The 257,543-nt window shown below is 46.6% G+C and overlaps 2 protein-coding genes across 5 annotated transcripts; both read right to left on the bottom strand.

The window, feature by feature from the left end:
- Positions 1 to 14,226: 14,226 nt before the first annotated feature.
- On the bottom strand, positions 14,227 to 80,428 carry DPYSL5 (dihydropyrimidinase like 5). Of its 2 annotated transcripts, XM_060250927.1 has the most exons (13): positions 80,302 to 80,428; positions 55,163 to 55,425; positions 28,409 to 28,567; positions 26,839 to 27,018; positions 26,035 to 26,103; positions 25,011 to 25,055; positions 24,597 to 24,672; positions 23,912 to 24,068; positions 22,670 to 22,811; positions 21,492 to 21,634; positions 18,894 to 19,101; positions 16,589 to 16,757; positions 14,227 to 14,783 (listed from the first exon to the last, which is right to left on the bottom strand). In XM_060250927.1, the coding sequence occupies exons 2-13, from the start codon at positions 55,421 to 55,423 to the stop codon at positions 14,698 to 14,700; spliced, it is 1,695 nt and encodes a 564-aa protein (XP_060106910.1). In that variant the 5' UTR covers positions 55,424 to 55,425; positions 80,302 to 80,428; the 3' UTR covers positions 14,227 to 14,697. The 2 variants fall into 2 exon arrangements, with proteins under 2 accessions (XP_060106910.1, XP_060106919.1); XM_060250936.1 differs by lacking the exon at positions 16,589 to 16,757.
- An 18,287-nt stretch (positions 80,429 to 98,715) lies between these two features.
- On the bottom strand, positions 98,716 to 203,354 carry DNMT3A (DNA methyltransferase 3 alpha). Of its 3 annotated transcripts, XM_060250899.1 has the most exons (24): positions 203,221 to 203,354; positions 188,457 to 188,707; positions 175,434 to 175,541; positions 151,220 to 151,478; positions 147,169 to 147,215; positions 142,742 to 142,888; positions 137,658 to 137,690; positions 113,789 to 114,001; positions 112,779 to 112,937; positions 111,574 to 111,681; positions 110,841 to 110,997; positions 110,417 to 110,563; positions 108,441 to 108,485; positions 107,949 to 108,028; positions 106,712 to 106,824; positions 105,870 to 106,053; positions 105,515 to 105,599; positions 105,066 to 105,211; positions 104,863 to 104,953; positions 103,960 to 104,108; positions 103,398 to 103,483; positions 103,015 to 103,084; positions 102,238 to 102,356; positions 98,716 to 101,227 (listed from the first exon to the last, which is right to left on the bottom strand). In XM_060250899.1, exons 2-24 carry the CDS (start codon positions 188,523 to 188,525, stop codon positions 101,086 to 101,088), a joined length of 2,757 nt encoding a protein of 918 aa, XP_060106882.1. In that variant the 5' UTR covers positions 188,526 to 188,707; positions 203,221 to 203,354; the 3' UTR covers positions 98,716 to 101,085. The 3 variants fall into 3 exon arrangements, with proteins under 3 accessions (XP_060106882.1, XP_060106890.1, XP_060106898.1); XM_060250907.1 differs by lacking the exon at positions 137,658 to 137,690; XM_060250915.1 differs by lacking the exons at positions 137,658 to 137,690; positions 142,742 to 142,888; positions 147,169 to 147,215; ... (2 more) ...; positions 188,457 to 188,707; positions 203,221 to 203,354 and adding an exon at positions 128,592 to 128,735.
- Between the last annotated feature and the right edge of the window lie 54,189 nt (positions 203,355 to 257,543).

Below are 257,543 nucleotides of genomic sequence, written 5' to 3'. Positions count from 1 at the left end.
TTGGGCCATTTTAGAATGGCCTGTAGCAAGGACGGTTTCCTTTCGGATGAGGAGGGAGAGTCGCGCGCCGCGCCTCTCGCAACACCGACTTTCGTCGAAGGTGCCGACCTGCCTTCGCGGCTTGCTCGCGCCCTTCCCAACACGGCCGCAGACTATTCGGCTGCCAGCGCCAAGAAACGGTGCGTAATAGATGCCCCGGCTACGTACCTCGGGGTGGCAGCAAACAGCGGCGGCCATTTTGGAAGTGCGGAGCATAGCTCTCAGACCTTCCAACCCCTAAGAGCAGGCACTCCGGAGGCTCGGAACTACCTGCAGCTGCAATTGGAAGGCTTCCAGGACGGGGGTAATGTATTAATGAGCAACCCTCTGAACCCAGAGGCTATGCTCTTTATTAGGCGAGCTATGCAGGAGGAAATGGGATCCTTTTGCGCCCGAATGGGGCTTCTCCCTCAAGGACCAACTTTTCCTTTAGATCCTCCCCGCTCCTTCTCCTGGCCCACCAAGGCAGCGCGAAAGGCCCCATTGCAGTCTTCCCAGTCCTTACCTGTTGAGCTTGAATCTATAGCGTCTGGCTCTGATCAGGAGGATAGGGAAGAGGGGGAATGTTTCTCAGAGGAGGAACAGCAGGAGGTTAAAATACCTGAGCAGGCTAGTTGTTTCTTCCGTCAGGAAGATTACCACTTTCTGCTAGCCAAAACTCTTTCAGCATTAGAAATTGAGGAGGGGCCCATTGATGAGGAAGCTAAGGTAGCTAAATCAAAGAAGTTTAAGTCAAGAACCAGCGGAAATTCTGAGTTCTTGCCCAGGGGGGAAACTTCTGAACAAGTCTTCCCTTTTCCAGAATACTTTGAAAAGCAGGTTAGAGCAGAAAGGGAAAAGCCAGCTTCCCTTAAGCAGTTTCCTCACTTAGTAAAAAAGTTGTACGCTCTGCCTGCTTACACCAACGAGTTGTTACAAGCCCCAACTGTGGACGGTCCAGTAGCAGCTCTACAGTCCTCGGGCCTGGTATCAGAGGATGGCCAGGGCTCTCTTAGAGATCCCCTGGACAAAAAAGCTGAGGCGACCTTGAAAAGATTGTATGAATCTGTGGCCATGATCGTGAAGCCATCCTCTGCGGCCTCCCTGGTCTCCAGGGCATCCATTGTTTGGGTATGTAAGTTACTTCAGATGTTACCAGAGGACAACAGACATATGTTAGAGGGCGCCTCACGCATTTTTAAGGCAGCGTCATTCACGGCTGACGCAACCTTAGACATCCTGACATTTGCCTCCAAGACAATGGCATCCACTACGGTGGCTAGACGCCTTCTTTGGCTTCGGGCCTGGCAGGCTGATTTTCTTTCTAAGTCTACAGTGGCAGCATATCCCTTTCAGGGGGATCGTCTCTTCAGGGACGCTTTGGATAAGATCCTAGTAGAGACTAGGGATAAAAAGAAGGCCATGCCCAAATCCATTCGAGAAATGAAAAAGGGGCCCTCAGTCCTTTCGGACTCAGCATTCCTTGGCCAGATATCGCACTGATTCAAAAAAGTTTAATTGGGAAACGCCAAAGAGCTCCTTTAAAAGGGGTTCATTCGGCTCCAAATTCAATCGTAATAACTTCTCCAAGATGGACAAGCCTGACAGAGAGGCCAAGTCCAAGCAGGCATGACTATTTATTTATTTATTTATTTATTTATTTATTTCATTTCATTTCATTTCATTTCATTTCATTTCATTTCATTTCATTTCATTTATATCCCGCCCTCCCCCACCTTGGCAGGCTCAGGGCGGCTAACAACATTCTATAAAACATACAGTAATAGATAAAACCTTTAGATTTACAATATAAAACATTAAAACATTAAAATTAAAATTAAAACCAGTCCAATAAATGCAGTTATACAGCGGTATAGATCTTTAGACCGCATTGGCGGATTCTTAATTACCGACCTTCTTAGCAGTCCGAGTGTGCAAGTTTAAAAAGGGTGGTCTTGCAGGCCCTGCGGAACTGATCGAGGTTCCGCAGGGCCCGCACCTCCTCGGGGAGTTGGTTCCATAGGGTAGGGGCCGCGATCGAAAAGGCCCGTGCTCTAGTGTTCTGATATTTAATCTCCTTCGGTCCAGGGATAGTCATTAGGTTTTTCCCAGTTGACCTCAGTGCTCTCTGGGGTTCATATGGGGAAAGACGGTCCCTCAGGTAGGCAGGTCCTCGGCCATATAAGGCTTTAAAGGTACCAACACTTTGTACTGGACCCGGTATATAATCGGCAGCCAGTGCAGTTCACGTAGCCCCGGCCGTATATGTTCCCGTTTCAGGAGTCCTAACAACAGCCTGGCCGCCGCGTTCTGCACTAGCTGCAGTCTCCGGGTCCGACACAGAGGTAGCCCCAAGTAGAGGGCATTACAGTAGTCTAGTCTTGAGGTGACCATTGCATGGATCACTGTTGCGAGGTCCCGGCGCTCAAGGAAAGGGGCCAACTGCCTTGCCCGCTTGAGATGGAAGAATGCTGACTTGGCAGTGGCTGCTATCTGGGCCTCCATTGATAATGAAGGCTCCAGTAAAACACCCAGGCTCTTTACCTGATGCACTGCTTTCAATGGTGCACCATCGAAGGCCGGGAGAGCTATTTCCCTTACTGGAGCGCCGCGACCCACACACAGGACCTCTGTCCTCGCTGGGTTCAACTTCAGCCCGCTCAGCCTGAGCCATGTCGCAACAGCCTGTAAGGCCCGGTCGAGGTTCCCTGGAGCGGGGTCAGGCCAGCCGTCCATTAGTAGATAGAGCTGGGTGTCATCTGCATATTGATGGCAACCCAGCCCAAACCGCCGGGCAATCTGGGCTTGGGGGCGCATATAGATGTTAAACAACATCGGGGAGAGCACTGCTCCCTGAGGCACCCCACAATCCAGTGTGCGCCTCTGGGACCGCTCACTCCCAATAGCCACCCTCTGTCCCCGACCTAGGAGAAAGGAGGAAAGCCATTGCAAGGCCGACCCCTCAACCCCAATGTCGGCGAGGCGGCGCGTCAGTAGCCGATGGTCGACTGTATCAAATGCAGCCGACAGATCTAACAGCATCAGCACCGCAACGCCGCCTCGATCCAGTTGCCGTTGGAGGTCATCCACCAAGGCGACAAACACTGTCTCCGTCCCATGGCCCGGCCGGAAGCCAGACTGACATGGGTCTAGGACAGAAGCTTCATCCAGAAACCCCTGTAGCTGCAACGCCACAGCCCTCTCAATAATTTTACCTAGAAACGGTAAATTAGACACCGGACGGTAATTCGCCAATTCGGCCGGGTCTGCTGTAGCTTTTTTCAAGAGAGGGCGGACCAAAGCCTCTTTCAGAGGTGTTGGAAAATGCCCCTCTAAGAGGGATCTATTTATGATGTCCCGTAAAGGACATCTAAGTTCCCCTTGGCAAGATTTAATCAGCCAAGAGGGGCAAGGGTCCAGATCGCATGTTGTCGGGCGAGCAGCAGAGAGGATTCTGTCGACTTCCTCCAGGCTGAGCGGGTCGAAGTGGTCCAGCACTAAACCCGAAGACAGGCACGGAGCCTCAATTTCACTCACTGTATCCAATGTGGTAGGCAGGTCTTGGCGGAGCAGCGAGATTTTATCTGCAAAATATTTCGCAAATGCCTCACAGCCTATTTCTAATTCGCTAACATTTGGTTTGCCTTGTGGCAACGTTGTAAGATCCCCAATTATTCTAAATAATTGTGCTGGGCGCGAATTTGCAGATGCAATCTTGGTTGCAAAGTAATCTTTCTTTGCAGCCTTGACTGCCATCTCATAAGACTTCATAAACGTTCTATAGGATGTTCTCATTGCTTCGTCCCGAGTATGCCTCCACTGCCTCTCTAGTCGTCTGAGCCCTTGTTTCAGCTGGCGCAACTCCAAGGTATACCATGGAGCCAGCTTCGTACGAGGGCGCAGAGGACGCCGGGGTGCAATTTCGTCGATAGCCCTGGACAACTGGCCCTGCCAGATTTCCACCAGGTCATTGAGGGAATTGCCAGTGGGCCAGGGATCCCTCAGGGCCGTTTGGAACCGTTCCAGGTCCATCAGGCCCCGAGGGCGAGCCAAAATAGGCTCTCCGCCCATACAGGGTTGGGGCGGCGTCCCCATACGGGCCTTAAGGGCTAGGTGATCCGACCATGGTACCGTTTCTACGGCGATATCGTTCACCAATATCTCGGCTGCAAAGATCAGGTCTAATGTGTGCCCGGCCTGATGCGTGGGAGTCGTGACAAATTGAGAGAGTCCCAGTGTCGCCATGGACGACACTAGGTCCATCGCCTGAGTGGAGGCCGTGTCATCGGCATGGACGTTGAAGTCACCCAGGATCATAAGCCTCGGGTGCTCCAACGCCCAGCCCGCCACTGCCTCCAATAGTGATGGTGGGGCGTTAGCTGGTGCGTTAGGCGGACGGTACACCAGCCAAACTGCCAACCCCTCTCCAACATCCCACGCCAGACCAGCGCATTCAATCCCATCAATCTTTGGGTCCGGGAGAGCCCGAAAGGAGTAATCCTCCCGTATGAGTAACGCCACCCCTCCCCCCCCCCCGCCCGCTAATCCGTGATTGGTGAAAGACCGAGTATCCCGGGGGGGACATCTGGGAGAGAGCTACTGTCTCCCCGTCCCTCACCCAGGTCTTGGTCACACAATCCAGGTCCACGTTCTGCCGTAGCAGGAACTCCCTAAGGGTCGCGGTCTTATTATTTATGGACCTGGCGTTACATAACACCAATGACAGAGGCGAGCATTTCCTCTTGGCCCCACTACCTGCTACCATTGGGATGGGAAGTAGACTGGAAGGTGGCCGAGCACCATTTTGTCTCTGTCTCCTTCCCTTATATTTCTGTCTATTCCCACCGTCATATCTTCCCCTCCCCAGGAGCACTGGGATCCCCTGGCCGAACATCTGCACCAACCCAGGATAAACTCACCGGTGTCACTCCCCCGATTTATCTGCACCTGCCGTTTCAGTTCACCCTCCTCATCAACCCCTCCGATTCCCGACTACAATCACTTACCGGTGGGAGCTCGACTACTCCATTTTGCAGAAGCTTGGGAAGCCTCTCAGGCAGACCAATGGTCTTTAGAAATAGTACAAGAGGAGTATTCAATAGAGTTCCACCACATTCCACCAGACAGATTTGTCAGATCACCTACCCCCAAGCAGGAGCACAAGCTTCTCATTACTACCAAAGCAATCCAGCATCTTCTCGACATTCGAGCAGTCGAACCGGTCCCAGTGTCGGAGAGGGGGAAAGATGTGTACTCCATTCTTTTCACCATACCCAAGAAGAATGGCGACTGGAGGGCCATCTTGGATCTCAAGTTTCTGAATCGCTACGTCAAGATACGTCACTTCAGAATGGAAACTTTGAGATTCATTATGGACTCACTCTTGACAGGGGAGTACCTCACCTCCATAGACCTGACCGAAGCTTATCTTCATATACCTATCCATTCTTCTCATCGTCGCTTCCTCAGGTTTGTGGTACTGAATCAACATTACCAGTACAGGGCCTTACCCTTTGGCCTGTCAACAGCGCCCAGAGTTTTCTCCAAGATTTTAATACATCCAATAGCCCAGCTGAGAAAGCAGGGGATCCACATTCACCCCTATCTGGACAACCTCTTAGTCAGATCCAACAACAAAGAGAAATCTCTTCGGGGTACAACTCTGGCCATTCAGTGTCTTCAGTCACACGGGTTCATGGTGAACATAGCAAAGAGTTCGCTTCAGCCGAGCCAGAGGTTGGAACATCTAGGGGCAATGATCGATTCCACGTGCAACTCGCTATTTCTGCGTCTGTCCAAGGCCAGGACCATCAGGGATTTGGCGATCAGGGTCATCCAGAGCCAATCATCACGACTGAAGTTGCTTGCCAAACTAATGGGACTTTTGATTTCGACCATAGATATGATACAATGGGCCAGATTCCATTCCAGGCCTCTTCAAATGTTCTTACGGCCATTTCAACTTCAGATCATGGAGAGAAAGGACATAAATCTGATAATTCCGTTAACAGTCAAGAGGAGCTTGCAATGGTGGACGGACTTGTCTCATCTTCGCCAGGGCAAATTGTTCCATCCTCCCTCATCCCTAGAGCTGTTCACAGATGCCAGCCTGGGGGGGTGGGGGGCCACTCTTCAGGACAAACCAGTCCAAGGCAGGTGGTCACAACCCGAGGGTCTGCTTCCCATCAATCTCCTGGAAATCAGAGCCATTCGTCTAGCTCTGGTTGCCTTCAGGACACAATTGTATCAGAAACACGTTCTTGTCAGAACGGACAACATAACAGCCAAGGCATACCTGAACAACCAAGGGGGCTCCAGATCCTCACAGTTACACAGGGAAGCATCAAAGATTCTAACATGGGCAGAAAAGAATCTTGGCTCCCTAAGGGCGGAACACATCAGAGGCCAGGACAACATACAGGCAGACTGGTTAAGCAGACAGGCAATTTGCGAAGGCGAGTGGGCCCTCAGCACAGGCATATTCGATCTCATTTGCCAACGCTGGGGTCAACCAGAGGTGGATCTTTTCGCTTCAGACACAAACGCAAAGCTACCAAGGTATTTCACGAGGTTCTTCCATCCAGAAGCCGAACAGACAGACGCCTTGACAGCCATAATGCCTCCAGGTCTCTTGTATGCGTTTCCTCCGGTCCCTCTGGTTTCTCGGGTTCTGCGGAGGGTGAGAGTTCTACAGGCGGAAATCATCATGGTAGCTCCCTATTGGCCACGGCGTCCGTGGTTCTCAATGTTGACAGAGCTATCAATAGACCTTCCGCTGTTGCTGCCAGTATCTCCCGACATGCTCCATCAGGGTCCGGTGTGGCACCCCAACCTGGAGTGGTTTCACTTGACCACGTGGAGATTGAGTGGGAAGCTACTCACCTGAGGTGACGGACACTATGCTAGCGTCAAGAAGGCCTTCCACTGTTCGTATATACAACACAACTTGGAAGGCTTTTGTCCGATGGTGTCGTAGGAAAAAGGTTTCTTCGCTTATCCCTTCCATTGTGGAGATACTAGCGTTCTTACAGGAGGGCCTAGAGTCTAGGTTAAAACCAGCTACGCTAAGAAGGCAGATAGCTGCCCTGTCCACCGTCTTACCGGTCGTTGGAGGGTATAGGCTATCTCAACATCCACACATCCAGTTATTTTTGCAGGGGGTGAATTTGAAGTCACCTCCGACAGTCCATCGTTTTCCATCTTGGCAGCTCCATACCGTTTTATCAGTGCTTACAAAGAAGCCATTTGAGCCTCTTCGAGAGGTGGACTTAAAATGGGTCCGAATGAAAACTCTCTTCTTGGTAGCCATAACGTCTGCACGTTGAGTTTCGGAACTGGGGGCCTTATCAGTGAAGGCGGGTCTTTGCGTGTTCCACAAAGATCTGCGCACGGATCCTTCCTTCCTTCCTAAGGCTGCTTCCAGGTTCCATCGCACACAAGAAATTTACCTACCCACTTTTTGTCCACAACCCAAACACCCAAAGGAGATAGTTTGGCATACCTTAGATGCGTGCAGAGCCTTAAAGATTTTCATTCTAAGATCTGAGTCGATTAGGAAAACTGACTACATGTTTATCAACATCTCGCCTCCAAGAGCTGGGGATAAGATGTCTACTTCGTCAATTAGTGCAGTTCTAAAGGCCTGTATCAGTGAAGCATATAGGGCATCAGGGTTGCAGGTTCCTAGAGGAATTACTGCCCATTCGCTTAGGAGTGCCTCCACAAACGTGGCACTGCTGAATCGGGCTTCAGTCGAGGTGTGTAGAGCTGCTACTTGGTCCTCTCCGTCTACATTCATAAGGCACTATAAGATCCATTCCATGGCATCAGCAGATGCAGCATTTGGGAGAAAGGTATTACAGCATGTTTTGGGGGAGGTCAGCGATGAAGACCCACCCGATTAAAGGGGACTGCTCTGGTAGGTCCCACAGAGATGTCCGACAACCTCTGAGGGAGAACGGCCCATTCGCCACATCTCGCCACTCCCAAATTTATCTTCATCGCTTATATCTCATTAGGTTCTACTTACTTCAGCTTTTCTCCCTTGTACTGCGTTACTTTCAGTACTATCGGAGTTCAAGGTTACAGTTTATATTGTAGTATACGTTGTTAGTTGTGTTTATAGTCCTTCTAGTTAGAGGGAAGACGATACTGCTTTCGGAGTCCCACAACTGAGGGCGGGGTTATTCCGAAGGCGCCAACAGGAAGGTGAAAAAAGTGTTTCCTGCCTCCCTGAAGGAACAGTAGGAATAACCCACAGAGATGTCCTCTGAACCTCTGAGGAGAAGGACCCCTCACGGTAAGTCCAATGGGCCGTTTTCAACCCCCGCCCCCAGTTCACTGATTACTCCCAGTATTTCTTTTTATATCAACTATTTTTTCCCCAATTGGTTGATTTTCTCCTTCCCATTAAAATTTTAATCTGATTCTGTAAAATCTTATTTATTGAAATCTTATTGTTGAAATGCTAACTGCCCTGAGCCCTGCCTAAGGGATGACGCTCTAGAAACAACCAAACAAAATGGCTCTGGGGCCTGCGTTTTGAGGAACCTCACAGGTGGCAGTTGACAACAGCCACCAGCAACAAGTTCTTCAGATCATGGGCTTTATCAAAACCCAGAATAAGTACAGAAAGCCTTTATGGGATAAGATTTAGTTGTGTCATATTGATCTAGTGGTTCTTTCTCTCCCTACTCAATCAGCTGTACATAAATGTTGTTTGAGGATAACATGCAAGAAAAGGACTTGTAACTAAAGCTGAGTTCCTTTGAGGAAAGGTGGAATAAAAACCAGAGTAATGCACTCTCTTGCTGCTGCCTGAAGCTTCCCAGCTACCCCATAAGTTTTCAGCTGTCATAAGGTGAACATTTTATGTACACATGCATATGTATGTGATTTTAAGTGCCTCAGCTCAGTGGTAAAGGACCAGTTTTCTGTGGGGAGGGTCCAGAGTTGTTTCTGGGGTCACCAGTTAATAGGACTCAGTTAGTAGCACTGAGAAGGTTTGCTGACTGAAAACAGCACAGGGCTGCTATCAGTTGGTATACAAACTTTAGGCTGGAAAGTCCAACTCTCCATCTTGCATATACACTGGCCCAGTAGCCTAATAAATAAGGCATAAGCCCCCAAAGTTCAAAATTACTATCCAAGGCCCAGCGTAGAGCACCTTCACTGCCTGTCAATGTCAGGTGCTGTGTGTGGGGGGCAACAAGGAAAGTTCTTAATCTTATGCAGGGCCAGCCCTGCCACTGGGAAAACTAGGTGATTGCCTAGGGGGCCAGCCATCTGGAAACACCAAACTGGGTGCCCTCCATGAGACTTGGCAATGTTATCAGTGCAGGAGAGACACCAGAAATTAGCCTTGCCTAGGGTGCTAGACAGATTAGGGCCCGCCCTGTCTTTGTGTTCTGCTTGTGTATTTCTCAGGGCCTAACCTCACAGCATAATAATTCCATGTCAGGAGCAAAGAGTTTGTTTCTGTAAAAGTCAATTCTGTAGGGTGTGGGGCCCTGATTCAGGTTTGGATTGCAGTGTAAGTGGGGTGCTTAGCCTCCTCCCAATGTAAAATGGCCCCAAAGAGATGTTTTTGGGAAAATGTAAGTGTAGTGATATCAGTACATGATACAAGGTAGAAAATGTCTTAATTGTTAAAGGTAAAGGTAGTCCCCTGTGCAAGCACCAGTTGTTTCCAACTCTGGAGTGACATTGCATCACGATATTTTCACAGCAGACTTTTTAATGGGGTGGTTTGCCATTGCCTTCCCCAGTCATCTACACTTTACCCCCCAGCAAGCTGGATGCTCATATTGCTGACCTCAGATGGATGGAAGGCTGAGTCAACCTTGAGCCATTTACCTGAACCTAGCTTCTGCCAGAATCGAACTCGGGTTATGAGTAGAGCTTGGACTGCAATACTGCAGCTTGCCACTCTGCACCACAGGGCTCTTCCCGTCTTAACTGTTAAACATTATTTATGTAATGATTATGTATTATTATTATGTATTATGTCATTATTATGTATTGTTAAACATCACTTGTTCATCTTCCAACATTTTATATGCCAGTAAATGCCAACAATGCCCTTCAGTTTTCTACATAGGGCAAACAGGACAAACCCTACGCCAAAGGATAAATGGACAAACCTGACATCAGGAATTACAAAATTGAGAAACGTGTGGGAGAACACTTTAACCTTCCAGAGCATTCAATGGGTGACCTCAAAGTAGATGTTTTACTGCAAAGGAACTTCAAGAACAGAATGGCAAGAGAAATTGCTGAATTACAAATGATTACGAAACTTGGAACAAACACCTCTCCAGGTCTGAACAGGGATATTGGTTTTTTTTATCTCATTACATATGCTAAACCCACTCTCACTGAATATAGCTAAATATCCACAGTATTCCAATGTATTTCTCTTTTAGAATACTGCATCAGAATATTTTTTGTATTGACATACTCAAATAAGGGATATTGGTTGTTTATCTCATTACATATATTTAACCCATTTTCACTATATTTTAATGTATTCTTTTTTTTCTAATGGCAAGCTAGAATGTTTATAATGTATAGAATTATGTTTAAAATATATGTTACATTTTAAAAAGTATATCAGGTGGACAAGAACATTACTAGGAAATACATGTCCTTTTGTTTTACTTTTGTAGCAAGAGCAATTAACAGGCAACTTTTATTACCTTTTATTGGTTTCCCATGCAAATGCTATCCAAACCAAATGATCTTCCAATTTATAACACTATTTTGCCATTTGATCCTAACTTTGTATCAGTTTACACTCTTAACCCACCAGCTATATTTATTTCTGCTCACTGTACCCCATTCCTTCATCTGAAGAAGTATGCATGCATACGAAAGCTTACATTATGAATAACACTTCGTTGGTCTTAAAGGTACTACTTGACTCCTACTTTGTTCTTTTATTTAATCTTTATGTGCATTTTGGAAACTAATTCCTGCATACTTTTCATATCATATTCTGCTTTGTTTGCAATAATGGAATATTGCTTTATATGTATGGATTGTTATATATACCTCCCAAGAAGTTGAAGTTTTGACATTTTTACAGTACAAAAAAAGATGTACAGTTAATTCTGCTACTTGCCCTTCCATTTCCAGCTTTATGGTCACACTTGAATTGTAATATGTAATTTAATTCATGCTATACCATTTTCATCACTGCCCTGTAACAACCATAAAAATATCTTAGCAGACTTGATAGTCCTGGCAGTGCCTTCTGCTAAGCCGGCTAGGTGATTAGCAAAAGAACTGCCCGCACCCTCTGCCAGCAAGCTACTCTACTGAGCTCACTGCATGCAATTTTTTAAAGGTGAAAGATCCTCTGCAACCTGTGCCAACAGTCACAGTGCTTGAAAATGAACTGCTGCACCTATATGCATACCTGGAAGGAACAGAAAAGATGTAATGGATTTTTGAATCTTTGCCACAGCTTGTGATGCCCAAACCCTGGTCTGTAGAAACTTAAGACAGTGAAAAGCAGGGAACACGGTGGCTGCAGCAACTCCATTTATTTCTCTCTCTGAAATACTGGAAGTGGAGAGGGAGGACTGCTCCTCTCCCTAAAGCCAGTTCCCGGTACGTGTTGTTAATGTTCTCTATGTGAAGCCCAAATGTATGAACATTCATATAAGGTGCCTAATATGAATCAGACCTATCATCTATCAAGGACACAACTGGCTGCTCTGACTGGTGGCCGTCCTCCAGGATCTCAGGCAGAGATCTTCCACATCATCTCCTACCTGATCATTTTAAGTGGAGATGCCGGGGATTAAACCTAGGTCTTCAACAAGCAATGCAGATGCTCTGCCACTGAGCCATAGCTTCCTTCCAAGATAAGAACCATCTCTGACAGCAGTCACTTGTGAGAAAATGATCCATCTGGCTAACAAAGCCCTGTGTCAAAAATGTCTTTCTTTAGGCCTGGGTTACACATGCAGGAGAATGGAATGGCAGTGGTGAAATGGACTACACCACGGGTGGCCAACAGTAGCTCTCCAGATTTTTTTTTGCCTACAACTCCCATCGGCCCCAGCCAGCATAGCCAATGGCTGAGGCTGATGGGAGTTGTAGGCAAAAAACATCTGGAGAGCTACCGTTGGCCACCCCTGGACTACACCACTACAGACAGCAGGGGTGGATTCTAGCTTTGAACGATCCTTTGCATTAAGGGAAAAAAGCCTCCTGCAGCTAGCACAACAGGAAAAAAAATACTTCAGATCCCCTCCCTTTGCTTGCTGTACTGGTTTTCTGTTTACAGTGAGTTTTTCACATAGGTAAACATCCCAATCTGTGATATTCTATCTGTTAGCCCAATGTGGTGCAGTTCGTTCTTGCATCTCATAATTTTACCACTCACACCTTAGCCTTCAAGGTGTCCGACATCTCTCTATTGATGTTTCTGCTGCAACACAAATAACCTGCTCTGGAATTTGTCAGAATGGAGAAATGGGAGTGGGGTGTTTCCCCTTGTCTGAAAATAAATTCATGGGCTCCTGGCAAACTCAAGAGCTGCTTCAAGCAAGAAGGGTCACAATTTTTAGACAACAATCACACCACACTATGACAGTCCCTAACACAGGTGGCTTTTCAAAGGGTTAGACTGATTCACAGAGGATGGGTTTACTGGTGGTTATTACCTGTGATTGCTAGGGATGAATGGTAGTGTAGCTCAGGATGCTGGCTGCTGGAGACCAGGAAATACACACACACACAAAAAAAAAAACACTAGACCAGGGATCCACTGCAACTTTCCTAGGGCTTATGTCCACCCCACTCCTCTCAAGGCAATGACATGCCCACAGGCTGGATCAGAAAGTGAAGACACGGGAGCCTCGGACTGTGAGAACAATCTTTAATGAGGAAACAGAAACTCACTGCAAGTCGCTAAAACAGCCATTACAAGACTATTCCAACATGTAACAGGGCAGGGCTGCGCTCAGAAGCCGAGTTCCTCCACTGCGGTCCTGGGAGCTGGGGACTCCGTCGCGCCCGGCTGCCCGGCCTCACACACCTATGGGTTATCTAGTGGAGGGGGGGGCGGGAAAGTGCACAAGTAACAGTTCACATTTCACGCTACTCCGGAGGGAGACCTGGTGGGCAGAGTGTGGGGGAAGGGTTGGAGTTGGGGGAGGGCTCCTTTGGCCCCCCAACAGTCAGCCAGAGCACAGGGTGGGGGTTAGCACCATCATGTAGGGAGAAGAAGGGTTGGAGCATGCTCTCTGCTCTCCCAGGATACCCCTAGTTTAGTGGGATGGGACTGAGATCCTGGAGGTATTCCCCCACTCCCTTGAAGTCTACCCTCATTTGCAACATCGGGGCGGCATCTGTCACCTTCAAAACCTGGAACTAAGCGGGTGGCTGGTGTGGCAACTGGCATAGCCAAAGGGAAAACCGCATAGCCGGAAGAGCTAGATCCACCACCCCTCCTTTTCTTCAGACTAGTCTTTTGGGAGGTGAGGAGGAGGAGCTCTGGGGGAGGCTCCCCCCTTGCAACAAGCAGCATCTGCTCTGGAAGCTTATCCTATGCAGGCAGGTAGGGAGAAGTGCAGAACTTTCTCCACCGGGTCTTCAGCACGCTGGCTACCACCCAAAATGGAAGGAGCTGGCTAGGATTCTAGGAATGGGACAGATCCAGTGAGGGGGACAGGGGCTGTCCTTGGGATCATGGGGCTCAGAAAAGGATGGAAATAGATGGGGCTGCTCCCCCACCCAGTCTTTGTAAGGTGAGATGGTGGAAGATCGTGCTGCATATATCTGTGTGGACTGACAGGGGGGTTGGAGGAAGGACCGAGTCCTTGCCTGCCAGCCCTCTCCTGCTTTAACCATTAGGCTGCATCCTCCAACAGGAATCTAAACTCTCCTCCTGCCATCTAGCTCCGCCCACTGCCTGTCAGGCCTGAAGAAGGGGCTTTGCCATCACTCGGCTGTAGTGCTGTCTAGAGAGACATCTGCTGGGAATATGAAAACAAGGGGGCATGGAAACTCCCCCCTTGCCCACTCAATCCAAGACATTGTTCCCCAAGAGGAAGAGAAAAGAGGCTCCTCTACCCTCTGGTCACACTGGGCTGAACCACCTTGTACAGAAAGACAACGGTTTGAAGTGAGGGGGCAAGTTCTATCCTCCCACCCGGTCCCCATCCCATGCCCCCCTCCCTGCTTCTATCCTACTGCTAGTCACACAAAAGTACCTTTATTTCAGTATTTTTTTTCCACGTGATGCACAAACAAGTCAAAAATGTCACTGATCCAAAAACCCAACGTGCAAAACAGAAAGGAACCAGCACAGACAGGCCCCCTCGGCCCTGCCCCCTGCCCAGGCCAGACCCTCCCTCACCGCCACAGCACTGGAGGGAGCTCCCACCCTCCACTAACATAGCAACAGAGGCAGGCTCTTCCTAGGCGCATCACCCGACATTTCAGTGCAGCCATTGTGGTAAGGAGGGCAGGGCAGGGCTCCTACCCTCTCAGCCTCATTTCCGCCTGCGTCCGCATGGCATTGGGCACAGGGCGGTGAAGGGCTCGCTGGTGTCGTTGGCTCCGGTGAAAGGTGTGGCCGCCTCGGGCCCGCAGGGTGTGGAAGGCAGCCGGGCAAGTGGGGGGTGGTGATGGTGTCCTTAGTTGGGGGACAAGTCTGGGGGGCAGTTACCAAATGCCGCTAGACCTGCCTCCGGGGGGAGCGAGAATCCGGGCCGAAGCTCGCTTTGGAACATGGTCATCGATTTGAGAACCTGTGGCAAGAAAAGGGAAGGGAGTTCTACATCAGAAGCGTGTTGGTTAGAATCTTTTTCTTCTTGTCTGCATTCTGCTCCATCCTGCCCCCCATTAGAGGCCACACAAGGTGCTGGGAGGAGGAAGGCTGCTGGCGGAAGGCCATATCCTGCTCCACTGCCTCGCTTCCCAAGTAGGGAAGCAGTACCCAGGACTCACAAGGCCCATCTTCAGCACCCCAGGAAGAGAACAGTGGTGCAGATAAGGGAGAGGCAGGAGGGAGGGCATACCAATGGGGGTGGAGATGAACAAGGATGTAGGGGAGATCCAAAATCATGCAGGGCTCACAAGTTCAACCCCTCACACAAACACACACTGAACAATGAGACAAATTCATGGAGGAAAAGAAGAAAGGCAATTAATAGCCCCTCCATGTTCAAAGTTAAAATATCTCTAGTTATCAGATGCTGGGGACAAAGGATAGGGGAAGGGTGTTAATATAATCTGCTGCTTTGTAGGCACCCAGACATATCTGGCTGGCCACCGCTGGAAAGAGGATGACAAATTCTATAGAACCACTTTAGTCTGATCTAGCAACAGAGACATTCTTAGAACTCCTGGGAGGAACGCTGCCCCAAGGTCAGGGTTAAACCATTCAAATTTTGGGGCCATTCACTTGGATTGCTGTGAATTTGAATGCAATATTCTACATTTTTAATGTTCTGGCTGAAACTGATTCCTCAATGAAGAGCAAGTTAGGATGAGTGAATCAATGAGAGTGAATGAATAAAGAGGGTCAAGCAAGCATCTTCCCTGCAGAAATCCCCAGAACAGATGTCCCTCAGCCCCACACAACAGACACATCATACCTCCACAGAGACATATTACAAGATATCACCCCCTCTATTCCTGCATAGCTGTAGGAGCCCACCAGCCTCCCATTTTCTCACTGAAGGGGTCCATGCCCTATAAAAACACCAGTGACTCTTTTTACATGCAACTCTCTCTAGCTCTACAGAACAGCCCCCCACCCCAAACCTATGCAGATCTCAAGCACACATCGAAACCCACAGACCTAAAAGTAGAATATGCTCTCCCCCAGTCTACAGCTAAAATAAGGTTTAGAGATTTCTGGTGATATCTGCTTCATAAAGGATAACACCCCTGTGATTTGCATTATGAACCCAAAATGTCACTTGGAGTTATTTTTCCAACTCTTGCACCAAATTGCATCCCTAGGGATGCATTTTGCTGTAGCCTCCAAAAGTCCACAAGTGGCCAACATTTTTGCCTCCTGTCCTCTGTTTCCATCCTGCTTTGCACTCTGATTTCTGCCAATGGAACTACACCTTCCTCCTCCATAACAAATACAGGGAACCACAACCACCTCCCTTGACAACACACTTGCAGCCACTGAAACAGGGGAAACACCAAGGGAGCAGGCAGTGCAAGCAGTGTGATTAGCTGACTGCTGGCCCTTAGCAAGCAGGGTGGAGATATGAGAAGAGCTGTTGGATTTAGAGGAGGGGCAGAGGAATTGGGAATCTCTTTGCGGCCCTTGCAGAAATGTGCTTCAATAGTTAGGGGGTGTAAAAATCAGTCAGTCCCTCCCAGCTGTCCAGTGAGCAAGGATATGAAATGCTGCCCTCCAAGATAAGAGGGAAAGGGGTACCGAGAGTGTCTGAGGCAGAGGAATGAGCTAGGTGGTGGTGGTGATGGACAGAGCATCAGGTTTGGGATCTAGGTGCCTGAGCATCATTGGGGCCGGGGTATCCCACTTCCTGGGGTCCTCCCCACAAAAGACCCGCTCCAGCCCCGCTCTTACCGGACAGGCTGAAGCTGGACTCGTGGAGGTCCCTCATGCCCCCGTGTCTTGTGGCAGGTCGGGTGGGGGTGTCTGCAAGTGGCGTCCCCGTCTCTTTTTTCCCAGCGTGCACAACCACAGCCACGTCCCCCAGGTACGGGGTGCGGTCCACGCCCTTAAGCTTTAAACTCTAATTTAAAAAAAAATACACAAAATAAAAGACAACCATCAGAACCCCACCCCTGAAAAAGACTACCTGTGAGAACCCATGTCCCCTGGGCAGAGGCAACCCTAAAATGGGGAAAGCTACCTGCTTCCAGCAACAGCCTCTCTGGCACTCCTTGACCATTTTGGTGGGGCTAAAGGGAGTGTGTGTAGTTGGGCCCATCCTCACACATGGGGCACAGTCATTTCCCTTAGCAGCAGGATTAGCTGGGGAGGGAGGGGGAGGGCTGTTCAGCTGGCCTTGCTTGTCTTTTCATAACTATGGGATTGGAATCCTGTAACTTGCTATCTGCAAAGGATGACATTCAATCAGGGATGGACTTTGGGGTAGAAAGCCAGAACCACAGGACACAGGCTCACCTCCACCCACCCCCACAGGCTGTAGCTCAGCATTTGAAGCATATATTGCCATCTAAAATGGGGGGGGGGGGGACACATAAGACCATTACGTCTGAGAGAACAGGTCAGCCACTTCCCCTCCCCAGTCCTGAATGCAGCAGGCCTGCTGAAGTTAACTCCTTCATCTCTCTCTGGGCATGATTTAAGACACTATAAAGCTGTAACCCAGACCTGGGCATAGCTACCCCCCTGTTCCCTCACCAACTCCTACATAACTAGCTGAAAACTCCCCACCAGCAAACCCCTCAGCCTTATCAACTAGGGCTGGTAGAATTTCACAGGTAGGAAGTGTGGCAGGTGTGAATGGGTACATGTGCCAGTTCCTTTCTCCATCTCTGTCTACTTCAGTGCTGCCATCTCCAATCTATCGGAAATATTCCTCTGGCTGTCTTTATCTCCCTCCCGCTTCTATACCCCTCTCTTGCTAGCTCTCTCTGGCTGCATCTCCCGGCTCCTGCTTTCTGTCTACTGTTCAGCTGGCTTCCCCCTGCCGGCCCACCAGTACCCCTCTTGATTTCCTTTCATTTCTGCTCCCCCTTTGCCAAAGTGCAGTGCTTTGCTTTCCCCATAGGAATCCCAGGCACTGTCCGCATGAGCAATTAAAAGGATGCACTCAGGGACACTTTGGGGGCAATGAGCTCCATTACAAAGTCCGCTCCTGACCCCCCCACCCCCCTGTTTTCTGCAGTGCAATCTTCCCCAGGGATTTCTTTGCAGGAGCAGTTCTGCACAGGACCACACTGCCCAGCATTCTAAACTGTGTCAGAAGTAGGCTTTGTACAAGCCCAAGGAACCCTGAGATTTCATCAGGTACTGCTGAAACACTTTCAAGTCTCTCTATGCAGTTTTGCCATTTACATGGATATGGGTATTTCCATGATGCTGAGGTCTGTATCCATTTACAAAGCAGCAGGCTCTAATGCTTCTTTGTCTCCTTCACACAAACTGTGGGCACCAGGCTGCTTCCTGAGAAAGGGCTCTCCTTCCCTCCTGGCCAAACCTCTTACCCTTTCTGTGGTGATACTGGTGAGTGGGAGGAGGAGGAGGGAGAAAATAATGCTCCTCTAGCTTCCTCCCCCCATCCTAGAGAGCCTTGCGAGCCATACTGAGTCTGGGCTTGGCTCAATCCTTGCATTTTCTTTCAAACAGCAAAATACCTCTTGATGCTAAATTCTGCACTTATGTACGGAAAACACAAACATGCGGGACATGCAGAGCCTGGTAAACATGCCCGCCCACCATCCCCTTTTATCCTGGCTTCTACTAGCAGTCCTCTCTTCAGTTGTTATCTTTTTAAATTCACAGCACTCTTTCCTTCCTGTTGTGGAATTTAATAATCACCATGTGAACCTCCTCTTCCCCCCCCCCACCCAATAACATCTTCTAGCTTCCCCCTCCCTTGGCAGTTGCATGGGGCAAGCATCATATAATCCTCAGCACTTGCATTATGTTCAAAGGGTGTCACATATATAGTCTCAATGGGATCCTGACAATAATCTCATAAGTGGGCTTTTATCCTCTACTACTGCAAATGCAGAGCTGAGGGTAAGAGGTGATGGCATGCCACCTTCAACAAGTTTTTCATTTCAGCACAGGACTTTTATGCTCAGATTGTGCTTCGCCAGCTCCCTCCCCCTCAGAGCTACACCTTGGTTCACTGTGCAGAGAACTCCCTTCCTGGCCTTCATCCTCCGCGCCATACCTTTTCCCGCTGCACCAGTTTCTTGTACACAGAATCTGGGAAGGAGCGGAGTGGGAAGAACTTTCCGGTGCCCTCTGCACACATGAAGACGCCGTTCTCGTAGACCACTCGCCCCCGGCTGATGGTCACCAGTGGCACCCCATGGCAGCGCATGTTCTCATACAAGTTCACATCACCCCCTTGGACTTGGGTGCTGGCTGAGATGGTCCTGCAGAAGAACAAGGGGAGCTGAAGGGGGTGGCAGTCTTTGCTTGGAGCTGGGGGTGACTGCAGCCCAAAGTGCACAGGCTGAAGTTTTTGCACATGGCAACGCTAACAGATGAAGCCCCAGCCCTTCCCTGCTTCTCAGCAAAAGACTAATGAATGTAGAGCCACCTGCCAGTTAGTCATTGCCTAGCTTACTAAGCCCCTGAAATTTTATCTCTCTGGATCTCCCCTATAGGCAGACATGGTTACATCTGTTCCCTTTGGAGCAAGATGTTGATTCTCTAGTCCCATTCAGCTATAGGAGCTAGGATGCTAAGGGAGATTGCAGTTCCACCAAAGGAATTCAAAGACTGACTGTGGTATCATCCCTCATTTTTTATTGCTAAAAATTAACAGGCAAATAAAAGGAAGGCTGGCTGGACAAGATCCAAGAGAAGAATAAGAACCTCCCCCTCTAGGTTTCATGGAACAGTCCTTGAAAGTCCTTAACTTTGCACATTTCTCTTCTTCATTTTCACCCTAAATTTCCCCTTTGAATTCATAAGCCCAAAGAGTTCAAAGGATGTCGAGGCCCTTAAAAGGGGAAGATACTCAATCACAGAGAGGCCAAGGGCTCAGTGGTAGACTACATGATTTACATGCAGACAGTCTCCACTTCAATCCCTGATGTCTCCAGCTAGAAGGATCTAAATCAGAGAGGCTGGAGGAGCTGCTGCCAATCAGAGTAGAAAGCACTGAGACAGATGGATCAGTGGCTCAGCTCTGTATTACACTGTTTCATATTTTTCAATGCAAAAGGGTTTGTGAGGCAATAAATTCCCAATAAGAGCCCCATGGTGCAGAGTGGTAAGCTGCAGTACTGCAGTCCAGGCTCTGCTCATGACCTGAGTTCAATCCCGGGTGGAAGCTGGGTTCAAGTAACTGGCTCAAGGTTGACTCAGCCTTCCATCCATCCGAGGTCAGTAAAATGAGTACCCAGTTTGCTGGAGGGAAAGTGTAGATGGCTGGGGAAGGCAATGGCAAAGCACCTTGTAAAAAGTCTGCTGTGAAAACATCATGATGCAATGTCACCCCAGAGTCAGAAACCACTGGTGATTGCACAGGGAACTGCCTTCACCTTTTAAAATCTCCAATAAAGGAAGGAAAAGGAAAGGAAAGGTTCCCTGTGCAAGCACCAGTCATTTCTGACTCTGAGGTGACGTTGTTTTCACAACATTTTCACGGCAGACTTTTTACAGGGTGGTTTGCCATTGCCTTCCCCAGTCATCTACACTTTCCCCCCAGCAAAGTGGGTACTCGTTTTACTGACCTCAGAAGGATGGAAGGCTGAGTCAACCTGGAGCCGGCTACCTGAAAACCCAGCTTCTGCCGGGGATTGAACTCAGGTCATGAGCAGAGCTTAGGACTGCAGTACTGCAGCTTTAATACTCTGTGCCACGGAGCTCTTCCAATAAAGAAAAGTCCTCTCTTATTCAAATAAAGCTTGTGCTGTGTTTGCACCACCTAGTGTGTCTTGGAGAAAGTAGCAGGAACATAAGAAGTCATGTTGGATCAGGCCAATGGCCCATCCAGTCCAAGTCTGAAGATAAGCCTGAAGCTATTACCTGGCTAATATGGAAGACGGGGCTGTCTTTTCCCCCAATCAGGAGATTGGAAGATACAGGTACTTCTTTATTCAACTAGTGATTAATTTGCTAATTCACTGCCAGTGGATGTAATGATGGCATTAGAGCATTCAAAGGGGATTAGACAGATTAATGGTAGGTAAATCCATCGCTGGATACTAGCCTATGTAACTAAAGGGCACCTCCATATCTAGAGATAGTCCTAAGAGGCAGCATCAGAGGATCATCTTGGCCTGTATGCCCTGTCATTGGCCCTCTAGAGTAGCAATTTGGCTTCTGTGTGAAACAGGATGCTGGACTAGATGGACCACTAGTCTGATCCAGCAGGGGATTTCTTATGTTCTTAGATGCAGAACTTGTAATACTACAGAGGACTTACTACTTTCATGCAATCCCATGAAGCAAATATGATTCACCAGTGAACTTGGAAGTCTAGTGAATTTTAAGCACTTCCTTCATTGCATACTTTGGCAACTGTGCACACAATGTTCTTGTAAATGTGATGCTCTTTGCATCTTCTGTGTAGTGACAGTGATGGCTACATAGGATTTGCTCTATTAGTAAAATCCCGGGAAAGGGATTTTACTAAAACTGTGGGAAAGCACTGTGGAACTTATCTGGCAGACTCTCAAGCGATTCTCCCATTCTCAGCTTCACCAATGCTGTGGTGGCAAATGCTCATAGACCATTCCATGCCCTCCCATTCACATAACAACATGAGGTTGGCCCCTTGACTAGGTTATCAGCCCATGTTCCAGGTGCCTACTTTGTGGCTTCTGGGTCCCACACAACCACATCAGCATCTGCTCCAGGGATGATGCGGCCCTTTCGGGGGTACAGGTTGTGGATCTTGGCAGCATTCGAGCTGGTGATGGCAACAAAGCGGTTCTCGTCCATCTTGCCCCCCACCTGCAATGGGCACATAAAGAAAGTCCTGGCTGAACGGTCTTCCTGCAACAGTGGGGTTGACAAGGGAGCTCCAGTCTTCACTTGATTAAGGAAGCAGAGTGAGGCATGCATAACATAGCCCATTACTTGGCTGCAATCTCTCCTCTCTCACTGGAAGGAACTCTTGTTACTGTTCTCTGCTAATCCTGGGCAGGTGCCTGTGGTGGGATTTCCCCCTTGCTTGTAGCCTTGGTAATACTATGTGGGAACTCACTTCCCTTGCTCCACTGAGATGCAAACCCTTATATGAGATTCTTGGTGACTGTGTTTAAAAAGCAGCCAGAGCAATAGAGGAGTCACAGCTAAAGGGGGCAGGGAAGAAGGGATGGATTTGGATCAATCCCCTTGCACTCCAATGGTGGCTGAAGGATACAGGGCTGGTGAGAGTGAGCATGGCTAGCCTGGGTGTGAGCTAGGGAGGAACAGCACAGAAGCACCAGGAATTACTACACTGTGAAGTGAACACTGAGGACCATGCAGATGGTCTGGGGTTAAGCAGGGGCAGTCAAGCATCACTACTGATTTGGGGGGGCTACCAGCTTGCACCTCACTGTGGTTGGTGACCAGGGTCATTGGCCCTGGTGTGGGTGGCACTGCCTCTCACAAGTAGCTTGCAATCCAGAACAGGACCACTCTCCAACCAACTGTTTGCATCTCTACACACCTCTTCACCCCCCACAATTTCCACTGGCCCTGCAAGTGGCAATTCCACTTCCAGTCACAGTTAGGAGATCATGCCTGGATGTGTATGTGGTGGCCAGTGCTGGAGTGCTAGGTGTCCCTGTCAGTAGCTGAAATATGGGGCAAGTTACAGCTCCTGGGGAGCCTAGACAAAGCATTTTGGTTCACCCTGCAACTTAAATGGATAATAGTGATTTATGGTACCCAGTGAGAAATCATCAGATGTCCTCTGCTTGGAACTGCCTCCATGCCCCCACTACAAAGGGAGGAGGAACCCTGCCTTCTGAAAAGGCCCCACCCACATCTGTCACCTACCACGCCACGTTCCCAGATGACAGCCATCCGGTCCTGAACCCCACTGACTCCATGTGGGATCTTGGTGAAGTCCTCCTTGCCCATAGCCTTCTGCTTGGTGGTGAACGGCCGGTGATCAGAAGCCACTACGTTCAAGGTGTCACTAGGAGAGAAAGAGAGGAAAGGCGGTAAGGAGGAGAGAGGGGCCCCCATCCTAATGTCCACTCTCAGCACCAGGGCTTTTTTTGAGCAGGAACACACAGGAACGCAGTTCCAGCTGGCTTGGTGCCAGGGGTGTGGTCTAATATGCAAACGAGTTCCTGCCAGGCCTTTTCTACAAAAAAGCCCTGTGTGAAACAATGGTGATGTCAGGGGGTGTGGCCTAATATACAAATGAATTCCTGCTTGGATTTTTCTATAAATAAAGCCCTGCTCAAAACTATCACACATCTGAAAAAAGCGTGCTCCTCTGCCTCTCCACACAAAGTTACGCACTCTTGTTTATTTACTTAGTTGGCTTTCCCAGCTCACTCTTCTATCCTAATCTGAATCCCCAGTGTAGTTTACAACAGATCTAAAACAATGTAGAACAATTATAAAATTATACTGCATACAGTTAAAAAGCACCACCACCAGAAGCCAGCTACAAGGTACAGGCTTTGATCCTATAACGATCAGTGGGGTGACAAATATCTCAGCCAGATCATCTTCACATCCAGTGAATAAATTCCATGCATAACTAGATAGACTCTGCAATAGAGCACATTCCTTCTTCCACAAAATCTTCCGGTTTCGCAAGTTCAGTGGTTTTCAGTGGGCCTTTGTGCAATGGAAGAAAAGGACTATCTAGCATGCTCAGGACTTATTCGTAGGATCCAAGCTACAAGGGACAAAAAGGAAGTCAGCAATTCCAGACATAATAAAAACCATTTAGCCCCAGGTCCAATCACCCACATCTCCAGTTAAGGCTCAGGTAGCAGGTAATGTGAAGCCCTGGAGAGCCGCTGCCAGTCTGAGTAGACAATACTGACCTTGTTCTGATTCAGTGTAAAGTAGCTTCATAAAATACCCCATTCCCAGCCCATGGTGCCAGACTGCTCCCTCCCCACTCTGCTGCTATGGTGACTTGTCCTTGGGCTCCTCGAGCCTTCCCTCCCATAAGGGCATTTTCTATCTTCTTCTGACTGGGGCTGTGCCCCATGCTTAGGACTCTGAACACAGTTTAGGGCACTATCAAGGCCGAGCCCCCCAAAGCTTCCTTACTTGGCAAGCAAGCTCATGAGGTAGGTGGAGGTGTTGGTGTCCAGCCGCAAGGGTGGCACAGTCACGTAGGCCGCTGCATGTGACCAGTCCTGGTGATAGTAGTGCAAGCCCGTCAGTGTGGCATGTGCCGTGGTGGTCTCTGCATACACAACCTTTCCTGCAAGGAAGAGAGAGGCTTTGGTGGATCATCCTGCTTATCATGATGATTCCCTGGGGCCCATCTCTCAGTCCCTCTATTGGACGGTACATACTACAAGATTTGTCCAAAGCCAAATAATCCATGGCAGATGTAGGCCTTTAGCCCAGATGTAAGTATGGTCTTTAAATGTCATCAGGAGCCTCACCTATTATTGCAGAAGTGAACTAATATCTCCACACAGACTGCTGCGGTCACCTTATCAGATGAAAGAAACCAGGTAGCTGGTCTCCCAGAACCCAAGCCCTTCAGGAGATGGGACAAACTGGTGGGCACCCAGATCTAAGAGGAGCCAGCCATTCCTGCTTCCTTCTTTCCAATGCATCAGAGAATTATGGACCACTTGGAAGGAAGCAACCTTACAAAAAAGACTTTAATAGGCCCCAGGACGGTGCACTGCTGGGCTGGAAAGTGAATACAAAAACTGACATTTTGCACTGACTCTGGAAGTTTACTCCCCTTCTGGAGCCATGGAGTGGCGGTTCTTACCTTGCATCTTGGCTGTGGCTATGACATCCCCAGCCGACATGCTGGAAACGTTGACCAGGTAGACGGGGCAGTGAGTCTGCCAAGGGAGGAGACATGCAAAGGCATCAGACAGGGCTGTGGGGGCAGCCAGCCCCTTGTGGTGCAGGGATGATTCCACTAGGGATCAGACTCTGCCCCTTCCCAGGGAGTTCTGGGGCTGAAAGTAACCTGAAGGAGACTGGGGGTTGAAGTGCACTGGGGCAGACAGAAGGCAAGGTCCTCACCTGAGACAGTAAGAGGAACCCCACCAGATACATTATCAATCCCCTGTGACAAGAAGAGGGATGGGTGAGCATTGGGACACAACTGCAGGGGCTAAGACTGGACTGGGGCTTCAGTCTGCCAGGACAAGGAGCAGGGGCGCTGGTTGCTTACCCGGTTAGCGATGGTGATGACACGATGCGTGGCTTCAGCTTCCAGCTGCAAAATGCATAGAGGACAGAGAGATGACGTAAGTGCCCAAGCCATGCCACCGAGAGCTGTTCTGGAAGTGGTTTTGCTGGACACTAGGCATAACAGTTCCATGTGCTGCAAGCAACACCTATTTGTCCCCTGAAATGTCATGCAGTGCCTGACCCTCCCCAGGTCTGGGGACAGATAGCAGGACTGTAATCAGGGAACCTCAGATGAGGGCAATATTGGATTCTCTGTGCTAAGAAGGAAACAGGTACGCCAAGCCAGTCCAAGTTCTGTATACCAAATACCATTAAAATTAGCACAAGTTTGACTTGTTTTGCATAATTTATTCTGTGTCTGCCAAACACAGAGCAAGACAGCACTTGATGGCCACTGGAACCCTTTCTCTGCTTTGTGCTAGTGCCAGAGATTTCATAATGCCAATAGATGTTATCGCAGAAACCATAAGGGCTAGAAACTTACACCTCATTCCAAATTTAAGTACAGCAATCTCTGCAACAACAGACCCCCCCCCCCATGTGCTCCTGTCTTTCTGCAGTTACTGCCACATTCTTTGACAGATGCCACAGCTGAGACAGCCTTACAAGGGGATACTTATTTTGTGTCTCCTGAAAATAGTCAACTAGGCTACCTAACAGTTCTTTCTTTGATCTTCCTGAAGGTGTCTGGTTTCCAAGAGTTCATGCAGGTCACCACATTACCCCTTTTACTGTTAGTTGCTGGGGCTGAGCTGAGACAGGCCAAACACACCTGAATACCAACTAAGTAGGGGCAACTCCTACCAGGAGCAGATGAAAGAGGTTGGGGATCATTTGGGGATCCTAGGATTGGATCCTAGAATTCTTTTGGGGATCCTAGAATTGGACCCCCAGAAGAAGCCATGGAAGGATTTGGAGACGTTATGGTGCTGACCACTTGCAATATGAGCCACCCTTTCTTGCCAATATAAGCCACTATTTCTTGCAATATGAGCCACCCTTACCTCCTCTGGCCGGCTAATCTCGATTCCCTCTGGACCAGTGATGCCCAGGTCTAGCACTTCCCTGGCTCCCTGCAGTGGAAACCAGAACAGTGTGTTAGTCTTTGGCAGGCAAGGGAGACCCACCTAATGTTTCCCTCTCTTCTGCCACTTCGGGTTTATGCTGAAAGTCAGCTGGCATGTAACATTTATTCTTTAAAAAAACAACAACACAACCCCACAATCTGGAAGGGCACAAGATTCAAAGGAAATGCATGTGCCTCTCCCAACACACATGGTCAATGCATAATTGATAGTGAAGTGGAGATTCCAATTCATAGAATCATAGAGTTGGAAGGGACCCCCAGGGTCATGTAGGCCAACCCCCTGAACAATGCATGAACTTCACAAATACCTCCTTCCCCCTAGACATACATCCCCAGTGACCCCTGCTCCATGCCCAGGAGATGGCAAAAGCCTCCAGGATCCCTGGACAAACTGGCCTGGAGAAAAATTGCTGACTGACTCCAAATTGGCAAACAGCATTTCCTTGGGCATGTAAGAAAGGGACACAAGAACTTAGCATTGATGCAACCCTTCCCATCCTCCTTCTCATGATCTGCCTAATTCACAGAATCAGCATTGCTGTCAGACTTGCCAGCTTTATAATATTGGCAAACCTTCTGCCCTCCAGGGAACAAGGACCCAAAAGCTGACCTCTTTCGTCCTACAGACAGGTGCAGTGGTACTGCCAGGCTCTGGATTTGCAAGTACCTCTCTACCCCCTGCTTTGTCCATCCACATCCTTTCCCACCTCAAACGGCTCACCTCGGCAACCAGCTCCCCATTCTCTGCATGGACACGGGCAATGGCCCCAATGTCCTTGCAGGCACAGAAGACCTGGTAAAGCTCGCTGTCCCGCAGTATGTACAGATCCTTGTAGGTCATGAACATCTGGAAGGAGTTGACGCCCTTTTCTCGCACCAGTGTCTCCATCTCCGATTTCACCTGTGGTGCAGGGAAGGCAGACTGAAATTATCCTCTTGTCCATTACATTAATGCAGACCTCCAGTCTCAAACATCTCCCCTTCCTCCACACATGCACAAAGAGCACAATGTTGTGTGTATGCTACACCTCTGAAACTCCAAAGATAAGATAAGACAACCCAAAAGGCCATAGTTAGATCCTGAGAGCTTAGCATCTGCCTCCTTGATGTCTAATGCACATACAGTATTCTGAATTTAACCATAATAGAGAAAGAAAAAGGGCTCTGGACTGACTATTACATAGTGGGGAAATCCCTGTTTTGGAATTCTGTTGCAGAATTTGGTACACAGTGATAATTAGTGCAAAAATCCTGATGTGACTTTTCATTTAATAAATCATTTCTAGGCCTAATAACTACAGGGTTAGCCTAAGAATAATGTGTGGGAAATTTCCCAGAGATACTGCTTTATTATTTTAGTCTGTCACCTGCCTCATGGCAGGCTGCATTTTGGGCACTACTTAATAAATATCAAATTACTCAAACAACTAAACTCTGCATACAAGATAAAAACAAGACAAGTTCATGATCAGAGCCTCAACACATGTAACACACAAAGCCCTAAAGGCTTTTTAAAACACGACAATAAAAAAGGGTTGTGGTGGGAAGTGTAACCCTTGCCTTCCTGTCATTTCTGTGCTCCTAATGTCTCCTTCCCAGTGTTGTTTTTTTAAACACACAAAAAAAGATGCCTGATACTGAATCAGATTGGCAGCAGCTCTCCAGCCTCTTGGCCAGAAGTCTGTTGCCTCATCTGCTACCTGGTCCTTTTAACTGGAGGTGCCAGGGATTGTACCTACATGCCAAACAGATGCTCTGCTACATACCAAGCAGATGCTCTATTGCCCTTACTTGGGCAAGGGCACCAGAACTCTCCTTCACTCAAATGGTTCCAGGAAGCCACTATTTGCCCTAATGGAGCACACGCACATGCCCCTGTATTAGTACATCTAAATTTCCTTCAAGGGGCAAGCAGTGACTCCCCAGAGCTGTTTCAGATAGTCATACTGTTGGTCTATCAAGCTCAGAACTATCTGTTCAGACTGGTCCTCTCCAAGGTCTCTAAGTGGTCCTTTAAACTGGAAGTGCTGGGACTTCCTGCATGCACAGCATATGCTCCATAGCTCCTCTGCTAAGATGCTGTGTGATCACAGGTGCCCTTAATACACAGTCTCAGTGTGCTATAAAGGGCAGAACCAGAATGAGGTCTGACTGAAGTTAGGAGACCTGCAGGTTCAGAGCAATGAGGAAGTGGGGGCTGTCTGCAGATGATAGGCTGTGGAAGTCAAAAATTGTGGATGCATCAGGTACTACAGAAGCCACCCTCCTTTACATGCCTCATCCCCACTTACCTTGGGTGCCCACCAGGTGATGCCCATGTGCAGGGCATAGTCACAGCACACCTTGGGGTCAGCCAGGCTGCGGCACTTTTCATAAGCATCCAGCAGGGAAGTTTCTTTATCTGGAAGCACATGTCCAATCACCATGGTTGTGCCCCCCACCAGGGCAGCCTGTGGAGAGAATGGGACGAGCCTTGAGAAGGGAGCAGGAGCAAGAAGCTCCTTGCAGATCCAAGGTGCACATTGCAGACAAGCATGCCTGCAGGCCCAACCATCAGCTCCAGAAATGAGGGGCTTGGTCATCATACTGACAACATAGAGAAGTTGGCACTCCTCTTCACACGCTCAGGGGCACTCTCCAAGCAATCAGAACCCAGGGCCAGATGGTGGCTTCATAAGCTTCCAAGTAACAAACCATTCGGACAGGACTCTGAGAGTCTTTTGGGTGCTCCTCACACACTCCAATAAATGACTCTGGATGTTGGGCTGCCATGCCTTTCTTAGGACAATATGACAGAAATGTGGATGGAGCAATAAGACAGGCCTCTCCAGTTCCTGATTCTGCACTATGGGGGAGCGAGGGAATCGAACCCATTCAACCACCACTAGACCCCCAACAAGTCTCCTCTTTTCCACCACCACTAGATTGGTTCTCAGGGGTTTAGTCCAGCCTGTAGGACTGAAGATTCCATGCTGCTCTTACCTTCTGTCTCTTTCAAGTCTTTAACACCACTTTGGCCTCTCCTTCTTTCTCCAGATTGCTACAGAGGGGACCAGTCTCTCTTACCTGAGCTCTCTAAGAGGGTAGGGCTTAAACAGCTTCCCCCTCACTCAACTCTCCTAGTAAGCGTGAACTGAATTGTGCTCAATGTGGTTTACAGAAACAGAAGACTCCAATTTCAGAAAAAAGTAGTTTTATCTCAAAGAATATAAGCAAACAACAGACAGATGAATAGATATATATCCATAAAAATGAATATATGAATAAATAGGAATAAAGATAGTAGAATACTCGAAGATTATAAGTATCTAAGCACAGGAAAATCAAATATGTAAAAAACACACCCTTCTTTTCTAAATTCTAGACTTAGCTCTAGGATGTTAAAGAGACAGACAGAAATATCTTTCTGGTTCCAGGCATGGTGTTCATTTCAGCTAGAACAGGGCTGTTCTCCCAATTTAAAGAGAGAATTCCTTCTGCTCATAAGTCCCCTTGTTAAAATACAACAGGCTGGGGAAAAGCAAAGATTCTCCATCGACTGTGTGGCTGAGCCAGAGTGGGCCAGCTTGCTGTTCTTAGGTTGTCCTGTCATACTATATTATTTTACTGCCCCCCCCCCGCAAGCTTGGAATTTGGAAAGGGTGAGGGAGTTTAACTCTCCATTTTGACCAGGACAACTATACTGGAAGTCTGAGCTTAACTTCTGACCATTCACAAAGTATGAAATCCAACAGATGCTACTACTCAGTCAAGACAGAGTACTAAACAGGGTTGAAAGAGAGACCTGGATTTATCTCTACTTGACCAAAAATTTGGTTCAGTTACTGTATCTCCTTTTAACCTGCTTCCCAGCAGGGCTTTTTTGTAGCAGGAACTCCTTTGCATATTAGGCCACCCACCCCTGATACAGCCAATCATCCAAGAGCTTACAGCAGGCCCTGTAAGAAGAGCCTTGTCAGCTTTTGGAGGATTGGCTACATAAGAGGGGTGTGGCCTAATATGCAAAGAAGTACCTGCTACAAAAAAGTCCTGCTTCCTAGGTAGTTGTGACAATAAAGGGGCATTGACAGAGATGTGGAAAACAAAAACAAAAAAAATGGATTTTTTTTCCTCCCCCATCCCCATTGGGGGAAGATTTGATAGAACTGCAACATACTTTCTGTTTTGGAATGAGTTAAATGTTTTTAAGACAAGGTTTTATAAAGTTTAATTCAATATCCAGGTATGATATTATGACTGCTTTTTACTATAATATTTGCTTTCTGATTGCAGCTTTTATTTTCTCTCTCTCTGTTGGGCAGCAGAAACTGCAACACATGTACTGAGGTGAAGCACAGGATGCAGAACTTTCAAACTCTCTCTCTATTATTGTGTTCATTTGCTATTCTGTTTGTAAAATACAAAGACGTGATTTTAAATGTGGCAAATACACCAAATAGTACCTTTTCATATGCTAAATGAGTTCTCAATGATGAATTTTTTGTTAGAGCTGTAAAACAAGTTCAATTTTCTCCAGATTTCCTAGTTTGCCCCCACTATTCCTGGCTTCAAAATTTACATCTCTAGGCAGGAAGATACTACTTATGCTGCCCAGAGCTACATAAGGCAGGAGTTCTATTTAAAAATGTAATAAGTATATTATATTAGCAGTGACATCCTAAGCAGAGTTACACCCTTCTAAGTCCATTGAAGTCAGTGGGCTTAGAAGGAGATAACTCTGTCTAGGGATAGCACTGCAATATAGCCATAAATCCTGCATGCAGCCTGGGGCAGCTTCTCAACATTGACTGATGGAAATATTTCCCTCGCTAAACATTCATCCTGTACTCTACCATCACCTCCTCTTTCCAAGCATTATTGTTTCCATCACTCACTCCCGGTTGCCCCTAAACCTATGAAGCCCATATGTTACCCATGTCAATTACCCATGTCAACAAAGGGAACGGGATACACTCTCAAAACACCATCTTGGGATTATTTTGTGATTTAAGTGGCAGCACAGTGAGCCCAGTTAATCTGTAGAGTGATCACAGTTAATCTGCAGAATTTATGAGACACTGGAGGGTTTTCAAAGCAGTGGGTTAGATCCGTTCCACTAATGGCAGCACTCTCTCTCAGCACAAGGAGCCCTTTCCCAGCACTAGAACTTCTACCAGTGGATATCTCCTTTTGCTAGGGAGGGGGATAAAGCACCACCATTAGTGGAACAAATCTGAGATCCAACCCAGTTAAATTCACTTCCATTTTTCAAGGTTAACTGCACCTGTTATATTTCTGTCTGTGACTAAGGACCACAATGGAAGGATAGCCTATGACTCCTTCTGCCCCACCCAGCCCTTTTTTTTAAATTCTTATTTTTAAAAGAGCTAGGGGGGAGCTTTGGCCCAACTCAGCAAAAGGCAGCATAGTAAATTATCTGGAAACTGCTGTCCTGAGAAACAGTATGAAGAAGTGAAGACTTTCAGGATGTTTCCATTGTTGAATCCTCCAGGTCAATTTGGGCCAGTCACAGTCTGCTTGCATTCCTCTGTGGAACTGAATCCCACTACCATTGTTACTGGACATCTCTGTTCCAAATGAAAGTGACACAAGTCAAAGCTCCTGCTCCTGTCAAGGATTACTGACACCCAAACTGTGACTTCAATCTGATGGCTCCTTAAATGCAAACAAATCAGAAGCTAAGATACTAAAGAACCACCACTCTCATCTGGGCCTTTTCTGTGGTGGTACCTCACCTCCAAAATGCCATTTTCATCTTGGCCTAGCTTTAGATAGCAAATGAAAACTCTATTATTTGCCCAGGGATTCAGTTGAGTCCACCTCCCCCTTGACTCAAGCTAAGAGCATCATATCCTCATTTATGACTGCTCTTCTGAATTCAGAAAATGATTTATTTCAGCTTGATTTGAAAGAACTTTGATGCCTTTTTTCCCTGCTGCTGTTCAGATGAAGCTTTCACCAGCTGCTTGTACTATTGTTTAGTTATATTTCTCTTTAATATGGATTTTTAAAATGCTGGCACATAGGTCTTTGGTTTTGCAATGTGAGCCACTCGGAGTATTTTAAAATGGAAGAGGCAGTTAATACCTATTTCTAACATAAATCAAGTACAAAGCCTAAGAGTGTATTACTGGAAGGAACACATCTCCTTCCCATTTACTCTTGCTGCCAGCCAGAGCTGATTCTATAAAAGAGGCATCCTAAAGCAGCTGTCTTAAGTGGCAGGTTTTTTGTTAGCACTGTTTTCTAATTATGTAATATAAGTCCTGTTGCATTGTTCACTTGTTATCAGATGCTGTCTACTTGAATTGTTTTTTTAAAATGTCTTCTAGCCCACCTTGAGTCTTGGAGAGAAAGACAAGACTATAAATGAAGGAAATAAACAAAGAAAATGGAGGAGGGGCAGCAACCTCTCCCTTCTGCCTGCCTAACAGCCACTTACTATCTCACCAGGAGCCAGGAGATAATTTTTACCTCCTCACTCTCTCATGCCTGTTGAGAAATATCAGGGTAAGCTGCACACACCAGTTCCCAAATTATCACAAGACTCCTCCTTTTGGCAGGAGTTCAGCTTCCATTGCTGGTTGCCAGTTGCTATGGTAACCAAAATGGTGGTCGACCACTCACAAGGGGAAATGAACACATGAGAGTTCATGAAGCCTGATAGTGCACCTCACCTCCCTTTCAAAATAGAGTGGGAAAGGTGCATCTGCTCTATCTCCTCTGGGGGCAGGAGCACAAGCAATGAACACAAGGCTGCATTACACTGAATCAGAGCCTTGGTCCATCAAAGTCAGTATTGTCAGACTGAGGTCTTTCACATTACCTACTGTCTGGCCTGTTTAACTAGAAATGCTAGGGATTGAACCTGGGACCTTCTGCATGCCAAGCAGGTGCTCTACCACTGAGCCACAACCCCTCTTGCAGTGAGTCGGGGGGTCGTGGCTACTGCCACTGGCGCCTCAAGCAGTTAATGATCTTGAGCTGCCACTGCCAACCTCCCTCCCTTTGTTGTCTCCCTTGTGACAAATTCTAGAAACTATAAGCTCCTTGGAGACAGGGACCCGTCTCCTGATATTGTACTGTTTCTTGCGCACTGATGGTACTATACTCAAGTATTAAATAAACAGCTACTTCAGGTTTTGTTAGGGAGTAATAAGCAAATCTCAGAGTCAAACTAGATGTGCAGTTTTTTAAAGAGGTGTGTCTGGCTGCTCAGACCCTGTTCAAGTGTCCCCTTAGCCACACTGCAGCTATGGGGAATGTTTAAAAATTCCTCTCTCCCCACCCCTGTTTTCCTGTGCTGAAATACCACTGGGGAGAATTAGTCTCCCATTTTTGATGCTCCATGTGAGTGCACATGGAACAGCAGTAAGGGGGAAATAACTTCTCCCAGCCCTATTCCAGCATGGAAAAATGTACAAAGAAGTCAGGAGCCCTTCCTCTCCCCACACTGGAATGCCTAGCCCAAACAAGCTTTCCTTTATTTTTTAAAAAGCCATTCCTTGAAGCTGCTGTGTGCAATAGGGAACCATGTGACCCAGACCCACCTCTTTAAAAACCTGCATATATAATAATGGCCCTCTTTCATAACCTGTTGTTAACTGAGCTGGTCAGAGGCTGTGCAGCTTCTTCCTCTGGCTGCTTTAGTCTAATTGCTGGAGGCTGGGAGTTCCCAGCAAGTGTGACAGGAAGGTCAAACCATTCAGGCCAGAAGAGCCCCAAAGAGCTTTGTGTAATTTTGTCCTGCACTGCCTTTTGGTGGAGAGAGAAAGAAAATCATTGTGGGCTGCTGGCTTCAAAGCAACTGTCTTCTTCAGTGTTGCCTGTCATTAGAAGAAGGTCCCGTATTTCAATGTTTCCCAACCCACAGACTCAAAAATGGATTATGAAGCCTCTGAAAGTTGGTCACAGGCCACTGGTCCCTAATGGCCACTTGGCCCTTTTCATCATTCTTGTCTGCTTTGTCAACACCTCACATTCTCACCTTCCACCTCCCTTTGCAACAATGAGTGGGGGAAATCTGTCCAGCAACTATGGTAGTAGAACAAAGCAGGAGTCAAGTTGAACCTTTAAGACCAACCAAGTTTTATTCAGAATGTAAGCTTTCATGTGCTCTCTAAGCACACTTCATCAGATGAGGAGATCAGATATAGTGCCCACTATACCTTATCCCTTCGTCCAGGGCTTTTTTGGTAAAAAAAGCCCAGCAGGAATTCATTTACATATTAGACCACACACCCTGACATCACCATTGTTTCACACAGGGATTTTTGTAGAAAAAGTCCAGAAGGGCTTATTTGCATTGTAGGCCACACCCCCTGACACCAAGCTAGTCGGAACTGCGTTCCTGTGCGTTCCTGTTCAAAAAAGCCCTGCGCTCGTCTGATAAAGTGTGCTTAGAGAGCACACGAAAGCTTACATTCTGAATAAAACTTGGTTGGTCTTAAAGGAGCAACTTGACTCCTATTTTGTTCAACTGCTTCAGACCAACCCGGCTGCCCATTTGGATCTATCTTTATGGTAGCGGCTGGGAGGAGGGGAAAATGGAATTTTACTTGCATGGGGGCAGCTGCACTTTTTGTGCAATGCTTATAGTTTCTCAACCACTTCTGGTTGGCCACTGCAGAAAATGCAGTGCTGGACTAGGTTTTTTAAGTCTGCTCCAGACAGGCTCTCCTTTCTCTATGCCAGACAGCCCTAGGGGAAGCTTCTCCACTGATGTGTGAGCATGGCCAGGACAGAGCAAGGGGAGGGTGATATCACAATTTTTAGCCATGCCAGGAGAACCAGTCTGAGGCTATTTCCCATCCTTGTGGCAAAGAGCAAAGAAACCTCCAGAATTTCCCAGGAACTGAATGACAATCTCAAATAAGCCTGGCTCCTTGCCAGAATTGTCAATCACTTTATTTATCATTGTTAATACTGTGCCAAATGTTGTGCGAGGCATCGCAGAATAAAGAAAATGACTCAGAGTTTCTGCCCATGGCTCTCAATCTTTTAAAACAATCAACAAAAGAATGAAGGAATGCAAAGGAGAAAGAAGGAATAATTTAAATGAGGGCTGCAATATATAACTGATTGAAAGGTTACATTAATGGGTTACAACATTTTGATGAACTACAAAGATGCCCCAGATTCACCATACAATTTTTTTCTAATGTTTAAAAGTAATTTTTAATTGAAGCACTTAGCAAAACCGCAGATGATCAGCTGTATCTAAGAACAGGAATCCTTCCACGTGCAAGAGGTGGGAATGCCTCTTGTCTGAAGATGCCCCCCCCCCCCGGACTCTGGAGCAGAGGTAGCCTCACACCTGGGGAGCTCACCTGTAGTCAGAGCAAGGCAGCAGCTTCCTCCAACTTAAGAGAGCTGGGGAGGAGAGAGGCCAGCTGGGGATTAGGCCATGTGCAAGTGGAAGAGAGGGCTAGGAGTAAGGGAAGTGGAAACAACAGATTTTGGGTCAGAGGGATTGGATGAAGGAAAGCACAACAGGTAGGAGCCTGGATTGGAGAGGGGGATAAAAGAGAGCCTGGGAAGCTGGCCAAGGAGAAGGATGCTGCTCTGCTGATGGGGGAAGGGGGGTGGGGTTGAAGAGGCATAGAGGTAAATAAGAAAGCTGATCCTGGGAGGCTCCTGCCATTTTGAGTCTGGAGTAAGTGCAAGTTAGCTAGAGTCAGAGGAGGGGGAGTTTGTAGAATACCAGGAGGGTAGCCACAGGCTCTTGTTTTAAGAAGATGCTCCTTGTGATGCATACCCACACTATTTATGATCCAGGTGGGTAGCTGTGTTGGTCTTAAGCAGGAGAACAGATTTTGAGTCCAGTGGCACCTTTAAGGCCAAAAAGGTTTATTCGATGTGTGAGCTTTTGTGTGCAAGCACACTTCAAATATATAGAAATGAAAGCTATTGTTTTATACACACACACACACACACATGTGCGCCTCTACATAGATGAAAAGTGAATGTTAAGTTATTAGCATGTTAAGTTATTGAGGATGTTTTGACATATGCAAAGATTAAATGGCAATAACAAGTTAAGGTTATAGGTCACAATATGTTTGGATTTAATTATGGGGAGGAAGCAGTGAAGCAATAAATATGTTAGACTAATGTGTAAAGGTATCTCTCTTAATGGTTAAGAGTAATTGAGACTCTGTTACACACCATTTGTCTCCTCTCAGGCATGAAGCTAGCTCACAGCATCCTTTCCTTTGAAGTGGGGTGCAGTGTTATGTCAGAGGAACACATTCTAATATTCATTGCATTACAGTCACTATTCTAATGTACTGTTCCAAAAAAGAAATACACTAAAATACAGAGGATGTTTAGCCCTTCTTTTAAGCACACATATGTAAGTACTGTACGTTTAGTATATGTAATGAGATAAGAAACAAATATCCCTGTTAAGTCCTGGGAGGGTTGTTTTGAGTTTTGTAATAACGTGAAGTTTAGCGATTTCCTTTTCCAGTCTGTTCCTGAAATTCTTTTGCAATAAAACAGCTACTTTGAGATTACACACTGAATATCTTGGAAGGCTGAAGTGTTCTCTTGCAGGTTTCTCAATCTTGTGTTTCCTGATTGTGGATTTGTATCCATTTATCCTTTGCCATAGGGTTTGACCTGTTTACCCTATGTAGACAACCAAAGACACTGTTGGCATTTAATGGCATGTACAATGTTAGAAGATGAGCAAGGAAATGAGCCTGAGATGGTGTAGTTGATGTTGTTAGGTTCAGTGATTGTATTGTCTGGGTCTATATGGCAGCAAAGTTGGCATTTGGGTTTATTACAAGCTCTGGTACCAGTGTCCATGTTCAAATTAGATGTTGCATTATTGTGAGTAAAGAGTTGTTTGAGATTGGGGGGGGGGGTTGTCTGTATGCAAGAAAAGGTTTGTCCCCCAATACTTATGAAAGAGAACTGTCATTGTCCAGTAGAGGCTGTAACCCCCATCAAGCTGTCCCTTCCAAGCAGAAGCTACAGCTGCATCTGCTGGTTCAAGAGGAAGGCTGTATCCTCAGATGACCCTCACAAGCCACCAGCTAATCTCCAAAGCTGCTTTGCAGGCTATGTATTCTTCGACATACAAAGAAAGGCCCACAGAAGAGATGGAGGGGAGGAAGCTGGCAGGGTAACATTTTTCCAACCAGCCTTGCATTAAAGTGGAGCAGCAAGGGTAAAAAGAAATCTCATTTTGGTCCCTACCCCAAAGGACTCAAGGCTGAACATGCACTGAGCCAGGGGCTACCCTCAGGTGTCCCAACATGTCAAGGAAACCAACAGAAGACATTGTGGAAGACAGGTGCTGACATGCATCTGAGTGCAGCAACACACATTAAATGGTCATACAGAGTTTAAGTTCAGGCAGGGATCAGTTTTCAGTGCCACAGTGGAATCCTGTAAGCAGAAAGAATGTGCCTCCAAACACATGCAAAGTGCATTTCTACCACCATTCAATTTATCAAAAAGTTATATCCAGAAACATCCACCTGCTGGGAATATAGAATGTGAGCTTTGAAGTCAGAGGGGGTGGTTGAAATATGATACCTATAATCCCCCCTTCCTTCTTTCTTTTCTGCATCCCTACTTCAATTTATAACAGAATTATCAAAGAGATGAACCACTGGACCACTTCTGGCCCTCAACTCATATAGAAGCAGGGAATGAGGGTAAGTCATAAGTCTAGAAACTCCTAAAGCCTCTTGGTGTTTCATGACAGCTCAAGATTCCTTCTTGTTTTATTTATTAACGTTATTATAGTCTGCATTTCTCACTTGTTTTTGCCGCAACCATCCAAAATGCAGGAATTTGTTTTCAAAGACTGGAAAGCAGAAGATATCTCACTGTGAGTGGAGAGGAAGGTGGGAAGAGTAGCAATTCAGCTGCTCTTGGAAAGGAAAAAAAGCAGGAAACAGAAGTGCCATCCTTTATTAATCACACCCTGGGGATGGCAAATGGAAACTAATAATATAGTGACTTCCTCAAATGGACTTTGCCAAGGGCTACTGCCTGTATTTGTGGGCAGGCAGGACTTCAGTTGGGATAGGGATTTTTTTAATAGCAGGAACTCCTTTGCATATTAGGCCACCCACCCCTGATGTAGTCAATCCTCCAAGAGCTCACAGGACTCTTAGTACAGGGCCTACTGTAAGCTCCAGGAGGACTATCTACATCAGGAGTGTGTGGCCTAATATGCAGAGGAGTTCCTGCTACAAAAAAAGCCAAGTTGGGGTCTCCAAAGCTTACTCAACAATCTTAACAGGGAACCATACTATTTATTTACTTCAATTATGTCCCATCTTTTCTCCCCAGAAGGAACCCCAAGCACTTACATCATTCTTCTCTCCTCCATTTTATCTGCACAACCATCCTGTGAAGTAGGTTCAGCTGAGAGTGACTTGCCCAAGGTCTAGCTAGTGTCCATGGCAGAGTGGGGATTCAAATCCCAAACCTTGGTCCAAAACTCTGACCTCTATACCATGCCGGCTCGCAAAGTGGTTCTCCAAAAACAAAAGGACAATCTGATTGAAGAGTGTTCTAGAACTCGGATATAATAGGGATTGGGTGGACATATGTGTCCTGACAACACTGGTACCTGGCCTTGCTATTTGCAAGAAGCCCCTACTTGTACCTGGGGGGTAGTGCTGCCTTCTATTCCTATGAGATGCCCTTTCATTTTTCTATTTTACAAGGTAACAAGTGAAGTGTACAAGGTGAGGAATTGACCTTTATATGAGTAAGGCCACCCACCCCTGGTGTAGTCAATCCTCCAAGATTGTCAATCCTCTACTTCCCTGCCCAGAGCAGCAGAATGCATAACTTGGAAAAATCACCTCCATTTTATTCTCAAGCAGCCATCCTATCAGCAGCAGTGGTCTTGTTATGTCCAATAGTTGGAACTTACAAAGCCAAAGGGAAAGTAAATAAGCAACCTATGTATGACCCATCAGATGCAATAATGGATGTGTTTGTGAGAAATCAACAGCTAAAACAGGTGTGATAAAAGGACATTCATAACCAGCTCTCTTGAATTTGTTTGGAGAAGTGATGCAGGGGTGCTGGGAGGTTGTTACTGTTTTTTCATTGTGTTGTCATTTCCCCAGTTTCTCACCACTTTGAAGCTGCTGTTAGCCCACTGGGGAAATACTGGCACAATTCTGTATTTTCTTCTGCTGCATAGCTTCTGGGGTGGGGGGAGAACAATTTAGAACAGCCACACAAATTGGATTTGAAAAGAATATAGATTTACACTGATGGCCTTGAGCTCCTTGGAAGGAGAACAAGATAAAAATTTAATTGACAGAGCGATCAGGAAAATGGCTGGGAGTGGGGGCTTCCCCATTCAAATTACTAGATTTAGGTTTATTTGATTTATATCCCCCCCTCCCCACCGAAGCAGGCTCAGAATGGCTCACAATTCATAATAAAACAACAATAAAAACATTTAAGTTCAAACATTGAATTAAAACAATTTGTTGCTAATTTCTGTACAATTTTTTTTTAAACTTTAAATTTTTTATTAATTTTTCAACCAAAACCAACAATCAAATACATTTCTGTACAATTTAAAGATGGCATTCAGTCATCTTAAAACATCCATTCAGATCTAGTACCTCGGCGATGGTCATCATTTCAGTTAAATGCTAGCTGAAATAACATAGTCCTGCAGGCCTTGCATTCAGTGATGGTTTCAAAGGGGAAATTACAAGGGTAGGAGAGCTTTTTGCTGTCATCTCATGTATACTTTGACCCTGAAGCATCCTGGAGTTTCTTACCTACATAGGAACAAGTGTCAAAATACTTTTATCAAGGCAAAGCAACTGTCAGAAAACAACGAGCTTGTCACCAGTGTTCAGACATCTTCCTTAGGCTTAATATAACAAAAAGAGTGGGAAAAGAGAGCAAACTGTTGATGCAGAACATGGTAAAAGCCCTGCCTAGTTACAGATAGTAATTCAGGAATAGCTTGTGGATTGGGTAGGTATGTGTTCAACCCTCCCTCCTATAGGAAAAACCTGGGAGAGAGAAGCAGCGGTTTTCTCTTGGAAAACAGTAGAGCCAATAATGTTATGAGCTCCTCTGTGGCATTAATGAGAAGTCACAAGGCCTTTGGAAGGCATGAGTAAGTAGGAGATGTTGAGGGGCTGTAATCTTGGCCTTTGATCTACAAACAGTTGCAAAAGCACCCCTTCCTGAGCCCAAAGTGACAGCAATGGGTTCATTCTACTGCACAGCTGAGCTGCTTCTGCCTCAGGCAAGAAGCCAGGGTTCCGTTTATGTCTTTCAGCACCACTTTCAGGGACAGCTCCAGCCCCTGTGGCGAAAGCTTGAAAGCTCACTGCTGGGTAGATCAAAGGAGACACAACAGTGCACTGCTTCTTAACCAGCTGTGCTGCACGGTGGCAAAAGGGAACCCTGGCATGTTCCTTTTCCCCTCCCCAGAAGTTTCAGCTTTTCTTCAGATTCTGCTCACATGCATGTGACAGAGGAAGTTGAAGCCACCAGAGCACTTCTGCAGCTCCTCTTCCTCCATCCTTTGGGCAGGAACAGTCTGGAACCCGTCCCAGGTCACCAAGAACTATAAGAACCTGCCATAGACACAGCCAAATATCCCTATCATTCAGACCTGGAGTAGAATAGCAGTTAAGAAAATAAATGCAGAAGTTTGCCCCTCCAGGTTTCAGTTACAAACTCCCCACATGGCCTGCATCAACTCACATATTCTCTGTCTTTCAGCTTGAATTATCCCCACTGGTCTGCCTTATAGGGCTCTTGTAAGATTGCTGTGAGAATGCATGCAAGGATTTTTGGACTATACTAAATAATTCACAAAGTTACTTGGAAAAACTATTAGGGCAGTGGTCTATTCTACTGTATATAGCTTGCTGAAACTAGGATCCTACAATATAATTTTTGCATCATTTAATGTCTCATGTTAACACTTACACTTTGCTTCAGTTCTGTTTTTTAGATTTCTGGTTGGTTCTACAACCCCTAGCCCTGTTGCACTGTTTACTAAATATCTGACTGTATTGACTCACTCTGTTATCTGCTGTGAGTCGTGAGTGGAAAAGGTGGACTATAAATCACATAAATAAATACAAAGGCTAAGTAGTATAATTATTATCCTATCGTGCGTCAGTAAAACATCAGTTAAACATCATAAGCTGCTTTAAGAACTACTCATAACTGAAAAGCAGAGGGGCAAACTTAATTAATAAGCCACTGATGCCTAAACCTTTGACTGTTGTACCTGAGATGCAAGTGAAGCAGAAGCCCACACTATTCCAAAAACTATGATGGACTTTCTTCCTCCCTGAGAGATCAGCTCCCCATTGAATGGCATGACCACCACTTCCCTCCAACCAGACCCTGTAAACAAGACAATCAGCTGCCATCTATCCAATAATCACTCCCAAAAAACTGTCCTGAGAGGCAGCAAGAGCCAAACATGAGGGTCATTTTGTATCATGCAGCCCATCTCCACCAAGTAATCTCTTATGCCTTATTTTATTCTCCAGTGAAGTCTTATAGGAGGGGGCAGTGGTGAGAATTTCAGCCTACATTCACAACTGGGACAGCATACAACTAGAGCTGCTCTGCATTCATTAACCCAAAGCCAAAGAGCATGACCTTTCACAGCAGTCAGACAGAGCATGCAAGCAGAGGGAGAAGAAGAATGAAAGGAAAACATGGCCTGCAGCAGGAGATGACACTAACTCAGGAAGAAAAGGTTTGCAGAGAACACTCAAGAGTAGGAGGGGGAAAGCAGCTTTGCAAAGAGAGTGGGGAAGGCTGTTTGCTTTCAAGCAAAGAGGAGTGAGGAATAGGAAGTGGGAGTGAGGAATAGGAAGGGGGTCGCAAAAGGAGAATGTGCAAAAGGAGACATTCTCTCATGTGCAAGAGAGAATGGAAACTCATTCAGTGTCATCAGACAGGACTGACAAACCACCTGCTCCTCTCCGGGTAACGAGCAGCTCTCCTTATGTCAGAAAGGGGAGGGGGAGAGAATCTTCCACACTAAAACAAAAAACTCTTTCATTCTTAGACCCACCCACACAGCTGAAGACCTGTTCCCACTTGGGAAGCTGGTAAATGGCTTGCTTTCCTTTGAAGGTGGTATGAGAAAAACAGGACACACTCCCCAAATTCATACTGAGGCCCTGCAAGCTACAATTACACCTGTGATGTCACAAAGCCTGAACCACAGGCAGAAGCATCATAAACTCACGGGATCTCTGTCCTTTGGGATTCACTTCGGGACGTGGATCCAGCCATAGGTCTTAACTGGGTATTCAGAGGCCCAGTTTGTTTCTTTAGTATGCAGTGTGACCAATTAAACATGCACCCATCTGAATTGTAACTCTAGAGTTACTAGGTCCTTTTAGGAGCTAAGCTGGGTCTGCTAGGAAAGACTCTGGTGCTGCCTGCATCCTCTGTGAGTGGCAAAAGGAAAGCCCCTGGCAGCTGAAGGCCTCTTGCCAAACCCCTCCCCCAGTATCTCCAGCCTTCTCAGGTTGCATCCATTGTGCTCCATACAAAGGAGCCATGGGGCCCCTGACATGCCGTTGCCACAGAGACAGGCTGGTATCCACCAAGCTAATAGGGAGTGGGACAGAGAAGGTGCAAAGCAATGCTCTTCCCAGGCAAGAAAGACAACCCAAGTCTCAGAATCCCATTGCAAGAAGCCACTTCTCTTCCTTCACCCATCCCACATCCCCAACACAATAATCATATTGCTTTTTTAATTGGCAAACTCCATAATAGCAATGCTAGCCAGCAGCAGCAAAATTTTTAACAGTTAAGATTGGTGCTGAAGGCTTTCACAGCCAGAGTTCATTAGTTGTTGTAGATTTTCCAGGCTGTATGGCCATGCTCTTGGCATAGTAGTACGTGGCAAAACGTCAGGTACTACTATGCCAAGACCATGGCCATATAGCCCGGAAAATTTACAACTAATAAGACCACTTTTTTTCAACATCTCATCATGTGCATTAAACCAATGACCAAGATCTTGGAAGTACACATCCAACATGTGGAGAAATCCCTTTCATATGATGTCATTAACAGCACACATTCCTAAAAGCAGGTGTATTGTACCTAAATCCTCAGAGGGGTGTTCAAGTCCTAAGAATTAACTGCCCACAAACACAGCACAAACTACTTCAAGCCTTGTCTCAGCCATGAACTCCCAGGAAGATGCAAGGCTAAAGGTGGTTCCGAGTTTTAAATTCACATTTGTTTCTCTCTCTTTTTTTGTGGGGGGGGGGGGAGAATTAAAAACTATATAAGTTACAACATTCCAAAAAATCCAAAAGCTGTTCTCCTTAACTTGTCTTATGGGATATTCCAGGGCTTTTTTTTGTAGCAGGAACTGTGTATTAGGCCACACACCCTGATGTAGCCAATCCTCCTGGAGCTTACAGGAGGTCCTGTACTAAGAGTCCTGTAAGCTCCTGGAGGATTGGCTACATCAGGAGTATGTGGCCTATTATGCAAAGGAGTTCCTGCTGCAAAAAAAGTCCTGCTCATGGTACTACTACTACTACTACTACCACCTTTTATTTATATCCCGCCCTCCCCGCCAAGGCAGGCTCAGGGTGGCTCACAACATATAAATACAATGTACAATAAAACCATAATTCACAATAATTACAATTATATAAAACCATCATTAAATCAACTTGTATTAAAATTAACGTTATGGTGCTATGACTCAGATCTTCTATAAAATTCAGTGGCTAAAACATATCCAGCGAATCTTTCTTGGCTCGGTATTAAGTGAAGGCTATTTTAAAGAGGTAGGTCTTGCAGGCAGTCCATATAGGGCTTTAAAGGTAATAACCAGCACTTTGTAACGAACTCGGTACACCACTAGCAGCCAGTACAGTCCGCGCAGTCCCGGCCATATGGGAGTCCCAACAACAGCCTAGCTGCCACGTTCTGCACTAGCTGCAGCCGCCAGGTTCAGCACAAGGGCAGCCAAATGTAGAGGGTGTTACAGTAGTCCAGTCTCGAGGTGACCATTGCATGGATCACCATTGCTAGGCCCCGGTGCCCAAGGAAGGGGGCCAACTGCTTCGCCCATCGAAGATGAAAAAACGCGGACTTGGCAGTGGCCGCTATCTGTGCCTCCATTGATAATGAAGGCTCCAGAAGAACCCCCAAGCTCTTGACTCTATGGGCCGCTTTCAGTGGCACACCGTCAAAAATCGGGAGAGGAATTTCCCTTCCCGGGGCACCGCGGCCCAAGCAAAGGGCCTCTGTCTTCGTTGGATTCAACTTCAACCCACTCAGCCTGAGTCAACCTGCCACGGCCTGCAATGCTAGGTCCAGGTTTTCCAGGACGCAGTCAGGCCAGCCGTCCATTAGTAGATAGAGCTGGGTGTCATCTGCATATTGGTGGCACCCAAGCCCAAACCTCCGAGCAATCTCGGCAAGGGGGCGCATGTAGATGTTAAATAACATCAGAGAGAGAACTGCACCTTGTGGCACCCCACACACTAATGAGTGCCTCCGGGACAGCTCTCCCCCAATTGCCACCCTTTGTCCCTGTCCGTCAAGGAAGGTGGAAAGCCACTGTAAGGCCGACCCCCTAATCCCTGTGTCGGCGAGCCGGCGGGTCAGTAGCCGATGGTCGACCATGTTGAACGCAGCCGACAGATCTAACAACATCAGCACCGCCATGCCGCCTCGATCCAAATGCTGCTGGAGGTCATCTACCAAGGCGACCAGCACTGTCTCCGTCCCATGACCCAGACGGAAGCCGGACTGGTGGGAATCTAAGATGGAAGTGTCATCCAGAAAACTCTGCAACTGTAACGCCACTGCCCTCTCAATAACTTTACCTAAGAATGGTAAGTTCGAGACCGGTCAGTAATTCGCCAATTCGGCCGGATCTGCTGTACTTTTTTTCAAGAGAGGGCGAACCATAGCCTCTTTCAAGGATGTTGGAAATTGCCCTTCCAAGAGGGATCTATTTATGATATCCCATACAGGATATCTAAGCTCCCTCTGGCAAGATTTAATTAGACAGGAGGGGCATGGGTCAAGATTGCAAGTTGTAGGGCGCACAGTAGAGAGAATTCCGTCGACTTCCCCCAGGCTAAGTGCGTCGAAGTGGTCCAAGACGAAATCAGAAGACAGGCACGGAGCCTCGAGTTCTTGTACTGTATCCAACGTGGCGGGGAAGTCCTGGCAGAGCGACAAGATTTTGTCTGCAAAAAATTTCACAAAAGCCTCACAGTCTATTTCTAATTCCCTCACATTTGATCTGCCTTGAGGCAGAGTTGTCAAATTCTCAGTTATCTTAAATAATTGTGCTGGGCGCGAATTTGCAGACGCAATTCTAGCCGCAAAGTAGTCTTTCTTTGCGGCCTTGACTGCCATCTCATAAGACTTCATAAACGTTCTGTAGGATGTTCTCGTCGCTTCATCACGAGTATGCTGCCACCACCTCTCTAGTTGTCTGAGTCCCTGTTTCAGCTGCCGTAACTCCAAGGTGTACCATGGAGCCAGCCTATTACGAGGACGCAGAGGACGCCAAGGTATGATCTCGTTGATGGCCCTGGACAGCCTGTCATGCCAAGCCTCTACCAGGTCATCAAGGGAATCGCTAGGTAATATTAACAGCTGCGAAATGTCTTATAACTATACATTGGAAAGACAAGACTGTCCCTAATATATAACACTGGCACAACAAACTTAGAGGATATTGTATTCTTGATAAGGTTTATTTTATTTATTTATTTATTTTGCTTACTTACTTTCGATTTATATCCTGCCCATTCCAAACGGACTCAGGGCGGCTGATAGTGTTATGAACTCAGAAAATACATTATATCACACTGAAAAATGGTCTTTTATTCTAGATAAGACATGGACAGAATTTGCAGATTGTTCTTCTTTAATTTGTTTCTTCCATTTTAGGTTCTGACAAATTCTGATTTTTGGCACCTATGATCAGAAGTTGTTGTCATCTGTCTTATCACACATACTGATTACTGACAGTTTTCAAACTAGCAGCTTCAGCCCAGGTTTTGCATGTCCATTTGTCCTGGGTGCAACTCACTTTGAAGTAGCTGGCACAAGAACAAGGCTTTGGACGGAGAAACAGCATATGTCCTCTTGGAAGGGACAGTCCACTGAACATGGGAGTATATGATATGTAGCAGTCCAAATCCTATCCAAAGTTTTTAAACTATTCTCAGTATTTATCATTGGATTCACAAATAAGAACCTAAGAGAAGCCATGTTGAATCAGGCCAATGGCCCATCCACAGTCCAACACTCTGTCACACAATGGCAAAAAAAACCCCAGATGCCATCAGGAGGTCCACCAGTGGGGCCAGGACACTAGAAGCCCTCCCACTGTGGCCTCCCCAAGCACCAAGAATACAGAGCATCACTGCCCCAGACAGAGAGTTCCATCAATACCCTGTGGCTAATAGCCACTGATGGACCTCTGCTCCATATGTTTATTCAATCCCCTCTTGAAGCCGTCTATGCTTGTAGTCGCCACCACCTTCTGTGGCAGTGAATTCCATGTGTTAATCACTCTTTGTGTTAATCAGGAACTGGGAACCAACTTCAGCCTCCTCTAGAGGTAAGAGTTTGCAATTATTGGTGCATGTCTGCAGATTGCTACAGGCTTTGGCAGCCATTTGGCAATCAAGACTGCTCCACAAAGACTCCTGAGAACCAAAGCTTGGGTTGATGGAGTGAAGAATTCTCCATGATGTTAGTTTCCCTAGCCTTCTTACCCTGTCCCACCTTAATCTCAAACTGGTTCCCAGGATTGCCTGAGGGGACAATGTGTGTTAAACCATTTTCTACATTGACATATTACATCTGGTACTTCCAGGCATTATAGCTAATTTTGTAATCCTAGTGTAAATATTCATTAGATGTCCCATGCTATTTGCTTGCATTATTTTACCACAAGTAATCTGCCTTGAGAACCTCCTTACAGTCAGCAAAAACAAGACCTGGAGCTGACTGGGACTCAGATCATGAGCTATTTATCACAAAATTCAGGCTTAAACTGAAGAAAACTGGGGAAGCCATTAGGCTATTCAGGTTTGACCTTAATCACATCACTTATGAATATACAGTGGAGGTGAAGAATAGGTTTAAGGGAATAGAGTTGATAGACAGAGTGCCTGAAGAACTATGGACGGAGGTTCATGACATTGTACAGAAGGCAGCAATCAGCACCATCCCAAAGAAAAATAAAGCAAAGTGGTTGTCTGATGAGGCTTTACAAATAGCTGAGGAAAGAAGGAAAGTGAAAGGCAAAGGTGAAAAGGAAAGATTCACCTAACTGAATGCAGATTTCCAGAGAACAGCAAGGAGAGATAGGGAGGCCTTCCTGAAGGAACAATGTAAAGCAATAGAGGAAAATAACAGAATGGGATGGACAAGAGATTTCTTCAAGAAAATTGGAGAAATCAAGGGAACGTTTCGTGCAAAGATGACCATGATAAAGGACACAAATAGTAGGGACCTAGCAGAAGAGATCAGGAAGAAGTGGCAAGAAGACACAGAAGAATTATACAAGAAGGATCTCAATGTCCCGGACAACCATGACAGTGAAATCAATGACCTTGAGCCAGACATCCTGGAGTGTGAAGTCAAATGGACTTTAGAAAGCAATACTAACAACAAAGTAAGCAGAGATGATGGTATCCCAGTTGAGCTATTCAGAGTCCTAAAAGATGATGCTGTTAAAGTGATGCACACATTATGTCAACAAATTTGGAAAATACAACAGTGGCCACAGAATTGGAAAAGATCAGTTTATATTCCAATCGCAAAGAAGGATAATGCCAAGGAATGTTCATACTATCACACCATTGCACTCATTTCACATGCCAGCAAGGTCATGTTAAAGATCCTACAAGCTAGGCTTCTGCAGTATTGTAGATCGGGAACTACCAAAAATTCAAGCTGGGTTTCAGAGAGGTAGAGGAACTAGAGATCAAATTGCCAACATTCGATGGATTATAGAGAAATCATGGGAGTATCAGAAAAACGTTTATTTCTGCTTCATTGACTATGCTAAAGCCCTTGATTGTGTTCTGCTTCATTGACTATGCTAAAGCCCTTGATTGTGTGGATCACAACAAACTGTGGCAAGTCCTTAAAGAGATGGGAGTACCAGACCACCTGTATAAGGGTCAAGAAGCAACTGTCAGAACGGGATATGGTTTAGAATAGGAAAAGGAGTTCAACAAGGATGTATATTGTCACCCTGCTTATTTAATTTATATGCAGAGTACATCATGCGGAATGCTGGCCTGGATGAAGCACAAGCCGGAATTAAGATAAGGGAAAAACATCAACAACCTCAGATATGCAGATGACACTACTCTAATGGCAGAAAGTGAGGAGGACCTAAAGAACCTCTTGTTGAGGGTGAAACAGGAGAGCACAAAAGTAGGCTTGAAACTCAACATCAAAAAAACTAATCTCATGGCATCTGGCCCCATCACTCCTTGGCAAATAGAAGGGGAAGACATGGAAGTAGTGACAAACTTCACATTTCTGGGATCCAAGATCACTGCAGATGGTGACTGTAGCCATGAAATTAAAAGATGTTTGCTCCTTGGGAGGACAGCTATGGCAAACCTGGGCAGTATAATAAAAAGTAGAGACATCAGCCTGCCAACAAAAGTCCGTATAGTCAAAGTGATAGTATTCCCAGTAGCAATGTATGGCTGTGAGAGCTGGACCATAAGGAAGGCCGAGCGCAGAAAAATAGATGCCTTTGAGATGTGGTGTTGGAGAAGACTCTTGAGAGTCCCTTGGATTGCAAGAAGATCAAGTCAGTCAGTCCTAAGGGAAATCAACCCAGACCGTTCCCTGGAAGGTCAGATGCTGAAGATGAAACTCGAATATTTCAGCCACCAAATGAGAAGGGAGCACTCCCTGGAGAAGATCCTGATGCTAGGAAAGACAGAAGGCAAAAGAAGAAGGAGACAGCAAAAGATGAGATGGCTGGACAGTGTTACTGATGTAACAAACATGAATTTGAGCAAACCGGAGGATGGTGGAAGACAGGAGGGCCTGGCGTGACTTTGTCCATGGGGTCACAAAGAGTCGGACTCGACTGTGCGACGGAACAACAACAATCTGCCTTGAGCCTCAGCAAAAAGGCAGTGAAAAATAAAAACTTTATCTACAAAGTACACAAAGTTTGTAGATGGATACTCCTCTGAGCTAGCCCACTGAAGTCAAGAGGTACCACTTCAAACCAAACTCCATGACTGGCCACTCAAACACCCTTAATCATTCTTTGTAACAAGGGATTCCAACATCAGAAACCAACTAGGTCAGGAGACAGATAGGTTTGTGCTCATTATCTTTATGTAATACCAGATCAGTTTGCAAATTGCAGAATGATATATTTCTGGATGAGGATGGTATGTGTCATTGTTGGAGGTGAACAAAAATATATTCTACCATATATTTTGTGGACTAAAATCTTCAGACACATGCATGTTGTATGCTCTCACGTAACCAGCATTTTCAGAAGTAGGAGTCCAGTAGCACCTTTAAGACCAACAAAGTTTTACTCAGAATGTAAGCTTTCGTATGCATGCACACTTCATCAGACAATGGAATGGGGTACGGTGAGCAGAACTATTTACAGCTGGTAGGCAGTGGTTTAGAACCACTGCCTACCAGTTATAAGTAGTTCTGCTCAATGAATCCCATTCCATTGTCTGATGACGTATGCATGCATACGAAAGCTTACATTCTGAATAATACGTTGTTGGTCTTAAAGGTGCAACTGGACTCCTACTTTGTTCTATTGCTTCAGACCAACATGGCTGCCCACCTGGATCTATTTTCAGAAGTGTTATGAAAAAGTGTGGACAGCAAGGTCTGAGAGCTCAGAAATGCAAAAAGTACACCAGGAAATGTAATAAGTCAAAACTGAATATAAACTAAGCAAAATACAGATGCTACTCATACTGGCAGCAATGCAACTTTTCTTCCTTTGCAAAGCAAATTAACACCTTTGATGACTGAGAACTCTCAAGTCATTACAGGCTTTTAAGGTGACACAAAATTCCTTCTTGTTTGTGCTGCAACAGACTAACATGACTGTGCCATTTATATTAGGCCTGAATATGGGCCGGGTACATATAGGGCTGAAGCAAACACCAGAATCTGATCTTCACAGTCATTGTCTCAGTTCAGCAGCCCAGCTTGGCTGAGGAGCAGGACTTTCGAAGGAAATGCATCTGTGCAGGGCCAGACCTCTCTCTAAGCAACTTAGGGGATCGCCTAGGGTGCTGCCTGTTCAGAGGCACAGATTTTTTGGGGGGGAAACCCGATCGGCAGGCCTTTCTCCCTGCTTTTGCACCCTGGGGTGCAAGAGCAGGAAAAAGATTTTTTCCCGCACCTCTTGGAGTGGCAGGCTGGTATGCATAGCAGTGTTGCAACAAGAGGCCAGAAAAAAGGAATTTCTGTGCATGCCCCCCTTCCCTAATGAGCTGACCTCACTGCCAGTTGTGGCCCAGATTTCTCTGCCAAGGAAAGGGTTCATTAAGGAACGTATAGTGAGGTTTATATAGATTCAGATATTCTTAGCCACAGGAAGATAGGCTTTTCTGCAATTCTTCCATGATTATTTATTTGCACAAAAGTACTTGCTCTCTTGTGAAATAAGCCGGCTACAGACTGTAGGAAATAAAACCCATGATTAGGCCTCTATTTTACCACCATGTAGAAGTACATTTATGCAATCATCTATGGAAGAATTATGGAGGTTTTTTAAAACCCTGTTGTTAGAAGCCTACAGAAAATGAAAACATGCCTTCCTCCTAAACAGAGCCAGGAGCCACGGCCAGTCTGTACTGCCCTCCATGCGAGACTGCTATTAGCCATCAGCTGTGGTTTAAAAACAAAGATAGTATTCTTGGGCTGCCCAGGGAAGAAGCTGGGCTGCTCGGCAGATCTACCCCAAGAGACACTGCTCAGGCATCCCAACCGGTTCAGTTAGGGTTGCCAGGTCCAATTTAAGAAATATTTGGGGACTTTGGGGTGGAGCCAGGAGACTTTGGGGGTGGAGCCAGAAGCAAGGTTGTGACAAGCATGATTGAACTCTAAAGGGAGTTCTGGCCATCACATTTAAAGGGACCATACACCTTTTAAATGCCTTCCCTCCACTGGAAATAATGAAGGATAGGGGCACCTTCTTTGGGGGCTCACAGAATTGGATCCCCTGGTTCAATATTTTTGAAACTTGGAGTGTGTTTTGAGAAGATGAACCAGATGCTATGCTGAAAGTTTGGTGCCTCTACCTCAAAAAGCAGCTCCCCCAGAGCCTCAGATACTCACAGATCAATTCTCCATTATTCCCTGTGGGAATCAGTCTCCATAGAGAATAATGGAGTGCCCAGCAGACATTTCCCTCCCCCCCTCATGCTTTCTGATGACCCAAGTGGGGGGAGAGCCTCCAATCTGGAGGATCCCCTGCCCCCACCTGCGGATTTGCAGCAGAAAAAAGTCACACGGACAGAAGGTTTGAAGAAAAGCAATAGCTCCGTGTATAAAGTACCTCCTGTCCAATAATAAGTATTCACAAAATTTCTCAATAAAGATGCTTTCTCCAACGAATGTAGAAATGTCAATTTCTTTACTAATATCAAAAAGTTCATAAACCATTCATAGAAATTCTGGATTAGCTCATTGTATGCAAAGGTAACTCAAATACATTTTCCAAGCACCATCAGCTTGCAGGCATAACTGGTCTGAACTCCTGTTTCGCATTACTGCTTTATTCAAGCTAGAATTTCATACCACTATATTGCTTCACTCTTCACACTTAATTATAAACCTTATTTCCTTTTCCCAACGTTTACTAATGTCTGTAAGCTGATGATGCTTGGAAAATGTATTTGAGTTACCTTTGCATACAATGAACTAATCTGGAATTTCTATGAATGGTTTACGAACTTTTTGATATTAGTAAAGAAATTGACATTTCTACATTCGTTAGAGAAAGTATCTTTATTGAGAAATTTTGTGAGCACTTATTATTTATACAGGGAGCTGTTGCTTTTCTTCAAACTCACCTGAGGATTGGCAGCCCTAGGACTGGTTCTATTGGCCTTAAGTGAGAAGGAGGGATATGTTTGTGTGTATGTGTGTTTGTATAGTAAGTGCCATCAAGACGCTTCTGATTTATGGCAACTCTATGTATTAGTGTCTTCCAAAATATCCTATTGTTAACAGCCTTGCTCAGGTCTTGCATTACTGATCTGTTCTTCCTTCCAGAAGCAGTCCAGCATTAAGCACAGTACATCCAGGCTTCCACTTGGATACTCACTTTCATATTCCTAAAACAGTCCCCTGAATCTGTACTTGAAGAGAGCGCAAACCTGAAGGCCTCTGAGAAGGAGCACTGAACTACTGCTGCACATTTTCCAGCAAGAGGTAACCCTCCAAGCCTCTTGCAACAGCAGGAAAGAGAACAGCAAGCCAGGATACTGTGCCAGAGAAGTTACTTCATTTCCCTGTACTGCAGCCATTGCCTGTATTGGGTGTATTACAGCCAACTCACCCCCTCAATAAATACCCAGTTACAGCTTTTCCTTTGTCTGATGTTGCACAGCTATCCGTGGAGAGAGGAAGGGATGCACGCATGTGGCACAACAGCCTTCCTAAAGCTATTTTTAATCGTGGAGGCTACAGCCCTGATCAGGACTATCAGAGAATAAAGTCGCAGCCAGGACAGACTGAATCTGTTCAGACTCCCTTTAATTTCTTACATGTACTTTAATGCCTCTGAAAGAGCCCAGTGGACCAAAATGAGCACAGCCCACATGCATTCATTGCTTTGGCATTGAATCTAGTTGTGGTTTTTGTGAACACAAATCTTATCTGGTTGGAGTTACAATGCTGGCATTTACAGCCAACTCAGCTTACAGACTTGTGGTTTGCAAATCTGCAGCTGACCTACTGGCACACGGAAAATAATTTGCAGTACTTTACTTAATTCATGATTTCTAGTATGTTTTATTGTGTCTGTGGGGAGGGGTAGCAATGGCATGCATAGTAAGACATTGTCACCTAATATCCATGCTCCCTAAACAGTTGGCGCTCCCCCCTTTAAGCCTGAGGTCCTGGACTTTAACAAGGATAGCCATGATGATGCCTGTTCTTTGCTTTCCTGAGCAGCTCTTACAGTGAAATGCACCCCTTGTTTGCAAAGTGCATTCTGCATCTGCCTGAATGGATGCACATGCACAAGGGGGGTGGGGGGAACAAATATCCCCAATTCTTCACTCAATATTTTGCAAACGAAAAATTCCGCTGCCAGGACCTCATTTTGCAAATTATTTGGTATATCTCTTAAGGATAGAGAGAGGAAAGGCTTGGAGTTTGGAGGGAAAGGGATTCAGGAACAAACAGAACTGGCTTCAGGCCTTTTGCAAACCCCACCACAACTGCACCACGTGACCAGAAAGATGTGTCACAGACAGTGTGTTGACTGTGTCTCTCATTTTTGTATCACCCTTTCTTGAAGGAGTGCAAGGGGACGCACACAGAGCTCCTTTCCCAACCTTATCCTCAAAATCCTGTGAAGTAGATTAGACTGAGATCAGCCAAAGCAATTCACAGCTGCAAAGGGAACTCAACTGAGATCTCCCATATCATCGTAGGTGGTGCCAATTAAAATACTGCTGGAATCAGAGATAAATAAAAGGGGCCAGCTTCAGGGCAGAACTGGCGCTCCAAAAGGGCAGAGCAGCCATCAAGTTGATTAAACATCTTTCCAAATTCCTGAAAGAAGGGTGGCTGGAATGCAAAACAGCTGTGCTCCCTACTCACAGATGAGAGGTTACAGAGCAAGGTGCTCCACCAAAAGAAAGGCGAGGGAGGCTGGACAGTAGCAATAGACTTACTACAGCAATGAATCAAGCAGCTTCCTCCAGCAATGGCAGAATTCAACTTTTCATTGCTATCTTTACACCTCTCATCTAAGGTACTGGACCCTGCCAACAAAGGTTTCTTCCACATCTAAGATTCTCAGTCTCTGTCCAGACAGTGATGTTGTCAATAGCCAGAGGATATTACAGCGTACCAACAGGAAGGGAAAAATGCCCCAAAGCAAGTTTCAAACTTCATACAGCCACTCACAACCCCATCCATCAAAATATCTTCCGAAGCCAATTGTGTCAGAGCTGAGAGAGTCCCCATATTTTCCCAGTAAGAATAAGTCAAGTCAGCTGGATCCTACAAACTGCAGGCACAAGGATCATGGATCTTTCCACATTACCCTTTCCACAGCAGTAGCAGTTCTTTCTGATCCCATTAAAAGTTTATTCCCACAGATGCAGGACCTGCATAGGCTAGGGAGCTGCAGTGAGAAGGAGAAAGGGACAAATAATTTCCTTCTTCCTCCTTCATCAATGCAGCTATCTGGATGGAAGAGGAAGAAAACGGATTATTCCATCCTCTTCCTCGCCCCTGCAACCCTCCCACCCATGTGGTTATAGTCTAGTGAGTCTCACAACCATTGAATTAAGCTTTCCTAAGGTGAGAAAGGAGTTCTGGGGGGAAAGGGAAACATGGAAAAGACCCACAACCATCAGTGCCTTCTGCTGACAGCCCACCATCACTCCAAATTCAAGGCTACACAAAACTATCGCTAAACTATTTTTGCCTCTCCAGATGGGCAGAACAAGATCTTGCCTCACTCAAATGAATGAGGCACATGTCACACTTTTAAGCTGCCATGGCAACAAACTTTAGGGAAAAAAAGAAATGGTTGTCCCACTAAGCCTGACCACAGACAGACAAGGCCTGTCCTCCAATTCCTGGCACAATCCAGATTCATCCCTCCAAGACAATGACAGGAAGCTCAGAAAACCCCTTTGCAGTACTGCCTCTCTTAGGGAAGAGAGCCAGTGGTCCAAGTCAGCCACTGGACAAACTGGAGCAAAGCAAGCAATGAAACTCCCTGCCAACCCCGGAGACCCCCCCCTCCCACTGCTGGTGCTGCCCCATGCAAGGAAGTTTGGTACCTTGGTGCCATGGTAGAAGTCATCCACGCAAGTAGCATTCATGAAGGTCTGGTGGAAGTGGGTACTGGTGTCAATGCCACCTGGGATCACCAGTTTCCCAGTGGCGTCGATGACCTTGGCTCCACCAGGAATCATGAGCTCACGGCCCACCTGCTGAATGATGCCGTTCTCGATGTAGACGTCAGCCTCCAGGGTGCAGTCATCGTTGACTACCTTCCCCCCCTTGATGAGGATCCGCATCGTAGCAGCATTGGCCAGCATGGCTCTGGAAGTGGAGAAGGTAGGCCACATGTCAGAGGAAGCCTTGCAAAACAAGCCTCATGCCTTTCTGAGCTACAGCTCCACACCTGTAGACTAAACTAGACCACGCCCAGTTTCCCAGGTTCATGAGAGCCAATCAACAGGGATGGGGAACATTGTTCTGAGAACTACATTTCTCTCACACATTGGTTTGCAGGTTCCATTCAATGACTACCAAGTTTCCTGAAATTTTGAAGCTACCTGGCTTCAAAAAAGCAACACCAACAACAATAACTCAAGATGTACCATAAATGTATTAAACAAAGAAGGAGGAGGAGGAAGAAGGTTTCATTTTAAACCTTACCCTTCACTACCCAAAGGAGTAGCTTACAATCACCTTCCTTTCCTTTCCCCACATCAGACACCCTGTGAGGTAAGTGGGGCTGAGAGTTCTGAGAGAACTGTGACTGACCCAAGGTCACCCAACTGGCTTCATGTGTTGGAGTGGGGAATCAAACCTGGTTCTCCCAGATTAGAGTCCGACACTCTTAACCACTACACCAAACTGATTCTCAGTGACTTCCTAGGCATAAGGAACTCCAAAGAATATTTCCACTAATACAGCTTCATTAATCTGAATTTAAGAACCAAACTAAGTAAGCTTGTAGGAGATCATACTGGAGATCATACAACCTCTTAGTTTCCCAGACTCAGAACAGGAATTTCTTCCTCCAGTTACCAAACAAATCCACACTAGTAACGTCACATGCCTATCACACCAAATCCATCCACTTCCTCCATACCTGTGCCAAACACCTAGGGAAAAGGTGTTTCCATGAATACCTGTGCCAAACATCTAAGAAGAAGGTGGACTGGGCAGGACCTCTGCTTGACATCAAGGTTGTGTCACTCTTGGACATCTTTCTGAACCAAACACGTCTTACCCCTGGCTTGTAAAAACACTGCAGATGTGACTCTAGACAGAAGTCGGAAATGAAAGCAGTCTAATTTGGCTTTTGGTACAAAATAACACAGAGAGACAGAGGACATTTTGATGCCATTCCTTCCAGACTGCTAGATCTGGAATTCAATACCAAAGCCTGCTAGCAGAACTACTCATGGAGGAAAAAAACGAACAGCCTGCTTAAACAAGCAAGATCCAATCTTTCTGCAGAAAAGTCTGACAAAGATATGAAACTGCTGTACAGAGTCAGACCACCAAGTCTACTCACAATTGGCAGTAGCTCTCCAAAGACAGAGGCCTTCCCTAGCACTGCAACCCATGAATCTACAATTGGAGATACAAAATATTGAACCTAAGAGCACATATTGAACGAAAGCACATGCACCAACCCCTGAGGCAGAGCCCCTTCCCAGGTCCTCAGACCACACATCCAAGGAGCACACTGTTTTGATCTTATAGAAACACCCAACAATTTAGATCCATTGTTCAAGTCCTGCTCTCTTGCCTCGCCTGAAGGTGTGAGGGAGACAGTAACCAAGGACAGAATTTTCCAGTAGTTGCACCTCAACTCTGTTTTATATCTTTTATACACAGGTTTTGTTTTTGTTTTTTAAATTTGATTATCTAATTGATTTTATTTTATCATGCTTCATTTTGTAAACAGCCTTTGGAGAGATAGCATATTAATTTAGGGGTGACAGGTCTGGGTTGGAAAATACCTGGAGACTTCAGGGGAAATGGCAGGTTTTGGAGAGGGGAGGGGCTTCAGCATGATACAGTGCCCTAGAGTCCATCCTCCAAAGCAGCCATTTTATCCAGAGGAGCTGATCTCTGCCAGCTGGAAATCAGTTGTAAAAGTGGGAGATCTCCAGGCCCCACCTGGAGGCTGGCAATCCTACATGCAGGTAATGAGGGAAGAGAAAGACAGAGGCCCATATAAACCATAGGAAGTCCTACTTTTTGAATTGTTACCCATATGCTTCTGATCTCTCCTCCATAGTCAGGAAGGCTCAGAGCTTGCTTTGTTAGCAGGTCCAGATTAACAATTAGGCCAAGCAGGCACTGGCCTATGGGCCCCCGTGCTTTTATGGGCCCCGGGCCAGTTCCCCCTCTGTTTCCCCCCTGCCAGCAGCCCTCCCAGCCTGCACATGCAGCCAGCAATTAAGTGCTCTTTGCCTAACTTGCTTGGTGCAGCTGCTGCTGGTGTCATCGCCAAGTTTGCCCCTCTCTGCCTCTTCCCCGCAACTTTGTTAAAGGGGCTTTTAAGAAGGTGCCTGCAGCGGGGGCTATGGGCGGTGGGGCAGGTGCTCTGCCTCTGAGATAATTTGCGAGGGCCCCCCTGAGATTTTGACTGCCTAGGAGCCTCCACAGGGTTTAATCCAGCAGAGAGAGCTTCCAGATGCAAAGAGCATCAGCAAAGGCACTGACACCCTGGCAAAAGGAAAATATAACTAGCAGCTCTCAAGAACTTGATGTAGTGCCACCACAGATGCTCAGCTTAGCAATTCAAAATGTATTTGTTTATAAAGCTATCTGTTGGCCACAAGTCCTTCAGAGAGATTTATAATACAGTTCTTTACAGAAGCACACAACACAGATACAATCCAGTACTTAAACAGCAGACTCATCTTGTAGGAAACAGAGTGAAATGAACGGGTGATGGCACACATTGCTACCCATGGCCCGTCTCAGTCTATTGTCGTTTTTAGGCATGGAGAAGAAATTCCTCTGTGTGGGAAACACTAATGAAAAGCTCCATTTCTACAGGCAGGAGCAGAATCACCTGTTCCCACCATGCCTCCATATAATCATACTGGAAGGTGGCCTCGTTTGGGGAGGGGATCAGTAGCATATAAGCCACCTTATAACAACCTGTGCTGTTGTTCAACCAAAAAGAGTTTATTCTTCCAACTAACCATACAAGGCAGACTGGAAGAGAGTCCATTTCATACAAAAGTATCTGGAGCTGATAAACCGTGATGTAATCAATCACTTTGGCCAGAAAGGGCCAACTGGACTAGGAGTCTGCAATTACTCATACACGTTGATCCAGTGAAGAGTATTTTCTCACTGACGGTCTTTACGATTGTTTCTATTAAACTGTTCAAAACCAAAAATATATTAATTTAGCATTTCTCAGCCATGAAAAAAGCCTGTGTATAAGGAAAGGGCAAACAGCCTTCGCACTACACTAAATAATGCATTTTACATCCAGATTTTTGCTATTCTTACACAGTAAAAATCCAGATATAAAATGCATTACTTAGTGTAGTATGAATGCACCATTCGTCCAAGTCTTCTGATGTCAGCAGGAATTCTTGCCCTTTAGTGCTAGATAAAAGGCAACCCTGGCTTCTTCTGTCAAAACTTCATTCACTGCAGTATCCGAATTGCAAGCAATTTTATTGGTGCGCACTCAACAAAACGGTCAGGGAGCTTTTGAAGATTTGACAACAAGATGAGGACCAGATGAAGAAGTCCTCTTCCGCTATGGGAAGCACCACTGAATGAGATGTGCCAATGGAACCAAGATAAGCTTTCCACCATCTGCCACTACAGAATGGGCCTTCTATACTATTTGCTCAAAATCATTGAATCTTCCTCCACTTACACTCAAGCGCAGCATCACTTATTGCCCACCATTCCTTAGTATACCAGGAAGCAGCTTGGAGTCTAGTTAGCACATGCAGGCACATGAAAGCCACCGCTTGAATGATTGCCCTGTGCACTGTTCCCACAGCAGTTTCAGCAGAGCAGCTGATACCCTACCTTATGATGTGCAAACCATTCAGAGCCATAACAATGTAGAGACACTCCACTTTCAACCTTCAGAGAGCTAGTAAGCAAGAAGTGAACAGGTAATGAGAAAGGAGTCACTGTAGGCTTCTCCCACCTATCCCACCTTGTTCCAGCAAGCTCAAGGCAGATCACATGGTTTTTTCTTCCCCACTTTATTTCATTTTCATTTCATTTTATTCGATTTATATCCCGCCCTCCCCACTGAGGCTGCTCAGGGCGGCTCACAACATAAAATTCTAACAATAAGATTAATGAATATTAAAATACATTAAATAGTTTACAGCAGTTAAAACAAGAAAACAATCTATATATAAATCATATAAATCATAAATAAACTATCAATCTGCTATCCTACAACCTTCTTTTGGGTTTTTTCAGGTACCGGTCAGTTATATGCCAACCGGAAGAGGACTGTCTTACAGGCCCTGCGGAACTGCCCAAGGTCCTCACAACCAGTGTTCCCTCCAAGCTGAGTTAGTGTGAGCTAGCTCACAGCTTTTTAGCATCTGGCTCACACATTTTTGTCTTAGCTCAGGAAAAATGGTCCAAGAGGAAATTTATGTATGCTGTAGCTCACAATTTAATCAGTAGCTCACAAAGAATTTTTGCTCATAAGACTCCATAGTTTAGAGGCAGTATTGCTCATAACCCTGAGAGATGGATTAGGTTGAGTGAGTGGCCCTAGGTCACCCAGCAAGGTCTATGGCAGAGCGGGAATTCAAACCTCCCAAATCCTACTCCAGCACTAACTACTACAACACACTGGCTTTTTTCTCCTACCCTTCCTCTAAAAAGCACAGGGTACATGGTCCCTTCCCCAGCAACAGCCCTGTGAAGTACATTAGACTGCAAGAATGATGGGCCCAAGACTACCAGAACGGGGATTCGAACTCAGGTTTCCCCCACTAATTTGTCAGCATGCTAACCCTTGCATTAGACAAGACAAAATTCTCTTCCTTTTCTGCCTATGAAGTCTGCCCCAGAAAACTTACCCTTGGGGGCAGTTTTAGGGCACCTGGCTAGTCCCCCATTGCTGCCTGCCCACAACCCCTTCCAAATGGCATCCTTGGAATGAGAGCAAAGAGACCACTGTGACTACCATTATTATTTGCATCCATAGCCTTCCAACTGTCCGCAGTGAGGTTGTATGCTGAAGTGGAAATTTAAATTAAACAGTGCAGCCTTAAATGGCCCTGTTGACCTGCGAGCATCATTCAGTTCAGTCCTCCAAAGAGTCTAGGCATCCAGAAAAATTCTCAAGTCTGGATTTTCCCAACCCCTTGGAGGAGTTTCTCTCTCGCTTCTCCTCCCGTATGCTGCTCCAACTAGTTATTTTAGGAATTATCCACCAAGACGTCCAGTACCTATTACACACTTGAGAAACTACATGCAACTTGTCCTGTATGTGATCAACACATGAGGCAGCCCCCTTTCTGAGTCTAAGTCTTTCCTAGAAACAAAGCTGAACCTATATTGCCATGCCCAGAAATGTGTTCAGTTTTCATGCTGAACTCCTCAATTTTCCACAACCACTTTTGAAGCTTTATGTTTGAATTATTCATGGTCTGCAGCTGCTGCAAAGATGCACCCATAAATATAGTCTAAGCCAGTCCAGTGTGCAGACAACTGCCAAATACACCTTTTGCACTGTAGACAGGTTTCTTTCCTAAGGAATGACTTTCCTGTTTAGACTCACTATGGCTGAAACCAGACCGGCAGTTTAAGCTGGCACTCGGGTGGATTTAAAAAGTGTGTCCAAACACGCACACCTGCCTGCTGTCTCATTCTCACCCTGTCCATAGGTGTCCCAGTCACACCTCAAAAAGTCTATGTGAACAGGGTGAGGGAGGGAGTGGGCTGGCAGGCAGGTGTGCGCGTTTGGACATGCTTTTTTGATCCGCTTGCGTCCCGTCCCTGTGCTGGCTTAAACTGCCAGTCTGGGTTCAGTCTATAGGATGTTTGGTTACTTCCCACTCTCGCATAAAGGACAGCCCCAGTGCCTTAGTCTGAGGTGTCTACTGCAACACTTTTCAAGGTCAAGAGCTTTAAGGACAGACAGGAAAATTACAGCTCTCTTTAACTGTCTGAAAGAAGCCTGAGATGAGGGAGTCCACGCTACTTTGTCTGACAGGTATTTCTTGGTGAGCAAGGAAAGAGGGTCAGCAATCAAACTAAAGCTAGAAATCTTCTGTAATAGCCCTGACTTGCCTCCTGATCTTTGGGGGTTCCCAATTCTGGATTGCCTCCACTTTTTCCCACATCAGTGTGATGGTTCCCAGTACTTGCTCTGTGCCCCAAATAAACCACCTCTAGCATCCCAAGCTGATATTTAATGGTGAAACTTTCCTTCTGGATGGTGCAAATCCCTCACTAAATACTCAGTGTGAATCCAAGCCTTGATAAAGATTGCATCATCAATATACATAAGCCACAGTGAATTCTGGCATGCCAGTCAACAAGTTATTCACCAGCTTCTGAAAAGATACAGGAGAGTTCTGGAGGCCAAAAGATAGCACCATGAATTCATATAGACCATCCGAAGTAATGAAAGCAGGTTTAGCTTCCAGTTACATTTCCATTTGCCAAAACACCAGATCCACAGTGGTTATCACCCTAGCAGATTCAGACATGTCGAACAATGCATATTCTATGCCTAAAAGGATAAATTTGGTTTCATGACATTGTGGCACTTCCTGTACTTCACACCCTGAACCATCTGGCTTGGCTACTAGAACTAACTGAACCATCTGGCCCCTACAATAACAGGAGCCACCCATGGCCCAGGGAGGGTTGGATCACCCTTGACTCTGGCATCATACGACTGCCAACACGTTACCATTCACTTTGTTAAGGGAGTTCACCTGATAGGTCTGCTCCTCTCACAGAATTAGTTGTGAGGATAAACAAGAATGGTAAAGTATTTTGTACTCAGCCCCAGAAATCATTAATAATACATATACAAGCTTACATGATTCAATGACTTTCAAAGTGATTCCCTAGAGACGGAAGATGGGGGGGTTACATCCTCTGAGCAACCATGCTTTGATTACAAAAATAAAGCCAGACAAAACACATGCACACCCCCTTTCTTGGGACCTAACCTAAAAGACGCCATTTGATCCAGCCAGATCACACTTTTGAAAGACTGAAAATAACGTGCATTATTTTGTGTTTTTAATTTCCAGGACCTAGATGACAACTGCTCCTCAGCTAGTTTACTGCTAAACAGGAAAACCCACTCCACACCTTTAGTTATCAAGTCTCTTACAACCCTGTATAGAGACCCCCACGGAAGCCATCTTGTCAGCTCCCCTCTACACCTTGAGTCCCTGATCCTGAGTTGCCTATAGTAGCTCCCAACATCCTACTTGCCACATGTTTTTTTTGCGCATACGGGAATATTTTCTCTTCCCCTTCCATATTGACAAACATTCTCCTCTCCTCTTGGCAGCTGGAGGAAAGAGAGACACAGAGAAGAACCCCAGACAGAGAACTAACAGGTTCTCAATTCCATTTTGCAATCCTGGCATCCAATTGCCTGTGAGCTGCACCCCGCAGATGCAAAGGCAATGAATTCAATCCTCCATTCAACGTCAGAAGCTCCCATTTGCTGTGAAATCCACACAGTAAATGGCAGGCCCGACAGCTGCCAGCTTGGAGGCTCCCAAACAACCTACACCCATCAGCTCCTATTGTGTGTGGAGGCAGGGATCTAAGGAGCTGAGAGGCCCCAAAAGCAGGAAAGGTTCCCGGGAGGGGAAGCAAAGACATATTCCCACAAGCTGGAACCAGACTAGCCCAGGAGAACAGGGGGAGAAACCTTCCTCGTTCTAGGGGGGAAACCCTCTAAACCAATTTACACTGTGTACAGACAATAAGGATCCTGATTGCAATAAACGAAGGGATGGGGGAAGCAAAAAAGATGACAAAGCAGGCCTGGAAAGATGAAAGAGACCAGCAACTGCTTATTCTTCAGAACCAGGCACACATATGAAAAGGGAGGAATTGCTAGGAAAGCAGGCTTTGCCTGAAGCACAGTCAACGGGCAAGCAGAGCTCCCACTACACGTGCCTACACGTGAGGCATGGAATGAACATGTGATTTAAGCCCTACATCCAGGGACTAGTTCCCAGTTACATTAATAACATGTTGACTCTTTATTACAAAAAGATGTACCTATGTACATGAAGGATACATGCATGTTCATTGCAGCATTTGAACAGGGCTATGGAGTGGGGCTGTTGGTCTATCACCTCTCCAAGATCTCTAGTAGTGGCCTTTCACATCACCTAATCCATTAACTAAAGATGCCGCGAACTGAATTTGGGACCTTCTGCATGTGAAGCAGGTGTTCAGTTTGGTGAAGTGGTTAGGAGCATGGGCTTTAATCTGGGAGAACCAGGTTTGATTTCCCACCTTTCCACATGCAGCTGCTGGGTGACTCTGGGTCAGCCCCATCTATCTCACATGGGGAGAAGAAGAAGAGAATAAGATTGGATTTATACCCCACCCTTTGCTATCCAAAGGAGTCTCAGAGTGGCTTACAAATCTCCTTTCCCTTCCCTCCACACAACAGAGGTAAGTGGGGCTTAGAGAGCTCTCCCAGAACTGCTCTTCAGCAGAACAGCCTCGAAAGAACTTGTGGCTGACCCTAGGTCACATCAGCAGGTGTATGTGGAGGAGTGGAGATTCAAACCTGGTTCTCCCAGATAAGAATCCACACACTTAACCACTGCACCAAACTGACTGAGATGAATTGAAAGGAAATTGTAAACTGCTCTGAGACTGAGTGAAGTGGGAGGTATAAACCCAATCTCTTCTCTTCTGCTCTACCACTAAGTCCCTCCCCACTCTCCAATTAAGTAACAAGGCCTCTTCTCTAAGTGGCTGGATGATGCTTACAGGACAGGAAAATGACTGCAAATACCCACAACATTTGCCCTGAAGGAATCCCCACCTCAGTCTGCACAAACCCCAGACCCATGTCTCCTGGACCATGGATGGTAAGCAGGACCAAGTAGAACCCTGTGAGACATGAGAAAGCGGATACAAATCTGGAACATTCAAGTACGGACACAAAGGGGCAAGGACTATACCAGAACAACAGCACTGCCTCCCACTGTCAATTCCAGAGCACATCTGCAAAGCAGCTGCCATTCCAAGTGGAATGGAGAACAGTAGTAAAAAGCTGTCCAGCTACCACCTTTTGGCCTCCTATAATCCAAATCTCATAAGTTCCAGAATCACCTGACTGCACTGGGGCAAGGCCACACCAACAAAGTCATCCAGTTTTAAAAGCACAAGTAGGCACAGCTAGAAGGCCACCTAATCACACCTCTTCCCTGGACCAAAAGGGTGGTAGAATCCACCCACCTGAACATCCTAGAAGAACAATCTACACAGTCTAGACCAGAGCTGATCACTGACAAATCAAAGGCACTTCGCAGAGTCAAGTTGATTCAAGTCGGTGAGTCCAGCCACACACTGCTAGGCAAGCTGTGCCTGCTAGAGGACTGCACAAGGAGTTCCACAGATGAGTGAATCATCCACACAACTGTTCTCTGCACCATTCACAAACACAGGGGCCCTGGAGTTTGCTAAAAGGAGAAAAGTACTCAAGTCACCCCTTTCTCAGCTCACACATTCCAGCAATTTCAACAAGGTAGGGTGATTTGATGCTCATTTTCTGCATGGGGTGGGAGAAGATCACAGAGGAAGCAAACCCACCCTGCACAGCAACTGCAACCAACAGCTGTGGGTTCAACCCTCTTACCGACCCCTCAAAATCAGAACTGGAAGCTGAAGCCTTGAGGCACTAATCCTGCAGCAGCTGAGCATCCGGCAGAGTAGCAGCTGGATGGAAAAACATATAGGGCACAGAACAAGAGAATTCTAAGCTTAACATTAGCTGTCCTGAGGAACCGACATTCTGACATCACTCTCACCTCAAGGAAATGTCCTCTCACATTTTCACAGAACAAAGCTGTTCTCATGAGCCATTCTGCCCTTCCGTTGAAGACCTTGGAACTTCTCCTTTAAAAATGCTGGCATGAAAGCGTGCCCAGGGCACTGGGACGGACCTCACCTATCGGACCCTGAGAAGGAAGAGTGCACTGGCTACAGGGAAGAATCTGGACCAGGGGTGGCCAAACTGTGACTTGAGAGCCACATGTGGTTCTTTCACATGTTGTGTGGCTTTCAAAGCCCCCACCACCCCATCGACCAGCTTGGAGAAGGCATTTGTTTCTTTAAATCACTTTTCCAAGCCAAGCCAGCCAGCGGCTTGGAGAATCTATTTTAAGCTAAAGTTGCTTTCTTTCCCCCTCTCCCTCCCCCCCATCTATTTGCCTGCCAGCCTGTCTTCTGGCTCTCAAACATCTGAAGTTTGTGTCTTCTGGCTCTCAAACATCTGATGTTTGTGTCTTCTGGCTCTCAAACATCTGATGTTTGTGTCTTCTGGCTCTCAAACATCTGAAGTTTGTGTCTTCTGGCTCTCAAACATCTGATGGCTACTCTGTGTAGCTCTTATGTTAAGCAAGTTTGGCCAGCCCTGATTTGAACTGTCTTCTGCTTTGCATAGGCCATGGAAGCCTGGCAGTTCTTATGTTTTCTGGAGACTCAGCCTCTGAAGGCCTGAACAGAACTTTGGCTGCTACCATTCCAGCCTAGTAAGCCTTTTATTACACTCTCTTATTTACTATCTTTCTACCAAGTCAGGACTACAATGGTACACCAGAATGCACTCTCTGCATCTCTGCCCCTCCGCTATGGTGATTCCCTTCCTTTCATATTCCATCTTCCAGAAGCAGTGCAAGGTTTTATTTTAGCTACCTTTTCAGTCATTGGGGAAGGGAGCTGTGTGTATTGAGTTGCAATATTTATGAGGTTTCTACCTACCCCACTTTATACAAAGGCATTTTTGGTGGTGGTGGAAAGTGCTGTCAAAGTCACTGCCAAATTATGGTGACCCCAAGACAAGCACACGTTGCTTGTCATTAGCTGACTCTGTACAGTAACCTTGTTCTTTGTTGGTGGTCGCCTGTCCAAACATTAACTAGGCCCAATCCTGCTTAGCTTCCGAGACCTGGTGATTGAGCTATCCTGGGACAGGTTAACAAGAAAGGAGGTGGGCTGGATTGTCTCTTGCTTCAATAAAACACTAAAACAGACAAATGGGCTCTCCCACTGTAAATCTTTGTATTTACCTTTTCAAATATATGTTCCACTCTTTTCCCCACCTTCACAACCTCATTTGTTATCAAATCCTAGCCAGGGCAGCCATATTTGTTCAATGCAGCCCAAATGAATCCTTACAGCACAGAGGTGGCCAACCCTGCTTAACGTAAGAGGCACATGGGAAAAATGTCACATGTTTGAGAGTCTCAAGACATGAATGTCAGATGTTTGACAGCAGGAGAGATGGAAAGAAAGCAACTTTAACTTTAAATGCATCCTCCAAGCCACCAGCTGACTTGACTTGGAGAAGTGATTTAAATAGACTAAGGCCTTCTCCAAGCTGCCTTCGAGAGCCGCACAACATGAATGAAAAAGCCACATGTGGCTCCTGAGTCACAGTTTGGTCACCCCTTTTATAGCACAAGAGCTCACTGGCACCTTAAAGGCTGACAAAATTTATTCCAAGATAAGCTTTTGGGTGTCACTGCTCCCTGCGTTGGAAATTCTTTAAATGCCACGGGACTCTTATTTCTTGATCCAAGTCTTCTCTTCCCATTTTTATTATTAAGTTTTATTGTTTTAAAATTACAACTGAAACTGTTATTTTAACATGATTGTTAGCCACCCTGAGTCCTCTTGCAGAGTGGGCAGTATATGAATTGAAGGTAAATAAAATAAAATAAATCTCCTTTCCACCATTTGTCCCAGGGCTGTGCCCCACTCTATTGTCTAGCTTTAACCTTAAACCCACCACACAGGGGGTCCCTGAACACACAGGTGGCACTCAGCGCCAGGCTATAAAAATGCAGGTCATTGTCTTCCCCAGGAAAGGGAAACAGCCACAGCCAGAGCAACCACAACACAGAGAAGCCTGTGTGCCTGAGAGGGCAGAACAACTGCTGCCTTTGTCCCAAACTCCATTGTTAAAACTCTCCCCTCCATCACTGCTTGCCTCCTTCTCCTCCTCCCCCACCCAGCATTTGTTTAACTCCTGTGCTGCCAACCTTGCTCAAGCAATGAGCAGTAGGACCGGGGGTTTCCTGAAACAGTGAGTGATAGGACAAAGTAGGAGTCCAGTAGCACCTTTAAGACCAATGAAGTTTTATTCAGAAATTAAGCTTTCATATGCATGCATACTTCTTCAGATGAGGGGATGGGGTTACAGTGAGCTACATAAAGCTGTTGGGCTTTAGAATGCAAAGTGGTACGACGTTATAATTCAATGGCAGAATAGTGAAATGAACAAATTGAGAGAACAGTTACTCTGGATTGCATTTGTGTGGGAAACCAATAAAACAGTAACATGTCAGAATGTGAGAATGTCTGTTAATTACTATATTGCTAGCAAGTCTGGGTCAAAATGAGGACATTTCTTTCTCAGATAGAAGCGTCCCCCAGGACTTCTTTCAAGGTAACAGAGTATCTTGGAGTGCCATCCTCAGATCAGTCACAGGTTAGATCCAGAAGCGGACTCCTCAGACTGCGCGGCTGGCTCAGAGGGGCAGCAACCTTTTGCTCCAATTCTAAGGATGGGAGTGGCAAGGACTGATCCTCACCCCTCAGGGCTACTGCTTGTTTCTGAGCTCAAGTGCCTCAGTTGCTAGAAGATCCCTGCACTTTGCTCAGCTGAGCAACAAGGCAGCATGGTAGAAGGCTTACAAGGGATAGACCACAACAGTCTGGCACCACAGATTTGAGAAGGGAGGGGTAGAGGAGGGGGATGCATTTCTGGCTTTAGAAAAAGACACTAACAGGGTGCTAAGGGAGCATGTAAATTAAAGCATCCCCCCAGTAGGGTTTGGGAGGGAACCCAGACCTTCCCCCTCCCCCAAAGAATGATTTTCAACAACCTGGTGCATTGCAGCAGCACTGAGATGAAAGCAGGTTCTCTCTCTCTCTCTCTCTCTCTCTCTCTCTTCTAACGACGGAAGCGGCTGGTGAAAGCTTAATGAGCAAAAAGAAGGTTTTGTGCAGGTTCCAAGCAATGACACATTGGTGGAGCGTTTGGTTTACATGCAGCTCTTTGTTTTGAAGTCCTTGTCGGGAGCGCTGACAGCCCCAGTGGAGATGAGAGTCATTAGAAACATCTGAGGAACAGAGTTGAGAAGAAGCTTTGGCACAGGCAGGTCCCCACCCATGACCTCATTTCAAGCTTTTCATTTTTGCAATAAGAAAACTACAGCACATGTTAGGATCATTCCCCCCTCCCCGTTGCTGTAATAAAAAAGGGGAGTCTCATTTGGAGCGGAATGGCAGCCAGGCCACGCATCCCATTCTTGGGTAGGAATGGCCTCTGATAGCCACAGCCTTTGGGACAGTCTTATTATCACACCTCCAAAAATGCCATTAAACCCTTTAAATGAGCAACAGTCATGGATGTCAAGTGTTACCCCTTGCAAAGGGCCCAGCATCAGGTGGCAAGAGTCATTTATAAAAGCAGTATCCAGGTCAAGTCATCTCTGGTCTAGAGAAGGAAACCTCTACACATGAAAGCAGGGATCTGTCAGTTCTATCACTGAGCCACAGGCCAAGGAATAAAAGAAAGAGCTTCTAAAAGGAAAGAGGACAGACAAGAGAGCTGCTGCATACCTTGCCTGGGAGAAGAAGGAAGAAAGCCAGGATGGACCAGGTTGCTTTGACAATGTGACTAACTTTTTATTAAGGGAAGGAGTGCATTAAATACAAATATCACACCATCCTAGACTTGCCTCCTGTATGGCAAGGGGTTATAAACAATCACATGCACTGAACACCTCTACCACTAGATGATCACTAACTCATCATCTGTTCTGACTGCACTCAAGTTACTATTTTCACTGCACCCATAAGCAACTCTTTTCCTATAGTCAACAGTTTGGGCCACAAGAATGGTCAATCAAACCAAACACAAAAATTACAATCAAACACAGAAATGCCCTCTTGCAGCATCTCTCTTTCTCTTTTAAAGCCATTTCAATTCACACAGGCTTCTGAACACTGTGCTCCACTTTCCCCTACTGGCACAGTCCAGGGTGCCCAGAACCCGTGGCTCTCTGACATGTCAGTTCACCTCATCAGAGACTGGCTCATTTACCATACCAGCCAAGGGGGAGGTTCTGCTTCTGGGAAGATGAACCAGACTTTATCTCACTGGGGCCAAAGCAAAATATGCCAAAGCAAAGACTACATTCTCGAGGAAGCCGCAACTGCTTATCTTGCAAGCAGTCTTCAGTATGGACGGATCCCCTCCCATATTCCACACAGCAGCTGCCAACTTTGCCCAGCACCGTGCAAACAACAGAGGAGGTAGGCATCCTTCCTTCTCCCTCTGGATCTCTCCCACCTTTGGTATTCTTCTGAACCCCAGGACGAGCCACCAAGTGACCTGGGTTCTCTGCTGATTAATGCTAAAAAAGCTGGGGATTTCATCCAACAATTTGGAACTGCCCAGGAAATATCACTACCAGGAGAAACAATCCTATCCTGGATTAAAAGATCCCCTATAGCTTGCAACTGGTTTATTTGAATAATCCTGCCCCACCCTTTCAGGATGTTCCCTTGACAATTTCTTGCTACAGAGCGTTCTACCTTGCAGCCACAGCAGCTCCTCTGTCACAGTAAAGCGGCAGAGTTTTGGGTGCCAGGGAGGGGGGCTTCTGCTCCCATTTATAGCTCCTGTGATCTCAGATGGATCAAGGCCAGTCTGCACCACAGCAGGAAAAGCGTGGCGGAGTCTGCCTTGTCTCTGACACAGGGTGGGGGTGGACGGGTGAAGACGGCCTAATTAATTCCATCTTTTGTCACTGAAACTGAGCACTCAGCATTATCATTCTGGCTCCAGATGTGTGACAAGAAATTCAGATAATGCTGCCTGGCTGGCTGAACAAAACCGAGGATACCAGTCACATGCTAGCTTCATTCCCACAACCAAGGTCAGTACTGTCTGCTAAGACTGGAAGCAGCTTTCCAGGTTTCAGGCAGGCTTTTCAGGCAGAAGTCTTTCACACTACCAGCTACCAGATCCTTTTCACTGGAGATGCCAGGGATTGAACTTGGGACTTTCTGCATGCCAAGCAGATCCTCTACCACTGGGCCACAGTCCCCCTCCCTCGATTCCCACTCATCATAAATTGCCCCAGTTCCCTTGTCATTTAGGTTGGCTGTTAGCCCTCTGAGCAGTGTCTGTGCACTACTTTTATTCATCAACATTTTCTGTAAACATTTAGGAGTATGCAGATCATTTGTACTTGGATGTCTGAGTAAGGAATGAACCCAGGACAAACCCTCAAGGACCTTTTCCAGATAATCGGGACCCTCAGAAACTTTGCAATGCAAAAAATAAGAAATAAAATATGTAGGCAGCCACGTTGGCCCCTCGTGGCAAATTTCAAGTTAACTATGCTGGAATTTTAGAAGTTGTTCATTAATCCTTCTGTAAGTAATGACTCTGAAGTAATTCAAGTTATTCAATTTCTTACTAATCTTGTTATTGTTGTTAGCATCTGAACTAGAATCAAAGCAGAGACTTTCTAAAAATACTAATACACCTGATCTGATTCAATTTCTTTTAAAAGGTGGTTTGACTCTCTGGATCCATATTTCCCAGTATGGCCTACCCTGACCAGTACAGGCTTCTCACAGGCAGAGAAAGCTATGTTTGTCTAGGGTTGCTAACCTCCTGGTGGGACCTGGAGATCTCCTGGAATTATATCCTATCTCCAGGCAAAGGTTCTCCTGGAGAAAATGGCTGCTTTGGAGGGCAGAGCCTATGGCATTATATTCAGCAAGGTGCCTTCCCGCCCATAATTCCTCCCTCCCTCCAGGAATTTCCAACCCAGAGTTGGCAACCCTACTGAGCCCTGATATGGACGATCATTTTAAATGGAGACCCTAAGGACTAAACTGAGGAGCTTCCACATACTAAGCAAGTGCTGTGTCCCTTGTTTGGCAAACAGATGCCTGTGACTTTATACTTAACAAATGGGCGGAAGCAGAACTGTACTGTGTGACTCCAGTGGATCACTGCTAATGCATAGATGGCTTCAATAGCGTAGTGGTCTATCCAACCCTAGTACATGCACCGGAACCAGACCCCTGGCCAGCTACAGCTGCAACTCCAGTCTCTGCTGCCTCTAGGCAAGCTCAAGTAAGAGAGAAGGTTCATAGTCAAATATATTCAGGCAATACCAGGAAGGCAGAAGGATGCAGTGGCAGACAGGTGCCTGGGCAGCTTTCAGCTCATTCAAGTCACATTTGAAGAAGAAGATGAAGAAGATATTGGATTTATATCCCGCCCTCCACTCCGAAGAGCCTCAGAGCAGCTCACAAACTCCTTTACCTTCCTCCCCCACAACAGACACCCTGTGAGGTGGGTGGGCTGGAGAGGGCTCTCACAGCAGCTGCCCTTTCAAGGACAACCTCTGCCAGAGCTATGGCTGACCCAAGGCCATGCTAGCAGGTACAAGTGGAGGAGTGGGGAATCAAGCCCGGTTCTCCCAGATAAGAGTCCGCACACTTAACCACTACACCAAACTGGCTTTGAAAAGAGTCTATCAGAGAGTAAACAGGACAGGAGTTCTCTGCTAGTCTCAAACCTCACATCAGTGCAGAGATGGCTAAGGTTACCAACCTGCAAGAGGGGCCTGGAGATCTCTTTGAATTATAATTGATCTCCAGACTGAAGTGAATAGCTGCCCTGGAGAAAATTGCTGCTTTGGAGGATGGACTTTGGGCACGTCCTGGAAGAGCTCAGGCTGACCTCCCCTCCCTCCCTCCAACAACAGGATGCAGTTCCCTAAGGAGAACCACCTTAAACTGAAAACTGTAGCCATTTGAGACTGGAGAATGAGCACAAACTGAGGACAGAATGTGGGTAAGGACACCCCTCTGTCAATAACCGCAAGTGAAGAAGGGTTTCACATATGACATTCCTTAGCACAGCAAAAACACTGACAAGCTTAGTATTTCCCACTGGTGTAGCTACAGTTGCTGAGGAATCTATGGGAAAGAACCAAACCATGTAATGTTTCCAGAGAAATACAGATCTCTGATCTAACCTTGTGAACACATGTAGCTTCTTTATACTGAATCCGGCCACTGCATCTTCTCTAACTGGCAGTAGGTCTGCAGGGTCTCAGGCAGGGAATGGTCTTTCTGATACCTGTTACCTGAAGACCTTTGCCTGGAGATATCAGAGACTGAACCCAAGACCTTTGGCATGCAAAGCCAGTGCTCTGTCACTGAGCCACAGCACCTCCCAGAGATGCTGCCAGAACAGGAAAGCCATTTATCTTACAGTTAACTAGCCAACTTGATGCAAGAAATACAGCATGTCTGAACCCTGCTTCCTGCTCCAGTCATGAAACAGAGAAGAACAGTCACAGAGCTCCGAAGACAAAAAAAAAAAAGACTACCAGAGACCCTCCTTGACCAGAGGCTGCATCTTCCACATTTAATCGAGGCTGCACAACTATAATGCAGAATATGGCTTGTCACAAGCAGGAATGAACATAATGCATCTTTTTAACCAACCAATGTGCAGAAGCCCGGTTCAGCAGGTGCATCAGGCGACACACAAGATCAGGACATCCATATACCAAAAAGCTCACTGGCCAAACCAGCCTGATAAGAAGTTTCTTCCTAATTCCCACTGGCCTGCTCACAAATAAGCCTCCCCTAGAGAAAATGCTACCAAATCACAAACCTCCGGGCACTAGGTACAGGAGCCTTCAAGGCCACAGAAGATAGACAGACAATACATACTTTTAATCCTAAAAACTCACCATTGAGATACCAGAATTTTTTTTTTAAGTAAGTGCTTACAAAGCTGGATTCAGACTTTCCAGGGCAAAAGACAGCCTCTGCTTTGGAACTGAGATGGACCCATGCTGGGTTCTTAAAATATAAAGATGCTTCCAATCACAGAAAAAGCATGGGATATTTGTTTAATGTCACCAACACCCCATGTGGGAAAGAAGAATGACAATTTCTAACCAAACTCAGTTCCTTTCTGTTTCAAATACACATGGACACAGTCTAATTTTGTTCAGAGGACTCATTGATCCTGCCATACACAGTGCAGAGTTCACAAATATCTAGTAGCCTTTGCTTGGTACCACAACTGAACGGACAATTAGTAAGAATCAATGAACACTGATCAAGGTAGATAGCCTGATCCCTAAAAAGCATTTACAGCTTGTGCACACATAAAAGGCATTTCTTGCAAAGGCTCTAGCATTTCCAGTACTAGGACAGACAGCTCCTCAAGGCGTGGAAAAGAATGGAGATTCTGGGCTTTAGGTTAACCAAAAATGCCTACATATTAACTCACAGCACATTTCAAATACTTAGTATCAAGCAGAAGCCTTGAGCCCATTTTCAGGATTGAACAGGATATAAGCCTAATAAAATAAATATTTTTTTCTGAATCACAGGGCCCAGAGGCAAACCCCACCCCCCATCCTGTATTCCTTAATCTTGGCTCACTGCCTCCCAATTCTGCCATATCTGAAGTTTCTCTTTACAACCACACAGTCCCTTCTCAAAAGTATCTTTGTGAAAAGCATCTGACCATGAAGATGCAAAGATCAAACATGGGGTTCTGCAAGCAATTCTGGATCCAACTCAGAAGAGTCAGGGTGGAAACTGCAAGCTCAGTTAAATGGGGAGAGTACCTAAAGAACATGAGAGAAGCCATGTTGGATCAGGCCAGTGGCCCATCCAGTCCAACACTCTGTGTCACACAGTGGCCAAAAAACACAGGTGCCATCAGGAGGTCCAGGACACCAAAAGCCTTCACCCTGTGGCCCCTCCAAATACCAAGAGTACAGAGCATCACTTGCCCCAGACAGAAAGTTCCAACAATACGCTTGCACAAACACAATGAAGGTGACTATCTCAGAAGCAAGGAGGGGGTAAGAATGAGAGTGCACCAGAAAATGAGAGATGGAATCCTCAGGAAGAGGTGCAGAAACAGCCTTGATGGTGAGGTCAAGTCTGACTGCTAAATAACCAGATGGGAGTCTCTGCTTGAAAAATGTGATGCCCCAGGAAGACTTACCATAGACAATTACAGGAGCTCAAGTTACTGCTGGAATGCTCTGATGAATTCAACTCCTGAGCCAAATGAAGGGCTCACTTTAAAACCAGCAAAAGGACTGGCAAGCAGAGGGGAAAACTGTGCTGAATCTCAGAAAGATTTTGAGCTCCACTTTAGAACTCCATCCATTTATCAAATTCTCATTTCTCTGCCAAGCCATTAAGTTTTCGAGCATTTGACTTCTTACACCACAAAGACTTCAAAAATTATCAGAATTTCTCTTCCAAGGGAAATTTAATCCTACCAGGCTGTTCTGAACATAGCTTTATTTAGAGAAGGGAAACTATAGCAAAGTGCCATTCACACTTAATGATCCCCCCCCCCACACACAAAGGATTTACTGATGAGGATGGGAAAGATTGGGAGGTGGGGGAGGGGGAGTGTTTGGAATCCCTCATCTCAATCCCTTTGGTCACAGAGCTGGCTGAAGACATTCCACATCCCTGAACAACCGTAGGGCATAACCTACCCCAGGGATAAGAATGCAACTCTAGGAGTGGCTTGACTTATACCTGGAAGGCACAGAATAAAACACATAATCCTCTTTCAATTCCTGGTTCAAAACTTTTGAAAGCCAAAAAATGGGGCATTGAGAAATCACTCTTCTTTCTGACTCAGCCATGCATGAAGGTGCCTTATACTGAATTGGACCCTTGGTGCACTAAGATCAGTATTCCCTACTCAGACAGAAAGGGAGTTCTCTGAGGTTATAGCTGGAGGTCTTTCACATCACCTACTTTAACTGGAGATGTGGGGGACTGAACCTGGGGCCTTCTGCATGCAAAGCAGAAGCTTTTCTTCTGAGCGACAGCCCTCCCCCTTCCGTACACGGGGAAATCAAAATTGTCCTACCTGATGGAACTGCTGTGAGGAACCAGCCTCAACAATGTCTGTGCACACTCTAAAAACACCAAGTATTGTGACTTTTAAAAAAAAACTCTTCTGTTTCAATTGCTTATGCAGTCAACTCTATCCACCTGGGCAAACAAGGAAAAACATCTCTCACACTGCTTAACCTTTTCCTCAACTGACTGTGAGAGCAATGAGTGGCTGATCATTCAGAAGTGGTGGGGTGGGGGACATTTTGCCTGAGCCCTCTGCACAGAAGGACATTGTGTTTTAATTAAGAGTGTAGAAGCAGCAGCCAAGTAATAGCCATTGTCTGCTGCCTCAGAGTGCTCTGCCCCTCCTTTCCACTCAACCTGACTGCTTGGTTTTGTTTGCTCCCAACAGGCTGTTCCTTGCAGTCCCATCACTGGACAGCACAGAAGGCCCAACTCAGAGCTCATGGCTTAAGTAGGACACAAAACCATCCCTCCAAAATGCTGGGGTGCAATATGCACTTGTTCCCAACAGAACCTGCAATGTGCCAGATGCTGTATGTAACAAGGCATCAGCAAAAAAATACCAGGCACCACAGTATATGTCAAGACAGGGGAATACAAAATGCCCATGGGAGAACATGGAGCTGAATAGGTGGAGTTTGTTGGGCTCTGGGATTCTTGGTCTTAACTTGTACAGTTTGTTGGGCTCTGGAATCCTTGGCTTTAACTTGTCTTACCCTCAAGAAGTCTGATTGGAGTGAACATTTTAATACATGTGGAAACTGTCTTCATACTTGCTATGTGATACACTCCTTGTAAGGACTTTTGTACAACTTAGTTTGGAATGGGCTATATAGTTCTGAATGGACTATGCTTGGATTTCTAATGTGTATGCATTGTAAAAGGATTGTTACTGTATGTTGTAGACTCTGTAGCAGTTATGTTTGCACTGATTATAAGTAAATACACTTTGTAAATACACTTTGTTATATAGATGGGTAACTTTCAAGAGATCTGTATTTCTCCCACAGGCATTTTGTATTCTCTGGTATGTAACAAGGCAACCTGATCTCTGGCCAGGAGAAGCCTAAAGAGCAAGAGCACCCGCCTCCCCCCCTTTTTTTAGGCTCAGAGGACCAACCACTGGTCTATGCAACAAACTCTTTCAGGGCTCAACAGACAAAAGCTCTGCTCTCTCAGACCCTGCTCCACTTCCCTTCAACAACAAAAGATGACAATGCAGAGATTGTAAAGGTGGCTTGAAAATAGATTTGTGCCTTGTCATACGGCAGCGGGTTGACTATAAGGCCTTTTTGTCCCTTCTAGCTCAGTGAATGGGCAGCCCTGTGGCCAAATGCAAAGGGGAGTTAGTAAAAAAAACAGCTATTCAGATGGTAAAAAAAAAAAAAGGTAGTCCCCTGTGCAAACACCAGTCAGTCGTTTTCTGACTCTGGGGTGACGTTGCTTTCACAACGTTTTCACGGCAGACTTTTTACGGGTTGGTTTGCCATTGCTTTCCCCAGTCATCTACACTTTCCCCCCAGCAAGCTGGGTACTCATTTTACTGACCTCGGAAGGATGGAAGGCTGAGTCAACCTGAGCCGGCTACCTGAACCCAGCTTCTGCTGGGATTGAACTCAGGTCTGAGCAGAGGGCTCTGACTGCAGTACTGCAGCTTTACCACTCTGCACTATGGGGCTCTTTTGATCAAATTAGAAGAAACAGGTACAGTTTGGGAAAGGAATAGGTACTTTAGATCATGTGCAGCTTAGTTTGCCACTGTATGAACAACCAGAACTTAAGACAAGTTGTTTAGTCATGCTAGCAATTCTACTCACCCACCTCACATGCATACAGTCATCAACCTATTCATTCCAACAGGATCAAACAGAGAAATACCTGTTCATGTTGACAAAGCACCAATGGTGGGGGATGGAAAAATTCCAGGTGGAACTTTTATTGCAGAAAATTCTAAATTTCCAAGCTACACTAAAGCTGAAATTAGAGCAGATTAACAAACAGTGGCATATAATCGATAGTATGTCAACAATTTTCAGTGTTTTGATTTTTTTCCTTTAAATTTTAAGAATACAAGGGTGGGGTCCCCTGTTATACTCATGAAGACTCCAATAAAAATAGTTCCCATTGTTAAACTTTGCATTCGTTTTTACATTGACATGGGATACTTCTCCAAAGCATTATTTATTAAAGGAGTCAACATAAACATGTTAATGAGTCCTAACTTGATTTAGGCTTTGGGAAATTTTCTCCAATTCAAAACCTTGCTAAAACCCCAGATTGTTACAAGGCAACACGGAACATGTTTGAATGCATGACGCAAGCTATAGCATTTAAGACTGCAACTCTAAAAACACTTATTAGGAATTCAGTCTTAATTGCCTTAATTTGGGTCCCAGCACGTAAAGTTGTCTTCTCTCCCACCATTCATTATGCTATAGTTGAGTTAAAGTGTTTCTCTTTTTGACCCTCAACCAGAGTTTAGGGATGATTTAAACAAGGTATTGAATGGTATTGCTTGCACTCACCATCTCATTTACGTATCTATACAAACTGCTACACATGCTTAGCACACCAGAGACTGGCAGATGCAGTACTGGTCTGTTAACTAAACACACAGAGTGACTTTGCACAAGTTGGAGCCCAGTTTAAATAAGGTGCAAAGCCTAACTAAAGGTAAAGGTAATCCCCTGTGCAAGCACCAGTCGTTTCTGGCTCTGGGATGACGCTGCTTTCATGTTTTCGTGGCAGACTTTTTTACGGGGGGGGGGGTACCATTGCCTTTCCCAGTCATTTACACTTTACCCCCAACAAGCTGGGTATTCATTTTACCGACCTCAGAAGGATGGAAGGCTGAGTCAACCATGAGCCAGCTACGTGAACCCAGCTTCTACTGGGATTGAACTCAGGTTGTGAGTATTGTGAGCCGCCCTAAGCCTGCTTTGGTGGGGAGGGCGGGATACAAATTAAATATTATTATTATTATTATTATTAACTACAGAATTCTTCAGTCTCTGCAGTATAACATTTAAAGCAGGACTTACTTCTGAATAATCATAACGGAAAGAATCTTGAACATACAAAAAGCAGGCCTTTGTTTCAGCCCACTGAGATCAATACTGTCTCTTCAGGCTGGCAGTACCTACCAGGGTCTTAGGTAGAGATCTTTCACCTCACCTACTACCTGATGGTTTTAATTAGATACACTGGGAGGGGGCTGAACATGGAATTCAAGCAGATATTCTACATCTAAGCCATAGCCTCACTTAGGTGAGGGGCTCAAGGCCAGACAGAACACCTCGGAGTTACCTACAGCAATAGGAAAAATTCTGTTTCTCAATCATTGCCAAACTTAGGGATTTAAATGGGGAAGGAGAAAATCACCTTTCCTTGCAGTGACCCAGACCCAACACTGTTTTTCTTTGGCTGATTTCTTGGCAAGAACTAACACAGCACAAAGGAAACCAACCACATAAACTGCAACCCTGAAACTAATTCCCACATAATACTACCCCCAGGGTGCTTTAATTTGTCCTAGACGCCAGGATTGAGAGCACATGTTAGAGCGAAAGACATGCAGATGGAAGAAGGGGGGGGGGGGGGGCTTCCTCCCTGTTGGACACTGAAATCTCCGGAGAGGTGCCAACATTAACCTCTGGGAACTGGGTCCAGATGGACTGGCAAGTGTCAGAGAGCAAGCCCAACCCGGCCTGGCCTCTGAAAGAAAGGCAGCCCCCAAGGCAGCAGCTGCCTCTGCTAATCAAATGTCCCCGCTCCCCCTCCGCTTTCCCCAGGGGGGTCTGCTCTGGAGGAGGGGGCCAGAGAGAGCCACGGGCTGAACTGGAATGCCTCCTTCATCCTTGTCCCAAGAAGATTATTTCCCTGGTCTCCTCTAACTAACAGGGCTGCCTGCCGGATCAACAAGCCCCAATGCAGGGGGGCCCTTTCTTGTCACGAAAAGTTAGGGCAACCGGGTCACTCCCTTGAGGCGCGACAGGGGCGGCCGGGCGGAGGCGACGCTTTCCCACGGCTGTTTTGGCTGAGCAGAGGCCGCAGGAGAAGCCCAGCAGGAAAGGATGCCCTTCAGCAGGGAGCTAGCCAGCAGGCCCCCGTCTGAGCCGGGCCTCGAAGCCCCGAGGCCAAAGGAACCGCGCCAGGAGCAGCCAGGCCCCTTTCTCGACCACTCCCCTTCGCTCCCGCGGGGAAAGAGGGGCGACGCCTGCCTGCCCGCCTGCCTCTGCCCAGCCTCGCCTCCGGACGAGCCGAGCGCCGCGCCTCGCCCGGCCTGAGCACAACAGGCAGCCGCCGCCCCGCCAGCCCCGCCCCGGCGGGCCAGTCCAGCCAGCAGCAGCAGCAGCAGCCCCCGGCACGGCTCCCGCAGCCAGCGCCCCTCTGGGGAGAGGGCAGGGCCCGAGCGAGCGAGCGAGCAGACAAAGGCCCAGCGGCGCCGCAAGGAGCCCCCCGCGCACTGGCCAGGCTGGAGCGCGCCAGAGGCAGATGGAGGAGCACAAAGACCGAGCGGGGGCGGGGCGGGGTTGGGCTGCCAGCTCCCTGCGCTTCAGCAGCCCCAAACGCCGGAGCAGCAGCCGCCCCGAGCTCAGCCAGCCTCGCCGCGAAGCCCGCGCGCGCTCCGGGGACCTCCAACGAACCAGTCCCCAAGGCGGGGGGGGGGGGGGGGGAGCAGCAAAGGATAAGGGGACTCTCGAGGCATCCCCACCTTCTCCCCGCAAGTCACGGAGCCGTCGAAGGGGCAGAGCGAGGCGCTCCGGACACCCAAAGACAAAGGGGGGAGACACGCCCACAGCCAGCCGGCCTGCCCGCCGTCGGGATTGCCTCCACCAGGAGGCTTGCCCTGCACGCGCCGCGCTTGCCAAGCACCAGTTGCTGCTGCCAGAGGGAAGGGATGCCCCCCTCCCCCCCCCCAAAAGCTCTGCACATCCAAAGGCCACAAAGGACCTTCCTCGCCCCCTCCTCCCCGAGGTTTACCCCCTTGCTAGAAGGCGACCCTTCCCCCGCTGGTGGGGATGGAGCAGCCAGCCACTTACCCCGCGCTCTGGGTGCCCCCTCCCCCGCCGGCTCGCGAGCTCTCGCCGTCCGTCCTCGCCCAGCTGCCACCCGCGTTCACCTGCTTCCCTCGGACGCAGGCACGGCTGGGGAGGGAGGCGGAGGAAGGCGGCTAGTCTCCCTCCACCTTCCTAAGCCAATCGCAACCCTTCTCCAGGCTCAGGGGGGGCGGGGCCCTCGGTGGGCGAAGACTACCGTTCCCGATGGGCCAAGCGCCAACGAGTGGGGGCGTGGCTAGGGGGAGCAGGGCGGGGCCTCCTCCATCCTCCTCTGATCCGGTGCTTGGGTTGCCATGGTGACTCTGGAGCTGGGCCGGGATACCTGGTCCAGAAGTAAGAACGTGCCCGTCTGACTCCGGATGGGTAATGGTGGGCCTAGGGGGGATGCCAGGCATAGGCTGCAACACAGAATGCAAGAAACAGAGGAGGAAGAATGTTATTGTCGAACTCAGTTTCCAAGATTTGCATGCTTCTCCAGTATTGAACATAGCTGGGTCCAATGCAAAATACCACCTCACTTGCTCTCCTTTTTAACTAGTATTAACCTAATCTGGCTATATGTAGGGGTCTCCCCACCCCCCATCTTGATGCTCGATAATAGACAATTTAAAATGCGAATAAACACAAGCCAATTAGCATGGATAACTAAGTATTCTCCTAGAAAACTTGGCATACCTTAGGAAAATCTACCACTTATAAGTGCTTAGGGCAGATTCACTATCATTACAAGCACAAGCATAAAATGTCTGCATGCAGCTTTGTTCCTTGGAGTTTCCCATCTCTAGGTAAGGAGCATCTTTAGTGCTCCTTACCTTGAGTTTTGCAAGCAGTTCTTGACTGTAGCAAGGCAGAGTTGAGTCATATAAATGAACCCTGAGAAGGTTGCAGCTGAGCTTGGATTCTGTAGGACAAAGTTTGCTTCTAGCATTAACCCCCCCCCTCCCTTTCCAACTGTTGATTTAGAAAAGAATAGGTGTCCTTGTCAAAAATACTGCCCCCTCCTGTTCTCTAACTGGCTTGCATACCATACATAGAAGTGTAAAAGCTTGAAAAAGTTTGGCATTCCTACAAATATGATTTCATGTTAATAGCGGAAAATCATAGCAGAGAAGGATAAGAGAGTAGGTAGTTAAAATGTTCAGGCTCATGTTCACTTAGCCTGAGCAACGTTCAGGAAGAGGTAGGTTCTGGCAGAATACCAGAACTGGAAGAGATCTGGTGAGTTACCTAGCCTACTCGTCCCCAGCCCCAACCTGATATTGTCTCCCTAACACATCTCCAATTGGTGCCTATCCTCCCACTTTTAAAAAAACTTCATAGATCTACCAAAGGAGGAAGGCTCAGGAAATGAGACAGCAAAGGAACATGACTAATGGCCATACTAGGTGGCTGCTGTGGGTGCCATGCTAGATATGACTAGTGGGTGAAAAAGATTGCCTTAGGCAATTCTGCTTAAAAATTCAAAATGTGCTACAGGAGTCTAGAAAAGAGAAAGCTGCAGGAACCACTAAGAGACAACAAATATATGAACCGAACTTTAAACAAAAGGAATATGAAGGAAATGGTAGAGTTAACATCTTGATTGTGATTAGTGAAAGACAGAGATGACTGTTGGAGTAGGTAGCCTCAGATATAAGAACTGCCTTGCTGGATCAAGCCAGTGGTTTACCTCATCCAGTATCCCTTTTCACCCCATGTAAAATCAGTTGGCTTAATGGGCCCACACACTAGGAACAGAGGCCGAAGTCTCCCCCACTGTTTGCTAGCACTGGTATTTTGCGATTTCCTGACTTTGCATGCAGAGGTTCTCTTGATGGACCTTTCCCCCATTTTCAAGCCGTCTATTTTTCTTATGGCCCTCACTGCCTCACAGGAAATTACTTTCATAATTTAGTTACTATTTCAGAAAAGAAGCACCTCCTTAGGTCCATCTTGAATGTATTGCTTCTGAGTTCTAGTATTATGGGAGAGGGAGAAAAAGCGCCTCTCCATTTTCTCTACTTCAAGCAGCATGTTTAAACCTCTGTCATGCCCCCTCTTCCTCATAGGAAAAGGGTGATGGTCATGAGGGCAGACACTGGGAGCAGAACTTTTCTACAGCACACCCTCTCCTGGGCAGAAACCCACTCTGAAGCTGAGTTCTCAATAAATACCCTTAGAATGAAACAGTAAAACTTACCTATAAGGAACTGCGGAAGTCCCAGTCATAGATTGTGGTCCCTCACAGGGCAGCAAGATATTGACAGAGCTTCAGTATGACCCTGGGCCTGTGATGAGTATTACTTCTTCCAGGGATGTTACTTTCCTTGGCACATAGTGGTATATATGTGTAAACAGGGGGGCACTCTTGTTCAAAGGATTTTTGCCATTAACAAGAATGGATTGCAGCTCAATTATCTTTGTTTTTTGTGATGTGCACTAAATGGTTGTGTTTGAGGCACTTTATCTATTCCTTTTTATCCCCACCTACCCACATACATAGCTGACAATGTTAACATTTATTCAGTCTCTGCCAGATCCTTCTACAAACTGGGTGGAGAATTCCTCCTTCCCTCACATCAAATGGAAAGTGGCCTTCTCTCCTTATGAATAAGGTTGAGTTGCTTAAGTAGTCTTGGCCCTTTTGAAGTAAACCTCATTTTTCTTAGATGATTTGCTGTTGGAACGATATCCATTCCACACCCTTATTTTCAGGATCACAAATACCAGGAAGTGACACTGATAACAAAGTTGCTTGTGCTACACAGAAGCCATTTTGCTGTTCCCTGTGTTAATTTTCATACAATAGATTGCATGTTCCTATTTTGTGCCCGGATCATCTTTTGGAAGTTGGACAAGACCTCTAATGTAGATTGGCTTTTTGCAGTAAAGGTTAACCTGCTTTGTCAGAGTTCAAAGTCTTGGTGTGCTGCATCTGTCTTAGGAAGGCCTGGAATGGACATTTCCATTACCACATAGTGGCTACGCTTGCTGCATGCATGGGCTGCTTTGTTCTCTTTTGTAAATACCATATATGAGCAATCTGCAGATTCCCCATTGTGAATGAGAAGCATTTCCAATCTTCAGAGAGCCTGAGGCAGCTTGTACCCACATAAGAGGGGTATGAACTGGGCAATGTTTTCTGGCTCTGTCTGTGCTGCCCTGTCCTATGATCTTGTGCCTAGTATTTTCTCTGTTTGCTTTGTCTTCTAAGAAGCCATCACTTCCATGTTTATGTTCCCTTTTTAAATATCCCTGAGAGAAATCTGACACTCCATCCCATCTCTCATTCTGCAACTCAGACTGGTCTCTTGTCAGTTTTTTGTCTAAAGGAGAACCTTTGCTCTCCCGCCCCCCAGTCTTCTTGCTAAGAGGCAGGAATTGGTACCTTGGACAGCGAATGGCGCTCCACATAATCTCACTTCACGTTGCTAGCACTGGAGAGAAACATCCTGCTGGATGATCTGTATTCAAACTGGCAAGTGCCATAAAATAGGACTGCCAGCTGGAGCCAAAATCACCCCCATTCCTGGGTAGTTCTGTTCAAAGGTATCTTTTCCTGTTATACACACATGCAAAGGTGGTTTAGGACAGGGTCTCAGGTAGATAAAGGTCTTCCTCAGCACCTGCTCCATGTGCAAAGCATGTGTTCTACCTCTGAAACATAGCCCCACAACAAGGAGGGTCTAAATAGGGAACTAGATTATAATAGATACACAGGAAGTTTCAGTTGCCAGTCATGGAATCTGTTGATCTTTGTTCGGGATATTAAAGCTTTTTGAGGTACAGACACTGCATGTGTTCACCTTCTCCTTGAGGCCTTCCTAATGCCTCCCACAACAATAGCACACATTTTAACCTTGTTGCTAGATTTCTATGTAAGGCTGCCTTCAATACCTGTTTGGACATTTAAGCCAGGAAGAATGCAGTTGGGCTGCCAGGATCCCTTTGTCTGAAAGCTCCAGTGCATTGCCTTTGCAGCACAGTTCAACCCTTGTGTCCAACAGACTGCAGGAACTACCTCTTGTCCAAGAAGCCCTACAAAATAACAGTGGTGTGCCATGTTGTGTCAGCATGGGATGATAGAGAAGTGTCCTTAGATGTTGCTCCATGACTCCCCTTACAATAGAGTAAGAGTCCAGTAGCACCTTAAAGACTAACAACATTTGTGGTAGGGTATGAGCATTTGAGAGTCACTTCTTCAGATACAGCCAGAATGTAAGTCCATCTGTCCTATGCAGTGAAAAGTGATTTCAGATGCTAAATGACCTTAGCAGGCAAATGACAATAGAAGGTGTGATTGGATTAGGTGTGATCAGGGCATTTTTTGTAGCAGGAACTCCTTTGCATATTAGGTCACACACCCCTGATGTAGCCAATCCTCCTAGAGCTTACAGTAGGCCATCTACTACATCAGGGGTGTGTGGCCTAATATGCAAAGGAGTTCCTGCTACAAAAACTCCCTTGGTTGTGATATGCAGAGAGGAAATGGGCATGGAGAAATCAGCATTGGTAATGAGACAAGAAACCTAGGTCAATCCAGGTGGATGTCATTTGCCTGCTAATGTCATTTGACATCTGAAATAATTCCACTTTCCAATATATTGGACAGATGGACACACATTCTAGCTGTATCTGAAGAACTGAGCAGACTCACTAAAGATCATTTGCTACCACTAGTTTTGTTAGTCTTTAAGATGCTACTGGACTCTTTTCTACTGTTACAGACAGACTAATGTTGCTACCCATCTTGATCTACCTCTATGACTCCCCTTGAAAGCTTGCCAAAAATATCTGAGAAGGGCTATAAGATCCTTTTGAAGAACGGGTGTATCAGTAACTAACAGTGATATACAGATAAGGACGCACATTTTTTTGGGGAGGGGGAATGTATCCAGGTACCAGGGAGAAAGAACATGGGAGTCTTTGTCATTATTTTTACAGAATGGGCAGAGCTGGAAATAGGATGCTAGACTAATTGGACCCTTAGTCTGATGTAGCAAGGCTCTTCCCACACGTCCTAGATACCCATGTGTGGCTTGTCATGATGAGCAGTAATTGGCTGCAAATATTTTCCCTGGCACTTCCTCAAACTCTGCTCCATACTGTTTCCTTAAAGGTATCAGAATCCTCTTCACCAAATGTGTCAAGAGCTACCATGGGTTTGCAAAGGACCCCAAAATTATCCTTTCTTCTCCCCCTCCCCCTTGACAGCCCTACTTACTCACATTCTGTAGCAACATATACCCAGGAACATTAAAAAGCTCTGGTCAGCTTGTATGTGTTTTTAAATACAGAATTTATATGGGTTTGGGGAGCAGTTCTTAAAATAAAGATTTATGTTTGACTTCCATGGTGCATTTGTAAGAATGTTTAAACCAGGTTGTTTCTTTGAAGATGAAATACTCAAAACTTTCCAGAAGCAAACGATGGCAGTTAAATGTTTGAACATATAATTATGCTTCATATGAAGATGGACAGTCCACCTCAGTATTGTCTACTATGATGCATTGGTTCTCCAAGACCACAGGAAGATCTTACCTAGCATCAGCTAGTAGAGGTCCTTTAACTGAACATGGGACCATGACCCTTCTCCATAGTTAATAGACAGAACATGTTTCTCCATTGCTTGGAAAGTGGAGGGTAAATTTATCCTGTTGAATCCCAATAAAATCCTGCAGGAGAAATATGTGTGTGGGTCCCCCCCCCCATTCTTCCTCTTTTCCTGCTACTTCTTGTGAGCCTCTAGTTTGCTTCTAGTGGTTTTTTCTCGTTATAATAATGAAAGCTGAAATTAAGCCAACTGTGGACAAGATAAGGGTTTCTAATGTACTGAAGAAAAACATGATCTTGTAAATTAACCAAAAGAAATTGGAGGGGGGGACTAGGTGTGGAACATTGAGAGCAGTTATAAATCAATGTGTATGGGAGGAAACAGCAGATTAAGAAAAAATAGTCCTTGAGATTTTGTGAAATGTTGGGGGGATGGGAGATTTTGTCAGTGGGGGATTTTAAAATATTCCCACCCCAATTCTATGTAACCATCTTGTTCAGATATACCAATCTTGTTCACCCAGGCTATTTGTAAGAGATACTGAACAAAACTACTTAAAAAAAAAATCTATATTTAAAAAATCCATTATTTTTATTTATTCAGGCTGAGTCAGTCCTCTAAATAAGGAATGCAAAGAAGTCCCCAGATCTCCAGCATGCTTGGAAACAGGTAGAGGCTCTGGGTCAGGGTGTAGATGACTGGGGAAGGCAATGGCAAACCACCCTGTAAAAAGTCTTCCGTGAAAACGTTGTGAAAGCAACGTCACCCTAGAGTCGGAAACGACTGGTGCTTGCACAGGGGACCTTTCCTTTCCTTGGACTGGGAACTGTCCAAATGAAGTCCACACTTTATTCCTCTCCTTCAGTAGCAATTTTCTGGGCTGAAGTCATGTCCTCGCAGAAATCAAATGCAATCTTACTAACATACATGTATGTACAGAGTTTAATCTGTATTGGTTCAGCCATAGTCAAGTGGGGCCTCCACACAAGCACAGCAAGGAGCAGCAACAATCTCACTGCAATTTTTCCTCCTGAGAATCTTTGTTTTACACCATATTCCAGATGAAGGGCACATTAGGGCTCATTATGCACTGGATTCTTATTAATACCCCCACCTCCAAGTTGGATGTTCTTGCATTGAATATTCTCCTTCAGTGGGGAAGGCATCCAAGATGGTTAGGACATGCCCCCTCTGCTCCAGGCAGGGCTATGCAAATTTTTGTATGCCTCTTAGGACCTAGAGGGGGTGTACTTCCAGTTTTGATAGCCCTGCCGCTCCACGAGGTTACCAGAGACTAGCTCTTCACACCAGACCGTTAATAGATATAAAAAACTAAATAATAATAATAATAATAATAATAATAATAATAATAATAATAATAATAATAATAATAATAATAATAATAGAGACAGAAAGAACTAAAAAACAAAAGGAGAACAGAAACAACAGAGGCTGGTTTTTTAGCTTCCTTTGCTATGGAAGTGAGTTCCTCAAAAAGGGCCCCGGGGAGTAATGGTGCCTATGCAGCTCCAGCCTTGCCCGTCTGAGGCCTCAGACAGAGAGGGGAAGCGCTAAGGACGCCTGCGGCTCTCGGAGCAGGCTTGCAGGAACAAGGTGACGAGATAGCCTCACCATGCCGAGCAGCGATGAGTTCAGCACCGCAAATAGCTCCGCGGACAGACCTGGAGGCTTCTGGGCGATTGCGAACAGCGGAAGAAGAAAAAACCCGCCAAAACAGCGATCTCGCTGCTCGCATTCCTAGTGACGCTGCTGCGGCCCCTCGGGGACAAACGCCTGTTGAGCTGTCCACTGTGAATGCCCCTCCTGCCTTTCCAACCACTCTGCCGTCACGTATGGAGCCTGGCTTGCCTTACTATGGCCCCTCTGTTATAGCAGCACAATCAAACATGGCCGGCCCACCAGCCACAACAGTTCAGGGCGCCCAGTCAGGGTTTTCCCGCTTTCTGCAGTCAGCCTCCAACTGACTGAGCTACAAATCCTTGGAGAATGACCTGGTACTCCCCATTCTTCCAGATACCACCGATGGCTCCCTACCAGCACCAGTATACTCAGGGGGAGGAGAGGGAGTAGAATGCCAGCACAAGGGGGGAAAGGAGACGTTCTCCCAGCACAGAGTCCAGTGGGTCCCAGTGCTACAGGAGACAAAAACCGTCCCCTGCTTCCAGGTCTGAATCCCCAGCTCTTTCAGAATCGTCTTCTGAGGAGGAGGAAGGAGCTGCAAGAGGAGAGAGTGGGAGAAAGAGGGCCCTCAGTAGAGGAAGGTCAAGGAGAGAGAGTTCCCACTCACATTCTCCTTCTGCTAATAGAGCCAGGACCCATCAGAAGTTACCATGCACAGACCCGAGGCTGAAGGCAATAAATCTGTTGTTTCTTCTGTCATCATTACATCTGATAAGGAGGAGGGAGAGTGATCTGGTGAGGACTCAGACTCCAAAGGCTCCACCAGACTTTTCCAACTTGATCTTTACCAAAGACTCCTTTAAAAAGTTGTTTCTGCCTTGAAGTATTCCTTAGATGAAGAGGACATAAAGACTTCAAAATCCACAGCCAACTTGGATGCTAGAGGCTTCAAAAAACCAAGTTAAAAATTGGTTGTTCATTTCCTGAAAATTTTGAAGTAGTACTCAGATCAGAATGGTCAGTACCAGGAGGGAGGCACTACCCTTCAAACCATTGCCAAAAATGTTTATGTTCTACCAGATGAGACTATGGAAATCTTAAAGGTTCCACTGGTGGATGCTCCAGTTTTGGCATTGCATTCAGGAGCGGTCTTATCAAAGGATGGAGACAACGTCCTCAAGGATCCAGTGGATAGAAAAAATGAAACTGTACTCAAAAGAGCACATGAGGCAGCATCCTTAGCTATCAGAGCCTCTGCGATGCTTTCTAATTTTACTAGGGCCATTGTCATCTGGGCAGACGACTTGCTGCAACATCCGGAACCAGACCCTCTTGCCTTAAAGAGATCTTTTTTGAAGATTAAGAGGTCGGCCCAGTTTGCTGCCGATGCCTCCAAGGACAGCATGCAATTTGCTGCCAGATCACAAGCTGATGTAGTAGTAAGAAGAAACCTCTGACTCAAGAAATGGAAGGTGGACTTCCGGGATCCATCATCTTGGCTTCAGAGCTGCCTGCAGAGCTCTCTGCAACATCTCTGAGTCTGGCTTTCTCTCGGCATGGGAACCCCACGGTGGGGGAGGGGGTTAGTGGCAACTGCCCCCTATGCTCGTGTGCATCCTGAGGCTCCGCAGCTATGAAAGCTGCTTATCAGCAGAAAAAAAAACTCCCAATCGCTTTTATGCTTTCTTTTTCTCCAGTACATCTGCAAATCAACATCTTTCCACTTCTAAAGAGATGATTCTGCTTAACAAGTAGGTGTTTTCCCCTAAATTTACCCTCTGATGGGTCACTTTGCATAACTACAAAAGACTAGCTCATGATTCCAAGCGGTATCAGACCGACAGGAGCAGTCTTAAACTTTTGAATTGGACTGAATATAATTACTAAAATTGACCCGGACTTTAATTGGATATATATTACAGTGATTATCAAGAATTTGTAATATGATTTGAACACAAAGGAGATATACAAAAACTTATAAACAGATGTTAAAATTTAAAAGATTAAGAGAGATCTTGAAGAAATGATGTTAATGAGGTTTATTAGCATAACTTTCTAGATAGCAGATTTACCCACAGTTTGCATATTTAGGGAGACTGGTTCTAATGATGTGAGAATAGGACCAAGGGTGAAAAGCCAGGCAGTATAAAGGCTGCAGAATTTGATAGTTTTGGTAATATGGTAGATTTGTTATTAATAGGTTAGCAGGAGAAATGGTTTAGATGGAGATAGACAGTTGTATTTGATGTATCTTATGTAATTTGCTATGAACAAAGAAATAATTTTTATGTGTTCCTTTTAATCAGGATTTTGCTAAATCAATAAACTAATCTGTGCCTATTATAGGTTTAAGTTAAATCAGGAAATCTGATGTTGAGACAGTCTCATAAGGAAATTTTTTCTTATGAACAGGTTATATTGAATTTATAGTTAAGAAGAATTGTTTGATCTTATATTGCTTTACTAGTTTATTATAAGAATTACTTTTTTTTCTTTTACACTAGTGAGAGAATAAAGAATGTAATACTTAAGGAGATTTTTATACTTGTAGGTAGGAAGAATTGAGTAATATATTGGGAGGTGGAATTACAACTGATATATTTGTACTGGTTTCTGTTTTTTTGTTTTTTTCTCTCCCACTCTCTAACGTTTCCTTTTCTCTCTTTTCCCCTCTTTTTATGTATCATCTGCAATGCTCCTTTACTGTAGTTTAAATCAATAAAACTTTTTTAAAATTAAAAGAAATGGAATGTGGACTCTGTTAAAATCCAGCCTTTCCACAGAGAAGTTTTCTGGAAAGCTCCTTTTTCGGGGAGGGTCCTCTAAACAAGGTTTTGGTGGAAACCAAAGAGAAAAAGTGTGCAATGCCATCTACCAAGGAAAAGGAGTATAAATCGAAATCCTTTCAGTCATTTTGTCCCTACAAGCCAATAGGGGCAGAGCCTACAGAGACAAGAGAGGGGGCCGATCATCCTCCTTTCACTCAAGATTCCAAAGACGACAATTCTCAGGCCAGAAACATGAGTCCAGCAACCAAGGAAAAAAAATCGACTGCATGACGCCAAGATTGGGGGAAGACTGCAAAATTTCGCTCTGCAGTGGAAACAGACCACCCAAGATCTTTGGGTCCTCACCATTGTGGAGTTGGACTACAAAATTCAGTTCTCCTCCCCTCCCCCACACCGTTTTGTTCACTCCCCAGTGCCTTGCAATCCGACAAAGTTAAAACACCTGAGAGAAGCCATCCATCACTTTCTGTACATTGAGGCCATACAGACAGTTCCAAATTCACAACAATTCCATGGTGTTTACTCAGTACTATTCATAATTCCGAAGAAGTCGAACGAATGGCGTGCCATCTTGATCTAAGAGACCTCAATGTCTGGGTGGTGCAGAAAAAATTCCGAATGGAGTCCCTGCGCTCCATTTTACAAGCTCTACAGAAAGGTGATTTCCTGGCTTCATTGGACCTCAAGGAGGCGTATCTACACATACCAATCCACCTGGATTCCAGACGTTTTCTTCTTTTTGCATTCCAGGGACAGCACTATCAATACAAGGCCCTTCCATCTGGCCTTTCTTCATCACCTCGTGTGTTCACCAAAGTTCTGGTCTCTCTGATAGCAGCACTCAGGAGGGAGGGCATACACACCTACCTTTTTCTGGACGACATCCTGGTCAGGGCACAGAGTCAAGAGCAGTGCCAACGGGACATCAATCATGTGGTGCAATTTCTTCAGAGACACGGCTTCCTCATAAACTTTCAGAAGAGTCAGCTTATACCATCAAGTCTCTAATCCATTTGGGAACTCAGATCGACACCAAAGCAGAGAAGGTTTTTCTTCCCCCAGAGAAGCAGAGAACTTTAATTGCATTGGCCACAAATGTGCATCTACGCAAACGAGTGGACCTGATGACCTTAACAAGACTTTTGGAACTTATGATTGCTTCAATAGAAATGGTTTCTTGGGCGAGGCTTCACTTGAGGTCTTTACAATGGACTCTTCTTCCCTACCAGAACGACATCAGGCGGGAGAGACACAGACGCATTCCCCTGACTTCCGAAGTAAGATCTTCCCTGAGATGGTGGACTGCACAGGCGCACCTGAGCCAGGGCCTTCCCCTCCTTCAAACACCCAGCATCACAGTGACCCACAGATGCCAGTCTGAGGGGTTGGGGGGCTCACTGTCAGGACAGATCAGTACAAGGCAGATGGACTCTAAAAGAGCGAGAGAACAGCATAAATCTCTTAAGAGCTCAGAGCTGTCCGCCTAGCTCTGACAGTTTTCAAACAGTACCTGAAGGGAAAGGCAGTACTGATTCGCACAGACAACATTACAGCCAAGGCACATATCAACCGCCAAGGAGGAACAAGGGCGCTCCTTCTTCATCAAGAGGCAGCAAGAATAGCACAATGGACCGAGCAAAATTTAACAGGATTGAGAACTCAGCACATTCCGGGAGTTTTGAATGTGCAAGCAGATTGGCTGAGTCGAAAGGATGTGGATCCAGCAGAATGGTCCTTGAACAGCTAGGTGTTTCAGGAGCTGACACTCAAGTTTGGGGTTCCAACTCTGGACCTTTTTGCATCCAGGAAGAACAGGAAAGTACCGAGGTTCTTTTTCAGATTTATCGAGACAGAGGTGGAGAGCCTGGATGCTCTTCACTCAAGATGGTGAAAAGGCCTGCTGTATGCCTTTCCTCCCCTACCAATCATTAGCAGAGTCCTTCGGAAGATCAGGGAGGAGGAAGCGGAGGTCATCCTTCTGGCTCCATATTGGCCAAGGAGGCCGTGGTTCTCAGTTCATCTTTCAGTGGCGGATCCGTGGCAGCTCCCGATCTAGAAGGATCTGCTTCACCAGGGTCCAGCACTTCACCCAGACCCAGAGTGGCTTCAGTTAACGGCATGGAAACTGAGAGGCAGGACTTAGAAAGTTCAGGACTGCCAAAAGACATAGCAGACATTATGTTTCACGCACGTTGTCTGGCCACAAGGCGCATATATAACTGCACCTGGTCAGCACTTAACAAATGGGCGTGAATCCAATGAGGTGTGAATCCAATGAGTCCTTCATGTGGAGACGTCATAGCCTTCCTTCATAACAGCTGGAAGAGAGGCCTGCGACCCAACACCTTAAAAAGATAGGTGGCGGCCATCGCCGCAGTACTGAACAATAGGGGTCTGGGAAACATTGCCTCACACAAATATGTCAAACGTTATTTAAAGGACACTATGCACTTAGCTCCACCAGTTCAGCACTGTTTTCCGGTTTGGAGCTTATCCACTGTTTTATAAGCCTTAACCAGGCCCCCCTTTGAGCCACTATTCTCTATTGAGTTAAAATACCTGTCATGGAAAGTGGCCTTTCTGATTGCCATCACTTCGGCCAGGAGGATTTCTGAGTTAGGGGCCTTGTCAATTAGAAAGGAACTGTGTACTGTATATGACAATTCTGTGGTCTTACATACAGATCCCTCTTTTCTGCCGAAAGTCAACTCAGGTTTTCACGTTAATCAACATGTCTCTCTCCCTTCCTTTTGCCCTCACCTGGCTTATCCGAAGGAGAAGTGGCATAAACTAGATGTTAGGAGGGCTCTGATATGTTACATTAAAAGAACAGCACCTTTTAGACTGACAGACCAATTGTTTGTTTCATATGGGGTTCAAAGTTTAGGGGAAAAGGTTTCTAAGGCCTTGATAGCCTTTTGGGTCTGCAGATGTATTTCTACAGCATATGAGGTGAAGGGGCTTAGAGTTCCTGAAGGGGTGACTGCACATTCCACAAGATCTGCAGCCACGTCAGCTGCTTTTTCTATAAGAGTGCCTGTTGAAGATATTTGCCAGGCGGCCACCTGGTCTACCTTTAAGACCTTTGTCAGACATTACAGAATTGATCAATTCTCTACTGAGGCTGCTTTTGGGAGAAGGGTCCTCCAACAGGTTGTGTGTGAGTGACTCTTTATATTTTCCCCACCCTGAGTTTTGTTACATAACCATCAGTCATGAGACCTGACGAGGAGCTGGAAAGGTTAACAGACCTGGAAGAGTTGCCAGCCAGTTCCTCAGCTGAACAAACAGCAGCTGGCTCATCAATCACTCTCCAGGCACCAGTGTCAGCTGTTGACGATCAATCCTCCAAGCTCTCCTCCCATCTCAAGAGTTCGAAGCAGGCTCTGGAAAGAACTTTCAGAGCGAAGACAAGAGGCACGCTGATGCTTCAGATCTCTCAGCCCTGAGTTCTAGCAGAGTCACTGCCACCCAGGGAGCAGGCTGATTGAGACTCCCATCTAGCTCCACCCAGGACCTGATAACCTTGTGGAAGTAACAAGTCTATTCTCTGGCTTGCATCCATGCTCCTTCCTGATCCTGACCTTTTGGACATTGACTTCTGATTTCGGTTTGTGATTCCGCATTGGTGGCTTGGCTGCTGCTTGACTTCCTGGACTTTGACCTTGGACTGGCTTTGGACTCCTGCCTGCCTGCACCCTGAGAACATGACACCATCTTGGATGCCTTCTCCCACTGAAGGAGAATGAAACATTGGACTTACCTGAAGGTGTCCTCCTCAGTGGGGCGAAGGCATCCAATTTGTTGCCCAGCACTGTTTTTTCTGGGTTGTGATTTATGTTAAGATGAGCAATGGATATTAAAAAGACTACTATTATAAGTAAGCTTTTTCTGAGCTAGTCCACTGTAATCTCTCTCTCTCTGATCCTATATCTGTTTCTGAATTTTTTGTGAGTTCAATATTAAAGTTTTGGGGATTGTTGTTTTCCTGATATTTTCTGTGGTGTACACTTTTATTGGAGCTAGGCTATTTTATGTCTGGAAGTACACCCCCTCTTGGTCCTAAGAGGCATACAAAAATTTGCATAGGCCTGCCTCAAGCGAGAGGGGGTATGACCTAACCATCTTGGATGCCTTCACCCCACTGAAGAGAAGGAACCTTCAGGTAAGTCCAGTGTTTCAATTTCAGGAGTCTACTTCTCATCCTATTGTCTGTAAGGAGAGTGGCTCATTTTGGGGCTGAAAAGCTTTGCAGAAGATAGTTTAATAGAACCCCATGCCATCTTTTGACAGTTTGATGAGTTTCTATGGATAAAAACTGGCATCTTTTAAACTATCAACCCAGAAAAAACATAGCCAAATTTCCACCCAATTTCCGCTCCAAACTCCAGGAACACCACCATTTAACACATTAGTGGTTCACAACATAGAAACTTGGAAGTGACTATTGTTCCAAGTAAGCCCTTTTCAGGACAGCGAAGGAAGGAAGGAATGCCTATAAGACAGGCATCTCTGGGAACCAATAGGAGGAACAGCAGAGAGAGCCAGTCAGAAGCAAGACCCTTTATAACCCGGCTTCAATGCTCTGATGAAATGTTTTGAGAGATGTGAAGGAAATCAGGGTTGCCCACTCTGAGCCTTTATTCTTAAATGCTAGGATACATGTGCATGTGCTTTTTTAAAAAGCTGCAGCAGGGATTTTTTTTTTTAAAGATCTAATTCAAATCAGGCTTTTTGTTTCTAGATCCTTATTCTTAGTAAAAAGCAATCAAAATCTTGATTTCAAACACACCCAGAAATTCAATTTTGTTCCTTATATTTATATATTGAGAGCCAGTGTGGTGTGGTGATTGAGACTAGTATGTGGAAGATGTCAATTTGAATTCCCACTCATGTCACAAAAGCATTGTGTGTGACCTTTGGCCAGTCACACGCAGCCTAACCTCACGGAGTTGTTTTGAGGATAAAATGGAGGAGACTGAGGTAAACCATTTGGGGTCCTGGTCAGGGAGAAATGAGGTATAAATAAATAAAAAGCTTAATTCATTAAAGAAGGTGAGGGGCAAGCCTTACTTAAAAAGCAGGGCTGAAAAGTGAACAGCAATGGCAACTAAGTTGTGCCATTTTCATGGCATTTTCTATTTTTTGTCCCCTCAAAATTCTCCTTTACAGAAACTATCCAAAATTGATGGCAACCTCAAATAAAATTGCACCCCTCACAGGAAAAAAGCCTTCACCTGTAGCTTCTGACTGGAAACTTCCGAGACCTGCTCACCCGAAGGGAGAAAAGTATTGCTTCTCTTTGGATTTCAAAAAATTACATTTGATATTTCTGACTTCATGTTGCAATACAAGAAATCCTGTGAAGGTGATGTTTTAAGTAGAGTTCTTGTTCTTTTGAATTCTCTGTGACATGAATCTTAAAGTATATCTTAGTAAGGTTGAAATAGGCCTGGAAGTACCACTCAAAAGCCTCTCTGATTGTGAAGATAGTGTATGCAGCACCCCAATGGTCTCTCCATTGTTGCTCCAGAAGAGCCTTTTCTTTTGTGCCATTTGGTTGAACCCTTTAAATCTGTTATTTACACATAAACACGATCTGTCATTTCCCTCTCTGTTATAATAAACTCACTCAATCCAAGCTATATCAAGAGTAGGGGTGGGCACGCAGACTTGGCAGGAAAAAGCTTGAGACTGGTTTTGAGTCAGAGTGTATCTGAGGTGAACAAACTTTTTTTGGGAGGAGGGGAGCTTGATTTCACAAGGGCATCAAATTCTAAAGGTTTCCAGTGGTCTCTGGTGAAGATCAAGCTTAGAGTACAACTGATACAGTTGCTCTCTATTGCAAAAGCAGTCTAGGTAGGATGCAGGGTTTTTGCAATAATTATACAACACGTTCATTCTTCCTCAACCCCCATGTCTACCTGCAAGTGCGACACTCTGTCTCAGGGCACAATCTGCCATGGATTATCCATCTATGACTTTTGACATGCTAGTAGTAATAATGGAATCCTTGTAAACATATAAATGTCCTCAGAGAAAGGGGTTTTGTTTTCATCATGGGTGGAACCTGGTTTTTTTCATAAAAGAAACTGATGGGGCATAAGATTTGAAAGGTTTAGAAGCACTAGGTCAGACTGTCAGACTAGGATCCAAGAGACACGTTCAAATCCTCTCTGCCATGGAAGCTTGCTGGGTCGCTCTCGCACAGCCTAACCTACCTTACAGGATTATTGTGAGGATAAAATAGAAGGGGGGCAACAATGCCGTAAGCTGCTTTGGTCCTCATTGTGGAGAAAAGTGGGATATAAATATGTCTAAATAAATAAGTGAAGTGTTGCTACTAGGGGAAATAGAAGTAGGGTCAGTAGGAGCCTCAGATAGAGTTTACTTACTGCTTACAGGGACTAAGGACAGAAGCTCTCACTCATGTCTCTTCTCACTCGCTCTTCTCTCTCCCGACACACATACGCACATGTGCATACGTACACCCATACTCACACACAATGCCTTGTAAAGGTCCAAAATTATGGGACAAGCATACCTCCCACACAGGTGAAGAGGGTGTGTATTTCCCTGTTGGACGTTACAGTAATTATTTCTCCCACCTAACATTGTTGGATTCTCTACAGGGTATGAAGATCTGGATGGTGGCTTGTGACTTGCAGTCTCAAGCCACCTGCAAAGCAATCCTAAATCCTAATCCTTACATCTTGTTATATGTTATTTGTCATAGAAAGTAAAAAAAAAGTTTCAGTTTAGAAAGGTGTAGCCCTGTTTAAGACTGCACTGCTGGTCTCCCAACAGGTACTTCAGTCCAGCCGGCCTTGCCTGGAAGTCCCACCCCCCTCATTTCCCCAAACACTCCAAACCACCGAGGGGTACAAAAAGCACATGACGGCAGAGAGCCTCCTTTCTTTTTTCTTTTTGCACAAAACAGAACATTTATTCAAGTGTTCTCCAGCACAAGTACATCAGCAAGGAGCCTTCCTTAATTCGAGTGTTCTGGGCACGAAAAGAAAAATGCAAAAGATGGGGACGGAGGCAGAACGGATAGACTTTCTAACATCTGCTGCACCATTGACCTTTTAATTAGTTTATAAAACAGCTATGTCACGAGCAATACTTACACAGAGATACAACAGCCTGCCCATGGGGATGATGGAGAGTTGGCCTCCCCCTTCCTATCCCCTGGCAAAGCAGAACCATACTCTGAAATGTACATTATTTATTTGTCAATAAATATAGAAGCAACCCTAAAAAAAAAAAAAAGGGAAAAAAAGAGAGCGGCTGAAAGGATGGGGGCATCCCAAAATCATTCTAGAAAAGAAGGGGGCAGGAAAGCAAGGGGTAGAATGGAGAAGGGGATGGAATTGGGAAAAGAAAGGAAGGACATCTGGGTTTAGCTGCGTGGAATGTAAGGTGGGAGGCAGGCTGGAGAGCAGGGAACAGGCCAAGCTCTTCCCAGGGTCTTGACAGTTTTATTCTTCAGCATGAATACATGATTTCCCACAAACAGTAAAGCGTCTCAGCTACTTCAATGTCTAGCCTAAAACACATGAATTTTTTTCCTTTAAGTTTCAAGTACAAAGTTAAAATGCCTTTTTTTTTAATAATAATATATAAGAGTAAAATAATAGAGCTCTTTTAAACTCCACTACAAGAAAACAAAAACAGTCATTGTCCAGACAGCAGACTTAAGTTAACAATAGAGATCTGTAATAAACAATTTAGCACCTTGGTTGTCACCTCGTCCCTCTGCAGATGCTGAAGGAATTCAGGCAGATAGGGAAGGGGGGCAAGGGGGTCGGTTGCTTTGCTTTTCAGTCTAGGGCTGTGCAACCTGACAAGAGGGCTCTTTAGTAAAAAGAGAAGTTGTTTCAAAAAGTCTATCTCTCCCCTCTTCCTTCCTCCCCACCCCCCCCGAGGGAAGCAGGTGGATTCTGTGGCAGACAGCAAAACAGGCCCAAGACAAGTACATCAGGGAAATTTGAAGGACATAACAACAGACAGAACGTGCTATCGCAAGGAGCCACTTCCAGTTTTGGGGGAGGGTACTAGGAGAGTCTGCGCTATGAGACCCTGCGAGACAGCCCTAGAGGAAAGCAAGGGAACCAAGCGAAGCCATTACCCGCTGGATATGGACTTCTGGGGAATGATGTAGCTAAAGCTAGCCCCATGGCTGAACCAGAAGTCATTGAGAGGAAGGCTCTGGGGAGGTGAGGGTGCGATGATGCTAAAGCCACTATTCCCACCCCACCCCCAGTGAATGCTCCTCCCAAGTATACAGAGTAGAAGGCTGGAGCCCCACTGCTCTTGAGAGAGATAGATCATCTGGATTCCCCTCTGCTTCAGCCAGCCCCTTGGCTCAGATTGCCCTGGGTACAAAGCCTGCCCCCCACCCTTCCCAAGGCCAGGTCATCGTGTTTCCCATTTAGCACCAGGGAGACTAGGAGGGACATCCCATTCTCTCTTCCCCTTGTGGCAAGTGAGTGGGTGGGGAATCCTGCACAGCATCAGGGAGGCCAAGCTCCACCAAGGCTTTTGTACAAACGGGTGTCAGCGACTGACCCACCAAGGTGGCCAGAGGGAGACTGACCCTGCAGGCATGAGGGGGCAGACATGTCTCACTAGACAGCCCCATCCAGAATACTTCACCACTCTCCTTTTCCCGCCTGGCCCTGAGTTGAGACCCCAGCCCCTTTCACAGTTAAGAGGAGGAGTACGAGGAGGCTCTCATCCAACCATCCCAACTCCCTGAAATATTAGCACCAATACCAGCAGCTGTCCACTGAGACCTTCTCAAGGGGCTGCAGCCACTTCGCACCCACCTGATGAGTTGTGCTGAGGGGGAAGCATCGGCAGGGAGGCGGGGCGGGGAGTGGAGAAGGCCTGCAGTCTTCACCCAACGCCACTGACTGATCCCGAGCTTTGCCTCAGCATCTGCCCCGCTGCCTCTGAGAGCACCATTGGACGCAGGGAAGACGGGAGCAGAGGGGAGATGCTGTCCCCTTTGGAGGCAGAGATGAGGGAAGTTGCTGAGGCAGGCGGCTGGATTCTAGGGATCCCCTACCCCCTCTCCCCATTAGCACCAAGGGCTTGGGACCCTGTTGGGAGCTGTCCCTACAGGCAGAAGGGGAGAAGCATCCCCAATTTAGGAGTGATCAGAGCCCAATGGGCATTCTTTACACCTCACAAAATCATGGGTGAGGTCACTTCCCCTGTTACCCGAAGGAGTAAAGTGCACACAATTGCCTAGGCATATAAACCAGGGAAACACAGTCTCCTCAGATGGGCCTCACGCAGGGAAACCAAGAAGGACCTAGGGAGACACTCCTCATATGAGAGCTCTCCCCCCCCCCCTCAAATTCGTTACCCTTTCCAACCCCTGGGGTGAGAGGGTAGCACAGCCAAAGCCTGATCAAGCAAAACAGGAAGTGTGGAATTCACATCAGTCACAAACAGGGGGAAGGAGGGGGATAGAGAGGGAGACAGCAGGTGCTGACCCCCAAACACCATGTGAGATATCGGAGGAACGGGATAGGGGTGCTACTGCAGGGTAGGTGGGCGGGGCCTCTTCTCCCTACTGACCTCCCCACCCCCAAAAGTGGGGAAGTTTGTAATTCGAGGGGCAAAAATGGAGAAAAGGGGCCGAATCCAAGACTTTTATGAACGACACTGCAGCCTGTGAGTTCAGAGATGACCAAAACTAGTGCGGGGCCTCGGAGTAGCCCCGCCCCCCCTGTTTGCACACTGGGCAGGTGCTGGAGGGGGGAGCCCAGAGAGGACATGCAGGAGGGCACCTGTCACAGGAAAGCACCAGCATGTTAGGGCTGCTGTTTGGAATTCCGCAGGGGGGCTGGCTGGCCCCTTTGCGCAGGGCCTATTGCCCCTGGCCTGAGGGAGGGTTGCTTTTTAGGAGACAAAAAGCATTATTGCATGACACCCTGGGGCGGAGAGTGGTGCCTAGCTCTGCTGCCCGCCCTCCCTCCCTGGGAAGAGGGGTGTAATGGCTTCGAAAAGCCCCCGCTCCTCCTGCAGGCTGGCACATAAAGCACCACAGAAGCTGCCATCAGCCCCACCCCCAGCTGTTGTAGAAGCACCATTATGAAAGTCAGTTGTACAGTAGTAACAGTACCTTTTATATATAGACATCTCTCTCACATAACTCTCACATATATATAAACTGTAAACAAGAGGTAAGAGCGGCTGTAGGGGCTGGGCTAATCAAGGTCTCCTGTGTCGTAGGCACCCAAAATACTGTAGAAAAGTGTGTGGCTGGGAGGGGGGGGCCAAGAAGGGGCTGGCGGGGTTTGCGGCTTCCCTGCTTGCGCTCCCCCCAGGAACGGTGCTGGTAGACGCAAGGAGGCCCCGTTGCACCCTGCTTTGTGCTCCTAAACCGAGCAGGGGTGATGTCACCCCCCCCCAGGCCCGCTCAGCTTTGGGCTTGGCTGGCGTTACCACTGTTTCAACAGTGCCGGTGACAACCCCGCCACCGCTGGGGCTCAGCCAAGGAGAGGCAGAAACCAAACTAACAGACAAACCCATCCAGAAAGAGCAGGAAAATTAAAGGGTTACCAACAGAAAGTGGGACTGGTTGGCTTGATTTAGGGTGGTTCAAATTCAGGAGAGGATGGGCAAAGACGCGGGCTGCAGGAGCCGCACACGTGTGGGGGCCGTCCTTTCCCTCCCTCTCAACCCACCAGCCACCTCCTCTGTTCTGGTGCCACTTCTGTTCCTGGGGATGGTTGTGTTTGAGACTCCTCCCTCCGCTTTGCCAGTTCCGTGGGTGCGTCTCTTTAAACGCAGGCAAAGTACTCCTTCAACGGGGCGAAGAGGTGGCGTATCACCGGCACACTCCAGGAGCGACCCAGAAGTCTCTGCCGAGCCAGGCGGCTCATGTTGGACACATCTGTGTAGTGGACCGGAAAGCCAAAGACCCTGTAGATACAAGAAAACGGCAAGGAGAGGGGCCAATTACCATCAGTGATTGCTGGCCCAGCAACCAGAACACATACTTTGATGATCTTTGGAAATATGCCATCGGAAACATGGACTGATAGAAATCAATCAGAATATTGGCGGCAATACTGGGGCCCTGCTCTTTCAAGCAAAATGAAGATCTGCTAGGGAGAAATAACTTGCAAAGACAGCAGGGGGAGGAGGAGAAGATTGGATTTATACCCTGTGTTTCAGACAGCATGGCTTACAATCTTCTTTCCCTTCCTCTCCCTACACCCTGGGAGGTAGGTGGGGCTGAGGGAGCTCTTTCGAGAGTTGCTTTTGAGAGAACTCAGACAGCTTGTGACTGAAACAAAGTCACACCAGCATATGGAAGAGTGGGGAATCAAACCCAGTTCTCCCAGATCAGAGTCCGCGCTCTTAACCACTACATCAAACTGGCTCTCCTGGGGGGGTGGGGGAAGAACCTTAGAGAAACTGACCAGGATGGTAGGTTGGCTGGAGGACAGGCCCAAGAAGCCTGCCAAAGCATCTGAATGTTAATTTTAATTGGAATGTTTTTAAGTGAATGTGATTTTAAAACCTGTTGTATAATTTATTGTATGGATTGATGTTGTTAGCTGCCCTGAGCCTGCTTCGGCGAGGAGGGCGGGATATAAATAAAATATTATTATTATGATAGCTTTCAGAGGGCCTGGCTAGGAGACCATGCTGGATCTTAGGAATTCTTGGCGATGCAAGAGAGAGGAGTAAAAAAATAATTCTAGAACCTCCTTGGGAGAAAGGCATGGAAGTTACGGAAATTGGCAAAGAGTTTCACTAGAAGGTGACCCAGAAATTAAGAAACCCATTCCTGGCCCAACAAATTAAGATAACAGAAGACATAAACTACAGTTAAAAAACCAACAATCCTGCCTGCTTAAAATTCCCACCAAGCTGCTACTCTGGACCACAGAAGGTTCTCTATCCCCCATCAGTGCAATTCCCACCTTTCCATCTCAGTGCACCACAGGATATCTTCTTTCTCATTCATGAAGACGGGGAAGTGCTGATCCTTGCCTTGCTTGATGGAATTGGAGCGAGTGGTGATGGTTCGGACTTTGCTGAACTGCACAGAGGAAGAAGAAGAATTGCGGATTTATCTTCTCTCTGAATCAGAGACTCAGAGCAGCTTACAATCCCCTGTATCTTCTCCCCCCACAATAGACACCCTGTGAGGTACGTGGGGCTGAGAGGGCTCTCACAGCAGCTGCCCTTTCAAGGACAACCTCTGCCAGAGCTATGGCTAACCCAAGACCATCCCAGCAGCTGCAAGTGGAGGAGTGGGGAATCAAACCCGGTTCTCCCAGATAAGAGTCCATGCCCTTAACCACTACACCAAACTGGCTCTCCAGCCGGAAAGAAAGCCAGTGGCAGGTGTCCCACACTGCCTCAGACGACTCTCCTATCCCACCTCCCGACTAACCCAAGTGTTTTCACCCTTCCATCACTTTCTGCCTCGTACTTCCTCAGTGCATTCCCTGACTTCTCTACATTCCACAAACCCCATCTTTGGCGACCTGGCACAAAAAACGGTCACTACATCAGGCATTCCTAGCAGTGACCAACAGAAGTTTGCTTCTTTTCAAAACTGGGTCACTGGGGAGAGAGGGGGAAATACCTTATACTGCTTTGTTCCCCCCCGCAACTCCACAGCAGTTCACAGAGAACTCCTTTGCCCCCTTCCTGTCCCAACAGCTCTATGACACACATCTCTCTGTGCTCACCTTCGCTGTCCTGCCATGTTCCAGACACTCCTGCAGTTCCAACTTATCATTCACAGTTGAAGCCAGTGGCCTGAGAGAAAAAAACCACAATTCAGCTGAGTAGAGTCAGCTGATTTCTCTCTCCCTGACAAAAGCTCCATTCTGGCCAAGCCCATGCTTCACAGATGGGTACATGAAGGGCTGGCAGCCCCAAAGGACTCCACCATTTTCTTAAAAGCCTATTATTATTCAACTTCATCTGTGAAATACACAGGTGGCATTCCACTGATTATGTACAAGTTTTGTCCCTCCCCTGGGCTATATAGGAACCTGGGTTAGCAACCCAGACTGCCCTGCTAGCAAGTGGGGAGGAAGGGGGCAGCTGGGCCTGGCCACTGACCAACCTGTTCATGCCAGGCAGGTTTCCCCAGAAGTACCGGGCTCTGTGAGCTGCAGAGACCTCTTTGGCATCGATCATCACTGGGTTGGACTGTGGCCCGGAAAGGAAGGAAGGAATACAAGTCACATGGCATAGTAATACAAAATGCACTAAAGAATTATGCTTATTTACTTACAACCCTGCTTTTAAGTTACGTAAAAGAGCACGAACATCATGCATTCCATTTAGAAACACAGATGTGTGTAAAATTAACAAGGGCCACCACATACAAGTGGCCTGGATAGCCCTGTAAAAACTCTAATGCCCTCTAGTGGCAAGAGGGACTCGCTGTACCTGGGGGGAGCAGAGGGAGAGAAAGAAGAGGGAGGGACACAGGTTCTGCCTCTCGGCCTTTAACAGGCAGCATTTCTCTTGTTCCCATCATCAGCTGCTTTGTTTCAGACCCAGCACAGCCTTCTAGCCATATGGTCCCTTGTTTCTAGGGTGGATGGGTCCTTTGCAGTGGCATGCAAGGCTTGGGTCTTCTGTCCAGAGACATTTCCAAGGGTCAGGCCGCCCCCCCTTACCTCTAGGAAGCGAGAGATGTCTCTTTTGTCACTGACGCCCATGGCCACCACGTTCTCAAAGAGCCAAAAGAAGGGCCGGTCATCTCCCTCCTTGGGCCGGGCCTCGTGCAGAAGACGATAGAACTCAAAGAAGAGCCGCCCTGTCCCCTCTGGGTTAAAAAAGCAAAGACAGGGAGAGGCAGGGAAACTTACAACTTGAATGCTGAATCAGGCTCCTCTGAACTTTTAGTTTACAGAACACTGACATGTTGGCCAAGGCCTCCATAAAGGGGTTTTTTTTTGGAAGTTCCTGCACAAAACTGACATATTTTCTTGTATATTTTTTTAAAAAACAGCAGAAAGCCACCTTTAATCCTTTGGACAAATGTATGAAGAGGCAATAGTGTACCCTCTTAAGACTCCATGAATTTAGCTGATGATTTTGACAACCACAGAAAGGCTGTGTTCCATTCCATTTCCTCAGCACCATTTTAAAGATGAGCAGCAGCAAGTTAGCACCTCTGGAGTTAACAGGTGTGCATACCTCGTCCCTGGCATTAGCAGAATTGAACCCCTTCTCACAAAATCCTCCAACAGATCCAGGCACCTCTGCTTTCTGAAGCACGAGGCTAGCGGCCACCCACAATGTTTATTTGATCTGACAGACCGACTAACTGGTCCCTTCCCCCATCCAATGTTAAGAGTTCTGCTTGGGTGAAATTCGCATGACTGTCACTGATAGCCTTCTATTAAAGCCTGCAGGTCTTCCATGACCTTTCTGTATGCACACCTGGGGTAACCAAAGGGCACATCTATGGGCATGGTGCAGATGCTTACTTCAACTGGTTCATAATCTACAACTTTTGAAAGTATGTGATCTGAGCAGGGTCCCAGCTGAGGCAAAAGTCAGGAGGTAGTACCTACCATAAAGGCCCTTCCTGGCAGGATTGACAATGGAGAGATCATTGCAGGGGCTCCCTCCAATCACCAGGTCGAAGGGGCCCCATTCCTGTATCTGTAATACAGAGATGCAAAAGTCAGATGTAGGCAAAAGAAGCGTCTTGAGGCGCTGGGCCAGTCCCAGTGACACAGAGGGAAGGGGAGCCCCACCACGGTGCTCCACGTACGTGTTTCTGGGTGACATTGCGGACGTCCCCAACATACATGATCTTGCCCTGGTGTCGGACCATCCCAACTGTGATGGAGTCTTCACACACCTCAGAAGCAATGTACCGGTCCACCTGGATGCCCAAGTCCTTCAGCACCAGTAGGCCTGACGGCAAGCCAGAGAGGAAGAGAGACAGTTTCACTGTCTGCAGAGCCATGGCCACCAAAGGCTAACAGGTTTTATTGATTTGGGTTTCATTTTAAGAAAAGCAGTGTTTACATTTTTTAAAAAGTAAGACAAAATAAAATTCCTTCCATTCAACAGCAGCCAGATCCACCTAAATTTCTTCTAGTGGATCACCGAGCCCCTCTGATTACGATCCTTCCCTGATATCCCATGATAAGCACAATGGACACCAGTGTGCTTCTATGGGCAGAGAAGGCTGAGGGAGATCAGGGTAGGCCTCACCTGTAGCAATGCCATCAAAAAGCGAGAGCACCCGGATGGGCTTCCTCTTTTCAGCAGGAACTGGAGGGTAAACCTTTGGTGGGTCCTGGCAAGACACACAGCAACATGAGGCAGATGGAGTTGACGGGGCCCAAACACAGACAAGGAAGCAGCAGAGGATCCCTAGGGCTTCCATATAAGCACAGAGCTTACCAACGTTGCAACATTACTGAATGACAAGTAAAAAAAGGTGACTTCCAAGAAGCCAACAAAGCAAAGCATCTAGGAACACTGGAGGGCATGGATTCCTTCTGCTAATCCAGAACTCCATTTTGGTCTCTCCCTTGCCCCCGCTCGCTCCCCATATTGCACTCACAAATTCTTGGTCATGGTTGTTGGCGAAAAACATCTGGAGGCGCGATGGCCAGTCTTCCCGCCGTCGGAGCAGGCCGTAGACACCCTTGTGGCCGCACATGTAGCAGTTCCAGGGATCCTCCTTGATTGCTGCCTGAGCTGCACCAGGGCCCACCAGCAGATCCACACACTCTACACAAAAGCACCTGCAGATACAACTAGATAATCAGGGATGTGCCTGGAGTGCTTTGGCCTAGGCAGATGGAACCAGGGGCTTTGGCAGGCTGAACCACTTGGCCAGTCTGGAAGATACGACTGGCATTGTTGTCTGAAGCCAGTTTCCTGCATGAGCTAAGACCCTTGTATATACTTTCATCCAAGTTTCATTTTCAAGTTTAACATAGTAGCACCACTAAATTATATTGTTTTAGACTGTTTTTAGATTATTTAATGTTTAATTGCGAATTGTATTTAATTGTATTATCCTGTTTTTATTGTTATAACAATGCTTGTGCCATGTCCTGTAAGCACCCCTGAGCCTGCCTCGGCAGGGAGGGCGGGGTATAAATAAAAAAATTATTTATTTATAACTCATCCTAGTTTCATTCTCCAGATGACTAATAGGGTCGGTCTTCTTTCGCCTTGTTCAGCTTCTGAACTGCCTTTATGAACCCATTACCTCCCGAAGAGCATCTTATCTACATAATAATTAAACTCCCCACACACCATGGGCCTACTTCCCCAACAAGAAGGTTGATTCCTCTGAAGTGACTGGTCATTCACTCATCTCTCTTTAAGTCAAGGGCTTCCTACATGGGAGTAACAAGACAAGAGATCCTCTCTTGGCTGCCTCCCACAACCCACCTGCAACAATTGTTGTTTCCACACATGAGGACTTCCCGGCCTCCACAGCAAATGGTGCAGTACGACTGGTAGCCATCATCGTCGTACTGGTAGGCGCATTCCAGAAAGCAGTTCTGGGGACAAGGATATGAGAAACCTTTCTGGTGAATCCATCCAGGGCAAGAGATTAGTTATGCCCCAACCCTACCCCCCATAGCTCCTATTTCACGCTTTACAGATGGTGATCTGACTTCCTCAAACCACTCAGTAAGCACAAAGCGGAAAGATGGTTCCTCAGTGGAACAGTCTTCCTTGCGAGGTGGTGGGCTCTCCTTCTTCGGAGGATTTTAAACAGTGGGTAGATGGCCATCTGACAGCAATGCTGATTCTGTGAACTTGGGTGGAGCATGAGGAGGGCAGGGGGAGGTACTTGTGATTTTCCTGCATTGTGCAGGGGGATTGGACTAGATGATGACCCTGGAGGTTCCTTCCAACTCTATGATTCTACAAGGCCTTAAATCAAGTTCTCCCAAACCTATGTCCAGTTTCCAAGATGCTGGACAGAAAGCAGTCCGTTCATTACTCCCCTTCTTGACCCTTCACAGTATTCTCTCCTAGATCCTTGACAGATTACATTGTGATGCAGACTTGTCTTTCGCAAGAGGACCTTTCCATGTCATTTTGTGTGGTAAATATTTTATTTTAAAGTGTCTCTCATGCTGTGGAGCCTTGACAATACCCATTGAAGGGAACCCACAGAAAGCCAGAATGTCCTTGTCCAAATGGACAAGCCTGGACAAACCCTGGGAACAACCCATCTTTGGGGAAGGGGCTTGTTTTGGCTTCTAGATCTTTCCCTTCCCTGTGTCAAGCAGGCCTGGCTTCTGCACCGAGAGCTTTAAAAAGTACAAGAAAACTTTATTTTAAAAAAATCCTCCCAAATCTTGATGCATTTTGAATCCTGAAGTTCTTCATCAAATGAAATCTTACAAAAACTAGTCACAGACAAAGCTGGACTGTACACCTGGATTGCTGAGACTATCATATGATGGTTCCACAACTTCCCTTCAAAGAGAATGAAGATGTTTGAAACACAGAGAATCTGGGAAACTTTAAAGGAACCAAGTAGCCTTTCTTGCACTGACCAGCTTTTCCTGCTTTTTCTCCAATTACTCCAATTCACCATCCTCAAACTCTCCCCTCTTCTAAATTTACCAGGCACTGACTTTGACTGGCTTTCAACCTGCTCGCTCCCTACCTTGCAGTTTTGGCACATTCCTCCAATAAAGAGAGGGTGTTCCAGGGTGACATTGAGGCTTCCACAGGAAATGCAGATATCTGAGGGGAGGGGTTAAAAGAAGGAAGAGGAAATATTACAATGAGGGGAGAGGGAGAGAGACAGTTGCTGCCTTCTCCATCTGCCAGCCATGAGCCCTCCCCTCCAGAAGTACAGCCAGCAGCAGTGTGACATGGCTGACTGTAGTTCTCTTGGGATGGGTCAGAACCCACAGCTGCACAAAATGGTACACAAAACCCTCCCTGTGACAGCCCCTGTTGGTTTTGTATTGGAACAGGATGTGTGCTCTTAACACCCACATCACGCTCTGCTACAGCCAGGCCTCCATGACCTCCACTGACTGCAGCAGAGCAGCTGCTGTGGATGAAGCGAAGGCTGAAAACCCTGCAATTTTCCTGCACCTGCCAGGGAAGAGTCCACCTATAGCAGAGGCGGCAAAAGGCATACACTCACCTTCGATATTCCTGCATTTCTGTCGAACCTCATAAACAAGACGCTCTAGGAAAATGAAGCAGTGTGTTAGCTGGGTACAGGGAAAGGTCTTTCCCGCTACTTTAGACAGAACTGGAGACTTACTGTGTGCAAAGTAGATGCCCTCCCACTAAGCCCCGTCCCTTGCACTCCTTGCTCTCAGTATGGGACTGCCAGCCCCTTGATGTCTTACAGGGTGTGACCTCCTCATCCTTTGGCTCCTTGGAACCCTGCAAACCTTGCCAGCCCTTGCTCCTTCCACAGAAAAGGAGCACAGTAAAACTAGCCTGATGAGGTGCAGAGGAGTGGGGACAGGAGCACTTTACCTGGCCAGTCAGCACCCCAAGAAGCCTGGAGGACGGGTGCACTGGGTCAGCTGCCCTGGAAGAGCCCCATCAGGGCCAAGCATGGCAGCTCCATGGTGTTAGTGGTGGTTCGAACCAGCTGGCTGGCAGGCACCAGCATTCCCTTACCGAAGCCAAACGACCACTCCGGCTGGGATTAAGACCATAGTAGGTCCCCACGGCCTCAGGCAGAACAGGGTGACAAAAAGAGAGGGAGGAAAGCTGGGCAAGCAGAAAATGAGTGGGCAGAGCTGGAGAAGTTGGCAAGGGCAGGGAAAGAAGGGGCCATGAGAGAGAGAGAGAGAGAGAGAGAGAGAGAGAGAGAGAGAGAGAGAGAGAGAAGACTGCTGGAGTGGAGAGAGTCACATGGAGGAGGAGAAAAGAGTTGCAAGGCACTCAAGAGAATCAGAGATGGGCAAGTGAGGCGCAGAGGACATAAAAAGATGAAAGCTGGGATGGAAGCGGAGACCGAAAGGCTGTCCTCATACAGCACAAATAAGGAGGAGGTGGAAGAGCGGAGTTATTACCCTAATAGGCTTGGTGAACCTAACCATGGGTTTATGTACTTTCACAACCAATCTTTGGATGAGAACTATCAACTTGTTTTCCTTCCTGTACTTGTCACTGAATGAGGATCCTCCTATCCACATAATCACCTTAGCAGGGCCACTGGCTCCCCATCAGCCCGACCTGCAGTCTCTGTAAGGACAGTATCCAGGGCTTAAAACAAACTGCAGACTTTGGCTTTCGTAAAACATAAATGTAGGTCTCGAAAGTCCTGTAAGTCAAACTCCTCCATGTCTTTAGTCACTCTTGGGCAGGCACTATCCCTGTAGGCACACCTTTTGGGATTGCAAAGATTGTCAACTTTCTTTCCCCAAGCCCCAGTCTCTGCTTCTAGTAATCAGGGGTCCTACATTCCCTGGTCAACTAGACAAGGCAACCTTGCCTTGAACAGGCTGTCACTGTGTCTCCTCTCTCCACTTTATCCTTCTGTCTCAGGTGTCAGAAAGATGTGGCCAGTGACAGTCAAAACTAAGCTATGTGAATAGGGCTGCCAGGCACCCACCCATAGCAGGCAAACTCCCACCCCTGCCCTCGATTGCTTGTGCTTGATCAAATGAGCAGCGGTAGAAAAACTGGTGCTGGTGGGGAATGCTGTAATGTCACTTCTGGGCAATCCACCTTGGTAGCTCTGACCACAGCATAAAGGAATCCACCCTAGGAGCTCTGACCACAGCATAAAGGAAGCAAATACTAATTGCTATAGGAATTCCTCCATTCTCTATAGTCTTTACCACAGAAATTGTGGGAATCCCTTAAGAATGTCATGGGGGAGCCCTCTGCAATGGTTCCACCCTCAAAAGTTCCTGGGACTGAAGGACTGTGTGCTTGGCAAGCCTATAGGTGGACAAGTGATCTGTCTCTGGGATAAGGAAGCTTTTTGCGCTCACACGGCAAGTGCTTGCCAGCTTCCTTAGAGTTCCTTTATATTCTTCTTCTTCCCCAGAAGAGGCTTGGAAGGTGAAAGAGCAAAGCAAGGGAGGGGGAAAAGCCAGCCCCCTCATGAAGCTAACTGCAGAGTCACCGCAGCCCATCCTGCCCCAGATATACCTCTGGTGCGCTCATCTATGATCTCCTTGACCTTAGGCTTCTCTGTGCTTTTCCTTGGTTTTTTGGCTGGCGGAGGAGGGGCATAGGCAGCAGCTTCTGGCTCCACCCACATCTCCGTGTAAACTTCTTTGTAGGGGTTGCGTTCCTCTGAAACGTGGAAAGAAGAGCATCAGAGCAGGAGCCAGGTGGGATGCCAAGCCCTGTGTGCTGACCAATGTCTGGTCCCTTGGCCAGGACACCTGCTTCATGGCCCAGGCTAGTGCACTGAGCACCTGGGACTGATCTGTGCCCTGGAGGGGTAGGGGCCAGATGGCTAGAAACACCCTCTCCCCCCACCAATGCTGCTCAAGCCAAGGGGAAAAGATCAGTGAGTCGGAAGCATGACCCTTTGCAAACTTTGCATCATTAGCCTGGCCCCATTTACCTTCAGGTGGCTCCAGACCCTTGGGGCCAGAAGGCTGGAACCCCCCCAAGGCCCATTCAATCATCTGCTTGTTCTGCATCTCCACTACTTTGGATGTATCTGTTTCATCATTCTCTGGGCAGGAGGGGAAGATCTTGCCTGCTCTGCTGCTGGCCACCTGCAAGGTGAATAGGTGGATGGTCAGGTTTTGATTCAACTCGGTTTCTGCTGCCTCACTGCGGTCAGAAGCAGTGCCTGCCCACAATACAATCCAGGGGCTGCCACAGCTAGAGACGGGGGTGCTGAACAGAAGAGGGGAGGATGATCAATGGCTGTTGACTCGAGAATGGCAGTTTATTTTGATTTTGCTTTGTGTTGCCTCTCTTTCTATAACACATGCCTTGGCTCACTTGCACAAGCAATCTCATTCATGCCACAAATGCCTTTCTGCAGTGAAGTTGCTCTGTGTTTGTGACAAACACATTACCAGGTTGTCTGGGGCTGAGAAAGCTGGTGGAGAGATGTTTCCTTACTGCTCCATGGAGGAATTAGCCGCCCTGAGCCACTTGTGGGAAGGGCGGGATATATAAATCTCGAATAAATAAATTAGCCCAGGAGAGAGATGATGTTCTCCTGGTGAAGGGCTCCTGCCCACTCCCATCATAACAATCCTCTACTGCCATCACTTCCAGGAAGTTCCATTCACTCTCACAGGGTGGTTAGAGCTCAGCAAATGAATCAGAGCAAGACTTACCTGCAGCACCTCGTAAATGGCCTTCCGATACATGGGCTGCTTGTTGTACGTAGCTTGGTGGAATGCATTGGCGAAGGAACTGAGTGGCAGCAGCTTCTCCACACAGACCTGCCAGAAACAGAGGGAAATGTGATACAAAGCTCCCTGTCCCCCAAAAATAATCAGGAAAAAGGAATGAAGGCGAAGGCAGCCTGCAATGAGATTGCTATGCAGAATAGTTAGATGAATTCAGCAATCAAACTAACATTTCTGCAGCACACAATATTGCTTTGCACAAATGCAAGCTGAAACAATCACTTAGGACCCCTGTATGGTGAAGATGAAATTTAACTCGTGGGGGAGATGGAACAGCCGTTCATCTATTTCACCACAGAGGAAGAGATTTAGTTGTTCTCACAAACACTTCAGAGAAAGATGGCCCTCCTACCTAAGCAACATAAGCTCACCCACCCTCCCCCAAACAGAGAGCAGAAAAGCACAGGGAACATGTCCAGCAACTGCAGAGGATGCTGGATGCTGAACCTCTCTCTGAACCCTAGCCTTCCATCATGGCATGCATCATGCCATGCACAAGATGGTTTTTACTCCGATGTATGCATGATGTTATCATGTTCTACATCATTTCTGCCACAATATCAGAAGTGCCATGGCCACAGTCTTCTAGTGCAGGAGATCATGTTCCCCCACTCCCTGAAGGATCATCTGGGTGCCCTGCTTTTTCCTTGTCCAAAATACAGATGTGAGTGGCCAGTAGCATGACTCTTTTAGAACATGTCAGGAAAAAGTGTCTCCATCAAGTCATTCAGAGTCAACGTTCCAGTTTCTGGAGACCATCATTCTGATTAAATTGCCTGTTTCCTGCAATGGCCTCCACGTGAGTTAAATACAAAGGATGTACTTAATGAAAACACCCTCAATTCTCCAGGCTTCGCTCAATTCCATTCTTCTGCTGTGGCCCTTGAGCAGAGGCAGACAGGGAAATCCTCGGGAGTCAAACTCTTCTATTTCTCTCTCCTCCAGGAGTGCTTCACAAGCCAATTGGGGACCGAACACCAGGACCTGCCTGTCATAGCTGTCAGGGGTATATAACTCAGGGGTATAACAGTTTCTTTTAGGAAATGTGGGAGCTGAAGTTAGGGTGCTGCAACAGAGAATGGTTAACCTGACCACCCTCAGGACCACCCATGTGCAGCAAAGCCACTTACCACAGAGAACTTCCCATCGCCGAACCACATGACCCAGCGGGTGCCCTCAGCAGCCCGGCTCCTGCCAGTCATCCACCAGGAAACAATGCGGCCTGGCCACCAGGAGAATCCACGCAATTTTCCCCAGACCAGCTCCCCGATCCCAAATCCCCGGCCATCCTGTGGGTGGATATGAAAGACCATGGGGTCATCCACAAAGAGGGCTGGGCTTGCTGTCTTAGGCATGCCAAAACATGGAGGGGAACTCAGGCAATGGTAAGAGGGAAGCAGATGTGTAGAAGGGGGATTCTGCCAGGGAAGGGTGCCTCTGCCAAACTCATCTCTCCGCTTGTCACTCTTTGTATTAACATCAAGATTCCTACCCCGGGTTGAAATGCTTTCACCCCAACTATGTACAATAACAATAAGACTTGCACTTATCTTTGCCTCTCTGTGTATTTCTCATGCATACATCTCTAAACTGCCTTGTAATAACAGCCTGTTGGATCAGACCTTTGTCTCCCCTTCCATTCCTGCCCTCTTGCCTGACCTTCCCTTTTCCTTAGTCATTAAGCCTCTCTCTTCCCCTTTCCTGCCTTACGTCCTTCCTAAAAACTAGTAAAACCTCTCAAAACCATCCTCCTCCACTTCACTCTTCCCAACTCCACTTTCACTTGCATTCCTACATTCCCTCCCTCTCCTGCTTTTTTTTCTAGCAAGAGGGGACCATCTGTGCTCTGCAAAGCGTCTAGCACACATTTGGCACTGTTCAAACATAACCCAGTAGCAAGAGAAATAAGAGGCAGATTCTCCCTCTTCTATAGCATGACGACAGGAGAAAGTGCCTTATACGAATTCTCCCCTTAACACAGCTAATGCAAAGCAAAGACTCCCTTGCCCGTAGGGACAGCAAAAGTCAGGAATGCACTGACAGCTGAGGTGCCAAGGACTGCAAGTGCAAGGAGAGCTAAGATTCTTGCAGATCAGGGCAGGGTGGGGGCCAAGAACACAGAGGGAAGGATGTATCGCACCTCATATTCTGGCTCATCGTCGGCCGACTTGGATATGCCCTTGTCCACAGCATCAGGGCCCACAGGTTCTGGTGTAGTCGCCACATTGGGAGAGGCAGGGTCAGTGGGCTGCTGCAAGGCAGGTGGGCTAGCCTCTTCTTCCTTCTGGGGCTCAGTCCGTGGTGTCTCCTCCACTGCATTCATCCCAGCAATGACCTTGGCTTTTTTCTCAGCCTGCAAAGACAGCCAACAGGGTTGGAGTGGCAAAGAACAGAAGCTCTGACAATATCCCTTGCAAGGCTACATTTCTCAGCTGTACTTATCTGGAAGGAAGTACCATCAAAACCAATGGGGCTTATGTCTTGAATAAATTTGATTAGGATTGCACTGTGAACGTGGTACAAGTCACAGTTCACTTGGGAATGCTCTCTTCGTCTATCTCACAGCAGACTATTTTTGCTTCAAAACACACGGTTATGTACCAAAGGAAATTTTGGCAGCAGCGAACTTGGGGCAATGCCCCACCACATGGATTCAGACTATCAGTGCAATTTCTCAGAACAATTTCTCAGGATACAAATCTGCTCTTACTCTTCTTAGTTATGTAGTATTTTTTTTAACTTGTAAAGCACGTGACTACCCTGGCTGATTGCCTTCATACAATACTGGGAGGTAGGCAGTCACTAAACTGAATCTAGAAACCATGACTTGCCTCAGATCACAACACAAGCCCATAGTAACTCCATAACCCCTAAGCTTAAGGCAAGACCTGAGCCTGCTTCGGCGGGGAGGGTGAGATATAAATGTGAAAAATGAATAAATAAATAAATAAATAAAATGGTCTACACCCACAGCTGGATCGCACTAGTGGTTCGAGAGAAGAGTCAAGACAGATTGAATACAGTGAGAAGAGAAAGACTTGGCATGGGCCCTCATATTCTGGAATCCAGAGTCTGAAAAGGCTGAAGACACCTGTTCCTCCTAGAGAGCAGACTGCCCTGTTTACAATTACAACAGTTACCCACCATGACAGAAATTCATGTTTCCCACAAGGAAAGGGAGCGTTACGACGTGCAAGAGATCTTGGCCTATTATTTCCCATCCAGGAAGAGCAGAATGGGGTCAGCAGAGCAGGATAGGATACATCTTGGAGCAAAAGTGGTTGGCACCAACTTCATAAAATGAGATGTGTGGATGGTGTGCGTAAGGGGGACTTAGGAACCTGGTGAGTGACAAATGTGTGGAGGCAGTTTTTCCTGCAGGGAAATGAAGGAGTGGGTGGCAAAACAAAACACAATGAACCATCTTTCTCTGCCACACAGTTTGTTTCCGGCTCGCAGGATTTGAAAAATATTTAGTGCTGATTTCCGTTCGCTATTCTTCCCAATGGCCAACATACTCCTGGGAAGAGAAGGAAGGTGAGGCTTCTGAAGTCACAAAAGCTGTTGTACTCCCAAGGTCCCTGATATTCTGACCCTTCTCCCTCAGCCTGGTCTGCACTGGGATAGTATCAAAACCCAAATTTCCTGTGAAGGGACAGAGATAGGGCAGTGGTGCTTGGGGTAATCTCAAGAGGCACACCTCTCAACAGGATTTCAGCTCCCCTGCCTTGGGAATTCTCACCAGCCATTCACCAGAGATAGCCTCTGCCCAGTGAACCCTCCACCCTCAGTTCCACCCTACCCCTCTGCGAGTGAAATACATTTCTGCACAAAGCACTCATCTGCCATGACACAATTAAATGGGCTGCTCTTAAGAGGACACACAGCTGGGTGTCCTCATCTGCTGCAATAGGACTAGCACAGATGGACTGGAAGCAAAGTTATTTGTTAGCCTAACTCAGGAAGCAACTAAAAACAAATGAATAAGATGAAACCAATCACCAAAGCCCTAGGATAGAAGACACTGCTCTTATAGGCAGAGCAAGCAGACAGAATAAGCTTAGCAGAGAACTAGAAACCTGCCACTCCACCAACTGAGGTGTCCAGAGTGTTAGACCAGGAATCTAAACAGTCAAGAATCCAGACTTTGGACAGATCCTGGGATGGCACCAAGTCATCAAGGAATGATATCACCACAGGGATGAGGACAACCGCAAGAGCACATTAGCATGTACCTGAGCATTCCACAAGCTGCTTGGGGTCCAACCCCTCATGCCCATCTCCTTCCCAATTATGGCTCAACATCTGGATCCTTTCAATTGGCTCCTTCTGAACAGAACTTCTTACCTTCCCACAAGGTGGTCTGGATGAACTTCTCAGAGTATATTTTGCCCATCCTGGAGCCATACCTCTTACACTAAAGATTTCCCACCCCCCTGCTAAATGCTTCCCCGCTTCCTTGTTCAATTTTGCGGAAATCCACCTTCTACGGAATTCGCTAGACCCTTTTTTTGTTTTTGAAAGGTGAGAGGAGGAAGTACAGAAATCTTAGAAACCTTACTGACCTTGCACAATCCCTGCTACTTTGCTAATAGAGAATCATTTCAAGTCCCCTCTATAATTCCACTTTGTGCAACCAAAAGCACAGCAGCCTGTTCCTAATCAGCGCAGTTTGTTTTTAAAACAAAAAGGATGCACCTTCCCCTTTTCCCCAGATGCTCAGAAGAAAGGCAAGCACATAAACATTTTGCATCAACAAATAGTTACACGACAGAGTAAATAAATAAAAATTAAAGCCAGGACTTTGTTACCCTGAACTCCAGTTTTGGTGTTCATGCCCCCTCCCCAGGCCACAATGTGCACTGCACTTGAGTCAATATGATGCAGGAAATCTCTGGCCTGCAGAGGATGAAGGCAGAGCCCGGAGATAAAATTCGCCACACCTAATGAGAGCGCACTGGTTAAAGAACTGGAGCTGCCTGAGGAGGCAAGTGGCAAGGCTTCACCCAAAAGAGATCACGAAGTAAGGACCTCTGCCAATGACATCCATGTATCTTCGGTCACAGAAGATCCCTACCTGCTGCTATTATTTATTTATAGTATTTCTAGCCCATTTTCCTTACAGTGTTCAAGGGTTAAAAGAAAAACCCATCACATTTCCACCAGTACGTAAAATTACGTTACCCAACACATTAGAACATTCTTTGCCCATACAAAAACATTACCCATCTGCAGAGTGAACCAAGCCTGCTCTTGTCTAGAATTGCTCATAAATCTGCCCCCTTTTGTCCATCCTCTTTTACTTCTTTTGGCCCAGCACACTCCATGTTTGGCACATTGGGATTAATTCCCTTCTGCCCTGTATTGTTCAGGTCTACTTTTAAGCCTGCAATTCCCTTCAATTTCCAATCCCAGAGTAAATTCCAATCCCCCATACTCCTTCCTCATTACCCTATAACTGAGGGAAGAATTCTTCCCCCAGAGCTCATGTCTAGGGTACCATTATGTGCTCAAGCCCCTGCCTTGTGCTTGACATTGATACTTGGATTTTTCTGCCAGTTCTGAATTCTCCACTGCATTTCAGGAATGACAGATCTCTCTATTCCTCCCACCTCTGCCATCTAGTGGGGTACCTTGCTTGCCTTCTCAGTGTTCAGTATTACCCACCTATCTAGTGCTGCTGATTTCTTCACCATAATATTTTGTATGACCTCCCCAACAAAACATTTCCATGATGTTTTAAATTCTATTTTTTGGGCACCAATTTTGTTGCTTCCAATGCTGCAGAAGCACCATATCATTAATACCACACTGTGAGTCACTGCTTTGACAGACCATTTATGCAAGTTAGATTCAAGTCCAGTAGTATCTTAGGGTGCATTCACACTACACTAACTAATGTGTTTTACATCTGGATTTTTACTGTGTAAGAATAGCAAAAATCCAGATGTAAAACACATTTGTTAGTGTAGTGTGAATGTACCCTCAAAGACCAACAGGAGCTTTGAGTATGAGCCTTTTGGAGCCAAAGCTCTCTTCACTGAGCTTTCTGAATCTTATGAAGCATTTCAGAGTATTGCTAGCAAGGTCACTTTATTTATGTATTAGACAATTAGCTCTAGTTAAGAACGGAAAGGATGTCAAGAAGAGGTAGGTTCTATACCAGTAGGTTTCTAAGTCCTGCTTTGAGAATGTGGGTCTGCACATCCTGGACCATGCTCAGTAACCAAAAAGCAGAACAAGATATTGTAACAACTGTAATGTGGCAGACAATCCTCTTAGTAAGATGCAGTAATGGTCTGTCTCTCTTCAACACACAGCAACAAAGAACACATGAAGACACTTTCCCTTTAAGAGTATAAGATGGACCTTCACATTTGAATTTGGGATCAAGTTCTCTGAAACTGATCAAGAGAACTCCTTCATCGTGCCACCACCCAACAATCATCATCTCATTTTTCTCCTGCCCTTCTTTAAGTGGGTTCCATGGTTATTCACTGCACCTTTTGGCTTCAGCAATTGTTGTTGTTAAATTTACAGACCGCCCTTCCACAAAGAGTTCACAGCAGTGCACAACAGGTTAAAATAAATGAAACAATTAATTTAAATTTACAATAAAACCAGCAGGACTTAATGATGGCATAAAATTGCACTTTACTCCCTCCCTCTGGCTGATCAGGGATCGGTCATGGAGAAGGCCATAATGAGAGCCACAGTGGGAGCCATTGCAGTCCTTAACCATGGATTTGGCAGAACAGAACAAGGTCCCACAGGGAACAGATGTCACCAGGTAGAGAATTCCACAAGGCCAGAGAAAGGACTGAAAAGGCCCTGGCCAGATATCTTTTGGGCCAGGGACCACCAACAGGTTTTGATCTTCCAAGCACAAAGCTCTTTGGGGGGCATGTCAGGAGAGATGGTCCTCTCACGCACTCAGTGGTTCAGGAGCCACCTGTGGCTCTTCTGAGGACCATCCCCAATTTGGCATTTGCCATATATTTCCATAAGGTAGGTCTTAGTAAGTCTTGTGGCAAGCAGGTGGCTCCCACCTTGGAACAGCCAGCACCAGAAGAACATGTAAGTCCCAACCCTCCCCAAGGTAGAGTCCTCATATCAGGTATGGAAGTAAATGTGGCTCTTTGGGCTGATGGTATTTGTGAATGTGGCTTTCCATCTGCTTCTGCAAAACAAGAAAGCCAGTATAGGCGAGTCCGAAATGAGAGGTGCACATGGGCAGGTGCATGCTACTATTTGGCCATCTGGTTCCAAGAGTTCCCAATCAATTCGACAGAATCTTTGGAGCAGGCTACTAAACCAACTTTTTATTACATCAGTGTATCACAAATCTCTTTTTAAATCAAATGCCTTTTTGAGGTGAGGTAGCACAAAAATTCATAGACAGAAGCTGTTGCTTGTTTAAAGATGTAATTTCTCCCTAACCTTTTTTTTTTCTTGTTCTCTGCTTACACCAAGGCTTTCCAATGTATTGCCTATGGGTACCATGGTGGCCACCAAGTGTTTTTAGAAAGTGGTCAGGTCTGGGAGGGACTTTTGCCTAGTAGGGCTTCTAATGTTTGAAAAAGTCACACAAGGAACTTCACTGTGCTGTGTATGCAAGAAAAATATTTTTAAGCAATATGCTCATATTAAAAGGCAGCTCGAAAAGGAGTTTCTGAAATGTTGAAGTTTTACTAACAGAATCATGTATAACTTCATTATCTGGTATTTTGTGGTTGATGCCACCTCCTGCAGCAGCCATTTTATAGTTACACCCACCACCCTGTGTCAGAATTCCAAAGGTAACCCGCACACTCAAAAAATCTGAGGAACTTGAGTTTATACTAACAACACAGCTCAAATGGCTTTTAAAAAATTAAAGGTGTGACTGTCATTCTCAGCCCCCAATTAAAATTTGCCCTCACTGGTGAAGGAATCAACTATTGCTCTGAACAACTAATCTACCAATTGGTTTAAAAGAGATGTATATTTTGGAACAAAGTAAAAACTGGGTAACCTTAGAATACCATCCATAACACATTCTGTAAAATAACAGTCAGTCAGCCCATTCCCCCCAACTCTAATGGCTGCTACCAGCCTCTGTATATCAACTGCCTGCTCGTATCTCATTCCGAGGCACTGCACCACACAAAAGGCAAGGGTTGTCTTCTGCTAGCCATACCAACTATTCTCTAGGAATAAACAATTCATGGACTAGCAAGGTGCAAGAACAAGTGAGCTGAATAGCAGATTCTTCTGAGCATACGGTTCCCCTCCAACCTGTCCTCCTCCCTAGTGCACATCACAGTACACAACAGAGCCTAAACCACTCATGGTGGGATAGAACATGAAACTATACAACCTAGATGAAGCTAAGTGAGAGTCTAGTCAGTGTCTGGATGGGAGGCTTGCCAAGAACCTTACTTAAGCTACCTTATGTTCCATAATGGAAAAGAAAACAGCTACTTTTAACATTCTCACACTCTAGTTGTAAAAACAATAAAGTTCAATCTCTTGGCCTTGCCAGTGGCACACTAAATTTTTAGGAGGTGGTTCTCGAAAAAAAAAAAAAGAATGATTTGAAAGGTTGCTGAAAAGCTGAATTGAAGAATTTTAGCAGGTACGTCTTTCACTATTATGTTGGAGATGCTAAGTTTATAACTGAACTCTGAACTTGGGACAATCCTCTTGGTAAGATGCTGAGAATAGATTCAGCCTAGGCACTGCTGATAAGCTGTGACAAATGAAAGAAACTACAGGGACAGCTAGAAGGGAGCCTCATAACAGCAGTGCCTGCAATGGGTCATGGTGGACTCTACAAATGTTTCCAGATATAAACTGATTGTTGCTGTTGTTACCATCAAGTCACAGCTGACTTATGGGGGTCCCATTGTGTTTTCAAGGCAACAGATGTTCAGAGATGGTTTGCCATTGCCTGCCTCTGGTGGTCTCACATTTAAATAACAACCGTTTAGCTTCCAAGACCCAATGAGATGAAGTTTGCCTGGGATATTCAGGTCAAGGCCTTTTAAATGGACTCTCGTTTGCCTTTATTAAAAGATCCATATCCCACCTTTCCAACATCTGTCCAAGGCTCAATTTGCTCCTCAAAAAGCAAGTGTCTCTATGCAGTCCAATGCCACTAGGACATTCCGCTCCTGGTTACCAACCTCCTCTCCCAGCTTGACAGCTGCCAGCCTACAGACTCCCATCACCCTTTTAAACATAACTCTTAAATGAACAAGAGAGCTATCCCATAAAAAACATCATCAACAATATTCACATCCACAAGAAGCATGGCTTTTGTCTGTTCAGCCTTAACAAGGATCCATCCAGACTTCCCTCAGAACTTGAGTACAGTGTAGATTTCCCCCTCTCTAGGAGGCTTGATTTTCTGGCCGGAGAACCTTTGGGGTGATCAAGAGGGTGGAGGAAACTGTTAAACATATTCCCACCAGAAACCTGGACTCACAGTTCAATGAGGAGGGAGGCACAGAGAAAAGGAAAACATCATAGTTCTATACTACCAGGAATTGAGCTGAATTTCCCATCAGCGTATGGATCTTGATCAAAAATTAATTTCCATTAAATAGAGAACATCTTTTTCCTGCCCTGTTGGCAACCTTAATGGGGACCCAGGAAGGCTTCCCACGGGGCTTGAGGACATTTCCCCCTCTTAAACAGAAGAGTGCAGAATGCCTAGGAAATCCTGCTGGCGGCTGTGTGGGAGGCAAGAGCTGGCCTTGCTGGATTTCAGGCAGACTGCTATCAGGGGGATAAAAGGTGGCAGCCCTGCCAGCTTCTCAGCTCACAAAAATTCCATTCTGCTTTTCACCCTGCTTCACCAACAGAATATTGATACTTTGTTTTATATAGAATAGCTAAACATCCAAAGTGCTTCAAGTGTAAGGCAGGCCACTTTTATTTTCCTGGAAATGCAGATGGACATTTGAGGCTGAGAAAGTGAACATTTATTAACTGGATTGCATCTTCCACTTTCCCACTGGAGACTCCTCAAGGGAGATCACAATATTGCTAAACTGGAAGATTCCATAAAAATGAGAAAGAAATATGACTTTTAGGAACAGATTTGCGGGAATGCCTTGGCCTGCTTCTACAGAATTTATCATAGACACAAGACTCAATCTGGGACTTCCTGGTTCACAGCACAGTCTCTTAACCATTATTTCCACCAGCTCATATTGCCATGTGTCTTGGCCAAAGTCTATGGATTGGACTGCAAGAAGTAGTGTCTGGTTGGGTCAGTGGAAGGTTCCTGCTGACTGTATGATTCTGTCTCAGAAGCTGCACTGTGTATTGCTTATCATCCCATCAGCATCCAAGCAAAGATATGAAGGTGACATTCATGGGATTGTTGTCTTCTTCCACACAACCATCTTGGGCTTGGTCAGGTTGAGAGTTGGTAACTTGTCCAAAGCCCAACAGTGAACTTTATGTTTAGGACAGAATTTCCCTCATTCAAAGCTAACCTTTGTAGCCTCTCTACCATTCCGGGGGGGAGGGGACGACAATCAAAACAAAGATACTAGGAGGATCCAAAGTATGCACCAGATAAGCATCCCTCCTTGTACTTCTGTCTGCTTCCTGAGGGAAACTCAATGCCTTTAACAGCTATGTAATAGAGAAATACAATGGATGCAACTTTCTACAAATGCAATGATAGGAAGATTCTGCACCTTTATAGTTCTGCATATAGTTCCACCTGTCATGCAGCTCTTGAAAGCACTGTCAGGAAGGAATCTGGCAGCCCATCTAATACACAGCAGCTGGTCATTGGTAGAAGCTGTGGATTCTGGGAAATCAACTACAGCAACATCAAGGGAACATCATCAGTTCTACCTTGGAACTGCTGTTAGGCAACCATGTGGCTATGAACCTACTTGACAAGGAAAGTGTGTGTAGTGTAATGATGGTAGCCTCTTGAATTAGAGGCTTGCTTGATATAGCATGTTTTGATCTGGCTGCTAGAGGAACAGCAGTGGTTGTTCTAAGCCAAAGAAAGGACTTCTGTTTAACTATTGGGCATTTATGCACAGTAAGTAAGCCCAGCTGGAAAAGGTTCAGGATGAGATATGCAAACAGAACATATCTGTGGCAAACAACCATTCTACATCCCATTTTACAGGTGAGGAAACAGACTGGGATAGAATCAACTGAATACACTTAACATATACACACTTTAGCTGTAAAAACTGCATGGCTTGAGCTTCAGTTTCTTTCTATGATGTCACTTGTATTTGACATTTTCAGCAATATAAGGGGATTGTTTCAGTTTTCCATAACAAGTGGGTCTACATCTGTCTAAAGTCAGGGCATAAAAGTAGATGCTAGAGGCCTACAGGAATGGAGGACAGAACAAATGTAGCCACATATGAGAAACACAGGGCTTGTTGGTGGCACTTTTTTCTGGGATGGAGTTGGCTCAGTGGTAATCTGCTTCTTCTGTGCAGAGGGGCTTGGGTTCAATCCCTATCCCCTTTTTCATGCAAAAGGGCCCATGTTCAATTCCCGGCATCTCCCATTAAAAGGGCCAGGAACTAGGTTACCTTGGCTGTGATTATGGAAGGCTGCTCCCAACCAGAAGAGACAATATAAACCAACAGTTTAACTCTGTATAAGGCAGCTGCATGCATTCTATGTGGAATTTGCTGCTTTTGATATTCTGAGGACTGAGCATCCTCTGAAGAATGCATATTTCCATCCCTCTTGCTTGTAGAGATGAGACAAAAAACATTCAATAACCAAAAAAAAAACCAAACAAGTCCCAGCAAAGCATGGGCACGAGGAGTTCCAAATTCCAAGGAGTCATAATGGGTAAGTCCTGAGAGATAAAAATAATTATTTCAGATCTTGAAGACTGACAGGGCCACAATCTGTCCCATTTCATGTAACTTTACATGGAGAGTGATTACAATACAGAATCCATTGCCAAAGGATATAGTGACAGTCACAGGAATAAACAACTGTAAAAGAGGATTAGATAGATTAATCAAGGGTAGGTCTATCAGTGGCTACTAGCCATGGTGACTGAATGGAACCTCCACATTCAGAGGCACTAAACCTTTGAACCCTAGAGTCAGGAGGCAACATCAGGGGAAGGCTCTATGCCCTGCTGTTGGCCATCCAGAGGAACTGGCTGGCCACTGCATGAAACAGGATGCTGGACTAGATGAACCACTGGACTGATCCAGCAGTTCACTGTATGCTCACAATTTTCAATTCAGCAGAGAGAGGTTTGTGAAATGCCATACAGTTAACGAGGCTAAATAGTGACAATGAAGGGAAGACAGCAAAATCAAACCACCAAGGAAAGCTCTGCAAAGGAAAGTAACGGCAAACGACCTCTGCTTCTCACTTGCCTTAAACCCCCCCTTGCTCAAGTCACCATAAATGTACATAGGTAATTAAAGATGCTATCTGTTTGGGGAGCAAACCTTCAAGGCAGCTTGAGCATTCAGAGGTCTCTATCCTAGTCAATTTAGTGCAACACACCTCTGTCTCAACAGATGTTTTTTATATGCCATCATTTCCAAGGCCAACAATTATTGGTCATCAACCAAGATGGGTTGAAATATCTATGAAGCATGAAGTCCTTTTGATGAGCTGGGCAAAGAGGAGAATGTGAGTTTGATGCTAAAACATTACTTTCCACTCCTGAGGGAAGAGCTCAATATAAAGGCTACTAGTAAAGCCATGGGGGATTGACTGTCCTTGTACTGATATTTAGCAGTTTGGATATTCAGTTAGGAACATAGTGGAGATTTCCCTATTCCCTTCATGCCACTGAAAACCAAGGCTGCTGTTACCTAGTATGGCAGGAAGGGGCAGTGCTATGTTTTGTGTAAAGTCTCCAATGAGGTGTGCTGTGCACACAAGGATGCATCTTCCTGAATTAAGTAACAGACCTAAAAGATTCAAGGTCTTTATTAAAGACCTAAGTTATAGCACCACAATGTTAATTTTAATGTAAGTTGTTAATGATTTAATGATGATTTTATAATTGTAACTGTAATTACTATGTATGGTTTTATTGTATTTTATATTCGTATGCTGTGAGCCGCCCTGAGCCTGCCCTGGCGGGGAGGGCGAGATACAAATAAAAAATATTATTATTATTATTAAGATTCAAGTATTCAGCCCTATTCTATGAAATAGCTCCAATCACTTGAACAGGTCAGAACAAGAGGGGGAGCTCTAAGGCTTTAGTACCTAGCAGAGGAAGAATTTGGCATGTCAGGCCCGGGAGGAAGGGGGCAGGGAGAACTCAGGAGAGAGAACTCCCCATCTCATTACTAACCAAAGTGGCATCAAATCACTCTAGGCACAAGAAGGATTTTAAGCTGAGTTCTGGCTAGGCAAAAATGAAAGACAAGAGTGAGCAGAGTTCAGACATACACTCTTCAGCATGATAAAGACTGTTTCTAGACTAAAGGAAAGAGGAAAAGGAAAGAGCCTGATAAAGTTGAAACAGTCCTATCTTAAAAGTTGCAGCAATATAACACCTGGCAATATGGCACTGGCTGAATTTATACATAGCTGATCAAAGACTGTAGGCAAATGGGTTTTTTAAATTGAGAAAGTGGTTTGGAAGAAACTTTGCTTTCCCTTACATACGTTCTCCCCACCCCCTCGTCACCTTTAACTAAACAGTGAAAGGGAAAACAAAAACAAAAAAACTCTGTCACCCTGGTTTTACCAGAGGCAAAAACCCCAGGGAAGTACACACATCACAGGCAGTAACCTGTTTTTCAAACTGCTTTTAACCCTTTGAAGAATAAGGGTAGTCGGCCAGAGGACTCAAATGGAGGAATTTGCACAGATGGGGGGTAAGCCCAAAGACAGGACGAGGCCTCAAATATAAGCCCCCTGTGCTACCACCTTGTGGGCTCATGTCCTCTAGTCCTCATAAGTTTGTCACTTGCATACCATACACCCATTTCCTCTGGGGCTAAACTGCTACTTATGGATAAGAATAGTTCTTTGCTTTCCTCACAGAACCCTTCTCAGCTTATATTTTCCCCCTTCCCCAGCTGTAGGGAGGGACTTCATGCAGAGGACACAAGTGCCTGCCATTCTGGAGGTCAGGAAGAAGTCCTTCCTTACCACCTCCTACTCATAGCTGGGTAATGATTGTGGGGGTCTTGCATGTGTGCGAGCTCCCCCCCCCCCCCCCAGCATTCCCTGTCAGCGTGCGGTTCAGTTCTCTCCCTTAAGCCATCTGGATCTGTTTTACTGAGCCATTCACAGCATCTCACAGACATTCCAAGATGGTGTGCTGGCTCCTCCTCAGAGGTCGCTAACCCACATTACCCTGAATAATCCATAGGGAGATCATATGGGGTTTGGATGGGGTAGAGAAAATGCATTTTTTTAAAAATATATATATATTCCTGCTATGCCTTCTGAACTTTTTATCGCTTTCATCTGCATAGTCAACATCCTTCCATAAAACTGTGGACACAAAGCTATACAGTCCCACTGTGGTCTAGCCACCTACTTAGTGAGGGACACATGCCAAGGGTTCTTGGAACTTGGACAAAATGGAGGAAGAGTAGGTCTAACAGAAGGGAGGAAAGAAAGCTACTACAGCTCCTATCAAGTTTTTGTGTTGTGCCTATACCTGCCATCCACAGGGGCTATACTGTCATTTCACTGTTGTTCTCTCTACAGACAGCTGGGACAACCAGGTAAAATAAAGTGATTATAGATTTAAGAGGACACCACAAGATCATGGGTGAATGCGGACTTAGCACCCAGGAGAACAGGAACTCACAGATAATCCCTCTTGCAGCATAACCTAAGAAACAAAAGGGCATGGCGGGCGGAAATGTTCAGATCCACTTCTGGATTTTTTTTCTCTCCATACACTAATTCAAGAAAGTAGATTCAGGTGGGTAGCAGTGTTGGTCTGAAGCAGCAGAACAAAGTTTGAACCCATTGGCACCATCAAGACCAGTGAAGTTTTATTCAAGGTATAAGTTTCAAGCACACTTCTTCAGGTACATTGAAAGTTATCAGTCCATACATATTGATACGAGGGTGAGCAGCAAATTAGCATACAGCATAATAAAGGTGTTTAACAGATGCAAGGACCAAAGGAATAACAAGCTTAATTTTCACTACGTTCCCTCCCCCCTTCTGAAAGGTCATACCCTGCCACAAATTTTGTTATTCTTTAAGGTGCTACTGGACTCTCGCTCTTTATTATGCTGTATGCTAATTTGCTGCTCACCCTCTATATGTATGGACTGGTAACTTCCATTTCAATATACCTCGGGAAGTGTATGTGCACATCAAAGTTTATACCTCAAATAAAACTGCGTTGGTCTTAAAGGTGCAAATGGACTCAAAGTTTGTTCTGGTTCAAGAAAGGAATGCTCAAATGTGCTGTGGGGGAATCCCCCCACTGAGGCTCCCAGACTCACTGAGCAGCAGAGATTTTGCTAATGTCACACAAACAAACATGTTGTTTACACCTAATATCTCATTCTGCATTATCCCTTTGGTTAGAGAAATCTGAAACGTTCTTGAACAAATTCCTTCCCTAACACCAAACATTTAGTTTAGAAACAGTGTCACAGTGGAAAATCAGACCTGAATTTGAATACAATACTAGTTACAGACTCACTATATAAGCATGAGGAAGATACGCTCTCTGTAACCTCAACAGAAAATGGGAAGAGTGGCAGGCAACTAACACTGGCCAGTGAACAGTACAATAACAGGAGCCACATTACGGCTTTTCTCTAAAAGGTGAAATGCACTGAGAGCCGCCTCATTTTAACTCTGGAGGAGGCTGATGCTTTTGGACACCTCCCGTGTGTGTTTGTGTGTGTTCTGAAGTCCAGGCCTTTTAGGCCTGCAGAGCCAGAAGTGCCTGCCTCCACCAACCAGCACAGCCTTTCACCTTTCCCCCTGCTAGCTCAATCTTCAGAGCTGGTTTGGGCCAGTCCCTGGTTGTAACAGCTGGAATGGACCTGCGTGGTTCCAGGTAATCTCAGGGCAAACAGTATCTGCAATTGAGGAAGGAAGGCACACACACAGCGGGGAAACTGAGGGGGAAACAACAGCTAACAGTACTATGGCCCTCCCCTCACAGTTTCCCAAAGAGCCAGCAACCACAAGGACATTGGCCTAGCCCCTTCTGAAAGGGGCCTGAGCTTAACCCAAAGAGGGAGCCTCTTGCCTCTGGACAAAATGGAGGGCTGACAGCTCTGGCGGGGAAAGGCAAACTCCAACAGGCCTAGCGCCCCCTTGGACTGATCGGATGGCTACTCACCCCCTTCTTGCTCCCAAATATTACTACTCGCATATGCTTCCACCCCCTCCCCAACTTCTTTTTTCTCAGACTGGTGCTCTTCCGTGGGGGTGGGGGGGGGAGGTTGCAACGTCCCCAGTCAAGGAAGCAGCCCAATGCACCCACTTCCCCTCTGAGAACTTTTACTGAGTGCACAGAGAAATCTGCTTGCTATTTTTTCTGACGCTTCCTCCACTTTCACGCGCCCCCCTCCCCAAACAAAGACAAAACTTTTGATGGGATCTGGTGTTCGCTGCCATCCAGCTTCTCTCTTTCTACCTACAAGTGTGGAATAAACCTTTGCAAAACGATGTTTCTTTTCTCCTGTCTGAACCGCTGCCTCCTCCAAAGTTTTCTGTGCAAGCAACGCAACGGACCACTTTACTCGGATCCCCAAGGGGGCATCCCTCCAAGATGGGAGTCCCGGAACCTCCTGCACCCCAAAAGGCAGCAGCAGCTACGGACCCCCCTCAGAATTATCCGAACTACCTCAAGGGGCTGCGCCTCCAGTTTCAAGTCTCCCCCCCCGCAACGCTCCCCTGAACCTTCTGGGCCACCCCCTTTACAGATGGGGGGGGCACAAAGACCCCCCAAAACACCCCAACGACCCCCCCTCCCCCATCAGTACCTGCCCGCATGTCCCAACGCTGCAGCAACCGTGGTCCTGCCGAGGGGGCTGGAGGGAGAGGGGGCGGGAGGGGGAGGGGGCCTGGGGGAGGGGGGCAGAGACGCCAACGTTCTTTGTCTGGGAAACTCCGGGCCACGTGATGCCGGACGATTCTCCTGGTTGGCTGTGAGCAATGGGAAAAGGGGGGGCGCGAAGAGAGAAAGGTGAGGGGGTGTTTGCAAGACTGCCGCTGGGCTGGCTGCTGGGGAAGGGGGGCGGGGGAGAGAAGAACCATGCGCGTGAAACACGCGCTGCTATTGTCCCCCCCCCCCCCGAAATCTATTGCGGAGACAGCTCCTGAAGTTGCAAGGAAGAGGGCTAACGGCGAATGCCTTTGGGGGGCAGCCACGCGAACTCCAAAGCGGAGCTGCAAAGGGCCGCCCCCACCCCTGCAAATCCGGATTCAGCCGCAAGCACGTTCACATCACATCAGGGCAAGCGAACGGCTGCAAATGCTAGCGCTCCCAACTTGAAACGTCCACCCTGCTACTCCCCCTCCCCTGGCAATGGGTGTTTGGGGGCGGCTGCAAAAATACAAACGAATGCAGTGGCTACGCACAAAACACAAATGAGGAAGGGAGACGACTCGAACGTCACGCAAAGCTTGGGAAGGGATTGGTGGTGGGTGCAAAACGCACCGTCAGTGCTGGCAAGGGTGCCCCCCCCCATCTCTGAAATTGGGGCTGCTGGAGTCACATGTTTGCGCCACTGCAAACCATCTGCAGTGGTTCGCGGGCTCCATTAACCACCGCCAAAAAACTCTCAGCGCTCACTTGGTCTCCGCTTGGCACCCCTTTCAGTTCCCCCGCCATCAAACCCGGGACTAAGTGACCCGTCCCGTCTTGAGAAGAAATTCAAACAAGATTACACACCCCATACGCACATACAACTTCCACGTAGTCACAATTCTCATCCTGGAAACGACTTCCTTTAAGTTTTTGCTCCCCACCTTAATAGTTCTGAGGGGCCTAAGTCGGTGAGGGGGCCCACTTTTCAGGAAGCAATCTCCTTTACCATGGACTGGGGGCTTTGGCAGTAAACCCCACAGCCTGCAAACAATTAACCCAACCAAACAGCCTTTTTCAAAGTTTGGGGGCGGGAGGATGGGCATGCGAGGCAGGACCAACAGGAGGACTTTGGCAGTGAGGGACCTTTTCAGAAAGGTCAGTTTTTAATACAGCACAAGCACTAACCAAGACGTGTTTGCGACATCTGCACAACCACATTCTGTACAATGCTCACAATTGTTGCTGAAACTCCAGAGAGGGGGGAATAGCATTATTGTGTTTTGTTTGCTGTGAAGATTACATTCCCCAGACACACACCAGAAACAGATCTTTGAGGTGTGCCTTGGTCCTCTCCAACTGCACAACCATCATACTGAAAACATGCCCCAGGTATTATGAAAACCAAAGTTAATCATGACTAGCTTTTATCTAGTTTTATCCAAGGATCTGAACCATGGTCTGGAATTTTTCTAGTTTCTTGGGTATACAGCCCACAAAGACCCCCTGCTTTCTTCTCAACACATTCCCCCACATACTGCTATTAAGTCCGGCACTCCCTCTCCAAAAACTCATCAGGCACCTCCAACTGCAAGTCTGTGCTACTGAGCTCGCTCATGTACACCCCTTTCTGGGCTGAAATCACACTCTTTTGTTCTGAATAAATGTTTACAGTTTAAGTCAAGAGCACAACCTTCAGTAAATTCCTTGGCAACAAGTTACACAAGCCTCCTCTCTCCTCAATCTACATCAGCCCAGCCATAGGCTGAGCCACAAGGAGAAAGCAGGTACTGAGAGCCAGCATGGCAAAATGGTAAGATGAATCAGGACCAGGAAGACTTTGGTTCAAACTTTCTGGGTGATTCTGGGCAAGTCATTCTCCTTCAGCTTAACCTACTTCAGTTGTTGTGGGGATAAAATGTAAGTACGGAGAGGTCTGTGCACCACCCTGTACTCCCTGGGGGGAAAGGGTGGTATAAAATGAACCAAAATTAAGATTCTACAAGAGGAACCAGATGAGCAAAAAGCATGACTTGAGCAAGCAAGCCAAGCCACATGCTGCAGAAGAATGCAAAATGAACCAAAAATACTCAGGTCCCACAGGTAAATATGAGTGGGTGGAATAAATGTACAGATAGATCAAGTCAGACCTCTGATCATGAGTGAAACTCATCCACTCAGTTTTCCCAAGAAAATTTTATCTGGCCTGTACCCAGTCTTCTGAGCCTGATGCACTGCATAAATGCCACCTCTACTTATGGCAGGGGAGAAACCTTCCTGAATCACGTAATCTACCAAGCGAGGTACCAGAAATCACAAATCCCTTCCCAGATGTAGGACCTGTGAACAATTTTCTTCTCACATCTGGTGTTTGATGGTGGAAAGTGCCATCAAGTTGCAGCCAATTTACAGCAACCCCTCATGGAGTTTTCGAGTCAAGAGAACACCAGAAGTGGTTTGCCATTGCCTGCCTCTGTATAGCAACCCTGGACTTCCTAGGATGTCTTTCATCTAAATACTAGCAGGGCAGACCCTGCTTAGCCTTCAAGATCTGATGAGATCAAGCTAACCTGGACCATCCAGGTCAGGGCTCTCACAATTATTCTAGGACAATGCAGGATTAGCAGCAGGATACCTAACTTCACCTTACTTTGAACAGTCTGCTCTATTTCAGAAGTTTGGTCAGCTATATCCCATGCATACTTAGGTTCAGTGGCTGTGCTTGCACTTTGGGTACAATACGGAAAGCTCCTACACTAAGAACAAAAGAGAAGACATGGCCCATCCAGTTTAAGCCAAAACCCAGGTGCCATCAAGAGGTCCACCAGCACGGCCAGAACTCCGGAAGAAACCTCTTCTGTTTATTTTTATTTATTTTGTTAATTTGTATCCCGCCCTTTCCTGCAAGAAGGCTCAGGGTGGATAACAAAAGTTAAAACAATTAAAAACTACAAACTAAAACCATAAAATACAGTAAAACAGACAGCATATATGTCACAAGTGGAGGTTTCCATAGGGCACGCTTTATATATCAGTACAGCAGCAGACCAGAGATGGAATAATAAATTAAGATAAGACTGAAATAAGATAGCATCATGATAGGCAAGGGAGGCCAAGCAGATGGAATAAGGACACCCGCTGCCTCAACTAAAGGCCCGTTGGAATAGCTCCATCTTGCAGGCCTGACGGAATGGCGTTAAATCAGGCAGGGCCCAGATCTCCACAGGGAGCTGATTCTACCAGGCCAGGACCAAGAGCAGGCCGTGCAAAGTGGAAATAACTAATGAATGTCTCTGGCAGTTGGTAATGACAATGTTGTAGTTTTAATTGGATATATGCATTTAATTATGTTTTAATTGTATACATATATATTTTGTAAGCTGCTTTGGCTAGTGTGGGAAGGTGGGATGTCAATATTTGAAATAAACAGAAGGTGAAAACCTCGTTTGTATTTCAGCTTTAAAACTGTTAATGCCTAATGCCGCTTATGATTTTGCCAGCTTTCATCATTGACCAAAAACAAGGTTTGCAGAGACAGCAACTGGTACAGTCTTTCATCTGTACTACTTTAGACTACCTGAGGGCTGTCACGTGTCTGAATGTAGTTCTATGTCAAAATGCTCTGCACACAGAAAGCTGACACATCAGGGAAAAGAGCTGCTAGCTTAGCTTGAGGAAGTTTTCTAAACAGACTGATTTTGTTTTCATTGTGGGTAAACATTCAAATGTGGCCTTGCCAGATGCAGCCCAAAGTGGTACAGTTTAGGGAAAAAAAACACACCACGTGCCATTTCTCTGAGTCAGTTCAGAAATCGCTCATTAGCCTACCGTCCTATCTTCCCCCTCCCCAATTTAAAGAGTTGTGCTTATTTACTTCATTTGTAGCCCCCTTTCTCATTGAAACTTGAGGCAAATTACATAATTTTAAACAGCATAAGCCCCTTCCAATAACCAAGGCTGAACTTGTTGGATTTCTGTTCACAAAGTTAATGTTTCATTCCTACAATCATCCTGCTTTTGAACCCACTCCAGCTTGAATGCTTATCCTTCTTCTTAAAAAACAACAATAACAGGGGTGACCTAAACTGGGTACAGATCTTCAAAGAGGGCCTCAGTCTGCCTTTGGGGACAGGAAAACATCAATACCACAGAGAGGGAGCATGGCTCAGTGGCACAGCATCTGCTTTTGTTTGCAGAAGACTCCAGGTGCAATCACAGGCAATTCCAGTTAAAAAGATCTTAGGAAGCGGGCAACAGGTGGAGAGCCCTTTCTTTGCTTGAGGACATGAAGAATGGCTACCAAGAGTCTCACTTGGTCTAAGCAGGGGTCGTTTTGTAGAAAAATAGGTGATGGAGTTTATTAGCGTAACTCATTAGCATATCCCCCCAGCCAAAAGCAACCCAATGCAAGAAAGGAGTGCCCAAGGTGAGCGAGGCCTGCTTCGGCTGGCTAGAGATCCAGCCAGCCCAAGCAGGTCTCATTCACCTGGCACTCTCCACCGCACCCCCACAGTCAAAAGGCCAGCAAGCCACCTACTGCCCAGAATCACATAAGATGTGGAGAAAGGGTGGTGTGAGCTTCTCCAGGAATTAATGAGGGCTGCTGGGGGCATGGCAAAGCCCACTCTCCTAGGTGGGGAGGAAGAGGGGGAACCCTTAGAAAGGTTCAGAAGCTGGGCTCCTGTGAGCTCCTGCTGAATATGAGGCCTGGGTATAAAGTGGCTTCATATGTTCATCTGACCAGTATCAGATCTGGAGGGGCTTCTTTTTCCCAGCCACTGTGTCTGGTCACGTCTTTGGCTGGTACTGCAGCCCAAGGAGCCTGCCTTGTTCTTCCTGCTCAAGTGGGGAAGAGAGACACCTCCTTCAGACACCAGCCTCACTCCCTCTGAATAGCAGCCTCTCCCCCACTGAAGTGACCAGGATGGCTGCCCAGTATCTGCAGTCCTGTCCATAGCGAGTGAGTGTGAAGGGGAGGGCATGGTTCTCTGAGCAGCACTTAATGCGGCACATCTTAGCCTCTCTGGGAAACCTGCTGTGCCACCTTGACAAGGACCTCTGTTGCATGTATCCTTGCTCCACCAGAGGATATGGCTGATGCATGTTGGGGGGGGGGGAGGCTCATTTATTTGTACACAACAGGCAGGCACCTCCCTGGCTCCTGCCTTCTGCTTCCTCATTCAATGCCCGTGGCAAGTGGTTGCCAGGCAGAGCTATAAATAGCCCAAGCTGAGTGTGAGGGGACCTGTTGCTAGGGAGACACAGCAGTGAGACAGCAAGGAAGAGCATGGACAGAGAAGGAAGCATGATGGGAGGGGTGGTAATGAAAGTCTGCCCTTGCCACAGGGCATTTATGTGGTTGGCATCTCCCCCCCTTGCCGTAAACACAAATCCCTCTTCAATGTAAACAGATCTACCTAATACCTGTGGCAGATTCACCATCAACCTCCACACGAGGGAGGAATAATCACACAGGTTGTCATTTGGGGGGAAATGCTGCTCACATCCCTGCGGGGGATTCCTCAGTTTTCTTCTGCAGCAGCTTCTGCAAGGAGGGGCTGCGGGTTCTTCACTCGCTGCCTGGATCTCACTGTCTCCCGCTCTAACTCAGCATCCTCATTTTGGCATGGCCGTCTCGCCTCCCCTCAGGCTTTGCCTGGCAGGGCTCCATCTGCTGCAGCCTCTCCTAACCTCACCACTGGCCCTTCCCTGAAGCAAAACTAGTACCAGCCTGACTGCGTGAGTGAGTCAGTGCGGTGTAGCAACCAGGCTGCTGGCCTTGGATCAGGATGCCTTGACTCAAAACTGACTCCAGATACCATTGCTAGGGGAGGGGGAGAGAAAAATCCATACAAGTGATTTCAAAGGGAGCTATGATAACAAATGTGATAGACAGGCGGGCATACCCATTGAGTAATGCTTAGGGCAACACTATTTTCAGAGACCCCCACCATGAGCAGTGCTGCAATGGATTCCAGCATTGGCACTGCAAGGAACACAATGCAACCACTTGCAGCCAAAGTCTGTAGGCTGTCCACGACCACCACAGCTTCATAGCCCACCCTCCTTGAGTCTGACTCCTCCCTTATCAAAATGCACTGGAACCTTTGAGATCTGTCCAATGAGTTTCATGTAATACCATATAGCCCCCTTTCCCTGAATCCTAATACTGAAGCATCACCTTGTCCAATACAAGACATAGTAACCAAGAGATACCGGCAGTTTGGTCCAACACATGAAAACCCTGCTAGCTCCCCATTCAGTTACTCCACATCTTGGGGGGCAGGCAGGCCTTGCGCATATCTTTTTGTTTATCTCTCTGCTCTTTGGCACTGGCACAGACACAACCTGCTACAGCCTCAAAGGCTTTCTCCCTGAATGTTCTAGACTTGTTAGGAAGGCTTCCCAACCTATATAGCACCCTCCCATCTCTTTTTCCTCTCCCTTATGGTTGGTGCCTGGAAGAAAGCAGATTAGATCTCACTGTCCAGCCCAGCATTTCCAATGGTACTGGCCACTACAGGCAGAAAGCAGAGGGCTGCATACTGATGTAAGTGAGTGGGCTTGTGTTGTTTGTAATTCACACTCACATTGTGTGTGCCCACTGTATGCTTGTATGCTAATTTTCTGTTCAATGTCTACCATATAAATAAATATATATATGGACAGGCAAGTCTGATTCCATTCTGTTTGACAAAGTGTGCATGCACATGAAATCTCACAGCCTGAATAAAACTTTGTTGGTCTTAAAGGTGCTATTGGACTCAAAGTTGGTCACACTGCTTCAGACCACCTGGGCCCATTTAGTTTGGTTGGTGCAGAAGCCTCACCAAAAGGGGCAGCATGCCCATTAAGAACATACAATGCCACTTAAATTTACACCTGCGTTGGGCCAAGAATGGTGCCAAGTACAATTGGCCAGAAAGCTGAACCAGAAGAGTATCAGCTGACAAAACAAGTGGCAGGAAAAAAAATATCAGTGCCATTTCTTATTGCATCAGTGCTGCATATTCGTCTTCAGGGATTTGCAGAACTAAAGAAGGATAAACAATTTATAAGTAGTAGGACGGCCAACCATTTAAAGATTTTTTTTAAAAAAAATCAATTAACTATCCAGCTTTTTACAGATTAATCAATCCATTCAATTTAAACACATCTGCAAATGGCAAAACCTCAAGGAAAGGGCCTTTCTGAGAATCCTGCAGAAAGGGGGCAATTTTCACCACATTTCAGAATACAGCATCGTTACTCTTACAGTAACCCACCAAAGCCAAAGTCTACCCAAACAATGGATTGAGACTTCTGTGTTGTAGAAGATTCAGATATGAAAGAGATGTTAAATACGTAAGTGTTGTCCCAATGTATCAGACCGAAGGCTGTTCAGCTTCAGCAAAGGCTAGCCAGATACTTCCACAAAGCCCATAAGCAGGGCATGTAAGCAACAGCCAATCCATCTGTCTTCCAGCAACTGGTACTTGGAGGTATACTGCCTCTGAACATAGAAACTCCACTGAGTTATTATGACAGCCGTCAATAAACCTGTTCTTCTTTTCTAACGCTTTCTGTAAAGCTACCTAAACTACAAGCCTTCAGAACATCTTGCTTTGTTGAACTCTGTAATCGGAAGCACACAAAGCCACATTACATTGACTCAGCCCCACAGGTCTGTCTATCTACTCTGGTATAGCCTAATCTGTTTTCCAGGGTCAGCAAGGAGAAAGAGAGAGGACTTGTCCAACTGCACTATCTAGGAAATGAATCTGGGACATTCCGCCTGCACAACAGGCACTGCACCACTAGTTATGGCTCTTCCCAATTATACATTAACTTCCTACTTTTGGATGTAAACAGGAAGGAAGAGTCAGTCTTTTATCTTTAATCAGATCTGTCACAGTGAAAGGAAGAGTACCCTTTTCAAAAATCCTGAGAAGAATCTTTCTCTACTCAGAAGGCTAGTGATATGGGTGGGAAGGAGCTGAGGGAACTAATTTTAGTCTACCATTAAGTTTTCAATAGCTGAGCACACCAACTCAGCTCATTTATTAAAGGCTGCAATTTCAACAAGCAGCAACTAGAACCCCCTAAATCTATTACATGCTGAAGTGGCAGAGTACAATAATGGCCACAGAAATCAGTTTCTTAAAAACCTCGGCTTTCACTGCAAAGGGAAAAAACAGGTTTCTAGACCTTATGGTTTCCAAGATGTTTCTATAACTATGTAGGCAATGCCTGGCAAAGTCCCAGAAGCCAGTAAATTTGTGGAATAAAATTTAGAGAGACCAGGACTCCAAGGTCCCTCCCCAATTGCAAAATAAATTATACAAAACAGTAAGAATGCCGGTATAAATTACGCATAACAAAGTAGTATATGAATGTTAATTTGCATGATTTATGCGCATTGCAGAATGAAACCGTTATCTTGTTGCAGAATGCAGAGTGCATCCAGCCTTCGATTTCTTCCCAAAGACTGCTGCAATGAGGAATCTGTCTTGCTAAATATATGTGCAATTTGGGTGGGAGTTGGGGTGGGAGGAAGGTCTACAGGAGGTATAACACAGGCACAACCAGTGGCATCAAATTGCTCAGGGTGCCCTGTATCCAATGAGCATTTGTGCCATGGAAAGAAAGTCCTGGAAGAAATCAGGTGTAGGTCTGAGTACACGAAAGAGATAGGAGGAAAAGTATGAGAGAGAGGACGAAAGAGAGGTTGGTGGGGAGGGGCAGAGTTTTCATGCATGCCCAGGTAAGAGGTCTCAATAGCAACAGGTTACCGTTACCTCCATACCCACCCCCATGGTTTCCAAAATCACATCATACAGAAGCAAAGCAGATATATGGTTGCGCTTGAGTGTATGCAGGTGTGCATGAGCAAGTACAACTCTATGGCAGCGGGCACACACATGGGAGGGTGTGAATGCATGTTTGTGTGTGTGCGCATCCACACGCCCAGCACACAAGCCCAAGTATGAAGGCCACATGAGAGACAAGCCTCCCCCCAAAACCCCAAAGGTGTGCCACGAACCTTGTCAAGCTGAGCTGCCGGTGGGTTATCACTCTGTGGGAGAAAGGTAAAGGAGAGGAGGGAGTTAGCACACACAGAGCCACAGCAAATGGGCACCTCAGACTCCGTCCACCACCTGTCCTTGGCCAGGTGCAGCAGGGCAAATTTGGGGATCAGGGAGGGAGTGCATGGCTTCAGGGGAACACATAATGCTGTTTGATTAAAAATTCTACTGAAGCATGTACTGCTGCAGCCCTTGTGGTATTCCTTGCACAACTGAAACTGCATTTAGTACATATCCCTTTCCGCTCATGCATTGCTGGATGCAACTCACTGTATCTTAGCTTGGCCTAAATCACAGGGTTGTTTAAAGACTAAAATGGGATGATCTTCTGACTGCTGCCCAGAGCCCCTTGGAGGAAGGGCATGGCTCACATATGACAAAATAAAACAAACAGAAGTTGCAAAACACTTTCCCCATTGACCATGGTAAAAGGCTGATAGCTCTTCCACAACATTCTTTTTAACGTTGTCAGATGGCACATCCTGACTGGAGATTAAGAAAATGACAACTAGTGGTCCTTGCTAGGATCAATCTCATGAAAAGACAAACAGGTACAGAAGATAGGCGACCAAGCAGAGCAAAAGGTTGTATTTGCAAGCTGCAGAGAAGAAACTGAGGGAGGAGAAAAATCAAAGAATTGTATGATCTGATCAGCCCTTTAAAAGATTGGGGGGGGGGGTTGCTAACTGCTGGAGAACTAACCGTGTGTAGCAGCCTTCTGAAAAAATAATTCTAAGAACTGAGTCACAGAAATGCTTTGCCACAGAATACAGTTTAGTCTGGTGCTTCTGAAGTCACTTCCTGGGACCGTGAAACATTTTCCCCACCTCAAAAGAGACTTACATTTTTTCTTTTCCCACTCTGATGTCGCAATTGCAAATGGGAGAACTATATTGGAGTTCCAAACTACTAAGGGGGCTCTGCATTTTACTGCACAAATAGCAGGCCAGGATCTCTGCAGTGGGGGCCCGCCGGTTAATAAGCGGAAGTAGCATCTAATATGAAGTTCCCTGACCACCTCTAAGCTCAACCAATACTGCCATGGAAAGATTTCTCACTTGGTGGCTTTTCAGAAGTGCCACAATGGAGCCAAAGACTTTAAAAAAATTTTTTAGAAACAATGGCAAAAGGGAAGCCTCGATCTCTAAAGCTGCGCTCTGAATTTCATAATGGACTTGTATTCTTCCCACTCAACAAACTGTGTATCACTTGCATATCCTTTTTTTTTTTTTAAAGGAAGACACAATCATTAAGGACCACAGATCAGTGGAACAGCAGCTGGTTCTGTATGCCAGTCCCAGGTTCAGCTTCAAGCAGAAGTGGCAAGGCTGCGTTAGGCCATGGCTAAGTTGAGATAATGAAGAAGTCTGAGCCAGATGAACTAGTGGTTTGAGTGAGTGTGAGGTAGCTTCACAAATGGTAGCTACACACAATCAGAAATCTAGGGAAGAAGGTCTGTAGTGGTATTCTTTTCATTACTCAGTGTGACTGTCTAATTGCATGAACACCACCACAACAGGTTACCACTTAGGAAAATAGTCTGTTGCCTTTTTGATCAGTGGCTACAGATGTTGAGGATGAGACTTTGATCCCCACCCTACCCCAGGCCCACAGCAACTGTCTGGAAGGAGATGTAGCAACTTAAAAGTTTTCTGAGGCTTCTTATGGGTAGATGTTTTTAGTTTTCTTGGGTGTTATGTACCCATCCACACAATTCCTAATCAACAACTTTTTTTGGTGTGAAAGGAGAAGGGGATTTGCTGACCAAGGAAAGAAGCTGCTGCAGCTAAGGAAGGGGGCTTGGAAGGGGGCTTAGATGTGGGAAACCTGAGTTTAAATCTGCATTCTGCCATGGAGCTTCCCTTGGAGTGTCAACTCTCAGTTTAACTGCTCCTGAGAATAACTGCTCAGGGAATGACGGTAATTGTACAGGATAGCATAGCCCCCTTCCCCCAGTAAAGGCCAAGCAAGGTCATGTAGGACAGGAATATCTCTGGTCCTTCTCTGTATCATTCTACTTTTCATACATGTTCTGCCAAATTGAGTGCAGGAATATCTACTGGTCCTTAGACACCATCAAGCCTGATCCTTTGGAAGCATCTAAATTCTGAATTGCAGAAAGCTGGAAACTGACAACACACTACAGGATTCCTCTGAGATCCACCACACTAATAGGACACCTGTAAGCTCCCCCCTTTCTTAAGGACTAAAAGCAGTTTCAGGATGACAAAATGGGGTTTAGATCAGGAGAATGGAACTGTAACATCTACTCCTGCTGCCTGATTTTCACATTTTAAAAATGCACAGGATATCTGATCATATGTTTACCCCCCCCCCCCCCGCAGTCAAGTCTAAGTTTGCCCCATGGGTAAGTGCCTGAAAAGCTATATTAAAGCTGTCTCCAAACTCATAACTGTAAAAAAATTGGATTCTGAGAACAGATTTAAGCAATACTTTGTGTAAACTGATTTAGTTGCATCTCTTTTGATTACAAAACCTTCCTCTGGATATTTTGTTTTGTTTTGCCCAGCTACTTTGACATCACTGGGAAAGTACACCAAAGTGGAGGGGAACCAGATGTGAGGGCAGAAGGGATGAAACTGGGATGAAGAGAGAAGAACTGTGTCCTGCACTGAATGCAGATATTTCATCTTCAGCCTAGACACTTCCCACCCGAACCTGTTCCCACAATTCTACATTTTTAACAGAAACCACTCACATCCTTCAGATTTTTTCTTGAGCTAAACATTTTAAATTTTCTAAATGTACAATATAAAAATAGAAATTACAAAATTAAATTCTTATCAAATATAAAAAAGGAATGACAATGCTTGGATCCTGTACTCCACAATATACCCTGGCATACCCATTCTTATAGGTAATCTTAGCCACCCAGAAGGTCCCCTTTATAAAAACTCATGCTCAGCTCAAACACACTTTGCTCTTAGTGTCTCATTTAAAAAACCCCAGCTCTTCTCTCAAGTATGCTGTGGGCTCCTGCAACACTCTCTAGGTCTGCCTTTAGTCCTTTCCACACACTCTCCAAACAACAGCAACCCACAAGGCCTTTCTGGCCTCCACTGGGAATTTAACAGATTCATCCCCAGAAAATGGTTTGCATGTGTTTGGTTTAGGCACTGGGGTAAAACAGTAAATGAGCAAAGGAAAACACAAGTGATGAGCAAAGTGTCAGCATAGGAGAACAGGCACAAGTCCCAGGGTATGAAGAGCTAGACTGATGGCTGATATACAAAGACTGGAGTTGATCACTCCCCTGATCTACCAGAAGCTTGGATATTAGAAGACAACCCAAACAGAAGCTAAGGTGCCCATTTACTTCACCATGAGTGACTTTGTTGCAGTTTTGGTACAGACAGAGCAGCTAATGCACAAAGAACCTAAGAGATACAGGATAGAAACCCTGCTCAGCCACAAAGCTCACAAGTCAGTTGCTCTCAGATTCAGTTTCCCTGTCCACAGAATGGAAAACATTGGAGATCGGGTTTGAAAATTGCTGCATCACAATGCTGAGTATGGAAATCCCTTCCCTATTGCAAGGATGGGGTGCAGATAATGCAGGATCTAAGAAGCCCAAATTCTATTGGGGTGGGACAGTGGCTCAGTGGTTGAGCATCTGCTTGGTAAGCAGAAAGTCCCAGGTTCAATCCCTGGCATCTCCAAAAAAGGGTCCAGGCAAACAGGCATGAAAAACCTCAGCTTGAGACCCTGGAGAGCCGCTGCCAGTCTGAGTAGACAATACTGACTTTGATGGACCAAGGGTCTGATTCAGTTTAAGGCAGCTTCATATGTTCATATACAAAGGAAAGGTCAATTCTGTAGCCTAAATGAATGATGGAAACCTGCAAATATTTTGTTCTTTCACACAATTTCTTCTCTTAGTAAAAGGAAAGGCAGCACATGGTACTGATACCTCAATCCTGATAATCAGAAATCTTACTAAACTGCTCCCTTTCCCCAAAAGAAACACCTGAAACTAGAAACTTGCCTTTATATAGCACTGTTTCTATATTGCCCCCCCGCAGTGGTCAAGGGAAAAAATGGGAAAACACGACAGCATGTGTAAGAAAGAGGGCAAACTAATGTCATAAACAAAATGGGAGAGCCCCCTCTGAGTGTTCCCAGAACATTTTCTGCGCTCCCAGCAGATTGCGAAGCTGTCCAAATGGGAAGCACAAGACTCTGCTACTGTTGTAAGTAACTGACGTAATTGACAAGATTCTTCCTCTGCGGTCTGCCTAGGCCAGCACTCTCTACCAATACTGCGGCAGAGTGTTCCTGGATGCTACACGTACTGCCTCCTACTTCCAACTGAGATCTAGCAGAAGCATTAGTCTACCTTTCCCCAAGTACCGAGAAGCAGACTTTTGCCTTTTCTTACTACAATCCTGAAGAAGCTCCCACAAATAATTGCTCTTGCCTCTGAGCATGATCTTTGCTGCACTGTACATACAGCAATGTCCCAGCTGTCTACCACCAGGCAGAGTCAGCCTACAGAGTCCCTATCTATGTTATGCATATGAACAGAGGTATACCACTTCATGGCTTCCCCAACAGAATTCTAGGAATTACAGTTCTGGCAAGATGCAGAGAATTCTCTGCACTTAAGACAGCCACCCAAAACCTTGTGAAGCAGGAATGAATGCAAAGTCAGTTTTTTCAAGTCAGTGCCCCAGTCATCTGTTCAACTTGGATGGGCCATGGAGATGTTTGCCCTTCGCAAAAAGCCGCAGAAAATGTTTGCAAAAGATTGTTAGCAAGCCAAACCGACCATTCACAGCCACCAACATGGGTCTCCTCAGAAAGGGCTGAAGGCTTAGCAAGGGGATGCAGCAGCCTTCCTGCTGACAATCCTGGACAGAGGAAGCAGCCAAGAAGGTAGCAGCGGAGACAGCTAAGGATCTGCCTGAGCTACCATGGCCTGGATGGAGCCAAGGTGGTCACCAGGGCCCACCCTGCCCAGGACTCCATGTGAGAGGGCACCCTCATGGCCAATGACGCTGATACCGATGCGCTGCCTCACCTCCCTCTTCCACCTGGCCAACCACTCGTCCCGCTTCCTCTTGCTGATGTAGTACGGGTCCCCAGCCTGGAAGGTCAGACGCTGCATTGGCCTGGGGCGCAGGCTTGACTCACAACCCAGCCCTCCACGGAGGCGGCCTCGGGATCCCTGCATGCAGCGACAGACAGACAGAGAGAGGAAAAGAGGCGGAAGTGAGACATGGCTGGGAGATGGAGTTCAAAAGCAAAGTAGGCAGTAGCATTATACCTAGCGGTGTATGTATTACTTGACACTAGAAAGCCCCAACTTCCTGAATTATGTGCTTTTGTGATTATACAAAATAAGTACAATAGTTACACAAAAAACCCACTTCTTTTAGCCCATTGGGGGGGGATTATATAAAGAATTAACACACCATCCCCAGTCATGTACAAGTTCCTACCCTGTCTTTCTCCAGCTCAGACGTCCTCAGAGGTTTCAGAATTGCACATACTACCATAAGGACCAGAAACATGTTTAAAATAAACAACTACAAAACCACAGAAACCAGCAGCCTAATTAAGTCCTTGGGTCAGGTCTGTGTCAGCTACGAACACTGTTAAATGTTTGCTTCCCAGATGTATAGGGAAGGGCTTGACAAATCCTAGGTATCAAGTTGCCATAGCACCTAGACATTTCATTGTGACACCTGGTATTTTCCAGCAGTGATTTTATTGTAGCATCTTTCACCAGTTCTCAATGGAAATACAAAGGGTTGGGTCCAACAATTTTTCCAATAGTGAAAAAGAGAGTACAGTCTCCTTTGAACACCAACAAGGCTATATTTGGGATGATGGGACTGCATTCACAAAAGCCAGGTGTAACAGGGCTGTAATAAGTAGGAGAATTTGGCAGAACTGAGTAGAAAATCTGTCCGGACACAACCTAAAGCTTGCATTAGAATATTTTGTTTTATAACAGATAAGTAAACATGCATAAAGTTTTCTTATTATTTGTTTACATATAAGCTCTACACCATTCGCAGGTGGTGATAACTTTACTTCTTAAGTTGCTCTCTATAGTGGTTCCAATATTCAATTAAATAGTGCTTTTAAAAGCAATAATACAACCATGAGAAATTGGGGAGAAGTTATGTTAGGTCAAAGTTAGTTTTTAACTGCAGTACTGACAACCAGGATTACTCCCACTTTTTAAATATATCACAGCATTTCAATAAAATTTCAGGAACCTGTGAAGAGGTCAGGATTAAGTTTTGCAGAAGCAATAATTAGAAATTTTGGTTGGTAAAATATAAAATCCAGAAGGATGAAAAAATGAGTATGGCTGCTAAATTTTGGGCTGGCTCACAGAGTCAATGAAAATTTGCCAAGGGCTTGGCATTGGGTGCAGTTTAGATTGGGACTTCAGCATGCAAGGAGAGGGCTGTGTGCATCCCCCTCCTCTGCATTTTCCTCATATGAAAGTGCCGTTTTCACTGCTGGGGAAGTCTTCAGTTATCCATGTAGTGCATGTAGGGCAAATACCCCACTTCCCCTGAGGTTGTTTCAGGTTATGAAAATGGTGAGTATAGAGGCTGGGGAAGACTGAAGTCCCTTCTCCTCATGCTCCATGTTTCTGATACGAGGACTCCAAATACCTGGGAAATGAATTCTCAATGAGAAACTCACAAAAGCACATTGGTTGCAAGGATCCTGGGAAAAGCTGGTGTAGTTACACCATTTGGTACTTAGGCTGCTATGTTCTGCATCAGTTCCTATAATTCCATGCTAACAAGAACAACTGTGGATGCAGGATCAGGGGCAAGGCACATGTGGTGCTTTCAAAATGTTATAAGAGGCAGACCAACCTGAATGGAACCCGAGGGAATGTGCAAGGTAAACTACGGACTCAGTTGTGCAAATTACTGGCCATGTCACCTTCCAAAGATATTGTGAGGGCAAGGGGGTGGGGAAGCAAATCTTGTTTTGTACTTGTCCTAAGATGTGTTAGCAGAGAAAAGAGCCAGCTGGATCAAGCCAAGCCCCAAATAAATGGCAAAAACCTAAGAGACTCTTCTTCCTGGGAATGCTTGAATTAAGAGCTTCATGGCCTGGTCTAGGACTTGGGCTGGCAACCACCTGGGGCTGTGCCTATCTGGGACTCAGCTCTGTTCAAGCCTAAAAGTGATGTAGCTTTCTGACTGGCAAGCAAAACAATGCCCCTGGTTTGACCATGGATGGTATAAATACCCCTGAGTCTGGTCTTCTGGTGAATAGAGTAGTACATTTGCTTGTTGCACTACAGAGTCTGGCATCCTGTTACAACCATGGGTCTCAGGAGCACCATCCTCAAGGTCTAGTTTTGTGAATAGCCAACCATGGCTCAAACAATCTCCTTGCTTATATTCTGGAAGATTAAACACATCCTTTGAACAGTCTCACCTGCAGGACAGAACAGCAAGGGTGTGCAGGTTGGAGGTCCTTGGGGATGCCTCATCCCTGGCCCAAGGAGAAAAGGCTAAACAGTCTAGCAATTTTCAGGGTTTTTTTCTGGGGGCAAGGGGGGGAGGGAGAGGAAAGGATGACTTATGACATATGATAATTATGCATTTGTTTGAAAAACGTGGATGAACTTTTTCTCTCTGTCCCATAATAGTAGAATTTGAGAACACACAACGAAGATTGTTGGGGTTAGGAAGGAATTTTCCTTCAGGGATCTTGAAGGCTTTTTGCCTTCCACTGGGCATGGGGCAGGGGTTACTGATAGAGTGGTAGTTGTGCATTTCCTGTGTTGTGCAGGGGATTGGACTAGATGACCCTTGCGATCTCTTCCAGCTCTAATTAAACAGTGGGATTCACTGCCAGTGGATGTATTTATTTATTTACTTCACTTATACCTAGGGGTCATTTTGTAGAAGAAACAGGTGGCAGAGCTCATTTGCATAACTCATTAGCATATGCTGGTCCCTCCCCAACCAAAAGCAACCTGATGCAAGAAAGGAGAGCCCTGAGCAAGCAGGCCTCACTCACCTGGGGCTCTCCTGCTCCCCCCTCCAGTCAAAAGGCCAGCAAGCCACCCACTGCCCAAAATCACATAGGTAGTGAAGAAAGGATGGTGTGGGCTCACCAGGGGTTAATAAGGGCTGCTGGGGGGTGGCAAAACTCCTGGTGGCTGGCTGACTGCCCACTCTCCTAATCCAGGGATTGTTATGCAGCTGCACCTACTATTCAATGGACAAGGTAGGTGGGGAGGAAGAGGGGGAACCATCAGAAAGGTTCAGTAGCTGCGCTCCTGTGAGCTCCTGCTGAATCTGAGGCCTGCTTATATCCCATTTTTCCCCCAACAAGGACCCAAACTAGCTTACTTTGTTCCCTTTTCCTCCACTTTAGCCTCACAACAACTCTATGAGGAATGTTAATCTGAGAATCACCCAGCAAGCATCCAAGGCAGAGCAGGAATTCAAATTCCCAGATCCTAATCCAACATTCTAACCGCTATACCACACTGCTCTCATAGTGAAGCCCACTAGCACAAATGGCTTTGAAACAGGGGTTAGACAGATTTATGGCTACTCGCCATGCTAAGTAAAGGGAACCTCCATGTCCAGAAAGAGTAAACTTCATAATATTAGTGCTATCAGGCAACATCTTGGGGAGGCCTTGGTCCGTACGCCCATTTTCTGTATGCTGTTTTCTGGTCCTCCAAAGCCACACAGTGGCCACTGTGTGAAACAGAATACTGGACTAGATAGACTACTGGTCTGATCCAGCATCTTATGTATCTGCTTGAGACTTCCAAGGTCTCATTTTGTGCACATTCTGGATGTATTAGATGTCTGGAGTCCATAAGCAAGCCAGGGGAAAGAAGGGATTTTAATACAGATATTCACATAGAACTGGGTTCATGTTTGTTGTTCAATGTTCCACACAGTGTGCACCATTAAGCAATGTCTGCAAACACAGATAGATAGATAGACAGAACATCCTAAACTGATGGCATGTTCACAAGACAACTTTTTACATCACAGCTCCTTCGAGGAAGTGGCTGAATGGATGCTTTACGTTGTATTGATTTTGCTGCCCACATCATCCTGGAAGATCTTGCAAATGGGGGCTGACATATCGGGCAGCCAATTGACCAAGTTGCTGTCTCATTTAATTCTTGCAGCCGTGTCCACCAAATCAAGCTTGGTTGTGAGAGCTGGAACTTAACTGTATTGAGGAGACAGCCGATGTCAACATGGCTCTGAAACATGGACTCTCTGGGGCCACACAGTGAGCACTGCTGGTCTAGGGCTGATGTGGTTTAGATCTGTCGGTTTCTACAGCCTACAGGAACATTTATTTTAATACTGGAAGGCTTCCCCAGAAACCACCTGGCGTTCCTATTTGACTCCAGAACTGTAGCACACAGTGGGGTGCAAGCCAGTATGCATCGCTGAAGTGCACCACTGCAAGGTGAGTACTTGCCTCCATTTTCATAGAATTGTAGTGGTTCTCCTCCTTCTCTTCTTTGCCTGCAAGCAAAAAGAGTAGCATGAGTGCCAGGAGCCAAAAAGGGCCAAGCGGGAAAGCTTTTGGCAACATACCTTTTACTGTGGAAATCAAACACACTCAACCAGTGCACCCAGCCCCAGAGCGTACAGACCCCTTATCCCCCACATCCCCATGCTGGATGGAACTGCTGTGGGTTGGGGACACAAATCAACATAACCAGCATCCTATTACTGGGGTACGGGGTAATGGGGGAATACTTTCTTTTCCAGGTACAAAGTTGTTCTCTCCCCTCTCCCTGACAAACTAATATGCTTTTATTCTTTGCATCTCAATCTGTGTGCCACTCTCTTAGAAGCTGAACTTGAACTACCCCATAAGTGTCTTCAAACCATCTATTAAGGGAGAGGCGGAAATCTCAGCTCCTGCTAAGCTAAGATGCCTCTTTGTCAAAGCAGGTGGGAACAAGCCCTTGAGAAGCAGAGGGGGAAGGGATGGGACTCAACTCAGCCTTCCCAAGGTAATATAAAGTCTTTGTACACCATGCAGACCATCAAACAGGGAGGTGGGGAGGGGAGGAGGGCAACTCTGTTGTGTCCTGCTGCAAGTTTGCTCAACCTCAGAGTTCACCTCTCCCCTCGAGGCAGCTGGCTTCCTGTGCTATCTGTACATCTCACCTCCTGGCAGGTAACCAAAGCAGCTTAAAATAGCACTGAGTGCATTTGGGAGGGGCAGCAACTCTGGATGGCTTGGGGGGGGCAGTCACACAAGGCTACTAAAATATGCCTAGGAACATAAAGTATAGTGTATGCACATGTAGGTGGGTGGGGGAGAGCTGGCACAAGACCACCTCTCCAACATTCTGTCATGTCTGTCCCACATATGCAGATGTAGAAGCATGGCATTTCCATTACCTGAGCAATGAAGACAAGAGAGATTTCCCTGTATTTTTTTTGGGGGGGGGGGATCCCCCAATTAAATTGAAGCTTTCTTATCTTCTCTCACAGGCAGGGCAACAGCTGGGAAGCTGAAGCAACTCTGAGCAAAACAGACTGAAATGATTTGCACTTGAAAACCAAGACGTACACATCGAAGAAGGGCCATGAGGCTGATCTGGGAATGGTGTGTGTCTGTGTGTGTGAGGGGGTGCTTCTTTCATACACTGTCAAGATTCTGTGATTATTATTTTTATAACATCTAAAATATTTTGCCAGGCGGTTGACCAACTTTGTTCTTTTTAATGTAGTTTTATTTCGTGTTTTCCTGTAATCCAACTCCACAGCTTCTCACCAATCCACGCTCTCCCATGTTTTTAAATATCAAGAAAGCATCAACACAGCCTGCACACATGCCCACACACACACACACAAAACCATCTTATTTCCCCCCTTCTAGGCCCTCTGATCATTTTGGCAAGCCCCACTCTCCCTTCCTAATGTATCTTTGTGAATGTGGATGCCCAGACCCACTCTTCACAATTTCTTTTATTCCAGGGCATGGCAAGTCCACCCTGATGCCTCATTCCCCATACATTCTGGGTCACCTCAACTAGTTGGATTGGACATTATGGTTCTCCTCCCATGTCCCTCACCATCGGCATTTCCAGCCTGAAGGAGGCCCCTTCCCAGCGCACAAATCCTGGCATGACGGCAGCCAAGAGGACCCCTCCTCTTGCAGGCTCCCTGCCAGCAGGAAATCTAAGCTCCCTGAGAACATGGAATTTGCCATTCAAGTCCACTCTGCACAAGCCTCCCTCTGGATTTCTGGGGCAGGGCAGAATTCCACTGAGCCCCACCCAGACAGTGAAGGGGAGGGGACACACGACAGGGATGGAAACCAGGCAGGAGGGAGAAAGAACAAGCCATCCTAGGGAAAGCTGTTCAAAGGGACTCCATTTCAATGCAGTCTCAAAAGCAGCAACCCTGTCAGGAGGAAAGCTCCCTCAAGGAGTGGATCTGGGATGCCGTGAAGTGCAACAGTGTGGGAGATCCAGGAACATTAATCCTCCCAGAAGTCCTCCTATGTAGGCTCTCCTAAAATGAACTGCTGTGCTCTTGTTCAGCTTGCCTTGATTTCTTTTAGAGTCATGCAGGAGAACTTCACAATTAGGGGAAGAGGTGCTAGCTTGACATGTGTGTGCCTGAGCAAGCAAAGTTCCCAACAGACTGTGCCTGCTTCCCACACCCTCCACCCCAATTAGTTTCTGCATACCAATTGATTTAAGCCTGCATAGCTTACAGGGCAGTCTATTAAAATAAAACATCTACTTGGAGATCTTTATTGACTCGTATGATGGAAAAAATATGATCAGGTCAAAATCCATTCCCCATACACGCTTTTGCCCCACTTTGATAAGCAACAATCTCTTATTCATTCATGCTTTCTCTTTGGTTCCTGCACATGTGGCTATGTGCTCTTCCCCCACCCCACCCCCGTAACATGGCCTCTTCCTTTACTTCCTGCCCCCTTGTGCACACATATCATTGCCACCCCAAAACAAGGCCATGCTGGCAGCCAGACAAACCACAACTTGCCATCTTGTAGATTTCAGGCCCAGCTACTACAAAGACAGGTGCCCTCCCTCTTTCAGCCAAGTAGCAGGGGGAAAAAGCAGAGTATGTGTGGGGAAGGAATAACAGACACTTGGGCCTGGCAACTAAAAAGCAGATTCCAATTCCTCCCAAGTTAGAAACCTGTCTCCTAAAGTCAACACATTTTGCAAACTCTGAGAACTGTCACTCTAGCTCTGGAAGAAAGAGAACAGACGGGGGGAGAAACAGCAGCTCTGGATTTTAGGAAATGTCTGCCATGGTGTGCCTCCAAAGGGAGCAAATTCACATCAGCCACATTCAACAGAACTTCTAGCTGCTTAGCTGCAAAGGACAGCTTCAGCAACTGTGGCCTGCCAGAATCTTTAGCCCATGAAGTGATGCCCTCACAACTAGGTGGCATGTCCTCACAACAACAGGAGAAATATTAGCATGGCTCCCACGTCCACATTGGGGCTTCCCTCCTATCACTGCATGATTTGTATGAAAATGGATTTTATTGTATATTTTGTCTTTTAACCTCATGTTGTTTTTCATTGTTGTTAGCCGCCCTGAGCTTGCTAGGGGATAGCGGGATATAAATATGATAAAATAAATAAATAAATGATCCACCAAACACCAGCTAAGCTACAGCAAGTCATGAGACAACCTCTAGTTGAGGCTGTGGCTTAAGTGGTAGAGCAACTGCTTTGCATGCTGAAGGTCACAGGTTCAGTCCCCAGCGTCTTCAGTTTAAAAGATCAGGTAGCAGGTGATGTGAAAGACTTCCATCTGAGACTCTGGAGAGCCACAAAACACTGCACTGACCTTGGTATAAGGCAGCTTCAGGCATACGAATGCTTAAGTCCTTGCTCCAAGTAGCTCAGGGTGAAGGCAGGCATAATAATGAACTAAGAGAGGGTCCCTTTCTCACAGCTTCATGACGGACATACCAATGAATCAAATGCTGGTTCAGGAAGTAACCTTGCCCCTCCACTGCTTTCATGCGCCATATATAGACATATATTGCCCTTTTGAAAATTATTTTGAAAATCAAACTTCCTCCAAAGATTGAGGATTTCTTTTGGGCACCACAAGCACCAGCCAGTCCTCAACATCTACAGCCAGCTTCTTTTGCAAGTTTGAAATAACAGGGTTTTTTAAAATAGCTTTATCATCAAGAAGAAAAATAACGTTGGACTGAATGCAGCGAGCATGCTTTCATATCAGCACCACTACTCTAAAAATGTCCCATCTTGTTTGCTTCTACCCAAAAGAGATTCCTGCTTGCTATTCACAGTGACTGGCCCGCTTCATTTCAATTAGCTACACCTTACCTTTCCTAACCTTCCTGACCCTAACTGGGTGAATCTTCACAGCCTTAGATCTTGACACATGCCCAGTGTAGAGTTTAGATTTTCCGGAACCAACCACAAGGCACTATACTCTTGCTTCTTTCTACTACAACAGCCCAGATCCATTGTATCCCCCAAACTCACCTTCACTGGCAGGTGGGTCAGGGCTGTCCTTGGGGGTGCAGCGTCCATTTTCCAGGGCCCGGCCCGTCTCCCCATCTGGAAGGCTGCTGGATTCATTCTCACCACGCTGCCTGCTCTTTGTGTCGGTGGTACTGCTGTTCTCTGGGCTGCCCATCTCCGCATCTCCATTGGGCACTTGCTCCATGGGGCTGGTGTCATGGGCAGGCGGGGGGCACTTCGGTGCTGAGGCTGTGTCTTTGGGGGCTTCGTTGCTCTCTACCTGAGAAACGAGACCAAAGCAAAGGTGTGGGATAAAGAAAGCAGCTCCTCAACTTAACTCACATCCTTCAGATCAAGAGGCATGCCTCAAAATGAGGGCCACTTCTGCAAAACTGAAACCAAGTGACCAACAGCTGCAGGGTTCTCATGGGAGTTGAGGGCTGCCTTGGGACAAATGGGGAGTACACAGAAGTGAGAGCTGTAAATGCCACGTTTGGAAATCATGTACATTTGCTTCTCTCTTTTTCAAGTAGCACTTTATAGGGAAGCTGGAGGTGTGGAATGGTTTCTCACTAGGAGGAGATATACAGAGCAAGGCTTTCCAGAGGCCAGCAGCAGAACAGAACCAACTCCTCCCATGGGAAAACTCTTGAATTAGCTGTCATCTTGTGGTCTCTGGTCCAAGAAGTTTTGAAGCATTGCAACCTGTGAAACCTCTCAACTTAAAACCATAATGGGACAGAACAATCATGCATATCGTGGCCAGTGAGGGCTCATCTCTCCCTCATGCAGATTTTAGGTCTGCTCTTTTACAAGCGGAGGAGGAATTTATTTACTTTTTATACCCCAGCTTTCTCCCCAGTGGGCCCCCAAAGCAGCTTACATCATTCTCCTCTCTTCCTTCTCATTCTCATAACATTCCTATGAGGTAGATTAGGTTGAGAGTGTGAGTGACCAGCCTGGGCTCACCCAGCAAGCTTCTGTGAAAGAACAAGGATCTCAATTTGGGTCTCCCAGATCCCAGTCTGACACTAACCACTATTTCACCCTGGCTCTGCACTGGAATGCAAGTATCATGGAAAGGAAGAGTTGCCCTGATTTTAAACAAGCAGAGAGGTGGGTTTTTGTGCTTGTTGGCTTCTGGTCACTGGTCACTTCATAGTTGTTACAGGCATGTTACTTAAGTTTGGGGCAGGAGGTGGCCGCAGCATTACAGCACAGTTACCTGTCAAATTTTGAGGTGAGTTTCCAACAGGTGAAAAACCAAAAGCCACTGGAAACAAATTCCAAGGATGGGTAGGGGGAACTGAAGGAGGGCATGACCTGCTTCATCTAAACATTTCTGTAGTCAGATTTCTAGCTCAGATAAAAATAATCCTTCAGACACAATGGTGTAAAATATCAACCCACCAATGTCTTCAGAAATAAGGAACAAAAACAAGCACATTCTTGGATCGGACCAGACACCCAACTAGGCCAGCCTCTTATTATTCCCAATAAGCAGCTCGCCAGCAACCTCTGGGCCACTGACAAGTAAAGCAAGAACAGAGATAGCCATTCATCTTGCGCATCTGGTAATTGGAGTTATATTTATGTATTTATTTGTTTTATTTATAGTCCATCTTTCTCTCTGAGACTCCAGACATATCTATGGCTTTTAAACGTGGAGGTTCCATTCCTGTCCTCTAGCTGTTTATGCAGTACTATTAAAAAGTCACATTTGAAAGGCTGCTACAAGAAGAGTTTCTTGTCACCTGCATCATGTTCTCAGGTCTTTACACTCTCCAGAGGCATGGAGTTCCAATAGGCACTGAGCAAGCACAAGATTAGTTATATGTTGGGTGAGATATTTAGATTTGCCCTCAATCCCTCTCAATAAAATATTCTCAGGGTGGCTTCTAATGTTTAGTTAAAATGTCAATTACCCAAACCAGCAGAAGTCAAAACACATGACAGAGCAAGAATAAAATCCATCAAAGCAGCCAACCAAGCAGACAGATTTTTATTTGATAATTTTTGGTGATGTTTATCTGTTTGCTTTGCTGTTCATGGTTTTAATTGATCTGTAAGCTGCCTTGTCCACCATGTTTGTAGAAGGTGTGGGTTACGTTTTAAGTAAAAATAAAAAAATGGGAGGGGGGACTTACAAGAACTTAAAAACCATTAAAAGGTAAAGGTAGTCCCCCTGTGCAAGCCCTGAGTCATTACCAACCCATGAGGTGACATCATATCATGATGTTTTCTTGGCAAGACTTTTTTTTTTTTACAGGATAGTTTGCAATTGCCTTCCCCAGTCATCTACACTTTACCCCCAGCAAGCTGGGTACTCATTTTACTGACCATACCAGCCAGCTAAAAACCAACAATAAAACACTGAAAATGTTGACCGAAAGACACACCTTGAGGTGGAAAGGATAATAAAGTTTCAAAGAAAATAAAAACTGTTTTGCCTGGGATCTAAAGGATAACAGCTTTAGCATCAAGAGAAACTCTGTGGGGAGCGAGTAGGAAAGGCCTTTTCCCCAGGTGCTCGCCTTCTAGAGAGAAGAACCTCAAAACGGACTCTAGTGTGTTTTCACTGGTTGAAGTCAAATCCTGTCATTTCAAAACGAGAATCACTTTGTCATCACTTGGCTCATTATTTACCAAATCTCTTTCCTCCAAACCATCCCCCTCCTTCCTCTGCTTATTTAGTCACAACAATAAAAAGCTGCTGCTTTTTAAACAATTCTGAGAAAAGTGGTCAGGCACCAATACCTAAACCCATTGGCAGAGAAAGAATTAAAGACTGAGTCCACCACAGAAGGCACAGGCCTATTTAACTTTGGGATCCACTCTCTCAGTGGGACAAGAACTGCTACAAAAAGGCATTTGGGAAAGTTGTCAATCTCTAGGTGGAACCTGAAGTTGTCCCAGAATTATAAGTGATTGCCAGAATTATAAGTGATATACAGAAATCAGTTCCTCTGAAGAAAACAGCAGCTTCGGAGGGTTGACTGTACAGCATCACATCCCTGCTGAATTCACTCCCCTCCACAGGAGCCACCCCCAAATTTCCTGACCCAGAGTTGGCACCTCTACTTCTGGGTAAGAAACAAAAAGGGACCTTGTTAACATGCCCTGCTTTCAAGGCACGCTTTGACCCCTCCCTTCCAGTAGTGGCCATTTGCTACCCATTCGTGAGGGTGTTCTCCTTTGAGCCTAAACTTTTGACCTTACTAAACACTCAGGCATTTGGCTTTATGAAAGCCAGCAAATGCACCAAATGGGATTCCAAACTGCAGTAAAGTGGGAAACTCAGCTTGATGGGAGACAGCAACTGTAGCTGTACCATGGCATTCCTAGGCCTGGATGAAAACAGCACAGCCAGCCATTCAAGTTCTCTGGAGGAAATGCACAGTCCAAATGGAATTTATTTCTGCAACTGCTTATTTATTTATTCATTTATTTATTCTTTGTACTTATATCCCACCCTCCCCGCTGAAGCAGGCTCAGGGCGGCTAACAGCAATTTAACATCAAACAGTAAAAACAATAAGCAAACAATTAAATTAGTAATCCGTTATCAATTAAACAATTAAAACAGTTTAAAACAGTTTAAAAATTAAAACAATTTTTGGTGCTAAAGTTGGTACAGTACGTTCCACAGACATGTTTCCTCCCTTGTGCTCAACAGATGGAAGTTGGAATGTCTTCAGGTTTTCATGCTATGCACAATGGTGTGATGTAGTTCTAATCACACAAGCAGCTCTATACGTTGGGGGCACATTATCCATTTCAGCTTTGCCCCTTCTGTTCCTTCTCTCTATTCCTTTCAACAGCAAGCACATTGCAGTGGGTAAAGTGTCAGATTAGGATCTCAGAAACCCTGGTTGAAATCCATTCTCTTCCATGGAAGCTCACTGGGTGGTCTTGAGCCAGTCACTCTCTCAGCCTATACCTCACAGAGTTGTTGTTGTGGGATAAAATAAAAGAGGGAAGAATGGTACCGAAGGTCGCTTTGGGTCTCCATTGTGGGGGGGGAGGGGGCTGTGTGTGTGTGTGCTTGTGTGTGTGAACCTAACATTGTGTAGTCATGTTTTGAAACTACTGCTGTCAATTTTTTTACTATGAACACTTTCAGGGCAAAATTGGAATATGAGGGAACCTGAAGAGCCTCACCTGCCCTGTGGATCGTTACAGCCACTGCTCAAAGGGCCAATTTTTCTTGATGAGTTCCCAGCCAATCAGGAATTCCATAATGAACATGGTGGCGTCACACAGCCAGTTTGGTTTGACCAGATGGTGATATTAGTGAAGGTAAAAGAAGTCCTCATAACTGTCCTTCTTCTAAATGAAGGGATGTGAGGAAGACAGTCCATGGTAGCCTGTTGCCAAGGAAACTGGAAGGGCCTTTCTGTCTTTCCATATTGCTCTGGTGGTTTCACTGCCCCCAGTGCAGTGCAGGAAGACAGGGAGAGTAGACCTTGTTGCCTTGGCAACATGCTGATAAGTTCCTTTCCCTCCTGCCCAAAATATGAAAAGTGAGCAATTCTCAGAGGGTACAAAAACTGTCATAAAATTCAGCCTAAGGGACTTGACAACTGACTGGGATGCAAAATGGAGATCTGTGACATGCAGCGGGACAGCTGTCTGTATATACATGTGTACAATTTCGAAGTATTGTTATCCTCCCCATTCATCTGATTAAATGAGTTTGGCAGTACATAAGAAGAGAGGATTGTCCATGTAAGGTTAAGTAGTATGTTAATGTAAAACGCTGACGTCTTCTGGAGAGAAAAGCCATTTCTAGCTCTGACCTTAACTCACATCCATTCAACCAGCATCCCAATCTGAGATGTAGTTAATCTGGGAAACAATTCCAACTACTTTCAATAGAGACAAATGTACATTTACAATCTCCAATTCTCAGTGCTCTGAAAAGGAACTGTCACCTTTACACAGCACCTAGCACCTTGCTGTGAAGCCACAATTATGAGGCCTAGTTGTCATAATAAATTTCCTCTAAGCACATTCCTCAAGGAAGAAAAACAGCAAGCACATGTTTTCTGTCCCTTGCTGTTCAACTGATCTTTCTTACCATACACTTCCTCTTTTTGTCCCAGTTCTCCAGTTTCCTCTTCAAAAAAATGGATACCCAAAATGGGCTAGGCTTCCAGAAGTTTTCCACCATCACCTAGGGGCTGTCCCAGTTCTCCCAGCCATAGCAGCTGTCCAGCAAACTTAAAAACTAGCTTTAAAGCTAAAGAACTGGTACAACTTCCAGTGAACGCCAGGAATTGCAAGGATGTCAAGAATTTTGGTCAGCCACTGTGGGAAACAGGATGCTGGACAAGACGGGGCCTTTGTTCTGATCCAGCAGGCTCTTGTGCTGAACTATAATTCCCAGAATCCCTTGAGGAAAAGCCACTTTAACTGAACTACAATGGCAGTGCTGCCTCAAGTCAAGAGTAAAGGCCAGGTAAAAATATTTTAATTAATAAGTAGCAGTTTAAAGCATAAGCTTTTCTGCTTCAAACCTGCTTCAAACAGGACTCAGCCACAACTTTAGAAGATCAAGGTCAGCTTCAGATCTATTAGCACAACGCAGACAACAATAAGGGTCTACAAGAGTTATTGCTCAGATAACACATGAGGTGCTATGAGTCATTCAGAAAAGCACTATAGAAATGCTAAGTATATTACAAACTGCAAGCAAACTGCACTCATTTCCTCCGTATAGTCAGTCCTGAACAGTCCTCCCCAACCCCTATGTTCAGTAAATAACCCCCATGCGGTTTAGATTCTTGTCCCCCCCTCACTTCTCTCACTTCCCCTCTAACCACAAAGGCAGTCAGTCACCTATGTTCCACAGACAAGCCTGTATCACAAGAAGTGGGGCCTGCTCCCTATGGCGTGAATAGCCCGGGCCCATTGTTTCAGCAACTTAAGTGATGGTAAATCCTTATCAGAAAATTCAGGGCCTGGTTGTGTGTCAGTCACTTAGGCAAACAGGACACCTAAAATAGCATCTTCCACCCACTTGTACTTGTGGCTAAGAACTCTTATCAGTTTCCGTTCTCCACATGAATCCCCCCACCATTGCTACCTCTTTTTTTCCTCTTAAGCCAAGCTGAACATTAGGAAAGGATTATCTTTATGCGACAGTTGAATAAGTAAACGTGTGTATACTATCAAAGACTATAGCTTCACTCCACCTGGAACTTCTCCTCACATGTCACTAAAACAGCAGTACACAAATAATATTTTGGCAAAGATTACAAAGGGAAAGCAGAATTCAAATCAAATGTTCCTCCCTCACTCCATCCATAGGATAAGAGGAAGTAAAACAAAGGCTAAGAAAAAGTACACAGATTTGTGCAGGGAGGGTGAAGCAGGGAAGAGAAGCTAATGGTGGCTGACAGTCAACAGTGCAATACCAAGTAGAGTTAAACTCTTCTAAATCCACTGACTTCAATGGACTTGTAAAGATATAACTCTGCTTATGATTGCACAGAGAAGGATCTAGACTTTCTGCAGCACTTCTGACCCATTTACTGAAAGCCTTACAGGAAATATCTACAATTACGTGTAAGTGTGTGTGTGTGTGTGAGAGAGAGAGACAGACAGACAGACAGACAGAGAGGTCTGTATTGCTCCTGTTTTACGGAAGCGGAAGATGAGTTAGATAAAGATTTATTTGCTCAGTGCCAAGCAGGGAAGCCGTGGAAGAGAGGTGAAACCAGGCTTCAACCCAATCACTGGTCTAATCGTGGAGCTTTTGAGATGGATGCATGTAATGCAGAAAATGAAGATCTTGTTCATCCCCAAAGTTTCTCATAGCTACTCTATGTCCTAGAACCATCCAATCACTGCTACTCTTGAACAGTTCTCATTTTATTCCATGTTGCTTGTACAGTGAATGTCCTGGTAGAGTGTGCTCTAGGTTTCTTTTAGTTATCAGTACACTTTATATTGAACAAACTTGTTTCTTTTCAAAACACTCCCACTGCAAATTTAGGAACTACAAGTCCCAGAATGCTTTACACACATCCTCGCGGCAAACTCAATCACTTTTTTTTAAACCCCTATGGTGCCTTATTAAACTCCAATGTATCTTCACCCCATGAATGGAACCGACACATACTCAAGAGTCTTACCCTTTCCTCCTCCATTCTCAGACACGGGTTGCCGCTTGCCCACAACAGCTCCTGACACCAGAAGTTTCCTGCTCTGTGTTGCACTGGAACTGCCTTCCTCTTCATTCCTCCCCCCCAAAGACGCACTTCCTCTGAAAATGAGACACTCATACCAAGACACACATGTCTTGTGCCTGTGCTACAGATCACCTTCATTTCTCCTGCAGATTGACAAGACTACTATCATTGTTTGAAGGATATTTGATTTCCAGGGAGTTACAACTTCTTATCACAGGACCTCACAGCAGTGGGAACTGAAGACTGAGAGATTGTAAGTGGTGAACGGCAACAAGAAGATTATATTTTTACCCAGATCACACATTAGTTTCCCTGGGGCATTCCAGCTGGACATAAGAAAAGTCTAAAAATGTAGCTGAAATGGACAGTTCAGGCTAAGCCTGATATCTGCAGATCCCAGAAGCTAAGAAGGGTCAGCCCTGGCTAGCATTTGGATGGCAGACCTCCAAGGAATACCAGGGTCATGACTAGGATTACCAGGTCTAACTCAGGAAATATCTGGAGACTTTGGGGATAGAGCCAGGAGACTCTGAGGGTGGAGCCAAGAGCAAAACTGGGACCCTGGGAGTAACCCAAAGGGAGTTCTGGCCATCACATTATTTTAAATGCCTTCCTTCTATTAGAAATAATGGAGGATGGAAGCACCTTCTTTTGGGACTCATAGAATTGTACCCCCAATTCGGGTTTTTTTTTTTTAAACTTGGGGGGGGGGGGGGTTGAGGAGAGGCACCAGATGCTATGCTGAGAATTTGGTGCCTCTATGTAAAAAAAAGGCCCCCCTCCAAGCCCCAGATAACCATGGATTGATTCTCCATTATAACCTGTGGGGAACTGGCTTCCATAGAGTATAATGGAGTACTCAGTGGACATTCCCCCACTCCGCTTTCTGTTAATCCTGAAGTGGTGGGAGGGCTTCCAACCAGGGGATCCCCTACGCCCTCAACTGGGGACTGGGAAACCTAGCATGACATGAAGGCAGGCAATGGCAAACCATTTCTGAAGGTCTTGCCTTGAAAGCCCTATGGGGTTGCCCTAAGTCAGCTATGACCTTGCAGCAAAAAATATATAGCAGACAAAGTATGCTCCCCTGCACAATCTGGGAATGAATCATTGCTAGCCACTTTGCCCTTCCCCAGTGACTGAACCAACCATACAAACGCCAGTGTAGGAATCAGGCTCTCCTCCTGCCCTTGACCAGGGGAGCAGCAACTTAGAAGCTGAGCTAGGCATCTGTGGATGTGAAGGGCCAGTAGCTTAGAGGTGAATAGTATCTGCTTATTTATGTATTTAGCAAATGTATATGCCACCTCTCCAGGGACCTGCTTAAGGCAGCTTACAGCTAAGATAATTATTAAGATAATATAATAAAACACAGCCATTAAAAGACAACCATTAAAAAACCAAACTGGCTTGCAAGATCTCCAGTTCAATCAGAGACATCTCTAGTTAAAAGAATCAGATAACAGGATATGGGGAAGGCCCTTTCCCTGAGACACCTGGAGAGTCACAGAGCAGACAATACAGACTGTGGTAGACCAATAGTCTGATTCAGTATAAGGCAGCTATATATGGGGACACTGGGATATGAGCAGCTGCATAAACACACATACCTCTCCCAAAAGCCTCCAGGTGGGCCACAGCACCACAAGAATGGAAGATACTGCTGCTCAGCTGGGGAATAAAGATCTTTTCAATTCTAAACTAAAATGGCCAACAATGGAATAACTAAACACTGAATTTAAAGGCTCAAAACTTCAAAAAAACATAAACCCTCTTTTTTTGCTTTGTTACCTGAACTGTTAGGCAGGCCAACTTTCTCTCTCACACACATCCCCCAAGGCCATCTCACCTGTCCCCTGTATCTATTGCTCAAGGGGATAGGCTGGCGCTCTCATCCTTTGGCAGGAGCACAAAGAAACTACTAGCTGGAATCTGGCACTAGCAGGCCCTGTGAACAGCAAAGAAAGGCCTGACAAAAGCCTTGTGCAAGTGCTTTTAAAATGTCTTTCTTGTCTTTCAGACATGCACAGCAGCAGCAGGAGAGAAAGGCTCAAAAGCACGTTCAGTGGCATGGGTAAAATTTGACTTGGTGTGCTTCAGAACAGCACACACATGTAAGAATTCGACCCAGTTCCTCCCCTTTCCCTCCAAAAAGCCCACTGAACAATTCATAAGTCATGATTCTGTTTTAATGCACCCCTCTCCCTTTTTTTTGTTAACCGATCCAAGCCACCGAAATGGGGCAGGCCATCAATCCACTAAGCCAGTGGTCCCCAACTTTTTTGGCCCCAGGGACAGGCTCCAGGGCTAGTCCGCCGACCAAAGGCCCCAGAGCCGGAAGGGTGGGGGGACCCAATTCAGCCTACCCCCCTGCGACACCTCCTCCCTCCTGTTTTCCTCCCCCATTTTCCTCCTCCCTCCTTCACCCCCCCCGTGCAGCCACGCTGCTTCCTCCCCCCTCATTTGCCTCCTCTCTCCTTCCCCTCCCCCCATGCAGCCTCACCACCTCGTAAAGATGCAACTTGACTCCTACTTTGTTCTACTGCTTCTTATAACGGATAAAAGGAAGTACTTCTTCACCCAAAGGGTGATTAACATGTGGAACTCACTGCCACAGGAGGTGGTGGCGGCCACAAGTATAGCCACCTTCAAGAGGGGTTTAGATAAAAATATGGAGCACAGGTCCATCAGTGGCTATTAGCCACAGTGTATGTGTGTATATAACATTTTTTGCCACTGTGTGACACAGAGGGTTGGACTTGATGGGCCGTTGGCCTGATCCAACATGGCTTCTCTTATGTTCTTATAACCAACATGGCTGCCCACCTGAATCTATCCTCCTCCCCCCTGTTTTTCTCCTTCGCCCCCCCCCCCCGGTGCAGCCTCGTTACCTCCCCCCCATTTTCACCATTTTAAGGCCAGGGAAAGGGTGGTGAAGTCCTCCCAGGCTGTCCCCCCCTGCCAAACAGCTGTGGGGGGGGGTGGAAACCACCACAGCCAGTGGCAGCTGAGGGCACGTGGTGCCCCAGGCAAGCACCCCCTGCAGCACTTCAAAAAAAACCCGGGCTTGTGGTGCTCACCCCCTCCTTCCCTTCCCTTTCTGTCCAGTTCCGTTGCCTCTCCCTCCCACATGCAATCACAGCACAGTGGCGGCAAGGCCCAGGGGGGGAGGGAAAGGAATGAGGGCGCGGGCGGAGGTGGTGGGCTTGGAGGAGGAAGCAGACACGCCGCGGCCGGCATGGCATGGCAGGGAGGAGGCGACGGGAAGGGAAGAAGATGACAGAGGAGGAGGCAGGCATGCCGCGGCTGCAGCGCCCAGGTGCAGGGGGGTGGGAGGCGAAGGGATGGGAAAAGAAGGGTGGGTGGCGGGCAGCAGCCGTGGTGAGCGACACTGCCCTTGCCTCCTTCCCACTTGGGAAGGAGGGAAGGGCAGTGTTGCTCGATGCTGCTGCAGCGGTTTTCCTGGCTGATCAGCTGATTGGTGGGAGGGGGAGAAGGCGGGGAGGCTGTGCAGGAGGCGGAAGAGGGAAGAGGAAATGGGGGAGGTGGAGGCACCGCAGGGGGGCCGGCAAGGCTGCATGGCCCATTGAAAACCAGTCGCGGCCCAGTACCGGTCCCTGGCCCGGGGACCCCTGCACTAAGCCACATACTGCTACCAGCTAAATATGACGCTAGCTGTCCCAAGCTTCATTAACTCCCCCTTTTGCTGCTTGTTAGGACAATGGTGTATGTGGGGGAAAGAGCTGTTAAAATGGGCAAATCAGGATATTGTTATAAAGAGACTATAGTATAAGGATAGTATTGTAGTATATGCAGCATAGTTTTTTTGCCTGCATTGATAGCATTATTGCTTAAGGTAGATTCTTTGCTTGCATTATTTTCAGCTCCATCATCCTAGCCCCAATGCATTGTTGCATCAGAGGTATTTGCTGTCAGACCAGGTTTTTTAAAGATATATATTTTGTGGTCCACCTGAAGTCTCAGTGGGAAAGACGGGCTATATATAGAGGTAATAATGATGATAATAAAAATTACTCAGCTTGGTGCATGCCAGCTAAACATCATTCTACCCCTGTATCCAGAAGCAAACTGGCCCCCATCATTATTGCAAAACCAGCAAAAATCAGACCATCTACCAACAAGGTAAGAATCTCTACATACTCAACAGGCTCCCAAGGTCTAAGGGAAAATGTGGCTTTGCAAATTATCCAAAAGGGAGAAAAAACTCATTCATGATGAGGACTGAGAGTGTTCCATGAGACACCAGAATGTTGAGAAAGAGTTTGTTAAGGGGGGAGGACACTACGAAGATTGAGAAGTTGGCTTATTCAGGCCCCTCAGAATGTAGGACCAATTCATGCGATACCAAGTCTTTGTGGCAAGATAAGAACTTTGCACATCTGCAGGAGTTCTGTGTCTCCCAGGTGTTTGGAGGCTGTTCCCTGGTTGTGACTGCGGCTTAGGTGGAGAAGGGTCTTCATCATTCCCCCATGCACCATTTTCATAAACTGAAACAGCCCTGGGTGTTTGTTCCACTAGAAACGTATGTGTAAAGGTGGCTACAGATAAGTTTTCAAACACAGGAAACAGCAGCTCACCAAAGCCATTTCGGTTCATAAAAATGGTGCAAAAAGGAAAGCTGAAGCAGCGCCTTAATTGCTGAGATCTGAATATGGTCCCCATTCACTCGGGAGTTATTCCCAGCACATACGTAATACAAAGTCCTCACAGTGGCCACAAGGAATCTGTACTGTGTCAATCAGCCTTTACAGAGTCCAGGAGGGGGAGATTTGGAAGTCTATGGAGAGGAAACTTCCAAATAATTTAACCCTCCCCTTTTCCAGTGACTCTTCCCAGGCTCCCAGCTGTCCAGCTAATAATTAAAATGCATAACTACTTCCAGGTCTAAAGCTGAAGATTTCCAGGCTTTTAGTGCCAGAACAGCTGAGCAGTTTCTCTGACCCATTCAATTTATCCTACCTTCTTGGTTTCAGAGGAGCATTTCTCAAATTCCACAGCAGGTCCCTAATCCTTCAGAAATGACACTCCATCTGTTAACCTACAACATCTGCCCTATCCACCCCAACAACAGGATGCCCTTAGTCTGCTCACTTGCCATCCACACACATAGCCTCATCCAGATCCAAAACTTGCTTTGCAACATCTACAAAATCCACTACGTACAATCCAACATTTATACAGAATCTTTGAGTATTCTAAATATTTCACATACATCATTGTATTCCAACCCATGGAAAGAGACATGTCTCATAGGCAGAGCAGTTGCTTTACAAGCAAAAGGTCCCAGGTCCAACTCAGGTCTTCTCCAGTTAAAAGATCTTAGGTAACAGTTGTTGAGAAAGGCCCTTCTTTGCTTGAAACCTTGGACCAGGAAAACCACCTGAAGCCGGCACATTCCAACAGAAGATCCAGTCCGAGAAAGGGAACCAACAAGAGGCTGAAAAACAGGCTGCTTGAAGCCTTTTAAGGAAGCCATGGTAAATGCAACCACTGCTGAAACCCAAGAAGAGGATCTTCATTCGCAACCAGGATTGGCTGTGCTGCTGTGTGGCCCTGCCTGCTGCACACGTCACTCTTGCTAGGCTAATTTCCAACTGGAAAAAGACAAGAGGCATGAGAAGTTTGACCTTCTACGCACCCCTTCCCCTCATCAAGGAATAGCTTTAGTATGCAGCCTTTCTCACCACCTGGTCTCTCTCACCTTGTGGCACAGAAGGCTCTCCTGTTCCTCTTCATTAGTGGATACAGTTCCAGCCCCACTCTGGTTCTCCCACCACAAATCCTAACAGCGCTTCTTGTCCAGCCCCAAAGATCAAGCCATTCATAATTCCTAGAAGTGCCATGACCTGGATAGCCCAGGCAACTGTTCTCATACAATGTTCTCTCTAAGTTGGGGATTCTTGTGGTCAAAAATTCTGCTGTGTGTGCTACTAGCATTAAAGTTATGAACAAGTTTACATTTGGCTATCATGTAAACCTAGCCTAGAGAAAGCATCTGTGTGTTTAGACTGAAAAGCTGTGAGCAGACCAGTGAAAATCTGTGCGTATTTGCTCACATGCTCACACTAAAGGGAATCTAGATTCATCAGATCTTGGAAGCTACAACCAGTTTGGTTCAGTGGTTAAGAGCGTAGACTCTAGTCTGGGAGAACTCGGTTTGATTCCCCACTCCTCCACATGCAGCTGCTGGTGTGACCTTGGGTCAGTCACAGTTCTCTCACAGCTTTTCTCTCAAGAGCAGTTCTCTCAGCCCCACCTACTTCACAGAGTGTCTGTTGTGGGGAAGAGAAGGAGATTGTAAGCTTTATTTTGAGAGGGGGGGAAGGGCTGTGCCGGAGGCTCCATGGAAAAGGTAGGCTTTGAAAAAAACGAAGGATAAGTATGTGGGGGGCTTGATTCAGATTGTGAGCACAGGAAGAGGAATTTAAGCCTTCCCCTGCCACAGGTTTCCAACTGGAAACAGCCCTGGAAGCCACCGTTTGTCCTGTTGGGAAACTTAAGTAAACTTATCAGCCTCAGCAGTAGGAAAGAGTAAAAGTCCAGTATCACCTTAAAAAGACTAACAAAATTAGTTGTAGGATATGAGCTTTCAAGAGTCACTGCTCACTTCTTCAGATAAAGATAGAACGTATCTGAAGAGAGCAGTGATTAATGAAAATGCATACCCTACCACAGATTTTGTTATTCTTCAAGATGCTTCTGGACTCTTACTCTTTTCTACTGCTACAGACAGACTAAGGTGGCTACCCATTGTGATTTATCAGCTATAGGTAAGTTTCCTCAAGAGACTACAGCAGCTCCTTAGGATCATTTCAGGTTGGGAAAATAGTGTGAAGGAGAAGGCTTAAGTCCCTTCTCCTCACACAATGTGGGACCAATCAAAGAGGACTACTGTGCACCTTGGAATTAAGTTTCAACATGGAACTTTCAGTGCAAGTCAAACCAGACCCAGGATGGAAACACAAAGAGTGCAAAACATGAAGTTTCCTTATACTGAATCAGTCCATCAAGATCAGCACTGTCTACTTAGATTTGCAGTGAGTCTCCAGGGTCTCAAGGAAAGGTCTTCCATATCAGATTGAGCAGATATGCTTCATTTGGTATCTTGTTGATATTGAACTGGAGGAAGAAGTTGTGGTATTATTCACCTGTCAGCTCAGGATAAGTGTCTGACACTTCAAGGGCCTGTTACAGATGCTTTGGGAGATCCCGTCCTGGGTCAGAAGCTACACTGGGCAAATCTTTGGATCTACTTCCATCTCCGCAGGTCGGAGCTGGGCCTGATTAACCCCCTCCAAATTGCTTGGGATCATGGAGAGGGGATATTTGCTACCTTTTCTATATCTCCTTGTCCTTTTTGCATGAGATATGCTCTCTCATTATGATTTTGGAGCCCCCCCCCGCCCCGAGAATAGTGTTAAACAACACTCTAAGCTGTTATTAACAGTTTTTTAAAAAAATTAAATATATGAATAAAAACATACAAATTAGATGTTGATCCAAACAGAAAAATAAAGATGCTTCATAACCAGTCTACATCATTAGTGATTACACCAAAGCTTGATGTTTCTGTCTGGCTTTGTTCCAGAACAAAATGAGAGGTTGCTGTTACTTCAGAAGTACCTCTTTAAGCTTGCTTGGTCCTCCCTGCTAGTGTCTGGAGGAAAATAAACTTTACTAGAATGACCACAGTTCACCTGTCCAGTCTTCTGGTACTGATAATTGTTTTTGTTTCCAATATTTTGCTAGTAAAGCCCATACAGCTATCAACACAGCTATCCACTCTCCTTAAACTAATTTTGCCTGGAGTAAGCCCTGACCTGGATAGCCCAGGCTAGCCCATTCCTCAAAGTCAAGTAGAGTCAGTCCTGAATAGTATTTGGATGAGAGACCGCCAAGAAATACCAGGGTCGTGATGCAGAAGCAGGCAACGGCAAACCACCTCTGAATATCTCTTGCTTTGGAAACCCTACAGCGTGGCTGTAAGTCAGCTGTGACTTGATGGCACTTTCCACCACTAAGCACAGCCAGTTTCCCCACAGTTTGCCCAATCTCCTGAAACACTATACCCAAAGTGGGTTCAGGGAAAATGTGAATGAGAAGGTACAGAACTCAATACCTCCCCACCCATATTCAGCACGATTTCTCCTTGTTTCTACTTTCCACACCACCATCAGAAGTGACTTGCCAGCGATTTTTTTACCAGTAGATACTGGGAGATACATTGCCATGGTGTCCTAATACTGCAGAAATATTCCTACTGTTTTTTAAACCCCAGCAGAAGCCTGCCAGAGGCTGGGAGAGCCTGCCAGAGGCTGGCAAGTTGGAGGGACTGGGAAAACATCATCATCATCAATCACCCAATCCCTGCATTTGAGTGATATATTCTCTCGGCTTGACTTCGTGAACGAAGATTTAAGAAAGGTGCAGTAGTCCACGTCTGCTGCAGGCTCGCTGGTGGCTGACAAGACCAATGCGGGATAGGCAGGTCCGGCCACAGTGGCTGCAGGGAAAAGTCTGATCTGGGGTTGGTGCTGTAGCAGTGCGATTCTTCCTCAATCTCCTTTTGTCCTCAAGACCAGCTATGCGTGCGTTCTCAAAGGAAGAGACAGCCTGGTGGATGGTGTGCCTCCATGCTTTGCGATCTGAGGCTAGGTCAGACCACTGGTGATGGTTGATGCAACAGGTACCAAGGGATTTCTTCAAGGAGTCCTTGTACCTCGTATATGATATATAATATATATCCAGTGATATATAATATCCATAAAAACAAAGATAAACCTATTAAAACAATTAACAGAACATTTTAACAGTCAGATGGCAAATAATAAAGAATCCCAATTCCGACTGCTGACTACATTCAGGAGCAGGGGGAAAAGGGTGAGAAAGAGGCCTCCCTTGTTGTGACATAATGCTTTACAGCCGTGTTGTGGTGCTGTATCTTATTATTAACACCATCATTTCTTCTTGAGCCGAAAACTGCTGTATTTTGGGAATGTGCCCTTCCCATCTGTGATGCACCTTGTTTTGTTCTATTGTGATCCACCCTGAGCCCGTCATGGGAAAGGGCGTAATATAAGCCAAATAAATAAATAAATAAATAGCAAAGGAGGGTGGCAACTAGATTGAAACCATTGCTGTCCTCAACCAAAAGCTGAAGCTCCATTGCCACTGAGTACCTCTGCATTCACAGACATAAGGAGAACAAAAACAGGGAATTGCCCCATGCAGAAATAGCCAAAGTTAATTTCTAGAAGTGACCATTATTTTCCTAACCCTCCAACTTACTTTTCTCCAGCCTACTTGACTCCTCTTTGAACTGCACTGCTTGGAAATAGTGCACAGTTCTAGAAGAGACATTGCCAGAAGGATGAAAAATACTAAACCTAGTACTAAATTCCACACTGGCACAGTATAGGAATCATAATAGATAACATACATACAGAGAAAGAGAGAGAGCATGCTGTGCCTTTGACTATTTAAATGAGAATGCATAGCAGAACAGGTTTACTTTGAGAGATACCTGCACATATAATCACCTACTCCAAATGATCTCCCAGGATCATTAAAACTTTAGTGAACTGTCCCTTTAAACACACACACACACACACACACAGAGTTTGGGGATACAGCCAAGCAGCTGCAACCATTCCACTCAGTGCCTTTGGCGGCAAAGAGACAGAGCCTGGCTGTCGTCCAGCTCTCCTCCTCATCCCTTCACAGCCTTGCAACAACCTTGCTTCCCTCCCCGCCTTCGGCAGAGTGATCTTCCAGCCCGGCCCGATCCAGTTTCAGGAAGCAGCCGGCAACATACATGCAGCAAACATTCTCCAACTGCCCGGATTGGTGGCTGACGGCCAATTTCACTCCCCTGTCCTGGCAGCAGTGACAGAGATCAGGTTGCAAGCTGCAAGGCAGAGGAACGGAGGAGAACGAAGGAGGCTGCACGGAGCACACATTTTGGAGGGCGAGCCATCTCCCATGGCCCACTTCAGCAAATCCACTTGGGAAACAAAGCCCTATTGGGGCCTCATAGGGATTGGGGTCTTCCAGCACTAGGACAAGGGGCTCTAGAGGGAGACAAAAAATGCAGATGCAGCTCCCAGAGGCTGAGAATCCCTAATCAGAGATGAACATCCATGCACAAAATTTTCCTTTGGAAAACTGTGGAGAGGAGTTCATTATGCTTGGGTTATGGGGTCAGGAAAGAGTTCTGTCCCAGGTCAGAGACAGGAAACACCCCTACTTTTTTTGCTTTCCCACACTGTAGCTGAGTTGGCTGGGAGCAGTCTTTATTTTTCCATTTAGAAAACGTTTATACCTCCTTTCCAGGACCTGCCCAAGGCAGCATACAAAAACAAAATTCTTAAAAGATGTTAATTAAAATCCAGCACTGACACTCCAGCCCACCATGAAATTTGCTCTGCAAATTTCTGCAACGCACTTGCTCTGTGCTGGTGGCTCACAACGTGTCTGGTCTGAATAGGTCCATCTTTTGGGACAGGGTAGAGGGGAGGATAGGATGGACAGCCCTGCCTTGGGCTGGCAAGAGACTAAACAGGAGTGTCAAACTCATTTGTTATAAGGACCTGATCTGACGCAAATGGGACTTTGTGAGGCCATGTGTGTCATAAAATGTAATGTCAGGTAGCAGAGATATAAACTTTATAAAGGACATGGACAAACACAATTAAATACATTGTTTCTTAAACTAAAATGCAAACATGCTTAAAACTCTTGCAATATTTTGTTTAACTTGGTAAGGTGGGGGAATAGTGGGATTTGGCAATGCAATTTTTAAAATAAAACATCAAGAAAATCACAAGGATCACGGCAGAAACTAAAAATACAAAATGCACTGAGCCTGGGAAAACAATGAGATGGCATTGTAAGCGTCTCCTCCCCTTCCCCCCAGGTCTACTCAGATTGGCAATGGCTCTCCAGTATAATATACCCCTTTGGCTGTACATTCCCAGGTTAGAGTACTCACTAAGTCAGGTCCATTGAGCAGAAACAAGCTGGCTCAAAGCATCAACCCTTTATTTGCAAGGACGCTTCAGCTGTCTATATATGAACACTGAAAAGTGGAACTATCTTCTCTCCATTGAAACACACTGCAGCACAGAGAAAGCTGCAAGGAAAACGTAGAATGGATCTTCCATCAAGGTCATTGGGCCCCATCTATCTGAGCACTTCATCAGCCTTGGGGGCCTGATTAAAGCCCTAGGTGGGCCGGTGGGACATTTGACACTCCTAAGCTAAAGGATCTCAAGGGTAGAAGAACAGGAAGATGAAACAACGCAAGCACAGCTCCCCAAAAGTCACTACAAAACACAGGAGTTGCAGCTTTTCTGATCTATTGCATAGGGAAGTATCCCTGGAGGCCACACTTCCCACCAAAAGGAGTGATGTTTAGAATCTGGCAGGGAAGGGGAGCCCTGGCACGACTTCAGAGAGGACAAATGCCATGTGCCAGCAGCCAAGGGTGCAGACGTTTCCTGTTTTTTGTGAGTTTCCTGCACTGTGCTGGGGGTTGGGCTGGATGGCCCCGGGGGTCCCTTCTCACTCTATGATTCTATAAGTGTATGCCGAAACCACCACAGGACCCATTTTACACTGTGCAGCCATTCCCCTTTGAAGTGATCTTGAAGAGCTCTGAAGTGTAAGGGGTGGGGTGGGGGTTAGAGAGCAACAGTCCAGCTGGCAGGAGAGATAAGTGTGTCACACAAGTGGGGTTTACTCAGACTGTAGCCTAGAAGGGGTGAGAAGGTGGTTCCTTCCCTGAAGGATATTTACAAGTGAAGGGTTTCAGTCTGAGTCCAGCAGAAGCAGAGGAAAAAGGAGCATGAGAAGTGGATGGAGGCTGGTGGCTGGGCCGTGCTCTCCAGGAGATACCAAGGCCCTCCTGTGCAGATCCCCTGCCTGGAGTGGGAATTGCCTGATGTACCTTCAGTGCTAGTCAGAAAGCACCCACAGAGTCCCAAGAGAGGCAGGCAAAGAAAGAATGCATAATTAATAGGTTTGCCCTCCATGACACCAATATGAGCCCTTTCTCATAAGAGCATAACAGTAGCCCTGCTGGTTCAGAAAAAGATCCATCTATTCCAGAGTCTAGTTTCCAGTCAGATGCCACAGAGAAGCCCCTACAAACACTGGCAACAGGCCTCTCCCACTGACTGCACCCCGGCATCTGAACCTGGAGGTCCCATTGCCTTATTGTGGCTAGCAGCCTATGAACCTATTCTCCCTATATTTAATAGAATCATAGAGTTGGAAGGGACCTCCAGGGTCAAAGATTTGCCTGACACCTTCAAGATCCAGTGCCTGTCACCACATCTCGGAGCAGTGAGCTCCATAAGCCAACTACTCACTGTGTGAAGCAGCACGCCCTTAAGTTGTCTTCCTTTTTGTGTGTTTTTATATTAATATGTGCTCGTGTGAGTGTGTGTCTGCCCCTGGAAGTCATGGCGACCTCTGGTGATTGATCCCTACTGGGGGCTGCCTGGAGGATATTCAGAGAGGTGGCTGAATAAAGCCTGCCCTTGCCTCCTGACTGCTGGTATTCCAAGGATGTCTCCCATCAAAATCGACCCTGCTTAGCTTCCGAGATCAGGTTTGCCTGGACTATCCAGGTCAGGGCCCTTCCAGCTGTCTTGAAGCTACTGCCCTAGAGTTTCATAGGGTAAAAAGTGACCTCTAGAACTGTGAGAGATGAAAAGGAGTTTCTCTCTTGATCTTCTCCAAACCATGTAAATTTTCCCTTGTAATATCACCCCTCAGCTGCCTTTTTTTCTGAACTAAAAAATGGCAGATGCTTAAGACTTGCCTAGGCTTTCCAACCTGTTATAATTTCCTCTGCCATTTCCTACATTTTTTGTAGCTTGTTAATTTTTTTGAGATTTGACAATTAAGAACTGCTTGTTTAAACGGGAGACCCCCTCATCAGACCCTGCTTTCAGGGCCAAACTTCCATCCTGGAATAGGAGACACCAGAAGAAGAGAATGCCTCTCTCCCACTCTCTTACCAAAGACAGTCTACTGCATATTGGTCCCAGGCTTCCACATCAAAGGGTCGGACACACAAGAAGGTATTTAGCAGTCCCCACTCCTTCGGGTAGGGAGGAAAGATTCAACCCAAAGAGACACCAAGAAAGTGGAGAACCCCCAGACAACTGGGATAATCAAGTAAACAAAAGACCAGTAATGTTTTGACAGAGATCAGGAGGAGATGCTGAATAACATTAGGAAGAACACCACCATGAGTCTAGCTCAGCTGCAGAAGATGCTGCCCAGGGAAAGAGGGAACATCTTGGCCTGAAACAGTTTGGAAACTGCATTACAGAAATGACTTCTGTAATGCTCAAGATGCAATTCTTAAATGGAGTGCAATTTACACTGGAGGGCCACCAATGGCCTCCAAACACAGCACTGCCATACATTGGCACAGGGGTCCAAGAACATCCTCTGAGTCATATTACTCACAGACCATACAGGGAAGAGTTTCCAGCTTCCGTATCCTTTCTTGGAGGTTCATCAAAGCCCTAGCTGAAGCCTCTCGTAGACAGGTGGTGATGCCTATTTGGACCATCATGCCTTCTAAGCTTTTAAAAAAGGATCTGCATTTCATTTAGCCATTCTTGATTTCTAGTCTGCATGTTTCTGAACAAGTTCAGAAGACAGAGAAAGAACACATGTTCATGAAAATGACCATTCTAGAGAGAGAACAAAAGCCCTAACCTGGAGAGCCCAGGCAAGCCCAAACTCATCTGATCTCGGAAGCTAAGCAGGGTTGACTCTGTCAAGTACTTGGATGGGAGATCTCCAAGGAATATCAATAGTCGGAAGGCGGAGACAGGCTTTATTCAGCCACCTCCCTGAATATCCTCCAGATCCCCAGTAGGTGTCAGTCACCAGAGGTCACCATGACTTCCAGGTACACACACACATATACACAAATACAAAAAATGCACCCACACACAAAAGAGAAAGAGAGAGAGAGAGGGAAGAAGAGAAAGCCAGCCCCAAGAAGCAAAGGGGAACTTCTTGCTCTAAGATACTTTGGAAAGAGCTGCAATGATTAGCATTGAAACTATTTGAACCAGGAACAATTGCTACAGGGGATGAATGCTTACTGCTGGAATGCAAAGTGATGGGAGTCTTCCTGAAATGCAGGGGGAAGCGCCACTGGTTTCACTGGGCAGTCCACCGTATTAGGAAGGAATTAACAAAAAGAGCCTGAAGCAAGAAGTACAGTCGTCAGCAGCTGGCATGTACACATAGGAAGCTGTCTTAGAATGTCAGACCACTGGGCCATGTGTATCTGCCACTGTCTAATCTGACTGGCAACATCTGTTACCTGAGATTCTTAAACACAGGGGATTAGTGTTCTACATGCAAAGCACACACTTTAGCACAAAAGAAAAAAGCATACCGTCAACCTTGTCTGGGGAAGAAGAACGGGACAGAAGCTGAAATTAGATGCATGAACACTGCAAACCCATCTGCAGATTCTGCATCCTACTCAAAGCCTGCCATGCACTGCAGTTTACAGGGCCAAGAGCATGAATCCTTGTACTAGGAAACAGCTGAAGCATCCAAAACAGCTCCTCACATGTCTCCTGGAGGAGTTTATTAACGCAAGGGACTGAGCACTTTGCCGGGCGTGTCTACATATGCCTTCAGACAAGAGATGTGTTTGCATAGCCCGAAGGTAGCATGTGTTACAACTGGTGAAAGCGTAGGCCAAAGAGGGCGTATCTAATTCAATGTATGCCCGTCGATCTGTATTCTTGTGTTTCTAAGCATGCAGAACTTCCTCAATGGGCGTTTCCCTCCCGTGGCTCTGTCTTCCTGCCAAGGCCACAGTGCTATTCTTAGAAACTGCTGTCCTCAGGGTGATCTCAGGACCAGAGAGGAAACTCTGGCCACCCACCTTTTGCTTGGCTGAATGTCTAGTTCCTTTGCTGCGTAAACCTGGACACCTCCACCCTGCAAAAGAAGGGAGAATCCAAATGCCTGCCAGGGTTTACCTCTAGCCACAACACTCTGTCCAGGTCACTACTTTCCGCCTGGCCTCAGCCAGGCCACTGCAAGGTGCCTGCCTAGCATTTATTACACATGGCATCCAAAAACATACAGACAAAAAGAAACAGTCTTGAATGGGGCAGAGAAGACAGAGGAAGATGCATTATGTAAGTCAGTGACTTGGATAATGGCCAGAGAAGAGCAAAGCGGGGCAGCTTCTGCAAAGGATCTTGCCTTGAGGGAACACATGGGGGATGCAGCTTGGCAAAAAGATGATCTAGGCATGAAGGCATACGCAGCAGCATGGAGGAGGAGGGGAATGTACCAGTGCTCTGTGCTCATGCGTACTGCAGATGCTCCTCTCCCCAAACAGGAAGAAAAACAGCCCAGCAAGGAGAGAGGCCATTTAACTCTATAAGTACTGAGCACCTCCCATCTCCTTGGCTTCCCTGCTCACTCATCATTTAAATGAAGCCAAGATACACAGACTCATTGCTGAAGATGTCACAGGGGAGGCAAACACTGTAAATTCCCCCATGGCCCTGCTTGGGTGTGTGTGTGTGGGGGGGCGGAATCCAGGTCAATATCCACTGGAAACGAGCTTTGCCCACTGAAGATTTTAAAAGCAGGGGAAAGGAGAGAGAATTCTGTTTCCAGAACTAAGTTTTTGAACCGCTTGGGGTTTGGATAAAAGGACTGAGAAGGAACAACAAGAAAAAGCGTGAGGGGAGAAGGGAGAGGAGACAAAAGGGGAAGTTGCCTAGGGCAAGGGTAGCCCCCTCCCTTCTTCCAAGACACTAGATTGTGCCCTTCAGTCCTCCTCAGCTTCTGTACTTCCTTCAGCACTTCTTAAACTTTTTTCTAGTGGGACATGAGGACTAGAAACAAGTATTTGTCTTCAAATGAGTACCCAGCTTGCTGAGGGGAAAGCGCAGATGACTGGGGAAGGCAATGGCAAACCACCCCGTAAAGAAGTCTGTCGTGAAAATGTCATGATGCAAAGTCACCCCAGCGTCTGAAACAACTGGTGCTTGCACAGGGGACTGCCTTTACCTTTTAAAGGCACTTTTATTTCTCTTTGGAAGTGAAAGGCAGGCCACCATCAGCCTAATACACATATACATAATAAAGAGCAACTTGCTATTGAAATACCAAAAGAGGAGAGAGGAAAAGAATGGAAGCTGAGAATCTCAGACCAACAAAATCTGCATATGCTATGTTTTTACATAAGCAGTAAGACATTTAAACTCCCAAGACACATAGGGTGATTACAGACTGGCACTTCGGGCTGACTCAGAGATGGCTCTGAAATCGACCCACAAAATCCTTCCACACACAAACATCTGCCGGCCGTCCCTGTCTAGTATTCACCTCATCCTCTGGCCTCTGCAGGCTGGCTCAAAACACTACCACTTCTGAAGTGGTAGCAAATTTCTGAGCTGACAGCCAGTTGCCCAGTTGGCATCTGGAAGCAGCAGGGTGGATGAAGGTGACTTAATTGTGAAAGCACCAAGCCTCCCCAAGCTGCTTCTGCCTTTTTCCCCCCCATAAAAACTGTTGGGAGAACTTGAACACATGAGCGCTTAACTTGTTGGGGGAAGAAAGAGAAGTCCAGCTTCTGAGGCACCCTCGGCCACCTGGCAGATGGGATATAGGCGCTTCGCTAGGGAGTTTTTGGAGGCTTTGGGACAGCTCTTTTTGAGCCAGCCCAATCCAGGATGCCTCCCAACCACCCCAAACTGCCCGTCTCTTATCACCCATACAGTGTTTCTTATGCCCTCAGGGGCCTGCAGGCACAAGTGAGCCAAACAGAAGATGGGCCTCCATAGTAAAATCTCACAACTGGGCATATCGGAGTCCCACATCAACTGCCAAGGAGGATCCATGCCATCTCTTCCCTCTCTGCTGAGGACCCAGGAGACAACCCAAGAAGCAGACCACAAAGTCTTAAAGTGATGTCCTCCCTCCCTCAATTCCAGTAGCTCTTCCACTCACCACTGGCTGTTTGCGTTTCCTACCGGGTCGCCCCACTTTCCTCATGGGTATCCCGGGATCTGGCTTCTCTTCCTTGTTACGATTCTCATCAGATTCCTCTTCACCCAGCTGTATGGAGAGAGACAAACAGATCAAACCCAAGTCAACTTGCAAGTTAGCAGGGCAAGCCTCAGCAACTCAAACCACTGAACTATGCAGTACACTGTTCCCGGGTCCACCCTAGATCCTGTCAGGCAAGTGTGCTGAAACGTAAGCATCTCAGGCCCACAGGGAGAGGTCAGGTCAGCCCCCCCCCCTACCATGTACTGTTCTCCTGACTGGAAATGGTCCCAGAGAACCACTTGTGTGGTGACTGCTGGCATGCTGTAGATCTACGTTTCCTCGAAATGGCAAACAATAGTTTCCTGTTACCATTACATATCAGAAATTGTAACTGCTCCTCCAACCCATATCTCTCCCAACCATTCCCAACCAGGGTTTTTTTGGTAGGAAAAACCCAGCAGGAACTCATTTGCATATTAGGCCACACCCTCTGATGTCACCATTGTTTCAAACAGGGCTTTTTGTAGAAAAAGCCCAACAGGAACTAATTTGCATTTTAGGCCACAACCGAAAATGTGTTCCTGTGCGTTCCTGCTCAAAAAAAGCCCTGTTCCCAACCATTCCCAAATTGAACCAAGCCCAACCATTCTCAAATTGTTCCAGTTCTGCAGAAGCCCACCCACTGCTACACAAACAAATAAAATACATTTGTACATCATAGTAGCGTTTATCCTCTGCACAGAAACTGTGTTGCCTCAATGGCGAACTTCTTCAGCCAGAAAACAAGCTGGGAATTTTCATGTAATTAGCTCCCCACACACACACACACACATACACACACAAAGTGAGAGAGAGCACTAAGTTCACACGTAAGTTAAATGGGTTAATGACTATCCAGGGGAAAGTCTTGAGTTCACAGGGAAAAGAGCACAGAGAAGACCAACCCAGCATGCAGTGACAAAGATCTCCATCTGTAATTCCACAACCCTCTTAGGACTTTCAAATCTGATCAAAAGCGGTCTCGAGAATAGAGCAAGCACAACCAACACCATCCTGTCATTTCTCCTTGCAACGTCTTCCAGATCTGTCCTGTCTTCTTTGTGTTCCCCTCCTCATCCATACTCTGGTCCTGCCCAGCTTAATCAGCTGCAGCCTCCTCACTGGCACTTCTTCCCCCCACACCAAATGCTTTACTTCTTTCAATCGATTCAGAATTCACCCTCTCATATGCATTGCTCTCCTCAACCCCCTGTCTACCCTAAGTTCCTCCTTTTGCCCTTCTACAACTTTCCTTTCTACCTGAGCTCTTTTGCCTTCTTGCAGCTCCCACCTCTCCTGTGCCAGAGCTTCCAGAGAGACCTGACACCTGGAATAGCTGCTTCCCATATGGGAGATAAAGGAATTGTAAAGGTCAGCATAAAAACTCAAGAGCCCCTGTGAATCAGATCAAGTTCCTTCTAAAGCAGCATTCTGTTTCCCCCAGCAGACAACAATAACTTTGGGGCACTCAAGAAGCACAGCACAGAGGTTTCTGTTCCCCCTCCAGCACTTATTATTTTAGGAGATTTTTATTCTTCCTCTCCAGAGTCCTGCTTGAGGTGGCTTACAGTTAAAATAATAAATTATTGGTATTAAAACAAACCATTAAAAACAAGCCCAGGGACATAAAAACTGCATAAAACAAACCTCTGATACGAAGCAGACCATAAAATATCTGAAAAGCTAAAACCTGTAATTAAAAGGCTGGGTTAAAAAAGAAAGAAAGAAAATGTTTTCATTTGGCACCTAAAAGACTGTAAGGTAGGGGTCAAGTGTTCCAAAGGCAAGGTGCCCCCACAGAAAATGATCTGTCTCTAGTTGCCACCCACCTCACCTCTGAAGAGCAGCTCTTAACTGGCAGGCTGGATTAGTATGGGACAAGATGGTCCTTCAGGTATCATAGTCTCAACCCATTTAGGGCCTTACAGGTAACAACCAGCTCTTTGAACTGTGCCCCGAAACAGGTGGGCAACCTTTCAGCACAGGGTTGAAAAGATTCCTGTAACCATGCCCCGACTGTAGCCTTGACTTGCATTTGGAGGTATACTGTCTTTGAACATGTAGGTTCCATTAGCCACTGTGATCAGCTGCCACTCATATACCCCTTCCCTTACCGTGAATTTGTCTCATTCCCTTTCAAAGCCATCTAAGGTAGTCAATGCTATTATGACTTCAGGCTGTGAATCCTGTACACTTCTCAAGACCACTTTGGTTTCACAAGCCTTTCCGAAAGACCACCCACCATGAGGTGTCTCACCTTTGCAGCAGTTCATGTTGCCAAGTTCAGTCTTGCTTCTCCCTTGTCTTTATAATTTCTTCACTAATGTACCTGGCAACTTCCTCCATCTTTGTGCTATCTGCCATAATAGAGGCAAAGCCACTTCTGTGTAGCCTAAATAAATTGGCTGGGAACAGGAAAACGGTCACGAGCAGGATACAGCACAAGATATGGGAGCCAGAATAATCTTTGGGAACATTTAGGACCAGAGTTATGTGGCAAAAAGAGATGGGACCTCAAGGCCCCAAACAAAGAACAAAAAGAGAGAGAAATTAGCGAAAATCCTGACTCCACCTTTCTTCCATCACCAGAAGGACTAGAATCACGTTTGGCTCTTTAAACAAAAGGATCTGTGATCAGCCATCAAATCCAGGATGTTAGATGCTAATGTGGATTGGCCTGTATGGAAGTCAGAATAGGACCAGGGGCAGGGAGACCTTTGCTAGGATCCCCATTCAGCCAGGAAGTCCAGTAGATGCCCTTTGGCAGTTCCTCAGTCTCAGCCCTAACTGACCACACAGGGTCACACACACAGACACATGCCCTGTGCTTGTGTGTGAGGGAAGACAGCAGCACATGTACATAAAGCAAGACAGAAGTATAACAGTTCTAGGATGGGATGCCTCAAGAGAGTTCACACACAAAAAAATCCACAAAGGAAAAAACTGCTGCTTTTGTTCTCCTGATAAAGACATATTGGGCAGGAGACGGGCCTGTTGACTGGTCCTCATGTTAATCAGAAGCAGGAGAACTACTTGGATTTTCAGACAAGAAAACACCTTCATCTAATCCTACACTAAGTAGCTGCCCAGGGAAGAGCGTTATTCTCAAACCAAGGTGAGGGAGCCCCTTCTCAAATGTAGGTAGCCCAGACAGATTAACAAGAGTTTGATCCAGTAATAAACTGGAAGTCTCCGCAGGGCAGCCTAAATGGCCTTTGGGACTCCCTCTGACTCTAGACTTGCCAGGCAAGAAGAGTGCAGAAGAATTAGCGTGCAGGTCACCCACCCCATCCCTCATACATCTGGCCTCATCTTGCAGGGCTGAGGGGGTCATCTCAGGGTCACCCATGCTCACATGTCTGTCAAGCTGCACAAGATAGCTGCGGGTGGAAACAAACACAGGGCCAGCACGATACCACTTCCCTGTGTTGCAGCAATCAGTTGAGGCCACAGGGGAAGGAATAAAAAAGGAGGGGGACGGAGGGTTATGCTGATTCTCATTAAAGCTACATTAAACTTTAGCCCAGCCCAGCACAACACAACTCAATTCTTTGATATCTCAGCTAGTGGTCACAGAGAAGCACTAGGCAAAGGAGGAACAGCAATACACAATAGTGTCCAAAGTGAGACCCTGGAAGCCCAAACTCTATGGAGAAATGCCCTCCACCTTGGAATTCAACCACTGGGACTACATTCTGTTTACCATTTGGAACACTGGTGCTAGCTCATAGTGGGCAAAAAAAGAAGGCCTTGAGGGGTTCAGAGTATTTTAGGGATTATCAGGTTTTGGCTTGGCACAAGCAGGACAATGGTTTACCATCTCACACTTTGCTGGAATGTCACACGCAAAAGGGAGGGAAATGTGGAAAGCCATATTACTGCAGTTATTTCCTTCCTCTTGAGGTAGGAAGATCAAAATAACCCAAAGATGGGACAGCCTCCCCAGAGTAGTTTATGAATTCTCAGGACATGAGAAAGGAGCTCTCTTCTGTCTTGGTCTTCTCTTTGAACCGGAATAAGCCATGATGGACTCTTAACTGAGGGACTCCATCTTGTCTATGTGGCAAGAGACAACGGGGAGAAGCCTCAACCTTGAGAAATAAAGCATTGCTGAACCTGGCTCTCCAAATTACAGTCCGCCACTCTTAACTACTACACCATGCTGGCTCTTCCTTATAAACTTCCTTACATTTTGAATATTTGCAGCCTGAGCTCTGTAAACACACCTCACCTATTGTTACCTGAAGTGCAGTAATGGGGAGAGGTAGCAGGTAAGCTCACCATCCTTGGACTACGTAGCCTGAAACTGTGATGCTGCAATAGATCATTCCTGCATTAGTTTGTGGAGGCAAAGTGGGAGGCATAGCGCAGAACCTCTAAACGGGAACACAGGTCCAAAGTGCTTACTGTGCAACTCCGTCTAGCAGGAGATACTGTGAGAGTTGGTGGCAGGACTACTTTCGTTCCTCCTTCTTCTACAGAGGACTATATGACTCCACTGCTGCATTTTAATTTACACTCTGAAGAAGATTCTGCTGTAACTCAATATGTGTCCTAGTTTTAAAAAATGTTTAAGGGGCAGCTGATGATCCTACCACCCCACATTGGCTCTTTCAGTGAGAATGAAATGTACACTGTTTTTCTCTTTAAAGCAGCTTGCAATATCATTCTCCCCTCCTGTTTTATTCTCTCTATGAGGTGCATTAGGTTGACAGTGTGTAACTGGCCCAAGATCTCTCCAGGCAAGCTTCCATCAAACCTAGAGTCTCCCAGGCCCCAGTCTGACTCTCAAACCACTACCCTAAAGATGACGCAGAGCTACCCTGGAGAGGGGAAGGCAGGTTTTATGGGCCAAAAACTGGTGGGCTGCAGTCCACCCCCACCCCAGACTGCTATTCCAGAGGCATTATTTATCATTGTAAGCCGCTCTGAGACTCAGATTCAGAGAGAAGGGCGGAGTATAAATCTACGGTCTTCTTCATCATCATCATTTATGTGTGCCATGTGCTACACAAAACAGGTGTGACTGTCAACCTAAAACCTGCATTAACATTAATTTGTCCTGCGCTAATCAAAACCATGGAACAGCACAGTCTATCTGAATATGTATAGGGACTCTTTCCTAATTGCATTACATCAATAATTTCTGAATTCCACCATTGTTTTTAATTTGCCAGGTCCACTTTGGCAGCATCACTCTCTTGCACAACTGTACCCCCTATTTTATAGAATGGCATTTCCAAAAAGGTTCACAGAACACCCCACCTGCCAGCTACCCCCAGATCATGCAAGCCAATCCTCTTCAGGAGGGTTTTTGAGGATGAATGTCTTGTGTATAGCTGTTTTCAGCATGGTATTGTGATAATTTTGAACAATTTATAGCTAGCGCTGGTGTTAATTTACTGGAAAATTATATTTGTTATTGTGTAACTCGCTTTGAAAACGTTGTAAAATCAACGCCACCCCAGAGTCGAAAACGACTGGTGCTTGCACAGGGGACTACCTTTACCTTTTTAACTCGCTTTGAAATTTCCAGAGAGATGGAGTGTATATTTGAATATATATATTCAAATAAATAAAATTCAATCGCCCCCAATGCAAGAACACAGTAGAACAGCCTTTCCTCTAAGAAAATCACATGTTGTACCTCAGCACAAGTCCCTCCTCTAGGGTTATCTTCTTTCTTTCAGAAAGCACAGAGTGACTCACTCAGAGTGAGCTTCACTGGGAAAAGAGGATTTTGAACATGCCATACCTGCTCCTCAGTCACATTAATTGGGGGAAAGACTGCACTGTGTGCAGTCCCTCCAGGACAAAGCAATACACCGGCAGGCACTTGCAATTTCCATACTGTATGAAAACTGAACGCCCAAAAAGAGCCTGCTGCAGCCAACCAAGTGTTGGGTTCTGCCATGGGAATCCTGGGCTCAAGCCTCGAGTCTGTCACAGGTCAAGTCAGTCTCAATCCTTCCAGCTCTAAAATGAGCAGGATGCTGACCTGGCCTTAAAAGGCAGGTTGTCTGTTTTATTAACAAAAATTTATTTCCAGTTAGTTGCGCTGGCAACTCCCTGCACTTTGTACAGAGGCAGCGGAGGGAGGACATGCAAAGCCACGGAGGTTGCCTGGATGTGACCTGACAGCAAGGATAGGAAGTGCCCTTTCCCTCTCCTCCATTGTGTCTCCTCCAGTTGGCTCTGATCTGACTCATCCCTCTATAAATCAAACTGCTCCACCACTGCCTTAGGTTTAATGAACTGCAAGGCCCCTAAAGCCCATTGAGCTCTCCCCCCCCCCCCCCCCGCTGCCAAGCAACCCTGCAGGGAAACTACCTTGCTCCAAGAACACAGCAGCAACTGAACTGCAGCCTCTGTAGGAAGACGGCCTCCTCTGCCCACCTGCGCCTACCTTCAGAGCAAGTTCCCTCTTCAATGCAGCTGCCACCAGGGAGGGAACAACACAGCAGCCATCCAGCATCCACAAAGGGATTCTTCTAGGATGTTATGGTAGAAGGTGACAGGGGCAAAGGAAAATGAAACAGGGCTCCAGCAGCACCTTAAAGGCTCACAAAATTTATTCCAGTTTCACTGTTTGAGTTATTTTTGTGATTAATTCATAGGAACCAGACAGTGAGTATAAATGGGCAGTTTTCACAATGAAAGGTGGTAAGCAGTGGAGTATTGCAGGGCTTGGAACTAGGTCTGGTGTTTTTTAAACTTTTTCATTAATGATCTGGAGTTGGGAGTAAGCAGCGAAGTGGCTACGTTTGCAGATGACACTAAGTCCGATTTCCCACTAGCCTTATGCCGCTCTCACTCTCCTCTTCTCCGCGGGGCTTCCAATGGATTTCACACTAGCTGCCCTGGGGCTGCAACTTGCCCCACCTTTTTCATGCAGCAAACAAGATCCTCTAAAAACCAGTTTCTTTTTGCCGCGTGAAAAAGGCAAAGCTAGTTGCAGTCCCGGAGCAGGCAGCTAGTGTGAAATCCAATGAAACCCCCGCGGAGAAGGGGAGCGGCATAAGGCTAGTGGGAAATCAGTCTGTTGTTCAGGGCAGTGAGAACCAGGGAGGAATGTAAGGTGTTCCAGAAGAAGCTACTAAGGCTGGACAACAACAACACTGGAACAACACTGTTGTCTGGGCCAATGATGCTCTGTATTCTTGGTGCCTGGAGGGCAACAGCAGGACTTCTGGAGTTCTGGCCCCACTGGGCAACCTCCTGATAGCACCTCGGTTTTGGCCACTGTGTGACACAGAGGGTTGGATGGGCCATTGGCCTGATCCAGAATGGCTTCTCTTATGTTCTTATGAGTCACAGCTCACTTCATCAACTTACGCCGGAATCAACTTTGTGAGTTTCTAAGGTGCCATCGGACTCTTGTTTTATTTTGCTACAAATCTACTCACTTGGGATTTTAAAAAATTTGTCTCACACCACCTTTGTTGTAACGAGCAGAAGATATGAGGAACAGACTCAATTCAAGAAGTGCAGCAGAATATCATTATAATTATTATCGGTATATTTTATATCTTGCTTTTCTCCCCAGTGGGAATTCAAAACTGCTTACAATACCAATTTCTCTGCCTCCACATTATCCTCACAACAATCTTGTGAGGTAGGTTAGGCTGACAGAGAATGACTGGCCCATTGAGATCCTCTGGCAGAGCAGTGATTTGGTCCTGGTATGACACTGTAACCTCTATAGTAGACTGGCTGATAACCTTCCATACGAAAATAGAATGAAATATAACTCTTGAGGCAGCACCAGAAAATGCATCTGCCATTGCCAGAGCTGAAATGTGCAATTTGCTCCTCCTTTATGTGCAATCTTCCCCAGGTTTCCCCTCAAACCCATCATCCCAAGCAGGGAGAGGCTCCATTTTCCATACGAGGGAAACAAAGCAAATGAAGCAATGCTCAGCTGCACACCGTGAACAGCTGCACAACGGGCCAATAGTTTGCAACACCCAACCTTACCTGCTTGTCCACTTTAGAACACTCCTCAACAAAGCTCCACTGCTCACCTATCAGTCCTCAACTGCTGGGCATCATTCTGCCTTTTGTATCTACTGTATACCTCTACAGTCCTCAGGGCAGGAATGTTCTGTACGGCACCTAGTGCACTGCAAGCGCTACATAAATGGCAAGAGATGTGTGTGACGGGGGGTGAATCCCTTGGAGAGACACAGGAATTCTACCGCCATGAGAAACCCTCCCCCAAGGATCTGATTGACATATATGCAAGCAATCCAATGTCATAATAGGTCTGAGGGTCAAATCAGATGACACCATATCCCCAAATCCACCACAGGGGCATGATGCCATTTTAGATCTTACTTTTTTTTAACTTTTAAAAATGCCATGGGGCCTGATTCTGATGGAGACAATGGTGTGGGGCTCCTGTCTCCGTTTCCCATGTCGTTTTCAAGAGCAAATTCAACTGAGACAGAAATGCTGGCAATGCAATATCCTGTAGCTGCTTCTCCCACAGAGTGGCCAAGTTTGACCAAGATGCTGTGTGAACATGCAGTCCCATGGGAGATTGTTTCTCACCTCCCAGCATCATCTTAATTCAAGCCTTAGACTGTAAAGAGACCAGAACTACTGGTGAAATCTGTGGGCAGTGCTGAGTGGGATTTTGAGTGCTCAGGGATCCCTTACCTAAGACTACCAGAAGAACATAAATCTTCTTGTCAGACTTAACATCACCTGCCCATTTCAGAGTTATTTGACTTTGCCGTTTTAAAGACTTTGCCGTTGTTGTACGGCTACAAGAGTCCACACACACCAGGGGATACCTGCCCACCAAGGTACTCACGGTGGCCTGCAGCATCTAAAAGCATCCGAAAGGCAGACTTCCATGCCAAGGCAGGAAAAAGCTGCTCCCACTGTGGAAGCCAGAATGAGTGGTGTAGAAGCGTTTAGGGACAGCCTTTGCATACCCTGCCCCATGCTGCTGTAGTCACATCTGCACAGAAACACCCACAAGAACAAGAATCCTCTCTCTCTCTCTCACACACACACACCCTGCAGTTGAGCAATTATTCCTTCCCTCTCCACCAAACTGGGGTCTCCATGGGCACCACGATACTCACTGGCACCTTACCTAGTGCCCATCAAGCGTCTTTAGAAAGTAAGTGGGGCCGGGTGGAGCATTTTCTATATTTATGGAATAATGTAAGCAGTGACTTTGTGTAAAGTACAATCCCTGGGCAAATAACAGAGCGATATTCTAAAAACACAGCAGGACTTAATTTTGACTAAGCACAATAATGTTGTATGGGTAAAATGCTTAATGCACTTATCTGAACTTCTACTGAATTTCTCAGACATTTCCAGTTTCAATGTATTTTGATATTTCAGATGGAAGTTGTTAATAACATCACTACATCAAATTGTGTTCATTTCATTAATGTTCCTGTCAAAATCTGGCCAGAATTTCTCTCTTCCTGTGTACATGCATAAAGAGGTCTTACCAGCCCTTCATCACCAAATTGTTACTTACAAGTAATAATACACGTTTAAAACATCTGGGCTCAGGGGGGGAAGGGCTCATGTAAAGCGATAGACAGGAGAACAAGCATTTCCCCCCATTTGTTTTATGTAGGTACACTAGATGCCTGCAAAATGAAGAACAATATTGCCAGATGACGGTTTCGCAATTAGCTTGAGATGTATACTTATTTTTTGTGCATGCAGAGTATTTTTAAACAATGTTAGGCATTAAGTTCCACCTGAAATTTTGAAGACTTACTACCAGAATTACACATAGCCTCACTCTCTGTCATTTTGGGATTGGCTTTGCCTTCCATGACAGCCATTTTGTGGGTGGCTCCATCTCCCACAGCAGCCATTTTGTGGCTGCCCCCACCATCTGGTGTCAGAATTCCAAAGGTGCCTGAAGTTACAAAAAAGGCTGAGGACTCCTGCCCTAAATGGTTAAAGAAATAAACCTTAAATGGGCTGTAGGGGGTGATAATAGCAGAGTTTAACTCTCCTCCCTCCCCAGATTGACTACAGGTGGAGCGCCCACATGTGTGCTCGCCAGCAGGCACCGATTGAGCCAGGGATGGGGGCTGCTTCAGTTTACAGGGCAAAGTTCCAGGAACCACACAAATCATGGTCTGCGAAAGCAAAAAATAAATCACCAACTGGGGAGGAAAAGTGTAGCAAAAATTGCATCCCTTTGACCAGCATCACATCACTTTGACCGGCGTAACTCCTCTTCAAACATCTGTTAAATGCCGCCCTTCATAAGACTACAGTTCAAAGTATATTGTTGGTTAGCTGTTTTAATAATAGGTTGATAATTGCTTGTTCTCATGCTTCTGAGTTTGTTAGGAGCCACCTCCATCTTTACAGGGGCAGCATGATGTGCACCAAATAAATAAAACATCTGCCAGACCACTCCAACTGAATACGCCTTCGATTGCTCAGTGTTCGTTTCAGGACTGGGGGTATCTTGAATTGTTTTGAGTTTTTATTCACAGTTTTATACCAATGCTGTGTTTTGTGTGTCTACATTGTACACATTCTGTTTTCGATAGCCACCTATATTTCTAAGCAGAAAAATAAAAACAAATATATTAATGGTATAGTGAAGCAAAATTAGGCTTCCTGCCCTTCTAGAGAAGTCTATCTACAGTTCCAATGGAAAAATGAGGCAAAAATACCAAACAGCTTATGGGTTTTGAGTTTTTTGTGGGGCTTATGACAGTTTCAAGCCTGGGAACTCCATGGAAGACAGATGGCATTTTAGAACAAGTTGTGAAGACAGAAGGGGGATATATGCCAGTGCCAATCACATCACAAACCACACTCCAAGCTACAAGATAACTGTGCTAGAGTTGTGCAGCAATACAAATGAGCATCTCAGAAAGCATGCAGAGCGGGTCAGAGAAGGGATTGCAATGGTTTAGGAGAAATGCTGTCCACGTTTTCAGGTTTAAAATGCAGTGAATTATGTCAGTTCCATTATGTAAACACCGATGTTTCAAGATTCATGTAGGACACTTCTACTAGAGCCGGAATAGCAAGAATGAAACCTCCATGCTCAACAGCAAGATACCTCTAACTGCCAAGTGCTGGAGACAAAGTAGCAGCAGAAAGCTCCCTTTACAAATAAATAAATTTGTCTGGACTACTGCAATACGCTCTACTTGGTGAGTGTTCAGTAGCTGCATCTAGTGCAGAATGCTGCAGCTAGACTGCTGGTTGGGGCCAGTTATCAGGATCATGTGACCCCAATATAACAATAATTACGCTGGGTTCCAATCCACTCCCAAACCCAATTCAATGTGCTGGTTTTCACCATTGAAGTCCGACATGGCTTGGGATCAGAGTATCTATAAGACTGTCTTCTACCACACATTCCTGGCCAGGTACTAAGATCACAGAGAAAGGCCCTCTTGATTGTCCCATTATTCAAAGAGGCTCTTGTGCTGGGTAAATGAGAGAGGGTGTTGTCATTGACAGCCTCACAATTATGGAACAACCTTCCCAGGGAGGTTCCTGGTCCCCTTGCTCTTGACCTTTAGGAAGCAGGACTAAATTTTACTGTGTTTGACTTTTATCTTTATTGTAATCTGCCTCGAGTTCCTATAAGGTAGAAAGGCAGTCAATAAATATTGCAAATGAATAAACAAAAATAAATAATAAATCTTCTCTGTTTCTAAACCTCCCTAGGGCACCTGGCAGGTCAGTGTGGAAATAAATAGGTTTTGATCCGGCCTGGCAATGCAATCCTTGGAAACTTGGATCTACTGGGCCTATGTTAGCAACACTCAAGGCAATACTCCACATTCTTGTTTCTTTTTTTTGGGGGGGGGGGGTATATTTTGTGTGTGTTTGCATCTGCACCTGGAAGTCATGTCAACTTCTGGTGACTGACCCCTACTTGGGACCTGGAGAATATTCAGGGAGATGGCTAAATAAGCCTGCCCTTGCCTCCCGACTGGGTATTTCAAGGACAGTTTCCCATCCAAGTAATAATTACAGTACTAACCACAGTCGCCCTTGCTTAGCTTCTGAGATCTGATGAGATCAGGCTTGCCCGGGCTATCTAGATCAGGGCCCCCACATTCCTGTTTCAAACATCCTCTTGAATCCTGGTACACCTATCTCTCAGCCCCACCGGTGGCATACCCACAAAAAAGGCTTTCAAACAGGGACTGCAGGAACTTATTCCAAGCATGCCATTCCTATAACAAGTGCTGAGAAAGTCCTATACTTGCTAGGCATGTTGGGGGACGACACTCTAATGGCTCTAGGCTGCCATGTCAGCACAACATATGAGGCTGGGCTAGGTTCTCTTTCACACCCCATCAGGCCTCAGAGGCTTTCTTGGACTGGCACTAAAGAATCAAAACATGGATCCAGTAGGGTCACCCAATGGATACGCTCTAACTACGCTTCTAGGTGTCCCCTTCAGACCAGGCCTCTGTACCCTTCAAGGGCCTTTCTGTCTCCATACCCTGCACTGTGGGCTGCTTAAGTAGCCTCTCCTTAACTAAGCAATAGAACCGAGAACAGCAAGAGTTTCCAGTCCTGCCCCCATCCCACACTTGAGAGAAATGGTGGTGGGAGATTCAGGCAGAGCAGTCTCCCAGAGGAGCATGCAGCATGTGCAACACAAGCCCAGTACTGTTACCTGGGCTTTTTTTGTAGCAGGAACTCCTATGCATATTAGGCCGCATCCCTCGACGTAGCCAATCCTCCTGGTGCTTACAGTAGGCCCTGTACTAAGAGCTCTGTAAACTCATGGAGGATTGGCTACATCAGGGGTGTGTGGCTTAATATGCAAAGGAGTTCCTGCTACAAAAAAAGCCCTGGTAACAACCATTTGCACTCAAAGCGCAGTTCCCTGAGGGAGAGCTCTGCACAACCAAGTCTTGAGGCAGGGGACGGGGAGGAAGCCCAGACACCAGCCCCGGCCCCCCTTACCTTGTGAGAGTCGGCTGTCTCTTGGTCTACAGTGGGGCCGCTGGTGTCGATGGGGCCACTGGACGGCATGTTGGGGAGGCGCAGGGTGGTGACAGGAGGGCTACAGATTTTTTTTTTGTTTAGCGTGGGACTAAACTGACCAAAAAAAGTTCCAAACTTAAAAAAAAAAATTAGATAGAAATGGAAGAGCTGCCCACGATGGCAGTGTGATGGCCCCTCTGCCGGCACGTCTGTTCTGGTTTTCCTGCCACCTGTAATGGGAAGAGGGAAGGATGGAGGGTGAGGCCCAGACTCGCAATGGAGAGCCGCTTCAATGGCCTCTCCCCAGCCGCGGGCAATCATTAACAAGGTACAGCCTTGACTCAGCCAAGCTGGGCCCCCCGTGCCACAGTCCAGCCCAACCCAGCTCGAGCCATTGACAGAAGATGCCCCCCTTCCCCCCTCCCCACTCAGCCCCACAGTCCTTCCCTTCTGCTGCCCCAGAAGCAGCAGCCTAGGCAGTAGGCAGAAGTCCAGGACCTGCTGCTATGGGACGAGCCCACCACATTCACTGGCATCAGGTAGCCTTCCTGAAAGCAGGGTGGGAGGAGGAGTGCATCAGCCACTGCTTTAAGGAACAAAACCTGGAATGATGGGGTTCTGGGACAAGGACACTTCAACACAGGTGTCTTCTTTCAACAGGTGCCACTAATCCTCCTTGAGAAGGTCTGCCTCATCAGCCACTGTCTATGCTTGATCCGCAAATTCCAGCCTCTGCCTCAAAAGGATTTTAAAAAGCATGCTAGACAGGAAATGGCACTCTTTTGAAATGCATTTATGCCCTCCATTCACTGTCCTGCCACTCTTCTGCACACATGCAAAGAGAAGCAGAAGGCATGGCTTCCCCTTTGCTCTCTGCACAGGGGTGCACTAGTGGTAAAAGGGAAGCAAATGAATCCTTTGGAGGTGCAAAAGGGGGAGGGGCTATGCAACCCCCCCCCTGCCCCAACTCATGGTCTGAAGATCACTGCCCTAAGAGGCACCCTGTGTTGGCACCTTCGAAGAATTCCTTTGCTTCCCTTTCCCCCCCACGCAATTGCCACTGCAGCAGCCTTGCCGTCTGTCAATACAGACTTGGCTCTCTCAGTCTGTCACCCAATCTCCCCTCCTTTCTGCAATGGCTGTGCGAGCAAACTATGCCAACACTCAGCGATCGATCATCCAGAAATTCCACAGACGCATTAGGATTATGGCCCTGGAGGAGGGAGAAGGTGGGAGGCAGAATGAGAGCAAAGTCCTCTGTTCTAACTCCATCGCACAAGTCAGGATCCATGCTGCCTTACACCACAGGGTGCCTCAAACCTAGACCCAGATCACTGCAGGTTGGTTGATGTCTGAAAATCAAACAGCTCTGAGCAACTCTGGAAAGCAAGCCAAGCCATCAAGGAGAAGGCAGGAGAGGAAACAAACACAAAATACTATTCAAACATTCCGCTTATCAAAGTCACCAGCCAGCCTAAGCAGCAGCAGTAGTGGACCTCAGAATGCTAATGGGTGCAATTAGGTGCCACTCGACATCCAACCCACAGTAGACTTCAACAACTTGCAGATGGGCTTTGCCTTTGCAAAAGTCCCCTCTGCCTCACCTCAGGCCACTTCCACGCTGACTCCCAGGATATGGCAGGCATGTCTGCATCACCAAGTGCCTCCCCCTAGAGCATGATACACTTCGAATAATAGAATCATAGAGTTGTGGAAGGGCCCAGAAGGGCCTAGTCCAACCCCCGCTCAATGTAGGATGAGCCTAGAGCATCCCTGACAAGTGTTTGTCCAGCCGCTACTTAAAGACTGCCAGTGGGGGGGGAGCTCACCACCTCCCAAGGGAGCTGATTCCACTGCTGAACAACTCCTACTGAAAAAACTTTTTCCTAATACCCAATCAGTATCTTCCCACCTTTAATTTAAACCCATTATTATGAGTCCTCTCCTCTGCTGCCAAAAGGAACAGCTCCTTGCCCTCCTCTAAGTGACAGCCCTTCAAGAAAGCAATCATGTCCCCCTTCAACTCTTCTCCAGAATGAGCTTTCCTATGTCTCTCAGCCTTCCCTCACAGGCCCCTGTTCATCCTAGTCATTCTCCTCTGCACCTGCTTAATTCTGTCCACATCCTTGTCGAAGTGGGGTCTCCAGAACTGCACACAAAACTCTAGGTGCACCCTGACCAAAGCGGTGTACAGCAGGACCATGACATTTTGTGATCTGGATGTTATGCCTCTGTTGAAACACCCCATGATGGCGTTTGCCTTTTTTGTCGCTTAATCACACTTCACTCCACTGCAAGATAAAGAAAACCAAAGAGCTCATCTTAACCTGGGCTTCAAATCCCTGCCAAGACGCTCTGCTGGTTCTTAGACACTGACTCTTTCAACCCCCTTCTGTCTCTAGAGCAGCAAACCGAACAGCTATCCAGCCTGGAAATGACCCTCTCTAGGACAGGTCCTACTCTTCAGGAAACAGGTCTCATCCTTTCCCCAACACATGCAGAGAAATAAAATCCAAAACTCAGCCCTGCTCCTCTGTAAACAAAACACATGCACACCCCAGATGGGCCTTCACCCCCCCCCCCCACCAGAACGCAAGCCCTTTGTCAAGACAAGCTAAAAATGGTCTGGGGATTCCTAAAACCATAGCACTGAGGACCTAATCAGGACCACTGGGAGTTCCCTACAAGCCACAAGGAAAGGTGGCATATAAATATTTTAATAAATAAATAAGCAAGATATGCAATAAGCAAATAAGCAAAATTATTGCAATACGCAAAATAAGCAAGATACCAGCCACAACGGAGAATAAATAAATAAGCAAGAGACCAGCCACAAAGGAGAAAGCAGGAGAGGGAATGAACACTCTCTGACAAAGAAAGAAAAGAACTGCTGATGAACCCACCACCAGAAGACCTCCTCTCCCTGATTTTCAAAACATGCACTAATATGTTGGCCCACTGCCCTATATAGGAGGGGTGATCTTCTCTCTCTTCCTCCTCCTCCCATGTTCCACAACCATTGTTCCCACCGCAGAGAAACTGAACACAGCTTCTCTCCCTTACTCTGATTCCCTTCCAGGAAAAAAAAAAGATGCTAAAAATAACTGAGTTAGGATCACCCCAGAGGAGTGAAGAAGAGCCAACTTCCAGGGGAAGCACCCCCCACCCCCACCAAGCCTCTCCCAGAAAGGATCCACACAACCCCCCACTGCTCTGCATCTTACTGACGCCAACCAACCAGAGACACAGCTCAGCTAAAATGCACTTAGGGCTCCCTGCCAATCCTCAAACTCTCAGAGACGCACCCCTCTCCGTTCCCGGTGGATGACTGCTCCAAACACCACCAAGTGATGCAACCGGACCACCACCATCTCATCTGCCTGGCCAGGCCCACCCCCTCCTGCTCATGCACCAGCACCTCCCTTCAAAGCCAAGAACCAGGAAGTGTTTGTCGCTCCAGCAGTTCAGTCTGAACTGATCAAAGGTTGGGGGTGGCAGAGAGAAAAGGGACCATTTTAATACACAAATCTTTCCCACACTGAAGGCAGAGCTGGAAGAGGAGGCACTCTCAAAGACACCGTGAAGACAAACTGGGCCTGTGGCTCAATGCAACCCCCAGACCAGCTGCTGTGACTATCCAGGGCTCCCAGTCTTCCACTCCCCCGCCTTTTGAACTGCTCAGGGGAGGAATATGAAGCCCTCTTAGCACTTGACTTCAACACTTATGAGCTGGCACACGGGCAGGGGTGGGAGAAGGTTCCTGTGTCCTTATGAGGACATGGCAAGGACACCTTCAAGGCACAAGACCCTGCGCCTTCCAACTAGTATGTGGAGCATGGACATGTGAAGGTGCCTTCTACTGAATCAGACCATCAAAGACAGAACTGTCAACTTAGACAGGCAGTCGGTCTCCAGGGTCTCAGGCAGGGCAGCCATACTAATCCAGAGAATCCCCAAACCAAGGCAGTAACATGGATGAGCCATATGCTCCTATCAATACAGCAGCCTCTATTCAAGAGCAAGGCACACAACGTTCTGGATCTGGTTCTCCAGTTCTCTTCTTTCTTGATTCACCTGGCCCCTCCATGCTTTCGTGACCTTGCGGCTGGGACTACTGCAATGCATTCTACATTGGGCTGCCCTTGAAGACAACCTATTAGCACAGCCTAGCCTGATCTCATCGAAGCTTGAAAGCCAAGCAGGGTCAGCCATGGTCAGTATTTGGATGGGAGACTATAAAGGAAGACCAGGGTTATTATGCAGAGGAAGGCAATGGCCATCTCTGCTCATCGCTTGCATTGAAAACCCTGCGGTCCTTGGTCCACCATGAGTTGCTTGCAGTTGACAGCTCACAATTATATTATTACTGAAGACAACCTGGAAACTGTAGCTAGTTCAGAAGGCAGCAGCCTGAATGTTGTTGGGTCTACCCATTGAGAACATATCATGTCTATTTTAAGCTAACTTCATTGGCTCCCAGCTTACTTCCAAGTTCAATTCATGTGCTGAGCACTTCTCCACCTAAGACCTCCATATCTTTTAAGGCTTACCTCTCCCCATAGCCAGCAACCATTTTTTGTTTGCCACCTTCTGACTGTTCACTCTTTAAAGATGGCACAGTGGGCATCAAGAAGATGCCATTCCCAGTTTATAGAAGGGGCTCCCCAAGGAGGCAAAAGAACTGCTGCCTTCGGAAACTTTCAGGAGGCACCGAAAGGCTTTTTAAAAATAGATTGCAGGCTGCCAGCTTGTTATTCCATTTTATTAGGCTTTATTAGGTTTTATTATGCAGCAGTGGAGGGTGGAGTTTTATTATCGTTTGATGCTTCCATTATATATTGTAGGCTGCTTTGAGCTGGGGGGAGAGATGGGCCATATATAATATTTTAAAACAGCTAAGTAAATAAGGTAGCTGGCCTCACATCACTTAGCACGCCTATTGAGACGCTTCCTCCATTGGGGTTCCAGGGACAGGGGTGCTGCTGCACATCAATTCTCACCTCTGTGCCCAGATACACACTCAGGGAAGAGAAAAAGCGGCAAACGGATGTCAGAGAAAGAGTCTCTAATTAGATCCATGGCATTCGCTAAGAAGCCATTAGCCACACCAGGGTTGGGCCTGTGAGAACTAGAAACAAAATGGACATTTCAAGTGCCAAAACAGATGCACAAAACAATCCTGCAAGTGCTTCTTCAGCACCCTCTTGCTTTTTCACAACAGCTACTATACAAAGGTTCACTGCTCCTGGCCTTGGTGGTTCCATTAACGGTTACCTCCTACAGCTAATAGCCACTGATAGGTTTCTGAAACAAAGATGATGTCAGGGGGTGAGGCCTATTATGCAAATGAGCTCCTGCTGGGCTTTTTCAACAACAACAAAAACCTGGGTTTTTCCCTCCAGGAACTTGCCTAATCCCCTTTTAAAGCCATCTTAACTACAGGCTATTGCCATGACGTGGCAGGAAATTCTATAGGTGAACTGTGTTAAGAAATGCTGTCTACCTTGATTCCGCTGCCAATCACTTTCTTTGGGCGGCCCAAATTCTAGTACTATGCAGATGGAAGGAGAAAAAACTATCTCCTCATATAATCATTTAGCAAACCTCTGCTGCTTCTCTTCCCCCTAGGTCAATCCTAAAATTCACTTGTGGCAGCACTGCATTCAAGGGTACCAGTAAGACAACGAGTGCACTCTCTGTGGCTTGGCACAGTCATTTGGGATGGCAAAACACTTATTCGAGTCAGCTTTGATTTTGATGCAGATGCAGCAAGAGATATGGGCTATCAACCCCTCAAAGTGACTTGGAGACAGATCAAGCTCTTCTGGAGCTACGCATGTCACATGTGAAGCATCATTCCCACACATGTCATGTGTGCTAAAAAAGACCAGACCTCTTGGCACAGAAACAGGCATCTCCTCCCCTCTGCTCAGAGGAATGTAATACACATTCATAGACACCCCTACCAATTTTTCATGTTAGCCATTGGCTGAGCTTGGAAAAATCAGAAGGATGCCAACTTCCCACTTGCCCAAGAACCTTGACAATGCTTTTTTAAGGCTAGAGGAGGACAACTTCCGCCTCCCTCTCTCTTGCTTCCTTCTGCATCACAGCTTGCTTTGCAGGACTTGCTCAATTGCACAGGAGCTACAGAGCAAAACCACTATTTTCTCCATTGGCTGATACTCCTCCCTTGGGGAGGAAGGGAGGGGAAGGCAGAGCTTGTTTTTCCAGGTTTTCTCCATTGCACAGCAGAGCTACTGAACCAAGCCTCTCTCCCTTCTATTGGTTGAGGCTCCTCCCTCACCAATCCCCTGGGGAAGAAAGGAAGGAAAGAGCCAGAGCTTCCTTTGCCTAATTCCCTGGATCCCATGGAAGAAATACAAGGAAAGCACCTTTAAGACCAATGAGTGCTAACATTTTAAGCATGTTTTAAGGTTGTGGGTTTTTTTAAAAAAAATCTTTAATTGTGTTTGTTTGTGTCCTTTATAAAGTTTATATCTCTGCTACTTAATTTTAAATAGGTACACACATGGCCCAGCCCAACCTGACACAGCCTGGCCCAACAAGGTCTCATTTATGTCAGATTTGGCCCTCATAACAAATGAGTTTGATACCCCTGTCCTAAAGAACCCCTGAGTTCATCTGCTGCAGCCTCCCAAACAAAGAGGCTTGTTGCATCTTAAACTTCTGCAGACCACCACACACTTCATCAGATGTCTAAAGAGCTTTCCTCCATCGGCAAATGTGTGTGTGTCTGTGTGAATGAACACATGTGGCATCAGTCACACAGGGGAAGAGTTTTTGCTGGCATGCAGAAGCCCCATGGTCCAGCCACACTGGAACCCATTTCTTCTGTTCAGTATACTACTAAAAGCTTCAGCCAGGCAGCAGGGAAGAGAGAGGGAGAGAGATCCCGCAAACACAGGCCAAGAGTGGATTGGGTTTCACTCGGCAACAGCACACACTCTGCGGCAGTGGACATGTAATGGACGTTTCCAACAACCCGGTTACCACATCATAATTGCAGCCGTCTCGCACAAGTAACCGCAGTTATAACAGGGAACTTGAGGATTGTCTCACTGGCTCAGACCAAAGGTCCGTGTAACTCAGCGCTCTGTTTTTGATCCAGCCTGCTAAAATCGTCTGAGAAGTTCACAAGTGATGCTACCCCCTCTTGTCACACCCCCAACACCTAATACTGAGATACACTGCCTCTGAACACAGAGGTTCCACCTAATCATCATCTTGGCAAATACATCCCCCTCCACCATGAATTTATCTAATCCTCTCTCTCGAGGAGATCTAAGCCTGAGAACACTGCCGCAACTTGCTGCTATTACCTTGATGGATTAATTACAGTGGGAAAATACTTTCTTTTTCACTACCCTACATTTACTGCCAATCATTTCTCAAATCTAGGGGTAAATCCATTGTAAAAACTACCTAAGGTCAGGAATTGCCTTCCAGGTGAACATGGCACAGAAAACATCGGCTCTGCTTGAACAGAAAGGTACAGAGCAACTAGAAAAAACTGCTGCAGGCTTCTGTACACAGTGCAACTTGCTGACGAAATTAAGGTACACTTTCCTTACGTTGAAAAACAGACCTGTCAAAGGATGCAAAGCTTGGGCCACAGCAGAAATCAGAAAGTGCCAAGATTGCCCACGCTACCCCAATCTCACCCAAATCTTGGAAGCTAAGTAGAGTTGCCCTTGGCTAATAGTTAGATGGGAGGCCACCAAGGAAATTCAGGGCTTCTACACAGAGGTAGGCAATGGCAAAACACCTCTGTTCACCTCTTGCCTTGGAAACCCTACAGGGTCCCCATACATTGGCTGCAACCTGATGGCACTTTCCGTCACCACCAGACTGAAGTAACAGAGATGTTTGTTAAACTGATGGAAGAAATACAGTGATCACTTAAGTGTTTTATGGGTTAAATTTTCAGGCATACCCAGAAGTGACATTCAACAAGTTTCAGAGGATCACCACTTCTTCAGAGATCACCACGTCTTCACTTTGCAACAGATTAAGGACCCCAATGCTGTTTCCCTGCAGTACAAGCAGCAATCTGAGAGGTGGGGGACAAGGGGAAGAACCAAAGATCAGCAGAAGTGGTGCAGTCCACGTAAGAGTCTGTTGCCACAGCTCAGGACATATGAACATATGAAGCTGCCTTATACTGAATCAGACCCTCAGTTCATCAAAGTCAGTATTGTCTACTCAGACTGGCAACAGCTGTCCAGGGTCTCAAGCTGAGTTTTTTCACACCTACTTGCCTGGACCCTTTTTAGTTGGAGATGCTGGGGATTGAACCTGGGACCTTCTGCTTACCAAGCAGATACTCTACCACTGAGCCACTGTCCCTCCCCTTGTCCTCCAAACAGGACAAAGGTTTGCACTTCACTACCCAAGAACCAAAAACCATAAGCACACCGGAAGCTTCCTGCGCAGCCAAGAGACACCTGCTGACTTCTCAGCATTGCAAGCAGAGCTGGAAAGGGCACTTCCTTTCATGCACTCCCCACAAGGAGCACTTTGTCCACTGTCAGAAGCAAAACACTGGACCACAGAGAGACGATGGTGAGTTGGGCCATTGTCCCACATTTTCACACACACCCCCCCCAAAAAAATGAAGCCAAACAAGACAGCTATATCTACTTCATCCTCCACTGTTTTCCTCATGGGACGGCTTGCTTCCAAAAACTGGGTGGGCTGCAACCTTTTCTCTGCCCCAGAGCCTCTTGGGACAGTTATCAGTAGAAGCTCTGCTATTCCCCAGGCTTTGAGATCAAGGGGGAAATGCTCATTTGTCAAATTCAGCCAAACTTAGGACAAAAAAACAACCCAAAACCTGACACCACCGTCTGACTCAGTTGTCTCATACACAATTACAACTCGCTAAATATTTATTTAGTGTACCAGGCGCCGTACAAATGTTTGCAATCCTGCCAGGATAGGAAGTGGGCAACACCTAAAAACACACAGCAGGTACTTTTCTTTTATAAGCCCTGGAACCCAGGAGGTGCTCAAACCCACTCACCTCTGTCTCTGACATCTTCAGCCTCTGATTCAAAGAGAAACTGCTCCCACAGAGGCTCCAAACACTCAGAGCACCCCCAAACTCAGTGCTAGCGGACAGCAGTGGCATGCTGACTCATGACAGGAAGCACCTACCTCCCCTGAGTCACACACCGCCCTCGCTGGCAAGAAGCCGTTGACTCAGCACCACAGAAGCTCAGTCAGCAAAGATCCTAACTACCCATCAATTCCCAATCTATTCATGCTGGGGGGGGGGCTTCCTAAGGGCTTGCCAACAGCCTACCCAAGACCAGTACAAGATTCACTCAACAGCAAGACCAAACAGAGAGAGAGAGAGAGATAGGCTCAGTGCCACTCGGTGCTAGGATTCCCCCGGGATGGGCGGTTTCAGAGGATGGAATCATGTTGCCATCGCTGCTGATATACGACCGTCATAAATTCATAGCCACGAGCAATAAAAAACTGCTGGCTCCATCCAGCGAGACATATTTGGCTAATTATAACGTCTGTGGTCAAATACCTAGCCCTGTAACCAAACAGGTGTCTGATCCCATTATGATGTGCGGGAGGAGCAAGACTTTGGATATTTCACTCTCTCACCTATGCTGAGTGTGCCTGCCTCCATGTGAGGAACAAGCCTCTGCACACCAAGAAGGGAGACCCCCAGTCTCCAAAAGGCAGGTCCTTCAGTTCCCTTGGGTGGCACAGAGACACAAACAGGTGGCTGACACCAGGACAACAGGCCGGCCACACAGAAAGGAACAGCAAAACAAGTTATTCCAAGGAACGGGGTCCACTGCACAGATACATAACCAGTGCATTATGGGTTACCCCAACAAGCTCGCCCCACACTTTCAAGCCCAAGCTACCAATGGAAGCTTTTGCTTCTCTAAAGGCTACAGAAGGCCCATGACAAAACCAGCCAGTTCTCCAGAGGAGGGGGCAAAGGAGAAATCCAGAAGGACTTATTGGCAACATTCCAAAACACTGCACCGGAAAGTGCTTCGAGACAACGTACAAGCCCCTGTTGGTCTCCATCACATATTTCTTATCACCACTACATAACAGAGGCTTCATCTTTGAATGGGAGGGGGGGGAGTTTTCCCACAACAGCTTCCAAAAAGGAAAACCCAGCACTCCGAAACAACAATGTGGGTCACGCCATCTCTGAAGCAAACGTGCTTCCTCGTAGTACACTCTGGGACTCTGAAGTGAACACAGATATCTGCCAAAGCAGTGGCATTCCCATGCTGTCCACTCCAGGCATGGTCTCAAACATGGAAGTTCTCACTCACAGAGCTCTGCATGTGTATCAGGGAAGCTAACTGTAGTTTGAGGACTGGAAACTTGAATTGTTCACTTGGCACAGTCCAATCAACCACAACAGTAAACAAAAAGTGCGGGCTTTTATTCCCCCCCTCCATCACCTCTTGGCAAGAGAAAGCTTTCCTCTCTTAATTTTAGGCAACCTACAAGGATAAACAACGAATGATCTGTTATTCATTCATGAGAAAGCATGGCCTTCATTCAACGCCCATAAATCTATCAACCATGACGAGATCACAAATTAGGATAAAAATGCAAGTAACTAACAGACCAAGAAATAAGATACAGAACAACTATCAGTCTTATCTAGTTGCGATGTTACTCTTGCTAACAGCGCAACGCCACATTTTGGCTGGCACAACCCACTGGTACAGCAAACCTTTCAATTAGGTGAAATGAGTCGGGTTTGCTGCAAACTGCTGCTTTGATTGCACTGGTTCCCATTTGTTTGTTTAAACTGGTTCCCATTTGTTCAATGTGGCCACAGCCAGCAGGCATGAAATGATTGTTTCAAGTGGTCTTTCCAGAGGTGAGAAATGCAAACATTTCACAGAGATCAAAACCACAACAGACAAGCATGTGCAGGGACAGCACTCTAGGGCTGCCACAGCATCCCATCCAAATACATCAATGCTCCATGAAATCCATCAGCAGCACGACATACCAGCATCCGGTTACGTCCCTTCTCAGCACTCTCTCCGAGATGCAATGCCCTGAGCCGACCTCCCCTGCTGTGTGCTAGGCAACCCCAATTCCTCCTTGGATCTGCACTCTTGGCTGGGGGTGTCCTCTCAGGCCTGCACTGGATTAGGAAAATTCCAGGCTGCCCCTGTCACAGCAACAGCAGGGCACGGGGCATGGCTTATTTGCAGGTGGAGAGGTCAAAAGGCCTCCACTGGGGTCACAACCTGTCTGCCCTCCTCCTCCCGCCAGGCCAGGAAGGGCCTCATTAGGAGGCCGAAGTCTCTGCCCCTCGTTTCCTGATGGAAAGTGTCTCTGATGGAGGCAGAGGTGAGAGATCTGAAGGGCGCAGGTGCCAGCACTACAGCCAAGACAGGTTCAGAACGAATCCTGACACCCCCTGAATCAGGAAGGGTCTCTCTTTCTGGCAAATAACAACTGCGAGCTTTGGGAGGGTGAGGGGAGCTGAGGGGGGAAACGCGGCGAGTCCAAAGGAAGTTTGCAAGGCAGGACTAACATATGGGATGCTGCCAAGTTTTAAAATGCAAACATTCCTTTTCTGCGTCTCTTCTCGCTCCCCACCACCACCACCGCCACTTTTCTCATGACAATCAAGTTTGGCTTCCTTCTAAGGCATTGAGAAATTTAGAGATTATAAAGCAAAAAGGCAGCCTCACTCAGGATCTAATCCTACTATCTCAAGGGGAGGGGGGCTTCCTGAAAAGCCTGCCCCGTCCCGGCAACACCATCTTGCCAGAGTTAGCTCAGACAAGCTACGTCCATGATCTCTTTGAATGTTTGCTGACATCAAGGAGAAAGGGCCCCTGCCAAGATGTTTCCATCTGGCCCAGCATGGGAGGGTTATTGAGAGCGCCTCACCCACCCCTACAAATCCCCAGTTCACAAAAGGTCAGCCCTTCTCCCCTGTATTGTCAGGAGCCTTTATAGCTGCTGTGCTTGAAACACTGGCTTCAGGGTTTCTAGAGACCTCCCCATTCCAAAAGGCAGAGAGGAAGAACAACCAAAGAAAACAACCGAAGGCAGGTAAAAATGTAACAATGCAGTGGCATTCTCCCACCCAACAAGCAGCTGTACCTAAGCACCATTTGGGCCATGCATAAGGATTTCTTTCAACAATCAGAAGTTCCCCAGATCTTAAAAAAGGAGAGACAGAAAACTGTATTACACACATAAAGGAAGTCCCCAAATTACTCTTGAACAAACAGCTGAATGAACAGGGAAGTTTGGTGCCAGTTTTAAAAGCACAGTCCCTTCAATAACACGTGAGTAAGAAGTGTGCCCTGGTGGAGGCTCCCCCTTCAGCAGGGGAGGGTGACGATGCAGCTCTCCCATCTCCCCATCCAATTATCCACTGAGCCAGGACAACTTCCTGCCTGTGGTATGCATTTGACCACCGCAGTGGCTTGAACCCAAGGAGCCTGAAGAACTGCCCAAGCAGGCAATAAGCTACCCATCAGCAAGGGTGATGATACACCAACAGACTGTGCAAGGCACTGCACACCACTCGGGGAGGGGGAGCAAGGAACAGCTGCGAAGCTTCAGCATTTCAAAGCCAAGGGCAAAAACACAGGGACTGCAGCAGCTTGCTATAAGTTGGGTCTAATGCAGCAAAGGCTAGTCCTAGCCCTCCAGTCCTTTGGCATAAGAAATTGCCAGTCTGGGTGTGCACGCGCACATACACACACACACACACTATCTCTCCCCAGATTGACAGCTGGAAGACGCAGGGTTTGCATAGCAGAGTACAAAGCCCTGCCCTCACTCCAGCACTGGGCATGCACAGAGGAGTGTCCTTCCTGCCCCCACTCCCTACACAGCCTGCCCCAGTTCAGTGGGTCAGGCTGATGCCGGGCAGGCAGCCCTATGGAAAAAAGCAGCCCCTCTGGCAGGGAGGAGGCTGAGGCAGAGGGAGGAGACTGAAGCCTGGCACTGTGCCAGTCCGAGGATATTAACCCAGCCATGCACGCAAGTAGAGAGGAGGGCTGGCAAACATGGAAAAAGCGAAGGGAGGGGTTCCAAGCTACATTTTGGAGAGGGGCTAACTGAAAGGGCCCCTCCCCAGCCCCTGCACGGATGGGCCTGCTGGGAAGCGATGGAACCATACTGCCCCCCCCCCCACACGCTTTGCCCTTCACCAGAGGAGCTGCAAAGCCTTCAAGGACACGGCAGAGCCCGCCTCCTAGAGAGAGGCAGAAAAGGGGGGCACTCTCCCCCCCCCAAAGACTGAATCCCTAAACCTCGTACATGGACCAATCCTGAATTCCTCCCCCTCCCTGGCACAAATTCGGTCGGCTTGAAGAGGGCTAGCCAGTTGTAAGGTGCACGGGGAAACCTGCAACGCATCCAATGCATCATATTCGCCCCTTTGCCAGGATTTTGGGGAAGAGGGTGGTACAAGAGCCTGGGAAATTGCACCAGGGGAGAATGGAGGCCCCTCCCGCTACAGGTGTGTGCGGTGGAGGGGGGGGGGGAAATGCGGTCTCCACCCAACGCTATGGTGGTTTACCCCTCCACGCACTAATACCCTGCAGTCTGGTTTTTGCGCTTTACTGTGCAAAATCCCCCCCCCCCGCCTCTAAATACCACCCTAATCGCCTTTTACGCCTTCCTGAAATTATGCCTCTCTTCCAGCACCAGAACGGAGGGGGGCTCCCCCCCCCAGCTATCCCCCCCCCTCCAGTCGGGTCATGCCAGGCTGCCATTTTTTTGCTACTCGCTCCGCTTTGCCCTCTACTTGCTCGGCGCAACATATTCCGCTTTGCAGGAGAATTTCGGGCGGGTGGGGGCGGAGGAGAGAGACGGAAATCCATCACGGCTTCCCCGTCCTTGTGTCTCTCCCCCCCCCCCCCATCTTTGCTTGTGCACATTGTGGGGTTTGGTTTTTTTGGTCCCTGCAAAACCCAGATGCATGTTTGTAAAAAGCCCCTAATCGCAGAACAGGAAAGGCGAGACACGTCTGCAGAAATGGAAATTAATAGAAAGCCCCCCCTCCCGCCCCGCTGCACGGCGCGCGCGCACACAAACACACGCATGGGGGAGCCCCGCTGCACTCTTCTCCTCCTCTCCCCACCCCCCGTCAAGCTTCTTTCCTCGCCTTCCCCCTATTATTTCAGGAAGATACGTGAAGTTCAAGTTCACCCAGAATCTAGAAGGGGGGAATCCATAAGGTTGGGCACCTCTCGGCGGGGGATCCCCTCGCTGCCAACCCCCCTCCTCTGCCCATCCCTGTGCCAGGAGGAAGCCACTTGAACTTGACTGCGTGGGGTGGGGGCAGGAAGAGAGCGGGGGGAGGCGCTGCCAAGAACAGTCCTCTACCGACGCGGACGTGCAATTTCTGTGCAATGCAATAAAATGCAACAAGCGATCGCGGCGGAGAGGGGGGGGGGTAGGCAGAGTTGCCGCCGCTGCCTGTGCAGGGCACGCATGGAAAATGCAAACCAGGAAAGGCGCGGGAGGGGGGGGCGCTGCGGCTGGTGCGGAGGGATGCGGCGCGGAGGAGGGCTCTGCCATCCTCTCTGCGCCAGCCTCGCATGTCATAGCGATCTCTCCCCTCTTTCTCCAGAAACCCCTTGCCCAGGGTGGAAGAGGGGGGCTGGCTCTGGCACAGATGACCCCCCCCTCCCTTTCGCAAGTGTCAGCTCTTCCCCTCCCTATTTTGTTTTCCTTTTACCTTGCACCCCGGCGTTGCTGCCGCTGTTGCAGCTGCTGCTTCCTTCCCGGGAGGGGGGATCCTCCTCCTCCTTCTTCCGCGCTCCCTCTTGCCTTGCCTTGCCCTGCCCGGGGAGGAGGCCTCGCCCGCCGCCTCCACTGCAGCAACGAAGCCGCTCGGATCGGACCGCCTCGGCTCCGTTCGGACGCGCTCGGCCCGCAGCGCCACCAAAACCCGAGAGGGGGAGCCCGAGAGGTACCGGCCGCCTGTGCCAGGGCAGCTTGCCAGGCAGACGGTCACCTGGGTCCTAGTACCCGTCGAAACAAAACGAAAGCAATCCACCCGCCAATCCTGCGAGGCACGGTGGCGCTGGGGCCAAAACCTCGCCCTCTCACTGACCTCTACGCCCCGCCTCCAGACAATCCTCCCTTCTGCTCAGCGGGAAAGCATCTTCCTTTAAACGCTATGGAGACCAGCCCTTCTGCCTACAACACACAAGTTTTTAAAGAAAGCAGCTGCCCCACCACTTGCCCCCAGAGCAGACTGATCAGTTTGGAGATTCCGTTGCTAGCGATCCTTGCTGATACTTCTCCGTGCAAAATCCATTAAACCATTTACTTATGGCTACTGCTACTTCTTGTGGCATTGAGTACCATAGGTCAATCATTCACTAATTTATCTCTGAGAATATTTTGAGGCAAGCTCAAACTCATATTTTGAGTTCTGTATGACAACATGCTTTTTTTCAGTGTCAGAACCTAGCAGTTCGCAATCATTAAGCTAAAGGATTAACTGAGTTGTGGTCATAGGTAGTCACCACAACAGGTTATGCTACAGGGATCCTCTTTTTAGAAATCTTCAGTTTCTAAAATGAAAGATGTCTGGCCTCAAAGTTGCCTGAAGATGCTACTGGGTTGAATGTCCTACCAATGTTCCCTCTAAGCTAAAGTAAGAGTCAAGTTGCACCTTTCAGACCAACAACATTTTATTCAGAATGTAAGCTTTCGAGTGCTCTAAGCACACTTCATCAGACGAAAGCTTACATTCTAAATAAAACGTTGTTGGAATTAAAGGTGCAACTTGACTCTTACTTTGTTCTTCTGCTTCAGACCAACATGGCTGCCCACTTGGACCCCTCTAAGCTAAGTTAGTGTGAGCTAGCCTCCAGCTCACACACTTTTGTCTTAGCTCAGGAAAGATGGTCCCAGAGCACACTAATTTATGCAGTAGCCAAATCAGTCACTCACAACATAACATAAGAGAAGCCATGTTGGATCAGGCCAATGGCCCATCCAGTCCAACACTATGTGTCACACAGTGCCCAAAAAAAACAAGTGCCATCAGGAGGTCCACTAGTGGGGCTAGAAGCCCTCCCACTGTGCCCCCCCCCAAGCACCACAACTTGAATACCACAGCTTAGAGAGAGCATTGTGTCCCATTCAGGTATTAGAAGTTCAATTTTGGCAACTTGACACTGAGAAAAACATGCTCAAAAGCATTCTTTCATCCAAAGAGTCCATGGCTCCATGGTAAAGCATCTGCTTTGCATGCTGAAGCTCCCAAATTAAATCCCTGACATCTCCAGGGAAAGAGATGATGTAAAAAACCTTTGCCTGAGACCCTAGAGAGCTGCTGCCAGCTTGAGCAGACAATGCTTGACAGACCAATGGCAGCTACATGTGTTCCTTATTTAGTTCATTCCAGAGAGCTCAGGCATTCATACTATATTCTAGGACATGGACTGAATCCTGAACCCCAGGAAAGCAAAGCCTCAGTATACAACACAAAATTGCATGCCTTACCTGGAAAAAAAATTGTCAACTTCTGGTGACTACTATCACTGCTGTTCAGGAAACAGATTCGAATCTTCCCTGCAACCTCTGAGCATGCCCCCAGGGACATCTGCCTTTTAACCACTCCGGCTGGAAGTAAGTGATGGGAGGGGAAAGAATGGCTCATCTGCTTCAAGTGACAGTGAGGGGTGATGGTGAGGGGCTCAGCTTCTGAGAAAGAACAACAAAGGACACCCCCTCAGCCAGTTCTATACACCCCCACCTTCTCCTGAGTAGCAGCAGCCAGCAGCCCACTTCCATTTTGACTAAGCCACTCAGCCTCCCCTTTGTACATCATAAGTGACAATGCACAGTAACTCCATTCTAAATCCCATTTGGCTTTGCAAAGGTGTGAGGAATCTAATTCATTTTGTAGAATGCACTTGAAGTGCAGGATAACATGCTAGACCAGGGGTGTCAAACTCATTTGTTATGAGGGTCGGATCTGACATAAATGAAACCAGGCCAGACCATTTATGTCATAAAATGTAATGCCAGGTAGCAGCGATATAAACTTTATAAAGGACAGACAAACACGAAGATTTTTTTAAAAGCTCAAAATAAAACGCACTTAAAACATTATCACTCGTTGGTCTTAAAGGTGCTTTCTTTGTATCTCTCCTGTGCAATCCAGGGAACTGGGCAAAGGAAGCTCTGGCTCTTTCCTTCCTTCCCCAGGGGACCAGGAGGGGGAGGTGCCTCAGCCAACAGAAGGAAGAGAGGCTTGGCTCAGTAGCTCTGCTGTGTGATTGAGAGAGCCTGGCAAAGCAAACTATTCCTCCCCCCTTCATCCCCAAGGGAGGAGCCCCAGCCAATGGAGAAAATAGAGGCTTTGCTCTGTAGCTCCTGTGTGACTGAGCAAGCCTGGCAAAGCAAGCTGTGAAGCAGAAGGAAGCAAGAGAGAGGGAGAAGGAAGCAGATGACAGCCAGTTGCTTGGGGGCCTGATAGGAGCCCTCCGAAGGCCTGATTAATGCCCTGGGCCACATGTTTGACACCCCTGTGCTAGACCGTTTTGTTCTGTGCTAAGAACATTCCTGGCTAACCCACCTCCAAAGAGCATAACAAGAAAAGAAATGCACCAACAGGTCTACAGTTAGTTGTGAGATGGACAGGATACTTTTAGGGTTTGTCTACCTTAGGAGTCAGTGTAGAGGCCGAGTGACCACTTCACAGCTACCCTTGTCAATCTACCCATTTGGTGCTGCCTGGCCAGAAAATTGATCCTTTTGCCTAGAGAAAGCATTCATGAATGATGTTCTGCTACTTCATCATAAACCAGAAGGCAAAAGGGAAATCTTTAAAATGCTGTTTGGGGCACCTTAAAGAGTGATGCAGTGAGTTAGAGCCCATTTCAGCATCCAACAAAATGGGCTCCAGCTTCTGCCACAATACATTAAAAATTGGGGTAGGGCTAGGTTGCCAGGTTCCCCAACCACCACTGAGGATGAAGGAGGCAGGGTTGCCTGATCCAGGATGGGAAACTCCTGGAGATTGGAGGATGCAGCCTGGGGAGCACAGGGACCTTGATGGGGTACAATGCCCACAGACTCCATCCTCCAAGGCATCCGTTTTCTCCAGGGGAACTGATCTCTGTAGTCTGGAGATGAGTTGTCATTCTAGGAGATTCCACCTGGAAGCTGGCATCCCTAGGTAGGGCTGTGGCTCAGTGGTAGGAAATCTGCTTTGTACACCAAAGGTCCCCAGATCCAATCTCCTTCTGTAGCTAAAAGAATCAGGTTGCTGGTGATATGAAAGATCTCTACTTGAGGCCCTGCGGAGCTGCTGCCAGTCAGAGTAGACAAGACTGAGCTTGATAGAGCGAGGGTCTGACTCAGTAGAAGGTAGTTTCATGTATTCAGATGTGTCAAGTCTTTAAGATGCCACAGAAGTCTTTGTTATTTCAGCTGCAGCAGATTAGCAGGGCTACCCTTCTGGAATGTATCACTATTTTTAATAACAGCGATCTGGAGACAATGGTGAGATGTAAACACCCTCCACTTCAAGCAGCTTGGGAAGGTGGAGGAAGGATCTAGCAACGGCTGCTGTGTGGGTGTGGAGAGCTGCATGGAGGGAGACATTTTCAAAAGTCCATGCCAAGTAGTGCTTCACTGGGGCGGATCAGCCAGCATCTGCAAAAGCACTTCACTCACTACAAAATTCTCATGCAGAGGAATTAACAATGGTGATGCATCTCTAAAACGAGCCCAATCTCCTGCCAAGCCAAGCAACCAACCACTCAGGGTGGCTCAGTGAGGAGGGTCCCAATGCAGCATAGGGAGTGACTGGCATCCTGGCCTATTATTTTTCCTGCAGACCCCTGGCCTATTCCATTGTGAAAAGAAACACAGTGACAATGCCACCAGACCAGTCTAGATCCAGCCCCTGGGCAGCACTACCAAAATCTAAACTGAGATTTGTTGCATTGACCAACCCAAGACTTCTGGGGACAGTTGCTGGGCAAAGAAGTAAAGACAACTCCTCTTGTTTAAACCATTCCTGACCAGACCAGAAGCTTCATACTGTCTGCCAATCACAGGGGCTAGTAGGATTGTCTACCTAGGGTTGCCAAGCAGTGTTCCCTCTAAGCCAGCGGTGGCCAAACTTGCTTAATGTAAGAGCCACATAGAATAAACTTCAGATGTTTGAGGGAGGGAGGGAAGGAAGGAAGGGATATAAATAAAGCAATTTTATCAAAGATTTTATCAAAGATTTCAGCAGTTTTACATGTATTCTCCAAGCTGCTTGCTAGGTTGGAGAAGTGATTTAAAGAGACAAATGCCTTCTCCAAGCTGGTTGACAATGCAGTCGGGACTTCGAGAGCCACACAATATGTGTGAAACAGCCACCCCTGCTCTAAGCTGAGTTAGTGTGAGCTAGCTCACAGTTTTTTAGCCCCTAGCTCACACATTTTTTGTCTTAGCTCAGGAAAGGTGGCCCCAGAGCAAACTAATTTATGCAGGAGCCACATCGATCACTCACAACTTTAAAGCCAGTAGCTTACAAAGTCGAATTTTTGCTCACAACACTCCACAGCTTAGAGGGAACATTGGTCTCCAGATGCCTGCCAGGAGTGAAGGAACCTCTGCTTTTGTGGGGTGCTTTCCACTGCTGGCTAGCTGGCCGATGGGGGGGAAATCCTGCCCCCAGCTGGCCTGAAAGACAACATGACATCACCCAGATGTGACATCATCATACTGCTGATGTTGCTCTAGTTTTTGAGCAAAACTCTACAGTAAAATCAGCTATAAACCATAGAGTTTTGTCCAAACACTAGATAATCATCCCCCTGATGTTGGCAAGGTGATGATGTAACTTCCAGCTGATGTCATCAATGTCATGAGCGGTTCACGTGCACGGCAGAAGTTCAAAGATTCCCTCACCAACAGCCAAATAGGACCTAGCAACCTTAACTCCTTAGGTTTGAGCACACTCAGTCACCTGTAGCTCCCCAGTGTAGGTTCCTCCCAAAGGGATTAAGATTGCCAGCCAACAGGTGGGGCCTAAAGTACTCCTGGAATTACACCTGGTTTCCAGAGTACAGAAATCAGTTCCTATGGAGGAAATGGCAGCTTCAGAGGGCAGCCTCTGAGTTCCCTCCCCTTCACAAATTCTGCTGTCATCTGGCACTTCTTCAAATCTCCAGGAATTCCCCAAACCCAAGATTACTACTATTATTATTCATGTTAAGAATATAAGAAGAGCCCTGCTGGATCAGACCAGTGGTCCATCTAGTCCAGCATCCTGTCTCTCAGTTGCCAGCCAGTTCTTCTGGAAGGCCAATAACAGTGCAAAGAGGTCAAGGCCTTCCCCAATGTTCCCTCTTGGTGCTGCTGCTCAGAGCTTTACTGACCCTGAATGGGGAGAGTCCCTTTAGTCCACCTTTATTTATAGATCTCCTTTCTCACTGGGACCAAAGGCAGATTACCCAGAATGATGGAGCATCCAGTAAACAATGCAATGGGATGTCGACTGTAGAAATTTGAAACCAACCAGAAATCTGAAACAGAGCTGAATGAAGCAAAGCATATTACCATGGTACTTTAAACAATGCCAAAGATTACATAGTACAGGGGTCCCCAGTCTTTTTGAACCTATGAGCACTTTTGGAATTCTAACACAAAGTGGTGGGTGGAGCCACAAAACAGCCACTGTAGGAGGGGGGGGGCTGCAAAATGGTCACTGTGGGAGGTGGAGCTAACCACTCACAGAGGCAGCCTTAGTGCAATGAACAAGAGGAGTAAAATTTAAAAAATTCAGTGAGAAAGAGGAGTTACAAAGAGAATTAAATGGCAGCTGTTGCTGAAATGTTATTTTAATCTGCAAAGCCAGCCAATCAGATGCCCTACTGAGCAGGAGCCCTCCTGGCCCCACCCACTTTCTAAAAGCACTTGGCAGACACCAGGAAAGATACTGGTGGGCACCATGGCGACGCTGAGCACTACATTGGGGATCCTTTAGTTACTTAATAGCAGCAGACAGTGCAACAGACAGTACACAATGACACAGCCCACAGCCCCCAACCCTTTCCTCAAGCCCCTTCCAGAACCATTTTGAGTTGGCAGCTCTAAGGCTGACGCTGTGAGACTTCTGGTTCAAGGCCCAGAGAACTCAGTGGGAAAAGTATATGCTTTGCAGTCAGAAGGTCCAGGGTTCAACTCCCTAGAATTTCTAGTTAAAACAGATCTCAAGTAACAGACCTGGAAGGTGTCTGCCTGTTCAAGAGGAAACATGAGCTGATGGTCTCTCTCTGTACAGGCAGCTTCATATAAGAACATCCCAAGGTTTGAAGTTGATATTGTCAGTATGCTGATCCTATTGAACTAGATTTATGTGGGTGGCATTGGTCTGAAGCAACAGAACAACGTTTGAGTCCAGTAGTATCTTTAAGACCAGCAAAGTTTTATTTTGGGTATAAGCTTTTGTGTACATGCAGACATCATCAACGTATATCCAGAATTAATCATTGTCGGTCTTAAAAGTGCCACTGGACTCAAATTTTGTCCTTTTGAACTTTGTGTCATTTACTAAGCCCCTGGATGGTCTAGGTTCTGAAACAGTTTCTTTAAGCAGTGTTCAGGTGAAAAGGAACATACTGAAACTGAATCCAGATAAAATGGAGGTAGTGTAAGCTGGGAAAGCAGATGTTCTGAAAGAGACTGGACAGTGTGAAGTTGTCCAGCACGAAGAAAGTCTGAGCGTACTCTTAGCTACTACCTTATTGATTGGGGGCGGGGGAGGTTGGATCTATCATTAGGAATGCTTTGTGATCTGGAAACTGTCCTAGACTCTGTTGACCACTCTGATCCATGCTTCACATTCTCTAGTCTTATTTGTGGCAACATGCAATAAACAGAGCTGCCCCTGAAGACAACCTTGAAACATCAATTTGTGAAGAATATAACTGTCCTCTTACTTTCAGGACTTAGCTGCTACACATGTACAGCAACCACTGGCTTCCCATTTGCTTCTGAGTTCAGTCCAAGGCTCTGGTCCTTATCTTTAAGGCCTTTTATGACCTAGGTCCTATATATCTGAAGGACCATCCCTCCTTGTATCAACCTGTTCATTGACTGCTCTCCTCACAGTAGTTTGTCTTCTTGGATCTCTTTCCTTGCACGATTCTGATCTCTCTCTCTGTTGTATTATGGAATGAATTACCAGAAGTAGTCCAGGAGGCACCAACAAAGATGTTCATAAGTCCCATAAGACCATCCTTTTCCAGTGATCTGTCACCTGAATGGTGGTAGTTAAACTGATGTTATATTAAATTGATTGTGTCGGCACAAAGATATCTAACATTGCTCTCTTTGGGAGCTTTCCTATTATAATTTTTATATTTCCATTGTGTTGTTTGGCCTGCAGTCAGATTTTGCAAGCAGCCTTTGGCTGCATATTTTAAATAAATAATAAATATGTCACAGTCCCTGTGTCTGGCATTCTCATATTTACGCTCTTAAGGGACACTTCAAACGTGTAATTGTTAAGAGCTAATTCGTACCAGAAAACCACATGTGTGATGGGGTACACGAGCCCCCTTTTGTGTGTCAAGGGCTTTGGAGACTGAATGTAGTGCTGAAAGCGATTTGCAGAATGACTACAGAACGGGGGGTGGGGCAGGATTGAAGATAACTTAAATCACCTTTGGCTAGATCTTCAAAAGTTGACTGTATGACCACTCTTGCACTGGCAGATGTGGAACACATCTGTATACATGCACAGTACAACAGGGAAGCATGACAACTAACACTGGGTGCTGTTAGCCATTACAAGCAGCACGGGGAAAATTATATAGAAGCCAGGGAGATTCTTAACATTGCAATACCCACCCATATAAAGTGAAAAAGCAGATTGACACTGATTCTTGGTACCTAAGAATCACATTCTATGAGACTGGCTGCCCAACAAAGAGATTAACAGGACCTGCAAAAACTTCTCCAAAATATTATCAATGATCTACAGCATATCATATTTGGGTGATGGACTTGTCCTCACATATGGACACACTCCCAAGCTAGAACAGCTACTGACCAGCAATAATAGCCCCCCTCAACACAAGATCTGTGGACCAGATTTGTCAATAAACCCAGATGGCAACTTTGTCCCCACATCTACTCAGACAACACTATTATAGGACCTAATGAGGACATCAGCAATACCATCAGGGGCTCATTCGTCTGCTCAGCTCTCCAGCTCCGGAGATATCAACCTCTATCTATCAACAATGTCCTTCTGCAGCTTACATAGGGCAAAAGGTCAGCCTCTTCACAGAAGAATAAATGGACACAAATCCAATATTAAAATACATCAGCATTCGGAAACTGTAAGGGAACATTTCGGTCTCCCAGGACACTCTGCCGCACTTGCTCTTCAACAAGAAGATCTTCAAGGAGGCTCCAAAACATGAAATCTCTGTACTCAAATTCATCATCAACCTTTTGTCTGACAAAGTGTGCATGCACATGAAAGCTTACATTCTAAATAAAGCCTTGTTGGCCTTAAAGGTGCTATTGGACTCCAGCTTTGTTCTTTGACTCTCTTTGTTTAGAAGGAATTCATCAGGAGTTCCTTTCCCAGCACAGGTGTTAAAAATTAGCTTAGCAAAACTGGGCAGGTTGGATTATTACCAAATAAATTGCCTTGCATGGTGACTGTACTTTTCCTCATACCTAAACTTTTGAATTTGCTGCTAATTGAGTGTATCTTCATGTGCCTGATGAGATGGGGCGTGGCCCTTGATGAATGTTTGGCTCACAATTTGTTAATCTTTAAGAGGGCGGCAAGACTGTCTGAAGTTTTCACTGCAACAGGTAACACATCAACCCTTCCGGAATGCTCAGATGTGTCCATCTTCCAGTATATTGGTTTGTTAATAAACAATTCAGTGCTTTAGAAATCCCTAACAAGCTTCTCACCTGGTGGGGTACAACTGGGGAAAGGTGGGTCCTCCTCATTCACAGCTCAGTGTTGAATTGTATTTACTAGGCACTCTTGTCTGGAAAACTAAACTAGCTCATTAGCAACCTCACTCCAATTCAGAAGTATAATCTGAGTGCTGCTTTTCATCAAGGGGTCTGTCCTTCCTGTCCTGTCACATAACTGTTTTTTACTACCATCTTGCAAGTGACCAAGATTCAGGACCCAGGTGTGAGGAGGCTGTTATCACAAAGAGGTCTCTTTTCAGAATAAATGTGCAGGAAAGTCCTTTCAAAGAGTTGCCATGTTGGTCTGTAGCAGAACAGTTAGATTTGAGTCCAGTAGCACCAGACCAAGAAGATTTCAAGAGTCAATGCTGTCTTTGTCAGAAGGAAGGAACTCCCCCAGTCTTAAAGGAAGTGATATGGTCAGGACAGAGAACAGGCTGCCCTTTTCTCTAAAATGGCAGCTCCCCCTGCAGTCTAAAACAAAGTGTTGATTCTCTGCAGACAACCATCTTCATGTATTCTTCATGACATTAAAAACTCCACAGGAGGGAAGATTCATCCATATGCTACCCTCTCTGGCATCTACCTGACATCCATGTTGGACATGGCCAATTTAAAGGATTTGAGTATTTTATGCTGAGATAATCTGGAGTCTTCTTTATATCTCAAAGGTCATATCTATCATCTGCTACCCCTACCCTGTCAATAGTTGCACACAAATATGTTCGTAGCCGAATCCATGATCTCCAGACATCCTAATTCAGAGTGCATAGGCGCTTCACTGCACATCCACATTGCAATTCGGCACACTATCATTTTATGCAATTCTGGAATTGTTTATTGTGGCATAAGCAGACATCCATCTAGATATCTTAGCAATCAGGTGACCACTAGGCCACTGATCCAGCACTCAGCATGCCCCCCCAACAGCCCATATCTTGTCTTGCTAAAAGGGTTTTTGGGCTATTGTTCTTCTGTCCAATCACAGGGTGAGATGTCCAGATATATCAGAAGTGCAGATTCAGCCCACCACCTGATTGTGCTCTGAGGCCAAATGAAATTGAGTGCTCAGTCTTCCAAACTGAGTTCCTGCTGAGCTTTTTCTACAAAAACAGCCCTGGTATAATGCCATAGAGTTGAAACCAGATATTTTCTCTAGGTAGGGTTGCCAGCACGGGATGCAGGAGAACTGACCGAGAGTGGAAAGGAGGCCCAAGTATGTCACTGGAAAAGTGGAGACGTCACTTCTAGCATCATGGTAGGATGTCCCAATGATGCTCTGACATTTGTGCAAAAACTCTGATAAAAATGGTTTCTACCACAGAGTTTTTGCCTGAATACTAGATGAAAGTTACCAAAGTTATACCTCCCATCTTCTGCTTTGAGCCCCCAGAGGGAGTGAGAGTACTGGTAAAATGTTGAAACTTTAACCTCTGAGGCCAAGGAAAAGGCAGTGTTACCTGTACAAGTCTAAACTGATTGTTATTGACAATAGCTAGCTTTAAAGGATCTTTAGAATAATAGTTCTGTGAGGGAAGAATCTTGGATGTCTTAAGGAGATTGTCAGCACCTGTCCAGGACCACAATTCCCAGCATCCCTTAAAAGAAGCACTCATAACGAATCTGGTCCAGAAAGGGTTTTGTGTTGGTTGGAAAATACCTTACTTTGGAATTCACTGCTTGGTAATGGCTGAAGACCCCAGGCCTGTATTCAGAACATCATGTAAGGATGTAGATGCCAATTCTGGCTTGGGAAATTCCTGGAGATACGTGGGGTAGTGCCTGGGGAGGGTGAAGTTTAGGGACAAGAAGGCGCTCAGGAGGGATGGGATGTTACTCTAGGACTTCCATTTCTTCTAGACTCTATGGTACACCATACAGTCTGCTCTTCCCAACTGTCACTTTCTCCATGGAAACTTCTTGATAGACTAGAGATAATTTGTAATTCCAGGAGGACTCCAGGCACCACCTGGATGTTGGCAACCCTGTTTAAAGGAAGACACCCTCAAAACCCTAAAGGATGCTTAGAAATTAATCCTCAGGGGGAGGGGGGTGGGCAGACAGGCACTGCGAGCCAAGCGGTGCTGGGCCTGAAGTATTTTTAACACTAGAAATGCAAAATGCAAATGGCCACCCACATCTTGCTCACTAACAGGGAATTACCCACGGGCAAGTTCTCTTTTAGGTGGGGCCCAACAAAATGAACAGAAAATGCTTGGGAGGAGAACTTGCTTCATTGATCTGATTTATTTCTACTGTTTCCATACATGACCTCCCAAGTCCACCTTGCCTTATTTCATGGTAGGGTTGCCTCTGGACCCAGAGTTGTTCAGAATCCAAGAAGAACTGATTAAGTTATTTTCACACAAATACACACACACACCACTGAGATCTGGACCTTAATGAGAAATAGTCCCACATTCCAGGCAGTTGCTCACCTCACCTCCGCCTCTGCCCAGCCACATCTCTAGAAACAGACTCATCGCCAAGATGCTACAAGCGTGAAGTTGCTGTGACAGGTGCCAATTTGCAGAGGCTGAGAAGCATTTCTAAGGGCCTTCAATGGACTGATTTGAATTGTTAATTTCACAAAGAAGGTGGGTGCCAAATAAGAAGCTCATGACACACACACAACCAATCCATTAGTTAGTCAGCCAGTCCTGAATTCTCTGGAAGACAATTGGATTTTTGTCTTACAACCCTTAAGGCAGGACTCATTACCTGATGTTCCTGGTTTTGCTCATTGAAGAGAAGATGATGTTATGTTGGAATCATAACTTCTACCTGACAAGATGGATCCTTGATTGAGGGAAATCATGTTGGTCCACAGCAAAAGCAAAAGCCAAAAGCCATATCTTACTTTTTATTAGAGCAAACCAAAGCAGCACAAAATAGTAAGAAAGATTTTGAGTTCTCCAGAACTATTTATCAGACTGCATTTTTAGGAAAGATGGGAAGATGGGGGTGGTAGATCAAGTCTACTGATCTGCATGTTGTATAGAACACCAGGCAAATTTGAATAGATCATGTGATGGTGGGTGGAACTGGTGTCAAGTTGTGCCTTTGGTCTTCTGGGATGAAGGAGCTACAGTGGCATCCTATAACTGAAAATATAAAAGCCAGCAGTTGATCAAATGTTTCTCCAACACCAGATGGTCCTTTAGAAGGTTGAAAGTTAGAAATAAACTAACCAGGGATCTTTTGCAGATTCTTCTAGTGGATCGTCCAATGATGTCTCTCCTCTCAGGGGTCATCATTACCAAGGATAGAGAAAGCTCCCTAAAGAACCAAGCTGACCTCAGGTCTGAGACCACCCTCCACAGGTCCCACAGATCTTCCACCTTAGCCATAACAGCATCTGCTACCACTTCAGTTTTCACAAGAGTGTTTATCGTGTGATATGTTACTGTAGTTGATTCCTGAGGACAACAGGAAGGCCAAAGACGGGACCTCCATGTTCCTCACACTTGTCTTTTATATAGTAGACTCTAGCATTGATACCTCAAGTTCTCTGCAGTGATGGCTTGGAGTTTTCTGTGGTTAAAATGCTGGCCTGCCCTGTATCATTCTAAGCTGACCTCAGCTCCCCCCCACCCTTTCTTGGGGGAGAAGCTATTTTGGGACAATGTGGAGGACATCTTTGTTGAAACCAAGGATAAGAAAAAAAGTAATGCCTAGAACAAAGAGAAAAGGGGATCGGTGCCAGCACCCACAATCCTATAATTCCTTTTGTACCCAATGTACCATTATTTTATTTATTTATTTATTTTATTCAATTTATATCCCGCCCTAACCCACCGAGGTGGGCTCAGGGCGGCTTACAACATAAAAACCAACAGAATCCATTTAAATACATTCATGATAGATTAATAATTATAATTATACAATAAAATATATAAAATACATAGAAAATACATAGAAACACATAAAACTTACTACACTATGTACTATGCTAACCTTCCTTAAATCAATTCTTCAATATTCCAGTATTAAATAATCTGGTGCTATAGATTGGAGTGTTCAGGCATTCTGATAGCAATTAATTATATGCCAGCCGGAAGAGGACTGTTTTGCAGGCCCTGCGGAACTGTTCAAGGCTCCGCAGGGCCCTCACCTCTTCCGGGAGCTGATTCCACCAACAGGGAGCTGCAATCGAGAAGGCCCTGTCTCTGGTCACTTTCAGACGGGCCTCCTTTGGCCCAGGGATTGTAAGGAGGTTTTGGGACCCCTATCTCAGCACTCTCTGGGGAACATGTGGGGAGAGACGGTCCCTAAGGTAGGCAGGTCCCAGGCCATAAAGGGCTTTAAAGGTCATAACCAGCACCTTGTACCGAACTCGATATGTTATCGGCAGCCAGTGCAGTCCCCCAAGCCCCGGCTGAATGTGCTCCCATCTAGGGAGCCCTAATAACAGCCGGGCAGCGGCATTCTGCACTAGCTGCAACTTCCGGGTTCGGCACAGGGGCAGCCCCATGTAGAGGGCATTGCAGTAGTCTAACCTCGAGGTGACCGTTGCATGGATCACTGTTGCCAGGTCGTCGTCCTCCAGGAAAGGAGCCAACTGCCTTGCCCGCCTAAGATGAAAAAATGCGGACTTGGCAGTGGCCGCTATCTGGGCCTCCATAGTTAAGGTAGGCTCCAATAGCACCCCCAGGCTCCTAACCCTGTGCGCCGCTGACAGAGGCACACCATCAAGGGCCGGTAAGGGAATCTCCCTCCCCGGACCACGGCGACCCAGGCAGAGGACCTCTGTCTTCGATGGATTTAACTTCAGCCCGCTCAGCCTGAGCCATCTAGATACAGCCTGCAATGCCAGGTCCAGGTTTTCTGGGACACAGGCAGGCCGGCCGTCCATAAGTAGATAGAGCTGGGTGTCATCTGCATACTGGTGACAACCCAGCCCATATCTCCGGGCAATCTGGGCAAGAGGGCGCATGTAGATGTTAAACAACATCGGGGAGAGAACTGCCCCCTGAGGGACTCTGCAGTCCAGCGGGTACCTCTGGGACAGTTCACCCCCAATCGCCACTCTTTGTCCCTGACCCGTGAGGAAAGAGGTAAGCCATTGTAAAGCCAACCCCTGAATCCCCACGTCAGCGAGACGGCAAGTCAGCACCCGATGGTCGACCGTATCGAACGCTGCCGATAGGTCTAACAACATCAGTACTGCCGAGCCGCCTCGGTCCAGATGCCGCTGGAGATCATCCACTAGGGCAACCAGCACTGTCTCCGTCCCATGACCCGGGCGGAAGCCCGACTGATGGGCATCAAGGACGGAAGCATCCTCCAGGAAGCTCTGTAATTGCAACGCCACTGCCCTTTCAATAAGTTTACCCAAAAAGGGTAAATTCGAGACCGGCCGATAGTGTGCCAATTCGGCCGGATCCAGTGTTGGTTTTTTTAAAAGGGGGCGGACCACTGCCTCCTTAAGAGGTGTTGGAAATTGCCCTTCCATGAGGGATCTATTTATGATATCCCGTATAGAATACCTGAGCTCCCTCTGGCAGGATTTAATAAGCCAGGAGGGGCACGGGTCCGAATTGCAAGTTGTGGGGCATGCAGATAAGAGGATCCTGTCAACTTCCTCCAGGCTGAGAGCGCCGAAACCATCCAGAATACAGTCTGAAGACAGGCAAGGAGCCTCGGATTCGCATACTGCCTCCAATATGGCGGGGGTGTTGCGGCGGAGCGACGCGATTTTATCTGCAAAAAATTTCGCAAAAGCCTCACAGCCGATTTCCAATTGACTAGCGTTTGGGCTGCCCTGTGGCAGCGTTATCAAAGACCTAATTGCGTTAAACAATTGTGCCGGGCGCGAAGTTGCAGACGCAATCCTAGCCGCAAAGTATGTTTTCTTTGCAGCTTTGACTGCCATCTCATAGGACTTCATACATTCTCTATAAGATGCTCTAGTCGCTTCGTCTCGAGTGCACCGCCATTGCCTCTCCAGTCGTCTGAGTCCACACTTTAATTGCCGCAACTCCTGGTTATACCAGGGTGCTAGCTTTAGGCGAGGGCGCAGAGGACGCCTAGGTGCAATCTCGTCGATGGCCCTGGAGAGCCTATCATTCCAGGCTTCCACCAGGTCATCGAGGGGATTGCCAGAGTGCCAGGGATCCCGTAGAGCCATCTGGAACCGTTCCGGGTCCATCTGGCTCCGCGGGCGAGCTAAAATGCGCTCGCCGCCTAAACGGGTTTGGAGTGGAATATCCACACGAGCCTTAAGAGCATAGTGGTCCGACCATGGCACTATCTGAGTAGTAATATCGTCCACTAAAATTCCCGCTGCGAAGATCAAGTCTAGCATGTGCCCCGCCTGGTGGGTGGGTGTTGTAACAACCTGGGAGAGTCCTAGTGTCGCCATGGATGACACTAGGTCCATCACCTGACTAGAGGACATGTCATCGGCATGGACATTGAAGTCACCCAGGATCAACAGCCTTGGGTACTCCAATGCCCAGCCTGCTACGGCCTCCATCAGGGATGGTAAGGCGTCGGCCGGTGCGTTAGGCGGTCGGTACACCAGCCAAACCGCCAACCCCTCCCCAACGTCCCATGCCAAACCGGCACATTCAATGCCCCCGATCTCCGGAGGCGGGAGAGCCCGAAAGGAGTAAACCTCTCGTATGAGTATAGCCACCCCTCCCCCCCGCCCGCTAGTCCGGGACTGGTGAAAGACCGAGAATCCTGGGGGAACCAACTGGGAGAGAGCTACAGTCTCCCCCTCGTGCACCCAAGTCTCGGTCACGCATGCCAGGTCCGCATCCTGTTCCAACAGGAACTCCCGAAGGGTAGAAGTCTTATTATTGATGGACCTGGCATTGCATAACACCAGTGTCGGAGGCGGGTAATTTCCTCTGGCCCTACTACTTGCCACCGTCGGGATGGGACGTAGGCTGGAAGGGGGTCGAGCCCTGTCATGTCTCAACCCCCTTCCCTTATAATTCCGCCTAGTCCCACCGCCATACCTTCCCCTCCCCAGGAGTACTGGAATCCCTAGGCCAGTCATCTCCTAGTTGTGTCCAGTCCACTAATGGAATAGTTGAAGCTGAAGCTGCCCCTCCTCCAACCCTCCTCCTCTCAGCCGATCTATTTATGAACTAATCAGCCAATCTCCCTAATAGTTATTTAATTAAAAGCCCCACCCCAATCTTCCCAATAAATAATTAGCTAAAAAATTATTATTATTATTTTAATTTTAATTTTTATTATTATTATTATTATCTAAATCTGAAGCTCCTTAATTATAATACCCCACCAATAAATAAATACACTTCCCAAATTAATTTGCCACAGATAAATTTCAGTTTAGCTAATTAATTAAAAATCAACATCTAATTTAAACAACTAACAATTTAATCGCAGTCCATATTATTAAGTTGGCAGTCTTAGATCCGCTCAGGTAAAAACGGGGTTAAAACAGGGACATAAGTAGGGTGAATAAGGTGCGATGGATTTAAAGTGGCAGTGCCTATACAGTGCAGTGTTCTTGTTCTCTCTCCTATTCTTCCTTGCCTTTATCTCTAGTACGCCGGTGCCCATGTGGAGCCGGGTTTTTCTTTCTTTCTTTGGGTGCAGCCTGTCGGTTCAGTCCCTTCCAGTGTTCCTCTCGTCTCTTGTGCCGCTTGCCCCGACTTGTCGCCCACACACGGAGGGGGAGGGGGGGGGATGAATGGCAAGTCCAAGGCAGTCGTCCCAAGCAGCTTCTGCCGCCGTCTCGGCGCACCCACACGGAGGGGAGGTGGGGGATGAATGAAGAGTCCAAGGCAGTCGTCCCAGGCAGCTTCTGCCGCCGAGTACTTTGCCTCGTCCCCCTCAAATCAGCCACACCCAGCACACGGCCCGTGGACGGCCCACACCTCCAGCAGCTTCGGCGTTGCCGACCGCCCCGCCCGCAGCGACTCTCCGCTCGGCTGTGCTCCACCCGGCTCTACTCCAGCTCAGCCCGACTCGCTCCGGCTCAGCCCGCTCAGCCTTTTTCAGGTCTGAGAGACATAGACCTATCTGATCCAAGCCAAGGCAAGACAACAAGCCCATCACCAACTAAAAACAGAGGATTCTCTCAGGGGGTCCCAATTCCATCAACAGACCCAACAGATCCCAATGGGGCCGCAAATGATACCAGATCCTTACCTGTGCGGGGGACACCTTTGGCATTCCACTGAGTTTTGGGCAACCCCAACCTGGAGAGGTGAGTGTGAGACACAATCAAGTTTGGCTGCCGCATAGAATTCAACACATTACCATCCAACAGGTTTAGGGTCTTCTTCAAATGTCCCCAGAAACATCAGCTCACTACAAGGGCTATTCAGCATCACCTACATATCTCAGCCATAGAACCCCTCGTACCTCCTTCAGAATGGTTCTCAAGAGTTTATTCCATATTCTTTACAGTTCTCGAAAAGAATGGCAACCAGGAGGGCAATATTGGGACTTAAGATTCCTGAACAACTTTGCTCTCCACAAACATTTCATAATGGAAATCCTCTGGCCCACAGTGGAAGCACTCCCATACAATGATTCCCTGAGCCCAAAAGACTTAACAGAAGGCTATCAATACATTCCATTGTTACCCTCTCATCAGCAATACCTCAGATTTGCCTACATGGACAGACATTTTCAATTCAGGCCTTCCTCTTCAGTCCATCATCAGCCCCCAGGGCCTTTTCTAAGGTGATGCTGTTCCTCCTGTGTCAGAAGAGCATTCATGTCAACTGCCTTATCTGGACAAACTTGCTGATTTGGTCTCCATCCAGAACACAAGCCCTCAAGGATATTTCAGTCATGTTAAAGTGCCTGAAAGCTCATGGATTCCTCAGGAGGAAAAGAGCTTGTTAATTCCCTCACAAAGGATTCAACATCACAGGGTTTTGATAGACTCCATCAAGAACAGGATCTTCCTGCCTCCAGAAAAGATTAAAAAAAATCACCCATGTCACCAGACAGTTTTGAAGGCAAAATCAGCGGATCTGGCTTTTCTTGCTCACCTTCAGGGCCTTGGGCAATGTTCCATGTGAGAGTTCTTTAATGGTTTCTTCTCCTCTTCCAGCTCGAGATCCGGGGGAGAAGGTCAGTCACATGAAGATCAGCATATAGTGAAGGCAGAGAACCTAAAACTTTTCAAGGGCAAAGAGTACCTGATACAGAATCAAAGACAGGTAACCACTGATTCTGGTTTTTCCATCTGAGGGGCAATGTGTCTGGGTCACAATATCTAGGAAACTTAGAACAACGAAGAGCATCAAGATGCTAGAAAGCCAGGTGATCAGTTTAACCCTCCAACACTTTTGTCCACTCATAAGGAATCACAATGTCCTAATCAGAACAGGTAATGTTTTAGCCAAAGTACAAGGGGGTGTTCAGGTTTTCAGCTCTGCACAAGGAAGCAGCACAGAATCTATTGTGGGTGGAAAATAATCAGTCGTCCCTGTAGGACAAACACATTCAAGGGATCAGTGTACGGTTTTTCAACCGGACTCCAGCTGGCTACATCTAGGGTTGCCAGGTACCCTCTGGCCATCAGTGGGGGATGGGGGGTAGGGGGTGCCAGATCCAGGTTGAGAAACTCTTGAGGATTTGGGGAAGGAATCTGGGGAGGACAGGGACTTCAATGGGGTAAAATGCCATAGAGTCCATCATCCAAAGCATCTATTTTATCCAGGGGAACTGACCTCTGTAGTCGAGATGAGCTATAATTCCAGGGGATCCTTAGGTCCCACTTGGAGGCTGGCATCCCTAGTACATCTGAGCACCTTGAAATGGAAATCTTTCTTAGATCTAGGCTACCCTGAACCAACAGCTCAAACCATGTTGCCCTTCTAGGAAGGCATGTACTATCAGAATTTATGACCTGACCTGAATGACCTATATATGTTGGGGGGAAATTTTTTGAGACCCTTCTGTCATCCTTATTACAGGTGCTCAACTTCTTATAGTCAGGTTTCCATCAACATCTTAGGGCTAGCGCACTATGTTGACAGGTGGCAGCCCTGTCCACTCTCCTCCCACCAACTGATGGCATGCCTCTATCTCTACATCCTCACATAATCTACTTCCCAAACCAGCTGAGCCCTGCTATAATTCATCACTTCCCCTCTTGAAGCCTCCAGGTGGCTTTAGCGACTTCTGTCTGAACCTCTGTTTGAGCCTATCAGAGAAGTCTCCATTACAATGCTGACTTCATCTCCGCATTGCCATCGCATCTGCTCATAAGGTGCTGAAGTTAGGTGTCCTCTGTGCAAGGAAAGGTCATTGTGTGTTTCATAAGGGCAAAGTGGTCTCTTGTAATTATGCTACTTTTGCACCAAAGATTGATTTACAATTTCATAAAGCCAATGAGATTGGTCTTCCCTCTTTTTGTCCTAAACCATCTAATCCTAAGGAGAATCAGTGGTGTACAGTGGACCTGAGAAGGGCACTGAGAATACACCTTCAGCTGACACCTCCTCTTTGGCTGTCACACTTCTTTGTTTCTTCCATTCCTCCATCTAAAGGCAACATTAAGGAATTAAATGCAACATTAAGGAGATGAGAAAGCACACTGGTCTTAGAATGAAGGTTTTTGTACTCTGAGGAAAGATTAATCTTATCACCATCACTTCACTGCCACAGGAAGTGGTGACAGCTACAAGCATAGGCAGCTTCAAGAGGGGATTAGATAAACATATGGAGCAGAGATCCATCAGTGGCTATTAGCCACAAGATATAGATGGAACACTATGTCTGAGGCAGTAATGCTCTGTATTCTTGGTGTTCGGGGAGCAACAGTGGGAGGGCTTCTGGACTTCTGGCCCCTCTAGTGGACCTCCCGATGGCACCTGGGTTTGGGGCACTGTGTGACACTGACTGAATGGACCATTGGCCTGTTATGACTTCTCTTATGTTCTTGGATGGCTGAGATAGTGCATCAGCCTAGCCTACCAGGCAAAAAGTTTCTGGCTCCCCAGGGCACTGCAGCTCACTCCATTCATAGCACAGCTACCATTATGGCCTTTGGTGTCAATGCTTTGGTGGAGGAGATCTGTAAAGCGGCGATGTGGGTCTCAAGTCCAGTTTGTTTGGCATTATAAAATTGACACCCTCACTTTTGCTGATGCAGCTTTGGGATGTAGGGTACAGCAACACATGCAGTTAAAGTAAGCAGCCGCCAATATCACCAATCCCAAGCAAGAAGCCACTTGGTTTGCTGGAAATGCTGGGCTGCCCTTTCTTTAGATAGCTGAGCTGGCATTGATTCACACCACTGAGCAGATATGAATGCAGACAGTATGGATTGACTAGCCCTGAGCAGAACTTGAGTAACTGCTTGCTGCTGCACTATGGCTCATGGTAGGGCACAAAGCTGTGGGTCAGTTCCACGATGACTGAATTGCATGCTAAATTAAATAACAACTGTATACAGCCCTTCCTTAATATGACAGTTTGGTGATGGAGATTGGTCTCCCACCCACTCATTCCTTATATACATTCCTGGTGCTTTTTCTTATGAGAAAATTAGCACTTTGTAGCAGTTAGGGGGCTGGACTAGAACTGGGAGGACTTGAATTCGAATCCCCACACAGCCATGAACCTTACTGGATGATCTTGGGCCAATCACCTTCAGACTAACCCACTTCTCAGGACTGTTGAGGATGAAATAAGGGAGGAAACCACCGTGCACCACTTTCAGCTTCTTAAAGGAAGGGTGGGATAAAAGTCAAGTAAATTTCAGGAGCTCACAGCAGCATTTTAACCTTGTAACAACCCTAAACTGAGAGGCTCTCTGGGAGCTTCACAACCAAGGAGAAATATGAAACCTAGCTTTCCTCAAGCTTGAAGTCCATGTGCACCTTAACAACTAACAATATTTATTCCTGCATGTGGTTTTATGAGTCAGAGCTCACTTCTTCAGATACAAGGAAGAGGAAATCCTTTTGTAGCTTTCTGTAGGAAAAATGACAGGAACATAAGAGAATCCATGTTACATCAGGCCAATGGCCCATCCAATCCAACACTCTGTGTCACACAGTGGCCAAAAAAGCAGGTGCCATCAGGAGGTCCATCAATGGGGCCAGGACACTAGATGCCCTCCCACTGTTGCCTCCCCAAGCACCAAGAATACAGAGCATCACTGCCCCAGACAGAGAGTTCCATCTATACCCTGTGGATAATAGCCACTGATGAACCTCTGCTCTATGTGTTTATCCAATCCCCTCTTGAAGCCGGCTATGCAGCTAGCTGCCACCACCTCCTTTGGAAGTGACAGGAGGAGTTGAGGTAGAGAGGGGCTTGATGTGAAACAAACCCGGCACTCTAGCTGTGGCTCCACATTCATTCTCAATGGATTCTTGCTACTCTGCAGGCTGAAAAAGTTAAAGTTTTTGAGTGTGTGTGGCTACTTGAAGTCTTTCTGGAACATTGATTCAGTGCACCAAATTTACACAGGGTCTAAGGACCCCACATGTATATCCTCAGCACTGATTTATCTCCCTCTTAACCTGGTATTGTGGCAGACTCAGGATCATGGCAGGCCCATCAATGTGGACAAAAATGCACAAAATCTCCCTCACTTTGTCGCACTCCTCTCCCCTAACAGCACCAGCAACTTAGGGTCTGCACTTAGTTCAAAATGTCTCTTGCATGAGCTTCCAATTTACATAGGACTCTTTTTCATGGCACTAGTGGCTGGTGCAAAATATGAAATTAAACTTTACAGTAAGCTCACTCCAGGAGGAGTGGTTTCTTCCAGCTCCGAGTCAGTTTGGTGTAGTGGTTAAGTGCACAGACTCTACTCTGGAAGTGGGAGAATCAGGTTTGATTTCCCACTCACCTGCTGGTATAATCTTGGGTCAATCATAACTCTCTCTGAGCTATTCTTCTCAAGAGCAGTGTCTGTCAGAGCTCTCTCAGCCCCACCTACCTCACTGCATATCTGTTGTGAGGAGGGGAAGGAGACTGTAAACTGCTCTGGGACTCTGAGTGGAGGGCAGGGTATAAATCCAATCTCCTCCTCCTCCTCCTCCTCTTCTTCTTCTTCCCCACCCCCTCAGTTGCATTAGCAATCAGCATGTACTTGCTCAAATGTTTTTCTGAACAAGTCTCTCTCACTCTCTCTCCTCCCCCCCCCTCCAAGTTCCAAAGGCTTATTTTTTACTGGTTGAACTTGTGTGTTAATGCACTCTTGTTTCAATGACTAATGAGCCCAGGTGATGTCATCACAAATGTCTTTCTAAATAAATAAGCCAAAGATGAGTTGCCAACACACACCTCTCTCCCCACTCCTGCTTAGTCATTAGATCTGCTGATCGCTTCGCCTGGAAGGGAACCCACTCATCAGCCTCCGCCTGCCTCAGGTGGGGCTCTCTAGGAAGTGGTGAGCTGGTCAAAGAGGGAAGATGCATGGGTGGAGGGCAGCTGGGGAGGCTGCAGGACAGAAGTTGGGCTAGGTTACTAGCTCTTTGAGTTAGTTTGGCTGCAGCAAGGAAGCCTAGAGAAGAGCCAGGAATCAGGCCCAAAGTGCATGGAAGTGGAGTCTGCTGATAGTGACTCATGGAAGCCAAGAAGCAAAACCATAGACTATTTATTTTATTGCAAGCTTCAATTGTTTGCTCAATGCCTGTGAAGGGATCTGCTCTGCTGATGCCTTTCGGCAGAGCAGATATTCTCTAAGATCACAAGGGCAGGCCAAGCCCTTGCCCCCACCAGCAGCGATGCCCCCTTGGAGCTCAAGGGGATCCCTAAAAACAACCATCATATCGGCACAAGGAACTGCAATACCCAACTGCCAGATCTGAGCATTTTAGCTGGACCCCAGGCTGAAATTTCCTCCAACCACAGCTGGCTTAGGCTAACATTGGTTGTGCGAATATTTGGATTTATCTATGAGCCAACATGCAATTATGTAAGGATATGAGCTCCATCAAAGAGGGGAGGGAGGGTTGATTCCTAGTAGATGTATGACTCCCAGATCTCCAGTTATTACTCCCTGAGTGTCCGATAATTTACACTTCCACTAGAGGGGAGATTACCAGTGTGAACAAAGTAAATGATCTGGTTAAGATGTATAATCTTAGAGGTGCACCTGCAGTATTTCTTTGGATCTTCTGATGGTTTTTAGATGGTCTTGGTGGTCTTTAGATGGGCATTCCAGAATTACTCAATGGTAGAATGCCTTGATCTGGCTCTGTGATGTACTGTGGAACTCCTGGCCACTGGAAACATGTCAAAGACTGAACTAGAGGAATCCTTTTCAGCAGAGCTTTCCCCCCCTTTTTTAAAGCAGGAATGCACAGGAATGCAGTTCCGGCTTGCTTGGTACCAGGGGGTGTGGCCTAATATGCAAATGAGCTCCTGTTGGGCTTTTTCTACAAAAAAGTCCTGCTTTTCAGGAGTATTTCTTGGGGGCCAGCTTTTAATATCCAGAGTTGAGGAAACAGGAGTTATAACAGCCTAAATAGCCCTTGATGGCCGTTGTTAGTATTTGGATGTGAGACCACCAGGCCCACTATGCAGAGGAAGGCAATGGCAATCCACCTCTGCTCATCTCTTACCTCCCCATGAGGGATTGTCATAAATCAGTTGCAGCTTGACAAGTTATTTAATTAATTTTAAGGAGACAGGAACAGCAGAGTCCGTTATTGTACATAATACTTTATTTTTTAATGGGGAGGGTTTGACCTTGCTTACTAAGATGCATTCTTCCATTGAAGATGGAGCAGCTGGAGAAATCAGATGCATGCCCACATGCCAGTGCGTTGGTGGCACTCCTGTCTGAAGGAGCAGCCTGGCAAAAAGGTTCAAAGAAAGATCAAAGCTGACCCATTACCCTCCCATAATTCACTCCGGCACTTTCCATGTCGCTGCACAGAGCCAAGCCTGTTGAGCTGAGCAAAACAAGCTGCCCCAGCTGCACAGGGTGGAGGCAGGGCGGTCCACAACAGCCCAATTACCTCTGAGCAGAGGAGGCAAGGCTAGAAATGCCTGCCTGGAAATGCTGCCTTCCGATCCGCACAATTCCAAGAGGACTGGATTTCTCTGGTCTCCATGATAAGAAAAAGATGCTCTGTACCAGGAGGAGGAGGAGGAGGAGGACGAGGTTGGATTTATACCCCACCCCTCACTTGAAGTCTCAGAATGGCTTACAATCTTCTTCCCTTCCTCTCCCCAAAACAAACACCCTATGAGGTAGGTGGGGCTGAGAGAGCTCTGAGAGAACTGTGACTGGTCCAATCACTGGTTCTACAGATTGAGTCCACCACTCTTAACCACTACACCAAACTGGCTCTCTAAGAAAAGCTAGGCCCAAAACAGAGTCTTGCTTCTGCCAGTTTTGTGAGGCAACTGAATCAGAACAATGGTCTAGTCTAGCACCTTGCTTTACACAGGGGTCAACCAGGTTCCCTCAGAAGGCCTACGAGCAGGGCACAGGGACATGTGGTTGCCCCCACTCCCAGCACCGACATTCAATGGGCAACTGCCTCTGAACACAAAGGTCTGATTTAGTGGCTGATGGAGTTCTGTGAATTTGTCTACCTTGCCCCCCTTATAAACCATCAGTAATAGCAGTCATCAGCAGATCCTGTGGCAGGGAATTCCACATGCTTTTTTAGACAGTTTTTGTTTGTGCTGTTTTCTAATTCTGTAACTCTGACCCGATTGCATTTTTATTGGTTGTCTTATGCAGTGTTTTAAAAGATATTTTGTTGACAGCCAGCATGGTATAGTGATTAGAGTGCTGGACTAGATCTGAGAGATTCAGGTTTGAATCCCCACTCTACCATAGAAGCTAGCAAGGTGACCTTGGGCCAGTCACAGTCTTAGGCTAAACTACCTCACAAGGTTGTTGTGAAAATAAAATGGAGAAGAAAGTTGCTTTTGTCCCCCTTGGGAAGAAAGGTGGGATATAAATAAAGGAAATAAATAAATAAAATCTGCCTTGAGTGTTCCCTGAATAACCCAGGCTAGCCTGCTCTTATCAGACTGCAGACTGCAGAAGTTGAGCAGTTAGTATTTGGATGAGAGTCCACTGAAAGACTTTAAAGCTGCTACTTCTTTTGCCTTGAAAGCCCTATGGGAGCCATAAGTCAGCTGTGACTTGTCAGCATAAAACAAAAACAAAACCCTGCTTTGAGCCTCAGGGAGAAAGGCCGGATATAAATGGAGCAAATGAATGAATAAATAAGCAAGTGAATGTATGTATGTATGTATGTATTTATTTTTCACATTTATATCCCGCCCTCCTTGCCGAAGCAGGCTCAGGGCAGCTAACAATATCATTAAATATCCACAATAAAACAATAAAACCATAAAGCAATAAAAACAATTACAGTAAGATCAATTAAAATTAACAATTACACTTTAAATACTGAACAGATTTTAAAAACAGTTTTGGTGCTAAGTTCCATACCATGATGTTAAGCATGTTTATATATTTCATATTTTGATGTCTGGATATTTTCATGTAAGGATATCAGAGTGGCAGATAAGGATCTCCAAATCTCATTGCAACAGGGCTTCAGTCCACTTATGGTTGCCTGAGAAATTCCTGGTGCTTTGTGGGTGGTGCTTGCAGAAGGCTGAAGTCTGGGGAGGGATTTCTCCTAGAATCTGTGGTAGACCATAAACATAAAGGTTTGCTCTGTGAAGCTCCCATTTTCTCCGGGGAAACTGATCTCTGTATTCTGGAGATCAGTGATGATTCCAGGAGATCTCCAGGCCCCACCTGGAAGTCCACAATCCTAAATCCATTCCATGTTGGGGACCCTAGCCTTTCCAACTTTATTTCAAAGCATCTGGTTTCTCCTGCAAGGCTGGCTGGCAGCCACCTTAAATAAATTATGCCTGTCTGTGAATAGCTTGTGTCCCTTTTCACCAGCCTGCCGGAAACGTGTGGCTGAATCGTCTTCATTTAGAAACAGCCTGAACTCAGCAAAAGAACGGAGTCTGGAAGAGGCCAGGGCGGGCCATTGGAGAACGGTTGTTAACAATCCTTTTAAAAAAACAATCCGGGGTAGAGACGTTCTCGTGTTCCCTTTCCCTCCCCAGCCATGCTCCACCCCAGGCCTGCCTGGCAGCTCTTCCTTCCCAGAGGCCTCGTGTTTACCTGCCGATTTAGCCCCGATAACCCCGCCGCATTCCTGGAGCATCAATCATTCATGCGCGGGGCCAGGGGGAGGGTCCCCGGGTGAGAAAGGAAGGTGCGCGGCGGGTCATCTTAACAGCCTGCAACTGAAGGGAGAATTCATTTTATGGTGATGGATTGGAGCCGAGGGAGTGGACGCCCCAACGGCAGGGCCATTAAATGGCGCAGACAAGGAGGAGGCTCATTATCGGCGACCGGGGTCACCCGCCAGCCCTACCCGAGGGGAAGGGAAGGAAGGCCGCAGCCACGAAAAAAGGCGAGGTGGCTACGGTGGAGCCCATTTGTAGCCAGGCTCCTTGCAAAGACCAGCTCTTGAGCTGACTGCAGGATCCTCTAGAACAGCGTTTCCCATTTGCAGGGTTGTGACCTGGTACGAGGCCACAGAAGCCTCAATATCTGGTCACAAGAAAAGCCAAAGCTAGCCCTGCCCCCAGCAAAGCATGAGCTCTGCTCTGTTTCTTTTCTTCCCCATCTCTCTGTTGTGCAGAGAAAGGCTAGGCTTGAAGACTGACACAGGCTGCAAAGCCTGAGCTCCATTTGGCTTCCTTCCTTTCCCTTCTCTCTGTTGTGCAGAGAAAAGCTAGGCTTGAAGACTGACACGAGCTGCAAAGCCTGAGACCCATTTTCTTGCCTTCCTTCCCCCGTCTCTGTGTTATGCAGATAAAAGCTAGGTTTGAAGACTGACACAGGCTGCAAAGCCTGAGCTCCTTTTCCCTTGGAGACCTCTATAGAAGAAAGAGACAGACTTTCCTGTCTCCCGGCTCTACCCTCAAAGTCTCCTGGCTCCACCCTCAAATTTTAGCAGGCCATGAAGGAGAAGTGTAAAAATAACTGGGCCACAGGAGAAAAACGTTTGGGAAACCCTGCTCCAGAAAGAGAAATCAGTAAACTCAGTTAGAGGTGCCAGCCTCCAGGTGGGACCTGGGGATCCCCAGGAATTACAGCTCATCTCCAGACTGCAGAGTTCCATTCCCCTGGATAAAATGAATGTTTTGGAAGGTGGACTCTATGACATGGCACCCCATAGAGGTCTATGACAACACCTCCCCTTTCAGGCTCAGACCCAAATTTTCAGGGGTTCCCCAACCTGGATCTGGCCACCCTAGAGGGAAGTTAGGAGGAGCCCACTTCTCCCATTGGAGGGGAATCCAAAACAGAACTCTGCCCCTTGCTAAAGGTATCCCTATCCCTGTTGGATTATTTTTCATTTTGCTGCAATAGACCAGGGTTCTCCAACATGGTGTTCACTTGACACCTTTCCTGGTGCTTGCCAAGTGTTCTTAGAAAGTGAATGTGGCTGGATGGTACTTTTTCCCATCAAGGCATCTGATTAGCCACTGGACATATGAATGGCTGTGCAGTATTTTAAAAATGTTGCTTTGGCAGCAGCTGCCACCACAGCACAAGGACCTTCATGGTGTGCCTGAAGATAAAGTATGGCAGCTGCCATTTTGTGGCTGGTTCTGCCTTAGTCCTGAGCAGCCATTTTGTGGCCCACCATGTTGTGTCAGAATTCCAAAAGTGCCCTCAGTCTGGAAAGGGTTGGGAACCCCTCCAGTAGACCAACTGACCTGCCTACCCCTGGAACATGTTTGTTTGTATGGAACAACACATTCATGTAAACCTGGCCAACAGTCACATGATTCTGCAGCTCCAGATAGTGTTGCCTTTTTCCCATACGGGATATTGGAACTGTGAGCTATGCATAGGTGGTGGTGATGGAGATACGTTTGGTGAGGTAGGGTTGGCTGTCATTAATAATTTCACAAGTTTCACGTTGAGTGTAGCATTAAGTAAAGTGACTCTTGAAAGCTTATACTCTGGATGTCTTGTGGGCCTTTAAGGTGCTACTGGACTCAAATTAAGTAAAGTGTATGTGGGGGGGGGGAGCCATAATTCCTGAACTGCTGGGATTTGGGGAGAGGGCACCTGAGCCAGAATGAAACAGCAAAGAAGTGGGCTGCAGTCCTCCATAGTTTATGCTAGAATAAAATGTTGTTAGTCTTTAAAACTCCGCAAGGCTCTTGGTTATTCTTTCGAAGACACTTTGCAGAATCTTAACGCACCCACCCCCATTGTTGTGGGCAAAGTACAATTTATTCAGTGAGCGGCTGATTTCAACTGGTTCAAATAAATGAGATAAAACCAAGGTGAAAACATGTACTAGCAAGCCACTTAAAAGGCTAGAGCACACTAATGCCCTTTTCAACCTCAAGTGCCCTTTTCAACCTCAAGTACCAGAGGCCATCCAGAGGTTGTGGCTATTTGCCATTTGGTTCCAATGGAGACATCAGGGCTTGGTGGCACCAGGGTGAGTGTGTGTGATCTCACAGATGAAGCTGCCTATAATCCTTCATTAGAGACTTTTGTAACCTAAATTGGATGGATGGAACAGATTACTAGGCTGGTCTGATTTTGGAGATCTGAAGATATATTGAGATGCCCTGACCTGGATAGCCCAAGCAAGCCCGATCTCATCAGAACTCAGAAGCTAAGCTGGACCAACCCTGGCAAGTACTTCGATGGGAGACCTCCAAGAACCACCAGTAGTGGGAGGCAGAGGCAGGCTGTATCAAGCCAGTTCTCTGATACACATACACACATGGCATACACAGAGAGAGCAAGTGCAGAGAAGGATTCCATAAAAATAGTTTCTGAGGTTGGTCCACAGTAGAAGAGTTAGATTTTAGTCCAATAGCACCTTTGAGACTTGAAGCTCAAATTTAGCAGGGGAGCAGCAATTAAAAAAAATTTAAAAGAGGAGGGACTTGACTTTGAGATAATGTATACAGGAAGACAGTAAGAGCTACGTAGTTTGGTGTAGTGGTTAAGTGCGCAGACTCTTATCTGGGAGAACTGGGTTTGATTCCCCACTCCTCCACTTGCAGCTGCTGGAATGGCCTTGGGTCAGACATAGCTTTTGTAGGAGTTGTCCTTGAAAGGGCAGCTGCTGTAAGAGCTCCCTTAGCCCCACCTACCTCACAGGGTGTCTGTTGTGTGTGTGTGTGGGGGGGGAAGGTAAAGGAGATTGTGACCGCTCTGAGACTCTGATGTTCAGAGTATAGGGCGGGATATAAATCCAATATCATCATCATCTTCTTCTTCTTCGAACGTAACTGGGAAAGGAGGTGGGCAGAGATGGGGGCTTAGAAGTAAAGCTGGGCTGGGCTGATCTCACAGATGAAGCTGCCTTCTACTGAATCATGCCATGGGCCTATCAACATCAGCAGCGTCTGGTCTGCCCGGCAGCAGCTTTCCAGGGTCTCAGGTCTTTCATTTCTCCTGTAATCCAATCCTTTAAACTGGAGGTGCTGGGGAGGGACTTGGAGCCCATCCAGTTACTAAGGGTTTTGAATTCTTCCCAATAGGGGTCTAAGCAGAGTGCCCCCCCCATACCAGGGGAGGAGGTAATGCCTAAGGAAAGTTACTACTTCAGTGAGAGGGAAAGCCCTCAACTGTGACCCCTGTCGGATGCCTGATGACACAGGAGGCCTATCACCTTTGGTTTCCTTCTGTCCCTCTGAAGTCCAAATAGGGGGCTTTACATAAAAACACCACAATAAACCTTCTCTATAAAACACATTTGAAGGTAATTAAATGGAAAATAGTTGGGGGAAGGCGGGGGAAGAAATACTGAAACAAGCTTTTTTTAAACTCTGGACCCTGTAAAGATACCTTTGAGACTCTTCAATCCTTCTCTGCCCATCTGTTTCACAGGCAGCCATGTTTATATTGTCATATACACAGTGATGTGTACACAGCCCATTTCTCCTTGGCCAATAACTGATCCCAGAATATTACCTCTTTGGTCATTTCACAAAGTGTTATCACCAGGACAGAGCTTCTTCTACTGTGTCATTTGGTGGTTTTATTAATATTTCAACTATGTTGTGTAAACGGCCTCCAGATCCTTGTGCTTTGATGCAATCTAAAAATATTTTTTTTTCTGTCTCAGTTCACAAATTGTCAAATCCCTATATTTGATCAGCGGCGATAAAACCAGCTATGTTTTTCTCTCACCCACAAATTCTTTTATCAACATAAAGCAAGTCCAGGATATATTGGGGGGGGGGGTGTTAACTGTTGACCACCCACTGCCAAAATTATCAAATTTCTTCCATGAAAAAGGAAAACATCAGAGCTGTGTCTCTGGAAGAATATGTGTCTGTGAATACGTGACCATTACATTCCTCTTGTCAAAATAAAGATATTGTTACTTGTGACCAGCTTTCCTCTAAGTTGAGTTAGTGTTAGTTAGTTCACAGTTTTTTTAGCCTCTGGCTCACATGTTTTTGTCTTAGGAAAAATGGCCCCAGAGCAAACTAATTTATGCAGTAGCTCATAACTTTAATGCCAGTAGTTCATGAAGTAGAATTTTTGCTCATAAGACTCCACAGCTTAGAGGGAGTGTTGCTTGTGACCCTGGAATGTGGCTTTGAGCCACTGACTTTGCTACTAGAAGAGCAGATGCATTTATTCTAGGGCTTTCTGGCTCAGTCACATCAGCTCAGTGTTTTCCTCCAAGGAAACATAATCCCACTCTCCCACCAGTGTTGCAGATACCCCACTTTTCCCAAACAGGAGGACATTCCAGGGGGCAGTTTATGTGCAGGACTTTTTTTGGTAGAAAAAGCCCAGCAGGAGCTCATTTGCATATTAGACCACACACCCCTGATGTCACCATTGTTTCACACAGCTTTTTTTTTTTTAAGACAAAGCCCAGCAGGAATCATTTGCATACTAGGCCACACACCCCAACGTCAAGCCTGCCGGAACTGCATCCCTGTGTGTTCCTGCTAAAAAAAAAAAAGGCCCTGTTTATGTATACTATTTGTTAACATTTACAAATATACAAGTAGTGTATAAGCAGAGGCATGGAGGCATTTTTAACTTTTTTTTTTTTTTTTTTTGCTTTTGCTGTCAAGTGACCACATGGGCTTATCAAGGCAAGAGGTGTTCAGAGGTAGTTTGCCATTGCCTGCCACTGTGTAGTGACCCCGGACTTCCTTGGTGGTCTTCCATCCAAATGAGACCAGGGACAACCCTGCTTAGCTTCTGAGATCTAAGGCTATTCGGGGCAGGACAGAAGCATTCCTACAAGGCAGCAGTTCTGCTGCACTACATCAGATGCCCAGAATAAGAGAATCTGCACTCCCAGGGTGCTTCAGCAATTTCCAGCAAAGCCTGTCTGCTTCTCTACTCCCTCTGTTTCTCCTAGCATTTAAAGTTGGGTATGTTTCCTACACAGACATCTGCCTGCTCCCTCTAACGACATGGGAAGCTGAACTGTAACAATATATTAAGTGGGTTTTGTGAGACCATGTAGTTTGTGGCATCCGAGACAGGTAAGAAAATAAATAGTAATTACAGGCACCATCAGAACAGATATTTGGCCGGTCAGCTTACCTTCCCTTTCTCAATGTGAGAAATCATCACAAACAGGAGCCAACGTGCTTCCAAGGTGACACTGAAGTGTCAGGTAGCTCAGGTATTTAGGCAGTTCTCCTGTCATCATTACAATTCCCAGCTTCTCACAAAGCTGCCTTTTTATGTGGAAGGTTTAAGACTCCTGCCTTGACAGGTCTCTGAAGGGGTAGCATATGCATTTCCTAAACAAATAAATAAGTAAATTATGCAAACATTTGTAATTTTGCTGTCAATCCCTTTTGGGCAAGTTTTTCCTTTGACCTAGGACTGCCCACATTTTCTAAGCAGTTCAGCAATAGGGCATATGACGAGTAAACTTGTCCCAGTGTGATGTAGGGCTCAGAGTGTTGGGTTGGGAACTGTGGGACTCCAGCTTCGAATCGCCATTGTGCCATGAAAACTTGCTGGGTGACCTTGGGCCCATCACACACACTCAGCCAACCTACCTCCCAAGGCTGTTGTGAGAGTGGAATGGAGAAGGGCAGAACATCGTAAGCTGCTTTGGGTCCCCTTGTCAGAGAGAAAAATGGGGTATATATGAAATAAAATAAGTGCCATAACCTACAGTTTCTTTTCTGCAACACTCTCTTGTGGTCTAAATCCATTTGAATTTAAGTAACACATAAAATGCCCTCAGAAGAAGGCCCCTTGAAGTCGTGCTGCTGGGATCCTCCCTGTTGACAGTGCGTTCCTCTCCCCTCCATTGAGATTTTGCATCCCTTTGCACATTTCACACTGTGCCACAGCTGGTAGCACAAGAGGAAAGACCAGGCTCCTTGGCAGCATGGACTTGTCTCTCCTACACAACCACATTTCTGGGTGGATCCAAAACAGGACCATCTGCTGCTGCTCCTCTGGTTGCTCCACCAGCACCAGAGGTCATGCAGCCCCAGGGAAGCCAGGCAGGCTGTGGCCCCCTTGGGGTGGCAAATAGGGATGCCAGCCTCCAGGTGGGACCTGGGGACCCCCTGGAATTACAGCTTATCTCCAGACTACAAAGGTCAGCTCCCTGGAAGAAAATGGATGTCTTGGAGGGTGAACTCTGTGGCTGTGTCCCCCACTGAAATCTCTGTCCTCCCCAGGCTCCACCCTCAAATCTCCAGGAGTTTTCCAACCTGAAGCTGGCAGGCCTATCCCTCACCCCACATCAGTGGCTGGGGGTAGGTTTGCCAACCTCCAGGTGGCGGCTGGGGTTCTCCTGCTATTACAACTGACCTACAGGCAGTAGATACCAGTGCACCTGGAGAAAATGGCTGCCTTGAAACGTAGACTCCATGGCATCATACCCCATTGGTCCCTCCCCTCCCAAAATCCTGCCTATCTCAGGCTCTGCCCCCCAAATCTCCAGGTATTTCCCAACCCAGAGCTGGCAACCCTAGTTGTGAGGGATCTGACAACCCTAGTGGCTACAGCCCAGGAGGCTTGAGCTGTTGCTGCAATGATCTGTCTGTGCTGCAGTCTATGAAGGGGATCCAGAGGACATAAGGGACCTCATCTCCCTCCTCTGCCCTCACTACTTATTCAGGCACTCTCTGAAGGGTTAATGAGGCAGCCGTGGAAGGAATGCCTTCCTCCGCCCTGCTAGGCCCAATGCAGAGAAGAGCCCCTTGGGGCACTGTAGGATCATTACATTCACTTTGGGGTTGAGGCCATCTGCTGTAGTGTCTTCAGTGTGAGCTCCTCTCTGCTCCTTTGGGGTGGGGGTAATTGGGTTTAAACACCAAACTAATGAAGTGTGAAAACGTTAGTGCAAATAGAATAAACAGAAGGAGCAGAAAAAGCCCCCTGTGTAGAGAAGGGAGAGCGTAGGAGGGAGGGAGTGCAGGCCCACAGAGGCACACCAGGATTATGCAGCCAGCCACTTGGATCTAGCACAAGCTCCTATCCTTACACAGCAAGGAGATTCTCTGCTGCAGGCCCAATCAGGGACAGGCACTAGAAACTCTTAGTCTGTGTGGCCAGAAAGCTTTCAAGATAATCCCTGTGCAGTCTGCCACGCCCTCTTTGGTTGAATGCTGCTTCCCCTTTCACAAGAGTCAGCTTGGGTGTCATACTGTGGGTAGACTAGTTTCCCTTCCCCTAAATGCAGGGAAACGCTCACATAAGGGCAGGCAGATTCCCATGACCAATTTTAGAAGGTGACCTTGAGTTAGTTTGGTGTAGTGGTTAAGTGCATGGACTCTTATCTGAGAGAACCAGGTTTGATTCCCCACTCCTCCACTTGCAGCTGCTGGAATGCCCTTGGGTCAGCCATAGCTCTTCTAGGAGTTGTCCTTGAAAGGGCAACTGCTGTAAAAGTTCTCTCAGCCCCACCCACCTCACAGGGTGTCTGTTGTGAGGAGGGAAGGTAAAGGAGATTGTGACCACTCTGAGATTCAGAGTAAAGGGCAAGATATAAATTCAATATCTTCTTCTTCTAATTTTGCAAGTGGCAACTGTGCCTCCCCTGGGTTTGGTGCAGAAGAAAGGAACATGGCTTCACCATCTGCTTAGGTCCCAAAAGACTGCAGCACTGTAGGGACAAGGATCGCCACGGGGAAGGGCTGTGGCTCAGTGGAAGAGCCTCTGCTTTGCGTGCAGAAGCTCTCAGGTTCAATCTCTGGCATCTGGAGACTTGGGAGAGCTGCTGTCAGCCCAAGTAGGCAGTACTGAGCTTGATAGACCAATGGTCTAAAATTCAATATGAGGCAGGCAGCTTCATGTGTGTATCAGGGCATGGCATAGCCCCATGTGGCTGGAGAGTGAAGAACTGAGCCCCTTTGTCTTGCCATCCCTGTTTCCAGGGCTTTTTTGTAGAAAAAGCACAGCAGGAACTCATCTGCATATTAGGCCACACCTCCTGACATCACCATTGTTTCACACAGGGCTTTTTTGCAGAAAAATCCCAACAGGGACTCATTTGCGTATTAGGCCACACCCCCTGACATCAAGCCAGCCGGGACTGTGTGTTCCTGTGCGTTCCTGCTAAAAAAAAAAGCCCTGCCTGTTTCCAGCATCCAGATCTGGTATACTTTTAACTCAGCCCTTTCCTCAAGATGCCCTAGGGTGGTAGGCATAGCTCTCCATTCGTCTATCCTCACAAGGTGAGTTAAGCTCCAGAGGAGAGCACAACTGGGTCAAAACAGCGATGCCGTCAAATTTCTCAGCAACAGTGATTCAGTCATGATCAAAGGGGTGGGATAAATAACTTGTGTGTGTCTCTGTGTGTGGTTGATAAGCCAAATGTGCACATACAATGGATGTTTTGGATATGTTTTATCCTCAAAATTAATTATATTTAGATTATAAAATTAATTATATTTCTTGCAGTATTTTGAAGCATTTTTGTGCATTTCTAATTTTCCTACCTCCATAGCATTTTACATACAGGTATCTATTTATTTTATCTTGAGAGTCCCTTGGACTGCAAGAAGATCAAATCAGTCAGTCCTAAGGGAAATCAACCCAGACTGTTCCCTGGAAGGTCAGATGCTGAAGCTGAAGCTCAAATACTTTGGCCACCAAATGAGAAGGGAGCACTCCCTGGAGAAGATACTGATGCTGGGAAAGACAGAAGGCAAAAGAAGAAAGGGATGGCAAAAGATGAGATGGCTGGACAGCGTTACTGATGTAACAAACACGAATTTGAGCAGACTTAGGAGGATGGTGGAAGACAGGAGGGCCTGGCGTGACTTTGTCCATGGGGTCACAAAGAGTTGGACTCGACTGTGCGACTGAACAACAACAAAAATCTGTTTATTTATTGGTTTTTTGGTTTTGAACTGTATAGATCTGTGTGGCAGATTCTTTTTCCTGAACAGAGCTAACAGGCCACCGATGCTGTTTAGCAATATTTACATAACCTGCAGATGGATGCATGTGTCACTTTCTGTACTGTATCTTTTTAATGTTGGTAAACCAGAAATGCCCTGACCTGGATAGCTCAGATTAGCCCAATCTTGTCAGATCTTGGAAGCTAATCAGGGCCAACCTTGGCTAGTATTTGGATGGGAGACCACCAAGGGAGTCCAAGGTTGCTATGCAGAGGCAATGCTGAATGTCTCTTGCCTTGAAAAACCTTATAGGGTCACCATAAGTTGGTTGTGACTTGACAACACTTTACATACACAGACACCCCAATAACAGAACAGTAATGCAGTCAATAGAGTTGCCTCTTTAAAGGCCCTTGGGATATCAACATGCAGTCAGTGCCAATGAACCATCCCTTGAGCTCACACTGTTGTTGAACAAGCTGCAACTTGCACACATAAGAGAGAATAATAACATTTACAGAAACTATCAGCATCATAGTTGCAGTATCGGCTGTGGTGGAGAACATGTATTGATAAAGGTACCTTACCAAACAAAATCAAATTAAGACAAAATACTGAGACAGCTACTTATAAATAACACATGGAAAGTCGTGGGAAAACAAATGACTGTAAATGCATACAATAGTAGTGAAAAGGTACATCTCTCCATTTCTAAGAACATTGGATGCTGCATTAAAGTATTGGAATGCTGGAACGTGAGCCCACTAAAAATATAGGGATACAAAAAGAAAAACCACCCAAAGGAACCTGTGACCATTCCTAGCTTGAAGCACCCGGTAAGCAGCTATAGAGCAGAAGTGCAATCCTAACAGCACAATTACATTCTTCTTAGCCCATCAACTACAATGGAAGGGAGCAACCATATAGAGGATGGTGTGGAATTGTTTTCTGTGGCCTCAGAAGGTAGGACCAGAACAAGTGGGTTGAAATTAAATCAAAAGAGTTTCCAGCTCAACATTAGGAAGAACTTACTGACCATTAGAGTGGTTCCTCAGTGGAACAGGCTTCCTCAGGAGGTGGTGGGCTCTCCTTCCTTGGAGATTTTTAAACAGAGGCTAGATGGCCATCTGACAGCAATGAGGATCCTGTGGATTTGGGGTAGGTATTTGTGGATTTCCTGCATTGTGCAGGGTTGGACTAGATGACCCTGGTGGTCCCTTCCAATTCTATGATTCTAACTCTGCTGAGGACTGCACTGTCAGTGGCAGAGGTTGTGGCTTTGGAGAAGGGATTTAAAGAGACAAATGCCTTCTCCAACAGTGGGGGCTTTGAGAGCTGTACAATATGCATGAAAGAGCCACATGCAGCTCCTGAGACACAGTTTAGCCACCCCTGGAATAAACTGACTTTCATAGACCAAAGGTCTGACTCCAGGGCACCCATGAAGTTGCCACACGTGATCTGAGAGTACAGTCATCTGAATGGAAACTGTGGAAAGAGGAGCTGCCACCAAAGGGAAACCTGCAGCCAGGAGAAACATGGTGCTACATAAAATCTTGGTGCTATCTTAAACATTGTGTTAACACCTCACCCTGTCTATTTCAGTTCTGCCTGCAGCCTAATGTGAATAAGGAATCTGTCAGTGGTGCAAAAAGGTCATCATGTAGATCCAGCCACTATGGAATTCAGCCTGGGATAAGAAGCAAAGCTGGCCTGTCTCCCCAGTGACTACAGGACAGTGGCTAGACCAGAGCTTTTATTTCCCAGAACCCCCTGAGGCATTACTCAGAAAGGGTGGGAGACTGAGAACTTCAAGCAGGTGAGGAATGAAATACAGGAGAGGCCAGCAGCAGAGAGAGGGACGCGTGAAGTTTTTATTGGCCTGGGGCATGAAGCAGAGGAGGAAATTAGGGTGTATGTGTTGAGGAGACAGTCTGCCATCTGGGTCCCTTGTAATCTTTTGCAGAAACATCTTCCCACCAGACACTTTTGTGTGTTCAATATTTCATGTTTATTTACAAGCTGTCAAAACAGATATGTGACTGCGTGTCTGCCGAGGAGATGCCACGGCCCACGTTCCCCATCCTCCCACTCCCCTGCTCCACATGCTCATGCATCGTGGACTAGGCTTGCAAAGTAGTGGGACCACAGGTTCTTGATGTGGTGGCAGCAGTGGGGTGTGCATGCCCTTCTGGCCAAATGTAAATATAGATTGTGGAACTGGAATTAGGCTGCTACTGATTATGAAATGATTACACTTCATTGATGGGTTTTATATTTGGCTTGGTTACCAAATTTATGTATTATATATTTGTTGCCTGCAGCCCTGGAAGCCTGACAGCAAATGCCTTAAAACAAGACATCACTGGGCCATTTTTTTTTTTGTTCCTTGCTTTCCTCTGGGTAGCAACGACCACCAGAAGGCCTCCTGCTGGCTTGTTCCATAGGCAGTCAGGCGGTGCCCAAGAGCATAAGGGAATTCTCATTCCACAGACAAATCAAAGAGGAACATGCTGTTTAATGAGGTTCCACAACACCAGCCAGCCAAGGCTGGAAAATTGTTTCACTCTAAAATAGTTACAATTAAGTTGGTGGGACTTTGACAACAGTGATTCACTTGGAGGACCACCTACAGATCCATTCCTGTGAATTATGTGCCAGGCAAATCCTCCCCTCTACCACATCAGCTGTGGTACACTGGACCTCAAAGACTAGCTGTGGGCTTAATTATGTGTGTGTTTATGGGTGAAGTGCTGTCCAGTCACAGCTAATTTACGATTTACCCCTCAGCAAGGGGTTTTCGAGGCAAATGAGAAGCAGAGGTGGTTTGCCCCTGCCTTCATCTGCAGAGTTTTCCTTGGTGGTTTCTCTTCCAAATCATCACCCTGGTTAGTATCAAAGAGCTGATGAGATCGGGCTATACCAGGGGTGGGCAAACTGTGGCTCGGAAGCCACATGCGGCTCTTTCACACATATTATGTGGCTCTCGAAGCCCCCACCACCCCGTCAGCTGGCTTGGAGAAGGCATTTCTCTCTTTAAATTACTTCTCCAAGCCAAGTCAGCTGGCAGCTTGGAAAATGCATTTAAAGTTAAAGTTGCTTTCTTTCCACCTCTACCTCTCCCATCTATTTGCTTTCCTTCCTTCCTTCAAACATCTGATGTTCATGTCTTTCAGCTCTCGAACATCTGATGTTTTTTCCATGTGGTTCTTACGTTAACCAAGTTTGGCCCCCACTGGGCTATACCATGCTGCCACCTTGGACCCATGCCAGTCCGGCTTTCGCCCGGGCCATGGGACGGAAACAGTCTTGGTCGCCCTCATAGATGACCTCCGGCGGCAACTGGATCGGGGTGGCTCGGCAGTATTGCTGCTGCTCGACCTGTCGGCGGCGTTCGACATCGTCGACCACCGGCTGCTGGCCTGCCGCCTCGCCGACGCAGGAATTCGGGGGCTAGCCTTACAGTGGCTCTCCTCCTTCCTCGAAAATCGGGGACAAAGGGTGGCAGTTGGAGGGAAGCTGTCTCAGAGACACCCTCTGCACTGTGGGGTGCCTCAGGGAGCAGTTCTCTCCCCGATATTGTTTAACATCTTTATGCGCCCCCTTGCCCAGATTGCGCGGAGGTATGGGCTCGGTTGTCATCAGTACGCTGATGACACCCAGCTCTATCTATTGATGGAAGGCCGGACTGGCGATGTCCCTATAAATTTGGACCGGGCGTTACAGGCCGTGGCTGACTGGCTCAGGCTGAGTGGGCTGAAGCTGAATCCAACGAAGACTGAGGTCCTTTGCGTGGGCCGGGACGGACCGGAAGGGGAGATCATTCTGCCGGCTTTTGACGGTGCGCCACTGATACCAGTGCGCAGGGTCAAGAGCTTGGGGGTGCTACTGGAATCCTCGCTATCAATGGAGGCCCAGATAGCCGCCACCGCAAGATCCGCCTTCTTTCATCTTAAAAGGGCGAGGCAGTTGGCTCCCTTCTTGGAACGCGACGACCTAGCAACTGTGATCCACGCAACGGTCACCTCAAGATTAGACTACTGCAATGCCCTCTACATGGGGCTGCCCTTGTGTCGAACGCGGAGACTCCAGGTAGTGCAGAATGCGGCGGCCAGGCTGCTAGCGGGACTACCTAGATGGGAACACGTGCAGCCTGTGCTGCGGGATCTGCATTGGCTGCCGGTTGTCTACCGTGTTCGCTATAAGGTGCTGGTTATCACCTTTAAAGCCCTATATGGCCGAGGACCTGCCTACCTACGGGACCGCCTCTCCCCATATATTCCCCAGAGAGCACTAAGATCCAGCTCCCAAAACCTTCTACAAATCCCTGGGCCAAAAGAGGCCAGACTTAAGATAACCCGGGAGCAAGCCTTTTCACTAATGGCCCCTCGTTGGTGGAACCAACTCCCAGAGATGGTGCGAGCCCTGCGGGATCTGAATCAGTTCCGCAGGGCTTGCAAAACCCATCTTTTTCAGCTCTCATTTGGAACAGGACCTGACCAAACTGACTAACTATCGTAATTTTAGCCACTTTATGTTGAAATTGGAACTGATGTATGACAATATGTAAACTATGACCGACAGAAATATAGCACCTATTTCTACCTACTTTATATTTTTATATCTTTTAATCTCCTATTCTCTTATTTTTATATTTTTAAACTTTATTAATTCATGTAATTGTATTATTTAAACCATTGCTGTCTATTTTAACCGAATCATGCTTGTCATGTCTGTGAGCCGCCCTGAGCCCGCCTTCTGGTGGGGGAGGGCGGGATATAAAAATAAAATTTGCTTTGCTTTGCTTTGCTTTGCTTTGCTTCCCTCCATAGGTTCAATTACTCCATTCATGAAGCATCTTCCACCAGCCTTCAGGAAGCTTCAGCTTGAAACTGAGCAGAAGATGAAGCAAAGGAAATTTTGTGTGTGAAACTGAGAGAAGGATGTCAAGGGGAGACTGAGAGAAGAAAAAGAGCTGGAAGGAACTGAGTCAACAAACAAGGGGATGCATAGCTGCACCTTCAATTAAAAGCACAGAACTGTCAAAATAAGGCAGGCTGTGAGAATTCCATGAAAAGAGTTCCCATTTATTTTGTTTTAATGTTGACATGTAGGGGCCTGATTCAGACTGGGGCCACCATGTGGAAGGGGTGCATGTGTTACTCCTCCCCTGCACTGTTTCCCTGACCTGAAAAAGCCCACAGAGCTATGTACCCCAGTAGCATAAATTTACAAGTCCTATACAGGTAGGGCTATATTTTCTACTATTACAATTTATCTCCAGATGACATTGATTGGTTCCCCTGGAGATAGGGTTGCCAGGTCCAACTCAGAAAATATTGGGGGACTTTAGTGTGGAGCCAGGAAACTCTAATTTCCTAAAATAAATAGAAATACAGCCGTCTTCATTTCCTTGTCCCCCAGCAGCTAAATTTCCACTAAATGAAAGTGAACACACACACTCTCACATAGCAGCCAAAATAAACACAGTTAGTAAGCACACACTTTTGTGATCTCCCTGGGGAAATTTACTCACATTGCTGAATATAACCATCTGCTTTATTTCAACTAACTTCTTCAGATGAATAGGAAAACAAAAGAACAGCCCAGGGGGTGGAGTTTTCCTCCAAACAAACAGAGGGACTAAGAGCAATGTGGCTCTGTCTGCTTGCCCCACTGCCCTGCAGCTTTCCGCCTGATGAGATTTAAAGGCACATACACATTCAGAAACACAGACAGTTGCAGGACTCTTCTAAACCTGCCAAAGTTTGAAGGCACATGTTGGCTGTTGGGGCGGGGCTTCCCCCCACCAGCCAGCTGGCTGGCGGCTAGGAGGAGCCTGAAAAACCAGGGGATCTCCTACCTGGACCTGGGGACTGGCAAGCCTACATGGCGAAAATGACTGCTTTGGAGGGTGGAGTCTATGGCATTGTACCCTGCTGAGGTCCCTCCCCCTCCAAAACCCAGCCCTCCCCAGACTCTATCCCCAAAGACTCCAGGTATTTCTGCTGGAGTATTTGCAAGTTGTCAACACTTTAGTTATTAAAGAGTTAAACTGATGTTGAGTGTAAACAAGATGTTATCTAGCTTATCTATAACCAATAGAAGTAGAGAAAGTTTTCCCAGTGGGTGGTATTTAGTATAATGAAGTGATCTTTAGCTTGTCCTATTGGCTGATCAATATATTAATTTGAAGATGTGCTTTTGGTCACACATGTATGTTATTTGATGTTTTATGGCAGAATTTCCTGTCTTTGATCAGAGATCTGAGAGCAGAGACAGAGTAGACATCTTTAGACATTCCTATCTGTAACTGTTAAGATGTAGCTGCAGAAAGCTAGACTGCATTTTTTCTCCAAATATCCACACTCCCTATGTTTTGGAATTCTTTCATTGTAAAGCTCCAGCACACACAACATAGCTCTCATTTATTTTCTTTGCTCCACTTAATTAACACAACAAATGGTTATGGGCCCAGCAATTTCCCTACCTAGAGCTGGTGACCCTATATATAAATCTTGATCAGGCAACCCCCAGCCCAGTTAGATCTGTGAGTCCCCTTAAAAATAGAATGTGATGGGCCAAATTGTCTCCTAAGCATATTGTGGCCACAAGAAGGTCTTCATCATTTCCTCCCTTCCACCAGTGCAGAATAGGCCAAAGCGCAAAAAGATCAGTCATGTGCTCTGAAAGAGCATACTCTTGACTCTTGCCTGCGACCTGAACTATTATTCTGTCCTCCACAAGTCCCATCAGGATCCCTTTACTCAATTGTACTTTCTTATTAGTCTAGCCTAGAAATGGCAGTCTCTCTCTCTCTCTCTTTCTAGGGGAAAATCTCATACAGGCTCCTCCCTTGTCTATATTTGTGCCATATGGCAACACAGGAATAGTGAGTAATCCACTTGCAAATCAGGAATAGGCTCCTTGATCTTTGGTTCACATAGCAGAGAAGACTGTGTGTTCAGCCATTTATTAGCAAGAAAATACAAGGAGAGGAGAAACTGGTTTCAGGGCAAGGTAGCTCAATCCAGCTACAATTTGTTGTTGTTCAGTCGTACATTCGAGTCCAACTCTTCACAACCCCATGGACCACATCATGCCAGGCCCATCTATCTTCCACTGTCCTCCCTAGTTCACTCAAATTCATGTTCATTGCATCAATTACACCTTTGCCATTCCCTTCTTCTTTTACCTTCTCATCCTTTGACCTTCTTCTTTTACCTTCAATCTTTCCTAGCATCAGGGTCTTCACCAGTGAATTCTCCCTTCTCGTTTGGTGGCTAAAGTATTTGAGCTTCAGCTTCCATCTACAACTAACAAACAGAATTAACTGGCAGGCTTTCCATTCCATGAGACTAAAAAACTCCAACACATGCAAATATCAGAGAGTGGAACAGAGTTCCACAGATAAATACAACAGAGAACAAAGCCATTCCAGCATTGTTACTGATTTTCTCCCGATCATGTCATAGATGCATGCAGAAGCAAAGAAGATTTGGGATAGGTTTGTCCAGGGCTTTGTTTGTAGAACAAGCCCAGCAGGAACTCATTTGCATATTAGGCCACACTCCCTGATATCACCATTGTTTTACTTACATCAGGGGTCCTCAAACTACGGCCCGCGGGCCAGATGCGGCCCGCTGAGGACGTTTATGCGGCCTGCCGGGTTATGGCAAAATCAGACCGGAAGTGACGTTTGACCTAAACTTGCGTTAGCAACGCACACTTCTGGCACTGGGCTGAGGCGGCGGAGACAGAGTGTGAGGTGATACCGAGGTGAGGTGAGTTCCCAGGCCGGGGTGTGTGGTGTGGGGAAGGGAGAGAGATGCAGAAGACGGAGAACTGACGGCCCGCGGCCTTGTACAGTAACGGCAGTCCGGCCCTCCAACAGTCTGAGGGACAGTGAACTGGCCCCCTATTTAAAAAGTTTGAGGACCCCTGACTAACATAGTAAGGGAGTAATTGCATATTAGGCCACACCCACTGGCACCAAGCCAGCTGGAACTGTGTTCCTGCTCAGAAAAAGTCCTGGGTTTGTCCTTACGAGCACTTGTCAGTGAGCCTGCCACCTACAGATTCATCTCCCCATAGGACTGGGAAACTCACTCACTTCTGCAGCCTTTCCTCTTTCCCTGCATCTGGGCTCTCTTGCTTGAATCATCTTGGGCCAGAGAGCTCAGTTTGGTGGCTGGAATAAATCTATCTTCTGCATTTTTATCTTACAGGGAGTTCAGAGTGGCATAAATAGGTCTCCCTTCCTCATTTTATCTTTGCAATGCACTTGAGAGGTAGATTGAGTATGTGACTGACCAAGAAAGTTGCATGGCAGAATTGGGACTTGAATCTTGGTCTCTCAGATCCCAGGCAAGCCCTCTAACCACTACACCATAATGGCTCTCAAGAGCTCCAGGCTGATTAGGTCTTTGATTCTCACCTGTGTGCAAACATCCAGTGCTTTTAAGAGATGTAGCAGAACCTAAGCTCTATCCAGCTGCCATGTCACAGTTTGCACTAACCAGAGAGATTGCCTGGAGCAGGGACCTCTCTCAAGGGTCTGGAGAAGAGGTGGAGCCTAGCAGGAGTTTCCTCCTCCGTGTAAAATAGGAGTCAGAAACTGGCGGATGCTAAATTAAGTCTGCCCCTCTCTTGGAGGTGCAGCTTGCCCTTTGCTTACCTTCCCCTAGCTCTGTTTATGGCAACTGCACACAGAGACCCACAAAGAGGTACCGCACAAGAAAATTCCCATCCTGTACACATCCCTGCAACCCCTCTTGCCTTTCTCATCTGGGAAATGTGTCAAAAAGGGAGTCAGAGGAGCATGCATTATCCCCTTACTAGTTTTTGTATACCTTCCCTCAGGGTTTTTTTTTTTTTTTTTGAGCAGGAACACATAGGAACAGGGGGTGCAGCTTAATAGGCAAATGAGTTCCTGCTGGCCTTTTTCTAAAAAAACCCACCCCTGTGTGAAACAATGGTGACATCAAGGGGTGTGGTCTAATATGCAAATGAGTTCATGCTGGGCCTTTTCTACACAAAAAGCCCTGCCTTCCCTTCCACGGAAGGTTGACAACTGTAGGTTGGGAAATATCTGGAGATTGTGGAGGTGGAGCTTGGGGAAGGGTGGGGTTTGGGATGGGCAGGACCTCAGGGTGGCATAATTGTTGGGAGTAACTGGTTAGTTAGTCCAGTTATATCCTATCTTAAACTTAGCAGACTGCACCTGGGCTATATGCAGTAGAAGCTCTTTGTTCTCAGTGTGCTGGCAGAATTTCAAAGCTACACAGAACCACTTATTGGTTTCAAAACTAATAATAGCCCTTTTATTTAAGAACTGCATTCTAGATAGTAAAGCTCAGGGACAGGGACAGAACTAATCTAAACGACCTTGGATGGATGTGGATCCAGAGGGGTAGCCTGCATCCATTGCAGGAAAGAAGACAGCAGTGTGCTCCTTCTTCGTTGCATGTGTGAGAGAAGAGAGAGATGTGAGAGGGCAGAACAGAAGAAAAAAAGTTGTTTCCCTGTAATCTATCAGTCTACATCAAAGGGACAGTGACAGGAAAATAAACATGAAGACAAACCCACAGCTTGCCTGTCTGTCTCACTGACTTGTTTGCAACCTGCCCCCCCAGGCCTGAGACAGCATTTAGGCCTTCTCATCCAATAATAGTGCCATAGAGTCCACCCTCAGAAACAGCCATTTTCTCCAGGGAATTGACTTCTGTTGCTTGGAGATCAACCTGGAGGTTGGCAGGCCCTCCTTCCACTTCACAGAGAGGCTAGAGCTAGAATACTGGCTGTCCAGCCTACACTCCTCTGCATCCCACCCCTCCCTGCATCCTGCTGCCTGGTGAATCTAGTTCATCGTATTTATATCCTGCCTCAGAGGCAGCTTGCGAAATCAGAGTTGTGGACTCAGGCAGATGGCAGCGAGGAGATTTGCAGCTTCGGCAGCCCGAATGGTCCAGATACAGCCACAGCACTCGGCCACCTGTCCATGTACCAGTCCTCGTCAAGCAATTGGCAGGAGTGGGTTGCACACTTTCCAAACAAACAATTTCAGAAAACTCACTCCTGCAGAACATTTCTACATTAGGACAGTTCTGATTCTCTTCTGGGGAATGAGAATGTTTTAATTTTGAAGGTTGATAGCCTGTCTTCTCTTCAAATTATGCAACTGATTGGAACACAGAAGAGAAACTCGCTAGGTTCAGAGGACCTGCAGCTCTGGACATGCCTGCAGGGCATGTGATGTTCCAGCCTCCCCAGCTCTCTGCTGCTGCTGGCACTGCTGGGGTTGTCCCCCCTGCAAACCTGGCAGAACAATTTCATCTCAGGAAGTCTGTTAGAGCTCTGCAGAAAAAACATCACAGTAATTTTCACATCCTGTCGTTTTTAAAGGGGTTCCCAGTCTCTATCATGTGTGGAGAAAGTTAGCCTGTGGTACAGTCTATGTGCAGAAACAGGGTTTCCACCCTTCAAAAGCCCAGTTGAATTACCAGAAGCCTTTTAATTTTCAGATCTCTTTCATCATTCCCAACAAGGCTCTCTTCAGTCCAAAGATACCAGATGGATTATTCCATATTACTTCAGAGATACCAGAAGGATTACTCCATATAATGCATAACTTACCTACAAACCTATGTTGCAAATGTTATGGAGATGGTCTCCATCATGGCAATAACTCTGTTGAGGACTCCAGACTACAACGTATGTAGCTAGTCCATGGATACTTCCATGGACTAGCTACAGTATGAGTGAACTTCCCATCATGCCTGGTTTGTGAGCTTCTCGGGAGAATATAGGTAGCCTCCATTGGAGGCAGCATTGGGCTCAAATGGACCTGAGCACTGCTTCTGCCTCCTAACCCAGATTGTGAGCAAGACAAGCCCACCCAACCCCACATTAGCCTGGCACCATGGGGAGCTGCCCTCTCAGACCTTTGACCCTGGAACCAGCAGCAAAAATCCTCTCAGATTAGCACCATGTTGCCCTCTGACCTCCTCCTTTGCTGGCGTGCTGAATGCCTGCTGTTCCTGACCTGACCAGCTCAGGCAAGCACAAGCCTCTCAGGATCACTAATGACAGGAAACTAACTACATGGGCAGCAAGCCTTGCTTATGTCTGGCAAGGTTCAGGGAGCCTACTGGCTAAGAAATGCTGCTGGGTGTGAGGAAACCTGGATCCAGTTCTCGTGTGTTTGATGGCAGTAGAAATATGACCCCAAACACAGGGTTCCCCTTTGCCAAAACCAGGGGCAAGGATTTTAACTGATAAGACTGGACTTACCACAGGCCTTCTGGCTGCTTCAGACATCTGCGGGGCTTTTTTTGAGTGGGAACACACAGGAACACAGTTCCAGCTGCTTGGTGTCAGGGTGTGTGGCCTAATATGCAAGTGAGTTTCTGCTGGGCTTAAGAACGTAAGAGAAGCCATGTTGGATCAGGCCAATGGCCCATCCAGTCCAACACTCTCTGTCACACAGTGGCCAAAAAACCCCAAGTGCCATCAAGAGGTCCACCAGTGAGGCTAGAAGCCCTTCCACTGTGCTCCCCCCAAGCACAAGAAAACAGAGCATCACTGCCCCAGACAGAGAGTTCCAACGATAAGCTGTGGCTAATAGCCACTGATGGACCTATGCTCCGTATTTTTATCTAACCCCCTCTTGAAGCCATCTATGCTTGTAGCTGCCACCACCTCCTGTGGCAGTGAATTCCACATGTTAATCACCCTTTGGGTGAAGAAGCACTTCTTTTTATCAGTTCTAATCTGACCGCTTGGCAATTTCATTGAATGCCCACGAGTTCTTGTATTGTGAGAAAGGGAGAAAAAGGAAGAAAGGGAGGAAGGCTTCTTTCTACAAAAAAGCTCTGTGTGAAACAATGGCGATGTCAGGGGGTGTGGCCTAATATGCAAATGAGTTCCTGCTGGGCTATTTCTACAAAGAAGCTGTGTGTGGAAACAATGTCAGGGTGTGGCCTAATATGTAAATTACTTCAAGCTGGGCTTTTTCTACAAAAAAAGGCCCTGGACATCTCTATAGTCTTCAGGTTCTTCATGGGATCCAGAAGCCCCCTGAGGACATCTTTAAGATTATTTTGGTGGCATGATCTTTCAGAGGCAAGACTCCCACCTCAGGGGCAGAACACATGCTTTGCATGCAGGGGGACTTCAAGTCCTAGCCCTGAAATCACCCTCAGAAAGGCTCTTGGATTGCAAGTCCTTTCTCTGCCCAAGACCTTGGAGAATTGCTGCCAGTCACAGTGGGCAGTACAGTAGACAAAACCGGCCTATACAAATTATGGCAGCTTTGTTTATTTGTAAGTCTACTCCATCAGGTGCAAACATAATTGCTCTGGCTTAGTCTAAAGTGATCTCTGTTCATCAGCTGATGAGCAGAAAGTCCAGTAAGCTAAATCCTGTACCTGTTGAACATCAAAGACACCAATAAGGTAATGCATGGAGGAAGGCCAGGAGTCATGCTGCCTGACACAGCCCCCCCCCCCCCCCAATACATGGAAAATGCAAGGGGCTGTAGCTCAGTGGAAGAGCCTTTGCTTTGCATGTAGATGACCCCAGGTTCCATCCCTAGCATTTGCAATTAAAAGATCTGGCAACAGGTGATGTGAAGAGCTGCTGCACTGCCAGTCTGAGTAGACCGGGGTCATGGACCTTTTTGAGTCTGCGGGCATCTTTGGAATTCTGACACTGCAGGTACAAAATGGCTGCCTCCAGCTTACCTTCAATCACATGATGCAGATCCTTATGCTGTGGTGGCTGCTGCTGCCAAAGCAACATTTGAAAAAATCTGTTCAGCCAATCACATTTCCAGCGGCCAATCAGAATTCTTGCTGGGCAAAAGCCCTACCAAGCCCCATCCACTTTAAAAAAACAGCTGGGGGTGCCATAGCTATGGGCACCACACTGGAAATCCATGTAGATATTAATCTTGATGGACTACTGGTTTGATTTAGTATGAATTGGAGCAACTTTTGAGTAAATGAGTGCAGGTTTTCCCAGAAGTGCCTGAGCCCCCTGAAAATGTCCCTGACTCTTCCAAGAAGGCTTTGGCTGACTGTTTTCCAGTTCTTGTGCCTTAGAGTCTTTGATGAGGCAGAAGAAGCTCCAGTAGCTGGGAGGCAGGGTAAGGTGTGCATGTAGGAAACTGTTTTGTGCATTTGTTCCTTGTCCTGCCAGTGCCCTCCAAAGATTTGGGATGAGAAGGAAATGATGAAATCACAGCAGGGGAGGCCAAATGCAAGCACGTGGCAGACAGTGCTGAGAATTCATCCTCTCTCTCCCTCTCTCATGGAGAAGTAGTGTGACCTTTCCCCTTCCCTGGCATTGCTGACCTCCGCCTCATCTCACCCCAGGAGGGACCCGGGCTAGCCCAGGCTTCCTTGCCACTCAGCCCTCACCTCCTCATTAGGCACTGACACGGCCTCAATGACACCACGGGGGCCTTTTGTGGCTTTCCCTAATTATCTAGTAAAGACTCAAAGTCAGAGCCCTTTTGGGGGCCTGCAGAGCAGCAGTCTGGAGCCAAAACACTCCAGAAGGAGGCGGCCCGAGGCCTGAGCCGCAGGACAGGATGGGCCTCTGTATGGCATCCTTCCTGTGGCTATCCAAGAGAAGTCAGGAGCCAAAGGACCACAGAATTCCCAACCCACCTGGCAAGGTATATGGCTGTTCCTTGGTACAGCCCTTTCCTAAAGTTAGTTTGTGGCAGAAAATACCATTTGGGGTTCAAAGCCAGTCACAACTATCTGCCAAAAACAGAAAGCCCCCCCCCCACAATAACATTTGCCTGGTTTGAAGCAGCTGGGAAGTTTTGAGGTAACTGAGTGGGCCCCGCCCCCCATCCCACCCTAATCTCTACTCAACCTGCAGTATCATAAATGAAGATGTGTGTTAAGTACTGTCAAGTCGCTTCTGACCGATGACAACCCTATGAATATCCTCCAAATTGCCCTGTCCTTAACAGACTTGCTCAGGTCTTGCAGACTAGTCAAGAACAAGCAGGGAAGAAGCCCCTTCAAAACAGCAGGGGGGTGAGATTTGGACTCCAGGCCCTCTTTAAGTAAAACCAGCCACCATTTCCTGGTGTTTGGCAATTTAGGATCTGGTAGGTCCAGTTCTGAAGACTCGCTCTGCAACGGAAGCCTGCTGGGTGACCTCAAGCCTCACCCACCTCACAGGATTATTGTGAGGATAATATAGAGGAGAGTAGAAAAGCCAAAGTGACTTTAGGTCCCCATTTGGTAGAAAGGTGGGATATAAATGAAATGGATTGATTTTTCAGCTTCTGTTTTCTCTATCTGTAAAATTAGAGAAAGTGACCTCTCCCAAGGGACAAAGGACAATAAAGATTTGCTGAACAAAAGTCGTCATATAAACCATGCCCCCTGATTCTGTCCCTCAGATCCACCTTCATCTTCCAGCTTGAGACCCTGGACAGCCGCTGCCAGTCTGAGAAGACAATACTGACTTTGATGGACCAAAGGTCTGATTCAGTATAAGGCAGTTTCATATGTTCATATATGTTCATATGTACACCTCAGTTCTTTACGGGCATGGGCCCATCACATCCACAGCCTGCCTGCTTCCAACAGGCTTGCAAAGTGTCCGCATCATTCACAGGCTATTCTCTGTCCAGGTTAGTGGCTGGAGTATCTAGGGGCCAGTGGTCTGTGATGCGGTGCTTCTATAGGAGCAGAAGCTGGGAAATGGAACATCATCAGCAGCCACTATGAGCAGAAACAACTACATGCATAAGGTTGTTGTTGTTGTTCAGTCGCACAGTCGAGTCCGACTCTTAGAGAGGCGTGTTAAGGGGCAAACTGATCCAACCCCACAATTTGAGCAGTGCTGCTCTGCAGCTGTATGATGCCTATAAGAACGTATGAAGCTGCCTTATACTGAGTCAGACTACTAGGCCCAGCAAAGTCAATATTGTCTGCTTTGATTGGCCGTAGCTCTCCAGGATCCCAGGCAGAAGTCTTTTGGTTCGCCTGCCAGAAGAAGAAGAGTTGGTTTTTATAACCCACTTTTCTCTACCACAAGGACTCTTAAAACAATTTACAATCTCCTTCCCTTCCTCACAACAGGCACCTTGTGAGGCAGATGGGGCTGAGAGAGCTCAGAGAGAGAGAACTTTGACTGGCCCAAGGTCACCCAGCAGGTGAAGGAGTGGGGAATCAAACCTGGTTCTCCAGATTAGAGGTCACTGCTGTTAACCACTACACCATGCTGGCTCTCAGATCCTTTATCTGGAGATACCAGGAATTGAACCTGGGACAACAAACAGATGTTCTACTACTAAGCCACATGTGACTAGCTTTAAAGACTGACCTGCAGATGTGTGGCTGCTACATCCTCCTTATTTGACATAGCACTTTTCCATACTTGCTGGTGTATATGATATTTTAAACAACAAAAGGCATGCTCTCCCCTCTTTTCAGTGATGCTCAGATGCTCCTGCTGGCTACAGAAGCAAAGAGAAGCTACTGAGGCATTTGTGTGTAAGCTTTTTGCAGCTTCTCCTCTCCCTCCCTCCCTCCCTGATTCTGCCAGACATTCAAGGAGAGGCATAAATTGGGATGGGACTCATTTATTAAATATTTGGCAGATGACAGAACATGGCTTCCAGTTTACAGCTATTGAGATTCCCTCTCCCCCCCCACAAAAAATGTACAGTCTCTCCCAGATATTTTAAACAATTTTTTATGAAACAGGCACACTCATACGCCATTCACACACGCATACACACATTTATGTACACGCACTCATGCACATACAGAGTGGGGCACCAGTTGTGAAGTGGAAGTATTACAAATATCCACCACCACCCCAATCCATTTCTCTATCCAGTACCGAGCTGGATTTTGGTGCAGTATGCAGCAGACACTGTCAATCTGCAGTGCTAGTGGTCACTTGAGACCCAGAATGGGCTTGCCACAAGGAGAAAACACACGCGCACACACACAGAAATGCACATGGCATGAGCTGCTGATGTGTTCAGTTTCTGAACACACTGACAAATTAGGCCCTTGCAGAAAAACAGGTTGCCGGCCACACAGTGCTGAGAGGATGAAGCTTCCCTGACAATCAAACTCCCACCTTTACTGGGGATGAGGGGAGGAAATCCTGCTTCCTGTCCAGCCCCTCTCCTCAACAAGCAAGCCCCAAAGCTTCTGGTACCCTTGGTGGTAACCAGCGCCCCAGTTCTGTTGCTGTGTTTTTTTATGACAACACATTTATGCACATGAAGAGTCACCTGAACAAGGCAAGGAAAGTGCTGCCTTGCCCATCAGGGCTAGACTCCCCACCTGAAACTTCAGGTTTCCTATTTCCTTGGCGTGCTGCCCCCAGATGTTCACAGCCAGAAATACCCAGACACATTCCTCACAACACAATCACATCTTCCTGTACCCTGCTGCAGTCTCCAAGCTACCACTCCAAACAGCCCATCTAACTTCCCAGCACTTGGGATTCTCAGTAACATGTGACTTGCCATTCAGACACTTTCCAAAAAAAGTGGGTCATGAGACACACTTTGCAAAACAGGCAGTTTCTATTAACTGGCTAGATCTCTCTGAGGTGCAGGCCGAGGGGCGTGGGGGGGGGGGGAAGGTTGTAGACACTGGAGCCCTGCGATCACTTTAGCTTGATGTGGCACCTGCCAGCCTCCTGCCCATGTGTGAAATGGCCCCCTAAAAGGGAAGCAACATCCCTCAGCTGGTCCAAACTCTTGCGCCAAGCTCCAGAGATCTGCCGCAGCTGTTGAGACTCAAAAAGCTAACGCCATGTCCGGACATCCTTTCCGGCCACCTTTTCTGCACCTGTTCACACTTGGCAGAAACCCTTCGCTGTGGAGCTTCACTTGCATTGAGTCACCATGACACAAAGAGTGGAGGAGGAAGGACCACTTCTAAGTTAGAGCTCCGGGGCGGCAAGAGTGCCCATTTGGAATTCACACCTTGCTGCCCTCTATGCCTTTGACAAGGAGAATGCAGTTCAGGCTGCTCGGCTGCTTCTCCCCACAGGACTTCCTGGTTATGAAGCACAATACCCACCACCGCTAGTTTTGGAGGGTCCAGGTGGAAGACTTGGCACTTGGCTGCCCCTAATTTATGCAACTCAAATTATGCAAATCTTTGCAATATTACGTTTGTGCAGCAGAAATCTCTTACTATGCAATTCCACTCAGCACATGACTGAATTGTGGGACTTGCTGCTTCTAAGCTTCGATGGGTTTAAAAGAGGGTTCAGCAAACTCATGGAAGAGGAAACCTCAACATCAGTCAGCCATGAATACCAATTGCTCGGGAGCCAATGCTAGGGTGGGGGTTGGCCTCCAGCATTGCTTGTTAGCCTTCCAAGGTATTTCATTGGCTGCTGTAGGAAAAAGGATGCTAGGCTACATGAACTACTGGTCTGACCCAAAAGGGCCCACATTTGGAGGAAAAGCTGGCTGAGGGTTGAACCTGTGGAAGGGCCCTGCCACTCATCTCTTGAAATTAAGGTTGGCAAGATTTGTTAATGGGGGGACAACTGAGGGTCATATAAGTCCAGTTGCTTTCTTTTGTTTTCAATTCGAATGTAAGAAGCTGAGACCCATAAGAAAGTAGGTAGTTATGGCTTCCACTCCCAAACCCACCAAAAATAGCTCTGTCCTGCGTCTGTTCCCTGACCCCAGGAACCCTGACAAAGTACCAGAACTCTTTATCCAAAAAGCTGGCAATTTTTTGCTAAACCCCAAAGCAGTAGTGGAACTATCAATCCCCTCTCTCTTATACTTCCACCATCTACAGGTTTTGAGAGACAGAAGTGTGTGAAAAAGTGTGAAGATGTGAGAGTGTGGTCCAACGGCGGGAGTGGTGGAAAATGCCCATTAAGTCACAGCTGATTTATGGTGACCCTATAAGGTTTTCATGGCAAGTGACAAAGGAGGCTTGTCAGTGCCTGCCTCTGCATCGTGACCCTGGACTCCCCATCCAAGTACTAAACAGGGCTGACCCTGCTTCGCTTCCAAGATTTGATGAGATCAGGTTAGTCTGGGCCATGCAGCTCAGAGAAAGTGGTCTAATCATCCTGCCAAAAACAGGGCTGCAGAAAAAGGGCTTTCTCTGGCTTTTGTGCTGAGGAGGTGAGTAGGAAGCACTCAGAAAAACCAAATGATCTTGGCGGAGGTCTCTTTACTCTCTTCAGACCCACAAGTTACACGAAGCCCTCATATAACTTGGCCACACTGGTGCAGGGAAGAGCAGATGCCCGAGAGTGCCAATGATTGTGGGTCAGAGGAGTCCTGCTGATCCAGCCACATCTTCTGCCTTCTGCCCCTGCCAGTTTACAATCCAGGAAAAGCCTTTGCTTCTGGATCAAGCTCAGCTTCCATGGAAAGCTTTTAAGAACCCCAGTTCAGGCACAGTATAAATATAATTGGTTTCAACTGCAACAAATTAAGAGTTTGGTGGAACAGGACATCAAAAATGAAGGCATAAGACAGGAGCAAACAGAATTGGAAAGAATGCTGTTGGGCGATAATGAAAAGTTGATTTCAAGAATTTATAAATTATTATTGAAGTGGTCTAAGGAAGATGAAGTAGTTAAATCTCAAATGATAAAATGGGCAATCAATTTTAACAAAGAAATACAAATGGAATCATGGGAGTATTTATGGAAGAACTCTATGAAGATATCGACATGTTACAACATTAAAGAAAACTGCTTTAAAATGCTGTATAGATGGTCTATGACACCTAAGAAACTGGCAAAAATGAATAATCA

Source organism: Heteronotia binoei, chromosome 1, assembly GCF_032191835.1.
Source record: "Heteronotia binoei isolate CCM8104 ecotype False Entrance Well chromosome 1, APGP_CSIRO_Hbin_v1, whole genome shotgun sequence".
In the NCBI taxonomy this organism is placed as follows: Eukaryota; Metazoa; Chordata; class Lepidosauria; order Squamata; family Gekkonidae; genus Heteronotia; species Heteronotia binoei.
This window is presented reverse-complemented; position numbering and strand designations above follow the sequence as displayed.

What these genes read in the sequence shown, in the direction of transcription:
- DPYSL5 (XM_060250927.1), bottom strand. Translation starts at nt 55,423, where the DNA reads ATGCTGGCCAATGCTGCTACGATGCGGATCCTCATCAAGGGGGGGAAG. An exon ending in AGATTAGCCGGCCAGAGGAG is followed by an intron (nt 25,056 to 26,034) that starts GTAAGGGTGGCT and finishes TGCATTTTGCAG; the next exon opens with CTGGAAGCTGAAGCCACGCA. An exon ending in AGCCACAGCCAAGATGCAAG is followed by an intron (nt 24,069 to 24,596) that starts GTAAGAACCGCC and finishes TCTTCCTTGCAG; the next exon opens with GAAAGGTTGTGTATGCAGAG.
- DNMT3A (XM_060250899.1), bottom strand. Translation starts at nt 188,525, where the DNA reads ATGCCGTCCAGTGGCCCCATCGACACCAGCGGCCCCACTGTAGACCAA. An exon ending in GCAATGTCACCCAGAAACAC is followed by an intron (nt 104,954 to 105,065) that starts GTACGTGGAGCA and finishes TCTGTATTACAG; the next exon opens with ATACAGGAATGGGGCCCCTT. An exon ending in ACATCTCTCGCTTCCTAGAG is followed by an intron (nt 103,484 to 103,959) that starts GTAAGGGGGGGC and finishes TCCGGGCCACAG; the next exon opens with TCCAACCCAGTGATGATCGA.